The following is a 288358-nucleotide window of genomic DNA, read 5'->3' as shown; positions in this document are numbered from 1 at the left end:
GATAGAGAATAACAACGTCCTGAAATTGGAGTTGGAAAAAATAAAGAATTCACAGGAGATGCAGGGAAACAAAATTAGTGAATTAGAAAAGGTAAAAAATATCACAGGAAAATAGGATTTCTGAATTGGAGAAGATAAAAAAGTCCCAAGAAAATAGAATTTCTGAATTGGAAAAAGAAAATAATTATAAAAAAAAAATTAGGGAAATGGAAAAAATTCAATAGAGCAAAATAATTCATTTAAAAACGAAATTGGGCATTTACAAAAAGAACTAAAAACTGTGAAAGAAGAAAATAACTCCTTAAAAGTCAGGATGGAACAAATAGAAATGAATGATTCACAGAGAACCCAAGAATCAGTCAAACAAAACAAAAAAAATGAGAAGTTGGAAAACAATGTCAAATACTTACTGGGAAAATCTATAGACCTGGATAATAGATCTAGGAGAGATAATCTGCAGATCATTGGACTTCCCGAAAACTATGACCAAAAAAAGAGCCTAGATTCTATTTTACAGGAAATTATCAAAGAGAACTGTCCAGAGATAACAGAAACAGAGGGGAAAGTAGATGTTGAAAGAATTCATCGAACTCCTTCTGAAATAGACCCTAAAAAAAGAACGCCACGGAATATTGTGGCTAAGCTGCAGAATTACCACACAAAGGAGAAAATCCTGCAAGCAGCTAGAAAAAAACAATTTAAATACCAAGGTGCCACAATAAGGGTCATACAAGATCTGGCTGCCTCCACATTAAAAGATAGAAGGGCCTGGAACCTGATATTCCCAAAGGCAAAAGATCAAGGATTGCAACCAAGAATAAACTACCCAGCTAAGTTTAGCATCTTTTTCCATGGAAGAAGATGGTCATTCAATGAAATAGAGGAATTCCATATGTTTCTAAGAAAAAAAAAAAACAGACTTAAAAAAAAATTTGATCTACATCCACAAGACTGAAGAGAAACAGAAAAAGGTACACAGAACCCTTGAGAACTGTAACTCTGTTGTGGGTATATAGAAAGTACGCATGGATAATTTGATTTTACTGATATAAAAGAAAAAAAAAGGAGGGGGTGCAGTAAAGGGAAGGGGGTAGTATCAGAAAAAGGGGAGGGTGTGATTAAAAGAGGGAAACTACATCCCAGGAAGAAGCATAGAAAATACACCATATTGGAGGGAATTTAGAGAGGGGGAGAATCATTGTGTAAACCTTACTCTCATCAGAAGAGGCTCAAAGAGTAAATAATTGACATATTTGTTTTTCCGAGAATTCTCTCTCACCTCATTAAAAGGGGGGAGAGGAAAAGGGAAAAGGAAAAGGAGAATAAGGGAAGGGATGTGGAGGGAGGGGGGAGGGATACTAAAAAAAAAGGGAGGGCTGTGCATCACAAGGGGGCTCTATAAATTAAATATTGGGGAAGGGGTTCAGGGGGGTCAAGGGAAAAAGCATAATCTGGGGATAATATGATGGCAGGAAATACAGAATTAGTAATTTTAACTGTAAATGTGAATGGGATGAACGCTCCCATCAAACGGAGACAGATAGCAGATTGGATCAAAAATCAGAACCCTACAATATGTTGTTTACAGGAAACACACTTAAAGCAGCGAGATACATATAGAGTAAAGGTAAAAGGTTGGAACAGAGCCTATTATGCTTCAGGAAAAGCCAAAAAAGCAGGGGTAGCTATCCTTATCTCAGATCAAGCAAAAGCAGAAGTAGATCTAGTTAAAAAAGATAAGGAAGGAAACTATATCCTGCTGAAAGGTAGCATAAATAATGAAGCCATATAAATACTAAACATATATGCACCAAGTGGTATAGCATCCAACTTTCTAAAGGAAAAGTTAAGAGAGTTGCAAGAAGAAATAGACAGTAAAACTATAATAGTGGGAGATCTCAACCTTGCACTCTCAGCTTTAGACAAATCAAACCACAAAACAAACAAGAAAGAAATTAAAAAAGTAAATAGAACATTAGAAAAACTAGGTATGATAGACCTTTGCAGAAAATTGAATGGCAATAGAAAGGAATATACTTTCTTCTCAGCAGTTCATGGATCCTATACAAAAATTGACCATATATTAGGACATAAAGATCTCAAAATTAAATGTAGGAAGGCAGAAATAATAAAGGCCTTCTTCTCAGACCACAATGCAATAAAAGCTACATTCAGTAAAAAGTTAGGGGTAAATAGACCAAAAAGTAATTGGAAACTGAATAATCTCATCTTAAAGAATGACTGGGTGAAAGAGCAAATTATAGAAACAATTAATAATTTCACCCAAGATAATGACAATGATGAGTCATCATACCAAAATCTGTGGGATGCAGCTAAAGCAGTAATAAGGGGAAATTTTATATCTTTAGAGGCTTATTTGAAGAAAATAGAGAAAGAGAAGATTAACGAATTGGGCTTGCAACTTAAAAAGCTAGAAAAAGACCAAATTAAAAACCCCCAACCAAAAATTAAACTTGAAATACAAAAATTAAAAGGAGAAATCAATAATATTGAAAGTAAAAAAAAAACTATTGAAATAATAAATAAAACCAAGTGTTTGTTTTATGAAAAAGCCAATAAAATAGATAAACCTTTGGTAAATCTGATCAGAAAAAAGAAAGAGGAAAATCAAATTGTTACTCTTACAAATGAAAAGGGGGATCTTTCCACCAATGAAGAGGAAATTAGAGAAATAATAAGGAGTTACTTTGCCCAACTTTATGCCAATAAATTTGATAACTTAAGTGAAATGGATGACTTCCTCCAAAAATATAGGCTTCCTAGATTAACAGAGGAGGAAATAAATTGCTTAAATAGCCCCATTTCAGAAAAAGAAATAGAACAAGCTATTAATCAACTCCCCAGGAAAAAAACCCCTGTACCAGATGGATTTACATGTGAATTCTACCAAACATTTAAAGAACAATTAGCCCCAATGCTATATAAACTATTTGAAAAAATAGGGAATGAAGGAGTCCTACCAAACTCCTTTTATGACACAGACATGGTACAGATAAATAAACCAGGTCGATCGAAAACTGAGAAAGAAAATTATAGACCAATTTCCTTAATGAATATTGATGCTAAAATCTTAAATAAGATATTAGCAAAAAGACTTCAGAAAATCATCCTCAGGATAATACACATGATCAAGTAGGATTCATACAGGAATGCAGGGCTGGTTTAATATTAGGAAAACTATTAGTATAATTGACCATATTAATAATCAAATTAATAAAAACCATATGATCATCTCAATAGATGCAGAAAAAGCATTTGACAAAATCCAACATCCATTCCTACTAAAAACTCTTGAGAGTATAGGAATAAATGGACTATTCCTTAGAATAATCAGGAGCATATATTTACGACCATCAGTAAGCATAATATGCAATAGAAATAAACTGCAACCTTTCCCAGTAAGATCAGGAGTGAAACAAGGTTGCCCACTATCACCATTACTATTCAATATAGTACTAGAAACGCTAGCCTCGTCAATAAGAGCCGAGAAAGAGATTCAAGGAATTAGAGTAGGAAATGAGGAAATCAAACTATCACTCTTTGCAGATGACATGATGGTATACTTAGAGAACCCCAAAGACTCTGCTAAAAAGCTATTAGAAATAATTCAGAATTTTAGCAAAGTGGCAGGATACAAAATAAATCCACATAAATCCTCAGCATTCTTATATATCACCAACAAAACGCAACAGCAAAAGATACAAAGAGAAATTCCATTCCAAACAAATGTTGAGAGTATAAAGTATTTGGGAATCCATCTACCAAAGAATAGTCAGGAATTATATGAGAAAAATTACAAAACACTTGCCAAAAAAATAATGTCAGATTTAAATAATTGGAAAAACATTCAGTGCTCTTGGATAGGCCGAGCGAATATAATAAAGATGACAATACTCCCCAAACTAATCTATATATTTAGTGCTATATCAATCAGACTCCCAAGAAACTATTTTAATTTCCTAGAAAAAATAACAACAAAATTCATATGGAAGAATAAAAGGTCGAGAATTGCAAGGGAACTAATGAAAAAAAAAGTCAGAGGAAGGTGGTCTAAGTGTACCTGATCTAAAGCTATATTATATAGCAGCAGTCACCAAAACCATTTGGTACTGGCTAAGAAATAGACCGGTAGATCAGTGGAACAGATTAGATACAAAGGACAAAAAAAGGGTACATCTATAGCAAACTAATCTTTGAGAAACCCAAAGATACCAACATTAGGGACAAAAATTCATTATTCAGAAGAAACTGTTGGGAAAACTGGAAATTAGTATGGCAGAAATTAGATATGGACCCACACTTAACAGCATATACAAAGATAAGATCAAAATGGGTCCATGATTTAGGCATAAAGAATGAGATCATAAATAGATTAGAGGAACAGAGAATAGTCTACCTCTCAGACCTGTGGAGGAGGAAGGAATTTATGATCAGAGGAGAATTAGAGATCATTATTGATCACAAAATAGAAGATTTTGATTACATCAAACTAAAAAGTTTCTGTACAAATAATACTAATGCAAACAAGATTAGAAGGGAAGAAACAAATTGGGAAAATATTTTTAAAAGTAAAGGTTCTGACAAAGGTCTCATTTCCAAAATATATAGAGAACTGACCCTGATTTATACGAAACCAAACCATTCTCCAATTGAGAAATGGTCAAGGGATATGAACAGACAATTCTCAGATGATGAAGTTGAAACTATTTCCACTCATATGAAAAAGTGTTCCAAATCACTACTGATCAGAGAAATGCAAATTAAGACAACTCTGAGATACCACTACACACCTGTCAGATTGGCTAAAATGACAGGAACAGATATAATGATGAATGTTGGAGGGGATGTGGGAAAACTGGGACACTGATACATTGTTGGTGGAGTTGTGAAAGAATCCAGCCATTCTGGAGAGCAATTTGGAACTATGCCCAAAAAGTTGTCAAACTATGCATACCGTTTGACCCAGCATTGCTGTTATTGGGATTATATCCCAAAGAAATACTAAAGAGTGGAAAGGGACCTGTATGTGCCAAAATGCTTGTGGCAGCTCTTTTTGTTGTAGCTAGAAACTGGAAGTTGAATGGATGTCCATCAATTGGAGAATGCTTGGGTAAATTGTGGTATATGAAGGTTATGGAATATTATTGCTCTGTAAGAAATGACCAGCAGGAGGAATACAGTGAGGCTTGGAGAGACTTACATCAACTGATGCTGAGTGAAATGAGCAGAACCAGAAGATCACTATACACTTCAACAACAATACTGTATGAGGATGTATTTTGATGGAAGTGGAAATCTTCAACATAAAGAAGATCCAACTCACTTCCAGTTGATCAATGATGGACAGGAATAACTATACCCAGAGAAGGAACATTGGGAAGCGAATGTAAACTGTTAGCACTACTGTCAATCTACCCAGGTTACTTATACCTTCGGAAGCTAATAATTAATGTGCAACAAGAAAATGGTATTTACACACATATATTGTATCTAGGTTATATTGTAACACATGCAAAATGTATGGGATTACCTGCCATGGGGGGGAGGGAGTGGAGGGAGGGAGGAGATAATTTGGAAAAATGAATAAAAAAAATAAATAAAAAAAAAAAGGAATCATCTTTCTTTAGACAAATATAAACAATATGTTAATTCTTTTATGATTTTTTTATATTTACTTTGTATGTTTCTCTTGACTTTTGAACTTGAAAATCAAGTTTTCTATTCATCCCTAGTGTTTTCATAAGAAAGACTTGGAAGTACTGTTTCATTAAATGCACTTTTTTCTTCCCTTTTACTCCAAAAGATTGTACTCAGTTTTGCTGAGTAGGTTTTTCTTGTTTGTAATCTAAGTTTCTTTGCCTTCTAGATTATCATATCCCAAATCCTTAGTTCCTTAAACATAGAAGCTTTTAGATCTGTGTGATTCTAATTGTGATTCCATGATATTTGAATTATTTCTCTTGCAACTTGGGACACTGGGAGCTCCGGAATTCAGTGATTATTTTTTTCAGGTCCGTTGTTTTTCCTTTAAGATAGTGCAGATTTTTCCCATTTTTTGATTCTTTTGATTTTTTTTAATCTTTTAGTCTTATGAAATTATTAATTTCCATTTGCCCAATTCTAATTTTAATTATTTTCTTCAGTAAACTATTGTATCTTTTTCCCATTTGGCCAATTTTGCTTTTTAAGGAGTTCTTTTCTTTTTATTACGGTTTTTATTTTCAAAACATATGCATGGATACTTTTTCAACACTGATACTTGCTATATTTTGTGTTCCCAATTTTTCCTTCTCTTCCCCTATCCCCTTTCCTAGATATCAAGTAATTAAATATATGCTAAACATATTAAATCATATATATATATATATATATATATATATATACATATTAATATAATTATCATGCTGCATGAGAAAAATCAACTCAAAATGAGAAAGAAAACAAAATGCAAGCAAACAACAAAAAGAGTGAGAATGCTATATTGTGATCCACACTCACTTCCCACAGTCCTCTCTCTGGGTGCAGATAGCTCTCTCCATCACAAGATCATAACAACTGGCCTTAATCATCTCATTGTTGAAAAGAGCCACATCCATCAGAATAATCTTTTTATTGTCCTATATAATGACCTTCTGGTTCTGCTCATTTCACTTAGCATTAGTACATGTGAGTTTCTCCAGACCCCTCTGAAATCATTCTTCTGATTGTTTTTTATAAAACCATAGTATTTCATAACATTCATAAACCATAACTTATTCAGCCATTCTCCAAATGATGGGCATCCACTCAGTATAAAAAGGGCTGTCACAAACATTTTTGCAAGGGGTTCTTTTCTTTAGTAAATTTTTGACCAGTGGTAAAATTCAGTTTCTTTATATCTTTTTTTCCAGTATTTTTGTGCATCTTTTATTGAGCTGTTACTTCCCTTTTCATCATTTTCTTGCATAGTTCTCATTTATTTTTCCCTCTACTATTCTTATCTCTTTCTTTAACTTTTACAGAATTTCTTTCTGTTCTTGTGTTCAGTTAACCTTTTTCTTTGAGACTTTCTTTGTAAATGTTTTCCCATTATTGTCTTTTTTTCTAAGTTATATCTTGGTCTTCTCTGACACTATAGTAGATTTTTGTGGATACCCTCAGTCTTTTGACATTCACATTGACTGTGTGGTACTTTCCACCATCATCACTGGCAGGTTGCATTTTTAATCCTTGCCAAGATGTCAAGTCTGACTGTCAGCAGTCATAGAAGAGATTATTTCAGATGGCACAGCATGAACAATAGCACCACTAATAGTGCTGGAGTTTTCCTCTCAGTAATTCTCTGTGTCTTCATCTGTTTATACCTCTTGATTAACTTTCTACAACTTGACATGTTATCCAAATGAGAAAGATTGTACCAACAACTGGTCCAATCTAGACCAGAAGTCTCCTTCTGGGAAATTGCCTATAAAATGACCTTGAAGAAAAGTCAAGACATGAGAATTGAGACAAAATTTTGTTCTGCTTCTCAAACTTTCATTTTGCTTCTTTCTGATTTCAACTTATATCCTGTGGACTCAGTTTCTCTTTTGACTGTGTTTATAACATATTCATCTCCTACAGTGATTAAACACTGTGCTCTCTCTCTCTCTCTCTCTCTCTCTCTCTCTCTCTCTCTCTCTCTCTCTCTCTCTCTCTCTCTCTATATATATATATATATATATATATATGTATAGATATATATATATATAGATATATATGTAAATATATATCTATATATATATATATATATATCTATACATATATATATACACACACACACACACACAAAGTAATTTATTGATGTGTGGGTAAGTTTTAAGGATTGAAGATATAATGAAAGCATAGCTCTTATTTGAGCTGAGTTTTGCAGAAAACTAGGCATATGAAAAGATCAGAAAAAGGAGCACATTCCAAGCAACCAATGCAAAGGCAAAGAAATGGAATATAGAATATCATGCACATCAAATGCATCAGACTGACTGTAACTTGCAACAGAGGAAGAGTAGCAGTATTAAAATAAGCCTATAATTGTAGGCTGCAGCCAATAATTGAAAGTCTTCAAAACACAGAAATATTTTACATTGTCTCAGATTCAGGAGATTGCAACTGAAGCTTCTTGAGCCATGGTGTGAAACAGTAAAAGTTTTTGGTTAAGAATAATTTGATAGATAGTTGAAGGATAAAAAACAACAACAACAACAACAACAACAACAACAAAACAAACAAACATAGTTTTGCTCTATTATTAGGACAATGATGTATCATGGCTGGATTAAAATTATTCTAGGAAATCTAGACAGAGACTAATTTTTACACTTACCTTGGAGCATCTGGATTTCTTCATCATTTCCAGAAGTGAATCAGTGCATCTGTAGTTTCATAAACTAAGATGAACTCTTTTTATTTATTGTTCATACCCAAGATTGGAAAAAAGATTGAGTGTTCTAGCTTTTATGAAGTCCAGTTCCAAACTGAAGATATAAAAGGAGGAGAAAATATGATTTATGACTTCATAGTCTTCACAATTTAGTCATAAAGATAAGACTTGTAAGACCAATATCAAAGAACCCTCAAGAAATTTTCACACACACACACACACACACACACACACACACACACACTCGGGTCTATTTATTATACTTTTAATGGAACTAGGCATCATTTCAGCTGTTCTGGATTTGAAATTGTATAAGAAAAATGACAAATCCTTTGACCTGTGATCAAATAATTGAACACACATGTTGAGGACAATGAAAGAAAAATCTAGAAAAGAAAACATTCATTTTTACTAATGTTCCAGGGAAGGGAGAAGAACAGGACATGCATGAAGAGATGTAGATGTGGAAGTGACAGTGGTGTAAAAGTAAAAATTTTCAATAAAATTTATTTCAAACTAAAATGTGATCTAATGTCATTGTGGAAATATTCATGATCAGGGATGAACTTTAATGGGACCTCAAAGGGAAAATAGGGTTTTTAAAAAGGGAGAAGATTGATTATGGCCATACCAAGGGCAATTGCATGGAAGCAGGAAGGAATGTCATGTATGCAAAATGGCAAAGGTATTGACAATTCATATCAAAAATTTCATTAAGTATCCCTAATATACATCATTGCAGTCACTCCTTCTTCCAATGCAGAACACAATTGCTGTACAACTTAGGAGATGATCTTTATTTACTTTAGTTAAACCATAATAAACTCATAACCCACATAGTGAAATGATCTAAGCTGGATGACAGATATCCAGTGCATGTGGAAGACTGCATTAGACATTTTCACAGCTCAATAGGACCAGAAAAAAAAGGTTTTCATCATATTGTCAAGATAAGAGAAGATAAAGATGAGAAGGTCAAGTAGAGTAAATTAACACAAGCTATTATATGTCAGGTTGAAAATCTTGAACTTAACCCAGTAGGCATCTAGGAAACATGTTAAATTCATGGATATGTAAATAATATTCTTGAATGGAAAATTGCATTTTTTAAAAGGCAATTCCTCTTCTGGCCCCAGAGGATTACTAGGATGGAGAGAGATTGACATTAGCAAATATAGGTGAGTCCAATGCAAATGTTTGCAGTTCTAATGATTTCTGAAGTATTGTTAATACTGTTTATATCCTGGTTCCAAAGATTGTTTCACACATTCCATCTCATTAATCCTCACATTATTCCCATGTGGTATATAGTTGACATGTATTATCCATTTTTCACAGATGGTTTAAAAAACAACAACAACAAACAAATCTGAAAACAAAGAAGTAAATGAATTGCCCCCAGTTCCCTTCTGGATAAATGTAAGTTTCTTGCAGATCTGTGCTCTAGCTAACAGATCAAACCAACTGATCACACAAAGTTCACACAAAGACCTGTAACTATGCTGGGCATTACTATGCTGAAAGATAAATATTTAAATCAAATTCCCTTGATTTAGTAAAGTATTTGCTAAATAAACAAACAAACAAAAAAACAAAAACAAAAACAAACAAACAAAAAAAAAACAACTTAAGGACAGCCTTACAAAAACTGTTGGGAAAATTCACCTGACCTTTAAAAAAAGAAAACTTTGAATTAGGAGTGAAATTATTCTTCAGTGAAAAATACAAATACATAAAATTTTATATTCAAGTATTATTTGATTAACTATCAGAATGAAAACATATTTAAATTTGGCAAACCAAAGGATTATATCTTGAATTCATATAAATTTGGAATTTTTAAATATTTCTACATTTAAAGGAAAAGTTCAAATAAATTTTGGGAAGAAGTGGAAGCAAGAGTTCCAAAGAATTTATATGTATTTATATTATGCATCATATATGCACATAGGTATATAAACATATATATTTCATATTCATTTACAATCTAGGTTATGAAATTTAGGACTTATTTAATTAAATGATTATTTTTCAAAATGTTTTGTAATGTTCTACACAAAGAATTTCAACTTTGAAGCAGACAGAAATATGGATATGAACCTAAAGAGTGAAATCTTCTGCAGGAGGGAAGGACAGCAACCATTACAAAGAGAACAAAAAAGTAAAAGATCTCTAATGTAATTTGTTAAGAAACTGTAAACCAGAATTTCCCAAAGTTTACTACGCTAGGGTGCTGAGAGTCATGTGATTTCACTTATCAATTAAAACAAAGACAATTTTCCTATAGTGAGTCTTCTTTTGAAAAACAATCTTCTAGAGCTTAATATGCTATCTCTCTTCTCAGAAGAGTCTTTGAACAGACTTTAGTGATAAAAGAGACCTTCATTCAGTAAAATTTTGCTGACAGTTGAGAGCTGAATGCTACATTTTGTACCCTTAAGATAATGCAATTGTGTGGCTCTGGTAACCGTTATGCCTTTTGGTTATAATGAATCAGTGATTGACAATTCTAATTAGAAGTCTTGATTTGTACAATCTGAGAGTATTTCCTAACAACTTCATAGTCTATTACATCTCCTCTGCTGTGCCATAAGGCAAAAAAAAAATAGGATATTTTATAGATAATTTAATATATGTTGCTGTCAATTATTGTTTGCTTATACTGAAAGGTTTTATTGGTTTTGAAGCATATCATTTTTGGATGTACTGCTATAATGGCTTTATAGATATCTCCCAAGGCCTCAATATTTTTGCTCTAAACAGTCAAAGATATTTCAAATTGGCATAGACAGATTATTGGTTTTTTATTGTATTCAGAATGCAGTATATTTCAGGTGCCTAGATTTATATTTTTTCAATGGGAAGTTTCTTTCCCTCCCCATCCTTTATCTTTCAACAAAGGTGAGTGATAATGGGATACAGTAATCAGAAGAAAATGACAACATTAAAAATGTGGTTCCTTCTTGCAAAGTCATGATGGAAAATCATATTTTTGGGCACTGAAAACACTAGAAAAATTGGTGTTCATTTCTCTTTATAATATGACATGTGTTAAGAAATGTTTAAATATATTTTTCACATAGAAATATCTTCAAAAATCTTTTAAACTTCAAAATGGATAATTATAATATATATTTGTTTCTTTGCATTTCAATTAGTATCTGCAAGATTGAACTTTTGATACTTACTTTACATATAGACAGAAAAAGTGAAATTATAAAATGTAAAATACTTCTTTATATAAAGTAATGCAATAATAAACTGAATGCTTTCCTTCATTTCTCTGAGGTTTCTTTTATAAAGCAGAGTTTTTCATCAAAATATATCTTATCTTTTTTGTACGTGGATATAAATCCACTTGTGCTTTTAGAATTAAAAAAAAACACTATATAAAATAAAAATATACCTTTATTTATTTATTTCTACTGAAATTCCCAGTAGAGCAGTTTGAGCTTAACTGCATCTGCTAGAAATTAGTATGTTAACATTTAAAAAACTAAATTTAAAGATGGACTATCAGTATGATTTCTATAATAGTGTAAAAAGAGAAAAAAAAAACTTTGGCACATGTAGATAAGGATGCTATTGGGATAGTCACTTGAAGTATTAGCTTTACATAGAGATAATGCAAAGCATAGCGGGACAATTATGATAGGCTGATTCATCTTTTAAAATCATATATTTTATTTTGGCATTTTATGAAGCATTTCTCATTTCTAGGGTTTCAGAATTCTATGATGTTCTCAATGATATCATCATTCCAGTCCTGAGTGATATCTCCTTAATCCAAGAGAAGTATTTTGCTGAATAATATATTTTTCCTTCACCAAAAGTATATGATGACTTCTAAAACAAACAAATCAACGCACATATAAATTCAGCACACATTTCTTGAAAACTATAACATGATATGCATATATCATATGCACACATATATGCATGTATATTTTTATATATACACATACAAATATATATAATATACATGTCTATATATCTCTATCAATAGATCTGTCCATCTATTGATCTATATTTACATGCTGGGGGTAGAGAGAAAAACACACAAGAGAAAGAAATGAAAATGAACACTTCTTAGAACTAGAACAGGTTAAAAATAGGCTGAATTTACTTGGGGAAATCATTAACTATTTTAATATTATAAAACTTATCTCTGAATTAAAAGCATGTGTTTTAGATCAATATTCCTAATTGACATTGTATAGTGGTAAATCATGGAACATGGCAAGTGGGTAACACAATGAAGAAAGGAGAAGGAGAAATGAACAAACATTTATTAAATACCTAATACATGCTATAGTATTAATATCATTTCACTTGATTCTTAAAATAGACTGCTAGGTAAATGCTATTATTATGCTCATTCTACAGCAAATGAAACTGGGGTCTGATTTGAATCAGGAACAAATAAAAAGATGTTGGGCTGGTCAAATAGGAACAATTACAATTAACTAATATACAACCCTATGCTTTATTGATCTCCCTAAGATAACAACAGGATATCTCACTGCATGCTAGATGGATTTCTTGTGGTTAATTAATGAGCAGCTGTGGAAAGGATGGGAAGATATGGATGGATTTCTATCTGTATTTTTGGAGAGAGAAGATACTCACACAAATAATATCATAAATCCATTGTAGTATTGGAATCCAAAAAGTATGAAGAGGTAAACATATTTATGAGAAATATGTCCACAATAAAAATTTAAAATAATTGTTATTAGGATCAGCTTTTTTTTTTTCTTTACTCCGGAGACAAAATAAAATATAAAGAACACCACATTATAAAATAACAACAGTACAATTCTGGAAATAATTATCACAGAAGCTGACATCTTTGGGTTTTGTTATTATGATCTTCTCAGAACTATGACTATAGTTGTCTTGAGGTTGCTTTAGCATGATCTTCTCAGAATGGTGACCATAGAGACTAAGGCCATCCTCCTTACTTTTATAAAATTGCAGTATTAGTTATGTGACCACAGGTATAAAAAATATTGAATGGATACTTTTCTCAATGCATTTTCTTCTCTCAGAATGTTTTAAAGACAGTCTTTCAGATGCTCACCTACATTTTCATTCCTTTATTCTATGTAGTCTTAGACTTAAAAGTAATGAAATGTCGAAAGCAATGTTTTGCACAAAGTCCTGTGCCAATTTACTATCAGGGATGTATCAAATATCAAAGTAATTTGAGTCCCAGCCCATTTGTATGCTACCAATTTTGACTTTGCAACATTATCTTTTTTAAATAGCTTTTTATTTATAAGATATATGCATGGGTAATTTTTCAGCAATGGTCCTTGCAAAACCTTCTATTCCAACTTTTACCCTCTTTCCCCCCATCCCTTCCCCTAGATGGCAGGTAGGCCAATACATGTTAAGTATATTAAAGTATAAGTTATATACAATATATGTATATATGTCTGTACAATTATCTTGTTTCACAAGAAAAATTGGACTTTGAAACAAGGTAAAAATAACCTGAGAAGGAAATCCAAAATGCAAGTGGACAAAAACAGAGGGAATGGAAATACTATGTTGTGGTTCATATTTATTTCCCACAGTTCTTTTGCTGGATGTAGCTGGTTCTCTTCATTATTGAATAAGTGGAACTGATTTGGTTCATCTAATTGTTGAAGAGAATCACATCCATAAGAATTGATCATCAAATAGTATTGTTGTCAAAATATATAATGATCTCCTCATCCTGCTCATTTCACTTAACATCATTTCATGTAAGTCTCTCCAGGCCTTTCTAAAATCACCCTGCTGGTCATTTCTTACAGAACAATAATATTCCATAATTTATACACCACAATTTATTCAGCCATTCTCCAATTAATGGGCATCCACTCAGTTTCCAGTTTCTGGCCACTATAAAGAGGGCTGCCACAAACATTTTTGCACATACAGGTCCCTTTCCCTTCTTTAAGATCTCTTTGGGATATATGGGTATGCATAGTTTGATAACTTTTTGAGCATAGTTCCAAATTGCTCTCTAGAATGTTTGGATGTATTCACACCTCCACCAATAATGCATCAGTGCCCCAGTTTTCCCACATCCCCTCCAACATTCATCATTCTCTTTTCCTGTCATCCTAGCCAATCTGAGAGTTATGTAGTGGTATCTCAGAATTGTGTTAATTCTCATTTCTCTGATCAATAATTATTTGGAGCATCTTTTCATAGCTAGAAATAGTTTCAATTTCTTCATCTGAAAATTGTCTGTTCATATTCTTTGACCTGTCAATTATTGAATGGCTTGATTTCTTATAAATTAGAGTCAATTTCATATATATTTTAGAAATGAGCCCTTTATCAGAACTTTTGACTGTAAATTTTTTTTTCCTAGTTTATTGCTTCCCTTCTAATCTTGTCTGAATTACTTTTGTTTCTATAAAAGCTTTTTAATTTGATATAATCAAAATTTTTATTTGGGATCAATAGTTCTCTAAATTTAGGATCTCTAGGATTTTTTTTTTGCTCACAAATTCTGTCCTCCTCCAGAAATCTGAGAGGTAAACTGTCCTATGTTCTTCCAATTTATTTACAATATCATTCTTTATGTCTAGAACATGAATCCATTTTGATCTTATCTTGGTATGTAGTATTAGATGTGGGTCAATGCCTAGTTACTGCCATACTAGTTTCCAATTTTCCCATCAGTTTTTGTCAAATAGTGAATTCTTACCCCTAAAGCTGGGGTTTTGGGTTTGTCAAACACTACATTGCTATACTATTTGATTATTTTGTCCTGTGAACCTAACCTATTCAATTGATGAACTAATCTACTTCTAAGCCAATACCAAATGGTTTTGGTGACCACTGCTTTATAATATAGTTTAAAATCTGGTACAGCTAGGCCACCTTCATTTTTTTTCATTAGTTCTCTTGAAAGTCTTGACCTTTTGTTCTTCCATATGAATTTTGTTGTTATTTTTTCTAGGTCATTAACATAGATTGGGAGTCAGATTGGTATAGCACTGAATAAATAGATTCATTTAAGTAGTATTGTCATCTTTATTATATTCACTCGCCCTATCCAAAAGGACTTGATATTTTTCCATTTGGTTAAATCTGACTTTATTTTTGTGGAAAGTGTTTTGCAGTTTTGCTCATATAGTTCCTGACTTTCCCTTGGCAGATAGATTCCCAAATATTTTATACTATTGGCAGTTACTTTAAGTGGAATTTCTCTATGTAACTCTAATTATTGGATTTTGTTAGTGATATATAAGAATGCTGATGATTCTTGTGGGCTTATTTTGTTTCCTGTAACTTTGCTAAAGGTGTGGATTATTTCTAATAGCTTTTTAGTAGAATCTCTGGAGTTCCCTAAGTATATCATCATATCATCTTCAAAGAGTGATAATTTGGTTTCCTCATTACCTACTCCAATTCCTTTAATCTCTTTCTCAACTCTTATTGCCAAAGCTAGCATTTCTAATATAATATTGAATAGTTATGGTGATAGTGGGCAACCTTGTTTCACTCTTGATCTTATTGGAAGTGGTTCCAGTTTATCCCCATTACATATGATGGTTACTGGTGGTTTAAAATAGATACTATTGACTATTTTAAGGAAAAATCCATTTATTTCTATACTCTCAAGTGTTTTAAATAGGAATGGATATTCAATTTTATCAAATGCTTTTCCTGCATCTATTGAGATGATCATATGTTTTTTTCTTAATTTGGTTATTGATATAGTCAATTATGCTAATAGTTTTCCTAATATTAAACCAGCCCACATTCCTGGTATAAATCCTACTTGGTCATGGTATATTATCCTGGGGATGATTTTCTGTATTCTTTTTGCTAATATTTTATTTAAGATTTTTGCATCAATATTCATTAGGGAGATTGATGTATAATTTTCTTTCTCTGTTTTCAACCTACCTGGTTTTGTGTTCCAAATTTTCCCCTCCATTATCCCCATCCCCACTCCTAGACAGCAAGTAATCCGATATGTGTTAAACATGTGCAATTCTTCTATATACATTTCCACAAATATCATGTTACACAAGAAAAATTGGATCAAAACAAAAAAAATGAGAAAGAAAACAAAATGCAAATAAACAACATCAAAAAGAATGAAACTACTATGTCGTGATCCACTCAGTTCCCACAATCCTCTCTCTGGTTGCAGATGGCTCACTTCATCACAAGACCATTGGAACTGACCTGAAAAATCTCATTTTGAAGAAAGTCCCTTTTATCACAATTGATAACTGTATAATCTTTTGTTGTTGCTATATACAATGTTCTCTTGGTTCTGCTCACTTCACTTAGCATCAGTTCATCTAAATCTCCTCAGGCCTCTCTGAAATCATCCTCTTGATCATTTCTTACAGAATAATAATATTACATAACTTTCATGTACCATAACTTATTCAGCCATTCTCCAATTCAGTTTCATTTTACAAAAAGTGCTGTCACAAATATTTTTGCACATTTGAGACCCTTTCCTTCTTTTATGATCTTTTTGGTATTCAGACCTAATAGAAATATTGTTGGATTAAAAGTTATGTACAGTTTGATAGCCCTTTGGCCATAGTTCCAAATTGTTCTCCAGAATGGTCGAATCAGTTCACAACTTCACCACAGTGTATTAGTGTCCCAGTTTTCCCACATCTCCTCCAGCATTTATCATTATCTTTTCCTGTCATCTTAACCAATCTGAAACTTATGTAGGGATACCTCAGAGTTGTCTTAATTTGCATTTTTCTGATCAATAGTGATTTAGGGCACCTTTTCATATGACTAGAAATGCTTTTAATTTCATCTGAAAATTGTCTGTTCATATCCTTCGACCATTTATCAATTGGAGAATGGCTTGAAGTGTTATAAATTTGAGCCAGTTCTTTAAATATTTTAGAAATGAGGCATTTATTAGAACTCTTGAATGTAAAAACTTCAATTTTATTGCTTCCCTTTTCATCTCGTCTGCATTGGTTTTGTTTGTACAAAAACTTTTTTAACTTAATAAAGTCAAAATTATCCTTTTTGTTTTCAGTAATATACTCCAGTTTTTCTTTGGCCATGAATTCCTGTTTTCTTCAAAGATCTGAGAGGTAAACTATGTTTTGTTCTTCTAATTTGCTTATAATAACATTCTTATGTCTAAATAATGAACTTCAATGCTTTCTTGGTACAGGATGTTAGGTTTGTGCCAATGCCTACTTTCTGCCAGACTAGTTTCCAATTTTCCCAGCAGTTTTGTCAAATAGTGAATTCTTATCCCCAAAGCTGAGATTTTGGGGTTTGTCAAACACTAGGTTATTATAGTCATTAACTATTTTGTCCTGTGAACCTAACCTCTTCCACTGATCAACTACTATTTTTTAGCCAGTCCCAAATGTTTTTGATGACTGCTGTTTTATAATATAGTTTTAGGTCTGGCACAGCTAGGCCACCTTCATTTGCATTTTTTTCCATTAATTCCTTTGAAATTCTTGACCTTTTGTTCTCCCAGATGAACTTTGCAATTATTTTTTCTAGATCTGTAAAATAGTTTCTTGGGAGATTCATTGGTATTGCACTGAATAAGTAGATGAATTTAGGTAATATTGTTATTATCACTTCCATCTTTCACTGAATCATTGTGGACAATTAAAGAAACAGACAGACAGAAAGACATATACACAGACATGCAGAGTGAGAGACACACACACATAGAGAAAGAAAGAGAAAGAGAGAGAGAAATTAAGAGGGAGAGAGAAATTAAGAGGCATAGAGAGAGATTAAGAGATGGGGGAGAGAGAGAGAGAGAGAGAGAGAGAGAGAGAGAGAGAGAGAGAGAGAGAGAGAGAGAGAGAGAGAACAAGAAATATGGAGAACTTGAATAGCCTTCCAAATCTCTGAAAGACTTCTAGTTTTAACAACAACACTGATTATACCAAAGGTCCCATTCTATTAATTCAGTCATCATGGTCTCTAGTATTTCACAATTTTCTCTGGTATTTCACAATTTATATTTTAACAAACCAATAGGTGTTAGAAATTGAGCATGTGATTAAATCAAAAGTAAACTGATAAAAATGCAGTCGAATTTGTCATGGGTATGGGGCTAAAAGGTCTCTCCATATAGAAAACAAAACAAGACAAAACAAAATACAAAGCATAATAATACTCATATGGCACAAACAGAAAGCATATTTTCCCATAATAAAAGAAATTATAGGTGACATTCCCCATGGCACTCAGCACAAATAATCAAAAGTCTTATTGTGAATTCTATTCTCTCCTTAAGTGAATAAAAAAGTACATATTCAAGAAGATTTTTTCCATATGTGCCTGTGATAGAGGGTGATAGAGGGTTCTCTTATTAACTTGAAATCCTTTTTAATTAGCTGACATGTTATACTTCTCTCTATTTGTGTACAGTGTGATTTCATCACATTAGCAGAAAATTTAAGGATTGGTCATACCATCAGTGAAATTCTTCCCTAAAGTTTGCACAGCAGATTGGGAATTAGCATGTTAAATGTGTGTACAAATCTCTCAAATCACATTGAGTCTATGTGGTGAACTACTTTATAGCTCAACATAAATCACAAGTATTTTGAAGCCAAGAACACGTTCTGTTCTTCTCAAGTTTTCACCAAATCTTATAGTTCTTAGCAATGTTGGCTTCCCAATATAACATTTTTGCTCAGAGAAGTACAAAGGGTACATTTAACCTAGTCACATTAGTAGGAACATGGATGCTCAGAGCCTAATTTAGAATTTCTATGACAATATCCTTGAGAGAACTTATTGAGCTCAAAAACCACTTCTTTTCTTTTTCCTTTTTCACATTTTTTACAGCACCTGCCTAAAATACGGAGTCTCTACTTTTATAGGGAAGATCATGGGAACATGATCTTCCTCCATCTTCTGCAGGAGACTGATTATGTTCTATGGCAAATCCAATCAAAGATCTGGGCAATTCAGGTCAAGAATATTGACTATCCTCATTGACTGCTAAAGCATTAGTAAAAATCATTTAATATAAAGGTATTGAGAAGCAAAGTTTAAAACTTATTTACACAATGCTGAGGAAGCTAACCCGTAGAATGTTGAAGAAACAGTGAACTGCCTGTGTAAAAAGAATAATAACTACCATTTATGGAAAATTTTAAGTTTTTCAATATAGCTTATATGTATTATCTCATTTAAGAGTGCAATTTTAATCCACTTTTTCAAATGAAAAAAAAGTGAGCCAGAAAAGTTAGAAGATTTGTCTAGATCACATAGCTAGTAAATATTGAGATAAGATTGTAATGAAGGTGTTCCTAACTTTAAAACCAATGTTCACTCCATTAATAATAATGACAATAATAATTATGTAGTATTTTATATAGTTCACTAAGGTTTTCAAGGCTCTTTATAAACATTTTAATTCTCTTTACAATACTGGGAAGTGCAAGCTATTATTTCTTATTTATTGATGAGCAAATTGATACTGAAAGAATGCTAGCGAATAGGCCAGGGTCACACAGCTAACTTCTGAGGATGGATTTGAACTAAGTTCTTCCTGACTCTAACATCAGTATTCTATACATTATACCGCCTGGATGTCCTACATCAAAGAAATCACCCTGAAGGAAGAGGTTGCTATGGGAGCTTCCTAAATGTTTTTGAAATTAGTTTCAGAAAAATGATGGAGAGGGTTACATTGCAATAAATTATGTGTCTGTCTATTTAGGCTGGGAAATGCATAAAGAGAGCAGAGGTGGACATATTAAATAGAACTCTTACAGGGTACCAGAATCCTGCTTTATTTTCCTTTCTGACAACTTTAAAATTCTATGTCTCTGAATTTCACAACTAAGAGTAGAAAAATATGGGAGAATTATTTAGAATTAAAATGAGATAACTATTAATGTGGGTGGCAAAGAATGACATATGTGCCAGAGCCATTTTTCTTCTTTAATTTCATTCAGAACTATATTTTATTTTTATTTTTTGTAAGAACTGTTTTGTTTCAGTTCTATTGAGTATAAAATATCTTTATCCCACCCCCCCTCCCCGCTGAATGTTCAAATCTTTGGAAATTTTCAAGGCATTTGTGGTTCACACTATAGAAAGAAGAAAGTATTCAAATGATATTCTAAATTGCTCTTCAAAATCATAAAAAGGGGAAAAAAGAAAAAAGAACATAATTGGCTTTTATTGTCTTGGAACATGTATTAGAGTTTATGACAGAAAGCTGAACAAAGGTGAACTGGACATATTTATTTCTAGGATATTGCAATTTGGAGAATATTAAAATAGGCTGGTACTTATGCCAATTAATTTTGAATTGTCCTTAACTATCCAAATTACCTTTGCCATTTACAAATGTAAAACATTTTCTCCAGACTTACTGCAGCACTGGACATAACAAACAGCAGCAATACATTGTTCACCAGTATTAAAGCGACAAGAACCCATGAGAGAAATATTCTGCCTTTTACCTTAATCTGTGGTGGTCTGTCCAGTCATTTTTGGAATTAAAAGTCAGTTCTAGGTTGTGTCCAAGTACGAACTTTTTCAATTTTATGGTTATCTATAAACCAAGATTTAGTGTGTGACTATTTCCCAAAAGCTATAATTTTGGGCTTACTGTAATTAAATTTAAGCTCTTATCTAGTAGAAAGGATGGTAAAATATCTTTTCAAATATGTGTTAGGTCAGGTTTTCAGAAGGTGCAGGCAAGAGTGGTTAAGGTATCCATGATAACAGCCTCCATCCCTCATCAACTCACTAGCAATGCTTGGAGAAGTATAGTTACATTAACATATAATTCATTGAGGAAGCCATTAACTATTAATGTGTTCAGGTAACTAGGAAAAGAGAATTTTAAATTAAATTCACAAGTACTTGCACTATACTGTCTCTGGTAAAAGTAGTTACATTTCTTTATGGCTGGATCTTCTTAGTATTTAGTTCTTTGTTGGGTACAGAAAATGTATTAAGTAAATAGTTCTTGATTTGATTTGTAACCATTATATAGAATTGAGTTAATTTTCATTAGATCTATTTTAAACAGAGAGATACTTATTTAAAAGCAAACTAGTCCTAACCTCTTTATATTTGAGATGTTTTGTTGTGTTGATATGGAGATAGCTTGCTTTTTCATTGCTGGTAAAAAATGTTTAGAGTAAACATATATATATATATATATATGTATGTATACTTATATTGTTTCAATATATTTAAAATGAAACACCAGTACCTAGGGAATTAATTTTATTTCAATGAGCCATCATGACTTATCTGTCTAGCTACAATGGATATGTTTTCACACATAGCCTACAACAGAAACCTGTCATATTAGCTTAATCTGTCCTAGGAAATGTAACTTTTACTTTCTAAAAGTATTTAATAATTTCTTCACACACAATCTCAGACTGTGTTTTTGATCTTCAATTACCTTTTTAAAGGCCTCTTACCTCTTGCTCCATTTTCATTTGAGACAATGTCTTCATCTGATACTTGAATGAAAAGATATGTCTCTCTCATCAACTCTATCTTATTTTTCTTTATTTCCCTACAATGACTTTTCTGATTTATTTCTTTTTTTTCTTTAAATATAAATTTCTTTTGTTTCTTTTTTGATAATTTGTTAATTTTATAATTATATATATATATATATATATATTGACAGTATATATGCATAGGTAATTCTTTTTTTTTTTACAACATTATCCTTTGTATTCACTTTTCCAAATTTTCCCCTCCCTCCCCTAGATGACAGGCAATCCCATATATATTAAATGTGTTACAGCATATCATAGATAAAATATATGTGTGTAAAACCAAATTTCTTGTTGTTCGATAAGAATTGGATTCTGAAGTTATAAGTAACCTGGGTAGAAAGACAATAGTGCAAACATTTTACACTCCTTTCCGATTGTTCCTTCTCTGGATGTAGCTGTTTCTGTCCATCATTGATCTACTGCAACTGAATTGGATCTTCTCTATGTTCAAGATATCCACTTCAATAAGAATATATCTTCATAAAATATCATTTTTGAAGTGTATAGTGATCTCCTGGTTCTGCTTTTTTCACTCAGCATCAGATCATGTAAGTCTCTCCAAGCCTCTCTGTATTCATCCTGCTGGTCATTTCTTACAGAGCAATAATATTCCATAACCTTCATATATCGTAATTTACCCAACCATACTCCAATTGATGGGCATCCATTCATTTTCTAGTTTCTAGCCATTGCAAAAAAAGCTGCCACGAAAATTTTGGCACATATAGGTCCCTTTCTTTAGTATTTCTTTGGGATATAAGCCCAATAGTAGCACTGCTGAATCAAAGGGCATGCACAATTTGATAACTTTTTGGGCATAGTTCCAAATTGCTCTCCAGAATGGTTGGATTCTTTCACAACTCCACCAACAATGCAACAGTGTCCCAGTTTTCCCACATCCCCTCCAACATTCATCATTATCTTTTCCTGTCATCTTAGCCAATCTGACAGGTGTGTAGTGGTATCTCAGAGTTGTCTAAATTTGCATTTCTCTGATCAGTAGTGATTTGGAACACTCTTTCATATAGTGGATATAGTTTCAATTTCATCATCTGAAAATTGTTTGTTCATATCCTTTGACCATTTATCAATTGGGGAATGGTTTGATTTCTTATAAATTAGAGTCAGTTCTTTGTATATTTTGGAAATGAGGCCTTTATCAGAACCTTTAACTGTAAAAATATTTTCCCAATTTGTTACTTCCCTTCTAATCTTATTTACATTAGTTTTGCTCGTACAAAGATTTTTAATTTGATGTAATCAAAATCTTCTGTTTTGTGATCAATAATGATCTCTAGTTCTCCTTTGGTCATAAATTCCTCCCTCCTCCACAAGTCTGAGAGGTAGATTATCCTCTGTTCCTCTAATCTATTTATGATCTCATTCTTTATGCCTAAATCATGGACCCATTTTGATCTTATCTTGGCATATGGTGTTGTGTGGGTCCATATATAATTCTATCATACTAATTTCCAGTTTTCCCAACAGTTTTTTGCAAATAATAAATTCCTATCACAAAAGTTGGCATCTTTGGGTTTGTCAAACACTAGATTGCTATAGTTGTACCATATTTTGTCCTGTGTACCTAATTTGTTCCACTGATCAACTAATCTATTTCTTAGCCAATATCAAATGGTTTTGGTGACTGCTGCTTCATAATATAGCTTTAGATTGGATACAGCTAGACCACCTTCATCTGACATTTTTTTCATCTTGAAATTCTCAACCTTTTGTTCTTCCATATGAATTTTGTTGTTATTTTTTTCTAGGTCATTAAAATGGTTTCTTGGGAGTCTGATTGGTATAGCACTATAGATTAGTTTGGGGAGTATTATCATCTTTATTAAATTCACTAGGCCTATCAAGAGTACTTAATGTTTTTCCAATTATTTAAATCTGACTTTATTTTTGTGGCAATTGTTTTGTAATTTTGCTCTTATAATTCCTGACTTTTCTTTGGTAGATGGATTCCCAAATGTTTTATACTCTCAACATTTGTTTGGAATGGAATTTCTCTTTGTATCTCTTGCTGTTGCATTTTGTTGGTGATGTATAAAAATGCTAAGGATTTATGTGGATTTATTTTGTATCCAGCAACTTTGCTAAAGTTGTGAATTATTTCTAATAGCTTTTTAGCAGAGTCTTTGGGGTTCTCTAAGTATACCATCATATCATCTGCAAATTGTGATACTTTGATTTCCTCATTTTCTACTCTTATTCCTTTAATCTTTTTCTCCATTCTTCTAGCCAGGGCTAGCATTTCTAATACAATATTGAGTAGTGATGGTGATAGTGGGCAACCTTGTTTCACTCCTGATCTTACTGGGAAAAGTCCCAGTTTATCTCCATTACATATTATGCTTACTGAGGGTCTTAAATATATGCTCCTGACTATTTTAAGGAATAGTCCATTTATTCCTATACTTTCAAGTGCTTTTAGTAGGAATGGATGTTGTGTTTTATCAAATGCTTTTTCTGCATCTATTGTGATGATCATATAGTTTTTATTAATTTGATTATTAATATGGTCAATTATATTAATAGTTTTCCTAATATTAAACCAGCCCTGCATTCCTGGTATAAATCCTACTTGATCATAGTGTTTTATCCTGGGGATGATTTTCTGAAGTCTTTTTGCTAACATCTTATGTAAGATTTTAGCATCAATATTCATTAAGGTCTATAGTTTTCTTTCTCAATTTTCAACCTACCTGGTTAAGGTATCAGTACCATGTCTGTGTTATAAAAGGAGTTTGGTAGGACTTCATCCCCTATTTTTTCAAATAGTTTATATAACATTAGGGCTAATTGTTCTTTAAATGTTTGGTAGAATTCACATGTAAATCCATCTGGACCTGGGGATTTTTTCCTGGGGAGTTGATTAATAGCATCTTCTATTTCTTTTTCTGAAATGGGACTATTTAAGCAGTTTACCTCCTCCTCTGTTAGTCTAGAAAGACTATATTTTTTGGAGGTAGTCATTCATTTCACTTAAGTTATCAAATTTATTGGCATAAAGTTGGGCAAAGTAATTCCTTATTATTGCTCTAATTTCCTCTTCATTGGTGGAAAGATTTCCCTTTTCTTTCTTAAGACTAACAATTTGATTTTCCTCTTTCCTTTTTCTGATTAGATTTACCAAAGGTTTATCTATTTTATTGACTTTTTCATAAAACCAACTTTTTTTTTAAATTTATTAATTCAAGTTTTTTTTTTTTTACTTTCAATGTTATTGATTTCTCTTTTTAATTTTAGAATTTCAACTTAGTTTTTGGTTAGGGGTTTTTCATTTGGTCTTTTTCTAGCTTTTTGAGTTGCAGGCCCAATTCATTGGTCTTCTCTTTCTCTATTTTATTCAAGTAAGCCTCTAAAGATATAAAATTTCCCCTTATTACCGCTTTAGCTGCATCCCACAAATTTTGGTATGACATCTCATCATTGTCATTATCTTGGGTGAAATTATTAATTGTTTCTATAATTTGCTGTTTCACCCAGTCATTCTTCAAGATGAGATTATTTAGTTTCTAATTACTTTTTGGTCTATTTACCCCTAACTTCCCCTCTTCCCCCAGAAATGACTCAGAGGTGGTTAGCACAGCTGAGTTGTGAGGAGTGCCCAGTGAAGGACCCCTGCTGTGTGGCCTAGTGACTGCCCTCAGATTTGAGGCTAAACTGTGAAAGTGCCACAAACCCCATCCAAAGCCTCCTGTGGGGGCCGTGGATATTAGCAGCTGATGAGAAAATCCCCTGCACTCAAACCAGAAGTGTCTGCCCAGAAAGCACAGTCCCAGCTGTGAAGGTTTCTGCTGCTGTGGGAGTTTTGCTGCTTAGAGAGTTGCGCACTGCCTCAGGCTGAGCCCCCTACTATGTGGATTAGAGGCTGCCCCAGGTTGTGTCCCACTGTTCAGGTTCTTAACTGCCCCAAGGAAAAGCCCGGGATAGCAGAAGGAGGCTGCACAGCTGTGCTGAGATTGGTGTTAGGTCACTTCTGGTTTTGGGGTGATTATATTTTCTGGCTTTTTATTTTAAAGTGACTTTGATTTCTCTTCTGATCTGCTGTTTTACAAGTAGAGTAGAGCTATCAGCCTATGCCAGATTCCTCTTTCTCAGTAGATTCTCTGATCCCAGAGTTCTCCCCAGCCAGTTTGACACAATGTGCTAGCCCCTAGTCCAATTCTGTCTGTGCTGGTCTTTTTTTTTCCCTCCCCTAGGAACCGACCTTTTCTGTCGAAATTTCAGATTCTCTTCAGCTGGTATGTTGTGCTTCTAATCCTTGTGGTTTTTATCAGTCTAGCCTTATTGTTGAGACTGATTTAACTAGTTGGTATTGAAAGTAGAAGGGAGCTTAGAAATTCCAGTGTATCTTTTCTGCCATCTTGGCTCCACCCCCCCCCCAATCTCTTTCTTTATGCAATTATCTCTATTTGTTCTTGCAATGCTATTTTATCGAGAAAGGATCCATATTTGTGTCCTTTACATTGTTCCCTCTTGATCTTGTTTTTCCCTCTCTCTTTCTCTCCTGCTGCTTATTAACGTTTTGTAATGTCTACTATATAAGGCAAATAAATAATGAAAACACTTTCACTATATTTAACTGTCTTTCTAAAATTTTATGAAAGCATTATAATTATATTTACATTTCAAAAAACTTAATATATCTCTATCTATGTATCAATGTAATCAGATTTGAAATACCTGGGAGATATAACATCATAAGCTAAGGTATTCTAAGAAACTGCATATTAGTGTTTTAATTATTTACCCATAACCACAAAGTTGACAAATCTTAGCAATGAGATCTGAACCCAAGTATTCCTGATTTCATGTTTAGTATATGTTCCCCTTTATATCCAAACTCATCAATAATGTAAAATACTTGATTTGCCTTTGTTTTCTCTTGTGAAAATCTTTATTTTCTTGTAGTCAGATTTCAAACAAATCAAAAATCAGAAATTTCATTCCAAAATGATCTTTTCTTGACTAAATTGACCAGTTCTTGCCCAACCCAATTCCATGTTGATCATCTTTAACCTTCTCTCAGTTTTGGTTTATTTGACTGTATTCTTTCCCATTGCTTATCCTCTGAAAGGTATGTTCAAAGTACTGATCTCTTAATGAGGGCCTCCCTGAAAAGGTGTACTTGAATCGAGGACAGCAGGGTGCTTATAGTTAAGCACCTTGTCAGTGTGAGATAATAGGTCTCTAAACATATACTTAATGTGATGGTGATTTAATGGGCAATTGGCACATGCTCAGTTGTTGTTGCGATATAATATTAATGAGGTATTTAAGAGAGAATCTCTCAGACACAGACACAGAAGAATAATCTCAGTCACAAACACAGAGAAAACACTTGAGACTCTAGATTCCAGACTCTGGACTCCATCTTTGATCAGCCTTGTGGTGGCCTTCCTGCCTTCTTTACTTCTCCATCTAAAAACCAAGGTCCATCCTGGGACCCTCCAGAAAGCTAGCCCATACATTACATTTTGGCATCCAAACATGGGGCCCCAGGGCATTGAAAAGTAACACACAAATCAGTTTGATTGACACAATTGGTCAAGTTAACTGAAAATGTCACTATAACCTGGAAATAGAGTGAGTATAGAAATAGACAAGCAGGAAACTTTGGTAGGGCTAAATTAGTCACTTTTGTTTTTCAGCCGAAATGGGGCAAATACTAGGAAAAGAGCCCAAGGGAAGTGTGTAGCATTCATTGTTAGATTAATAAAGAACAAGGTTTGTTAATAACTTGGAAGCAGATCACTGGACTCTTAAATATATTAGAGTACACGTCTCCTTGGCTCTCTAAGGAAGAAAAGTTAGAGCCAGATATGTGGGAAATAGTGGGAGAGCAACTAATTGACTATTACGAAGCTATGGGTCCTGATTCAATTCCTGAAGAAACATTCCTTATGTACAATATAAAACAATTGGCTTTAAAGGATCCCATAAGTTCAAAAAGAAGGAAAAGTTTTAAGGTTGACAGCCAGGCAAGGAAGTGTGAGGATAAAGAGCAGGAAGGAGATGGTATTGGCAAAGCAGCTGAAAAACATGGAAAATTGGACAAGAAAGGAGTTAAGTACAGCACTGATGAACTTAAGGGGCGTGGTGCTTCTCACTTTCACAGCTCAGTTACACCTCAGCAGGCACCCTTAGGGCATTCCCCACCTCCTGACCATCAGGGGTGGAGGGAAGAGGAGGAATGGGAAGGGCAGTGACTCCATAAGCCCCTCCCATCAAGAGCTTTGCACTAATTAAAGCTAAAGAGGAAGTTCAGGATATATCTGATCTGAGAATAGAAACTTACCCTGTGATTGAATAGTTTGACTCTTCAAGTCAAGAAAAAAGAAAATACACTCCTTTGAATCTGGAAATATCAAAAATCTGAAAAAGGCTGGTACTCTTTTTGGGTCTATATTATTTTATGTTAAGATGCTATTAGAGAATTTGGCTTTTTTAGTTTTAACCCCTAATGATTGGAAATCTATAGCAAGAACATGCTTAGAACCTGGACACAATTTGTTGTGGCTTTCTGAGTATGGTGAACTCTTCAGAATACAAGACCCACAAAGTTGGCAACCTGGAGTTAATATACAAATCACCTTTGATCAGGTACTTATGCAGACAAATTAATTTACACAAATTAATTACCCTATGGCAGCATATAAGCAAATTGCTTCTCCTTCAATCAAAACATGGGGCACCCTCTCAGGAAAGTAAGATAGAGGAGAAGCCTTCATGAAAATAGTACTAGATCCAAATGAACCCTTTGCTGATTTTGTGGGATGTTTGCAGACAGCTGTCATTCAAACTATTGGTGAAAATACAGCAACAGGAATAATGCTAAAACAACTTGCTAAAGAAAATGCTAATGAGGTTTGTAGAAGAATTATACTATGACTACACAAGGATGCTCCTTGAGTAGATCATAAGATGCTGTGCCACAGTGGGCACAAATACCTTTTATAGCCAGGCTATGATATAGACTTCCCAAGATCCAAACATGGGAAGACAAAGTCCCTTTGGGCAAGGGACTTCCAGAGAGACTCATCAATGCTTTCACTGTGGTAAAGTAGGGCATCTGAAAGCTCAATGTTGGTATAGAGACAGAGAAAACAGAGATGATATGGAGAGATCCAGAAAATGGTGAATGGAAGGGACCAGATAAGTTAACTGTTTGTGGAAGAGGGTTTGCTTGTACTTCTACAGATGGAGAAGGAATCAGATGGTTGACAACAAGCCATATTTGCCTTGTCCATTGGAGAGAAACAGAGTAGACCCTTGAAACAAAGGAGAAGACCCAAGAAACATTGGGTGGTTCTATCTCTGATATGTCACTGAAAAATCCTGGCAGTTAACCCTAATGTATAGCAATTGACTCATGAACATAAAAAAAAGTGTTGATTAGACTGACACAGGACTTTAAAACCAGCAGGAACCATTGGATTCCCTGTGTCTTCTCTGTTTCTATGCCTGAGATTTTTCTTTTGTGTCTTTGTCCTTGAGAAACTCCTCTGTCTCTTTGTCTGAGAAATTCTCTCTGAAATGCTTGAGTACCATTACATCACTAAACACTTGAGCATATGCCAACTGCCCATTACATCACCATTACATTAAGCATATGTTTAAAGAACCATTATCCCACACTGAGTAGATGCTTAACTAAAAGTTAAGCTGTCCTTGATTCAAGTACACCTTTTCAGAGTCATATATTTTTTACCTTTTCTTTTTGTTATATATTATCATTTCAAACAAAATATAAGAATGGGTTAAAATCTGAGGAAAAAACCCCTAATATTGAAATGTAGGTTGAATTGTTTATGAAAGGCTGGCTTAGGTCAGGAATATTGTCGACTTATTTTTCAGAGACTGATATTCCATGGCACATAATCATAGGGCACAATTACAGAATGTAAACATTAAAAAACAAAACAAAACAAAACAAAAAACTTATTTTGGAATTTAAATATCTTGTTGTCTTATTTTTATCAGTATCTCCTGACTTTTCATGTTATTCCATAAAGAGTAAGGATCTCTAGAGACTTGAAAAATGCAAAAACTGTGCTTAATGGTTTATTTATTTCATTTTAATTTGCGCTTATTCATTCTTGAAAGAGTCTGAATGAGCTCAGATGGAATGACAGGATAAATGTCCTAATATTGACATAATTTTTTATAAAACACTAGTATCAGTAATCATACTCCAATTATTAATCTGACTGAATAATAAATGATTGCACTTAAAATATCTCTATCATTGAACATTATAATCAGATAAAAATGCTACATATTAAGATTTTCCAGTGTCTGTATTGTCCCTATGAATTTTTATTCATATATCTCAGCTGATCATTTTTTGTTAATTAATGAAACTTGCCTCATGGTTGTATCTCTTTGTTTTACCTTAATTAACACAATTATTATTCCAGGTGTTGTTTCTACTTAACTCTTAATTTTACTTTCCATTCACCCATGTCCAAATTCTGATTCCAGCAACATTTTCTGCTCCTACTTGCTACCCACTTTCACACTCCCTTAGCCAATCCACTATTTCCTAGACAATCATTATATTCTTCTTTAATTGAATTGAAATTGATTGAACTGCATTGCTCACCTTTATGGAAAACATAGCAAAGTAAGAAAAGCTCGGAGTGGCGATTGGCCACTGGGGTGGAGAAACAAAGATGGATCAAGAATCTATCAGTGAGAAGAATAGGTAAGGATGAGTATTATTGGACATTTGAATGAAAAGGAAAAAAAAACTATTTTCAGATAAAATTAAACTTAGTAAAGAATGCCATCCATCAATACTTGGGAATTCACGTATAGGTTCTTGAATTCTCTTTAATTATATCTAGAAAAGTCTCTTCTTGTATGCTCACTTAAATTTGTTTTTGTTTTTCTTGAATATTGAGTATTCAAGGTAAAAAGAGTTCTTATTAATTTGTCCATTTTTTTCTGCAAAAATATTTTGAATAAATTAGATATTAAATAGTATTTCATGAGATAATATAAAAATCTAGTCATTCTTTATTCAAATTATTTTATAATCCATGTTATTCATTCATTTATTTATTTACTTTCTGAATTATTTTGAATTATTTTTATATTTAAAGGAACTTTTGAATATCCACTATGCAAAAACAACTATGCCAAGTATTCTGGATAATATGAACAAATATAATATGTGGCCTTTGATTTCAAAGAGTAAAATCTAGTAGAATGGATAAAATACTTTTAAAATATATATATAAAGAGAGGCATACAAATCTAGAAGTAATCTTCTACAACTATGGTTATTAGAAGAACAAAAAAGCATTTGAAGTAAAAACAATCAACTTAGAAATATTTTTAAGACAATCATCCATTTCTAACTATTATTATCTGAAAAACACAAATGTATGCATGTGTTTATTTACAATTATTATGTAGTCAATAAAATATTTAACCATGTATTGTGCTTATTTGTTTATTTTAGAAGTTATCTCAATGGACTTGTGGTCATATCCACATAGATACTTCCTCCAAAGTCAGAGAATGCAATCAATGCCTGTTTTTCTATTCCTTGTTGATTCTCATTCATATGCTCCCAATTATGTTTCATAAATGTCCATTTAGTTTACTGCAGGTGTTCATTGAATTCCCTTGATTGGATGGAAAACAATGGGACTCATCCTTAGCTCTTATTACATTACCTAATTGTCAGCCTTTTAAATGTATTTTTATTTAATTATGCATCTCAATGATTATATGCTTGATATTTCTTCTCTTGGGAAATGGGGTAGTGGGTTGTAACTAAGTTGTGTCTATTCTGATCTTCTCAATTATCCTTCAACTTTAATTTTTCAGACATTCTGATGTTCCATAATAGTCATAGAACATAGTTTGTTGGCTACATACAAGGAGTAGGAGCAATGAATTCATAAATTATAAAAAGAGAACAAAATGACAGACAAAAAGTGACAAAAAAAGACATTAAAATTTTCATGGGTTATTGAGTATTCCTATCAGAAGAAGACACCTATGTCTGTGTCCAACTAATTTTCATCTGGTTTTTGATCTCTCTGATTTCTGAATCTTCTCCTTACTCAAACCTGAGCTTCACCATTCAAAAAAAATTGTGGTTTAAATTCTTAGACATCATTCATCGATTTTTTAATTCATGGGTTTGTAGATGGATATTAGTAGAATTTCAACTGGATTAGTCCCTTTAAATTCATGTCTGAAGAATTTTCAGATGTGGTATCTAATACTGAACCCAGGAAATGAAAAAGTATCTGAAAAATATTGGGGAAGGATATATAGATATAATTATGAAGTAAGAATATACTTTATCAAAGGATCTGAAATCTCCCCAAGATTCCTTTTTCCCCACAAACACATAATTTTCACTCCAGAAGATTGGTCTCTCAAAGATTTTCTACACTACCAGATTTTAACTTGATCTGCTTCTTTTTTATATATAATAATTCACTATCACATGAAAGGCTGTCATCTGAATTTTGTTTGTTTCTTTGTTTGAAGGGACATGTCTGCTTCTTCAGGAAAACTATTTCTAGTTTAGTGCTCCTGGCACAAAGCATAGGAGAGCAACATAAACTTATTCCTGACTTCCAGTGGAATGGTATGAGACTAATATAGTAGTGATTATCATGATAATTAATATTCCCCTCCTGCTCCCCACAATTTGTCTCCAGTGAAGCAATTTGAGAAAGGATATTAGCTTATAAGCTGGACTGTTTTTACTAAATGACATAAGAAAAATCTGAGTTATTTTTACCTGGCTAAAATTTGACTCTGTCATTTCATTTGTCTTATTTGCTTTTTGCTTTTGTCTATACAACAAATTAATTTATGGCAAGTATATTGCATTTACTGCTTCAAAGCAACTTATAAAAACTGTAGTGCATTTTTCTTATTGCAACATATAGTAGATATTAAATTAAACATTAGTTCTTGACTATTTCCAGCTCTGGGTTTTATCCTTCATTGGTAAATTCCCTGAATGTGTCACTACATTGAAGGCATATTACATGTATATTATTCAAGTACTATATTATGCTTACTATCTCAAAGAGGGGCTAGGGAAGGAGGGATAGAATTTGGAACTGAAAACATAAAAAAGTTGAAAATTTGTCTTAATATGTAATTGTGGGGAGGAATAAAATATATTTTAATAAGAATACTATTCATAACATCAATAAATTCAAAGAATTGTAGAACTGAAGGGGAGTTCTACATTTTATATCATTTAATACCCAATGTACACATAATTTTGTTGTTCAATCACTGCCCAGTCATGGCTTCATAATCCAATTTGGGTTGATTTTTCTTGTTTTTTTGACAAAGATACTGGAGCAGTTTGCCATTTCCTTTCCCACCTCATTTTATAGATGTAAAAATTGAGGATAATTGGGTTAAATGATGTGCCCAGGGTCACACAGCTAATGTTCAAAATCAGATTTGAACTAAGGAAGTGAATCATCTGATTCGAGGTCTGACTTTCTATCTACCACACCACCTAAGTGCCTTTATCCTCTATATAGATGAACAAAATGAGACTCTAAGAGGGGAAAGCAATCTCTCAAAATCATAAAATTATTTAATGGAAGGAATAAGATTACACACAGAAATTCTTTCATCTAATCACTTTTTTTTACTGTATAAAGGCCATATCCTGTAAGACATTAGTTAATTAATTACCTTTTATTAATCATAAATAATTGCAGGAGTTCCTCATATGTAACTTTTATTCTTTATTTATTCTACTTGGGAAATAATTGTAGACAGTCTCAAGCAGTGTCACAAACAGAAATCCAACCAATGTTTAATGCCAATATAGCTCTATGTAACCTTCAGAATTTTATTTGCTTCCCATAGAATAAACTCATTAGAATGAAAGCACAATGGTGATAGTGTCAAAAGAGAGAAAGGGACATATTTGGGAGATGTAAGCCAAACATTATATAAATACTACTACTACTACTACTACTAATTATTATTATTATTATTATTATTATTTTAATGTTCCAGTTATTACTCCACTAGAGGAAAATGGAATAAAGAATCTTTCTGACAAATCATGCAAAATAGAATATAAAAATTAATAAGAGAAATTGCATTTATTTGAGTTGTGAAGAGAGAGCCTCCAGTACAAGTTCTTCATTTTAAAAACAGGGAAATTGGGACTCATAGAGATGTTGTCCAATGTCAAACAATAGTAAATAACAGGGCTTTGTTTCATTATACTGCCCCCAAAAATCATAGGATTGGAGATATAGAATGGACCTCAGATGCCACTGAAAGACTGCCTCATTTCACAAATGGAGGAAGATGAAGCAAGTTAGCTATATCTGAGCTCTAGTAGGAATAGAGGGGAAAGTGGTAATACAAGGACTTTTTCAACAATTATTTAATGAGGCTAGTCCTAGATATTAATTGAAGGAAAAGGGGACAAGACAAAGTTTCACCAAAATCAGTCAATGGATTAGTGAGAATGAATAAGATTAGATTCCATTTGGAATAAAGATGTTATGTTTATCAAATCAAATATTCAAGTATCCTAAAATTATAAAGCCTTCTATATCCAGCAGACATTATTACAATGTGTAGAATTGATAATAATAATGATAATAATATAATAATAGTAGTAAGAAGAGGGATCTTTCCCTTCCACATCTCCTTTCTCTCTATCTATATCTCTTTCCTTTCCTTTCTCACCTCTTAATTTAATAAGTCAACTTTTCATTTAATAAATTTCTACTGTGTATAGAAAAATGTATAATAGGTACTAGAGGAAATACAAATTAGATAAAAGACAGTTTTTGATCCTGCCCTCATGGAAATTACAGTCAAATTGTAGGAGGATATGTTATATACATGTAATTATTTTGCAAAATAATGCATTAAATATTATATATGGTATATGATTGTAGTAGACTATAATTGCTACAAGAAATGACAAGTAGGATGATTTCAGGAAAAAACTGGAGAGACTTAAATGATCTCATGCATAGTAAAGTGAACAGAACAGAATGTTGCACACAGTAATAGTAATATGGTTCAATTAAAAACTATGAGTGATTTAGCTATTCTCAGCAATACAATGATTCAAGACAATCCCAAAGGATTAATGATGAAGCGTGCTTTCCACCTCCAGAGAAAGAATTGATATTGTTTTGAATACAGACTGAAGCTTGCTATTTTTCACTTTCTTTTATTCTTTTTTCTTTTGAGTCTTCTTGTACAAAATGCCTAATATTGAAATAGTTTGCATAATTGCACATGTATAACATATCTGATTATTTAATATCTGTATGGATGAGTGAAGGGAGGGAGAGATAGGATTTGGAACAAAATACTTAAAAATTGTTAAAAATGGGGGGGCAAGAAAAAAATATATATATATTAAAATACGTTATAAAGTTTTTCAATACTGCAATAGTACTTTGCCAAGAATATCTTAAACTATTTCCTTGGAACTTTATTGATTGGTGAGAGCATCCCATATCTAACCAGACCTAGGCACTGACTGGTTTCTTCCCTGTTAACACATGTGTGTTCCATCTTCCTTCCACCTCTTTTTTGGGGAATAATAATTTAATAGTCTATCATTCAATTGCACTATTTCTGCCAACTATCCTTATGAATTCCTACTTCCTAGCCCACTATTCACCCAAAGTATTGCTATTTCACCTATCAAAGTGTAAAGTTCTTGAGAGCATGGACAATCTGTCTTTTGAATTTGAATTAAATTTCTTGTGCTTAGCTTAATATCTGGTGTCTAGTGAGTGCTTAACTAAATACTTTCCCTCTCATTGATTCATTTTAAAGTACATTATGGAGAGATTGTGGATGGTTGAGGACACTTTAATCTCACTACTCAAAACAAAACAAAAACAAAATATTTTGTCTGATATAAAATGAATTTATTTCTTCTCATGTCAGTGGAATATTCACTCATCTTAAGGCCTCTTGTGATAGTTCTCCCTTTCTATTAGTTTTGATTCAACAATGGGAATTATATCCAAACATGAAGAACACTGAAGATAAATTGACTGAAGTGACAGGGGTGACAGTAGATTTACTTACTTTGTAGATATACCTAGTATTTGTTTCTAGAGCTTCAGAAATCCCTAAAATAAGTTTCTTGGGGCCTGTTTTATCTGAGATGTGTGCTATCAGCACAATGGAGAAAAAAGTGGCTGTGTCAGGACACAACCTTACCTGACTTCTCTCTATTAGTTGGGAGAGACCTCTTTCTCTAACATGATCTTAGACCAATTATCAGAGTGCATCATCTTCAAGAGGGCAACATATCTTAAACCAATGCCCATCGATAAAAGCTTTTCCCATAAACTCTCACTATTAATTAAATCAAATGTAGCTTTTAAATTGATGAGGCTGCAAAGATAAGTTGTTCCTTAAACTCAGTATACTTATCAGTAATATAATATAAAACAAAGCAATGAGCATGAGCTTTTCTTATGAAAAGCCCTGGGTCATCTGCATTAAATTTCCACCGAGCATTCCTGTAGGTATCTAAACAGTTACCGAAGGAAAAATATTCAGATGACTTCTGGCTGAAATCCAAAACATTAAATAGTATCAGATGCATGTCATATCTATTTTATCTTCCATTGGATGGAGTGATTTTTTAAAAAAATGTACTTACAGAAAATGGATAATCACCATGCTTGTAGCAATTGACCTCAGATTCAAGTTTATTATTTTAGATAAAAGAATGCTATCTTTTTTAAAAAAAGTTCATATTTCAAATATATTTTAATTATAGATATGAGGTGAAGTCTGTTTTTTTGAAGATTTTCTCTTTCAAATTTGGCCTTAAAGAATGTATAAGAATGTGAAATGAGGTGCTTTGTGAGGTCTAAGGGGGAAACAAATGTTACTAATAATGAAATTCAGGACTTCAAGAAAACACAAGCAAAAAAAAAAAAAGGTTTCTGAGTCAGACAATCTAAATTTAAATATCGGTAATGGAATCATTTCCCTGTGTGATCTTGAACAAGTCACTTAACTCATGGGTAAAATTGGGCAGTTGAACTATGTCTGCTAAATCCCTTCTAGCTTAAATTGAATATAATCATAGTCATAGATGCAGAGTTGCAAAGGACTCATAAGGTATCTAATCCAAAACAGTGGTTTTACACATGAGGAACTAATGATTAGCTATTTATTTCCATCTCCACTTTTATCTTATGTTCTTCCTCCTTAATTTTTCCTTTTCAGAATCTTATCTTCAAGGCTCAAATGTCACTTTATCCATGAAATCTTCCCTGGGAATTCCAGTTCATATTGATGTTGTCTTTCCTTGAATTCATGAAGCAAAAACTGCTTGTACCAATCATTTGACACATATATACCCTCTTGTATTATTATGTAGTTTCATGCAGGTGTTTCTTGTCTCTACAAAAAAGTTGTAATTCTTTGGAAGCAGAGCTATTTGACTTCCTTACAGGGTCAAACCAACATGGTGCTGAGCACACAGTGGATACTTATTGAATTGAATAATTGAATTGAATATTCACTGAATGTTCATGGAAATACTTTAGTAATTAACTATATATTAAACCATTAGATTTTAACTGCAAGGCAATTAGCATTAAAAATAATTGATTCCATTATGGCTATACTAATTTCACAAAGTGAAAAATGTTTATAATTTTCTATACTGGCCTAAATTTCCCTTTTTTCCAAGGTTAGAGGTCCTCTTGTGAGGCAACCTAAATAAACATGTTTTTACAGAATTTATTAATAAATAATTAAAAAGCTAACTTTTCCACCTAATTTTTTAAAAATGGCTTATCTTCCAAAAATTATTATTACTTGGAGTAGAAGACAATATATTGAGGAGCAGACAATATACTATTTTAGGGTTATGGTTTCTTTTCTCAGTATTTCAAATACCCACTTATAATTAAAGAAGAACAGCTAAAACCTGATCTATTGTAAGGAATCAGATGGAGAAGCTTTTGGGTTTTTCCAAAGCTACTGCTAACTTCAGAAGAAGAGGTTTTAATTCATTTAAAAATATATTTTTAGCTGAGAACTAGAGGCAAAAGGAACCAAACAAAACTGTTTTTGTGCTTTCCTAGGTCTATTCAATAAAAGATCTCCTTGTGCTTTTAAAGTATAAGCTGGTACATGAAGAAATTAAACTATAGAGAAGTTGCTTCAGGGCACCAATATGGGACTAATGGAAGCTCAAGGATGTACAAATAATAATTACATTCTGACTCTTAGGTTCTGTTTTATATAAAATATAAAAATATAAAATTCACTGAGCAATTCTTTATACTTACGTTCTTATGACTTCATGCAGATTTTATAGAGCCCTATGATATAAATAGATCATTCAATTCAGTAAATTAATTAAACACGTATCAAGCATAATTGCATCTAGAGGCAGCAAGGTGGGACAGTGCATAAAGTGCTGAGCATGCAATCAGGAAGTTCCATATTAATGAATTCAAATCTGACCTCAGACGCTAACTGTGTGATGCTGGGCAAGTCACTTAACCCTATTTGCTTTGAAGAAGGAAAGAATAAACCACTCCAGTGTCTTTGCCAAGAAAACCTCAAAAGAGGTCATAAAGTATTGTTCACAACTGAAAAATGACTAAACTGCAAAGTATAATGCAATGAAAAACTGTCTTACTATAATTGGACATCATTAAGAAGAATTTTCGGTATTTTTATATTTCATGTATTTTAGGCAAAATTATATACTAGCCTGAGGTAGGATTATAGTAGCAATAAAAAGACTATGGACATGAAATCTGTTACAGAAAACATTAGTATTTTGTCATTATTTTTACAAATATTTGCTTCCCTTCAATTAGTACCAATATAACAATCTTTGAGAATAATGAATATCAATATAGGCTATTTACAGAATTTTATTGTTATGATAAATTGGTGCATCTGATCTTTTTCATTGGTAGTTGATTTATTTCCTTTTATAATCTTGACATGAATACCTGATCCTTTCATAAGTGTTTTCTTTATTGCTTCTGCATTGCCCTGAAGCTCATTCCCCTTTCTCATTTGTCTCTTCATTTCTCACCCTTTCTCTGTCTAATACATACTGATATTTTTCTCTTCAGTGTCACCTCCCCACCTCCATTTTCTACAGATCATTTTCTACTTCTTACCTTCTTCTTGTTCTATACAAAGCAAACTATATACAGCATAAGTAAGGAATAATTAAAGAGGAAAGCACCAGAATAAATGAATTAATTAGGACTTAAAATAATCCAAAGAAATCAGTTTTATATATATATATGCATATATATATTCTCTTTTTTCATTCTTTCTGGCTCTGTGTCTCTGCCTCTGTCTGTCTTTTCTATCTCTGTCTTTCTGTCTCTGTCTTTATTTCTCTGTCTCTGTGTCTGTCTATGTCTCTTTCTCTCTTTTATCTAATCATATCACAAGTCACTTTGATGCTCTGTATAGGCCAGAAAGTTTTAAAATGTTCACATGTTGTGTACAAGTTATGATTTTCTTTATTATGGAAATCAGCCATGATACATGTTAAGGATGGCTTATGACTACATGTAAAACACTGTGTAATTACACAGCAAATTGTGATCTTTTAAATAAAAATGAATCAGTATTTTAACTTGAAAGCTTAAGGTTTGAAGCTACTTTTTTTTTAGTCAAACCCAGCTTCCTTGGTCCATTGTGGTTTCTGGGGGACTAATTACTCTTAAAAGGTCTCACAGAACTTTATCTTCAAGGTCAATGACAGTGGGTTGTAAAGACCTCAAATACCCTTCTATCAGAAAATGAAACAAAACAAAACTGCAGCCTATTATTGTGCATCTGCATTTTTGTATTTCTGTCTCTGTCAATCTCTTTCCCCACTGCTTTATTAAGATTTTCTCCCTTCTGTTCTAAACTGTCAATTTCTTGTCATTTCAGTTTTTCTTTTCTCTCCAAATAATTTCTTTTATTCTTTTATTAAATCCCTAACTCACTCAGGGGGTTTGTAATTATCCTCTTTTCATTTCAGAAAGCTTAGTTATTGCAGTCTTATTCATTTGTTCTAGAGAATTCTCAATTTCTATAATCACATAGTATTTATTTATTTATTAAGACCTTTTGTTCATTGATTTGCTCATTTCCCTATTCTGAAGTTTTTCTTGTTAGGTTTTGTTTTATGCCTTTTCTTTTTGGTTCTTGTTCTTCTCCTTTATTTAGTACATTTCCAGCAGTTTTGAGGTTTTGAAAGGGCAATGGGCTTACAAAAGAATGACTGACTCAGTCATCTTGCTAAAAGTTCCTTACAAAAAAAAATCACAGCTTATAGAATTCCAGGTATGAAGGAAGAATGCCATTCTTCTCTAAAGAAATGCAATTTATAGGGAAGAATCATTAATTTTGCCTCTAATTCACTGGAGCTTTTCCAGTTGGATTGGTCTTTTTATTTATTCATTTTTTCATCTTAAAGAATGGATTATGATTTCTATAATCCATAAATCAAGCAGAGTCATTTGTATTTTTTCCATACCTAGTTTGCCAAGACTTTCACAGCAGAAAAGATATTTTCAATTAGACAGAAATCCTTCAAATAATTTTCTCATGGTCACATTTAGATCCTTAGTACACACTGTGGATCTGTTAGCGTTTGCACTATTTCCTTCTTCTGCAATAAATTTTAATCAGATACTTTGTACCCAGTTGTACTCTTGTCTGAAATCATCCAAAGCTGTTGTTGCCAGGGAAACCATTTCCTTGTTATCAGTGTGTTCCGCATGTCTATCTCATTTTCTCTCCTTCTCCTCTCTTTCACTTTTTTTTTTACCCTCTTGACTCTAAGTGGAAACTTTATGTCACACATTTGGGTGGATATAGCACACTCTCCCCTCCTTAGACATAAGTGTTCATTAAAAAGATGCAGAGCAAAAGTTGTAACTGTGAGTTATAAATCCTAAAGTTTTTTTTTTTTTTTTTTTTTTTTCATTTGTCAAAAAAACCCTACAATCTTCATTACGTTACCTTATTCCATGTTTGGGAAGGTAGGGTATGTACAGAAAGTTTTCTTTTTTTGATTTCCCTACTGTGTACCTGTACTACAAGAGGTGCCCTTTGTCTGAATGATTTTGTTTTGCTCTTTTGCATATGAATATACAAAGGAGAAAGGGACAAGAAAGAGCAGCAAATATGAAAGGGAGCGCGAATTTAAAGAAACCAACCTTTCTAGGGTCTTTAACCATCCAAATCCTTCCCTTTCTAAAGAAAATAACATGAAATAAAATGGCCAGTCCCAAAGTATTCCTTTTGCCAGCTCCTTTGCAAGATTTTAGTTGTGTGCCATCCTTCAAAAGAAAAATCCCAAAAGTCATTTGACTGTGGAAATGATTTCCTCCTAACGAGTTTTCAGGCTTAACATATTCAACTATACCACAAGCAGAGTTTGGCATTTATGGATCCACAGCCCAAGCGAGAGTCCACCTATTGAATATCCAGGAAGACTTAATAACTGTTAGTGGTAAAATTTTTTAAAAAACTAGGTATGTCCTTTAGAAAAAGTCTCTTGATATATATCTGCATTCCTGAGATAGCTAGATAGATGATAGATAGATAGATAGATAGATAGATAGATAGATAGATAGATAGAAAGAGAGATAGATAGATAGATAGATAGATAGATAGATAGATAGATGGATAGATAGATGGATGGATAGTTGGATGGATGGATATAGATATAGACATAGATATATAGATTAGGTATATGTATTCATATACACATGTATATAAATATGAATATACAGGCACACACTGTGTATGCATACATTGTGTATATTTATGCACGCCCAGTGTACACACCATATATATCTCTGTATACACATATATACATATAACCATATGCACATGTGCATGTGCACACTCATACACACACACACACACACACAGCCCTTTCTTCTGGAAACCTTGGGAAATTTAGCACTAGATCAAATTTCAGAATTTCCTATAGGTGACATAAGCCCTGAATTTAAATTTTCAGAACTCCAAACTTGTTGATCACCTAGTGAATATTTAAGAGCTCTGACTTTAATGGTACAAACTTTACTTTACCCTGAGATACAAATAAGCAAGAATTACTCATATGCTTCTTTCCCACCCTCAGTGTTGATTGGGATAGGAAAGTCCTCCTGAAGGTCAGGCTTTTCCACCTGATTGTCTCTGGGTGCTCCTTAGAGTGTTCCCTGAGCCCAGATGTATTGGCGATCTATTGTCCCTCTTTCAGTAGTTCCTGATGTCAAGTCCATCAAGCTGAATTCAGTACAATGCATAAAATTTTATCCTTCTTCCCCATAGCTTCCTTAGACTATGCTCTAGGGCAAGGTAGAGATTGGCTGAATAAGTTTTGGCTGATAATCCTCAAGGGTGTTCTCTCATGCTTTTTCCTGTAAAAAAATACCACTCCTTCTTCTGGCAGTGTCCAAATTCAGAGATCATTATGTTCTTCCTTAGGACATAAAAACTAATAGAAAACTAAGTTCTAAGAAATAAAACTTTAACAATGATCTGAGAGTGAGAGAATTTTCCTCAGCTAGCTAAGAAATATAGCTGACGATTAACTATTTTAAATCAAAAGACCCTTTAGTTTTATACATATTAAAATGGTAAATATAGAGCTTCTGCACTCTCTTTAGAGTATTAAGACAAATTCAAGTCTGTGATCAGACATTTAGCTTTGTGACACTTAGCCGTGGGGCAAATAATTTCTTGGTGTCAATTGATTCATGGAATGATGTTAATACTTAGGCTACTATTGTTATTATTAGCTAATATTTATATAGCATTTTCTAGTCTATATCTTTGATTTGAGAAAAATAAACAACATATTAATGAAAACAAGTGGTTTTCTGTGTTTTTTTTTCTTTCATAAAGTTTCATATTTCTTTTTCTTATTGTAAGATTTTATGTCCTTTTGTTTTTGTGGGCAATTGAGGTTAAGTGATTTGCCCAAAGTCATACAGCTAAATACGTCTTAGACCAGTTTGAACTTAGGGACTTCTGACTTCAGTGCTGGTGTTCTCTATCCAAGGCACCATCTAGCTGCCCCATAACATTTTATATCTAGATAAATAAGTATATACATATGTTTAACTGGACCTCTGATTTCATTCCAATCCTTGCTTTCCAGTGAGGAGTTCTACAGATAGAAGTCTTTTTTTTTCCTTTATTAGGGTGGATCAGCACTTTATCTGTAACTTAAAGCTTTAGAGGAAACCAAGAGGTTGACTGACTTATCGAAGATTACATAATGAGTATAGGTCAAAGACAAAATTTCAGCCCAGGTCTTATTGACTCTAAAGACAACTCTTTGGGCAATTTGTACCAATTTGTACTAATATGGTATAATATTGCTTCTCAGGAATAAAAATAAGTATAAATTATATTATGTATGTAAAATATATCTTATATATTTAATATTTCTCAAATGTACTTTTAAACACTAGCTTTTTATTTAGAATCTTGGATTTACTTTTCTTTTCCTATTTACCTTTACTTTTCTCTTGACATTTTCACAGAAAAAAATTAAAATTGAAGGGGAAACAAAGAGAATAAAGGTTTAGGAGTCCACAATACATCTTTCCACTGAGTTTGGACTTTGCCAAATTGGAGCTCACTACTATTAACCCTAAATGCAAGAATCATGCTGGCTTGGTTATAGTTGTCTATTGACTTTCTCTGGATGAATAAGTCTCTGTCAATAGTCCCACTAAAATCCATTTTAGTAAGATTTAAAAAGGGATTTTGCTGGAAATGTCTCTTTCTCCTTCCAGTCAGAATCTTGCAGTAAGAAAAAAGATGATAAGTCTGAGTAAATATATTATAGGGCTTAATGAGATACATTAAAAAAAAGCATATTCACAGGAGGTAAAGGGGGAATGAATACCTTCTCGTGGTTTCATAGAATTTTAAAGCTAGAAAGGAACTTAGTAATTATCTGATGAGACATAAGCTTATATAGTCATTTTTCATTCTATGTGCACCAGTGATATAAAACAGTTTTCAGTTTGCATATAGTAGCTATGTCAAATCAGATACTCAAAATTAGTTTTGAAATTGTTATTCATGTATCTATCATATATTGAATAATAACAAAAAAAATCTCTTTAGGTGAGCTGATGGCAAAATCAACCTACTTGTAGTTACAGATGGAGGAAAAAGAGGAATGAGGTTGTGTAAATTATCTGCAAAATTCAGTTTGAGTGTTCAGAACTTAAATTAATTACCTGAAAATGACTGCTGGAATTGAATCAAATGCTATCTCATCAACATGCAACTTCAGTGCTGGGTAGAAAGGTGAGGAGGAAAGACATTCTTCCTTCACAGAAATAGGGCATCAACAAAAATTTGGAAAGAAGTAGATTAGGGAGTAAGAAAAAGAGATATCTTGTAGATAGCACCAGTATTTTACATATTTTTTCATGAATAAATTATCACTATTTGCTTTTAAGTTTGATGGAAAGTTCTTAGCATTTAATTCAGTATAATTGTTGAATGTAATAATATAAATTGTAGATATCTTTTTTTACATCTTATGTGAGGTATTAGGAAGGAGGAAAGAGAAATAAAAGATTCTATCCTTAAGCGTGTGTGTTTGCAATCTTTTAGGGGAAATAATGGTCTCTCAAATGAACTAAATGGCAAAAAATGAAATATATAATCAAAGTCAAAGTTATATATATAGTAGACCTCTGAGATGAGGTTCAGAGAAGTTTTTTTGCTAGTCATTAGCTATGTGTTGAGCCCTCACTATATCTCTGCAACAGATGATATTAAATGATAAAGAAAAAAAAAACATTTAATTAAAATAGATTAACAAAGTAAAGGACAAAGTAATTAAACATAATAAATGTTCAATTCAACCCATTAAGTAGAAGGAAAACTTATGGAGGGCAGAGATTTACCTTCCCCTTAACCTATTTCAATCTATTGAAATAACTCCTTATTGTAATATCATAAATTAAGGGAATATGAAATTTATAATCTGTCAGATCTATGAATAAGGGATGTATTGAGTACCAAACAAGACAGGGAAAAAGAGAATTATAAGAAGTATAATGCATAATTCTCATTAAGTTAAATTTAAAGTTTTTGCCCAAATAAATCCAATGCAGCCAAAAGTAGAAGAAAAGCAGAAAAATGGGTAAAAAAAAATTAGCAATAAGCTTCTATAATAGAGGCCTCATTTTAAAAATATATGTATGTATATATATACATTTATATATATATATATATATATATGTATATATATATATATATATATGAGTCAAATCTATAAAAAATAGAATCATTTCCCATTTAATAAATGGTCAAAAATATGAACCAACCTTTTTAGAAGAAGAAATTGAAGTTATATTGTCACATAAAAAATCTCTCTTGTTTAGAGGAAAGCAAATTAAAACAATTCTGAGGTAGCACCTCATACCTATAGAATTGGCCAATAATGATAAAGAAAGAAAATGACAAATGTTAATGGGATGTGGAAAAATTGGAACACTAACACACTGTTGGTGGAATTATAATTCCACTGTTTTGGAGAGCAATTTGGAACTATGCCAAAAAGGTTATAAAATGGTGCATACCCTTTCACTCAGTTATATCACTACTAGATCTGTATCTCAAAGAGCTTTTAAAACAACAGAAAATGAACGAACTATTTATAACAGTTTATTTTGTGGTGACAAAAAATTAGAAATTGAAGGGATTTCAATCAATTGGGCTGAACAGTTGTGATATGATTGTGACAAAGTACTATTGTGCTATAAGAAATGATGAGCAAGATGGTTTTAGAAGAACCTGGAAAGGCTTATATAAACTGATGCAAAGGGAAGTTAGCAGAACCAGGAGGACATTGTACACAGCAACATCAATATTACACAACAACAATATTACCATCAACTGTGAATGACTTAACTATTTTCAGAAATATAATGGTGTAAGACATCATCAAAGGACTCATGATGAAAAATGCTATTCACTTCCAGAGGAAGAACTGATAAAGTCTGAATACGATTGAATACTTTTTGTAAAACTTTTTTTTTTTCCTGTGGGGATGAAGGGAGAAAAAATTTGGAACTTAAATTTTTTAAAAAAGAGTATTAAATTGGTATCTCTTGCTCAAAAAATTTTAATGTCTCCTAATTTCCAATAGAATCAAGGAAAAGAAACTCATCAGTTTGGCATTGGTAACTGCTTTATAACCTTTCTCTTTCCATTCTTCCTCCCCTTCATTACACCTCTTCTCAAACTCATGAATCCATACCCATTGTCTGTCTCTCTGCCTTTATACTTACTATATATATCCCTGATGCTTAAAATACCATATCAAAATCCTTGTTTTCCTTCAAGACTCCGCTCAAGTGCCCCTTTTTCTGATTTCTCATCTCCTATCAGCTTCTAATGTACAACCGTCTCAATTTCCAATTCATTGTGTATATATTGTATTTCCCATACTTACATACATATATATGTGCACACACACACACACACACACACACACACACACACACACACACATATATATTATCTACTCTTTTAGAACTTAACTCATTAAGGAAAGAAGCTGTGTCTCTTTTATCTGTGTATCTTCACAGCTTAGCAAGGTGCCTGACACTTAGCAGGAACTAAAGAAATGTTTATTGATTGATTTATTGATCCCTCATATAATAGGAGAAGAGCATAGTCAGAACAAATTCATAATATCATTTCTAAAGCCAAAATTTTGGCCTTCTCTTTTTCCACACCAAATTCCGACACAAGAACCCTGTGGTTTTTTGTTTTGTTTTTTAAATTTCCTCTTGGGCAGAGGTTCCTTAGGCAATCAAAATCTAAACTAGGTGGCAGCAAATTGTGGATAGAGACTTCTATGAAATGGGCTATGAAGAACTGAATTATTTCCCTTTCATCATCCACTCACCTAAGCATTAAACTCACTTGGCTCCAAGAATATAGGAAATGCAGTTTATATACATATCTATTCCAGATAGTATTGACTTTAAAATGTTATAGGAGTTCAGGGAAGGGTGGGGGCTTGGGAGATCAATAAGGACTAAAAGGTTGAATACCTATACCACGAAGTATTTAGAAATTTTTATTATACTTAGACCCCATATTTAAGCAGTTTTTCTCAGAGGACATAAAATTGACTTTTTTCTTGCTAATTTAACCTAGTTGGGCACCTTTTTTTCTGGGAAACATAAAGTCATGCCTTCCTTCTTCAATGCCATTCCCAGATATAGTATTATTGAATTCAATCCTGGACAGAAATTTTCCTAATCTCATGTATCAACTTAATACTTTAAAGGTCTAGGTTAAAAGCAGTCATTCTCTAATATGAATTTTATATCTTCTATTGCAAATAAAATTAACTATTAGTCTTCAGAAAGATTTTTTTGTGATGTTTCTCTAGTGACTCGTGGCAGGAATGAGTTGTTTTAAAGATAAGGAATTTGATCAAATAGTGATGAATAAATGAATTATTGAAATTCTCCTTACATACATACTCACATACTTTATCCTTCATCTTATTTGTGATAACAATCTCACTAACATTTTTGGGGCCCACCAAGTATCCTAAGACACTTTGGCAAAAGGTTTCAGCTTCTAGCAAAATCACAGAATGAGAATATTCATTTCCTTTACCTAATTTTTATTCAGACTGAAGTCCTTTTTTGAGACCTCTTAGTATTTAATTCCTGGGTAATTCAGACCAAAAATATTTACTTGCTCTCATTTGGCAATCTTTGGTCTGATACTTCTAAAACAATGAATTCAGGACAAAGTATAAACATGCCAACATATTTTTGAACAAGATGGAGGTTGGTGTGGTAGAGGGAGGATTGACTAGAAATCCTGGATTGGACATGCAATCTTGAATAAGCCATTTCATGTTTTTGTCACTCAGTTTCCTTATCTACAAAATTACATTTATAGAGATGTTCTCTATGAAGTCTTTTTGAGTTCTAAAATTCTATAATTCTAAGGTTTGGGGGGTTTTATGCATAATGAGTCATAAAATTCTGAGAAATCAGGTCTCATTAGTAAGTATTTCACTTCATATAGCTATATAAATCAAGTATCAAGTATGGTTCTAAATCCTATGAACTTTACAATTTTTGCTGATGGTGAAACAAACAAATCATTATGAAAGGGCAGCTTCTCTAGACAACTCTTTATTCAAAAAAAAAAGTATACAACTCATCCATTTCAAATAGCCTTTCTTGAGGAGAGAGATAATTCTTAAAAGAAGTGAACCATTTTTGTTTGCCTTTCATTCTCAAAGAGGATCAATGATATCAGGAAAGTGACGTCTTGACTTGCAAGTAAATTTGATTTAAATGAGGCAGCCTTCCTTGTTCAAAGTCATCAACATCACTTTCTCCTCCAGAGTCCTGAGGGTACAGTGGCAAGGTATAGATCAAAATAACTAAAGGAAGGAAGTAAAATAGAAGGAACAGAGAATGGCTAGAGAAGAGAAAGGCTTGGAGGGAGGAAAGAAGAAAGAGGGGGAAGCAGAAAGAATAATAGAAAGTTGGATTTATATAGAATAGTTTTCTAGACAAAAGAAAAGATGTTGGGATTATCAGTGTTGAGATGCTACAAATAATCCAGAGTAAAGATATACACTGAGGTGATAATCAATAATTAAACTAGGTTTAACTACCCTAAGAGTATGAGGGTTTGAGTAAATATCAAAGGAGAAGATTCTCTAAAGCAATTATTTTTATTCCATCTAGGGAGATAGTATGTTATAGTGAAAGATAAGCAATAAATGACTCCTAGTTCTATTAACCAACTATGGGACCATAGGTCAATCACCTAACTTCTCTAGCTTCTTCATACATCAGATAAGTGGGTTTTATTAGATGATCTTTAAATTCCCTTCCAGTTTTACAGCTCTCTGATTTGTGATGTGGTAGAGGTTGGTTGGTAAAGAAAGAATTCAGTTTGAAATTAGATGACTAGAATTTAAATCCTCCTTATTTCTTTTATAAGCTTGAAGTAATTAGTTTATAATTATTGTTTTCTTTTTTGTAAAATGAGGAGATTGAGATAAGGGACAGGGGTCATTTCATAGTCCCTTAATATAACAGCAAAATAACACTAAACCAAAAGAAGGTTGAAATATCTTTGTCACTTACCACCTTACTCATTTAACTTCTTACTACACATGTTCAGTCTTCTTTGATTATCTGTTTCACCAGTAAATGAAAGAAAAATCCTTGGTCTTAACCTGTCATATTAAAAAAAAATGCAACACTTTTTACTCTGGCACATATACTTGGCACAATTGCACATTGAAATGGCCTTCTACCAGTGGGCTGCTTAAAACTATTGCTTTTCAATGGGAAATTAAACAGGGAGCTGCTTAATGCTCCTTGTTAGATTTTTAATAAAAATGAAAGTGAGAAGCCAGCTGCACCAGGAGCAAATGACTACTAGACCCCATAGCTATGCTCAAAGCAAAGAGGAGAACGAAAAAAATTGGCATCTCTTCAAACCCTGGCTGCAGCAACAGCTTTGTGGGACCCCTCCCACTGTGGCCCTATTAAACTGCCTCCCCAAATGTTGTTTAGAGGTTACACTGAACTGGGAGAGCCTTCTCTTGGGATCATTAGGCAGCTCTCAATTCCGTTTTCTAATAAAATATTGAAAGTTACCATTTAGGGGCACAGCAGCAACTACTGAATTAGCCGAGCTTGTGCTGGGTAAAGAGGAAAGGGAAGGAGGGAAAGGAGAAGTGGGAAAGCAGAAAGGAAGCCCATAAAGGAATAGAGAGAGGGAGAGAAAAGCACTGAAAGGATTCTGATACACATTAGGGACACAGTTAACAAGAAGAAGCTGGCGACCATCAAGCATAGTCAGAAAGTTTAATTTTTATACTTTATTGAGTTTGTAGAAGCAGCATGATGCTGTAGATAAAGAGCTTGTCTCAGAAGGGAACTGGGTTTAAATTCCAACTCTATGATACACAAATATAGAGAGATTCAGAGCAAAGGCACCTTACCTTGATGCATCCTGGGTAACTGAAAAGATGGAAATTGCAGGATAGTTGTACCTGTGGTAATAGAGGAAAGCTCCTCTATCACCACATTGAAATTACAGTTAGAGGTCCCCCAAAGGGTCAAAGATGTACAAAGTACATTTTGTACTTTGACAGAGGGGAATCTGGAAAATAAATCTCAAACTCTTGACTTGTCAAAAGTAAAGGGGAGGAGAAGGTTAAAAGAGGTTGAGGCAGGCTTCCAAGTGGGAAACCTTAACTTTAATAAGCAGCACTAGTGGACCAAGTTCCCTAAGCATAGAGAAGGGAGAAAGATCGAGGTCACTGGCAGAAGGAAACTCCGATCACAAGTAAAAGCTTGTGCATACTCTGAAACTAGAAGTACACAGGGATATAGCCATGAAGAAATTAAAGGAATGCAAGGAAAGAGGCAAGAAAGCTCAAGTGACTCAGGTCTAATGTTCTTGGTTAAGTGCATGAAGCCATATGCAAAGAGAAGGATTTGTGAGGGGATTTGGAAGTGAGGAGACCTTGTTTCTTTTCTTGCTTTTTGTCACCAAGTAGTGGCCTGGCTTTGGAGAAGTGCCATCTATAAAATGAGGGAATTGGATTAGACGATCCTTTTAGTCTCTTTCACATTTAGCATTCTATTCTTGCTTCATTGAACATATACAACATTTTTTTAATTAGGAAAAAAAAAAGATTCTGTATGGAAATGAAGAAAACAGCAGCATAAATGAACAAATCATTAAAATTCCAAAGAATACTGGTCCCAAATAATTCTCTAGGACCATCATCTTGAAGTTGTACTTTTGGTGTTAGTGCTCTTTAGTTTAGCTCACAACCTTCCCCTCCATCCTCATTTCCATCTCCAGAAGGAGAGCTTTACCTTCAGGCTTCTCATCCTTAGGTCAGGAGCAGTATCAGTTTAAATGACCGATCATCCTCAGAAAGGCTCTCCACCACATAGCCTGGATGGCAGAAGCAGAAGTCAGTTGGATCCCCCCAGCTCCTCAGGGCTCACCCCCATGGCCATGGTGCCCAAGGCTTCCTCCCTCTCTCCTCCCCATCCTGCATATCAGCTGAGTTCAGCAGCTCTGGGGAAGGAGGGGTTGGTGGTCACTATTTCAAGGGGAGCTGGCCTTGGAAGAATGGACCATGGTGACAGAGTGGAAGAGCTAGGAGCCAGAAGGCAGTGTGTGAACAGTCACAGCACTAGGACTGACTGAGGATGGCCATAGAATAAGTGGCCCATTGGCACTATGGCAACAGGAGGGATTGTGGTAAACTACTTTACATTCTCAAGTGGTATGATATACACACACATACACACACACATACATATATACATAAACAAATATGGAGATAAGTGGATATATAGAATATAGATCTAGTTATCTACCCACCAATTTCTTTATATGTGTGTGTATATATATATATATATATATATATATGTGTGTGTGTGTGTGCACATATACATACATATCTCTATATATGTATGTATATATGCATATGATTGTATATACATACATATTATGTATGTGTATACATATATATATCCATATGTATGTGTGTATATATATATATATTCAAATTTTAAAGTTATATTTGAAAGATTTTTAAAAGGAAGGGCAATTTCTAGGAGGAGAGTTTGTGGAAATAAGAATCCTTCCACATTCACATCTGTTTGGTATAGTAGATATAGCACTGGACGGAGAGTCAAGATGACTGGAGTTCAAATCCAGCCTTGAATATTTGTTAGCTGTGTAAATCACATTTTTGCCTCTCTTTTCCCAACTGTAAAAAGGGATAGTATCACAGATTCTTGTGATATTCAAATGAGATATTTGTAAAGTGCTTAGCATGTCGCTGGCACATAGTAGGTGCTACATAAATGCTTAATTTTTTCCTATATTATTGTTTTTATCTGTTTCAAAGCAAATTCTTCTTCTTCTAATAGAAAAAAAAACTCTCCTGATTTTTAATATTGGTGTGTAAATGCCATGAGCCCAATATATTGCTCTAAACATCAACACATTTAGAAAAATGCCTGATCTATAGTGTTTTAAGTCCATGAAAGAAGTGGTTTCATGAAAAATTTGGTTATGGTGTTGTCCCTCATTTGTCAGTATTATAAAGGGTTTCTAGAATAAGAAGACAGGGTTAGAGAAGAACATATTACTTCAATATTGCCGCTCCTTATTAAGTAAAAATTCTGACAGTTCTATCCTTTTTCTACCCATATTTTCATGTCATTTTTCTGTTATGCTATGAGAAGTCTTATTGCATTTCAAAATCTCTTTGTCTTGAATTTGTGAAAATTCAGCATATTTGAAAAATGTCTATGGGGACATTCTAATGTTCCAACAATGCTTATTTCTTCAAAGAATAGTATCAGAGTGCTAAAGCCTAGAATGAGCTGAGACTGCTGGTGAATGCTAATGACAGCAAGAGGCATTTAAAAAAGATATATTGGAAACAACATGAAAATCAGAAAAGAGATGGGACCAGTGTGTAGGATACATTGTATGATGACACTGGATGATCACAGGGAGACTGAAATGCTCAATTCTTATTTGGTTTCAGTTTTCTCCAATGGATAGTTCCTTTGTCCCCTAAACATTACAAACATATTCAATAACAAAGTTGCTCTTATTTTTCCCAAATCCTTCCTCTTACAAAATTCCTAATAGCTCTCCAAGGTACCATGATCCTCCCAGGCATTCAGTTTCAAAACCATAATGTCATGTTCATTTATTTTCTCTCAGTTTCTATACATAATCATTTTCTTTAAAAATCTCAGAATTTCCTTTTTTTTGAGAAATAAGCATTAAATCTATTCTCTTAAATGTATTAATACTAAATATATGCTCTTGAATACATTTATTCTTTGCTCACAGAAATCAGGGTTAGTTCAAGCATGTGTCACCTCTTGGACTAATTTTCTAGTTGATCTTCTAACTCAAGTGTCTCATTTTTTCATTCTTTCCATTCATCTGCCAAAGTGATTTTTCCCTAAAGGGTAGTCATTAACATGTTATTATGCCTTATTCAACAAACTTTAGTATTTCTGTAACAACTTTAGAATCAAAATATAACTTTTTTTGACTATTAAAGTTCTTCTCAACCTAGTGCCTTTCTACCTTTCCAATATCTTCATGTATAATTCATTTCCACATGCTGCTTTTTATTTTTTATTTTTAATTTATTTATTTAATATTTTCCATAGTTATATAAAAATATTTTTTACATTTTTAAAAAAATTTTGAGTTCTAGACTCTCTCTTATTCCTACTCCCAGTCCCCATTAAAAAACCACATGTGAAGTTATGCAAAAACATTTCCATAAAAGCCATATTATAAAAGAAAACATAGATTTCCCACACCAATTTTTAAAAAAAAGACATCAAGAAAAATAAAGTCAAAAAAGAGATAGAGAGTATGATTCAAACTGCATTCAAACTTCTCTGGGTATAGATAGAATTTTTTTATCATAAGTCCTCAAAAGTAGTTATGGACCATTGTACTGCTGAAAAAAGCAAAGTCATCCCAGAACATTGCCATTACTTTGTGTAGAGAGTATATTTCACTTGCTTGAATTCATGGATGATTTTCTAGGCTTGTTTTTTTTTTCTCCAAGAGCTTTATGCTCATCACTTCCCATTGCAGAATACTATGCCTTGCAAATCATACAGCACGATTTATTCAGCCATTCTTCAAAAGATGGACATCCCCTAAATTTCTGATTCTTTGTCCTGTGTAGAGAGCTGTTACAAACATTTTGGTATATATAAACCTTTTCCTTCCCCCCTCTCACTTTTTAAAAATCTCTTTTGATATTCATTCCTAATAGTGGTTAGGTCAGAGGATATGCATGAATTTGGCCATAGATCATGTCTTTTGATCATGTAGCAATTGAAGCATGATATTAAAAAAAAATTGACTCAGTTCCCTCTGTCTTGAAGAAATAAGACTTTATTAGAGAAACTTGCTTCAAAATGATATTCTACAATTAATATTGCTAATTGTATTTCCTCCCATTTTATTCTCTTCTTTCTCTTCTTTCACCCTGCACATCCTCAAAAATGTTTTACTATTGACCATTTCCTCCCCCAGCATGTCTTCTTTTTAAAATCACTCTCCACATTTTCTGTAAACCATTCTCCTCCTATTATCCTGCAGGGTAAGATAAATTTCTGTACCCATTTTGAATGTGTATATTATTTTCCCTTTGAGCTAGTTCTGATGAGAGTAAGGTTCACTCATTCATCCTCTCCTCCCCATCTTTTCCTCCATTGTAAAAGCCTTTTTTCTTTTTTTTTTATAGCAGTTAATTAAAAACATTCCAATTCTCCCTTTCCCTTTCTCTCCTCTCTTAATTTCAACATTTTTAGTTATTATCTTTTCATATTCAATTCACATCTGTGCCCTCTGATTTTATATATATATTCATTCAAGCAGCCATAATAATGAGAAAGTTCTAAGTTACAAGTGTCTCCTATCATGTAGGAATGTAAACAGATAAACCTAATTAAGTCCCTTATAAGATAGCTTTCTTGATTACCTTCTTATATTTCTCCAGAGTCTTGTATTTGAAAATCAAATTTTCCATTCAGCTATGTTCTTTCCATCATAAATGTTTGAAAATCCTCTATTTCATTGAATCTACATATGTTTTTCTGAAGGATTATTTTCAGTTTTTCTGGGTTGTAATCCTAGCTCCATTGCTCTCCAAAAGGACTGCTCTCCAGTCCTTTAATGCAGAAGTTGCTAAATCTTGCATTATGGTGACTGTGATTCCACTGTGAATTGTTTCTGCAATATTTTTTTTCCTTAAATTGAAAGTTCCAGAATTTGGCTATAATATTCCTGGGATTTTTCATTTTGGGATCTCTTTCAGGAGATGATCAATGGATTCTTTCAATTTCTATTTTACCCTGTGGTTCTAGAATAACAGGACAGTTTTCCTTGATAATTTCTTGAAATAATTTATTTTTTTAATCATAACTTTAAGGTAAATCAATAATTTTTAAGTTATTAATCTTGGATATATTTTAGATCAGTTGTTTTTTCCAATGAGATATTTCACAATTGTTTCCATTTTTCTATTTTTTTGCTTTATTTTACCTTAATTTCTCATACTTATTAGCTTAAATTTGCTCAATTTTATTTTTAAGCTATTATTTTTCTCAGTAAGTTTTTTGTTCTTCTTTTTCCAATTGGCCAATTGGACTTTTTAAGACTTTCTTCTCCTCATTAGCTTTCAGTGTGCTAAAGCACCATTACCCAGTTCTACTGAAGAGTAAAGGACTTCACTCTTCTTTTATGATCAAGGATTCAGGGTGGTATCGAGATCCTCCAAAGAGCTAGTCTGGACTTTACAATATACCACAACTCATTCAATTAAATCCCAATTAATAGGCATTCTTTCAATTTCCAGTTTTGTTTTGTTTTTTGTTACCACAAAAAGAGCTGCTATAATTTGTTTAGAACATAGATGTTCTTTTCCTTTTTCCCTAATTATCTTCATAAATAGATAAAATATTGCTATTGTTGGGTCAAAGGGTATGGATAGTTTAATATCTTTCTGGGCATAATTTCAGATTGCTTTCCAAAATGAGTGGATCAGTTTACAATTCCAATGACAATGAATTAATGTTCTAATTTTTCACATCCCCTCCAACATTTGTCACTTACCATTCTAGAATTTTAGTCAATCTAGTAGATGTAAAATGACTTAATTTGCATTTTTTGTTTTAATTTGCATTTCTCTTCTCTTTTTTATTTTATTAATTTTATAATTATACATTTTTGACAGTATATATGAATGAGTAATTTTTATAACATTATCCCTTATATTCATTTTTCCAGATTTTCCCCTCCCTCCTTCTATTCCCTCCCCTAGATAACACACAATCTCATACATTTTACATGCGTTACAGTATAACCTAGATATAATATATGTGTGTAAATCCAATTTTCTTGTTGCACATTAAGTATTGGATTCCAAAGGTATAAGTAACCTGGGTAGATAGACAGTAGTGCTAATATTTTACATTCAATTCCCAGTGTTCCTTCTCTGGGTGTACTTGTTTCTGTCCATCATTGATCAACTGGAAGTGAGTTGGATCTTCTTTATATTGAAGATATCCACTTCCATCAGAATACATCTTCATACAGTATTGTTGTTGAAGTATATAATGATCTCCTGGTCCTGCTCATTTCACTCAGCATCAGTTCATGTAAGTCTCTCCAAGCCTTTCTGAATTCATCCTGCTGGTCATTTCTTACAGAGCAATAATATTCCATAGCCTTTATATACCATAATTTACCCAACCATTCTCCAATTGATGAACATCCATTCATCTTCCAGTTTCTAGCCACTACGAAAATAGCTTCCACAAACATTTTGGCACATACAGGTGCCTTTCCGCTCTTTAGTATTTCTTTGGGATATAAGCCCAGTAGTAGCACTGCTGGATCAAAGAGTATGCACAGTTTGATAACTTTTGGGGCATAGTTCCAGATTGTTCTCCAAAATGGCCAGATTCTTTCACAACTCCACCAACAATGCATTAGTGTCCCAGTTTTTCCACATCCTCTCCAACATTCATCATTATTTGTTCCTGTCATCTTAGCCAATCTGACAGGTGTATAGTGATATCTCAGAGTTGTCTTAATTTGCATTTCTCTAATCAGTAGTGATTTGGAACACTCTTTCATATGAGTTGATATAGTTTCAATTTCATTATCTGAGAATTGTCTGTTCATATCCTTTGACCATTTATCAATTGGTTTGATTTCTTATAATTTAGGGTCAGTTCTCTATATATTTTGGAAATGAGACCTTTATCAGAACCTTTAACTATAAAAATATTTTCCCAATTTGTTACTTCCCTTCTAATCTTGTTTGCATTAGTATTGTTTGTACAGAAACTTTTTAGTTTGATTTATCAAAATCTTTTATTTTGTGATCAATAATGATCTCTAGTTCTTCTCTAGTCATAAATTCCTTTCTCCTCCACAGGTCTGAGAGGTAGACTATTCTCTGTTCCTCTAATTTATTTATGATCTCATTCTTTATGCCTAAATCATGGACTCATTTTGATCTTATCTTGTTATATGGTGTTAAGTGTGGATCCATATCTAATTTCTGCCATACTAATTTCCAGTTTTCCCAACAGTTTTTTTCCAAATAATGAATTTTTATCCCTAATGTTGGTCTCTTTGGGTTTATCAAACACTAGATTCCTATAGTTGTACCCTTTTTTGTCCTTTGTACCTAATCTGTTCCACTGATCTACCGATCTATTTCTTAGCCACTACCAAATGGTTTGGTGACTGCTGCTATATAATATAGCTTTAGATCAGGTATACCTAGACCACCTTCATCTGACTTTTTTTTCATTAATTCCCTTGAAATTCTCGACCTTTTATTTTTCCATATGAATTTTGTTGTTATTTTTTCTAGGTCATTAAAATAGTTTCTTGGGAGTCTGATTGGTATAGCACTAAATAAATAGATTAGTTTGGGGAGTATTGTCATCTTTATTATATTTGCTTGGCCTATCCATGAGCACTGGATGTCTTTCCAATTATTTAAATCTGACTTTATTTTTGTGGCAAGTGTTTCGTAATTTTGCTCATATAATTCCTGATTTTTCTTTGGTAGATGGATTCCCAAATATTTTATACTCTCAACATTTGTTTGGAATGGAATTTCCCTTTGTATCTCTTGCTGTTGCATTTTGTTGGTGATGTATAAAAATGCTGAGGATTTATGTGGATTTATTTTGTTTCCAGCAACTTTGCTAAAATTGTGAATTATTTCTAGTAGCTTTTTATTAGAATCTCTTGGGTTTTCTAAGTATAGCATCATATCATCTGCAAAGAGTGACAGTTTGATTTCCTCATTACCTACTCTTATTCCTTGAATCACTTTCTTGGCTCTTATTGCCGAGGTTAACATTTCTAATACAATATTGAATAGTAATGGTGATAGTGGGCAACCTTGTTTCACTCCTGATTTCATTTCTTTTCTCAATAATGATTTAGACTTTAGAGCATTTTTCATATGTGTATAAGTTGTTATAATTTCTGTAATAGAAAATTGCCTGTTCATATCCTTTGACAATTTATCAATTGACACATTATCAATAAGTAACATTCATATCTTCTCTTTCCAATCAATAAGACTGATTTAACTTTTTCTATTTTTATATTTCTTAGCAGAGTTTTTGATACATAATAGGTACTTAATAAATGTCTATTAATATGTTCCATTAAAATCCTTGCAAATTAGATGGAATCCCTTAGGTATATTAGAGAGAGAATATGAATTTGTTTTGAAAAGGATGGGTTAACATAGTTGGACTAGGATCTATTATGCTGGGGATAGATAATACATTAAGATCATAAGTGCATTGTAACTTTTGAGAAGAATGACAGGAAAGATTAGAATAAATATAGGTAATAGGAAATTGGAAAACAAGATAAAAGAATTGGTATAAGAAACTCAAGTTATTCTCAATGAATTTGTCATAAGACTCATGCAAAGTACCTTTTAATGTTTTGAAGGAATTGACAGAGGTGTTACTGAACCCTTGCAGGAATAGAAGCAATTACATAGGACTAGAGGGAAACAAGTATATTTCAATATTTGAAAAAGAAAAAAAAAATGGATCATTCAAAGTGTAAGTTGGTAAACTTGACTTTGATAACATGAAAAATCCTAAGATATTTCTTTTTTCTTATTTTATTAAGGCTTTTATTTTCAAAACTTATGCATGGATAACTTTTAATATTCATCCTTACATAGCCTTGATTTCCAAATTTTTCCCTTCCTTCCCCCAACCTTCTCCCCCAGATGGCAAGTAATTCAATATGTATAAAACATGCAACTTTTATACATATTTCCACAATATCATTCTGCATAAGAAATATCAGATCAAAAAAGAAAAAAAATAGAAAGAAAACAAAATGCAAGCAAATAACAACAAAAAGTGAAAATATGTTGTGATCCATACTCAGTTCCCACAGGCCTCTCTTTGGTTAGATGGCTCTCTTCATCGTAAGATCATTGGAACTGGCCTGGATCATTTCATTGTTGAAGAGAGCCATGTCCATCAGAATTGATCATTGTATAATCCTGTTGTTGCTGTGTACAATGATCTCCTGGTTCTGATCACTTCACTTAGTATCAGTTCATGTAGCTCTCTCCAGGCCTTTCTGAAATCATCCTGCTATTCATTTCTTACAAAACAATCTATAACATTTACATAGGATAACTTAATCAGCCATTCTCCAATTGATGGGCATCAACTCAGTTTCCAGTTTCTAGCCACTACAAAGAGGGCTGCCACAAACATTTTTGCACATGTGGGTCCCTTTTCCTCCTTTAAGATCTTTTGGGGATATAAGCCCAGTATAAACTCTGCTGGATCAGAGGGTATGTACAGTTTGATAACTTTTTGAGCGTAGTTCCAAATTGCTCTCCAGAATCTGTTCACAGTTCCACCAACAATGCATTAGTGTCCCAGTTTCCCCACATTCCCTCAACATTCATCATTATCATTTCCCGTCATCTTAGCCAATCTGAGAAATGTGTAATGGTATCTTAGAGTTGTCTTAATTTTCATTTCTCTGATCAATAGTGATTTGGAACACCCTTTCATATGAGTAGAAATAGTTTCAATTTCTTCATCTGAAAATTGTCTTTTCATAACCTTTGACCATTTATCAATTGGAGAATGGCTTGAATTCTTATAAATTTGAGTGAATTTTCTATGTATTTTAGAAATGAGGCCTTTATTAGAATCTTTGAATGTAAAACTATTTTCCCAGTTCATTGGGAAAGCAGTTTTTCTAAAAACAAAACAAAAGAAAAAAAAATAGACAAATAACAACAGAACAAGACCCGGTTTGGTTTCTTAATAGACTGACCTAATTTATTTTTTGGTACAATAACTGTACTGGAAATAGGTAAGAAAAGTTATCAGTGATAACCTTGGTTTCTAATCAAGGCCATATAAATTCCCCAGAAGCTTCCTTTAAGTACCCTGGAAAAACAGACATAGTATTGATGACTTTTGTCTGGCATTTCTTGAACTAAACTGAAGTCACTGCCACCCTTCTACAAATAAATGAGTACTAGTACATATATATTTTTTTAAAAAATCAATTTCATAAATACTGTATGGGGTAGGCATCACTGGACAACAAATAAATTGTTCTTGTGAAAATCATCTAAGAGATTTTGTCTACTGAAAACTTAAAATGAATGAACAACAATAAAAAAACAATTACTGCTATCTTAGGGCATGTTCTGAAAGTTATAAAGTCTAAAATGAGGGAAATGATAGTCCCCTTGTAAACTAGTACTCCCAGTGTATGTGAGAACTGTAGTCTCCTATCTCCAGCTACTTATTGGTCATTCCTAACTGGATATTCTGCAGTCATCTCAAATGCAATATATCCAAACATAATTCATCATCTTTCTCCAGAAACCCACCACATTTCCATACTTTCATATTTCCATTTAGGGCTCCACCATTTTTCTGAGTTTTCCCAGGTTAGAAACCTCAAAGTTTTTCTTGAGTTTCCACTTGCACTGTCCACAAAAAAAAAAGAAAAAAATCAGTGACTAAATATTGTAGAGCCTATTTTCACAACTTTTGCATCTTTCTTCTTGATACCAACATGACTACCTCCCTAGTGTAAAACCTCATCACCACTTTATTTGACTGTTTTAAGAGCTCATCTTCACTGGCTGGGGTTAATTCCCACTCCCATAAATCTACCACATAGTAAGGGCTATGTGAATTTTCTAAACTGCAAGCTTGACTATTGACTTTCCTTTACAATAAATTCCAATGACTCCCTATTACCCTCAGGATCAAATATAAACTTTTTGATTTGGTATATAAAGTCTTTTACAATCCAGTGTCAACCTACTTTTCTATCATTGTTATAAACTGATTAACTCAAATTGACTTCATTATTATTTGCCAATAGAGGCACTCTATTTTTCATCTTTGTAACTTCCAACTTACTGAACCTCATACTTGGAAGATATTTTTTCCTCATCTCCTTTCCTCTAAGTCTGCTTAAGGACTCTACTTAAATTCTACTTTATGAGACTTTTCCTGATCAAACTAGTGATATCTCTGCCATCACCTAGTACCATTTTACATATACATGTATATTCATATTGTCACCATTAACATATTGACTTCCTGAGGTCAGGGAGTGTTTCAGCTTAGTATTTGTATTTCCTTTGTATTCCCCATTGTATCCAGTTTTAGCCTTGGGACTGCAAACAGTAGAGCTTAATAGTGGTTTAGCTTTTTAAATTTATTTTATTCTTAAGTTAAGAAATAAAACAAACATTTTCATAATCTAGTAGACTAGAAAAAAAGATGATTGTACATTAAACTGCAAGCCTATTATGTACTACTTGCTATTCCTTTTAAATATTTAAAATAAACATATACTTTTCTCTTTTCCTTTTTTCCTTCCTACAGTGCATTAGATGCAAATATATTCATGTTCATGTGTGTATATATAAATATATATATTTCTAAACATATAAATGTAATATATTTATAAATATATACATCTATGTAAAATCATTCTATATACACTTTATTTATCAGTACTTTCTATGGACACAGTGTCTTCCTTCATATGCAGTTTTACCTGAACTAATTTATATATTTAATGTCATCCAAATTAAAAGTGGGCTTTAGTGATTGCTTCATTGATACTAGGTGTGAGTACTTAACCTGTGGATCCCCTCTGGAGGCTTGTGTTTTTTAATAATTAAAATTTTTCAAAATATTCGGTTTCCTTTTTAATATTGTGTGGTGAATTTTATATCCTTTTAGAATATTTTCCTGCCAAAGTTTCCATAAGCTTTAACAGACTGCCAAAGTAGTCTATGACAGAGCAATAGTTAAGAATTTCTACTTTAGAGCACCTTTGTCTGATTAACCATTTTGCTTAGGGCAAATAACCACTGTCTTTTCAAAATTATCAAACATTATGAATCATTCTATTGCAGTTGCATTGTACTCATCCCAAATGCAAAGAACATAAAGTCTAATGGTACGTTACAAGGTCATATCTTGGTGAACACACAATAATAGTAGCAGCTAGGTTCCCAAATAACCAAGCCCAAAAGGTTATTGGAATTTATCTCCTACCTCCTTTATGTTTTTGCCTTTACTATTTGTATACCCCTAAATAGTGGGATGCTTCCTGGGATGGTAGAGCATAATTATGCAGTTTTCCACACTTTATTATAATCTGAATGTATATTATGAAGCCTACATTTTTTCCCAATCTGACAATAGAAAGAAAGGTCATCTCTTCTAGGGAGGATTCATTCATTACATAAAGCAAATACATACAGAGTGTGTAATTCTTGCTTATATTTCTAATTCTTTTCAACAGGGAAAATTCCATTATTGAAAAGCAGCTCATTCAATTGTCTCTCATTATGTTCATTGCTTCATTTGAGAGTATTAAAAGGTAATATTTTCCCCACCTCTCCAAAGGTTGGTACCCTTGTTCTCTTTCTATTTGTAAAGTGGCAATAATCTCTAGCTAACTTTGACAGTCTGTTCTTTATATTAATTTCTATCAGTGTGAATATATGTGTGTATCTATAAACATATATATATATGTATATGTGTGTGTATATATATATGTTCATTTTCTAGAATGTACCCCTTTGATTTTTCAATGTGTTTTCTAATCTTTCTTGACTATAGTCCCATGGTATATATAGTTCGATTAAAGAATTTTCAATTCTGCAACATCAGACATGAAACATACAGAGTGGTTCTATAGAGTCCTTTATTACCACATTATCCAAAGCTGGAATTGAAGGAAAAATCCACATCACATTACAGCTATTTGTGAATGCAGGCAATTTAGTAACAAAGGTATTCTTTTTCATATCACACATATACAGGGGACACAGAAAAGAGATATTAATCCTCACTGATTAATTATATGATTAAATAATTATGATCAACTTTCTAGCCTTCTTTTATTTTATTTAATTTTTCTTTCCTTTTTGTGGTATAAGGAAGATCTAATGAAGTTTACCTTCTGTTTTTTGTAAATGAAATTTAACATTTCACATCATTAAGTAAAAGACATTTCAGTCTTTAATTTAAATTTATATATACTGCAAAGGAAAAAAAAATCTCATTTTCATTTATATCTAGATGAATTTTGGTCGTGCTGGTAAAAAGGTGGCAATGACCATAAAACTATTTCTATTGTTATAAAACATTCCTAAAGCTTGGGGCATTACATTCAGAGGTTCAAATGATATAAATAAAGAAAGATCTCTGTTTTGTGGGCTATAATAATAAAAGAAAAACCTTATTTGAGTAAACATGAAAAAAATAAAAGAAGAAAGAAGAGGGATATTGGAAGTAGGAAATCAATGAAAGCTATCAAAGTAGAAAAAACGTTTTAAAAGCTGAATTTTGATTTTATTCTTCTAGAATGCATGGTAATTAGAACCAGGTGTCAGGTAGGAAGCAGGGCAAAGCAATATGATATTTATGATGGCATGCTCATGAATTTAAGAGACTTCAAGAGTCTGAATGATAAAATGGTGGCTCATAACTTTTTAAATATATTTTTGAGAATTTCTCTTGTCTGTTTTTTTTTCATAACATTATCTACTATGGTGTGGAAATCTTATTCTATTCTAATTTCTTTTTGCCTTGTATTTGTGTACATTCAATATATTTGAAATGTCTACAATAATTGTCCAATACTGCAATGTGGCTATTTTTTTCAGAAGACAAAATTCTCAATCTATTCTCTGCCCCCTCCTTGGGACTTTCCTTCTTTTAAACCAAATCAAATGTTTACAATCTAGATGTGTTCAATGTTCCTAGGCCCAGGATCCTACCAACAAATCAGAACACTCAAGATCTCAAAGGGTTTTGAGGCTATGTTCCAGGTGCCTAACATAAAATTAGAGATTAAACTGTACATTGAGAGAATATCCTCCATAAAATTGTTGAATGTTGGTAGAAATATACAAAGTGCTCTTACCCTGTTCTCAGGTATTGCCAGCCTTTCAACAGAAAACCATCATCCCAAGACATTATAATTACTCAATAATGAAAAAAATCCACAGCTATAAAATGAATTTATGAATGTGCCATTACCAAATCATCTATTGAAAACTGATCTCCTTAAATAAAAAAGATGATTTCTTCTCCTTTTTTCATTTTTTATTTATTTAGGATTTAATCATTGTGGTAGATCTGGTTCTATATAGAAAGCTCCTAGACTTTTTCCTTCTTTCTTTAATTAATTCCATTATTTTACTTCATGCAGTTATTTTTTCAACCTTATCCATTACTACAGTTTTTGCCTGGTAGCTATACTCCTAGCAACTAAGGAGTTCCCCCGCCCCCAATGATTAATTATTTATTGAGCATCAACTGCATTAAGAGAAGAACCTGATCCATCCAGTCTTAAGAAATTGCAGCTTTTTGAGTGAATATAATCTGAATTAGGGAAGCAAAAAACAAAAAAAGACCAATTTTCCTTTTCTATACTGGTTCTGTGGCATAGAGATGAAGAGTTGTTACTTCTAATCAAATGTTAGAAGCTTGGCAAGATTTTGAAATGGTTAGAAAAGTGATGTGACAGCTCTAGTAAACTGGGCTGCTGGGCTACATGACTTTCATCAATCCAGTCTCAGAACCTAATACTTCACCTGACTGAATCAAAATGTGAGACCTGCAAGAGAAGGTAGATAAATATGTTAGAAGAGCAGAAAGCATAGTTAGAAGGTTTTCTCCATTTAGTCTAACAAAGAAATATGTATAAAACTTCATAGCCATGGATAAGATTGGACAAGTCGGGCTTTTCTTGATGTGATGACTTTTAAAAGGTCAAAGTTCCTCCTCTTCCAGTGGTATACCACCTGCCTACCCATGGCCTTCCCTATCTCTGATGCAATTTTCATCAATCTCTTATTTTAGCTGTGGTGTTCCACCATTCAGAAAAGTATAGAGATGATAACTGATTTTCCCTATCAATTCTGCCTCCTTCTTCTTATAATTACCTCTCTCCAACTTCCCCTATACAGAGATTGAAGTGACCGCTCTAATGCTGGCTCGTTTTGAGGAATTTCTGCCTCATTCCTCCCTGATCTCTTTTTTCCTCCTACTTGTCCTGGGTATGACTTTTAATACATGTCCCAAGGAATAAAAAATTCTAGATAAAGTTTAATTAAGCATTTATTATATATATGCAGGTAACTGAAGAAACAAAAATGAAATATGTCATATTTTCTATCTGTCATGACCTTAACAATCTTTAATATGGATTTGGATTCAGACAAGTGATTTTGGATTCCACCTCTGCTACCTACTATCTATGTGATGTTGGGCAAATTATACTCATCCTTTTTTGGTCTTATCTACAAAATGAGTGGGTTTGATTAGATCATCTCTGAGGATCTTTTCAGTTCTAAATTAGAAATCAGAAAGTTCTAAATTGGAAATAAGAAATTAGAAAATTAGATTTTACTGGGCAGGGGAAACATGGAATATTATATTCATACATAAAGAAGGCTTTAGTAGTAAAAAAAAAAAAAGAAATTAAAAAAATAAGGAGGGAAGAATACTTTCAGCAGGAGATGAGGTAGGAAATTATAATGATTCCTAAAGGAGACATAGAATAGATAATGGATAATAGCATTCCAAAATTCCAATACAATTCTATACTTTGAACATACATGTTCTTTGTCTCTAAAGATCCCCAATAATAGGTTAATACAATTTATGGGCATATTTTAATTTTGCCAGTCGATTGAAAGTAGGAGGTGGGATGGTTGTTATTATCTGCTTCCCAGATGGAGAAAGTAAAGAATAGATAGAGATATACCCTGCCTGCAGTGACACAATAAGTCAGAGAAGCCAGCTGGGGGTAGAATGCAGGTATTCTTATTTTCGGTTCAGTGGTTTCTTCACCAGACCATGCCTTCTAATGCTGTCTAGCTTTTTGAGGCGTGAAATCCTGATTCTTTGTCTAGATTGTAGGAACATGGTACCTCAGTGTCCTTCCTCTGACACTTGCTACTGCCAAACATTTCAGAAAAAGACATAAATGCCATGGAATGAATATGCCTAGTTTTGACGTTCCATATTGCATATTAAAGTGCCAGAGAAAAAAGAGGGGGCTTTCCTTTGAAATTCAGATATTAATAAGTGTATGTTCTGAAGCATAAAACTAGATCACCGTTGTCATTTCATTTCTAGCCTGGGTGACTGTTCCAGCTTACAGTCTTATTAACTTAAATGTCTAAAGTTACTAGGTTCATTGATATTTCTGAAAAGCTGCCCTTTTTGTGCATTTCCACTGCTGCCAACATTAAAAAAAATGTAAATGACATTGCCATTCACAGGAAACCGTGACTCTTCTTCGGCTTCTAAGCCCTGGAAGCACTTCAAATCATATATAAATGGGGATAAAAATAGGGGGCTGCAGTTAAAGCCAAATAAAGAGCAGATTTACACATTTCAGTAATAAAAAAGATACAAAAGGTAGGGCATAAAAGCTATGATATGTGAGTTGTTATATATTTATAGGCAATGTTATTTAGAGAAAACATTCTATTTATTTCTCCACCATTAGAAATAAAAGAACCACCTGTCTCTTATTTCAGGAACTTACTTCCCCACTTCCTTCTTGTCTAATGTGATTTTACACTATACAAATATAACTTATAGACTGACTCATTAGGTGCCAATTTTAAAATGTCTTTTTTTGAAAACTGATTTACTTTGGTTCTGATGATGTTTTCCATTTATTACCTGTTTTTAGGTTGATCGCTTCAGTTTATTTTTTTATTTTTAATAATAGCTTTTAATTTTCAAAATATATTCAAAGATAGTTTTCAACATTGTCCCTTGCAAAGTCCTGTGCTCCAAGTTTTTCTTCCTCTCCCTAAGCAGCAAGTAATACAATATAAATTATTTTTTTTAATTTTTAATAATAGATTTTGATTTTAAAAATATATACAAAGATAATTTTCAACATTCTCCTTTGCAAAGTCCTGTGTTCCAAGTTTTTCTTCCTTCCTCTCACATCTCTCCCCTAAGAAACAAGCAATCCATTATAAATTAAACATGTATAATTCTTCCATACATATTTCCATATTTATCATACTAGACAGGAAAAATCAGATCAAAAAGGAAAAAAGAGATAGAAAGAAAAAAAAAAGCAAGCAAATAATGAAAAAAACTAACAAAACAAAATGTTATGTTGTGATGCACATTCAGCTTCTAAATCTTTCTGGATGGAGATAGCTCTCTTCATCACAAATCCATTGGAATTGTCCTAAATTATCTCAGTGGTGAAGAGACACATCTATCTGTTTGATCATTACATAATTTTGTTGCTATCATGCACAATGTTCTCTTGGTTCTACTCACTTCATTTAACATCTAAGTCTCTCCAAGCCTTTCCAAAATCATCTTGCTGATTGTTTCTTATAGAACAATGATATTCCATTACAAAGATATAGCATAACCTATTCACCCATTCCCCAAATCATGGATATCTTCTCAATTTCCTGTTTTTGCCACTACAAAGAGGGCTACCACAAATATTTTTTTTACACATGTGGGTCCCTTTCCTTCCTTTAAAATCTCTTTGGGACATAAGCCCAGTAGAAACACTGCTGGATCAAAGGGAATGAACAGTTTAATGATCCTTTGGGCATAGGCCCATATTGTTTTCTAGAATTGTAAGATCAATTCACAATTTCACCAACAAAATGTATTAATGTTTTTGGGTTTATCAAATACTAGATTACTATTTTGTCTTATGAGCCTAACCTAATTCCCCTGATTAACAAATTTCTTAGCCAGTACCAAATGGTTTTGATGACTACTGCTTTATAAGTTTAGTTGATCTTTACTTAAATATTGTATCTCAATATGTGGAGGGTAGGTGGGAGAGGGGAACATGTTTATAGATCTCAAAAAATCATTACTTAGAAAATAATTATTTAGAAGGAAATCAGAAACAAAATAAAACAGGAGAACCACCTTGGTGGCGTTAATAAAATTTTTGTTTGCTATTCTTTCCATCTTAATTCATTTTGAAAATTCTTTTTTCTTTTCTGTGATGATTATTTCTTTATAAAAGTGCAGAGCCAGTATAAACTTCAACTGACCTTCTCACTTATCGTAACCATCTGTCTTTCCACTTAATTTATTTTCATTCCCTGAAGTCATGGTACAAATCAAGAAACTTATGTAGAATTATTATGTGACAATGGGTGCAGATGAAGGGACTCAAGGGACATGTTTTTGAGCATTAAAAAATATTATAATCAATTAAATTTCTTAATGGATGATATGATTAATTTGTTTTCAAACATATTTTGACTGCACACTAAGTTTATATTACTCTTCCAGAGAAAAAGCCACTAACTGGAGGTTCACCCAGGACTGTGGACCTGGTATTTGTCTTTCATTTTTAAAGATGGTTCTCTTGGATGTTGATTTGATGATTAAAATGTTGAATGGGAGAGATAGAGTTAGATACATGACCATGCTATATTGTGGGCAACTAAATAATACCTTTTGGTTTATATATTTGGTTTATGTATATGTGTATTTTATTTTATAATTCCTGTACTGTTTATCTGTGTACCTTCTTCTTACATGATCATAGTTTCCTTAGCTGGTGTTCCTAGAGATCAAAGGGAAATATAATATAGTTTTATACACACACACACACACACACACACACACACACACACACACACACACACATACACACACACACAGGATTTAGATGTTTTAAAGTCATGAAAAATGTTACAATCTGAAGTTTGTAGCTAAGCAAGAACCATAAGTCTTACCTCTTACTCCCCTTCCAAAAATACCAAATTTTCTACTTATTTGACTATCTATAACAAAAAAAAAGTCTGTAAAAATAAATATTTTTATTTTGATCTTTGTATCTTCGGTGCCTATCTCAGTGTTTTGTGCATATTAGGTGCCTAATAAATGTTTGTTGAAATGACTTGTTGAATTTTACCACAAATGAAATAGTTCCTACAAGTTGAATTCAGATACTAGTTTATCTTGTTGATGAAAACCTAGATTTTGTCACATGAAAATAACCTACAACAATGTGGTCATTTCTCAAAGAAATCTTCAACAAACAGCTTTTTCCATGTGTATATGAGAGATATTTTTTAGAAAGCAGTAGCTATGGAATGTTGGTCTGAATTTTCACTAATGATATTAAACAGCATATTGCAAGTTAATATCAAACATAGGGATCCTGTATCTGACTTACAAGGCCCTATTAGGAGCTCAAGCCATAACAAAATGTGGTCTTTAAACATTTGGAAGTGATTTGGAAAACTACATGAGTCCATTAATTAGTTGATTTAACAAGCATTTATTAAGCACTTACTATGGGCAATACTCTATGCAAAGACTAAAGATACAAAGGAAAAACAAAAACACACCCTACTGGCAAGGAACATAGATTCTAATAGAGAACACAGTATGGAAATAACTTAATATATATAGCAGATATGCAGAGTAGATGAAAGCAGTAGCTGTGAAGAGCAGGGCTTAAGGGACAGGGAAAGGCCTCCAAGAAAAGGTAGGACTTGAGCTTAGTTGTAACAGTCAGAGAAACCAAGAGAAAGGAGTAAGGAATCAGGATATTCCAGAAATGGAGTACTGAAGAATTATAAATTGGCCATATTTGCTGGACTGTAGAATTTATAGAGTTGAGAACACCATGAGAAGAATATGAAGTTCATAAAGGCCTGAATTATGAAGAGCTTTAAGGGCCAAGCAAAACAATTCATATTTGATACTGGGTTAACAGGGAACATGGTATGGTCAGATCTATAAGGAAAGAACAACTTGACTGTTACATTGAGGATGGGTTGGAATGAGAAGAATCTTGAGACAAAGAGATCAGTTATATGCCTACTGCAAAGGACTAAATGAGAGGTGATGAGGATTTGAAGTATGATTGTGGCTATGTGAGTGGAAATAAAAGCAACATATATCAGAGATGCTGTAAAGCTTAACAGTCCCAAAGATTCAAACTATCCAACTCACTAAGACTGATTTTATGAATGCCATCGTACTAATTTTGTCCTATGTGCCAATAAAGTAAGAGGAATAAAGTCTTAGCATGCACCAGAGGGGAAGAGAGGATATAGAATATCATTCAGAGCCCATTGAACATTCTACTTATAAACTCCTATGGCACCAGAATTAGAGGAAAATCTTATTTTTTATTTTCAATTCTACATTCTCTCCTTCCTTCTATTCTTCCCATACCCATTGAGAAAGCCTAAAATACAATATATATTACACATATAAATTAATGCAAAACATGTAAAACATTTCCATATTAGAAATTTTATGAAAAAAAAAAGGAAAATATGTCTTACTTCATTTTTTGTTTGCAGCTGGATAGGATTTGTATCATAAACTCTTGGGAGTTATATCATTTTATTGATCAGAGTACTTAAGTCTTTCACAGTTGATCATTTTTACAATGTTACTGTTACTATATACATTATTCTTCTGGTTCTGCTCTTTGCACTTTGTATCAATTCTCATAAAATCTTCCCAGGTTTTTCATGTCTTTTTTTCCCTTTTTTTTCCTTTTTTTGCTGAGGGAATTGGAGTTAAGTGACTTGTCCAGTACACAGCAAGGATGTTTTAAGTGTCTGAGGCCAGATTTTAACTCAGATCTTCCTGACTTCAGGACTGGTGCTCTATCCACTTTACTAACCAGATGTTCCTGGTTTTTTATTTCTTACAACACAATTTTAGCTCATCACATGCATATATCATAACTACTCTCTAACTGATGGGCATATCTTCACCTTCTAGTCCCTTTCCCCCATAAAAAGAGCTGCAATGAATATTTTATATTAATGAGTCGTATTCTTTTTTTCTCTGATATATTATATAGCTATAGTAGCAGTATTGTTGGGTCAAAAGCATATGCATAGTTTTATAACCCTTTGACATAGTTCCAAGTTATTCTCTAGAAGAGTTGGACTACTTTATAATTCAACCAACAGTGCATTAGTGTACCTATTTTTCCCTCATTCTTACGGCATATTATTTTTCTGTTCTGTCATCTTATCCATTGTGATGGATATGAGGTGATACCTCAAATGTTTTACTTTTCATTTCTCTAAAAATTCTTAGTGATTTAGAGCATTTTATATAATTTGATACCTTGGGTTTCTTCTAATTTCCTATATATATATATATATATATATATATATATATATATATATATATATATATATATATATATATATATATATATGAAATAATATCTTTATCAGACAAATTAAAGTGCATTTAAAAATATCAAATGCAGTGAATACAGGTAAGGTACTAATTGAAGATAGAAAGCCCAATGCTGCTGCTGTCATCTGCTATGTTGGAATATGGGTCTTTCTGAACTATGTTGTCATTGTAGTAAATAAGGATATTTATGAAGTATCTGCATGAACCTCTGGCTGTGGTCTTTGTACATGCCAAATGCAAATACAGCACATACTGGAACTGGAAAAAATAAGTAATAATTAAATTGTATTTTAGATAAAATGTTAATCTATCTATCCGAATTGTGTTGACTATTTATTTCCTAAAGGGGTAATAGTATATGGTCACCTGTCATTAGATATAATCATAGCTTTAGAATTGGAGGGGACTTGGGTGGTCATCTAGTATAATCTCCTCATTTATAGAGATGAGGAAACTAAAGCTAATTGACAAATGAAGTGAAACTCATTAAGTTAAGTAACAGTTGATTAAGGTTCTTTTGTTGCTTTGTCATACTGTTGACTCATATTGAATTTGAATTCCAGGGAGAGCCACCTTTGTATAGGAATTGCTTTCTCACTACAAATCAGGAATCATAGAGGTTTATAGTTGGACTTTTGTACCCAGGTACAAATGTAATTTCATTGATTGTAATCCTGTCTGAAAATAGTGGCAATGCTTCATCATATTCATAGTACTGATTCCAGGACTACAGCCCTACTACTAGCCAAATATATAATTTTGATATTTCATACAGGATTGTAAGTTCTAAGAAGATGGACACTAGGTAATTGTTGAATTTTAATTTTTCTCTGGTCCCTAGCAAAGTCCTAGATTGATGCTTCATTGTAACATTGGATGACTCCATCAGTGAAGTACAACCTCTGGTGGGTTCTACCAAGCTGGAAAAGCCTTGGGTTTAGGTATGATGATAGACTGTGAGCCTCTTTGTTTGCAAATTGAGCTACTTAATCTTGACAAGATGCATCAGCAAGTTGTCTACAAGGATACAGATTGTTCAATTATAGCAGCTCTTGAAGATGTATATAGTAAGAGAGGAAAATAGTGGAAATTAAAGATTCTTGAACCATCTATCCCCAGTAGGTAGCACAGTTCTATGTTCTATGCACAAGTCACATACATTTTTTTGCTGAAATTAAAATTATATTCAGTGGAAAGGGAAATAAAAAAGCTTCATAATTGGTATCAAAGAGAAAGGTTCATGACTTATCTTTTGCATTTGTTCCCATCTCTGATAAAAACTTGTGAAAGTATTCTAGCAATTAAACTGTGACAATAACAAAAATCAATTGATAAAGTACGAATGTAATATAAACAAGTAATTATTAAAGTAAATTTATGTGCTATTTAAAGATAGAACAAGAGTGACAGCCCAGTACTTCAGCTTCAAAAGCATCATTTTTTGGTCTTGTGATGGGTAATTTATTCTCTATTTGTACATAAATTAAATATCCTTAGAAGCAACTCATAATTTCAAACATGCTAGAATTAATATAAATAATACATAATAAACAACATTCAGAATGAACATATTCTAAAATAAGATACCCCAGATCTATCATCTTCCTATTGAAATTCTGCCTTTATGCATTGCATGATGTTGCCATTGTTTCTTGAAACTCTAATATTTTCACCCAAGACCTACATTGAGATCATCTGGAATACTCAACAACAGTAATTAGTCCCTTCAAAATGAATATCCATTTTGAAAACCAAATTTAGAATAATTATTTTCTTTAGAAAAACTAATTAAAGCAATTTTTGCTATAATTTGGCATTGGAGACAAAGATTGATCTAAAATGCCCAAATTAATTTCAAGCATGAACACCAAAGATGAGCTGAAGACTTAAACATTCTTTTTTTCCTCTTAAAAAGTTAAATTTCTGGAGGTCAAGGATTTTTCCATATTCCCATTTTCCTGTTGATGAGAACCTATAGGAATTACAGAAATTCCACATGTGAAAACAATGAACCAACTTTTCACATTCATTCTATATATCTGTCAGCAGGTGGATCTGGCTTCATTCAACAATACCCAAGAAATTGTTCATCTGGAGTCTGGACCATCCTTAGGAACTGGACAAAGGGGGCTTTGTTTTGTTTTCTAAGGATAAAATCAAAATAAAGTTTTGCAAAACAAAAACAAGAATATTATTGAAAGGGAAATAATTTAAGAAACCCAATCTGAAGAATATTTATAGAAATGAGAGTGGCACTCATATCTGATATGCCTGGAGGAAAGAGAGTAGATATATTAAATAGCTTTTTTTCATATAATGCTTAGAGTTTATTGAGAACTTTCTTCATGCTAACCTTTTAAAGGTAGGTAATTAAAGTGTTGAACACTTAAACTTCTTAGGTGAGGAAACTAATTGAGAGATTATAGAATTAGTAAGTGGTACCTGACAGATTTAGGATTAAAAATCAGATTACCCAATTGAAAATACAAGGTTTTATCTATCAAAACATGGTCTGATTTTTTTAGGGTTCCTCTTTTGGTAATATCCCCACATGTTAGAAGCATTTCTTTTCTCTTCCTTCTATTACTCCCTGCTCCTACCTTTACATATAGAACTACTATCTCTTAAGTCATCACTTAAAGAACCACTAGTTAACACTGTATAATTGTTATGGATGGGGTAGAGTATATGGTAATGATCACTTATATCTGAACAAGGTAGTATCTGCATTGTGGATGAGAGCAATAGGGCATAGTGGATAGAGAATAGGACTAGATACTTATATGCTTTGTGATACTGGCTAAACCGCTTTCAGCCTTGGTTTCTTCATCTGTAAAATGAATGTAATGATAGAATCTACCCAATAGAATTATATCAATGTGAAAATATATTTCAAAACTTAAAGCTATATAATCATTAGCTTCAAGTCACAACTCTATTCTTATTACCATTTTAATTTTTCCAGCTCTTGGGGAGATAGATGTGAGTTCAAATCTTTCCAGCCTTAGATGTAGAGAACTCTATAATTACTGAGCTTGCTCTGCTGAAGGCCTCCAAGTATCCCACTGTGCAGGTGCTGAGTCCTTGCTCCCCATTTCCCACTTTTCTTTAAAATCTCCAGGCAACAAAAAGTAAGGCGATCCATGATATACAGGGTTATTTTGCTTTCCCTTGGGTCATGATTTTTAATAGTAAATTCGCAATGAGTCTCTGGTGTTACTGTAAAGCAGATTTGTTCCTAGGCTCTTTCTGCATCAGAGCTTCTTAAACTTTTCCCACTTGTGACACCTTTTTACCCAACAAATTTTTATGGTGACCCCATCTCAAATCTGAGCAGAGGTCTTTCTAGTAGCATTCAGGCACGTGCAGTGCAAAATGTTTGTTGTGTATTAAGAATCAATAGTGATGCAAGATGGGCAAGTGCTGTCAACAACACCCCAGATTCATTATATATTTCATTTTCAATTAATTTTTGGTCATTGCATTCAGAAACCTTTTACTGTTGCCAAATTTTTGGCAATTTTGTAACACAAATATTTAGTTACATAACCCCATATGAGGTGATGACCCACAACTTAAGAAGCTTTGTTCTAGATTAGCTGTTCCTCCAGCCTCACATCTTGAGCAAAAATGACTTCCAATTATGACAAAGGAAATTCTTTTTACTGATCTCTCTCCATGATTTTAATGAACATAGAAAAAAAGTTTGAACCTGTTGGCCTTCACAGTTTTTTCAAGTATTACCATACACTGAAAAATGAAAGTAAATGTTTAGAAAAAGAAGGAGCTTCCAAAACTTCCTTGCCATTCAAAGGAGAATGGGAGTATGAAAGAGGAAAGCTAATGATCAGGTATTTAATGATAGATGACACCAGGATGGAGTTTTTGATTGGAGCCATTTTAGCTTAGTTTTGTGGGCCTTCCTTCCTGTCTGCCCATCACCACTCTTTGGTCCTGATCCTCAGAAGTCTAAAAGTGATTTGCTCCCCTTTCCAGTACAATATTGCCTTCACTTCATTTATTGATGACACCTTCATCTCATCCTGTTCTGTATAGGCTGTCCCAGATGAAATCCAAGATCCCTAATGCCCAGGGAAATCTGGAACATCTCTCTGAATACATAAACCTTCTTCCTGGAGACTGAGTTCCTAAGATTATGCTATGTGCTAATAAAGCAGGCCTTATTTGTGTCCCATGCCCTTGTGTTTCCAAATCGAATCAGTGGGGAAAGGAGAGGGATTGAGCAGGAAAGTCACATTTCTAACAACCTAAGGATTGCTACGTTAGGTGCTTGGGTATTGATGGGCTGATTGTGTCCTTGGAAATGTAGTTATAAAACATGAATAGTTTATAATTATGCCTTCAAACGATCAGCATTTAATCCTGGTCCTAGAGAAGTCATTCTGCTTTGTGATGACCTTTGCTCTTGTGCTGCTAACAATGGGATGCAAGGAAAGATAGAGAACAGACAATCTCAAGGGTTTAAGAGAAATAAAATAAGATCAGTCAGATGTGGTTTACCAGAATAAAGGATTTGGTTAGAAATGGGTGTCAATTACTCTCTTCTGAGCAGAGAAGCACCTGCTTGCTGTCTCTTCATCTCCTTTCCCCAAGGGTTTTATCCAGTGACAGTGAGATAAACATAGAAAAAGAGGGAGAGAAAGACAGAGGGAGAAACATAAACAGATATAGAAAGAGACAGAAACACACAGAGACAAAGAGAGACAGAGACAAAGAGATATATAGAGAAAGTTACAAAGAGAGATGAAGAGACACACACAGCAAGACAGAGACAAAGAGAGATTCAGAGAGAAACAGAAACACACACACAGACAGATACACAGATTGAGATAGAGATACATACAGAGAGAGAGAGAGAGAGAGAGAGAGAGAGAGAGAGAGAGAGAGAGAGAGAATGAGGGATGAGGGACAGAGGAAGGAAGAGGAGGGATGGGGGATGGGGGAAGCAAGGATATACATATACATACATATATATATATATATATATATATATATATATATATAGAGAGAGAGAGAGAGAGAGAGAGAGAGAGAGAGACAGAGAGAGAGAGACAGAGAGAGAGAGACAGAGAGAGAGAGACAGAGAGAGAGAGAGACAGAGAGAGAGACAGAGACAGAGAGAGACAGAGACAGAGAGAGAGAGAGAGACAGAGACAGAGAGAGAGACAGAGACAGAGAGAGATATGAAGAGACACACATCAAGACAGAGAGAGATAGAGACACACACAGAGAGACATAGACATACATAGCAAGACAGAGACAGAGAGAAATACAGAGACAGAGAGAAAAGAAACACACAGGAAGAGACAGAGACACACAGAGAGACATAGACAAAGAGACAGACAGAGATATACAGAGAGACAAAGAGAAGCACACATCAAGACAGTGACACAGAGAGGCAGAAACACACACAGAGACATAGACACACACAGCAAGACAGAGACAGAGAGAAATACAGAGACACAGAGAGAGAAACAGAAATACACAGGGAGAGAGACACACACAGAGATAGAGATACAGAGACAAAGAGACAGAGAGAAAGATAGAAACAGAGAGAGATGAAGAGACACAGCAAGAAAGAGACAGAGAGAGATACAGAGACAAAGAGAGAGACAGAGACAGACACACAGAGAGATAAAGAGAGACAAAGAGACATAGAGAGAGAGACGAAGAGACACACACAGCAAGAAAGAAACACAGAGAGAAATACAGAAAAAGACAGAGAAAGAGAGAGAGAAAGAAACACACACAGAATCAGAGACAGAGTGAGCCTGTGGTTTTGTATATTGATACTTGCACTTTCCTATATCACTTTCATGTGTTAGCAGAAAGTCCCTCCATCCTTCTTTTTTTGAGTATACTCTTCCCTCTCAGGAGATACTTAAAGCCACTACTGTTTGTGGCTTCCATGCTGGGAAGAACTACACTTGTCAGAATCTTTAGTGATTCAGGAAGCCTTTCAAGGCAGCTGGTTTACACCTTGTCAGAAAGAATGTTTCACATAGTTTAGAAAATGGAAATTAACCATGCCCCAAAGGTGTGTTAATTCTGGCACAGAATGGTGCAGAACTATTGAGAGCAGTGGAACGTAGAAAATCCATGAAAAGGCTACTTTGGTTCTGCCCTGCTTTATCTCTTTTGCTCTAAAGGTAACTTCATTTCTTTCTTTTTCCATGATCTCTTCATATTCCTATAGTAAGCCTGCTGTTTTTATAATCACAAAAATATTATTACATATTGATTTATCATGCTAATATCACTATGCATTTACCAAATGCTTTATCATCATTTGAAATTATTTCTACAAATCTACATAAAAATGTTAATGAGAAGAAATTAAAGAAAAACAAAGATATGTAGCAGTAGCAGCAGCAGGGCTGGGGGTTAGAATTTGGGGCCATAGCCCCAAACTTCTCTTATCTGCATTGAGCTATGAAATTGAGGACCCAACCATGTGTGGTCATTTAAAATAGAATGGAACATATTGCTGAAGGAGGGGGTGTGGGTGTGTGTTAGGCCCTATTTTCTGGCCAAATTTCAAGTTGGATAATTCTATTCCACCTCCTTAAATTCTCTTGTTGTTTCAATATAAGCAAGATGGTAGAGTGGGAATAGTACTAGATTTGACACTAGAAAATATGGATCAAAATTCTGATTCTACTTCTTATTAAACAACATGACTTTGGCCACATGATTCTCACTCCTGTATCTCAGTTTCCTTATCTGTAAAATGACAGAATGGCATAGATCATCCACAAGGTCTCTTTTAGATCAAAGATGTTATTCACTCTATTCCTTCTCCTTAATTAGCTCCAGGGGCTTTTCAAGATTTGTCACAAAGTGTTATGTTGACTATGCTATCAATCTATATGCCTTTATCAATCATTTCACCAAAAATAAAAATAATTCCTATAAAAGTCTAGAAAGAAGCATTTGTAGAATGAGGCAGAGATAAGAGTTTTATGTCATGTTTATTCCTAATTGGATTTGAAATAGAATAATAATGAAAATACATAGAACCATAGATTAAAAAAAACTTTTTTGAGCTATAAAGGGTTCTTAGAGATATTATAGTCCATTTTAGTTGAGAAACCGGAATCAGGGGCTTTAAGTGATTTGTCTAAACTCACACAAGAAGTAAAGGGAATAGTAGGGATTCAGGCCCAAGTCCTTTAATTCAAATTATCCCTTTAGATGTAAGAAACTGTCAGACATCATAAAATTCACTTATAAATATAAAAGTTAATATTAAATAGTTTCTCTTTCTATACTTTCTGATTTTGTCCTGTTCCTTGTTTTAGCTCTGGTCCATTAGAAGAATCATAAACAGAATTTTCAATAATTGCAATTTGGTGTGGCCATGTAGTCTTATACCAATTTTAAATATTTTAAATAAAATTCAGATGAATAAATCAATATTTAAGTGCCTACTGTTTGAAAGGTACTGTAAGTCGATATGACTCACAACTGAAATTTGGCCTTTATGTAACAGGACTCTGTGTGATTCAACATTACCCTTCAGTGGTGCAGTACATTAAACATTAACAACTGGACCTAATGTTATAATCCATTACCATCAAATGCAAAATTATTCTATCTGTGGTATCTGTTTTTGTGAAGAAGGAAAAATATTTAACATCAAATTTCCAATTCAATTCTCTTTTCTGTTTCTTCTTCTTATTTCCCCTGTCATCTTTTTAGTTGCTGAAGCATTCAGAAATACTGGAACAGGAAAACTATCTTGACTGCTTTTAAGTATCAACATCTTAAGTGGTTTCCAAGTTGTTTTGATGGATGTTATTTATCAAGTAATTTCTTTCTCTGTTTAAAATACACAAAACCAAATGTTCTAACAGAGACAGCAAAATAAATCAAATAATAAATATACAATCCCTTTTTTTCAAAGTGTCAGAAAGAACCCTACTACAGTACTTTAAAAAATGACAAGCGCTTAGCTAGCATTATCCTTCTCTTTTTCAGAGCTGAAACTATTTCTGAGAAGAAAATAACAGTGAAAAAAAGTCTACTATGGACATTCCCATTTCCAAAACGTAACTATTATTAAGTAGTCATTGTGAGATAAATGTAGAAAATAACTTTAAATGGACAAATTTAAGAATATAAACTTTAACACAATTGATAGACTTCCAAAGATAGAAATTCTGAAATACCAAGAAAAACAAACTCAAGAGGATAAGCATTTCACTTTTTTTTTCAAAAGAGCTTTCAGCAAATTTGAGTAAAAAATAAAATTAAAAAAAGACTGCATATGTGTGTGTGTATTACACTGAATTTATTTGACCAAGAAATATGGTATTGATTACAAGAACTGATTGCTTTTATCAAAAGCAATAAGAAATTAATAAATGAATTTGGGTACCATAATAAAGAGTGGTTCAGTTGAAATCAACAAAATTATTGAGTTCGGACTGAAAGCAAGATATGGTGCTAGGTTTTAGGAATTCAAAGATGAAAATGAGATCATTTCTGCCAAAATGCAAAACAAATTTTTATACTAGCTTCACATTCATGATGAAATTAATATACTCTTGCTTTACTCATGTTATACCTTTGCAATAGCTCAAAGGTAGTTTCCAAATGTCTTAGGGGTCGGAGCAAAAATCCTGCACTTGTTGAAAGGGGATTGGGCACACAGTCTCTTGCAACTGTACTTCAGGAATGTTATGAAGCTCAAATGATATAATGAACAAAAAGCACTTTATAAATTTTAAAGCACTATGTAAATGTCAGTAATATTTATCATCATCAGTGAAGCATCAATAACAACAGCAGCAGCAGAGCAGCAGCCTCTAGTCACTATCTCTCCAGTCTAGTGATGACTTCATTCTGTGATTTCTTTCCCTGACCCTCCTGTTGAACTTAAACATTATTTATAGGATAGTAGAGAGTGTGCTTGGAGATGATGAGCAACAACAAAAATATATATGCACACTATTAAATCTGTTTATACTTTCTTAAGTCTAGAATTATTGATCTCTATGGATTAAAAACTTGTATTGAAAACTATCAATGGTATTAGACAAAGCTGGCTTCAGAATACCTTTAAATATGATAGAGAGTCACTGCGGGGCTGGGGTGTGACTTTGTACTGGAGTGTCTTTGGATACCTCTGATAATATTCCTTCTACTGAGGCAATAAAAAAATAAGTTTCCACAGATAGAAGGTAATTTAAGGAAGCAGAAATAATTACCAACTGGGAGTGAGCATAGACTTAAGTGGGGCTTTAGGGAGAAGGTTTCAGCCAGATTTAACCTTTGAGCATAATAAAGATTCTGAGAAAAAGAGATGAAGAGAAAGGTGATTCCAGGAATTGTGGTTAGCTTGCAAAAATGCACAAGGACAGAATAGCAAAATTAGGAAAGACTGTCCAATTTGACTGGACTGTAGTAAAAAAAAGGAGTTAATGAGACAGAAACCTAAAAATACTTTGGAACTAGGTTAAGGAGAATTTTTAAATACTATTCCAAGAAACACATATTTTATTTTAGAAGCAATATTGAGATACTGAAAGTCTTGAGGTAAGAGGGCAGGAAGTATTTTGTCAAACTTTTTCCTTTAGAAAGATTATTTTGAGACCTCTGTGAAACAGCTATTGGATAGGGGAAAGATGGATTACAGACAAATCAAAAATCTATTACAATAAATCAGAGAAGAGAATACTTGAAATAGGATTGTCTCCATGTGAAGAAGAAAAATGTATAAATGAGAAAAAATTGGCATGAAGGAAGAATTGTAAAGACTGGTTAATTGATTGAATAATAGGGATAAGAGAATGAAGGACAATTTCTAGATCATAAAATTGGGTAAGTCAGAGAATAGTAGACTTTTTGACAGGAAAGATTTCCAGGGGGGACAAAGATCTATTTTGGATATGTTGAGTTTGAGAATCTGATGGGTGGGGACATGAAAAGAAAGACCTGCAGATAGTTGGTTATGTAGACCTGGAATTGAGGAGAGAAAAAGATTGAATAAATAGTTCATATTCAAGGAGATGATAATTGAACACTTAGGAGATAATGAGATCACAAAGAGCAAGAATAAGAGAGGGAAGAAAAGAGACTCCTCTGCTTAAGAAACAAGAAAAACAAATCATCAAAGGAGGTTGACAGTATTAAGACAGATAAGGTGAGCAGAAAGTGGAAGCCAAAGGAGAAAATAGTGTGTATGAAAATCCAGTGCTGGGGCGGAGCCAAGATGGCTGAGAAGATACACGCAATTCTGTAAGCTCCTTTCTTCCCTCACTACCAACTAGATAAAATCAGCCTCAGAAATAGGGCTGGACTGATAGAATCCACAAGTCCTGGAAGCACGACTTATCAGCTGAAGAGAATCTGGAGTTTCAACAGGAAAGATCAGTTCCCAGGGGAGGAAGAAGAAAGGCCAGCACAGACAGTTGGGTGCTGACACACTGCGCTGATCGCTCTGGGGAGGTCTCTGGGATCAGAGAAGCCACTGAGATAGAAGAATCTGGCACAGGCTGTTAGCTCTTCTCTGCTTATAAAACAGCAGTTCAGAAGAGAAATCAAGCCACTTAAAAAATTTTAAGCCAGATAATAGAACCACCCCAATCTGAAAGTGACTCAGCAGATCTCGGCTCTGTGGGTGTGGCCGACTTAGGCTGTCCTAGCTTTCACCTGGGAGTAGTTAAGAGACTGAGAAGTGGGAGGATACGGCCCAAGGAAACACACACTGCCTTGCTTGGATGGAGGCTGTGGAACTCAGCCCCGGGAAGTCCCAGAGAAGCAGAACCTTTGAACTAGAGACCGTGGTTTCAGGGCAGACACTTCCAGTTTGAGCACAGGGGCTTTTCACATCACCTGCTAATGACATCCACACCCCACCAGAACGCATAGGCTGGGCTTTGTGTCGCCTTTACTGTTCAATCTCAAACTTCAGGGAAGCCTCTAGGGAACATAGTGCTGCCCTCAAAGCATAGCAGTGCTAATCAACTGTGAGGCACTTCCAGGGAGGGGGTGGGGAACTCTCTCCCAGAGCTTTCTCTTAGCTCAGGCGCAGGGGCTGCTGCATCCATCCAGTCTGGGAGGAAGCTGGTAAAGAAATAAATAAATAATTTCCTACCCCAGGGACAGACCCCAAAAGATGTTTTAAGTATGAGCAAAAAGAAAAAAAAAAAAAAAAACATTGACTCATTCTACACAGAAAATGAGCGAGTATCCAACCCTGAGGAAGTTAACAGTAGAGAGTCAGCAGATAACAGCCTAAAGGGGAAGGATATCTGCCCCCCCATCATATAACTCTCTCCTAGAAGAGACTATTAAAAAATTAAGAGAGTTTGAAGAAAAATGGGGAAAGGAAAGAGAAGCTTTGAAATTGGAGTTGGAAAAAATAAAGAATTCACAGGAGATTCAGGGAAACAAAATTTGTGAATTAGAAAAGGTCAAAAAATCACAGGAAGATAGGATTTCTGAATTGGAGAAGACAAATAAGTCTCAAGAAAATAGGATTTCTGAATTGGAAAAAGAAAATAATTCTCTAAAAAAAAATTAGGGAAATGGAAAAAATTCAATAGAGCAAAATAATTCATTTAAAAATGAAATTGGACATTTACAAAAAGAACTAAAAACTGTGAATGAAGAAAATAACTCCTTAAAATTCAGGATGGAACAAACAGAAATGAATGATTCACTGAGAACCAAAGAATCAGTCAAACAAAACAAAAAAAAAAAAAAAATGAAAACCTGGAGAATAATGTCAAATACTTACTGGGAAAATCTATAGACTTGGAAAATAGATCTAGGAGAGATAATCTGCAGATCATTGGACTTCTCGAAGACTATGACCAAAAAAAGAGCCTAGATTCTATTTTACAGGAAATTATCAAAGAGAACTGTCCAGAGATAATAGAAACAGAAGGGAAAAAAGGCGTGGAAAGAATTCATCAAACGCCTTCTGAAATAGACCCTAAAAAAAGAACACCACAGAATATTGTGGCTAAGCTGCAGAATTATCACACAAAGGAGAAAATCTTGCAAGCATCTAGAAAAAAAAAATTTAAATACCAAGGTGCCACAATAAGAGTCACACAACATCTGGCTTCCTCCACATTAAAAGATAGAAGGGCCTGGAACCTGATATTCCGAAAGGCAAAAGATCAAGGATTGCAACCAAGAATGAACTACCCAGCTAAGTTTAGCATCTTTTTCCATGGAAGAAGATGGTCATTCAATGAAATAGAGGAATTCTATATGTTTCTAAGAAAAAAGCAGACTTAAACAAAAAATTTGATCTATATTCACAAGACTGAAGAGAAACAGAAAAAGGTACACAGAACCCTTGAGAACTGTATCTCTGTTGTGAGTGTATAGAAAGTACTCATGGATAATTTGATCTTATTGATATAAAAGAAAAAAAGGGGGTGTACTAAAGGGAAGGGGGTAGTATCAGAAAAAGGGGAGGCAGTGATAAAAAGAGGGAAACTACATCCCAGGAAGAGGCATAGAAAATACACCATATCTGAGGGAATTTAGAGAGGGGGAGAAACATTGTGTGAATATTATTCTCATCAGAAGAGGCTCAAAGAGTAAATAATTGACATATCTGTTTTTCAGAGAATTCTGTCTCACCTCAGTAAAAGGGGGGAGAGGAAAAGGGAAAAGGAAAAGGAGAATAAGGGAAGGGACATGGAGGGAGGGGGGAGGGATACTAAAAAAAAAAAGGGAGGGCTGCGCCTCACAAGTGGGGTCTATAAATTAAATATCGAGGAAAGGGTTTGGGGGGGTAAAGGGAAAGAGCATAATCTGGGGATAATATGATGGCAGGAAATGCAGAATTAGTAATTTTAACTGTAAATGTGAATGGGATGAATGCTCCCATCAAAAGGAGACGGATAGCAGACTGGATCAAAAATCAGAACCCTACAATATGTTGTTTACATGAAACACACTTAAAGCAGGGAGATACATACAGAGTAAAGGTAAAAGGTTGGAGCAGAAACTATTATGCTTCAGGTAAAGCCAAAAAGCAGGGGTAGCTATCCTTATCTCAGATCAAGCAAAAGCAGAAGTTGATCTAGTTAAAAGAGATAAGGAAGGAAACTATATCCTGCTGAAAGGTAGCATAAATAATGAAGCCATGTCGATACTAAACATATATGCACCAAGTGGTATAGCATCTAACTTTTTAAAGGAAAAGTTAAGAGAGTTGCAAGAAGAAATAGACAGTAAAACTATAATAGTGGGAGATCTCAACCTTGCACTCTCAGATTTAGACAAATCAAACCACAAAACAAATAAGAAAGAAATTAAAAAAGGAACTAGAACACTAGAAAAACTAGGTATGATAGACCTGTGGAGAAAACTGAATGGTGATAGAAAGGAATATATTTTCTTCTCAGCAGTTCATGGATCCTATACAAAAACTGACCATATATTAGGACATTAAGATCTCAAAATTAAATGTAGGAAGGCAGAAATAATAAATGCCTTCTTCTCAGATCACAATGCAATAAAAGCTATATTCAGTAAGAAGTTAGGGGTAAATAGACCAAAAAGTAATTGGAAACTGAATAATCTCATATTAAAGAATGACTGGGTGAAAGAGCAAATTATAGAAACAATAAATAATTTCACCCAAGATAATGACAATGATGAGACATCATACCAAAATCTGTGGGATTCAGCTAAAGTGGTAATAAGGGGAAATTTTATATCTTTAGAGGCTTATTTGAAGAAAATAGAGAAAGAGAAGATTAACGAATTGGGCCTGGCTAGAAAAAGACCAAATTAAAAACCCCCAACCAAAAATTAAACTGGAAATACAAAAATTAAAAGGAGAAATCAATAATATTGAAAGTAAAAAAAACTATTGAAATAATAAATAAAACCAAGAGTTGATTTTATGAAAAAGCCAATAAAATAGATAAACCTTTGGTAAATCTGATCAGAAAAAAGAAAGAGGAAAATCAAATTGTTAGTCTTACAAATGAAAAGGGGGATCTTTATTCCAATGAAGAGGAAATTAGAGAAATAATGAGTTACTTTGCCCAACTTTATGCCAATAAATTTGATAATGTAAGTGAAATGGATGACTTCCTCCAAAAATATAGGCTTCCTAGATTAACAGAGGAGGAGATAAATTGCTTAAATAGTCCCATTTCAGAAAAAGAAATAGAACAAGCTATTAATCAACTCCCCAGGAAAAAATCCCCAGGACCAGATGGATTTACATGTGAATTCTACCAAACATTTAAAGAACAATTAGCCCCAATGCTATATAAACTATTTGAAAAAATAGGGGATGAAGGAGTCCTACCAAACTCCTTTTATGACACAGACATGGTACTGATACCTAAACCAGGTCGATTGAAAACTGAGAAAGAAAATTATAGACCAATTTCCTTAATGAATATTGATGCTAAAATCTTAAATAAGATATTAGCAAAAAGACTTCAGAAAATCATCCCCAGGATAATACTATGATCAAGTACGATTTATACCAGGAATGCAGGGCTGGTTTAATATTAGGAAAACTATTAGTATAATTGACCATATTAATAATCAAATTAATAAAAACCATATGATCATCTCAATAGATGCAGAAAAAGCATTTGACAAAATCCAACATCCATTCCTACTAAAGACTCTTGAGAGTATAGGAATAAATGGACTGTTCCTTAGAATAATCAGGAGCATATATTTAAGACAGTCAGTAAGCATAATATGCAATAGAAATAAACTGCAACCTTTCCCAGTAAGATCAGGAGTGAAACAAGTTTGCCCACTATCACCATTACTATTCAATATAGTACTAGAAACGCTAGCCTTGGCAATAAGAGCCGAGAAAGTGCTTCAAGGAAGTAGAGAAGGAAATGAGGAAATCAAACTATCACTCTTTGCAGATGACATGATGGTATGCTTAGAGAACCCCAGAGACTCTGCTAAAAAGCTATTAGAAATAATTCAGAATTTTAGCAAAGTGGCAGGATAAAAAATAAATCCACATAAATCCTCAGCATTTTTATATATCACAAACAAAATGCAACAGCAAGAGATACAAAGAGAAATTCCATTCCAAACAAATGTTGAGAGTATAAAGTATTTGGGAATTCATCTACCAAAGAATAGTCAGGAATTATATGAGAAAAATTACAAAACACTTGCCACAAAAATAAAGTCAGATTTAAATAATTGGAAAGACATTCAGTGCTCTTGGATAGGCCGAGCAAATATAATAAAGATGACAATACTCCCCAAACTAATCTATCTATTTAGTGCTATACCAATCAGACTCCCAAGAACCTATTTTAATGACCTAGAAAAAATAACAACAAAATTCATATGGAAGAATAAAAGGTCGAGAATTGCAAGGGATATAATGAAAAAAAAAAAAGAAAAAACTCAGAGGAAGGTGGTCTAAGTGTACCTGATCTAAAGCTATATTATATAGCAGCAGTCACCAAAACCATTTGGTATGGGCTAAGAAATAGACCGGTAGATCCATGGAACAGATTAGATACAAAGGACAAAAAAGGGTACATCTATAGCAATCTAATCTTTGACAAACCCAAAGATACCAACATTAGGGACAAAAATTCATTATTTGGAAAAAAACTGTTGGGAAAACTGGAAATTAGTATGGCAGACATTAGATATGGATCCACACTTAACAGCATATACCAAGATAAGATCAAAATGGGTCCATGACTTAGGCATAAAGAATGAGATAATAAATAGATTAGAGGAGCACAGGATAGTCTACCTCTCAGACCTGTGGAGGAGGAAGGAATTTATGACCAGAGGAGAACTAGAGATCATTATTGATCACAAAATAAAAGATTTTGATTACATCAAACTAAAAACAATACTAATGCAAACAAGATTAGAAGGAAAGTAACAATTTGGGAAAATATTTTTAAAGTTAAAGGTTCTGACAAAGGTCTCATTTCCAAAATATATAGAGAACTGACCCTAATTTATAAGAAATCAAACCATTCTTCAATTGATAAATGGTCAAAGGATATGAACAGACAATTCTCAGATGATGAAATTGAAACTATATCCACTCATATGGAAGAGTGTTCAAATCACTACTGATTAAAGAAATGCAAATTAAGACAACTCTGAGATACCACTATACACCTGTCAGATTGGCTAAGATGACAGGAACAAATAATGATGAATGTTGGAGAGGATGTGGGAAAACTGGGACACTGATACATTGTTGGTGGAGTTGTGAAAGAATCCAGCCATTCTGGAGAGCAATTTGGAACTATGCCCAAAAATTTATCAAACTGTGCATACTCTTTGATCCAGCAGTGCTACTACTGGGCTTATATCCCAAAGAAATACTAAAGAAGGGAAAGGAACCTGTATGTGCCAAAATGTTTGTGGCAGCTCTTTTTGTTGTAGCTAGAAACTGGAAGTTGAATGGATGTCCATCAATTGGAGAATGGTTGGGTAAATTATGGTATATGAAGGTTATGGAATACTGTTGTTCTGTAAGAAATGACCAGCAGGAGGAATACAGAGAGGCTTGGAGAGACTTACATCAACTGATGCTGAGTGAAATGAATAGAACCAGAAGATCGCTGTACACTTCAATGCTGTATGAAGATATATTATGATGGAAGTGGATATCTTCAACATAAAGAAGATCCAACTCACTTCCATCTGATCAATGATGGACAGAAACAACTACACCCAGAGAAGGAACACTGGGAATTGAATGTAAAATATTAGCACTACTGTCTATCTACCCAGGTTACTTATACCTTTGGAATCCAGTACTTAATGTGCAACAAGAAAATTGGATTTATACACATATATTATATCTAGGTTATACTGTAACGCATGTAAAATGTATGGGATTGCCTGTCATCGGGGAGAGGGAATAGAGGGAGGGGGGATAATTTGGAAAAATGAATACAATAGATAATATTATAAAAAAGTTACTCATGCATATATACTGTGAAAAAAATTCCAAATTAAAAAAAATAATAAATATAAAAAAAAAAAAGAAAAAGAAAACCCAGTGCTCATTAAGGTCAAAAGCTTAAAAGATTTTGAGGAGAATGAGAACATTGGAAAAAAAAAAGATTGAACAGTAAAAAGACCACTGGCAACTTTGAAGAAGAGAGTGTTTTTTGCTGATTTATAGGGATAAAACCTTGAAAAAAAAACTTGAGAACAGAGTGGAAGGAAATAGAGGGAACCAGTACAGATAATTCTTTCTGTAGAAATTCTTAAACTAAAATTTGTAATTTTTAAAAAAATTTGGTAAATATCTCAATATCTCATTTCTTTTGTAGTTTTCATTGGAAAACATTATTTGAAGAAGGAATCTACAGATATCATCAGAACAAAAAGGTAAAATAATCCCTGTGCTTATGAATGTATGTATAACTATACATCTACCCAATTGACAATCCTGAAAATAAATGGTGCTGGGGCATGAGGACATTATCTGATCATCTGTCATACTAAATGAGATGAAACAAAATGGAAAGGCTTATGAAGTACAATAGACTATGATGGGATGAACCCATTGGATTTTTATAGTGACATCCTCCCTTCGTAGAATTGCCAAAGATGCACATATTGTTAATAGTAGTAACAAATACTCAAACGAGAATTCTTAAATGAAAACTAAGAAGGCTAAAGTGTAAAGGGTTCCACATTATCAAAAGTTAACTATGGGAACCAACATTCTTTGGTTTATTGGGGGGCAGCTGCATGTAAAACTATAAGTCTGTGCACTCTCATCAATCAGTACAATTGAGCTTCAGGGTGAAAATTTTTAAAGTTTAATTAGACATGTCCTTGGAGTGTGTTTCCTAAAATTCCAGAGGTTAATGCAACAGTGTGGATTCTGATGATGATTAGGGTGGATGGCCAAATTATATGTGAAGCATATCTGGGGTCCTTGCTTGTAGCGAGCTGTCGTCTCTAGAAGCTGCCGGATCACTCTCTGGGAAGAGATCTGCTGTGTCTTCTACTCAAATCTCTCTGACAGATTCTTCTTCCTGTAATGAACCCTTGTCTCCAGGCAGTTGCTGTTAACTCTTGTCCAGAGAAGTGACTTCCCTTCCTGCAGTGAGCCCCGTCAAGCCTGATGCAATGCAGAGTCTTCCTCTATCTCTGGGAGTCCTCTCTTTTATTCTCCCAGAGAATGGGCGTGGGATAATGCAAGGGCTTCTGGGAAGAACCACCTCAGCCAATGAGCCTGCTCCTTCCATCAAGTCAACCTGAGTTCTCACCTTGTCACTATCCAGACAACCCGAGTTCTCACCTAGTAATCCTAACATCTCCCCCTTTCTTTTGATTTAGAACATAGGACAGTCATGATCTTGAAACATAAATCCATCAATATGGGAAGTATTACACATAATTACATAAATTACATAAGCACATAGTAACATAGTAACATAATACATGTTAGAAGTATATGACTAATAACATAATCAAATAATCATAAATTGAAAATTTATAAATGTCCATAAGTCCATTGTCCATTAGTCTCATCTTGTGTGAGGAAGTCCAATGATTCCTGCTGGTTTTTAAAGTTCTTTAACAGTCTTCTTATTATCCATGCTCTTTCAGTGTCAGATGTTTCTTAGATCTTCTCCTTTATTTTGAGGTCTTTCTCTTTTTCTGTCTCTCTCTGATGGACAAGGCGAATATGACTCGTTGGCACCCATCTGATTCCTTTTCCTGCTGAAGAAATACAAGCAAACCCTCTGCCCCAGGCAGTTAACCTATCTGGTCCCTTCCATTCACCACTTTCTGGATCTCTCCACATCACCTGGCGATTATCTAAGGACAGTGGAGATGCTCGCACTGGACACTGCTCTTCTGGTGGGTTATAAAACCTGTCTGCCGGAGCCAGTGCATCTTTGTCAAAAATTAGAAAATTAATGGTATAGAGAACTAAATTTAGAAGTTCCCTAGGGCTACCTGTGGCTCCCCCTTTCTTTTGTTTTTGGAGGAGTGTCTTAATATCTCTGTTTCTTCTCTCTACTATTGCCTGCCCTTGAGGATTAAAGGGTATGCCCGTGGTATGTAAAATCTTATACTGTGCACAAAAGTGTGTAAAATGTTTGGACGTATATGCAGGTCCATTGTCTGTTTTTATTGCTTGTGGCACACCCATAATTGCAAAAGCTTGTATAAGGAATTCAGTGACCACTCGGGCTGTCTCTTTTGCTGCTGGCATTGCAAATGTGAATCCTGAAAAGGTGTCTACCACGACATGAATAAAAGATAGACGACCAAAAGATTTATAATGGGTCACATCCATTTGCCAGATTTCATTGGGTCTCAAACCATGAGGATTCTTCCCTGGAGGGAGTGTAGGAGCATGGAAAGGAAGACAAGCTGTACAGCTTTTTACTATGCTCCTAGCTTCCTCTCTTGTGATTCCAAATTGTAAACGTAAAGCTCGAGCAGCCTGATGATATTTAGAATGAGATTCTTGTGCTTCCTGAAATAAAGGACTACTGGCTAACATGGTTAGAAGGCTATCTGCCTTTGAATTTCCATCAAAAATGGGACCTGGAAGTCCACTATATGAGTGGACATGCAAGATATAAATCTTGCCTGGATGTTTTCTCACTTGCTCTTGAAGTTCCTTAAAGAGCTGATAAATATTAGAGGCTGCAAATTTTATTTGGGCTGTGGCAATTCTTTGTACTACACCTACTGAATAGGCTGAATCAGTAATTATATTTACGTCTCCTGGGTAATAATTAAGAGCTAGCATGATAGCAAATAATTCATTCTGTTGAGTGGATTGAAAAGGAGTCCTGATTACTCTCTTTATGGTTAAATCATGAGAGTATACAGCACAAATATTTTCTTTGGAGGCGTCTGTAAAGATTGTTGGTCCTTTAAGAGGAACCTTAGAAACCTTTTCTTCAAAGATCCATCGCCAATTATGTAGTAGCCGGGTTATCTTTAATGGAGATCCATGTGCAAAATTTGGAGCGGTGGCCAATAAAATTTGCCATTCTGGAATAGTCTCACAGCATACATTAATCTGTGCGTTAGTATAGAATGTGTATATTTTTTCAGGACTTATTCCAGATAATTGTGTTACTCTCTTAATAGCCTTTAATAAAATCCTAGCCACAAGCACTGGGTAAGGTGTAAGGCTTTGTTCTGGTTGTGCTGGGAGGTTCACCCACTCAATCACTCTGTCTCCTTGATGAAGGACTGCTGTGGGTGCCTCTTTTGTAGCAAAAACTGATATTTCCAAGGGTTTTTGAGTGACTCTTTCAACCACATTGGATAAAGCCAGTTCAACTTCTCTCAAAGCCTCTTGTGCTTCTTTTGTAAGCTGGCGTGGTGAATTTAAAGCACTGTCTCCCCTTAAAATGTCATATAGAGGTTGTAGTTGATTGGTAGTTAAGCCTAACACTGGACGCATCCATTGGATATCTCCTATTAATTTTTGAAAGTCATTTAAGGTGTTCAACTTCTCTGTTCTTAAAGAAAGCTTTTGTACTGTGAAGGAATTTTTGTACTGCTAGAAGGAATGGAGAAATCCTAAAGGGTTTATGGAAAAGAAAAAGAAAAGTGAGATAGTAATAATTGGTGATACAAGAAGTAGTTAGTTACCTGAGTAAATATTTTTCAATACCTTTCTAACCTTGGTCAAATCACGAAATATTTCTGGTTCTTAATTTCTTTTAAGGACCTTTTCTGCTTTAAATTTAATAATTTTTTGACCTTTCATATGAGGAAGAATTTCAGAAAGAATCTATGTAAATAATAAAGAATAACATCCCACATCTTTTCTCAAGAACTATAGAAGTAAAGAATCAATTACCTGGGAAAGAAAATGGGCACTGGAAGTTATATACATCTTTAGGATGAAGAGGGATTTATATATATATATATGTGTGTGTGTGTGTGTGTGTGTGTGTGTGTGTGTGTATGTGTGTGTATATATATATGTATATATATATGTGTATGTGTGTGTACATATATGTGTGTGTGTATATATATATATATACATATATATATATATATTTCTCAAGAAAATGGCAACTTTTATTTGAAAACAAAGATTTCTTCTACAATATTATTAATAAATTACATGGTTGAAAATAGAAAGTTGGTCTCAATACTATAGTAGTCTGATACAGTTAGAACATAGAATAGTTGAAGTAGTGAGAAATAATATTGAATTAGAGAGATCATAATCACGTTGTGGAAGATATTAAATATCAGGTTATAGTTTTTCCCCCTTTTACTTAAACTTATAACACTAGAGAAAAACTAGAAAGTTTTTGAACAGGGAAATAATATGACCAGAATCGAGCATCTAAATAATGTATATCTACAGAGTAACAGAAGCTGCATTTTGTTTGCTTATAAGTATTTTAAGTGATGATTAGGGAAAAGATGTGAATGGGGTCCACAAAACAATGCTATACTTTGAGTTCATGCTCTGGCACTGTTCCAAGTCCAATTATTTCAGTGAATAAACTTCCTTAGGCAAGGTCAACAACCTATTAGTATACAAAATTTCTCAAGAGAGCACCTTCTACTATACTGAAGCTCAAGGGTAGCCAGGACCCCAGAAAGAAACAAGATTTCTGTCCATGACAGTGCTAACAGCTTAAATAATGACACATAGGACCTTTTCTCTCTAAAAAGAAAAACAGAGGGAGCATGAGCTCCCATAGCCAGATTTATACTTGATATTTTATAAGGTAGTTATTTTTACAACTCAACTCTATACCAAACATAATCTGTAAAACTGAACTGAGGAAGTGACTTCATAGATGAATAGAATGACACATTGAAAGAAACTAATTATGCAAGGGAAGTTCTGGGGCTTTTAAGAGTTTTACATTTGAATTTTAAAATGTAGCTTTTGGTTGCTGGGAAGGTTCAAATGACTTGGATGTTTGTTGTATACTAAATAAAATAAAATATAGAATTGCCAGAAATAATTTACTTTACTTTTCCCCCTCTGCAAACATGTGTAACTTCACTGAAGCTTATGACAAGATTATGAAGGGAGAATAAATTGAGCTTGAAGGCAAAAAAACAAACACACACAGCACAATACACACACACACACACACACACACACACACACACACACACACACATATATATATACACATATGTATTCAAATGTTTACAGAAAATAGCTATTTGATGGTTTGGTTTGTAATTTTTTTTCTTTTGAAAAGTGTTTGTCTACATCCTTTGCCAATATATCCATTGGAGAATGAATCTAAATCTTCTAGATGTATATCAATTCTGAAAATATTTTAAATGTAAGATTTTTAAGAGGTATTAGATGAAATTATTTCTCAATACCAATATCAATACATTGTATTAATTGACTTTTTATAGAGGAAAGAAGAAAATGCACACATTCATTCTTTCTATAGAGATGGACTACAATGGGGGCATGTTTGTGTATATCCTGTGATTTGAGGACAGTGTGTCATTTAGCTTTCCTTAGCTGTCATCCTTTATATATGTAAATATCATCCTTTATATATGTAAATATGGGTGACATACAGAGAAAATATATTAATAAGATTATATTTTAAAGTGCATAATATTAGCTAGATTTAAAAAAATATTCTCAGATTGATAGATGAATACATTCCTTCTAAATATTTATTAGATAGATAGAAAATGATATTCATGGTAATAGTTTATGTTCACATATTTTTAAACAATTTATAATGGATACATATTCTTATGCTATACTTGTGCCATAGCACACCTTTTTGAAGAAACATCCAAACAAATTCTCTACAAAACAGTTAAGGAAAATCTAATAAATTTGTAGTTACCTATAACAGGTGATGCATTTTTATAGTTTAATCACTAAAAATAAAACCAACCCAATAGACAAAACAAAACAAAACAAAACAAACAAAAACAACAAAGGAAATGTCCTTTAAATTTTGTTATCCCTGAGGACTAACTTGCCTTAAATAATAGTATAATTGTGCATTTATTTTTCAATTTCCTTTCCCCCCATACATACATTTTTTTCATCATTTTATAATTTTCAAATCTTTAAAAAAGCATTTCACACAAGTCTTCCTATGATTTTCTGAATCTACCATCTTTATTATGCCTTACAAACATCATGTTATTTTATTTCATTCAAGTAACACTTTGTTCATCTACTCCCAATTATTGGAAATTGTAAATTTCATTTCTGAAGCAGGATAATTTTAGAGAGGCCTGGAGAGACTTGCATGAACTGATGCTAAGTGAATGAGAAGAAACAGTTGATCATTGTATATGGCAACAGCAATGTTATGTAATGATCAATTCTGATTTCTTCAGATCTCTTCAACAATGAGATGATTGATGCCAGTTCCAATTTTCAGTGATCAAGAGAGCCATCTACACCCAAAGAGAGGACTATGGGAACTGAGTGTAGTTAACAACATAGCATTTTCACTCTTTTTGTTGTTGTTTGTTTGCATTTTATTTTCTTTCTCATTTTTTTTCTGGTTTGATTTTTCTTACACAGCAAGATACTTGTATAAATATTTATGGATGCATTGGATTTAACATATATTTCTACCATGTTTAACATATATTGGACTACTTGCCATTTAAGGGAGGGTGTGGGAGAAGGGGGGAAAACTGGAACACAAGGTTTTGCAAGGGCTAATGTTGCAAAATTATCCTTGCATATGTTTTGAAAAATAAAAGTTTTAATAAAAAATAATAAATAAATTTCTGGATCTTTAATATAACAAATAAAGTTTAACAAGGTACTATGAAGTATAGCTCTAATAGGGATGTGATCAATTTAATAGATTTTATTCTTACATAATTTTTAAGTGCTTCTTCAAATTATGAAGTTGACAGCATCAGCTGCAATGAATTAAGGAACTGCTTGTCTCAAACCCCTCCAACAATGATTTTTTTCTTCTTCGCCAAATTTATTAGGTAAAAGTTTTTACATAGTTAATATTTTCCATTTTAAAAAGTGTTTTATATCCTTTACTCAAATATTCATTGGAAAATTGGTTCAAATCATGTAGATTTTTATCAGTTCTGCAAAGATTTTTGACTGCCAAATTAAGTGCAGTAATTTCCCCAAAAACCTATATCTAATTTTCTAATTATGTCTAATTAGAAATACACACACACACACACACACACACACACACACATATATATATGATTCAAATGAATTATATTAATCGAGATGTCTTATTTTTTCTGATTTCTATAATCTATTCCTGATTATGATTTCTTCCAATTTTCATAATTGCATTATTTTAATATTTTGGACAATATTTTCACAATCAGTTTAATGGTATTCTCTTTTTTTTTTTTTGTTAAGATGAATTTTCTGAGATTTAATTTTCCTCCAAAGATTTCCTCTAATGGCATTTGTCAAATTTTGATAATTTACCTTTTTAATATACTTTTAATATATTTTTCTCTGATTTGTTCCTTAGGATCCCATTATTTAGCTTCCATTTATGTATATGTTTGTTCATCTTAGCCTTATTGGCTATAATTTTATGTCCATGTTATCGATATGATGCACTTAAAATATGCCCTTTACTGCATTTATTTGTATATTCTCTATGTCTTAATATGTGATCAATTTTTGTAAAACATGCAATACTGAAAAATATATTCACATTTCTATTCGATTTTAATACTCTCTTAGATTTAATTTTTCTGACCTTGTTTTTAAAGTTCATAACTTTTTATTATTTATTTTTGCTAGATTTGTTTCTATATATAAGAAGCACATTGAGCCACTACAAAATTGTATTGCTACTTATGTCTTTTTGAAACACTTCTTGCTTTACTCTTCAACATTTAGATACTAGTCTTTTCAGCAATACAACCTGAATATAGTATTTATGTATATATGAATATATTTGTTGTGAAGATAGATGTGTTATTTGATCAATGTAGAGAATTCCTGGTTATGAAACTGCATTGCTTTATACCAGTATTTATTCTAAAATATAGAGTTCTGGAGAATTTCCTGGAGGCATGTAATTGAGTGAATGAATGACTGAATAAGTGAATAAGTGATTGTGTGTGTGTGTGTGTGTGTGTGTGTGTGTGTGTGTGTGTGTGTCTGTGTGTGTGTGTGCTATATACTATATATTATTGATAGATTCATCTCCAATCTTCTTGATGAAATTAAAACATAAAATGAGATGCAGTGTATAGTACTTTTAAATTTTGAGAAACCTCTGATCAGTCCACTTAGATTTTGCATAGGGAGTTTTCTTTTGGAATTTAATTGATCCATTTGCATAGGAAAATTAAGGAAACTTATCTCAAACAATAGAATTGCTTAGGAGGACAGTTTAGTAAAAAAAATTATGGCAGAGGAATCTGGTTTAGGAAAAGTTGAGAGGAATTGATAAGAAACATCTGCAGTTGAGGTTCATTCTTTACCCTTTTCCTTATGCTTCTTAGTTCAATGAGGGAAGTGAGAGGATGATTTCTTTCTCCTTGCAGAAGCCTTTTTAACTCATGTTTACTCATCTGAATTACTAATCTGAATTTGCTGTTCCTAAACCTATACCAATGATGTTGCAGTCAGGTTCTGTAAGGTGACACCATCATTTTGAACACAGTTCACAGCTCTATCGGTGGTAGGGGATACTAAGATGAATTAAAATGTGGGACCAGAAATGTTCTTTTTTTTTTAAGATAGAGTAAGGAAAAGAGGTTTACTTTAAAATGATCCTTGTAAAGATATTAGGAAATGTTTGAGTTTAGTCTCTTCACAGAACATACAGGAGTGGGAGTAATCATCTCTGAGAAAACTAGAGATAATTAAACTAGTGGGAAGGGGAGAAATTGGGCTGGGAGTGATTTGGAAAATCAGGCATCTGTCCTAAGAAATAGGCTACACATAGCAGAGAAGGTGGCAAAAAGATGGGAAAAATCATCCTTGGATTGATGCCAGACTCTTCTCATCAGCATTCAGCATCAGTGCAAAAACAGAAGCAGGAAGAACACAGTGCAATTTCAAGAGGGAGCAGGGGAAAAATACACTGAAGATAGAGAAAACATTTTGAAAGTCTTTTCAACACTAGTTAGGGTAGGAAAATGGCTCTGTGGCACAGCTGCACAATTGTGCACATTTGCCCTCACAAAAGAGTTTGAATCAAGATCTCCACAAAGGAAAGAAACTGATATTTGAAAATGTTTGGTCCTTTCATAGATAAGTTTAGGCAGATATATACTCTCAGCTTTCTTATTCCGTCCTGGAAAATGTTTTCAGGTTTTAAATTTAAAGGGCTTATTAGCAGTCTTCTTAATAGAAAAATCTTTTCCATTGTTTTGTCTTTGTATCATAGTGCTTAGTATAATATCAGGATACATGCATAATTGATTTAAAATGCATTTTTAAAAATCACACTCATTTGATGGTATAGGAGAAATAATATCATATAAAGTGAGTATGGTGGGTTCAAATAAATTGGAAGATATTTTCCATAGGCCATATATTCAATGACTGCCCTAGGCAATGACAGATTTCATGTCTTCTGATACCCAGACTAAAATGGCCATTCAATAGTTTCATGTTATGGAAGAAATTAGGTTCCATAGGACAGTAGTAGAACTGATACTTTATTTTTAAATTTTATTTTAACTTTCAATTCCAAATTCTCTACCTCCTTCTATCCCATCCCTAATCCAAGAAGATGAGAAATATGATATCTGTTATACATATGAAGTCATGCAAAATAAGCATTAGTAAAAGCAAAGCCAAGAACAGAGGCAGCTAACTTCCCCCCAAATTTTTTTTCAAACAACTTTGAAATAATTCATCCAATCAAATTGTTGATCTGCAAAGACAAAGATCAAGGTGAGACCTCCATCCACCCAGCTCCAGATAATTTAGGGGATTAAAAGAAGAGGTCTATGGAATCCCAGGCCTGAGTACACATGATGTTAACACTAGCAGAAGGCCTTGAAGTAGAGACAGCAGCAGCAGTAGCTTTAAGACCTCTTAGCTTACTGATGGAAAGAGTCAGAGAACTACTAAGAAAAATACTGGAGGGTCCTCAGAGCTGACAAATGGTATGGTTTGTATGGCAGCTTCACTAGCCATATGAAGGTCTGGGTTCCACACTTAAGAAAGAGTGCTTGTGTTCACTTATAAGGGATTAGAGGCCCTGGTCGTGGTTCCAAGACAGAGAGGAGTGCTAGTGCTTATGGCTTTTGGGAGCAGGGGCCCATTCTAGGTTATTACACACATAGATTGTATCTAGGATATACTATAACATATTTAACATGTATGGGACTGCCTGCCATCTAGGGGAGGAGGTGGAGGGAAAGAGGGAAAAATTCGGAACAGAAGGGAGTGCAAGTGATAATGTTGTAAAAAATTACCCAAGTATATGTATCCAAAAAAAGTTATAATTATAAAATTAATTTAAAAAAAAGAAAATAGAAAAAAAAAAGAACAAAGGATAGCTTACCTCTAAGATGTGTGGAGAAAGAAGGAATTTGTGGCAAAGAGGAAATGATTTCATTATTGAATACAAAATGGATAATTTTGATTATATTAAGTTTAAAAGTTTTGTGCAAACAAAATCAATGCAGACAAGATTAGAAAAGAAGTAATAAACTGGGGGGAATTTTTATATTCAAGAATTCTGATAAAGGCCTCATTTCTAAAATATAGATAGAAGGATTGACTCAAATTTATAAGAATTCAAGCCATTCTCTAATTCATAAATGGTTAAAGGATATGGACAGACAATTTTTCAGGTGAAGAAATTAAAGCCATGAAAAAGTGTTCTAAATCATTATTGATCAGAGAAATGGAAATTAAGATGAGGTACCACTACACACCTCTCAGATTGCCTAAGATGACAGGAAAAGATAAGGACAAATGTTGGAATGGATGTGGGAAAACTGGGACACTAATGCATTGTGGATAAATCCAACCATTCTGGAGATCATTTTGGAACTATGCCGAAAGAACCATCAAACTGTTTTTACCCTTTGATCCAGCATTGGATTAAGCATTAGGCTTATATCCCAAAGATATCATAAAGAAGGGAAAGGGACTCACATGTGCACTAAGGTTTGTGGTAGCCTTTTTTGGAGTGGCAAGAAACTGGAAACTCAGTAGATGCCCATCAGTTGGAGAATGGCTAAATAAGTTATGGGATATGAATGTTATTGTTCAGTAAGAAAAAACCAGAAGGATGATTTCAGAGATGCTTGAAGAGACTTACATGAACAGATGCTAAGTGAAGTGAGCAGAATCAAACGATCAATCTACATGGTAACAATGATTATAGGATGTAGTTCTTTTCAACAATGAGATTATTGAGGCCATTTCCAGTGATCTTGTGATGAAGAGAGCAATCCATACTCAGAGAGTTAAGTGCAGGAACTGAGAGTAGATCACAACTTACCAATTTCACTCTGTTTGTTGCTGTTTGCTTGTTTATTTTTCTTCCTCATTTTTTTCCTTTTTCATCTGATTTTTGTTGTGCAACAAGCTAATTGTGTATATATATATATATATATATATATATATATATATATATATATATATATATATATATATATATATATACATATGTTGGATTAAACATATATTTTGCCATGTTTAACATATATTGGATTATTGCCCTCTAGATGAAGGAGTAGGAGGAAAGGGGGAAAATTTGGAACACAAGGTTTTGCAAGCAACAATCTTGAAAAATTATCCATGCATATGTTTTTTAAAAAAAGCTTTAATAAAAAGAGAAAAAAAAAAAAGGAAAACAAATTAGAATTGGACAAGTGGAAACTAATGACTCCATGAAACATCAAGAAAAAAATAAAAGGAGAAAAGTAGAAGAAAATGCAATGGGAATAGATATAGAATAGATAATTTAAGAATTATTAGACTATCTAAAAATCCATGATGAAAAAGAGACAATCATATTTTAAGAGATTTCATATAGAACTTTTTGAAATTATAAGAAAAACTGATATTCCAAAAATAGAGATTAAACTAGAAGTAGAAAAAAAAAATCTGTTGATAACTTTCTGAGAGACATTCCAAAATTAAAATATCCAGGTATACTTTAGAGAAATTTATTTAGTCAAAATATATTTAGTCAAATTTTAGAGCTCCCAAGTCAAAGAGAAGATATCACTACTAGTCAGAAAGAAACTATGCAAATATCATAAATTTATAGTTAGAATCATACAAAAATTTGACATTCAAACATACAACTTAGGAGAAGCATAAAAAGATAAACATGGAAATGGAATCATAAAGTAGTTAGTAATGTTAAAGTGTTTATATTCCTAAATGGAAAGGTAATAAATATAACTCAAAAACCTTATTATTATTAGGGCACTGAAAAAAGCTTCTATATAGATAGCATGAGAGTCCATTATGTTGAGATGATCTAAAAAAAAGGTGAGAAAGAGGAGATATCAGGAAATCAGGGAAGGGAGAGGAGGAATGAAAAAAAAAAGTATCCTTGCAAGGAATTTAAGGACGTATTTTTGTAGCAAAGGGGAAAATGTAGCCATTGGTGGCAATATTTAACCTTTCTTTTATCAGAATTACTGTACATACAAGAGTGCATGTGTGCGTGCACATACACACACAGAATTGTGCATAGAAATCTATTTTAATTAACAGAGAAATAGGAGGAAAGGGGGGTTAAGAAAAAGGTGGTGATAAAAGGAAGAGGTGATTAATGGAGACAGTGGTCAACAGTTCAACAGTTAAAAAATATTTTGAGAAGTTTTAGAGGAGAGGGGGAGAGAGAGAGAGAAAGAGAGAGAGACAGAGAGAACAGAGACAGAGACAGGCAGACAGACAGACAGACAGAGACAGAGAGAGAAACAGAGAGAAATTAGAGCAAGATTGGGGAGAGAGAGGGAGAGAGAAGGATAAATAGGAGAAAATATACTGTAGGATAATACAGTTAGCAATCATAACTGTGAATGTAACTGGAATTAACTCACTCATAAAATAAAAGCAGATGGAAGAATATATTAGGAATCAGAATCCAATAATTTATTGTTTGTAAGAAGCATATTTGAAACAGAAAAACAAAGAGTTCAATAATGAGCTTGAACAATCTATTATGTTTTAGCTGAGATAAAGGAGGCAGGGGTAGTGAACAATATCTCAGACAAAGCAAAAATAAAAATAGATTTAATTAAAAGAAATAATCAAGGAAACCACATTTTCCTAGAAGATACCATAGACAACGAAGGAATGTTAATCCTAAACATATATGGACTAAAGGACATAACATCCAAAACTTAAAGAAAAGTTTAAGTGAGTTACAGGACAAAAAAAGAAAGAAGTGAGCTAAGTAGACAATAAAAGTATACTAGTAGAGGACCTCAATATTCACTTCCCAGAATTAAATAAACTTAACCATAAAATAAATAAGAAAGAAGTTAGATATAAATAGAATCTTAGAAAAGTTTGACATAAGATATCTGGGAAAAAATTGAGTGAGATTATGACTTTTCTCAAATATTCTTTCAGCAAATCTGACCATGTTTTAGGGCATAAAAATGTTACTACAAAATGCAGAAAAAACATAGCTATTAAATTTATCCTTTTCTACATAATTAAATAAATTTATATTTGATGGAGAATATTGGAAGCATAGATTAAAATTTTATTACAAACTAAGGCTTTAATTCTAAAGAACAAATTATGAATCAATAATTTTGTTAAAAAACAATGACAATAATGAGAAAAAATACAAAAATCAGAGAAAAGTGTTCAATGCAGTAATTAAGGGTAATTTTATATCACTAAAGTGTTACATAAACAAAAAATAGAAAGAACAGGTCAAATAATTGAAAATATAATTAAAAACTAGACAAAACAACAAAGACACCATATAAATTCTAAAGATTAAAGGAGTAATTACTAAAACTGAAAACTAAATTAAGACATTGAATTAATAAAATGAGAAGCCAACTTTATGAAGAAAACAATAAAATAAATAAAGCATTTATTCATTTTATTTAAAAGGAAAGAGAAAAAATCCCCAAATTGCCAGTATCAAAAATGAAAGTACAAATGTACAACTAATAATGGTGAAATTAAAACAATTGTCAGGCACTGAGTTGCTCAACTTTATGCCAATAAAAATGACAATCTAAATGAAATAAAGAAATATTTACCAAAATGACAAATTGCTTATCAAGAGGTAATAGCATATCTAAATAATTCTGCCTTAGGAAAAGAAAATGAATGTGCCATAAAAGAGCTCCCTAAGGAAAAACAGCCTAGGATCAGATGGATTTACAAGTTAAATCTACTAAAATGTTAAGAACAATAAATTCCTATAAAATATAAGCTGTTTGAAAAAAATCGTAAGGCAGGAACAATTCCAATTTCAATCTTTGACACACAAATATTTTTAGACATATATATTATGTATCATTAATATTATTTATATATATATGTGTGTATATATATATATATATATACACACACACACACACACACAAAGAGAGAGAGGAGATAGTGACAGTAGCACTGTCAGGAAAAAGAGACAGAAAGAATCAACAGTGATTCTGATGGTTTAAATTTTGTTGTATTATAAAATTATCATTTTCTTAATAGAAGTAGGTAAATCAGAAAGAAAAATATATTTAGGGAAAATGATGAGAATACTCAAATTTATGCCACATGAGGATAAAGGAACTGGAATTGTTTAGTGTGGAGAAGAAAAGACTTATGATCAATATAATAGCTATCTTCCAACTTGTTGAAAAGCTGTCATGAAAAAATGGATTGGATTCACTTAGTATATCTAAAGTCAATGGGTTCAAGCTAGAGAAGGAAAGATTTATTTTTGATGTATGGGGAAATATCTTAAACAATTGGGCTTTCTAAAAGTAGTACAGTCTACCATAAGAAGATTCTGGGTTTCCCTTTCCCTGGATATCTTCAAGTGGAGACTGATCAATCATTTGTAGTGGGAATTTCTGTCCAAAAATATTATATCTGAAGTCCCTTAAAACTCTAAGAGCCTATGATTTTATAAAAAGAGAGAGATTGCCAGAAAGATCTATGTTTTTGTAAAGGAAACTCATCAGCCCACTTAGATTTTAAAATGTCCTACACACAAAATGGAACCAAGCATCAGTAATTGATCATGAACACAAGAATGGTATAGATCCAGAATAATTGTGTCAAAAGCTCTAAAGCTCAGATAATCTGATGTTAGTGATGAATGCTAAGGACAACTAAAAGGATTTTTTTTTGATCTATGATGCAAAAAAAGTGATAGTAAGGAAGTGATAGGACCATTCTTCAGGTTGGATGAGTAGACTGATGGCAGGATAATAGCAGATTGAAAGAAGAATTACTCAGCTGTTATTTTGCTTCTATTTTCTCTAGAAAGGAGAATAATACACTGACAAGGGTATAAAAAAGTGAAATCTTGACAAGAGTGCAATTAGCTACACTAAGTTAATTCAAGTCATTGAGCCCAGAAAAAGTACATACCTGGATATCGAATTTTGTTGTGGCTAATATTTTGTTTTTCTCTGGATTGCACAAATATGATTCAGCTTCGTTCTTTTCCAATTAGTTCTTTCAGACTATTATTCGATTAGTGAGTTGCTCTTATAACTTCCATTTCAAGTTAAAGTCTAAACTTGCCACCTTCATTCTCTAAACTTCATGGCCTGCCCAAAATCTACACTGTCCCCTGCCTCCCTCTTTGCCCTACCACTATTCATCTCCCTTTTATTTGTTGACTTTCTTCAGGCCTTTTAAGGAAAGAGAATTTCTTTTTATTTGGAATTGTATTCTCAGTGCCTAGCACTTAGTATCTATTAAACACTTGTTGACTTGACTTGATTTTGATATGTCATTGGAGGAATGCCACATTGAAGAAATAAACTTCTTTTTGGCTACTCCCTAGGACAAATCTCAGAGGTTAAAGTTGCCAAGAATATTGAGGTTTGATGTAAGGAAAAGCTGTGTAATAATTATAATAGTCCTAAAATTGAATAGAATATCCCAGGAAGTAGGTTCTATGTATTCTGGGAAAGCCTGGATTAATACATTTAATGGATGTGATAGAGGGGATTCTTGTTCAGATATGTCAAGCTTTTATGTAAAACAATTAGTCCCCTTATGATACTGAGACAGTAGTGATTCTGTAAAAGCACTTTACCTAGTTAGGTCTCAGATTTGCCATTTGTAAAAATGAGAATATCAAACAAATTGATCTTCTCCAAGGCAATAACCTTTATATTAGAAGTATCAGAAAAAGAAAAGGTTAATAGGGAGTTGATGCCCAACTCAACCAAGGAGATAAGAAGGAAGCACCTTGTTTCCCTTAATGAATTCAAATCATTTGACCCAGATGAACTACATCCTTGAATGCTAAAAGAATGAGAAGAGATTATTTCTAAGTCATTTTCAATAATATATGAATCTTGAAAAAAGAGAGGCACAACAAGATTGGAAATGGACAGATGTTCACTTCTGAGAGAGACACACAGAGAGAATTTTTATTCCTGAGAAAATTCTGGAATATATTATTAGAGATTGTTGGTAAATATCTAGCAAATACAGTAGTGAATGCAAAGAGCCAACATGTTTTTAAGAACAAGTGACAATAAATTAATCTCATTTTATTATTTAACTAGATTATTGAGGCAATAGATGAAAGGAATGCAATGGTTATAGTTTACCTGGGTCTTTAAAAAACTTTTATTAAAATATTCAATTTTATTTTTTGTGGAAAAGAGAGCTGTGGAACAAATAATAACACCATGAGATTGTTTCAGAGATGGTTAGATAGCACCATTAAAATAGTTGTTAATGATTCAATATTATTTTTTTTAGATCTCCAGGTGGTTAGATGGCTCCATTAAAATAGTTGTTAATGATTCAATATTAATTTTTTTAGATCTCCAGGTAGTTAGATGGCTCCATTAAAATAGTTGTTAATGATTCAATATTAATTTTTTTAGACTCCAATGACAAGTCTTAGGGATCTGGGTTCTTATCTGTTTACTAGTTTAACTGTAATTTGGATAAGCATAGATTATATGCTCACAATTTTTTCTTTAGTTGGCACAAAGCCAGGAGGGACTGATGACACACCAGATGACAGAGTCAAGAGCCAAAAAAATCTTGACAGGTTAGAACACTGGGTTAAATCTAATTATATAAAATTCAACAGATATAAGTAAAAATCCTTATATTTGAGAAGAGTTTCCTGCTTATAAGTTCAGTGAAGCATAGTTTGGCAGCAGGTTATCTGACAAAAAGATACATGTTTTTGCTTTTTGCAAGACAATTGGGATTAAATGATTTGCCCAGAGTCACACAGATAGAAAGTATATTAAGTATATGAAGCCAGATTTGAATTCAGCTTCTCCTCATTTCAAGGCCTATGTGCTATTTACTAAACTACCTAGCTGACACCCAATACAGGGATATTGGTTGACTACAAACTCAATGAGTCATGAATTGCTAATGAATTCTTAGTTTGCCCTCATCAAGCCACATGGAGACATTTTGTTTATTTATGGGTATTACATAGTAAAAAAGATATTAATGGTTTGAATAGTGTCCAGAGGAAGACAACCAAATGAAGTGTTTTGAGTTCATTTTGAAAAAGAATCAGTGAAGGAATGAAAAATTTCTCTTGAAGAAAATCAGACTCACTTTTCTTCAGATAGTTGAAGGATTGTCATGTATAGAAACATTAAACTTGTCTTGTTTGGCCACAGGAGACAGAACTAGGGCTAATTAGTAGAAGATTCAAAGAAGCAAATTTATGTTTGACATTAAGAAGAACTTCCTAATGATTTGAATTATCCAAAAGTAGAACAGACTGTCTCAAGATGAGATGGCTCCCCTTTTTACAGTTCTTTAAGCAGAGTCTTGATAATTACCTCTTAAGTCTGTTATAGTAGAGACAATAGTACCCGTATAATTCTACTCTTCAGTGTAGCTTGGACTAGACAGCCTCTGAATGTTATTCCAATCCCAGAATTCTGCGATTCAGTAATGTCTTAGGCCTTATTTAACATTTTATAGTTCTATGATTCATCATGTTTTCTAAATATGAATTTACCTTCTTTGATTTGGTCTTCAAGCATGCCAAAGAGCAAATTGACAATGGTGCATTAAGTAACAGTGAGTAGGATGTTCTCATGGAAAAACAAAACAAAACAAAACAAAACAAAACAAAACAAAACAAACAAACAAACAACAACAACAACAACAACAACAAAAAACACATGGAAAGATTTATGTGAACTAATGCAAAGTAAAAAACCAAAGGAACATTGTACACAATAACAGTGACATTGTGTGATGATATATTATGAATAACAACTATTTTCAGCAATACAGTGATCCAAGAAAAAATCTGTAGAAATTATGATAGCAGGTGCCATTCATTTCCAGAGAAAAGAACTAGTTGAACCTGAATATAGGATAAAGATACTTTTTCTTTACTTTTTTCTTTTTTCCCCCCAATATTTTCTTTCACAGAATAATCTAAATGGAAATGTATTTTTCATGACTATATATGTATAACCTACATCAAATTACTTGCCTTCTCAATTGGGAGAGGAAGAGAAAGAAAGGAGAGAATTTGGAACTCAAAATTTGAAAAAAATTGAATGTTAAAATCGTTTTGCATGTAATTAGAAAAATTTTAAATAAGGATTTAAAAAGAATGATGGTTCAGTGTTATGACATCCATCCATCTATACATTTTTTCTATCTATTCACCTCATTTCCTAAGATAAGCAGAATGTCACAGGGAAAACAATCCTGGACTTTGAGTCAGGAAAATTTCAATTTGAATGTTACTTTTTGCACTTAGTAGTTATTTGTCCACAGATAAATCAATTAGGTTTTCTAAACCTCCAGTTCCTCATTTGCAAAACTACAATAATCATTCCAATAATATGATTTCACTGGATTCTTGTTAGGCCCAAATACTATAAAGTATATAGAGTGCTTTGCAATCTTTAAAGGACAACATAAACAGCATGTATTATTATTTTGTAGAATAATGAATAAGAACCACAAGGACATTCCTGTCAGCAATAAATAATAGGATATTTATTACAGAAAACTCTGACATAGATTGAAGGACTTTTGTTCACAGTATGAATGTTGAAAAATATTGTTATGTATAATTGGAAAAATATTGTCAAAATTTCAATCTATTTTTCATAAACCATTTCTCATGACAGTCTTTAAATTGTTATGAAATATTAACAGATCCATATTCATATAAAGTACAAATGTGTAATAAATTTATTTGGTCATTGTGGAATGAGTGATTATATTTATATTAATCAAAATGTGCTAAATTGTTATATATTTCAGAATGTAACTATTTACTTTACTGCCTGTCATTTCAAAGTTTTAGACAATGATTTTCTAGTGAAAAATCGATCATTTTCCTCCTAGGTTTTTGATTTGAAAATATGGCCGGCTAGTTCTACAACAAAAATATCAACTTTATTCCTCAGAGGGTTATATCTTTGTTGTTGTTATTGTTACTATGTTGACATATGTGTCGAATCACAGGCATTTTTAGGTTTCATAAAGTACAGTACCCACAATCTGTGCTTATGTCAGCAACTTCTCAGCTGGAAATGTGGGATAATTGATCCATACTACCTAGTGGCTACTACTAAGATATGAGGACCATGACAGCTATGGATGCACATGTAATCAATTTCACCTCATGGGGATGAGGGCTATTTGCAGGCTATAAATCAAGGAATGAGAGTGGAAACTTTCTATTAATGAAAACAAGCTTCCTATCATTCAGCATCAGCAATACAGTACAGGTCCAAGGGATTTACAGACTAGAGAAAAAATAAAGTGTGTTTCTTCACAATGTGCAAAAAACAGCTGTAGTATCTTAGAATAGCTGAAGTTTTCTATCTTCCCCAGAATATTTTTGCCTCCCCCTACCCGAGGGAACCAGTTAGCATGATTAGACACTCAGGAGTCATGCATGTATTTGGATTCCTGGGAAGACTGACATTTGGAGAATATCATTGGCCTGATTTTTATACATCTGCCAAATAGATTTTCCTAAAGTGACTCTATCACTGTCCTACTCAATAAAATGTAATGATGAACTATTGCTTCTAGGATCAAATATAAAATCTACTTTTGATTTCAAAATTATCTTTTGGCTTTATTACATATGACTGCTTTTCACAGAATTTATAATAAAGACAAAGTAGACCTCATATAGAGCAATCCATTGAATATATCTATGCTTTTGTGCTAACATCATTCATTCCTGGAATCCCATTCTACTTTATTCTAATCTCTTCATTTGAAGCTTCACTAAGGTTTCCTGTTTTTCCAAACTGCTACTGTGTTCTTTTTTGTGTCTCTTTGGCATAATCTTATATATGTATAAATCTCCCAAGAAGACATTAGGAATTTCTTAAGAAAAAGACCATTTCATTTTCTATCTCTCTGTCCTAGCAGAGTTACCAACATAATGATAATTAATAACTGTTCTTTGGTTGAATATTTATTAGATATATTAGGTAGAAGTGGTATCCAATCTTCATAAAGATCCTTGAATTTCCATGTGTTGTCATCTTGGTGATATTCATTGTTGCTGTTTGAAAGGCAATGAAAAGAAACCAAGAAAAGAAAAATTCATATCTCCAAAAAATTCACACTTTGTTCAGTAGACAATAGTGGAGGGAGCAGAAGGATAAGGACTCTATTCCTATGTGTATGTCCCAAGTAAATTGCTGCTTTGAGTTTCAGAATTTAATGTTCCAGAAGAATATAATCAATTTGATGGTGGAGGTTGCTTTTGTATCTCTAATGTCTAGTATAATAACTTGTACATAGAAAGGGGAATTGAATGAATGAATAAATAATTGAATGGATGAAAGGTTTGTGAGCATTTAGAAAGTTAAGTGCTATTCACTAAGTTTCATCAGGATTCATTAAAAATTGATCATCCTAACTAAAGTAATTTTATTTTTTGACAGTAATTAGACCAGTTTATCAGTAATGTACTGAAAACAGTATTTCAACAAAGTAGTTAATAAATTTTCTGTTTATCATTATGCACAAAATAAAGAGATGTGGGTCATTTGATGAGATTTTTAACTAAATTTGTAACTGGTTAAATGATTGTACCCAAAGAACATTTATTATTGTGTTATTCTTCTTATGAAAAAAAGGTCTCTAGTGGAATGTTTCAAGCTCTCTCCTTAGCCATGTACTATTTTAATTTTTTTTTTTTAATCAAGAAATCAGATGAAGGCATTTTAGTCAAATTGGCAGATGACAAATCTAGGAGGGACAGCTAACATAATGGATAGGAGACCTTAAAAGGTCTTAGGCTAAAACAGGGAATTAAGTTACTTATACTTTTACACACACATATACACACAAACACACACACACACACACACACACACACACACACACACACACACACACACGTGTGCTCGCGCACTACAAAAATAAAGTTGCCATGGAAAAGCTCTGGATATTTTAGTGTCTTGCTAGTTCAAATTAAATCAAAAGCAACAAGGTAGACAACCAAACAAACAAATAAAAGACAAAAACAAAAAACAAAAAACTCTACTGATGTCTTGTTGTTCTTCATTAAGAAGAATATTGGAGTGGCCTAATCCTGGATAGTGGAGAAAAATCTAAGAGTTTTCTGAGCTCTCTCAAGTTTCCCTCAGAAACAATGCTAAAATAAACTTCTAAATGGATTCTGGAGTAAAGGACCCCATAAAAAGAGTGAAACAATTGTCCAGCTTAAGATAGTTTTTAATGATTTCAGAAAAGGTCTATGTCATTTGGATAAAAAGGGAATACAGCCCAGCACAGTGCAGCCACCACAATTGTTGTGCTGACAATCTGGTTGGAATTAACCACAACAGACATCAGCAATTGTGGCCCTGGATTTTGAAAGTAAAGTAAGAGAAATAGTAGAAAAATTGGGAAAAATGAGAATTATGCAAGAGAATTATGCAAAAAGAATGAACAGTTTGGAAAAGGAAGTACATCTTATAAATTAGAACTGGCCAAATGCAAGAAAAAAAAATCAATGAAGAAAACTCATTTAAAGGTAGAATTGGGTAAATGGGAAAGGAGGTACAAAAACTATTTGAAGAAAAGAATTCATGTTGAAATTTCACAAGTAATGGCTAATGACTCTTTGAGAGTCATTTTGAGACACCAAGAATCAATAAAACAAAATCAAAAAGCTTAAAAAAAAAAGAAAAGAAAATGTAAAACAGTTCATTAGAAAAGCAACTGACTTGAAAAATAAATCCAGGAGACAAAATTTAAGAATTATTGGACTCTGTGGAAAAGAAAGGAATTTGTGGCCAAAGAAGAACTATAGTTCATTTTGACCACAAAATAGATAATTTTGATTATATTAAATAAAAATAAAACATTGTACAAACAAAACTAATGTAATCAAGATTATAAGAGAAGCAATAAACTGGGAAAAATTTACATTCAAAAATAATATATTTCTGATAAATGCCTCAATTTCTAAAGTATATATATATATATATATATATATATATATATATATATATATATATATATATATATATATATATATATATATATATATATATATATGGAGAGAGAGAGAGAGAGAGAGAGAGAGAGAGAGAGAGAGAGAGAGAGAGAGAGAATTGACTCAAATTTATAAGAATTCAAGCCATTCTTCAGTTGTTAAATGGTCAAAGGATATGAACAGACAATTTCTAATCATATGAAAAAGTGCTCTAAATCATTATTGTTCAGAGAAATGCAAATTAAGACAACTCTGAGGTACCACTACACACCTCTCAGACTGGCTAAGATGACAGGAAAAAATAATGAAGAATATTGGAGGGAATGTGGGAAAACTAGAACACTAATACATTATCGCTGGAGTTGTGGATTGCTCCAACCATTCTGGAGATTAATTTGGATATATTGGGCCTATAAAAAACCCAATAAGATCAGGGATTTATTCAACATTGTATGAAAATGGCTTTAGTAATAAGAAAAGAAAAAAATAAATTAAAGAATTAGAACAAGCAGAGATAAAATAAAACTATCATTTTACAGATGATATGATAATATATACTTAGAGAATCCTAGAAAGTCATCCAAATACTTACTGGAATCACTACACAGCTTTTTCAAAGGTTCAGGATATAAAATAGCTCAATAAAAATCATTAGCATTTCTATATAATAATGACAAAGCTCATCATAAAGACATAGAAAGAGAAATTCTATTTAAAATTAGTGTAGGCAAAATAAAATATTTGGGGATCTACCTGCCAAGACCAAGCCAAGAACTATGTGAACACAATTACAAAACACTTCTCATACAAATAAAATAATTTGGAAACATTTGGAAGCAATTGGAAAAATACCAATTGTTCATGGCTAGGCTGAGCTAATATAATAAAAATGACAATTCTGCCTAAATTGCCCTACTTGTTCAGTGCCATACCAATCTAACTCACAAAACAACATTTTATAGTAATAGAAAAAATAATAAAATTCATCTGGAAGAACCCAAGGTCAAAATGTCAAGAGAATTAATGGAAAAAAAATACAAAGAATGGTAGCTTAATAGTACCAAACCTAAAACTATATTATAAAGCAGCAGTCAGCAAAACCATTTAGTACTGGCTAAGAAATAAAGGATTAATGGTATCTTAGATAAGCAGGTGAGACAATAATCAAGGCCTATAGCAATCTAGTATTTGATAAATCCCCACACTCCAGCTTCTGGAAAAAGAACTCACTATTTGACAAAAATTTTAGGGAAAACTAGAAAAGGATGTATCATAAACTTAGCAAATACCTACATCTCACCATCTATAAAATAAGGTAAAAATAGATAACATGATTTGGTCATAAAGGATGATACCATAAAGAAATTAGGAAAGCAAGGGATAACTTACCTATCAGAAATTTAGAGAAGTGAAGAATTTATGACCAAAGAAGAACTAGAGAACATTATTAAAAAAAAAAAAAAAAAAACTATTTATTGAGGGCATTGCTTTGATAACATTAAATGTAAATGATTTCACAAAAACAAAACCAATAGAAAAATGTTTAAAAGAGAAGTACAGAGCTGGGAAAGTGTCATTATAGACAGTATTTCCGATAAAGGTCTCATTGCTAAAATATATAAAGAACTTTGTCAAATTCATAAGAATACACCTCATTTCCCAATTGGTAAATGGTCAAAAGATATGACAATTTTCAGATGATGAAATTAAAGCATTTATAGTTATATGAAAAAATGCTCTAAATCACTATTGATTAGAGAAATGCAAATTAAAACAACTCTGAGCTATCATCTCACACCTCTCAGATTGGCTAAGGTGACAGGAAAAGAAAATGACAAATATTTCAGGGGATGTGGGAAAATTGGGACACTAATGCACTGTTAGTGGAGTTGTGAAATAATTCAACCATTCCATAGATCAATGTGGAACTAAGCCCAAAAGATGATAAAACTGTGCATATCCTTTGACTCAGCAATGCCACTACTGGGTCTGTGACCCAAGGAAATCATAAAAGAAGGAAGAGGACCCATATGTGCAAAAATGTTTGTAGCAGCTCTTTTTGTGTTAGCAAAGTATTGGAAAAGGAGTGGACACCCATTGATTGGGGAATGTTTGAATAAACTGTGATAGATTAAAGTAATGGGTTATTTTTGTTCTATAAAAATTGTTTTAATAAAGCTGATTACAGAAAGGCCTGGAAAGATTTACATGAATTGATGTTGAACAAAACAAGCAGAACCAGGAATACATTGTACCCAATAACAGCAAGAATGTGTTCTGATCAACTATGAAAGGGTTGGTTCTTCTCAGATGTTCAGTGATCCAAAGCAATAGCAATAGTCTTTTGACAGAATATACCATCTGCCTCCAGAATCTGCCATCTGCTAGTCTCTAAGGATACTGAACATCAATCAACACATACTATATTTACTTCTTTTTTCTGGTTTTTTTTTTAATCTCTCCCATGGTTTTTCCCTTTAGTTCGGATTTTTCTCTCCCTAAATGATTAATACAGCAATATATATTAAAATAAATTTACTACAATAAAAAATAAAGTAGCCATAGGCAAAGGGCTACAAACAATCAAGGAGTCACAACCAGGATTACTGAGATCTTCTCCATCAAAGGATATGAAGACATGGAATATAATTTTCTGGAAATGCAAAAACAGTTTGGATTATATCCAAAAATCAATTACCCATCAAAATTGAGCATATTTTAGGGAAACGATGGATATTCAATGAAACAGAGGACTTTCAAACTTTGCTGATGAAAATATTAAAGCTGAAAAGAAAATTGAATCTTCAAATACAAGACTCAACGGAAGCATAAAAAAGTAAAAATAAATTATAAAAAAATGACAATATACTATTCAATAGGATTAAACTATTTGCATTTCTACATAGAAAGGTGATGTTTTATAGCAGAGTTGACTGATATAATATGTAAAAATATGATATAAAGAAAATTAAAGATGAAAAAAAGGATTTTATTCAGAGGAGAGGAAAGGGTGAAGAAAAGATAAATTTCATTACATGAAGAGGCACAATAGACTTATTACAGTAGAGAAAATATAAATGGGGAAAAATGGAATTGAGGTAAATATATAGTTAGCAATCATAACTGAATGGGATTAACACTCTTGTAGAAAAGAAGTGGATAGCAGAGTGGATTAAAATCTAGGATCCTAAAATATTTTGCTTACAAGAAACACATTTGAAATAGAAAGATTCACAAAATATAAAGATGAAAGGCAGGAGCAGAAGGTATTTTGCTTCAGGTAAAGTTAAAATAAGCAAATGAGAAAGTAGGAGCACCAAACTTAATCATAGACAAAGCAAAAGCAAAAATAAGCCTCATTAAAAGAAATGAGGAAGATTACTACATCTTTCTAAAGGATACGATGGAAAATGAAATAATATCTACTCTAAACATATGCATGCAAATTCCTATAGGAGACATTAAATGAGTTACAGGAAGAAACAGATAACAAAACTATATAGTGGAGGACTTCAATTTCCACCTTTCAGAACTAGATACATCTAACCACAAAATAAACAAGAAAGAAATTAAGGAGGTCCACAAAAATTCTTGGAGGAAATTGAATGGAAATAGGAAGGAATATACCTTGTTCCTTGAAAGATACATGGTACCTAAACAAAAAGTGATAATACATTTTACTTTATCAGTGTGTATAAACAACACAATCAAAAGCAGAAAGGCAGAAATATTAAACAAATATTTTTCAATAAAACTTACAATAAAGGGCAATGTAAAACATAGTAAAAGCTAATTGGAAACGTAATAATGTAATCCTAATGATTCCATGGATCAAATACCAAATCATAAAAATAATAATTTCATGTAAGAGAATGATATAATGAGATAACATATCAAAACTTATAGGATGTACAAAACTGTTCTTAGGGGAAATGTTATTTATCTAAATGCCTACATGAATAAAATAGAAAATGGGGAGCTTAATGAGATGGGATGCAAGGAAATTATAAAGGAGGGAAAAGGACTCATGTGCAAAAATGTTTGTAGCAACTCTTTTTGTGATAGCAAAGAATTGGAAAAGGAGTGAATGCCCATCAATTGGGGAATGAATGGTTGAACAAGCTGTAGTACATGAAGGTAATGGAATATTATTGTTCTATAAAAAAAATGATGAACAAGCTGATTTTAGAAAGGCATGGAAAATGAAAGACTTGGTTCTTCTCAGCAGTTAAGTGATTCAAAGCCATCCCAAAAACCTTTGGAATGAAAATGTCATTAGCATCCAGAAAAAAACAAAACAAAACAAAACAAAACTCTAAGGAGACTGAATGTAAAAACATATGCTATGTTCACTTTTTTTTTCTTTTTCTTTTTTTAATTTCTCCCATGGTTTTCATTTAGCTTTGATTTTTCTCTCCCAACATGATTCATAAAGCAATGTATATTTAAAAAAGTAAAATTACTACAATAAAAAAGGAAAATGAGAAATGAGTTAGATTTTTAAGTATACAAATCATTCCCAAATTGATAAATGGTCAAAGCAGATTAACAAACAGGTTTGAATTTGGGGGGGGGGGTAGAGTTGAATTTGAGAATATTTTTAAAAATATTTTAAAATAATAGCTTTTTATTTAAAAATATGTACAAAGATAGTTTTCAACATTGACCTTTGCAAAACCTTGTGTTCCACATTTTTCTCCTTCCTTTTACTCAATCCCTCCCCTAAACAGCAAATAATCCAATATATATAAAACATGTAGAATTCTTCTATATCTATTTCCACTTTCATCTTGCTGCCCAAGAAAAATCAACTCAAAAAGGAGAAAGAAAACAAAATGCAAGCAAAGGACAAAAAAAGTGAAAATTCTATGTTGTGATCCATATGTAGTCCCAACAGTTCTCTTTTCTGGATGCAGATGGCTCTCTCCATCACAAGTTTATTGTAATAGGCTTGAATTCTCACTGTTGAAAAATAATTAAGTCCCTCAGAATTGATCATTGTATAATGTTCTTGTTGTTGTATATAATGTTATCTTGATTCTACTGACTTAGCATATAAGTCTCTACAGATCTTACTAAAATCCTCCTGCTGATTACTTTTTATAGAAAAATAATATTCCATAACATTCATATACCATAACTTATTTGGTCATTTCCCAACTAATGGACATCCACTCAGTTTCCAGTTCTTTGACACTACAAAAGGGGCTGCTACATTTTTGCACATTTAGGTCCTTTCCCCTTTTTTATGATCTCTTTGGGATATAGGCCCAATAAAGACTCTGCTGGATCAAAGAGAATAGGCAGTTTTCAAATGAAGAAATTATAGCTATAAATAGCTGTATTAAAATGCTTTAAATCAGTTTTGATCAGAGAAATAAAAATTAAAACAACAGTGGAGTGCCATATCCCACTTATCAGATTAGCTAGTGTGGCAGAAAAGGAAAATGATAAATGTTGCAAGGGATGTGGGAAAACTGCCAACACTAATGCATTGTTGGTGAAATTGTGACCTTGTGAAGTTGAACATATTCTCAAAGGGCTATAAAACCAAGAATACTCTTTGCTCTAGCAGTGATGCCACTCTATCTCTATGCCAGAGTGATCATTGAAATGAGAAAGAGACCCAAGTGTACAAAAAAAAAATTGTGGAAATTTTTTGTGGTTGAAAAGAATTAGAAATTGAGAGGTCCCCATCAATTGGGGAATGATTGAATAAGTTGTGTTATATTAATATAATGGAATATTATCATTCTATAATAAATGATGAACAGGCAGATGGAAAAAACCTGGGAAGATTTATATGAACAGATGTTGAACGAAGTGAGCAGAATCAGGAGACCATTGTATGTAGTAACAGCAACATTGTGTGATGATCAACTATGATAGACAACTTTTCTCAGAAATAGTTATTTAAGACAATTCTAAAAGTGATAGAAAATGTCATGCATATCCTGAGAAAGAGGTATGAGACAGAATGCATAATGAAGCATACTATTTTCAACTTTTGAAAATTTGGTGCTTTTTTCTGTGTTTTTTTTTTTCACTTTTTTTTTCTGATTCTTCTTTTATAACATAATTAATTTGGAAATATGTTTAGCATGATTGTCCATGTATACCCTAGATCAGATTGCTTTCTGTCTTGGAAAGGGAAAAGGAAAGGGAGAAAAAATATTCCTTTTAAAATTACTATAGAAAAAATAAGATATTTGGATATCTTATTACCAAGGCTATTTTTATTGTGTTTTTATTTTAGTGGGGTTGGAGTAGAAGAGAGAAAAATAAATTTTTGTTAAATAAAAGATTTAAATGATTAAATTTTATGAAGAAAAGATTAATAACTTTATAGAATCATGAAGGCAACAGAGTAAATTAGATGAATTCTCATAAGAGTTCTAACATATATTTTTTTATGGTTTGCAATGCATTTTCCTTAAAATCATTCTGTAAGGTAAGAAAGGTAAGATTTATGATCTACATTTTATATGAATAAATGAGAGTCAGCCACTTCTCCCAGGTTACACAATGAATGAGTAGCAAAGGCAGGGGATAGAACCAAGATCTTCTGACTTTTTATTCAAGGTTTCCCCCATAGCATCTTTCTTTATGTGACCTTTATCAAAAGCATCAGCAAGTTCTGAAATGCTAAATCTTTATGTAAAATAAATAATTTAAAGTGAATAAAAATAAGACTATTTAACTACATCAAGATATATTTTAATGCTAATAACGAAGTTTTATTAATTCAATCTGATTGACTGCTATTGAATCTAGTTTACATAACGATTTTAATTTCTGCACCGTCTGTCATTTTTGATTAATATAAAGTGTCTTTGCTTCTCCAGTGACTCAGCCATGATTCTCAGTATTTCATCTCTAAGAAATTGACAGGCTTCCCAATGAAACTTAATTTTGTAAACTAAAGTATTTTTAAAGTGAAGAATGCTTTCAGACCTTTAGATAATAAACCCACAGATCACAATAAAAATCATAAATCATAAATAAAAATCTGTTGTCTTGTTTCAGTATACCTTGCAGGAATCCTGAGAGAAAAATATGGAAAACCACCAGCCTTATCACTTGTTCATGTAAGTTTGATTATATATGACTTATTTGATTTTATATTACAGTGTTTTTTTTCTTCCATGTACTTAAGCTCACTCTGAGGCAAACACTCTGTGAAGTTAAATACAAGTGAGTAATATGAACGACACTATCAGGACCCCAAAACTATTTTGATTGTAGTATAGTGTATAATACTTAGTAACTTCAGCCTGAAACATTTTAAAGGAGTGCTTGGTATTCATATGTTTCAATGACAGAAAATATTTCCTATGATGATATGTAAAATGAGCCATAGGCATTTGAAGAAGTAAAAACGGAGACAGTTTTATGTATACTGACTCATGGTATGATGGATCACTAAAAAAAGGGAACAAAAAACATTCTTATTTAAAAGGTAATGATAATCAGAAATTTAAGTGATATTAAAACAAAAATATAATTACAATAATTTTAAAGACTTTTTGCCCAAAAATATATAACCTCTTAAGTGCCTTATGGCATTTAAATTCTCAAGTACGATAAGTGACTAGAATGGATCTTTTTGATTGCCTTGTTCCTTCATTTTACTGCTGAGAAAAGTGATGCCAAGCAAAGTGAAGAATCTTTCCTAAGGACAGAAAGAACAAAGTTTCTGTTTGGATTTTTCTAATGTGCTCTTTCTTCTACACCAATGATTCTCAAAATCCAAGGGCCACTGGGTATCTATTTATGTGATTTGTATGATCAAAATTATTTTCATAATAATACTAAGATGTTTTGATTTTTAATATAGTAATATCAAATATAATTAGAATTATGTTGGAAACAGCTCAAATTGGCTCTTGAGAGCTTATTGTTAAATAAGTATAAGCATTTATATTTCAGAAATTGAGAATTAATATAAATTGGACCTTAATTTATTTCTTTCTTGATTTCTAGATTTCAAATACTGGAGAAAATATTAATAATACAGAATAAATTCAGAAGTGTATCAGTTGTATTTTTCCCCTGGAGAGTTATTTATTAAACATTTGTCAATATACTTCCAGATATAACATACATAAACAAAAGCTTTTTTGGGAGGGGGTTCTTAATACTGAAACATTTGAGAACCCTTGCACATCTCATGCTGCTTATCTTTTACTCAGTGGATTAAAATACTGAAGGCCTTCATTTAAAATTTGGATATTACATGGAAAGGACAAATCCAGTCCACTATTATCAGGCATGAATATCTTAGTTTATCAGATTTGTTATCCAGTCAATTAGTTAGCAAGTCAGTACATAATAAGCTTCTTGAAGTTTGGAATGATTACTTTCATGAGTACTTTGCTTTCTTTGTAATTGAGCAGCATTGAATAGGAAGAAAATAGAGAGAAGAAAAAGATAGCTTCCAATCTTCCTTTCCTGCCTTCACTGAAAGTTTTAAGAGAACCAATGTTATATTGCAGGCTGATGTATCAAGGGGAAAGATCAACTGAGATAAATACTGGGGAATTTTAGATAAACTGAGAAAGAACTTTAGCTTTCTAGAATGCTCAGAAGTTTGAACAGCAACAAAAATCACTTACTTAGAAAAAAAAGTGGTCATAGAGAGCCACAGTTCTGAACTTTGTCTAAGAAAAAGATTTGGACACTCAAGATTACAAAGAAAAATATAGCAGAGAGAAGAAAAAAGCCTGGCTTTTTAATGCAGGGTTCTATTCAAAACAGTAATTTTAGGCTGTGGGTATAAAGATATTCACCTAGAACTTGGTCTTGATTTGCTAAGATTACAGAGAGAGTAAATCCATCCCAAAATCTGGAGCATCCCACACAGCTGTGGCCCCAAGTTTTGTGGTGATTTCTAGGGCAGCAGCTGGTGAGGTCCTTAATAAAGAGGATATTTCCAGGGCTCAAGAGGCATGCTTGAAAGGCACAGCTCATTCTCCTTGTGTCATATGAAGGAAATGATTTAAAAAATAAGTAAGTAATCAGCATTTTAAATCACTTTGCCATTTTCAAGACAGTCTGAAAAGTTCAAGATCTTCTTTATCTCCCCCACTTTAATTGCTGCCATTCACATGTCACTGCTCATGTCAAATTGTCAGCCCACCTCATTTGCTGAAATGGGCAATGAAGTGCATGACAATATAAGGAGGTCAATTCTACAGCTACAGGTATTGTGGTTTGGAATTGAACCTTTGAATCTACTCTTTGAATTTTTTCCTACATATCCCTAGGTAGATTTACATTCATGAAGGAAACAGAACTTTCAGACCTAATCATCATTTTTTTCCTTCTCCTCCTACATTAGATTGTAAAGTCCTTGAGAACTGAGTATATCTAGGAAACTATTTCCAGTGATTAGCATAGTGATTTATACCTAGTGTTTGTTGGAAATAAAGTCAGCTGTCATTTGATTAAAACAAATAAAAATAATTAGCCTAAGTTAAACATTACTATAAATATAGAAAACATTGTTTTTTTCATTTAATTTGATGCCTCTTTTTTATTGTGTTTCATTTATTCAACAACCAAATATTTAATATGCAAAGATGTTCTGTGCTAGTCTGGAGGTTGAGAATGATACATAGATACTTAATCCATACTTCTTGGTCCTTTAAATTTTGTAATTTACAGCTGTTTATAATCTGTGTTTAGAACATCTTTTTAAATGAAAGGATTTTTAAATGAAATAATTTTTTAAAAGCATTTATTAAACACATGTGCAAAGCATTGTAATGAATAGTGAGGATACAAATAGAAAATGAGACAGATCTTTATTTCAAAACGTTCATAATGGGAAAAATGTAACTTATAGAAGGTGTCAACTGCAAGTACAATGGAAATGTCAAATGATTCTTATCATTTTTAAGCAAAATATATAATGCTGTTTCTTCTTTTTTATAATTTCTAATGATAAAATTATTTCAATTTCTTATTTGACAGTGCCAAGGACTTTGGTGAAATGAACTTTCTCCTCAGGGTCTTCAATACTTGTGACTATAGTACCTGCAAAGTTGTAGTTGACAAGTTACTTCTCCCTAGCCATTGCTTCTCAGGATGATGTTAGTGCTGGCAGCAGATATCCCCAAGAATCTTTAATGCAATGTTCTGGACCGTTTTCACTTGGGTGTAAGCAAAGATCATGGTAGTGGCTTGCCTACTACAGGCTGCCTCCAGGTCTCCTTCCAGGTACCCTGCTGCTTCAATTAGGCTGGCTTGCCTACCCTGTAGTTGGCAGTTGTTTGAAAATGGTTGGCCTTTTTTTAAAAGGTTGCTTCTCTGGATGATGAATATGAGTGCTGGGCTGTAAATAAGACTGGTTATCTGGGGAGTGCTTCCATTCTCAGGGTTCTTGTGTCCATCTGTTTTGTTGGTGAAAGTCATCTTCCAGTTTTCACACTCTTCAAGTCAATCTCAATTCCCCCCTCTCCCAGTTCCCCCATTCTCTGCTCTTTTCCTTTCTCTCTACCTTTGGAATTGTCTTTTATGTAAACTAAATTTATCATCTTATTATCTGCTTTCTTCTCATTTTCTTTTCATGTTTTTTTTTCTTTAAATCTGCCTTTTATTGCCATGACTTAAAATTTAACAATAAAAAAAACTATAGTGAGACAATTCTCTGAGCATTTTAAAATAACACTTATTATGGGGAGCATGCTGTTTATCAATAAAGATTGTTCTTTTAGCCAAAACTGAGTAAAAGGACAGCTTCTCTTTTACAGGTTTTAAGAAGTATATAAAGAATCCAACAGTATAGGCAATATTATAGACCTGAGGGTAAGATAAAGTGTTTACAGAGCTGAAAAATAACTGAGAACAACCTGATTAATCGAAATTTTGTAATGATGACTACTGATTGACCTTCTCCCTCTATTCTGATACTAAAAAAGTGCTCATTGCGTCCAAGTGCAAGGTGGTGGGCCAGACTTTTGGACAGCAAACCAAACATACTTAAATGTTAACTCTGTGGTATAAAGATATTATACCTAGCTCCCCTGTGTTAACACACATTCCTCAAGGTCAGCTAAATTCCTTGAGGCAAGAAAAGATCAGTGATTAGCAGAAAAAATGGATTTTTTAACTTAACTCATTACAGACCAGTCAAATTGTGAGCCAAATTTAGAGACATAAAAACTGTAACTTAAATAGCTATAGCCAAACTTTAAAGCTATAGGGAAAAAATGAGCTATAAAATAAACAAATGATAACAGTTTAATCTTAATTTTCTCTTTATAAATGCTACCCCCTTCTTGGTCACCCTCTATAGTGATGATTGCTTCTTTTCTCAGGCTCTTGAAAGACCAGGAGCAATTGGTATTCTTAGTGATTTCTAGTGCTGCTTTTCTATTTTAAGGTTTACTCCATTCACTATTTTATACTACTCACATTTTCATTGCTATCATTCCACTCTTACTATTCTCTCTAATATCTCAGAATCTTGGTAATAGTCTTCCTCTTCACAGTCACTTTTGCCATTATACTTGGGGACTTTGGCAAATCAGTTGGCCAACAAGGATTAATTAAGCAATGACTATATATCAGTCATTGTAATAGCAATACAAACAAAGGCAAAAAGAAACATTCTTTCCCTTAATAAGAATTTATTTTCTAGAGATTATTTTTATAAATAGCTAGGAATATGCAAGTTAGATCCAGAATACTGAGATACTCTGAGAGAGGAAGCCATTAGAAACTAGAAATACTGGGAAAGGGCTTTTGAAGATGATAACATTTAAGCTCTCTTGATAGAAACCTGAGAAACTAAGGAAGAATTGAGGGGGCAGAGCACTCCAGACAGGGGGGGTGGGCTGTAAAAAGGAATGAAAATGGGTGATGGAATATTACATTCAAGAAACAGTAAACAAGCAGTGTAGATGGATTATAGAGTAGAAAAAAAAACTGCAAGAAGATTAGAAAAATAGAAAGATGCCAATTTGGAAAGGCCTTTCAATGCCAAACAAAGGAATTTATATTTGATCTTAGATATAATAGGGAATCACTTGAGGTCAGGAGGATCAAGGAAGTGGGGAGGGATATAGCATATTCAGACTTATGCTTTGGAAAAACATCTTGGCAACTGTGTAGGAATGATGGGAACTTGAGACAGGGAGACAGCGAGAACCCATGGAAGGTTCTTGTAATCTTTCAGGTGGAAAGTGCTAGAGAAAGGCTTGAATTTGGATTTTGTTTGTGTTAAATGGGAAGAAAGGATCATAGATGAGAGATATTGTGAAGGTGAAAATGACAAGATTTGTCAACACTGACAGCAGCTCAAATATCTTGGAATATCTCAAATCCAACTCATAATGTTCTTTAACTCCTATGACCAATATTTTCAATACTCTTTAGACTCTTTTAAGTGCAGTCATATATTAGATTTGGCCATCATCATAAAGTGACCTCTAAGATCTTGAAACATGAAATTTCCTTCTATGATGTTAGTCTGTTATTCTTTCATCTTCCTACCTACTTCACTTAGCTATAAACAAGAATTATTGGTCCTAGGAAAAATTTAATTGGGTTGTGATTTTAGATGCTGGCACAGAGAAAGGTATTACTGTTAATAGTTTGGGAGCAATCTTATCCCTCAGAGACTCTGGCATACTCTTCCTGGCTGAGGAGGAAATACAAAGCTTGGAAAAAAGGAATTTTGGCAGTAGGTTTCTAGGTGTAAGAAGCCAGTCTTGAAGAGGAATCTTGGTTCCTCCGAGGGAATTGCTCCCCATGTTAGTCCCTAGGGTTTAACTATGATTGTCCCATGCTAATTATAGCTTTGACATTACTCTTCCCAAACTTCAGTTATCCTCAGGTTTGGCAGTTCAGAGTTTGTAATGTCCAAAATACCTACAAGAGGCAGGATGGCATAGTGTCTATAGGGGGGGACTAAAAGGAAAGAAGACTTACTTGGATTCAACTTTTGTTTTTGACACATACTAGTAGTATGATGCAGGATAAGTCATTTAACCTCTCAGTATTCTAGGCACCTCTCTAAAGTGTTTAAATTGTTAGAGAAATATGCCATCATGTATTAATAGCATTTGGAAGTTTCTCATAAAGTGAAATTACATATTTAGTTCATATAACTTTTCCCCAAAATTTGTTACTTATTTATCTTAACTTTAAAAAAAAATAAGAGTTTCAAATTCTTTCATTTCATTCCACCCACTGTGAAATATGGTATCAATTATACATGTGAAATCATGAAAAACACATTTCCACCAGTCATATTTTTTAAAAGCAAGAAAAATAAATAAAGTGGAAAAATTATACTTCAATTTGCACTTGAAGTTTACCAGTTATCTTTCTGGAAGTGGCTAACTTTTTTCATCATAAGTCCTTTGAAATTATTTTGGATCATTGTATTGATCAAAGTAACCAAAATTTTCATAGCTGATCATCATTCTACATCTTCTACTTTTTTTCACTGACCTTAGGTTTAGTTCCTATATGTCTTGACTATGTTTTTCTGAAACTACCGTACCTCCTTGTCATTTCCCATAATACTTACATCCCCTCCAGCATTAGTCATCTCTAATTATTGGTTTTTATTTTTAATTTTTGAAGCAAAATTTAGCTGATTGATTCTTTAAATTAGGTCTGTTTTCACTTTTTGCTTTGTCTCAGGGTTGTGATTGCTACCCCTACCTTTTTTAAGTTTAGCTGAAGTATCTCATATTCTACTCCAGCCCTTTATTTTAACTCTGTGTGTGTGGCTTTTGTAAACAATATATTGTTGAATTCTGGTTTCTGATGCATTCTATTATCCATATATGCATATCCATTTTTCACTCAAATTATTATATTTAGTTTTATTCCATCAGTTATTCTTGGTTATAATCCTAGCTCTCTTTATCTCTGGAATATCATATACTAAACCTTTTGTTGCTTTAACATTGAAGCTGTTAAGTTCTTTGCTAACCTGACTATGGCCTCACAGCATTATTTTTGGCTGCTTGAAGTATATTCTCTTTGACCTGGGAACTCTAAAATTGGCCCAAAATATTCCTGGGAATTTTTATTTTGGAATCTCTTTCAGGAGGTGATCAATAATTTATTTTAAGTTTCTAGATGATTTCTTGAAATAAGATCTCTCTGCTTTTTATTGATTATGTTTTAGAGTAGTACAATAATTTAAAAATGATTTCTCCTTCATTATTTCCCAGTTACTTTTCCAATGAGGCATTTCATGTTTTTTTTTATTGTTTCCTTCTTTTGAATTTGTTTTAGTGTTCCTTGATGCCTCATGAAGTCATTTGCTTCTACTTGCCCAATTCTAATTCATAAGGAATTATTTTCTTCAGTGAGATTTTCTACCTCATTTTCCATTTGGACAATTCTTTTTTTTTTTTTAAGTACTTCTTTTCTTCAATTTTATTTTATGCCTCTTTTATCAAGCTGTCAATTTTCTTTTTATAGTTTTCTTGTATCATTATTACATTATCCAATTTTTTTTTTTCCATTACAGGTCTATGTCTTCCTTTGATTTCTCTAGAGATGTTTGTTGCACTTGGATCCAATTAGTATTCTTCTTTGAGGCTATTTTAACATTATAGTCTTCCATCTTCTGAGAACAGCTTTCTGTGTTGAAATTCTTTAATTTTTTTAGCCCAATTCTTGACTTTGAACTTTATATTTAAGATGAGATCTGCTCAACTCTAAGTGGAGAGACACTGTCTAAAATTTCAGACTTTTTGTTGCTACTTTCAGGTGGATTGCAAGATTTTGCTATTTTCAAGGTGGTATGATCCTGGGAGAGAAGTGTTTACTACTTTCCTGGTTGGCAATTTGTTCCTTAACAAGGATATACTCTGGTACCCTATATTCACAAGACCATTACTTTCTTTTCTTTAGAACTGTGGTCCATGTTTTATTGTAACCAACCCCCAGCACTTCTCTTGATCTTGGAACTGTGACCCAGAACATGGACAATAGACTTGCTAGTTAATACTAGCTATGTTCAGTATCAATAAATGATCCCCTGTGATCTCTTTCTGTCCACCCCTTTTACCATTCCTAGACTGAGAAGTCTCAATGGTATTGCTGCTGTGTGGTAAGGAAATGGTGAGAGGTCACCATTTAATAAAAAAAAAAAAAAAAAAAAAAAAAAAAGCTGGAGAGAGCTCTAGAGAAAAGCAAAGTTTATCTTACGTTCTCTCAAGAAGGGTGTTCCACCCTTCCAGCAGACAATTGAAGAGAGGAAGCTCCTCCTGTGGGCAGGACAGCACCTTTAATCCCTAATGCAAAACACCCCCTCCCACCACTGACTCTCATTCTCATTGGCTGAGAGGCTTACATTCTAAACTCGAGATCTACCCAAGAAATTGAACTTGACCAATAAGTATATAGTTGCCCATATCTGACTGAAATAGGGAGGAGATTGTGTCATGGGAGGGTTGTAGGAAGGGGACCCAATTATGACCTTGAATCAATGTCCTTCAGGCCCCATGAGGTTCAACTATTATAACACTGTGAAGTTAAGGTGAAATTCCCAAGTGAAAATATATCAGCTTCCAAATAGGCAAAGAGACCCAAAGTAAAAAAAGTCATCCAGTTACAATGCACTAGATTCAGAATCAGTGGTCCCATTCAGTGGAGGTCCTCTCCTCTTATATAATTTGAGGTCTTCCCTGTCTTCAACTGTCCACTCTGATAAAGGTGGTACCACAGGTCCTTTTGTCCTGGTGTGGTGTGTCCAGTCTTGTTCCTGGGTGCGAATCCCAGTGTCTGACGTCAGTGCCACCTGGTAGGGTCCATCCCAGCACAGAGTCAGCTTCTTGTCCTTCCAGGAAGGGATCAGCACCCAATCACCAACTGAATTCTACGAAAAGGGAAACCGAGAGGAGGAGTCTGAGCTATTAGCCCTTTTTGTTGAAGTTCTTGCAAATGTTTTAAGCAATGATTTAATATATCTCTTAACAAATAAATCCTTTGTCTCCAAAATAGGCTCCCAGTCTCCCTCATGATAGGCCTGGAAAGGATGACAATACAATAATTCTTAAGGTGAAAGCTCACTATCTCTACGCGGCTTGGCTCAGATTCTAACCAGAGTAAGAGGAAGGCATTTAATCCCAGGTAGTTGGGTGTCTGAAGATAATTTAGTCAGCTGCCATTTTATTTCTTGGTTCATTCTTTCTACTTTCCCAGAAGAGGGAGGATGCCAAGGGCTATGGAGATCCCAAGTGATTTCTAAGGCCCTAATCAGATTCTGCAATACCTGAGCAAAAAATGTGTTCCCTGATCCAAGTCTATCCTCTCCACCATTCCATATCTGGGAATAATTTGTTCTAATAAAACCTTACTGTCAAGGCAGTTGCTCCGCCTGAGGGGAATGCCTCCACCCATGAGGTCAGATGGTCCACTATGACCAGCAAGTATTTGAGGAGACCCTGGTGACAGCTCAGTAAAGTCCACCTGGATGCTTTGGAATGGTCTGATTCCTGGAGGTCATCCCCCTTTTGGGATCTGGAGTTGAGCAGCCTTGTTAGTCCTTCAACAAACAAGACAGCTGTCCACCAGGTGTCAGGCCATAGTATATAGGTCGGGGGAAACATACCTTGTCAGTACAGCATCACACAGGTTTTGGTCATCCCAATGACTGCCCTGGTGCAGTTGCTGAAGGACCTGCCCCATACTTGCTTTGGTCAGTACCTCTCTGCCAAGAGGTAAGAGTCATCATCCTTCTGAGTTCTCAACTGCTCTGAGAGTTGAGGCCTTCTCTTTTCCTTCTGAGTAAAACTGGGAGAAGGTAGACTAGGGGGAAGTACAGGTATCAAAGCCATTATATGAGAAATATCCTGGTCTCCAGCTCCCTTGGCCTCCTCATCTGCTAATCTATTTCCCTTTACCTCAAAAGAACTTCCCATCTCATGTCCCTTTACTGTATTACTGCTACATTCCAGAATGTTTTCCAGTACCTCTTTTCTCCCAAATCCATGCATCACACCTCAGGTATATCTCAAATCAGTGTGTATATGTGTGTGTGTGTGTGTATATATATATATACATATATATTCCCATCCTGGTCCCGCAATAATTTCAACCCTTGGTAACAGTGAAAGTTCTAGCAAACCCATTTCTCTTTTTCCCATTTACCATCCTAGAAGTACCATACATAAATTCTAAACAAATATGTATCATAACCTTATGTTGATAACAATAAGGAATTTGTCCCAATGAGTTTATATCCAAGTAAATCTTTCATAAGTGAACATTATTCATACAAATCAGTTTGTTTTTAAAAACACCCAATGCAAATACAATCATATACAGAATGTCTAATTCCACATAAGAGAATTCAAGAAGTCTTGTTAAGAGATTCCCATAGCTTGGGATGGGAGAGACATTCTGCTATTCTGAAACATAAGATCTTATCAAGTATTCTGATAAAGAGGCAGGGTTTTTTTTTTTTTTTTGCAGAACTAAGAAGCAGGGAAACTGAGGCAGGACTGAGTCAGGATAATTAGGGAAACTGAGTCAGGACAATAATTCAAAGTTAAAACATAAGCCAGCCAATCATAGTCTAGCAAATTTTCGACTAGAGTCCTTGTAAATGAATTTACAGGCCGAAAACCTAGATGGGTAAAAGGATATTTATTGCCAGGTTTGGAAGCAAGGTTAAGGTCTGGTTAGAAATGCCTTGAGAGGCAAAAGAAGGCCTTTTGTCTCTGCAGCCTTCTCCAAACCCAGCTGTCTGCTAAGGAAGAATTTTAAAAATTGGGTGTATCTAGATAGTGGACAGGTAAAAAGCTTTTTCAACTTTTTGCAGCCTCTCCCTTATCTGTAGAGACAAGAGAGTGAGACAAAAGGAGACCTTTTGTCAATCGCAGCAATTCTTAAAGAATTGTGCCCAAGCATAGAGCTCTAACAATGATCCAGGCTTAAAGCAGCCTGGATGTCCACTGCAAAATAGGAAAAAAAAAAATCTTTTACCTTTCCAGAGTTCTGTTCAGTACCTATATTATGTCTAGTTTTCGAGGTCCTTCATCAGGGAACCAAAATGATGAGGTAAGCAAAGAGTAAAATAGTTTCCAATTCGGCCTAAACTGAAATAAAACATCAGTTTTTCCCAATTTCCTGACCAGTTGAAATCTCAGTTTCCTTCCTCCTCTGTTTACAGAAATTATCAGATTATATATAACAGATTAGTAAATTTCCTGAAATAGCAATAGTCAGACAGTTTTATACATTTTTATACATCAATAGTTCTGTTCTCCAGAGGCATAAAGGAAGCAGGATTAAGATTATGATCTTGGGTAATTATAGATCATCCTTTTCTAATAGTATTGACTCTAATAGTATTTCAACATTCTGGAATCTGTGAGCCATCTTCCAGCCCTCTGATTTAATATTGTTATAACTTGAATATCCTTTCATTTCATTTTCTCTGCATATTTAATAGGGGATTGTTTGAATGTCAAAAGTTCTTTCCATATAGCCCCTCCCCATGATCATGCTAAACATGAAAGACGCATCTGAAGACAATATAGATCTATAGTCAGGAGTCTAGGATTGAGGTTCCAGAGATTGCCAGCTTTGTCTCAAGGCTTCAGGTGAATCTAGTTCTCAAGAATCACAGTAAAGATTCATCCTAGAAAGTTCACAGATTATACAGTTTATCTTTCATCTCTAAGTAGATGCTTCTAGGTTTAACATTACACAGATTATTGCCTTCAAAATATTCAATACAAAGAAAAATTCTAAATCGCATGTTGTCCATCCCGTTCCCACAGAAAAGAAACTTTCAGATCTTTCAGATTTAACATTAATATTCTCTTCATTCTGAAAGAGATTAAATTTTTGCAAATAATCTTATCAGATTATCAGATCAGATTAAAATAATCTTTAAACAAGGAGACTATCACGCACGTAAACATTAAATAATTTGCTTTAGTCAGATGAGATCTTAGTAGAAATGAATTGCTTTCAGAAAACTTACAGTTCCAACAAACTCCTTAGAACAGCTATAGACTTGAAAAATAAAAATAAAACATTCAGTTATTAACACCATATAAATGTAGGCTGTTCCTTTAAACAGTAGAAATAATTAATATCTAGAACACCTGACCAGGTCCCTCTCCACATGGTCACCCTTCCCCCACACCACCATGCTTCCTAACCCAATATATCATAGTTCCATTTAAACTATTAATTGCTTTTGCAAATCAATCTTTCTTGTCCCATGTCTTTAAGTATATATATATGTATATATTTTTAAATTTTACACTTCAAGGTTTGCAAATAACTGAACCAAATTTCATAAAACTTAATACATGCCCAATAGAGCTGACAAATACTTAAGGCATAGCTCAGTTACAAATTACCCAATACTTCTAGAAAACAACATACCATCTAAGTAGGGAGATACAATCACAACTTCCCCTAAGTATGCGACCGGCATTTTGTTTTAATAACCTATATTTTAACTTAAAATCCCAAACACAGCTTTAAATTCCCAATAATATAAAACTACTTTGCCATCATATTTAAAACAATGAACTTCACCAAATAGCGGTTTCTTTCCCGTGGCCCACATGGCCCTGCTGCAGTCAGGACACGTGGGAGGAAAAGGAAGGAAGCTACCATCTTCACTCGATCAATCCCACATACTTCCCCAATGTACAGGGATATTGATCCCAAATGGAATCTACTAAGGGGTATTTCTGGTCAGCTGAGATGGCCCCTGCTTCAAAATAGACATATTTCTCCTCCCCTCCTGAAGGCCCCTAGAAGGGCTAATGGAATTAAATCCTCTCAGGTACGCTATTTAATCCTTTTGGCACACCCAGTCTGCAACAAAACAACAATACCTAATCATCTTTTTCTTGCTTTTTTTTTTTTTTTTTCCCCTAATATTTTGGCAGTTTGTTCCAATTACTTAATTTATCTCCCAAGGGACTATCTACCGGTATTTTCTGATATTTTTTTCTCATTTCTCTCTGCAAGGGCTGGCTGGGCCTGGGCCATACCCATTGAATTTGGAAGGAGTTTAATAAACTCCCAAATGCCCAAACACACTATCACCGGTTAACTCCAGTCACCCAGAAGACCTAGCCTATCTCACCCTGTCCAGAGCTACCTCAAGATCAAGGGGTTCCTGTCCAGAGCCCCCTCCAGCAAGGGGTTCACAGGACGCTTACCTCTGGGTTGCTGCGCAGCAAATTGCTTGACTGATCTGTCCTCCACCAACCGGTTGGGATTTTCACCACAGAGTTTCTTACTTTGATTTTCTCTGAGTTTCTCCACTTTGGGCCCATTTTACATTGGGAAGCAAGGAGAAGTTCCTGGATGCTGGCGGGCTGCCTAAATCTGGGTAGGGTGCCTCCCCACTAGCACCCAGGAGTTCACTTACTCACTAAGTGAAGGATCCCGGATGAGCCTCCAAACTGTGTGGTACAGAAATGGTGAGGGGTCACCATTTAATTAAAAAAAAAAAAAAAAAAAAAAAAAAAAAGCTGGAGAGAGCTCTAGAGAAAAGCAAAGTTTATTTTACATTCTCTCAAGAAGGGTGTCCCACCCTTTCAGCAGACAATTGAAGAGAGGAAGTGCCTCCTGTGGGCAGGACAGCACCTTAAATCCCTAATGCAAAACACCCCCTCCCACCACTGACTCTCATTTTCTTTGGCTGAGAGTCTTACATTCTAAACTCGAGATCTACACATGAAATAGAACTTGACCAATAAGTGCATAGTTGCCCATATTTTACTGAAATAGGGAGGAGATTGTGTCATGGGAGGGTAGCAGGAAGGGCACCCGATTATGCTCTTGAATCAATGCTCAAAGTCCTTCAGGCCTACTCAAACTCTGAAGTAGATAAAGCCTTACTCGATTTTCACAACTGTCTTGAAAGATCTCACCTCATCTCATTCACTGCTGTGGCTGTTTCTGCTGCTGCTAAGTGAGTGGTTTGTATGGACAACTATCACACACTTTTCCTGCCCACCTTCTCAATTTTTTTCTTAGGCTAGGAAAAAAGTATCATCCTTATACTGACCTTTCCAAACTAAAATTTGATTTGAAGAGTTACTTTAAGCTTCTTTGGAGGAGAATGCTGAGAATCCAACTGGGTTGTCTCTAATCTTCCATGTTCCTCAACATCTAGTTCCTTCATTCTCCATTCATCACTCTTTCTCTGTAATCACTTTCTTCCTTTTACTTTCTTGGCCTTATAGTTAACTAATTTAACTATACTCTTTCCTCTACCTTTGAATATCTTGTCCCCTTGATTTTCCTTCATTCACACTTTCTGTAGTAAACACAGCTATCAAATTTTACTTAGTTTTCCTCCTCTTCTCTGTTCCCATGCTAAGTGCTGCTGGCAGAAACTATATATCCATGCAATCTGGATTCTCTACTAATTCATGCTATGGAATTTTACTTGGGCCCTCACTGCTACAGAGCAGGGAAAGTAGATATCTTGGGGGGAGGGAGTTTTTCATACTTTAGCTAGGAAATATTGATGTGGATTCATAACATCAAAAAAGAAAGCTGAAATCAAAAAAATCGTGGTGCTTGTTGATTACTAATCAAATGATAATAAGGCAGCTATTTGATCTGGCATAACTTTCAAGCTTTGTGATTAGAGGGTATGTATTTAGAATTCTCTAAAATTGTTAATCCTTATAACCAGTGATGACATTTGATGATTCATGTGAGAATATATCATATACACAAAATGATACTGGAAAGTGTAACTAAGGATCATGACACCATGAGCAAGAAACTAAAAGAAACCTGTAGGGATAAAGGTGGTGCTTTCAGCACTACTGACAGTTAAGTAGAGAGGCTTCAAAGAAGAAAGGAGGATATGTGAAGTTAATAGCTGGCTAAGAAGGTGGTGTCTGAAAGCAAAATTTGTATTTTTTGTCTATGGAACAACAATGTATAGCAATTGCCACAGTGAAAAGGTCAAACTGCTGTTTGCCACAACTACTTATTGTTCTGAATGCTTAGTTTCTAAGAGTAGCTGAACAATGATTGTTGTAATTGTATTTATTCTAGGCTCTGTCTTTTCTTGCTATGCCATTGCTATCTTACTCAGCTGCCTTTGATTGGCACATCATTAACACATTCTTCCTAAGTCCTTATGTTAACAGAAAGTATACCAGACTTTCCTCTAGGAATTAAATTACCAAAAAATATATTTTCCTATCATTTTTTCCTCTTTACAACTTTCCATTGAAATTCAGATACCTCCTTACATTTCTCTGCCTGCTTCACTCCCTATATCTACAAGGACAAGGTTTATTTTATTGTTGGTTCTCCTCTTTTATTTTTCAGTGTATAAGTTCTAGTTCTCTCAGTTATTATATCGATGTTTCTATTAACCCCCAGTATCTGCTTTGATATGTCCTGTACAAATCAAATTATGAATAAAGCTATATCTGATTAAATCCCAGCAAGTTTTATTTCTTTATTACTAGTCTGTTCTTCCTAGTAAAGTTCAGATCCTAAAATCATGGGAGCATAGATCTAAACCTGGAAGGGCCCTTGTAGGTGATACAGTGCAATGCCAATGTTTATTTTCTTGGAGAAAAAAAATTGAAGCTCAGGAAGGCCCAAATCCAAAGAGATAGGAAAAGAGGTATAATTTTAATCTATGTTTTAACAGAGGTAGGATAACCACTCATACATAAAATTGTTGAGAGGAATTTCTTTTCAGGTGTGGATTGGGCTAAATGACTTCTAAGGTTTCTTTCAACTCAGAGTTCTTATAGAAAGTTTTTTTGTTTGTTTGTTTTTGTTTTTTCTGTTCCCCCTCCTCCTTCCACTCATTGTTCATTGTTACTACATTCAGAGAATTAGTGGACTTGTTTTCTGAAATTCTATTTTTTTGTATTCTGATAGTGTATGTAGGTTCCATATAAATGTAAGAAAAACCTAGACTTTTGAGCTAAGTAACAGTTAAATCAGAAATTCAGGCCATTGGAGATGGGGTAAAGAATGAAGAATAAAGTAACCTTTTTTTCTTTTTATGACTTAATGACCATTTATGCATTAGAGAATTTCTCAGAACCTAGCTAATGCCATGAAGAGTGGGTTTCACTATATAAGAATAAACCAATTTCAGGAATGAGATGTTAGACTTTTCCCTTTCTCCCTTCTTTTCTCCCTCAACCAATTACAAGGCTCAAAGATCTTTCAGCATAGTTCTGAAAATAGAGAAAAATGCAGCTGAAGTAGATTTCTTCCCCACTAATTGCCATCCAGAAATCCTTGGAGAATGGGTGATCATCCCTAACTCATTTCAGAGATAGACTTTTTCCTATACAAAAGAAAAAAGCTGAGACTACATCTATTGAAGAGCTGTATTACTAACACTCCAGTTCAGACAGAGAGTAAAAGATTTGTATACCTATTGTCACTGGTCCAATCAGAGATCTTCAGCTGTACAGCTGTATAGAATACCTTTCAAAAAGTTACATTTAGACATAATTATTATGCATTGGTTTTTCTCCTTTCCTCCAATTTGATTTTCCTTTGTAAACATATTGAAATATGTTTAAACATGTAGTAGGCTAATAATTTCTTGATTATGCTTATAGGTTGGTTTTAATGTTTTTATTCATATTTCATGTTTGAATTATAAAAGTTTCATTAATATTTCCATTTTTTTAAGGGAATAACAAGAGCTTTTAAAATGTAAAAACAAACAAAAACAACAACCTCCCCTCCTGAATCTCTAAAGGACAAAACATGTGTCAATTGCATTTTGAATAAAATTTTTGCAAACATACAAAAAAGCTGACATTAAATACTTTCTAAAAACAATGAAAAACCCTACATTTCCCAAGTAACTTGAGAATAATATTATCTAATTCTCAATATATAATAAAATAGAAAGAGTAGAAAAGAAGTCAAGATAAAAAGAAAAAGTAGGAGGTAGGGAGATATAGAGTAGCATAGGTGAAAATAGGAGTAGGTTATATGGGATAGCTACAATGTAGAGGTTAGATGCAATTCATCCTATCACCCTGGGGTTGGCTAATCATATATTCTTTGATTTTATTTCATGGTATTAAAGTTATAAGACTAATACTTTGAATAAAATTGAATGAATGGCTAGAAGATAGAACTAAGCTTGGGATCAATTATTGTTGTGACTTAGTACCCTGGATATCTTAGCTGGAGTCAAGATAAGCAAAAGTCTTTATTCTTGGTCTTCTGGGGTCTTCTTCACAGGATTAGATATAGAAATCTACACATCTCCTTCTTCTCTCTCCACCACCAAAGAATGATCCTGCTTGTCCTACTTGTCTCTCTTCCCCTTCTTTGTCCACACCCACAGATAGAGCCAGCACAGAGTTGAGTACTGGAGAATTCCAAGGACTTAGAGAAGGTTGTAAGTGTCCTTGGTCAAGTTGCCCCTGTACTATATCTAATAAAGCCTGAATTGTATTGCTACCTAAGGACTACTGTTCTTTCCACACTGGTGTATCAGTTTTCCATTGGATAAGAACAGGTGAAAGGGTTGGCAGGCCTTCAATAGCAGCCCTGCCTAAAAAAAACAAAGTACTCATTTTTAACCCTAATTGTTGTAAAATGTCTCTTCCCCACAGATTGATGCGGATTTTTTCAACTATAAAAGGAATAAAAACTCCTGTTTCGCCTTCAAATATCCATCTCAAAGGAGTAGCACTAACTTCAGCTGCTATTGAACATCCTACACCAGACATGTAGGTGTCTGCCTTAATCTTTGGCCAGTGACCGAGCCAGTTGGCACCTCTAAAGACTGTGCAATCTGCACCTGTGTTTACCAGTCCTTCTAATGCTATGCCATTTATATAGTTGGAGAGCATAGGTCAATCAGTTGTCACAGCTGCTGTCAAGTATATTCCTGGGTTTTGTTGCTTGGAGTCAGAATCTGGGTGACTATCCCCAGGTTGCTTATTAGGAGTCTGTATCAATAAACCTGATGCCACTACTTCTCCTGATTTATAAGTCATACATTGTCTACCTATGTTAGTGACTGGAATATTATCTACACGTTGCCCAGTTTCCCACATCAGTGTATGGATGGACACTGTTTTGTAAGTACTCTCAGGAGATGAAATGGTCAAGCCTACTGTGCCTGGAGGCAAGGGATCCATACACTGGAGAGGAACAGATTTCACCTCTTCAGGGGTATCTCAGTTGTCCCAGCTGCAAACAACTCTATCCTCCCTAATTGTAATCCCTTTCTCCCATAAGGTTGCTTCCTGGCTGATTAATTGTGTAATCCCTTTCTCCTGTCAGATGGCTTCCTGGCTGATTGGTCATATCTGGGTACTGAACTTCTAGGCACTCTCTGGGTATGGCATTGGTTGCCATCATGCCCCAAGTATTTTTTTTTGCCTGGGACCCTGGAGCTGGACCTCTCATCCCATTTCCCTGAATCAGTCTACACTCTGATGCCCAATGGAATCCTCTGTTGCATTTTGGACATGGGGTGTTAGGTCTTGCTCTCCCACCCTGTTTTCTCACTCTGTCTCTATGCCAACATTGAGTTTTTAGATGCCCTACTTTACCACATTGAAAGCATTGAGGAGTCTCTTTGGAAGTCCCTTGACAAAAGGGACCCTGTCTTCCCATGTTGGGATCTTGGGAAGTCTGCATCATAGCCTGGTTATAAAAGGCATTTGTGCCCACTGTGGCACAGCATCTTATGATCTCCTCTAAAGGAGCATCCTTGTGTAGTCCTAGTATAATCCTTCTACAAACCTCATTAGCATTTTCTTTAGCAAGTTGCCTTATCAAAATGTCTGTTACTGTATTTTCACCATTAGTCCGTGTGACAGCTGTCTGAAAACGTCCCACAAAATCAGCAAAGGATGCCCAACTTTATGCCAATAAATTTGATAACTTAAGTGAAATGGATGACTTCCTCCAAAAATATAGGCTCCCTAGATTAACAGAGGAGGAGATAAATTGCTTAAATAGTCCCATTTCAGAAAAAGAAATAGAACAAGCTATTAATCAACTCCCTAGGAAAAAATCCCCAGGGCCAGATGGATTCACATGTGAATTCTACCAAACATTTAAAGAACAATTAGCCCCAATGTTATATAAATTATTTGAAAAAATAGGGGATGAAGGAGTCCTACCGAACTCCTTTTATGACACACACATGGTACTGATACCTAAACCAGGTAGATCGAAAACTGAGAAAGAAAATTATAGACCAATCTCCTTAATGAATATTGATGCTAAAATCTTAAATAAGATATTAGCAAAAAGACTTCAGAAAATCATCTCCAGGATAATACACTATGATCAAATAGGATTTATTCCAGGAATGCAGGGCTGGTTTAATATTAGGAAAACTATTAATATAATTGACCATATTAATAATCAAATTAATAAGAACCATATGATAATTAATCTCAATAGATGCAGAAAAAGCATTTGACAAAATCCAACATCCATTCCTACTAAAAACTCTTGAGAGTATAGGAATAAATGGACTATTCCTTAGAATAATCAGGAGCATATATTTAAGACCGTCAGTAAGCATAATATGCAATAGAAATAAATTGCAACCTTTCCCAGTAAGATCAGGAGTGAAACAAGGTTGCCCACTATCACCATTACTATTCAATATAGTACGAGAAACGCTAGCCTCGGCAATAAGAGCCGAGAAAGAGATTCAAGGAATTAGAGTAGGAAATGAGGAAATTAAACTATCACTTTTTGCAGATGACATGATGGTATACTTAGAGAACCCCAAAGACTCTGCTAAAAAGCTACTAGAAATAATTCAAAATTTCAGCAAAGTGGCAGGATACAAAATAAATCCACATAAATCCTCGGCATTTTTATATATCACTAACAAAATGCAACAGCAAGAGATACAAAGAGAAATTCCATTCCAAACAAATGTTGAGAGTATAAAGTATTTGGGAATCCATCTACCAAAGAAAAGTCAGGAATTATATGAGAAAAATTACAAAACACTTGCCACAAAAATAAAATCAGATTTAAATAATTGGAAAGACATTCAGTGCTCTTGGATAGGCCGAGCGAATATAATAAAGATGACAATACTCCCCAAACTAATCTATTTATTTAGTGCTATACCAATCAGACTCCCAAGAAACTATTTTAATGACCTAGAAAAAATAACAACAAAATTCATATGGAAGAATAAAAGGTCGAGAATTGCAAGGGATATAATGAAAAAAAAAACTCAGAGGAAGGTGGTCTAAGTGTACCTGATCTAAAGCTATATTATATAGCAGCAGTCACCAAAACCATTTGGTATTGGCTAAGAAATAGACCAGTAGATCAGTGGAACAGATTAGATACAAAGGACAAAAAAGGATACACATATAGCAACCTAATCTTTGACAAACCCAAAGATACCAACATTAGGGATAAAAATTCATTATTCGGAAAAAACTGTTGGGAAAACTGGAAATTAGTATGGCAGAAATTAGATATGGATCCACACTTAACACCATATACCAAGATAAGATCAAAATGGGTCCATGATTTAGGCATAAAGAGGGAGATAATAAATAGATTAGAGGAACAGAGAATAGTCTACCTCTCAGACCTGTGGAGGAGGAAGGAATTTATGACCAGAGGAGAACTAGAGATCATTCATTATTGATCACAAAATAGAAGATTTTGATTACATCAAACTAAAAAGTTTCTGTACAAATAATACTAATGCAAACAAGATTAGAAGGGAAGTAACAAATTGGGAAAATATTTTTAAAAACAAAGGTTCTGACAAAGGTCTCATTTCCAAAATATATAGAGAACTGACCCTAATTTATAAGAAACCGAACCATTCTCCAATTGATAAAAGGTCAAAGGATATGAACAGACAATTCTCAGAGGAAGAAATTGAAACTATATCCACTCACATGAAAGAGTGTTCCAAATCACTACTGATCAGAGAAATGCAAATTAAGACCACTCTGAGATACCAGTACACACCTGTCAGATTGGCTAAGATGACAGGAACAAATAACGATGAATGTTGGAGGGGCTGTGGGAAAACTGGGACACTGATACATTGCTGGTGGAGTTGTGAAAGAATCCAACCATTCTGGAGAGCAATCTGGAATTATGCCCAAAAAGTTATCAAACTGTGCATACCCTTTGACCCAGCAGCGCTACTACTGGGATTATATCCCAAAGAAATACTAAAGAGTGGAAAGAGACATATATGTGCCAAAATGTTTGTGGCAGCTCTTTTTGTTGTAGCTAGAAACTGGAAGATGAATGGATGTCCATCAGTTGGAGAATGTTTGGGTAAATTGTGGTATATGAAGGTTATGGAATATTATTGCTCTGTAAGAAATGACCAGCAGGAGGAATACAGAGAGGCTGGGAGAGACTTACATCAACTGATGCTGAGTGAAATGAGAAGAAGCAGAAGATCACTGTACACTTCAACAACAATACTGTATGAGGATGTATTCTGATGGAAGTGGAAATCTTCAACATAAAGAAGAGCCAACTCACTTCCAGTTGATCAATGATGGACAGAAATAACTACACCCAGAGAAGTAACACTGGGAAGTGAATGTAAACTGTTAGCACTAATATCTGTCTGCCCAGGTTGCATGTACCTTCGGATTCTAATGTTTATTGTGCAACAAGAAAATGATATTCACACACATGTATTGTACCTAGACTATATTGTAACACATGTAAAATGTATGGGATTGCCTGTCATCGGGGGGAGGGAATAGAGGGAGGGGGGATAATTTGGAAAAATGAATACAAGGGATAATATTATAAAATATATATATATATATATATAATAAAAAAAATCAGCAAAGGATTCGTTTGATCCTTGTACAAAATTTTTTGAAAGCCTTGCCTTTGTCGCTTTTATTGGGAGAGAAGCCCATGCTTTGATAGCAGCAGCAACAATTTGCTCATATGTTGCTATGGAATAATTAATCTGTACTGAAACTTTTGCATACAAAACCTACCCCTGTTAGTTGGTCACAGGTGATTGAAGTATTAACTCCACTTTGACTATTTTGTTGGGCTTGTATCCTACAGAGCTCACTATATTCAGAAAACCAGAACAAGTTTTGTCCAGGTTCTAAGCTTACCCTTGCTATAGATTTCCAGTCACTAGGAGTTAAGACCTCATAAGACAAATTCTGTAATAACATCTTAACATAAGCTGATGTAGCCTTATAAAGAGTGCATGCCTTTTTCAGGTCTTTGAGGACGTCTATATCAAAAGGAGTGTATCTTCTACTCTCTTGACCTGAAGAGTTAAACTGTTGAATCACGGGATATATTTGGAGCCTCAGATCACCTATTTCCTTCCTTTCTTTAAGTACTGCCTTTTGCAATCTAGTCATAGGAGGAGGTGATTGCTGAGAGGGAGGGGCTGATGACATCACTTCCCCTCCCACTCCTCCTCCTCTCTCCATCCCAGAAGGTGGAATTGATGGAGGCATGTCTATAATCTGCTCCCTAGGCAGGGTTGAAGCTTCCTCAAGAGAGCCAAAATCACCACACTCTTGAAACTCATTTAAGTCCCCGTGTCCTCTGGCAATATGGTCTTGAGACTGTTCCTTGTCTTCCTTTTTTTCCTCACAATTCCTCATCTGGCGGTTCTAAAAATTTTACTTTTTCTATAACTTGCAAGATTGTTTAAGGCCAATTGAATTATGTTGTGTGTGTATATTATATATATATATATAGATATAGATATAGATATAGATATAGATATACATACATATATCTATATATATATATATATAATGGTTCTATGGAAATTGAATGTGGACCTCTATCGTTGTAGTATTTGCAGAGTTGTTGTTACACAAATTTCCCATTATCTACACTTATTTCTTCTTCCTCTAAGAACCAAGGGGACGTGCATCCTAATGTACCCAAGAGTCTAGTGATCTGTTCCCAGGTTATAATTAAAACTTGCCCCTCAATTAACTTAAGCATGCTTTCTATAGTGCTCCTTTGGGGGGGGGGATGGGGATGGGGAGAATCTTTTCCTAACATCTGCCCCATTTCAGCTATAAAAGGATACTCATTTAGCACTTAACAAAGTAAGTTCCCTGTTTGTCTATTAAAATACTCACCTAATTTCCTGGTCACTGGAGGACTTCTTCAGTGAAAGTAGGTACTTGGCCCAAACGTTGGACGCCAAATGTTGTGACTGTGTTAGTACCCTGGATATTTTAGAATCAGCCGGAATCAGGATCAGCAAAAGCCTTTATTCTTGGTCTTGTGGGGTCCCCATCAGGGGATTAGATCTAGGAATCTACACACCTCCTTTCTCTCTCTCCACCACTAAAGAATGATCCTGCTTGTCCTACTCCACCCTCTGATCTCTATTCCCCTTCTTTGTCCACACCCACAGATAGAGCCAGCACAGAGTTGAGTAGGGTCATCCTCCAAACATATGTTAATAGAGAATTGTCCAATGGGTAATTAGTCTTAAATACTAGGTTATCTTACGTTAAAAGCATCTGCTCAGTTCTAGCCCTTTACAAATTACTGCTTCTCATTCTTTTTTTTTTATTAAAGATTTTTATTTTCAAGATATATGTATGGCTAATTTTTCAACATTAACCCTTGTAAAACCTTTTGTTCCAATATTTGCTTCCCTTCCCCCATCCTCTCCTGTTTATGACAAGTAATCCAATATATGCTAAACATAATAAAATATGTTATATATGCATACATATATACACAATTATCTTGCTGCAAAAGAAAAATAAAATAAAAAAGATGAAAAAATGCAAGCAAACAAAAACAAAAAAGTGAAAATGCTATGTTGTGATCCACACTCGTCTCCCACAATCCTCTCTCTGAGTGCAGATGGCTCTCTTCATCATGAATCTTTTGGAACTGGCCTGAATCATCTCCCTGAAAATAACCACATCCATCAAAATTGATCATCATATAATATTGATGTTGCCATGCACAATCTCCTGGTTCTGCTCATTTCGCTTAGCATCAATTCAAGTAAGTCTCTCCAGGACTCTCTGAAATCATCCTGAGGACCATTTTTATAGAATAATAATATTCCACAACATTCATATACCAGAACTTACTTAGCCATTCTCCAACTGATGAGTAGCCACTCAGTTTCCAGTTCCTTACCACTACAAAAAGGGCTGCCACAAACATTTTTGCACATGTGAGTCCTTTTCCCTTCTTTATGATCTCTTTGGGATATAAGCCTAATAGAACACTGCTGGATCAAAGGGTATGCACAGTTTAATAGTCCTTTGGGCATAAATTACTCTCCATAATGATTGGATAAGTTAACAACTCAATCAACAATATATTAATGTGCTAATTTTCCCACATCCCCTCCAACATTCATTATTATCTTTTCCTGTCATTTTAGCTAATATGAGAGGTGTGTAGTGGTACCTCAGAATTGTCTTAATTTTCATTTCTCTGATCAATAGTGATTTAGAGCACCTTTTCATATGACTAGAAATGGTTTCAATTTCTTCATATGAAAATTGTCTGTTTTTATCCTTTGACCACTTATAAGCTGGAGAATGGCTTAAATCTTTATAAAGTTGAGCCATTTCTCTATATATTTTAGAAATGAGACCTTTATCAGAACCCTTTGAATGTAAAAATATGTTCCCAGTTTTGCTTCTTTTCTAATCTTATCTGCATTGATTTTGTTTGCTCAAAAACTTTTTAACTTAATATAATCAAAATTATCTCTTTTGTGTTCAGTAATAAACTCTAGTTCTTTGGCCACAAATTTCTTCCTTCTCCACAGGTCTGAGAGGTAAATTATTCTTTGTTTTTCTAATTTGATTATAATATCCCTCTTTATGTCTAAATCATTAACCCATTTTAACCTTCTTGTTATATGGTATTAGTTGTGGCTCAATGCCTAGTTTCTGCTATCCTAGGTTCCAATTTCCCCAGCAGTTTTTCTCTAATTGTGAGTTTTTAATCCTAAAAGCTGAGGTCTTTCGGTTTGTCAAACACTATATTATGATAGTCATTGGCCGTTGTGTCCTGTGAACCTAATTTATTCCACTGTTCGACTACTCTATTTTTTTATACAGTACCAAATGGTTTTGAAGACTACTGTTTTGTAATATAGTTTTAGAACTGGAACAGCTAGGCCACCTTAATTTTCATTTTTCATTAATTCTATTGAAATTCTTGATCTTTAGATCTTCCAGATGAACTTTAATTTTTCTAGATATGTAAAATAATTTATTGGGAATTTGGTTAATGTGGCCCTGAATAAGTAGATTAATTTATGTAGTATTGTCATTTTTTATTATATTTACTCAGCTTATCCCTGAGTACTAAGTACTTTTCTAATTGATTAGATCTGACTTTCTTTGTGTGGAAAATGTTTTGTAGTTGTGTTCATATATATTTTAACATGAAAGTGATTTTAAAATATTATACTCAAATTATTTCATAGATATTCATTTTTGAATTGGAAGGACTGTGGGATTATCTTTAATTTTACAGATGAAGAAACTGGGACTGAAAGAAGTTCAATTTCTTACATTAGGTACATGATAAGGGACAGATAGGATTTAAACCCAGGATTCCTGATTTCAAAGTCAGTGCTTTCCCCCCTATTTGCTAGTACCAATTTTTTTCCTTCTAGATTGTATATGACTTCTTTCACTTTCAGAGCCTAGATGTTATTATACAAGTACAAAATTCTTATTAAGATAGAATCAGAGTCAAACCATCCTAGTAATTTATTAAATGCTATGGATAAGCAACACTAAGAAATTTCTTAATATAATCAATAGGAAAAAAAAAGCTGTCTTTTCTTCTGTCCCCCCTTTTTTACTTTCAAGGGCACCATCCTCTCAGTCACTCAGATTGGTAGCCTCCAATGTCTTCCTTGACCTCTCTGTCTCCCTCTGTGTATGGATATATGTATGTATGTATGTATGTATGTATGTATATATACTGAGTAGATATAGATATATAAATACACACACATATATAATAATATGTGTGTCTTATTTTGAAGCTTCTCTCCTTTCAAATAGCTACCACCCTTGTGAAGACCCTCATCATGTCATATGCACTATTGCAATTAGCTTGTGGATGGTTTTCCTGCCCCATGGCTCATTTCTATTCACTGCAGTTCATTATGTACCTAACAGAAAAAGGGATTTTCCTAAAATACAAGTCTCTTCATGTCACCCCTTCCCCCACCCAGTACTTTCCTTTAACCTGCAGGTTCAAATCTCTTTCTCTTCACAATTGACCTTTCTTCCAGAGGCCTTTCTTATTTTGTTCTCTCCAAGATCACCTTCCGATTTCTGTATATATCTTGTATGTCCACAAGTTTTTTGTTTTTATGTTGCTTCTCTCATTGGAATGTGGTTTCTGTGAAGGCAGGGATGGCATTTTTTTTCTCTTTGTGCTTCAACAGTTGTGCCTGGAATACAGTAAGTGCTTATTATATGCTTATTGACTGTTTGCAGACTGTAGATTTCTGTACCTTGTTTCAGATGGGTTTATAGGTCTGTATCCTATGTAAGCTTGTGATGTACAGGATGCCTGAGCAGGCAGAGAACATATTTGAAACATGTAACTTGAGGCTCTTTGTATCCTCAAGCATTTTTTTTCAATTACATTAATTTCTATGTATACTTTACTTCCATACTATTACTATGATGATAATGAAAATGACAATGATAACCATAATGACAAAAGTAATGATCACTGCCATGACTACCTTGGTGGTACTATTCTGTTTTCCTGATGGTGCTGAGACAGATAATTATTTAATAACTGGATGTTGGAAAGATTTAGTTTTTTTTTTTTCCCCTTCTTCATTTGGAGATTAGGTCAAAGCTTAGTTCTTTGAAGGTCAAGGCAAATGATAAAAGGAAATCTTATTCATCTATCTAGAGAACCTAACAAAAAATTTAATCCAAGGAGATTTTGGCCCACTGTATTAGGTCTGAGCAGAGGTAGACTTCCCTTTTTAAAGATACACCTAGGTAAGGGTAGTCTGGATAAGAGATTCGATATGTCCAAGATTGAATGATCAGAGCCATATTCCTGTCCATCTCTCATTATAATATGCCTTCTTCCTGTTAATTGTTAAGCAATAAAATTTGATTGTAACCCTCAGGAACATCCACTTTTCCAAGTGATAATAAGTATTGCATGCATTCCATGAGGGTTTTTTTGGTATTTAAGTGTGCGACTGACCTCTTTTATTATTTGTTTTTATGCATAAACTAAGTCTCCCAACCTTTTATAGTTAATAGTTCTCTCTATGTTCTTTTATTGATCTAATGTTTTATCTTTTTCCACTTCAATTTTCTCATATTTGGTTATCCCTTGATACTCTGTATTTAATATTATTTTCTTTTTCCTCTATATGTCTATTCTAGTACTTTAGTTTCATACACTTTAAAGGTTTCAACCATTATTTCCATCTAAGTAACTCCCAGTTTATATCTCCAGCCTTAATATTTTTCATGAGGTTTTATTTTATTTCCAGCTACTTGCTACACATTATTTTATTTATATGTCCTGCTTATAGCTCTAATTTAGTGCATGTAAAAAATGGAAGTCATTATGTTCTTTTCATGAAATCACATAAGACTAGAATAGAAAGGGATTTCACATATAATCTAGTCCAAGCCCCCTTAATTTGTAGGAACTTGAAATGGAGGCTTTGAAAAAGAAGGAAATCAGCACTTATTAAACACCTACAAGGCATTATGTTAAACATTTTTCAAACAAATCCTCATGAGTGGAATTTTATTTTTAATAGGGTAGTTTTTAAAAAAAATCAGAGTTATGACTACCACATGTGTTATAGATTTGGAAGAAAAAAAATAATAAAGCAGGAAAATTACTGTGGAGATACAGTGATTGAATAGGAAGAAGAAAATAAGATCCAGAAGGTGGAAATGGAATAGAAAGGTTCAGATAGAGCCCAGAGGTAATGCAAAGGCAGAATTAATCAACTAAATATACATCTCATATGAAGGGTGAAATATAGCTGTCAGAGATTTTCTCTCAATTACTAACTAACCTTTTAGGTGCTATTGTTACCTTTTATTTTATAGTAACTGAAGCAGGCATAGGTTGTTATGTAGCTAGTAAGTGTCTGAGGATATATTTGAACTCAGGTCTTTCAAATGCCAGACCCAGAATTCTATCTCCTGAGCCACCTAACTGCTTTGTGATTTATCACATAGCCTGAAGGGGCAAAGCCAAAACTTGAACATGTCTTTTGATTCCAAGTCTAGCACTCTTTCCTATATCCTGCTTCTTTCAAACTTTCTTCTCAGGGGCAGAGCCAAGATGGCAGAGAGGACTCATGGTTCTTTCTGAGCTCTCCTACTACTCTTACATGAATTACAAAATTCAGCCTCTGAAATAGTGCTGGACTGGCAGAACCCACGAATATCTGGAGTACAGCAAATTACCAGCAGAAGATAATTTCAAATATCACCAGAAAAGGTCTGTTATGGTGGACATGGGAGGGAGTCAAGTGCAGGCAGGCAGGCAGAGGGCAAAAGCCAGCACATGCTAAGTAGACCAGGGGTGGGGCGGGGAAGACATGGGCTGACTCCATAGAACAGAGAATCTACATGGAGGAATCTCCATGAGTGTTGGCTACTCTGCTCTGGCTGCAAGCCAGTAGATCAGCAAAGAACTTATAAAACACACAAAACAAACACAAAAGGCAAATAGTGAACCCCAAAACTCCAGGGTCTCACAGAACCTAGCACCGGGAGTGAATCAGCACTGACCCAGTGCAGCTGAGGCTGCTTTGCTGCTGTCTGTAGAGGAAGCTTGGAACCTCCTTGCCCTAGCAGACTCCAACTTTTTTTAAAAAATGAGTAAAAAGGCAAAGTAAGCTCTAACTATAAACAGTTTCTATACTGAAAAGAACCGATTTCAAATCCTAAGAAGAGTAAAAATCACCACACAAGGCTCTCCTAGAAGAAATTTAAAAAGATCTTAAAAGAGAGCTATAAGGAAAAGGGGATAAGGAAAGGAAAACTCTGCAAGAAGGTTTGGAAAAGGCATATAACTCATTAAAAGAAAAATCTGATAATGTGGGAAAAGAAAACAACTCCCTGAAATGGAAAATGGAAAAGGTAAAGAACTCCCAGGAAAACAGAATTTGTGATTTGGAAAAAAGAAAATAACTCCTTAAATTTTTTTTTGTGAAACAGAAAAAAATTGCATAGAACAAAATAACTCATTTAAAAACCCAATTGGACAAATACAAAAAGAAATAAAAAAATTAATGAAGAAAATAACTCATTAAAATCAGAACTGAACAAATAGAAATGAATGACTCAATGAGACACAAGAATCAGTCAAGCAAAACCAAAAAAAAAATGAAAAAAAAAATTAAAAATTGTTAAATATCTACCTGGAAAACAACAGACATGGAAAATAGATCTAGGAGAGATAATCTAAGGATTATTGGACTCCCTGAAAATCATGATGATAAAAAGAGCCTAGACACAATTTTACAGGAAATCATCAAAGAGAACTGCTCAGATATCATAGAATCAGAAGGTAAAATAGTCATTGAAAGAATTCATCAAACACCTCCTGAAAGATACCCCAAAATTAAAAATCCAAGGAATATTGTGGCTAAATTTCAGAATTATCAGACCAAGGAAAAATATTACAAGCAGCCATAAAAAAAAAAAAAAAAAAATTCAAATACCGAGGAGCCACAATAAGGATTACTCAGGATCTAGCAGCTTCCACATTAAAGGATTGAAGGGCCTGGAAGCTGATATTGGAATGCAGTGAAAGTGAGCCTTTCCTTTCAAGGAAGAAAAAGGAAATTCAATGAAACTGGTGAATTTCATTTATTTCTGATGAAAAAACCAGAGCTAAACAAACAAACAAACAAAAAAAAATTTGACCTCCAGAAATAGGAGTCAAGAGAAGCATAAAAACATAAAATGAACTCTTGAGAACTGTATTTCTGTTATGGGCAAATATAGAGAATGCATGTATAATTTTATTTTAATGTTATTATATAAAAAGGGACTAGACTGGAAAAGGGATTATATCCAATAAAAAGGAAACATAGGATAAAAAGAGGGAAATTACATCTTATGAAGAGGCAAAGGAAACCTATTTTATCTGAGAGAAAGAAGGGAGGTGGATGAATATTGTGTGAATCTTACTCTTATTAGATTTGGCTCAAAGAGAAAATATTAGACATATTTGAATTACAGAGACATTTTTCTCACCTCATTGAAAAGTGAGGGGAAAAGTGAAAAGGGAAGTGAGTAGAAGGGGATAGAGAAATAGTAGGGGAAAGGTATAAGAAAGGGGAAGGGACTCTAAAAGAGAGGGATTGTAAAGGGGCTCTGCTTAAGGCAAGAGGTACACCTAAGTTAAATACTGGGGAGGAGGTAAGAAGGAAAGGAAAGAGAAAAGTATAATCTGGGGACAATAAGATGGCAGGAAATAGAGAATTAGTAGTTTTAACCATAATAGTAAATGGGGTGAACTCTCCCATGAAGTGGAGTAGATAGCAGAATGGATTAAAAGCCAGAATCCTACAATATTTGTTTACAGGAAACACATTTAAAGCAGGGTGATATATACAGAGTAATGGTAAAAGTCTGGAGCAGAATCTATTATGCTTCAGGTGAAAAAAAAAAGAGTAGGGGGAGACATCCTGATCTCAGATCAAGCAAAAGCAAAAATTGATCTACTTAAAAGAGATAAGGAAGGAAACTATATCTTGTTAAAGATATCATAGACAATGAAGCAATATCAATACTAAACATATATGCACCATGTGGTAAAGAATGAAATTCCTAAAGGAGAAGTTAAGAGAACTGCAAGAAGAAAAAAACAGCAAAACTATAATAGTGGGAGATCTAAACCTTGCATTCACAAACTAGATAAATCAAACCACAAAATAAATAAGAAAGAAGTTAAAGAGGTAAATAGAAGACTAGGAAAGTTAGATATGCTATATCTTTGGAGAAAACTGAATGGAGACAGAAATGAGTATACTTTCTTCTCAGCAGTTTATGCAACCTATACAAAAATTGACCATAAATTAGGACATAAAGACTTCAAAATCAAATACAGAAAGGCAGAAATAATAAATATATGCTTTTCAGATCATGATGCAATAAAAACTATATTCAATAAAATGCCAGGGGAAAATAGACCAAAAAGTAATTGAAAACTAAATAAGCTCATTCTAAAGAATAAATGAATGAAACATCCAAAAATAGACACAATTAATAATTTCATCCAAAAGAATGACAATAATGAGACAACATACCAAAATTTGTGGAATGCAACCAAAGTAGTAATAAGGGGAAATCTTATATCCTTAGAGGATTACTTGCATAAAATAGAGAAAGAGATCAATGAATTGGGCTTGCAATTAAAAAAGCTAGAAAAAAAGCACATTAAAAACTCCCAAACAAATACTAAACTTGAAATTCTAAAAAAATAAAAGGAGAGGTCAATAAAATGGAAAATTAAAAAAAAAAAAAAAACTATTGAACTAATAAATAAAACTAGAACAAAATAGATAAACCTTTGGTAAATTTGATTAGAAAAAGGAAAGAGGAAAATCAAATTGTTATTCTTAAAAATGAAAAGGGAGAACTCTTCAGTAATGAAAAGGAAATTAGAGAAATAATTAGGAGTTACTTTGCCCAACTTTATGCCAATAAATTCTATAACCGAAGTTAAATGAATGAATACATTCAAAAATATAGTTTGCCCAGATTAATAGAGGAGGAAGTAAATTGCTTAAACAGTCCCATTTTAGAAAAAGAAATAGAACAAGCTATTAATCAACTCCCTAAGAAAAAAGCCCCAAGTCCATATGGTTTTAACTGTGAATTCTACCAAACATTTAAAGAACAATTAACCTCAATACTATATAAATTATTTGAAAAAAGAGGGAATGAAGAAGTCCTACCAAATTCCTTTTATGAAACAGACGTGGTATTGGTACCTAAGCCAGGTAAAATGAAAACAGAGAAATGAAATTATAGACCAATCACCCTACTGAATATTGAGGCAAAAATTTTAAATAAAATATTAGCAAAGGGATTACAGAAAATCATCGCCAGGATAATACACCATGACCAAGTGGGATTTATACTAGGAATTTATACACTAGGATTTATATTAGGAAAGCTATTAGCATAACTGACTATATCAATAACCAAATTCACAAAAATCATATTTTAATCTCAATAGATGCAAAAAAAGGCATTTGATAAAATCCAACACCTATTCCTATTAAAAACACTAGAGATATAGGAATAAATGGACTTTTCCTTAAAAATAGTAGAATCTATTTAAAACCATCAGTAAGCATAATATGTAATGTGGATAAACTGGAACCATTCTCAATAAGATCAGGAGTAAAACAAGGTTGCCCACTATCACCATTATTATTCAATATTGTATTAGAAATGCTAGCTTTGGCAATAAGAGATTGCCAAAAAAAGAGATTAAAAGAATTAGAGTAGATATTGAGGAAATCAAATTGCCATTCTTTGCAGATGATATGAAGGTATTCTTAGAGAACCCTAGAGAATGTACTAAAAAGCTATTAGAAATAATCTACAACTTTAGCAAAGTTGCAGGATACAAAATAAATCCACATAAATTATCAGCATTTTTATGCATTACTAACAAAATTCAAGAGCAAGAGATACAAAGAGAAATTCTATTTAAAATAACTGTTGATAATATAAAATATTTGAAAATCTATCTGTCAAGGGAAAGTCAGGACGTATATGAGCAAAACTACAAAACACTTTCCATACAAATAAAGTCAGATATAAGCAATTGGAAAAATATTAAGTGCTCTTGGATAAGTCTAGTGGATACAGTAAAGATGACAATACTACCTTAAATAATCTATTTATTTAGTGCTATACCAATCAAACTCCCAAGAAACTATCTTACTGACCTAGAAAAAAAATAACACAAAATTCATCTGGAAGAACAAAAGATCAAGAATTTCAAGAGTACTTATGAGAAAAAAAAATCAAATGAAGGTGGCCTCATTCTACCAGATCTAAAATTATATTATAAAGCAGCAGTCATCAAAACCTAAGATCAGTGGAATAGGTTAAGTTCACAGGACAAAATAATTAATAACTATAGCAATCTAGTTCTTGACAAACCCAAAGAACCAGCTTTTGAGATAAGAATTCACTATTTGACCAAAAACTGATGGGAAAATTGAAAACTAATATGAGAGTAACTAGGCATTGACCCACACCTAACACCAAGATAAGACTAAAATGCATTCTTAGACATAAAGAATGATATTATAAATAAATTAGATGAATATAAGATAGCTTACCTCTTAGATCTTTGGAGGAGAAAATAATTTGTGACCAAAGAAGAACTAGAGATCATTATTGATCACAAAATAGAAAATTTTGATTATATTAAGTTAAAAAGTTTTGGTACAAACAAAACTAATACAGACAAGATTAGAAGGGAAGCAATAAACTGGGAAAACATTTTTACATTCAAAGGTTCTGACAGAGACCTCATTTCTAAAATATATAGAGAATTGACTCAAATTTATAAGAAATCAAGCCATTCTCCAATTGATAAATGGTCAAAGGATATGAACAGATAATTTTCAGATGAAGAAATTGAAACTATTTTTAGTCATATGAAAAAGTTGTCCGAATCATTATTGATCAAAGAAATGCAAATTAGAACAACTATGCGATATCATTACACACTTCTCAGATTGGCTAGGATGACAGGAAAAGGTAATGCTGAATGTTGGAGGGGATGTAGGAAAACTGGGACACTGATGCATTGTTAGTGGAGTTGTGAATGGATCCAGCCATTCTGGAGAGTAATTTGCAACTATGCTCAAAAAGTTATCAAACTGTGCATACCCTTTGATTCAGCAGTATTATTACTGGGCTTATATTCCAAAAAGATCTTAAAGAAGCGAAAGGGACCTCTATGTGCCAAAATGTTCATAGCAGCCCTTTACGTAGTAGCTAGAACCTGGAAACTGAATGGATGCTCACCAAATTGGAGAATGATTGGGTAAATTGTGGTATATGGATGTTGTGGATTATTATTTTTCTATAAGAAACAACCAGCAGGATGAAAACAGAGGCTTGGAGAGACTTACATGAACTGATGCTAAGTTAAATGAACAGAACCAGGAGATCATTATACATAGCAACAGGACTATTTGATGGTCAATTATGATGGACGTGGCTCTCCTCAAAAATAATATGATTCTCTTCTTTATGAAACAATTGGAATTGGCTTGAATCAGCTACACTCAGAAAGAACTATAGGAAATGATTGTGGACCACAACATAGCATGTACACTCTGTTATTTTTTGCTTGCATTTTTGTATTTTTTCCCAATTTTTTCTTTCTAGATCTGATTTTTCTTGTGTAGCAAGATAACTGTATAAATATGTATACATATATTTTATTTAACATATACTTTAACATATTTAACATGTATTGGAGTACCTGCTATCTAGGAGAGAGGGTATGGGGAAAGAGGGGAAAGATTGGAACAGAAGGTTTTGCAAGGGGCAATGTTGAATAATTACCCAAGCATATGTTTTGCAAATAAAAAGCTATAATAATAATAAAATTTTTTTCTCCTTTCTATCCCTCAGCACAATTATTCTTTTAATCATTTAAATTGGAAATGTTAAAGTAACCAGAGATCAGAGATTCAGAATTAGAGGGGAATTTGAAGTCATTGTCCAAACATCATTTTCAGAAAACAAACCATGTTAAAAAAGGCTAAGTAATTTGTCCAACATTACAAGGTTAATAAGTTACTAACACAGGATCACAGAGAAATCTCATTCTTCATATGAGATATATATTCATTTTTAAAATTCTGCCTTTGCAATACCTCTGGCTCTTGTCTACATCTTTCTATTCCACTTCCACATTCTGGACTTTATTTTTTCCTTCTTATCCAATCACAGAAATCTCCATAGTAATTTCCCTGCTTTTAGTTTTTTTCTTCCAAATCTATTACACATGCATTATTCATCACTCTGATTCGTCATACTACCATATTAAAAATAAAATAAAACAAAAATAAAACTTTAGTAACCACACCACTCCCAAACATCAACAATAAATATTAAGTGGAATAAAATCCAAAGCCCTTAGTCTGTTATTGGGTGTTGCTTTTTATACTCTAGACCTGCCTTTTCAGTTTTATTTTAGAACATTCCATTGATTGATTCTGTTAAAAACAAACTAGATTGTTTCTTGCTTTCTGAAAACACTGTTGTGCCTTTTCTCATGATCTTCAGTTTGCCTGGAATGCCCTTCATCCCATTACTTTATGTTGAGATCATAATTAGTTTTAAATATCTGGTTCAAATGCCATTTCTTCTACTAAACCTTCTTTGCTCCCCTAACAATAAGTTCTCTCTCTTTTTTTCTTCATGTTTATAGCTTCCCTCTTTTTTTTTTCCTTTCTCTAAAGTGGACTTAATTATGTTTTCCTTTGTATTTTTTGACATGAATTTTTATGCTTATTTCCCTTACTAGATGAGAGGCTTCTTAAGAACAGGCACTATTCTGTCATGAAGGTACATGTATTTTTCATAGTGTACCCTATCAATGATAATAGTACAATATAATACCTGCTCAATCACTATTTATTGGATGAATGACATTTCTTCACCAAAATTCAGAATGCTTTAATATCAAAATTTTAATTTTAATCTTTGACCATTTAAATTAAAAAATGCTAACATCTGAGAGTACTCTCAAGCTTCTTGGTTATAGAAACTGTTACCATCTGCAGTAGAGATGGTACCCAATGTAAAAGAACCAGATGCAGCAAAGAAATTAAAATATGGGCCATTGTCGAATGCTCCTGGTTTGAAGTGACTAAGTGTTATAGCAATTAATGTCTGTGAACAGCTGCTTTTAAAGATTAAGGAAAGTGATTGCTTTGCCCCATAAATGGACAAATTCACAGATGTTTCAGGTTGTGCTCAGTTGTTGGCATTTAAAAGATATGTTTTGGAAACACTGTGAATGAAAGCATGCTGTTTTGTAAAACTTTGCTGGCTGGTATGACAGGAGAAAACTTTCTAAAATTTTTCAAGAAGTGGCCCTGATTTGGCTGTACACTAGGAGCAGCATGCTGCTCTTTATATCGATGCTGCTAAATCAATGACTGAACAAAAACAGTGGATTTGTTACTCGATTGCTCAGCAAGGTGCCTGATGCTTTCTGGGTGCACTCTATTATCCACAGCCATGCTCTCTCTATCAAAGAGTTCTGCAAGTCATACCAGCTGCTTGGCAGAGCTATTCAAGTTGTTGACTACCTTAGGCATTGTTCTCTAAATCTATTTATAGCCTATGAAAATGGGATCTCTTCCATAGCATAGTCTCCATGCAGAAATCCAATGACAAAGTAGAAAGAATTAAAAGAGGTTAGTTGAAAAGTACTTATAAGAACTGCTTTTCTTTCATGACTAAAAAAATCTCACTTGGTGTACCATTTAATAATCTATTGGTATTTCCTAGCTTGCCTTGCCTGGAAGATATAATTTTTTCACCTTGTTAGACAATATGAGATTTTTGTTTCACACACACATAAACAAAAATCCTCCATGATCATCTTTAGTGACAAAATTTAAGCAGGATGACAGCAAGTAAAATATATTAAAACTTTTAGAGCAGTACACTGAAACTACAGAAGATGTTGGCCCATGAAAGTTATTGCTAGCAATGGCAGCAGGAACTCTGGGTATCTGAAGAGGACACTCACCAACATGGCAGTAGGTACAGAGCTTTAAATTCTACTATTATGCCTAGAGAGAGACTGCTCTGCCCACCTTGGAACAATGGTGTCACAGAAATCACAGGAATAATTAAAAGTCCATCATATATGATGTTAGGTATCAAAATGTTAGTGTCAGGAACCAAAGATATCAATATTAGTTTTCAAAATTTTGTTTTCTCATCACTAAATGAAAGTCATAATTATGAGAAAAAAAGAATATTAGGAAAGATTTTATATGAGTTTACTAGAGTCCACATAAAGTAGTTAGAACTATTTAATAATTGTATAAATGTTAACAAATAAGTACTATAAAATACTTGAATAGAACATAACTCTACAGTTCCTTATACTTAGCTCATCTTTTTGTTATTTTTTTTGTAAATAGTATTTTGTTTTTTTCCAATTACTTGTAAAAATAGTTTTTAACATTCGTTTTAAATAAGATTCTGAGTTTCAAATTTTCTTCCTTCCCTTTTCATCCCTATCCACAATGCAGTGAAGCATCTGATATATTATACAAGTGTAATCATGCAAAACACATTTCCCCATTAATTATGTTGTGAAAGAAGAAATAGAACAAAAAGAAAAAAAAACATAAAAAGCCAAAACAAAACAAAAAGTAAAAATAGCATGTTTCCATCTGTATTTAGACTCTACAATTTTTTTCTCTGGATACAGATAATATTTCCCATCATGAGTCTTTTGGAATTGTCACTGTATTGCTGAGAAGAGCTAAATCAGAGCTGATCATCATACAATAATACCTTTTTGTGTATAATGTTCTCCTGCTTCTGCTCTTCTCTCAGCATCAGTTAATGTAAGTCTTTCCAGGTTTTTCTGAAATCTGCTTGCTCATAATTTCTTATAACACAATATTATTTCTTTATATTCATATATCACAATTTGTTTAACCAATCTCCATTTAATGGGCATCCCCTCAATTTCCAATTCTTTACCACCACAAAGAGCTGTAATAAATGTTCTGTACATGTAGGTTTTTTTTTTAATATGTGATTTTAGGAACTCACGAAAACTTTAAAGGCTTCATTTATGAATTTGATATCACTGTCATTGACCATATTATATGCTAAATTCAAACTGGACATTTGACATGAATAAGAAAGATCATATTGCAAAAGAGAAATAGAAAAGAAGTATATATCTTTAACAGCTATGGGCAAGGAATGAATGAGTAACCAAACCAATCAATTCTCAAATGGTTAGAATAGATCCTTTAATTGTACAAATTGAATGGTTCTTTTAAAAACAAAATTAACACATTCATGACAAAAAAAAGGTAGTAATCAAGTGGGAGAATACATTTATGTTAAATATTTTATGGCAATTTTATATTCAAGATATATAAACAACTATCTGAAATAAGTCATTCTTAAATACATAGGTAAAGGGTGTGAACAATAATTTCAGATGAATTGAATATTATTAACTACAGAAGAAAAATGCTCTAAATGAATATTACTAAAAATTCAAATAATAAAAATGTTACTAATATTTTGTCTCACAAGACTGGCAAAAGTTGAGAAAATATGGGAATTGCAAATGTTGAAAGGATTTTTGGAAAGGCAGCCACATTAATACATTGTGATGATGCTTTAAAAGGGTACAGTCATTCTGGAAAGGAATTTGAAATTATGCAAAGATTAAAATGTCTATATCCTTTGACTCAGATATTTTACTACTAAGCACATGGCTCAATATTATTGATGAAAAAAATGGTCTCCATCTGAATCAAAATATTTATAACCAGTGTTTTTAAAAAGTGAATAGAGATCACCAGGCCATAAATACAATAATTATAATGAATAAACTGAAAGAATTACAAGCAAAAATCAATGAAAAGTAAATGTTGCAAAATTTGAAAGATTAATATTTACTCCACGAAGAGATATGAAAGAATGTGAACATTGCATATATTAGATGTTCAAAAATTATTAAAGCTTTTTATTAAAAAAAAAAAAAAGCCATGGAAAAATTTTCAACATTTACCCTTGGCAAAACATTGTGTTTCAACATTTCCCCTCCTCCCCCCCATCCCCTCCTCTGCATGGCAATCCCCAATATATATTAAACATGGTACAATACATGTGTTAAATTCAATATAGGTATACATATTTATAAAATTTATCTTGCTGCACAAGAAAAATAAGATCAAAAAGAAAAAAAAAAGAAAGAAAACAAAATGCAAGCAAACAACAAAAAGAGTGAGAATGTTATGTTGTGATCCATACTCAACTCCCACAATCCTCTCTCTAGGTGTAGATGTCTCTCTTTGTCACAAGATCATTGGAACTGGTATCAATCATCTCATTGTTGGAAAGAGTCATGCTCATCAGAATTGAATGTTATATAATATTGTTGTTACTTGGTATAATGATCTCTTGGTTCTCCTCATTTCACTTAGCATCAGTTCATGTAAGTCTCTCCAGGCCTCTCTGAAATCATCCTGTTGGTCATTTCTTATAGAACAATAATAACCCATAACATTCATATATCATAATTTATTTAGCCATTCTCCAATTGATGGGCATCCTTCAGTTTCCAGTTTCTAGCCACTACCAAAAAAGGCTGCCACAAACATTTTTGCACATATGGGTCCCTTTCCCTCCTTTAAGATCTCTTTGGGATATAAGCCCAGTAGAAACACTGCTGGGTCAAAGGGTATGCACAGTTTGATGACTTTTTGAGCATAGTTCCAAATTGCTCTCTAGAATGGCTAAATCTGTTCACAACTCCAGAAACAATGTATTAGTGTCCCAGTTTTTCCTATATCCCCTCCAACATTCATCATATAATATTAGATTCTCAGTGTGATAATTGATTTCGCTAACATTACTTATTCATTCCTTCTTAAAAAAATTAAGGAAATTATTTTACAAAGGGAGGAGGGAAATGGAATAGAATTTGGTGATAAAAGATAGAGATAAAATTTTGTTTAAAAATAATTTCTTACAAAACTAATCATTCTTAGAGTTATAGCATATAACTATAACAACTCTACAAATATAGAATATTGATAATATATACTGTTATAAAGATATAGAGACTATAAAGGTTATATAATTTAATGGAAAGTGAGAGATCCAGGTGAGACCTTGTCCCAAAAAAGCTATGTGTATGGAGATATATATATAGAGAGAAGAGGTATAGCCTGATATCACTTGAGCCGATTTATCATTGTCTTTGTTTTCTTATGTTGGGTGTATTCCAGAGAGTTCTTATATGGTAGGTTTCGCGTTCAGTTAAAATTGCTATCAATGAAAAAGTTAAGAAAGTGTGGGCTAGTGCTAGATTCAGATTCCTGCTTCTGACTTACACTAAAATTTTCTTATTTCAGTGTGTCTTGCTTTCCTTGTAGATAGCAGTTAGTTGGAATTTAGTGGGGACGACTGGCTCATCTTCTGTAAGAGTTTGTGGGTTTAAAGCACAATAAATAGCAGTCTGGGAAGTACTGTCATTATCAGAGCTATTGGCCTTATATTACTGCATTTGAACCTCAAAATACACAATGAAGGACTACCTTTAGAGGTCTGTCAGCTTCATATTTCTGTCCTCTTCATATTTTACACAGTAAAGCAAATTATTTGAGATCTAAAGGAGTTTTAAGCACACTTTAAGATCAGTTCAATGATATATAGCAAGCTTATGAAATGTTTGTGCCTAGTAAACCACTTTTGATAAGTAGAATTGGGGGTCAAAATCAGTGAACCCCATCACAAAACAGAAAATGTATTAGCAAATAAATAAAGATTTGCAGTTTTACACCCATTCTTTTTTTTTTTTTTTTTTTCTATTCTACCATGTTATGGAAATGCTTACAGAACGAGTTGCTCAGTAACATGATTGCTCTATCTGGACACTGGCAGGAAAAGAATACTCTTATGTTTTTTGGGACTATCAGTCCTAAGAGATAATGTGAGTGCCATTCTGAAGGAAAAGGTAATGGCCAATTGCCATCATTTCCCTCAGTCCAAAATCTAGAGAAAGACAAAACATATGAAATATTCATTATAGAAGAAAAATTATAGGGAACCCCTAGAAGAATCTCTTTTTCTTTCTGAAGGATTTCTAAAAATTTCATTTTAGAAGTTCTCTTTTACATCAACTCTGACAGCCACAAGAGAAGATTGTTGATTGAAAAGAAACTGAACATAGCATGAGCTGAAGAACAGGGAGTTCTCCTTAGTTTAAGATACAGATGAGAATAGCCAATGACAAAAATCCAATATGGTAGCCTGATGTATTAATTTGGGGCTCTACTTGACCAAGCTTCATTAATTATGTTATGACATTTTAAAAAATATATCTAGGAATGTTCCTAAAAGAAAAATTATAATTGCCTATAAGCTAAAAAGAGAAAAGAAAAAAATTATATGACCCATAAATACACAAAAAATTACTGCAGAGATGGAACCAAATGGTCAATTGGTAGAAAGAAACATAGCATCCTTTCTCCCACACCCTTCCCATGAACTTCCTCCATTCAGTTCTAAAAGGTGCACCAGACTAAGTCTTGATGGGGAAATCTGAGGGAAAATAAGCAGATCATTTTGCCAAACCAGGTGAGCCTAGTGAGGCAGACAAAACAAACAAAACTTCAGTCACTGGGGCCAGAGTCTAATCAGAAGGATCAATATAGTGCTTTAAAACTCAGGGAACAGCTCGATAGACCTCAGAATAAGAGGAGGTACCAAACCTAGATGTAGGAGCATCAAGATAGGAACAGATAAAAGCTGACAGCTTTGATAACCATTCTAGTGTGTATCACAGATCTAGGGCAGCATAAGAAAATGGCTATAGCCTACAGGGGGAATTAGGAGTAAAGACTGAATGCTGACCTGGGGACAAACAACAGGATGGTGGCTCCGATCCCAGAAGCACAGCAGCATATGAGTGCCAGCTTCTAGTCCAGCATGAAGCTTGTGAGCAATAAATAAGGCAAGAATCTCAGGCTAAAGAGACACTCCAACTCTGTCACTATGAAACAGCAGAGTTTCCCAACTGGCTAGCAGTGGTTAAATCTACCATTGTTAGAACCAAAACCAGTTCCAGAACTTGTAGAGATCAGATGGAGGAAACATTGATCAGACTTTTCCAATGAATCCAACTAATTTGGGAGCGTTGAAAGCTAGCAAATATCTACCCTGAGTTGTCTCAGAGTCTGGAATAAATCAACATTCAATACCAGGAATAAAACAATAAAAAGATGAAGGTCTTTCTTCCAGAAGTGCATCAGAACTTGCATCTAATGTCAAAATTAACACCAAATCCCAAAATAGGTTTGAAGAATGAGCAATCAGGAAAAGAAGGGATGATAGTTAGAGGGATGCATAAAAATACAAAAGCAGAAGATAACTCTAAAACATCTATAAGCAATTCTCTAAAGTAAAACACATGTTAAGCATAAGGTCAAGTAGAATTCTTGGAAAAGGAAATTTCCAGTCAAAAGATGGAAAAAAATAGAAAAAAAATGAAAGATATTTAATAGCAAAAATAACTGACATACAACAGTTTGAGGCGGGGGGGAAATCAAGAATCATTGGATTACCTAGATTTCATGACAAAAAATCCCTTCACTGCCAGTAGCACCAATAGTCCTGTGCCTCCAGTTATATTGCAGCCTACTCCTCTAAGCTAGTCTGGGGACATTACCCAGGTGCAGTGTATCTTACCTCCCCTACCCCAGCAGCTGCAAGTGGCCTCTGCCTCAGAAAAGCCTGGCTCCAAAGCTGCAGCTGTAAGAGAATTGGAGGGTGAGTGGTAAGCCCTGTAGCTAACATTTGCTTTGCTCTGCCTTTCTTGCCTTGGAAGCACCTAACATGGCAGTATGGGATGGGATAGGGGGTGAGCCTGCCCTTCTTTTTCCAATTGCAGAAGCTTATTAACTATGTAATTTTAGACAAGTTATTTTATCTCTGCCCCAGATTCCTGATCTGTGTGTATATAATATATTACATATATATTATATACACACACATACATATACGATGGTACTCACTCCCCAGCATTGTTATCAAATCACAATAATATATAGCGACTGTAAAGTGCTTAACATAGTGAGTAGCAGATGGTAAGCACTATGTGATTTCTTTACCTGAACATAATTGTTCCATATCTCTTAACTCTAAAGTGATTTTAAAATATCACAGGTAATACTATAAGAAATTTTATATAGAATAATTTGAAACTGCAAAAACCTCAACTGAGATTTATTGTTTATGTTTGTATGTATTTATTTTCTAATTTTTCTTATATTGTGAAATTTGAGAGACTATTGTAACAAATATTAGACAAAAATCTGAATGCTATTAGATTATTAATTAGGTTTTTAAAGGATGTGATGAAATCTGTATTTGAAAACTTAAATATTTAATGAGATATATTTTGCTAGAAAACAAAATAAATTTGCTATAATAGCGAATTTTCCTTTGAAAATTCTTGACTATGATGAAAGTATTTAGGATGATTTGAAGATACACCTTCAACATATTAGTGATGAGCCCACTACCATATATTTTCTGTATGTTTGAAGTCCCAGAATGTGATGGTTTAATTTTACAAGTTTATTTTATAAACTATTTTGTGGTTTTATTTTATTTTATAAAAGATTAATAAAATGTTAACTTCTAGGGAAAAAGATCTTCAAGTCTTAAGTTGTGATTAGTGAAATTTTGCTACTTAAGGTGAATTTTCTGGGACTGTAATTTACTATTATTTTGAGCTTAGATTATTGGGATATTTGGTTGAATTATTTAGTTGGTTGAATTCAGGGATAGCTGTTTGAATTGTCACAAAGACAATAATAGAAAATGGTATGTGCTGCAGTCTGTGAACTGCTGAAGGTGGATATCTATGCCTGGGAAAATTTTAGAGAAGACTTCAGACACAACTTAGATAAGATCCTCCTGACCCTAATTCCCCATTGTACTATCTCCTTTCTGAAAAGGAAAATTCCCACCTAGTTAAACTCAATTCTTGCTTTTCAGGCACCATGAGTATGTGATTGGCTGTCAGATACAATTTATGCCTGAAATCAAACAAAGTTAAGGAAGTTTTTCCTCCTGTTACAATATATTACATGACTATACATACCTGTGTTCTTTTTCCTTTTATAGCAAAAGTATAACATTAAAATCTATTAAGTAAGATATTGCTATTGGGACATTGTGTTAACTATAATAGGATACCTATGTAAACATCTTACAATTTTTAACTATTATTATTATTATTATTATTATTATTATTATTATTATTATTTTGCTGAGGCAGTTGGGGTAAAGTGACCTGCCCAGGGTCACACAACTAGGAAGTGTTAAGTGTCTGAGTTCATATTTGAAACTTAGTCCCCTTGACTTCAGGGTTGGTGCTCTGCATCACCTAATTGCTCCTAAACAATTATTTGTGGTAAAATTATAATATGATGATAATATCTTTCAAAGGGAAAAATGATTAGATAAGATCATAAGACAAGGATGTAATGTGAAAGCTTTCTTTTTAAAAGGAATAGTAAAATTTGAGCAAAGCCATAGAATTAGATTTTTTTCCCCCTAAGAACTACATACATATGTAAGTGATTGGTTTCCAAAATTTATCTATCATGGAAATTCAGGCTATTCAGGTATGTTTTAGCAATAATTTCTCAAAATTAGGTTTATTAATTAGATTTAAGGATTTTACAGGTAAATTGTATTAATAATGTCAAAGAAAATGAAATTATTTTCCAATTTTTAAAGTGTCTGTCTGATAATTTTAAAAGGCAGAAGGATAGATCATAAATGAGCTTCTTAAGAAAGAAATACTAGCACCAGACAGATTTATAAGGGAATTTTATCAAACATTTAAAGGTCAGCTAATTCCAATATTAAATAATTTGAATAATGGGCAAAGAAAGAATCCTATCATGCTTCTTTTGTGAAACAAATATAATACTGATGCCTAAAACCAGGAAGAGGAAAAAAGAGAAAAGAAAATTATACACCAATTTCAATAATGAATATTGATGAAAAAATCCTAAATAAAATACTAGCTAAAAGATTAGAGCAATATATTACAAAGATTATGCATTACAAGCAAGTGGAATTTGTACCAGGAATGCAGGGATGGTTAAAAATTATTAACATGATTGATTGTGTCAATAGATGCAGAAAAAGCTTTAGATAAAGGACCACACATTTCTATTAAAGCATTTTAAAATATGGGGCATAAATATTTATATTTAATATAAATCCATCAGCAAACATTATTTGTAATAAGGATAAGCTAGAAGCCTTTTTAATAAGATCAGGTGTGTAACAAGGAAAGGCATTGGCACTTCTATTGTTCAATATTATATTGGAAATCCTAGAAATACTAATAAGGGGTTGAAGAAAGAAAATGGAATCAAAATAGCGAATGAAGTAATAAGATTATCTTTTTGTAGACAAAATATACAAACAAAACCTATAAGAAGATATAGTAAGAGATGCCCCATATTAAATAAGTCAAGATAGTATTAAATATCTAGAAGTATATTTGCCAAAACAAATTCAGAACTTATATCAGATTTAAATAATTGAAGAAATGTAAATTACTCAGGGGTAGGTAGGGTCAATATAATAAAAATGAATGTCAAAAAGTCAAAAGTAGCTGAGAAACTAATAAAAAATGTAAGGTTTAGCTCTATCAGATCTTAAACTGTTTATAAGGCAGTAATTATCAAAGCTCTCTGTTCCTAACTAAGAAACAGAAAAGTATCTCATAATTTTTTAAGAGATTCTTATATTGAGTACAAAATATAAAGATAGAATCAGTATATGATATATAAACTCAAATTCTCTTAAGTTTCAATATTAGAAAACCAGGTTTAAGTGATCATACTAAATTTTTAGATTTGGAAGCAGAGAAACAGAGTCTCTTTAATGTTTTTTAAGCCTATTGTCTAAGAAGAGATATCTAGGAACCAGATAATTATATGAGATATGTGGGACTCAAAAAGTATTGATTAAATATTTGAGAATGAGTTATTAGAGTACAATAAGATTTGATGTTAATTAACATTGGTAATGTTGCATTGCTTTGTATGGCTTATGTTTAAATTTTCTTGGTTACCTTGATGACATGGAAATCTCCCTTCTCAAAACTAGTCCATTGTGAGTCTCCTAAGTATTTTGATCTATAGCCGAAAATATACTAATCGAACTATGAAAATGTTATTTCATTGCTTGAAACTGGGACGGAGAAACATCATCTCTGTGTGTCATTTAGAGTCTCTTAACTAAGGACCTGCTTATGTTGATCAGAAACTCAAATCCAGAGAATGATGCATTTTTCTTATTTGTAAACTTGTCCTACACTGGATCAGTTAACTGTAGACCTTTCCCATATTCTTCTCACTACTCCCACAGTGGCTAAACTTGTGTGTTCATCCTTTAACCATCCTGCTCCTAAGTGGACAACAGAACCCTTCAGCATCTTCAAGGTTTGTCTAGTCCTGACCCAGAATCAGCCTATATCTAGACGAGACAACTGTACTAAGATTCTGGATTTGGGCTGAATATACAGTCCATTTTTTTCCCTTTTATTTGGGTTTTTGCTCTCTCCTTTTGTTATATGTGTAACTACTAATGTCCTGATTCAAGTATGTGTTTGTATTTTCTCTTCCTAAATTCTGGTACCCTCTCTTTTCTTTTTACAAGAAAACAATAGCTAGAGATGACACCTGAGATTTCCCCAAAGGTCTCCTTGATGAATTAATCCTCTGAGCAACATCTCATCCTGATCCGACTGCCTTTTCATGGCATTGTGGGTTATATGTACCTCTCTTTTATTGACTATGATACTCAGGGTCTTTCAGACTCCCTCCATTTGGCCAAAAGATATTAGAAAATACCCTATTTCCTAGAGCCCAAGGTTCCAGCTATTCTTTGAATCTGGCATAAAAACATTCCTTTATACCTATTCTCTAAATGATCTCAACCACAGAAAGTCACGGGATTGTTTCTGGTCATGAAGCCCTGCTATGAATCAAACTTGTCACATTGTTGCTGTTACCTCTAAGTGTCAGGGCTACAGCTCACTATAGCCATTGGTATAAGTATTGAGATCTCCCCATACTAAAGCAGATCCCTAACATTAGGGGTAGGAATCCAGCACATGTGGGCTTGCAAGCCACTTTCCTCACTTTAAAATTAAACTTCAATTGAATTCTTGACTCACCCAAAGGTTAGAGACCGGTTCCAATCTGGTTGAAAACATACATGCACATACATACAATTACATGTGTATGTGTGAATGAACATGTGCGTGTGCATAATATATGTGGTTATATGAATACATGTATATTTATATTCATACATATCTACATATGTGCAAAAAAATGGGAATCTAAAGAGATACCTATAAATTAGAAAATGGATGAGCAAATTATATAAATGTGATAAGCTGCTATTATAAGAAATGAAGAGAATGACTTAAATAAACCTAAGAATTCAATTAAATCAATTTATTAAGCATCTACTATATGTTAAGTAGGCATTATGCTTACTAGTAAGGATAAAAATAAGCAAAACATAATCTCTTTCTTGAATGAGTTTACAATCTTATGTGGGAAGTAACATACAAAAGAAAGCTAAAATTGCTAAGTGTGCAAAAAGGGAACCATGTAAGGGTACCTTGTGATGGGGCATAAATCTGTATAGTAGAAATCAAGCATAGCTAATGATGGAGTTATCTGGAATATATTGCAAATTCTGACCCCTTTATAAAAGCTTTGAGAGAAACTTATTTTCCCATTTTCCAGGTCTCCATTTAGAGGGGAGAGACAACAGAGGGAGTTGACAAAGTGCTGATTACAAAAAACTGATAATGAGATTTTGGGTAACAGCTTCATCCTGGAGGAAGCACAATGTTCTAAGGACTGGAAACCAAGCAGGACTTTTCATGGAAAGTAGAGAGTTACCTGGGAATACTTAGGTTTATTTAAGTCATTCAACACTGACCTTTGCAAAAACTTATGTTCCAACCTTTCCCCTCCTTCCCTCCATCCCCTCCCCTAGATGGCAGGTAGTCCCATACATGGTAAATATGTTACAGTACATGTTAAATACAATATATGTATATATATATATGTATATATATATATATATATACATAAATATATATATATATATATCTTGCTGCACAAGAAAAATCAGATTTACACTACTGATTAGAGAAATGCAAATTAAGACAACTCTGAGATACCACTACACACCTGTCAGATTGGCTAAGATGACAGGAACAAATAATGATGAATGTTGGAGAGGATGTGGGAAAACTGGGACACTAATACATTGCTGGTGGAGTTGTGAAATAATCCAGCCATTCTGGAGAGCAATCTGGAATTATGCCCAAAAAGTTATCAAACTGTGCATACCCTTTGACCCAGCAGTGCTACTACTGGGCTTATATCCCAAAGAAATACTAAAGAGCGGAAAGAGACATATATGTGCCAAAATGTTTGTGGCAGCTCTTTTTGTTGTAGCTAGAAACTGGAAGATGAATGGATGTCCATCAGTTGGAGAATGGTTGGGTAAATTATGGTATATGAAGGTTATGGAATATTATTGCTCTGTAAGAAATGACCAGCAGGAGGAATACAGAGAGGCTGGGAGAGACTTACATCAACTGATGCTGAGTGAAATGAGAAGAAGCAGAAGATCACTGTACACTTCAACAACAATACTGTATGAGGATGTATTCTGATGGAAGTGGAAATCTTCAACATAAAGAAGAGCCAACTCACTTCCAGTTGATTAATGATGGACAGAGGTAGCTACACCCAGAGAAGAAACACTGGGAAATGAGTGTAAATTGTTAACACTAATATCTGTCTGCCCAGGTTACATGTACCTTCGGAATCTAATGCTTATTGTGCAACAAGAAAATGGTATTTACACACATGTATTGTATCTAGGTTATATTGTAACACAAGTAAAATGTATGGGATTGCCTGTCATCGGGGGGAAGGAGTAGAGGGAAGGGGGGGATAATTTGGAAAAATGAATACAAGGGATAATGTTATAAAAATATATATAATAAAAATTATTAAAAAAAGAAAAAAAGAAAAAAAAAGAAAAATCTGATTTAGAAAGAAGGTTAAAAAAAAAAAAAAAAACCTGGGAAGAAGAACAAAAATGAAAGCAAACAATAATAGCAAGAGTGTACATGCTATGTTATGCTCCACACTCATTTCCAAGTGTTCTTTTGCTGGGTGTAGCTGGTTCTGTTCATTACAGATCAATCGGAACTGATTTGGATCCTCTCATTGTTGAAGAGAGGATCAGAACTGATTCTCATATAATAGTGTTGTTGAAGTGTATAATGATCTCCTGGTTCTGCTCATTTCACTTAGCACCAGTTCATGTAAGTCTCTCCAAGCTTCTCGATATAAAGACAAACAACTTTGAAAGAGTTAGTGTTTCTTATCGACATATTGACTAATCATGTTTCCAGAGGACATATGATGAAACATGCTATCCACTTACTGATTCAGACGTAAAGGATAAAGGGTACAATGAGATTTTTTTTTTTTTTTGCCATACTGATGTAAAAATTTATTTTGCTTTACTATATAAATTTATAACAGAGGTTTTGTTTTTTTCTTGTTCCTTAGTGGGTGGAATGGGAGAGGGAAACGTTATATTTTGCTAAATAATGAAATAAATATAGTTAATATTTATAAGGGTTCCTTTTTGTTGTTTCACAATTAAGAGGTGTCAATCCATTGGAGAATGGCTCAAAAATTATGTTATGGTCTTATGCGGTGGAAAATTGTTGTTGTTGTTGTTTTTTGTTTTATTTTTTTAAGAGTGAAAGGGGAAGTTAAAGAAAAACTTGGGAAGGTTTATATGAATTAATGGAAAGTAAGGAATAACACTGAGAACAATTTTTATAATAACAACTTTGAAAAGATAATTTTGATAAACTTTAAAATTCCTTGATCAATGCAAACATCAACCACAATTCCAAAAGTTCAGTAATGAACATGCTATTCAATTTCTGAAAGAATTATGATGTACTCAAAATGTAGAAGAATACTTTTTGGATATAGTAAGTGCAAGAATTGTTTAAAATGCCTATAATATAGCAAAGGCAAAATTATCAATACAAATTGAAAAGAACAGGATCAAATATCAAAATATTATCTGTATCTTGAAAGACATAACATAACTTCTTTAACTTTATTTTTTCATCTTTTTCAGTTAAGAAAGATTAACTTTCTTGATTTTCACCTTAATTTGTTCAACCATTGTTAATTAGTGGAGAACCCATTAATTTTTAGGCCTTTGTCACCATGAAAAGAGTTAATATTTCATACCTATAAGAACTTTTTCTCTTTTTTTTGATCTCTAATTTAGGTCTAATAATGGCATTTCTAGGTGAAAGGATACATATAATTTAGTAATTTGGGAGGCATATTTTAAAATTTCTTTCCACAATGGCTGAACCAATTCAAAGTATCAACAGAACACTAATTTGTTTTAAGTTTATGTCAGTTTACTTCAATAAACATTAAGTATTGATATTTGTCAGGCATTGTATTAAATTTCCGGGGAAACAAATCAGACAAAGAAAGACTATCCCTACTTTCTAGAGCTAACAATCTGTTGGGAAGTCAACACAAAAGGAGCTTGTGCATGAAAGGGAACAAAGAGGGAATATCTTGTTCTATGGAATTAAAACCTAATAGAGCTGCAGATGCAAAGTGGAGTGAAAAGGTATGATTTCTGCTCTCTCAAGAAGAAATCCCCTACTTGTCATTTTCTATTTTGTACATGTTTACAAACAAAACAAAAGAAAAAAAATCATAAATGTGTATTATAGTTTTATGAATAAGAGTTATAAACTCTCAAACTGGTCAAATTATATGATTAGGCAATTAAAAAGAAGGCATTCAAGGACAGTCATATGCTGATGATGCCATATTACACTGAGTTGTGGAATAAAAATTCCAAACAAAACTAAAATTACATGTCAATCTTTTTCAGATGTCTTCCCCAGACAGACACTTCCACTGGCCATGGTGAAGGAATACCCTCTTGAAGGACATGCTGATTTTCTCAGTTCATGCCTCTATCCTTTAATCAACTCATTTTTGTGAATTGTATGCAGTTCATAGTTGGCTGACAGCTGTCAATCAGAATTTATAGTGTCAATATGAAATCAAATTCTAAATCAAGGTTAGAATCTCTATAAGTTTGTCTACTAGCCTCATCTAGTAGAAAGGATGTTTGGAAACTGGATTCTTGTCTGGTCAGTCCAGGTGTATGTGTGTGTGTGTGTGTGTGTGTGTGTGTGTGTGTGTGTGTGTGTGTGTGTGTGTGTGTGTGAAATATATACATAAGAAAGTCATGCAGAGTTTGGATCTTATACTATCCATGTGATAAATGATGACCTTTCATATGTACCTTATTGTGAGCATTTCTCCACCTTTTCTTCTTTCCTCTCCTCCTGTCAATTCTCCTCCACCTTCTACTTTTATTTACATATCACTTCCAGCTTTGCAAAGTTTTTATTTTATCTCATTTTTGTCCTCATTATAACCCAATGATATAAATATTGTTATTATCTGTATTTTATAGATGAGGACATTGAAGCCGAGTGATATTCAATGCCTAGAATCTCAGAGCTAATGAGATATTTGCAAAGTGATTATTATAGTGATTGACAGTATTATAGTGTTAGCTAGCTATAGTGGTACTGGAAAAAACTACAGTTTCATTCCTGGCCACATGTGCCTGATGACTGATGAGGACCTGTCTTGTAAATTAAGAAAAGGCTCATTACCAACATCTTGGCTACTTGGCTAATTTACGTACTAAATTCTTTAATAGTGATGATAGACCTCACTTGACTTTTATTAACCTCAATTCCTAATTCACTTCAAAACTCCTTAAGTTGCTTTAATATGACACTTTCCAAGGCTGAGTAAAAGATGTCTGGAGGTGATTAGAAAAACTGATGTAAGACTGAGGTGATGACAAGATGCTGGAAGGCACAGTGATTTGGGCAGGGTAGATTACATTAGGAAGTGAAGTCTGAAGGAGAAAAGACAGGAAACAAAGAAGAAAATCGAGTAAGAGTTCCTGGTGGCCATTTCCCATTTTGCCTCCTCTTGTGGAGTTTGAGGATTCCCTTTTTGTAATCCTCAATTCTTGCTTCACTGACAGTGCTGTGAGACCAACAGCATGATTCTATCCAGGATCTATAACTTTTAAAGATGACTCTCTGCTTCACTAGTTAGGCCTGTGCTCACCTGACAATTTTTTTCTTTTGCAAAAAATGTCAAGAGTGACTGACTATATCATCCCTCATTACCTCTGCTTTGAGTAGCCTAAATAACTTGGGTGTCAGAAAGGTAGAACATACCAGGGAGTTTTGAAAAAATTACACTTTACTACTGCTCATATTGTCAGTATTTTGGTTTTCATTATCCAGAGAATTTTAAGCAATTAAAAAAATCAATATTGAAAATAAGAGATCAAGGAGTTACTAGTGTATCCTTAGTATCACCTTGGTACCAAGGTGAGTATCAGGCTCATGTAGAGTAATGGAAAAGACTTCTTTTCTGGGATAGACCAAGCATGATTTTATTGCATAGACTTGGCTATCATAATTATGTTGTTAAACAATTAGCAGTCTTTCCCTTTTTCTCACTGTGTTTCTCCATATGTATATGTAATATACATATGGAGCCAGACAAAATCGTCTGCCACAGTTTTATATTTCTCACTAGCCATTCCTGAGAAGTAACTTGGACATGGAAACAGCATTTGTTATATGCATGAAACATATAAACAATGAATAAATATATGTACACATAAAATGCATTTGAATGGACTTCTCTATGCATGGTAAGTATTTCTATGATATCTAGTGATTTAAATTTATTTTCATATTAATCTATTAGATACAATATTTCTGATTGACACTAATTTATTGCCACACCTGGAACTTAATTTTTTTCTTTGTAAACCTACTTAACTAATTATTTTTTTTGCTATATTTGAAAAAAAAAAAAAAGAGGGTTGCAGTTGTAACATCAGCAGGGGGTTCCATTCTGACAGCATGCTTGCTAAGGAAAAGTATGTTTGAAATATGCTGGTTCAGCTGTTCTTTTCCAGTACCTTATTTCATTTATATTTTTAGCTTTCTTCTTCATAAGTCCTTGGACTTAAAATATAATTAAATTCTACACTTTATGAAAACTCATCACTAAAACAATGGATTGTGGTATGCATGATAGGAAAAGATACACACACACACACACACACACACACACACACACACATATATATATATATTTACACAAATTACATTTGGGAATTATTGCCTTAATACTAATTTTTTTTTACCTTGCTTAAGAACTTATTCCTTTGAATATCTAACATTTAAAGTGATTCAATTTTCAAAATTTCCATTCATATAATTTTTCAGAAGCACATTAAAACAAAGCCCAACTTGAACTTTGTAGTCTTTTGAATTTGTCTTCTAAAATCAATTCTCAGAAGTACTTTGAAATTAGTTTTTTAATTGGCTTTGGATAAGAATGGAGAAATCTTATTTTAAGAAAATACATTATAAAATGATTCCTTCTAAGCATAAAATCTAAATATTTTACACATGAAGAGCATAGCCTTCCTCAGTAGTAGTCAAAAGGACACAGCTAAAAAAAAGTGATCACTAGGTTTTCCCTTTTATTTCCTTCCACACATTAATTTCCATGTCCTTTTATTCTTGCCTGCACAATATAAATATAAATGTATATACATATATACAATTTCATTAAATATTTATCATTAAATATTTTTAACAATCATCTTTTTAAAAAAAATGAATTCCAAATCTTTCCCTTTTCTCATCCTTCCCCCCACCTTGAGAAAGCAAGCAATTTGATATTGCTTGTACACATGTCATATAAAAACATATTTCCAGTCATGTTGCAAAAGGAACCACAAGCAACATAATACAATAAAAATAAAGAAAGTTTAAAAAAAATATGGTTCAATCTGTTTTAGAGTTCATCCATTCTCTTTCTGAAGGTGGATAGTGTCAGTTTATCATAAGTCCTTTGGAATTGCCTTTGATCATTGTCTTCATCACATAGATTAGTCTTCACAATTGATTTTCCTTCCAATATAGTTTTTATGGTACACAATGTTCTCCTGCTTCCATTCACTTCAGTTTGCATGAATTCATATCTTTCCAGATTTTTCTGATACCATCCTGTTTATCATTTTTACAGCACAATAGCTTAATGATATTCTATTGTAATCATATATCACAACTCTTTCAGCCACTTCTTAAATAATGGACATCCACTCCATTTTCAATTATTTGTGACCATAAAAAGCTTCTACAAATACTTTTGTACAAATTGTTATTTTTTTTCCATTTTCTTTGATTTCTTTTGGGCATAGACCTATTTTAGTATTTTTGCCGAGTTAAAGGTACAAGCAAGGTATATTGTTTTGGGATACAGACCTAGTAATATTACTGCTGAGTCAAGAAGTATAGAGTTTTATAAATCTTTGGGCATAGTTCCAAACTGTGTTCCAGAATGGTAACACTAGATCACAACTCTAGCAAACAATTTTTCTAGAAAACAATTTTCCCACATTTCCACCAGCATTTTTCATTTTTCTTTTTTTCATCATCCCCAAACTGATATGAGGTGGTCTATCAGAGTTATTTTAATTTTCATTGCTCTAATTAATGATTTAGAGCATTTCTATGTGACTATTGAAAGCTTTGACTTCTAAAAACAGCTCATTCTTATCTTTTTCTCAACTTGAAAATAAAGCTTAGTTTTTTTAAATAAATTGGGCTTAGTTATTTCTATATTTTGAGAAATGAAGCCTTCAGGGGCAGAGCCAAGATTGTGGAGAGGGCACACATTTCTATCTAAGCTGTCCCTTGCCCTCAGACTACTTCTTTCATGATACAGTCTCAGAATTAGTGCTTGACTGAAAAACAAAACAAAACAAAACAAAACAAAACAACAGATATTGGGAATACAACACATTACAGAAGAAATCCTTGAAATTCACCAGAAAAGGTCTGTTTTTGCTCGTGGACGGGGAAAATTAGACCAGGCACAGACTGAGGGCAGGCAGCAAGAGCAGGGAAGGTAGCTCACATTCAGCAGACTGGAGGGAGGTGGGGTATGGTCTCAACCAGTGGAAAATCTGCGGGAAGAATGTGACCACAGTATGAGCAACTTTGCTCTGGCAGCAATGCAGTAAATCAGCAGAGGAGGTATAAACACAGGGGGTAAAGACTATAACCCTGAAAAGCTAGGGTCTCTTGGGACTTGGCCACACCCACCTGGAGTAATTCAGCACTCTCAGTATGCAACCACAGTGCAGACCCAGCATGGCCATTGCTGTCCCACTGCTACTTTCTGTTGTCTGTGGAGGAAACTTGATAACAGCATACTGCCCAAAAAGCAGACAGCATTTGCTTTTGTGATTGTTGTTGTTGTTTTTTTTCTTTGTTTCTTTTTTGTCAAAATGAGTAAAAAATTAAAGCAAGTTCTAATTATAGATAGCTTCTATACAGATAGAGAGTAGACTTCAAATCCTGAGGATATTAAAAACAAATTATCTTCAGATAAAAGGGGATATGATCTGGTCCCCACAACACAAGGCTCTCATAAAAGGAATTAAAAAAAAACCTCTAATAAGAGAGCTAGAAGAAAAAAGGAGAAAGGAAAGGAAAGCTTTGCAAGAGGGTCTGGATAAGTCATCCCACATATTTAAAGACAGAATAGATTAAGAAATCAGATCCCTGAAAAACAGAATTATTGAATTGGAAAAGGTAAGCAATTCCAAGGAAAACAGAATTAATGAATTGGAAAAAGAAAGTAGCTCTCTAAAAAATAAAATTGGTGAAATGGAAAAAAATTCCATAGAACAAAACAACTCACTTAAAAACTCAATTGGACAATTACAAAAAAAAAAAAAAAAAAAAAAAAAAAAAAGAAATAAAAAAGTAAATAAAGAAAATAATTCATAAAAAAATCAGACTTGAACAAATAGAAATGAATGACTTGAAGTGATACCAAGAATCAGTCAAGCAAAACTAAAAAAAAAAAAAAATGAAACAATGGAAAAAATGTTAAATACTTACTTGGGAAACAACAGACTTGGAAAGTAGATCTAAGAGAGATAATCTGAGAATTATTGGATTTCCTGAAAATTATGATAAAAAAGAGCCTAGAGACTATTTTTCCAGGAAATTATCAAAGAGAACTGCCCAGATGTTCTAGAAACAGAGGGTAAAATAGACATTGAAAGAACTTATCGATCACCTATTGAAAGAAATTCCAAAATCAAAACTCCAAGAAATATTGTGGCTAAATTCCAAAACTAGCAAATCAAGGGAAAAATACTACAAGCAGCTAGAAAAAAAAATTCAAATACAGAGGAGTCATAATAAGAATTACTCAGGATCTAGAAACATTCACATTAAAGGTCAAAGGCCTGGAATCTGATATTCTGAAAGGCTAAGGAACTTGGTATGTGGCCAAGAATAATTTACCCAGCCAAAATGAGCATTTTTCCCAGGGAAAAGGATGGTGAATGAAATCGGTGAATTTCATCTATTTCTGACAAAACAAAACAAAACAACAACAACAACAACAACAACAACAAAACCGGAACAAAACAAAAAAAGTTTGATCTCCAAACACAGGACTAAAGAGAAACATAAAAAGGTAAAAAAGAAATCTCAGGAACTATATTTCTGGTATGAGTATACATAAAGAATACAGGTATAACTGGGTTTTACTGTTCTAATATAAAAAAAGAAAGTAGAGGTGAAAAGGAAATTGTAACAGAAAAAGGGGTAAAGTGGAGGTAGTACATCTTACAAAGAAGCAAAGGAAACCTATTATATCTGAGGGAAAGAAGGGAGAGGGATGAACATAGTGTATATCTTACTCTCATCAGAATTGTCTTAAAAAGAAAAATATTAGACACTCAATGTACAGAGAAAATTCTCCTACCTCATTGAAAAGTGGGAGGGGAAAAGTGAAAAGGGAAGGTATAAGCTAAGTAAAAGGAAATATAAAAATTGTGAATAAAAAGGCTAAGAAAAGGGGAGGAATTCTAAAGTGGGAGGGATCTTAAAAAGGGAGAACTGTATGAGACAAGTGGTGCTCTCAAGTTTATTATTGGGAAGGGGGTAAGGAGAAAGGAAAGGAGAAAAGCATAAGCTGGGGTTAAGAAGATGACAGGAAATACAGAATTAGTAATTTTAACTATAAATGTGAATGGGGTAAACTCCCCCATAAAGCAGAGGCAGACAGCAGACTGGATTAAAAGCCAGAATCTTAAAATATGTTGTTTACAGGAAACATACTTGAAGCAGGATGATTTATACATAATAAAGGTAAAAAAAGTGGAGCAAAATCTACTATGCTTCAGGTGAAATAAAAAAAAAAAAAAAAAAAAAAAGCAGGGGTAGCCATCCTGATCTCAGATCAAGCAAAAGCAAAAATGAATCTAATTAAAAGAGATAAGGAAGGGCACTATATCTTGCTAAAGGGTAGCATAGATAATGGGGTAATATCAATATTAAATATATGTGCACCAAGTGGTATTGAATCTAAATTATTAAAGGAGAAGTTAAAAAGAGCTGCAAGAAGAAATAGACAGCAAAAATATAATAGTGGGATATCTCAACCTTGCACTCTCAGAATTACATAAATCAAACCACAAAATAAATAAGAAAGAGAATACTAGAAAAGTTAGGTATGATAGATCTTTGGAGAAAACTAAATGGAGACAGAAAGGAGTACACTTTCTTCTCAGCAGATCATGGAACATATATAAAAATTGACCATATATTAGGACATAAAGACCTCAAATTCAAATGCAGAAAGACAGAAATAGTAAATGCATCCTTTTCAGATCATGATGCAATGGAAATTACATTAAAAAAAAAACAGGGAAATATAGACCAAAAATAATTGGAAAATAAATAATCTCATCCTAAAGAATTATTGGGTGAAGCAGCAAATGATAGACACAATTAATAATTTCACCCAAGAAAATGACAATAATGAGAAATCATTCCAAAATATGTAGGATGAAGCCAAAGTGGTAATAAGGGAAAATTGTATATCTCTAGAGGCCTACTTGCCTAAAATAGAGAAAGAAAAGGTCAGTGAATTGGGATTGCAACTAAAAAGGCTAGAAAAGGGGCACATTAAAACCCCCAGTCAAACACTAAACTTGAAATTCTAAAAATAAAAGGAGAGATTACCAAAATTGAAAGTAAAAAAAAAAAAAAGATTGAATTAATAAATAAAACTGAGTTGATTCTATGAAAAAAAATCAACAAAAAAGATAAATCCTTAGTAAATTTGATTAGAAAAAGGAGAGAGGAAAATTAAATTGTTAGTCTTAAAAATGAAAAGGGAGAACTTGCCACTGATGAAGAAGAAATAAGAGCAATAATTAGGAGTTACTTTGCCCAACTTATATATCAATAAATTTGATAACTTGAATGAAATGGAAGAATATAGCTTTCCCAGATTAACAGAGGAAGAAGTTAAGTTGTTTAAACAGTCCCATTTTAGAAAAAGAAATAGAGCAAGCTATTAATCAAATCCCTAATAAAAAATTGCCAGGACCAGATAGATTTACATGTGAATTCTACCAAACATTTAAAGACCAATTAACTCCAATGCAATATAAACGATTTGAAAAAATAGGGAATGAAGGAATCTTACCAAATTCCTTTTATGACACAGATATGGTACTGATATCTAAACCAGGTAGGTTGAAAATAGAGAAAGAAGGGGGCGGAGCCAAGATGGCGGAGAAGAAACACACGACTCAGTGAACGTCCTCACTCCCTCACAACCAATTAGATAAATTAAGTCTCAAAATTAGCTCAGGACTGATAGATACCACAAGGACTGGAAGCACGACTTACCAGCTGAAGAGAATCTGGAGTTTCAACAGGAAAGGTCAGTTCTCAGGGGAGGAATAAGAAAGACCAGCACAGACGGTGGGGTAGGGGCACACTGCACCCATTGCGCTGGGAAGGGCTCTGGGATCAGAGAAACCACTGAGGTAAAGGAATCTGGCACAGGCTGTTAGCTCTTCTCTGCTAATTATTTAGCAGTTCAGAAGAGAAAGCCAAAATATTTTAAAACTCAGATTAGATTTTCCCCGGACCCTGGGGGTGACTCAGTAGACTCGGCACCAGGGGGTGTGGCCTCAGCTACCACCTGAGAATAGTTAAGAGATTGACAAGTGGTTGGATACGGCCCAAGGCAACACACACTGCCTAGCTTAGCTGGAGGGAGTGGAACTCAGCTCCAGGAAGTCCCAGAGAAGCGGAACCTTTGAACTAGGGACCGCGGTTTCTGGCAGACACTTCCAGTTTGAGCGCAGGGGCTTCTCACATCACCTGCTGCAGACATCCACTCCCCACCCGGACACATAGGCTGGGCTTCGTGCTGTCTTCACTATTCTACGCCCTCGAAGCACAGTAGTGCTAATCACCTCTGAGGCACTTCCAGGGAGGGGGTGGGGAACTCTCTCCCAGAGCTCTCTCTTAGCTCAGGCTCAGGAGCTGCTGCATCCATCCAGTCTGGGAGGAAGCTGGTAAAGAAGTAAATAATTTCCTACCCCAGAGACAGACCCCAAAAGATTTTTTTAAGTATGTGCAAAAAAGCTAGAAAAACCATAGATTCCTTCTATACAGAGAAAGAGCGGGTATCCAACCCCGAGGAAGTTGACAGCAGAGAATCAACAGACAACAACCTAAAGGGGAACGATTCCTGCCCCCCATCACATAACTCTCTCCTAGAAGAAGCTCTTAAAAAATTGAGGGAGATCGAAGAAAAATGGGGAAAAGAAAGGGAAGTTATGATAGAGAATAATAACGTCCTGAAATTGGAGTTGGAAAAAATAAAGAATTCACAGGACATGCAGGGAAACAAAATTAGTGAATTAGAAAAGGTTAAAAAAACACAGGAAAGTAGGATTTCTGAATTGGAAAAGATAAAAAAGTCTCAAGAAAATAGAATTTCTGAATTGGAAAAAGAAAATAATTCTCAAAAAAAAATTAGGGAAATGGAAAAAAATTCAATAGAGCAAAATAATTCATTTAAAAACGAAATTGGGCATTTACAAAAAGGACTAAAAACTGTGAAAGAAGAAAATAACTCCTTAAAAGTCAAGGTGGAACAAATAGAAATGAATGATTCACAGAGAACCCAAGAATCAGTCAAACAAAACAAAAAAAATGAGAAGCTGGAGAACAACGTCAAATACTTACTGGGAAAATCTATAGACCTGGAAAATAGATCTAGGAGAGATAATCTACGGATTATTGGACTTCCAGAAAACTATGACCAAAAAAAGAGCCTAGATTCTATTTTACAGGAAATTATCAAAGAGAACTGTCCAGAGATAATAGAAACAGAAGGGAAAGTAGATGTGGAAAGAATTCATCGAACTCCTTCTGAAATAGACCCTAAAAAAAAGAACACCACGGAATATTGTGGCTAAGCTGCAGAATTACCACACAAAGGAGAAAATCCTGCAAACAGCTAGAAAAAAACAATTTAAATACCAAGGTGCCACAATAAGGGTCACCCAAGATCTGGCTGCCTCCACATTAAAAGATAGAAGGGCCTGGAAACTGATATTCCAAAAGGCAAAAGATCAAGGACTGCAACCAAGAATGAACTACCCAGCTAAGTTTAGCATCTTTTTTCCATGGAAGAAGATGGTCATTCAATGAAACAGAGGAATTCTATATGTTTCTAAGAAAAAAACCAGACTTAAACAAAAAATTTGATCTACATCCACAAGACTGAAGAGAAACAGAAAAAGGTACACAGAACCCTTGAGAACTGTAACTCTGTTGTGGGTATATAAAAAATATTCAAGGATAATTTGATTTTACTGATATAAAAGAAAAAAAAGGGGGTGTGGTAAAGGGAAGGAGGTCGGTTCAGAAAAAGGGGAAGGAGTGATAAAAAGAGGGAAACTACATCCCAGGAAGAGACATAGAAAATACACCATATCTGAGGGAACTTAGTGAGGGGGAGAATCATTGTGTGAATCTTACTCTCATCAGAAGAGGCTCAAAGAGTAAATAATTAACATATTTGTTTTTCAGAGAATTTTCTCTCACCTCATTAAAAGGGGGGAGAGGAAAAGGGGAAAGGAAAAGGAGAATAAGTGAAGGGACTTGGAGGGAGGGGGGAGGGATCCTAAAAAAAAAAAAAAAAAAAAGAGGGAGGGTTGCGCGTCACAAGGGGGGTCTGTAAATTAAATATCGGGGAGGAGGATCAGGGGGGTCAAGGGAAAAAAGTATAATCTGGGGATAATACGATGGCAGGAAACACAGAATTAGTAATTTTAACTGTAAATGTAAATGGGATGAATGATCCCATCAAACGGAGACGGATAGCAGATTGGATCAAAAAGCAGAACCCTACAATATGTTGTCTACAGGAAACACACTTAAAGCAGGGAGATACATACAGAGTAAAGGTAAAAGGTTGGAACAGAGCCTATTATGCTTCAGGTAAAGCCAAAAAAGCAGGGGTAGCTATCCTTATCTCAGATCAAGCAAAAGCAGAAATAGATCTCGTTAAAAAAGATAAGGAAGGAAACTATATCCTGCTGAAAGGTAGCATAAATAATGAAGCCATATCAATAATAAACATATATGCACCAAGTGGTATAGCATCTAACTTTCTAAAGGAAAAGTTAAGAGAACTGCAAGAAGAAATAGACAGTAAAACTATAATAGTGGGAGATCTCAACCTTGCACTCTCAGATTTAGACAAATCAAACCACAAAACAAACAAGAAAGAGATTTAAAAAGTAAATAGAACATTAGAAAAACTAGGTATGATAGACCTTTGGAGAAAACTGAATGGCAATAGAAAGGAATATACTTTCTTCTCAGCAGTTCATGGATCCTATACAAAAATTGACCATATATTAGGACATAAAGATCTCAAAATTAAATGTAGGAAGGCAGAAATAATAAATGCCTTCTTCTCAGATCACAATGCAATAAAAGCTACATTCAGAAAAAGTTAGGGGTAAATAGACCAAAAAGTAATTGGAAACTGAATAATCTCATCTTAAAGAATGACTGGGTGAAAGAGCAAATTATAGAAACAATTACCAATTTCACCCAAGATAATGATAATGATGAGACATCATATCAAAATCTTTGGGATGCAGCTAAAGCAGTAATAAGGGGAAATTTTATGTCTTTAGAGGCTTATTTGAAGAAAATTGAGAAAGAGAAGATTAACGAATTGGGCTTACAACTTAAAAGGCTAGAAAAAGACCAAATTATAAACCCCCAACCAAAAATTAAACTCGAAATACAAAAATTAAAAGGAGAAATCAATAAAATTGAAAGTAAAAAAACTATTGAATTAATAAATAAAACCAAGAGTTGGTTTTATGAAAAAGCCAATAAAATAGATAAACCTTTGGTAAATTTGATCAAAAAAAAGAAAGAGGAAAATCAAATTGATAGTCTTACAAATGAAAAGGGGGATCTTTCCACCAATGAAGAGGAAATTAGAGAAATAATAAGGAGTTACTTTGCCCAACTTTATGCCAATAAATTTGATAACTTAAGTGAAATGGATGACTTCCTCCAAAAATCTAGGCCCCCTAGATTAACAGAGGAGGAGATAAATTGCTGAAATAGTCCCATTTCAGAAAAAGAAATAGAACAAGCTATTAATCAACTCCCCAGGAAAAAATCCCCAGGGCCAGATGGATTCACATGTGAATTCTACCAAACATTTAAAGAACAATTAGCCCCAATGTTATATAAATTATTTGAAAAAATAGGGGATGAAGGAGTCCTACCAAACTCCTTTTATGACACAGACATGGTACTGATACCTAAACCTGGTAGATCGAAAACTGAGAAAGAAAATTATAGACCAATCTCCTTAATGAATATTGATGCTAAAATCTTAAATAAGATATTAGCAAAAAGACTTCAGAAAATCATCCCCAGGATAATACACTATGATCAAGTAGGATTTATTCCAGGAATGCAGGGCTGGTTTAATATTAGGAAAACTATTAATATAATTGACCATATTAATAATCAAATTAATAAGAACCATATGATCATCTCAATAGATGCAGAAAAAGCATTTGACAAAATCCAACATCCATTCCTACTAAAAACTCTTGAGAGTATAGGAATAAATGGATTATTCCTTAGAATAATCAGGAGTATATATTTAAGACCGTCAGTAAGCATAATATGCAATAGAAATAAACTGCAACCTTTCCCAGTAAGATCAGGAGTGAAACAAGGTTGCCCACTATCACCATTACTATTCAATATAGTACTAGAAACGCTAGCCTCGGCAATAAGAGCCGAGAAAGAGATTCAAGGAATTAGAGTAGGAAATGAGGAAATTAAACTATCACTTTTTGCAGATGACATGATGGTATACTTAGAGAACCCCAAAGACTCTGCTAAAAAGCTACTAGAAATAATTCAAAATTTCAGCAAAGTGGCAGGATACAAAATAAATCCACATAAATCCTCGGCATTTTTATATATCACTAACAAAATGCAACAGCAAGAGATACAAAGAGAAATTCCATTCCAAACAAATGTTGAGAGTATAAAATATTTGGGAATCCATCTACCAAAGAAAAGTCAGGAATTATATGAGAAAAATTACAAAACACTTGCCATAAAAATAAAATCAGATTTAAATAATTGGAAAGACATTCAGTGCTCTTGGATAGGCCGAGCGAATATAATAAAGATGACAATACTCCCCAAACTAATCTATTTATTTAGTGCTATACCAATCAGACTCCCAAGAAACTATTTTAATGACCTAGAAAAAATAACAACAAAATTCATATGGAAGAATAAAAGGTCAAGAATTGCAAGGGAACTAATGAAAAAAAACTCAGAGGAAGGTGGTCTAAGTGTACCTGATCTAAAGCTATATTATATAGCAGCAGTCACCAAAACCATTTGGTATTGGCTAAGAAATAGACCGGTAGATCAGTGGAACAGATTAGATACAAAGGACAAAAAAGGGTACATCTATAGCAATCTAATCTTTGACAAACCCAAAGATTCCAACATTAGGGATAAAAATTCATTATTCGGAAAAAACTGTTGGGAAAACTGGAAATTAGTATGGCAGAAATTAGATATGGATCCACACTTAACACCATATACCAAGATAAGATCAAAATGGGTCCATGATTTAGGCATAAAGAGGGAGATAATAAATAGATTAGAGGAACAGAGGATAATCTACCTCTCAGACTTGTGGAGGAGGAAGGAATTTATGACCAGAGGAGAACTAGAGATCATTATTGATCACAAAATAGAAGATTTTGATTACATCAAACTAAAAAGTTTCTGTACAAATAATACTAATGCAAACAAGATTAGAAGGGAAGTAACAAATTGGGAAAATATTTTTAAAAACAAAGGTTCTGACAAAGGTCTCATTTCCAAAATATATAGAGAACTGACCCTAATTTATAAGAAACCGAACCATTCTCCAATTGATAAATGGTCAAAGGATATGAACAGACAATTCTCAGAGGAAGAAATTGAAACTATATCCACTCACATGAAAGAGTGTTCCAAATCACTACTGATCAGAGAAATGCAAATTAAGACCACTCTGAGATGCCACTACACACCTGTCAGATTGGCTAAGATGACAGGAACAAATAATGACAAATGTTGGAGGGGATGTGGGGAAATTGGGACACTAATACATTGCTGGTGGAGTTGTGAAAGAATCCAGCCATTCTGGAGAGCAATCTGGAATTATGCCCAAAAAGTTATCAAACTGTGTATACCCTTTGACCCAGCAGCGCTACTACTGGGATTATATCCCAAAGAAATACTAAAGAGCGGAAAGAGACATATATGTGCCAAAATGTTTGTGGCAGCTCTTTTTGTTGTAGCTAGAAACTGGAAGATGAATGGATGTCCATCAGTTGGAGAATGGTTGGGTAAATTGTGGTATATGAAGGTTATGGAATATTATTGCTCGGTAAGAAATGACCAGCAGGAGGAATATAGAGAGGCCTGGAGAGACTTAAATCAACTGATGCTGAGTGAAATGAGCAGAACCAGAAGATCACTGTACACTTCAACAATACTGTATGAGGATGTATTCTGATGGAAGTGGAAATCTTCAACATAAAGAAGATCCAACTCACTTCCAGTTGATCAATGATGGACAGGGGTAGCTGCACCCAGAGAAGAAACACTGGGAGGGGAATGAAAATTGTTAGCACTAATATCTGTCTGCCCAGGTTGCATGTACCTTCGGATTCTAATGTTTATTGTGCAACAAGAAAATGATATTCGCACACATGTATTGTACCTAGACTATATTGTAACACATGTAAAATGTATGGTATTGCCTGTCGTCGGGGGGAGGGAATAGAGGGAGGGGGGGTAATTTGGAAAAATGAATACAAGGGATAATATTATAAAATATATATATATATATAATAAAAAAAAAAAGAAAATAGAGAAAGAAAATTAGACCAATCTCCGTAATGAATATTGATGCAAAAATGTTAAATAAAATGTTAGCAAAGAGATTATAGAAATAACCAAATAGGATTGGTACCAGGAATGCAGGGTTGGTTCAATATTAGGAAAACGATTAGTATAATTAACAAAACCAAATTAACAAAAACCATATGATCACCTTAATAGATACAGAAAAAGCATTTGATAAAATCCAACATCCATTCCTATTAGCATAGGAATAAATGGACTTTTCCTTAAAATAATCAGTAGCATTTATTTTAAACCATTAGTAAGCATCATATGTAACGGGGATAAACTGCAACTATTCCCAATAAGATCAGGAGTGAAACAAGGTTGACCACTAATCACCATTACTATTCAATATTGTATTAGAAATGCTAGCTTCGGCAATAAGAGTTGAGAAAGAGATTAAAGGAATTAGAGTAGGTAATGAGAAATCAGATTATCACTCTTTGTTGATGATATGATGGTATACTTAGAGAGCCCCAGAGATTCTACTAAAAAACTATTAGAAATAATCCACACCTTTAGCAAAGTTGCAGGATACAAAATAAACCCACATAAGTCATCAGCATTCTTACATATCACTAACAAACTCCAACACTCAGAGTTACAAAGAGAAATTCAATTTAAAGTAACTACCAATAACATAAAATATTTGGGAAATACAAGGGAAAATCAGGAACTATATGAACAAAACTACAAAACACTTTTTACACAAATAAAGTCAGATTTAAATAATTGGAAAAATATTAAATGCTCTTGGATAGGGTGAGCAAATATAATAAGATCACAGTACTACCTAATTAATCCATTTATTTAGCACTATACCAATTAGATTCCCAAGAAACTATTTTAATGACCTAGAAAAAATAATAACAAAGTTCTTAAGGAAAACAAAAGGTCAAGAATTTCAAGGGAACTAATGAATAAAAAAATCAATTGAAGGTGGCCCTGCTGTATCAGCTTTAAAATTATGTTATAATGCAGCAGTTACCAAACCATTTGGTATTGGCTTACAAATAGACTAGTTGATTAGTGGAATAGGTTAGGTTCAAAGGACAAAATAGTCAATAACTTTAATAATTTAGTGTTTGACAAATTCAAAAATTATTTTTGAATAAGAATTCACTGTTTGACAAAAGCTACTAAGAAAATTAGAAATAAGTATGGCAGAAACCAGGCATTGACCCACAGTTAACACCATACACCAAGATAAGGTCAAAATGCATTCATGACTTAGGCATAAAGAATGAGATTATAAATAAATTAGAAGAACATAGAAGAACAAAACTAATGCAGACAAGATTAGAAGGGAAGCAATAAAACTGGGAAAACATTTTTATAGTTAAAGGTTCTGATAAAAGCCTCATTTGCAAAATATATAGAGAATTGACTCTATAAGAAAATCAAGCCTTTCTCCAATTGATAAATGGTCAAAGGAGACGAACAATTTTCAGATGATGAAACTGAAACTATTTCTACTCATATAAAAGGGTGTTCCAAATTACTAATGATAAGAAAAATTCAAATTAAGACAACTCTGAGATACCACTACACACCTGACCTGTCATATTGGTTAAGATGATAGGAAAAGATAGTGACAAATATTGGATGGATACGGAAAAACTGGGACACTGATGAATTGTTGGTGGAATTCAGAACAGAGCCAGCCATTCTGGAGAACAATTTGGAACTATGCTCAAAAAGTTATCAAACTGTGCATATCCTTTGATCCAGCACTGCTACTACTAGGCTTATCTCCCAAAGAGATACTAAAGAATGGAAAGGGACCTGTAGGTGCCAAAATATTTGTGGAAGGCCTTTTTGTAGTGGCTAGAAACTGGAAAAATGAATGGATGCCCATCAATAGGAGAATGATTGGGTAAATTTTGGTATATGAATGTTATAGAACATTGTTCTATAAGAAATGACCAGCAGGATGAATACAGAGAATCTTGGAGAGACTTACATCAACTGATGCTAAGTGAAATGAGCTAAGTGAAATAACCAGGAGATCATTATACATTTCAATAACTGTTGGGAATTTAAATCTCTAAGCTGATTGGCAAAGCCCAGCACTGAGATCCAATGTGCACAACATTCATGCAGAAACAAGATTTCCTTCTATGATTCTCATTAGTGGACTACTATTTCCTATATCATTTATATTTGGCTTGATTACAGCACTAAAATTTGGTATCAAGGGGATTTGGGGCAAGTTAACTAGAAATGATTCCACATGCATTTTCTGCCCTAATACAACTAATCTCTCACTGAGACAAATGATAAAGGAGAGAATACCATGGAAAACATTTTCACTATAGAAGAAAATCCAAAGATCTAGGAAATAATGGTGTTTACCAATTTAGATTCAGAAAAGATCAGTATGTCTAGGAACCAAAAGATGGTTAAAGTATAACTAAGAATTGCCCTAAATGCCTATGTACATGGTTCCAATTCAGGGAAATAGAGGAATCAAACAATCCATAGAATTCACAAAGAAGGCATAAGTAAGCTAAAAAAATTCGCTGACATTTAACCTTGTGTAACATTTACCTTTTAATTATTAGCTTCATATAATGTAATCAATAGTTAACACAACCATAAAAAAACTTACTCAAATATTAAATGCCATATGTAGTAACACACAAAGGTCAAGAAGTCAGACATATGACTATGTTGACCTAAAGAAAAGTATATGATCATGATATAGTATAAAAATAAAGCTTGAAGGAGCCTGAGAGAAGTAGGAGCATCACTTCCATCAGTTCCTCACTCAAACTACCCCACAACTCCTCTCTTCCTTTGATGCAGATCCTACTCCTCCTGCTCAGCTCCCTGGACCCCCTGCAAATAAAAATAGTGTATGAGGATATATGCTGATGGAAGTGGCTATCTTCAACAATGAGAAGATCCAATTCAGTTCCAATTGATCGATGATGAACAGAACCAGCTACACGCAGAGAAAGAATACTGGGAAATTAATGTGGACTACTTGCATTTTTGTTTTTCTTCTCAGATTATTTTTACATTTTGAATCTGATTTTTCTTGTTCAATAAGAGAACTGTAGAGATCTGTACACATATGTTGTATTTAAGATATACTTTAACATATTTAACATATATGAGACTGCCTGCCATCTAGAAAAGGGGGTGAATGGAAGGAAGGGAAAAGTTGGAATAGAAGCGAGGGCAAGGGATAATGTTGAAAAATTACCCATCCATATGTTCTGTCAATAAAAAACTATAATAATAAAAATTTTTAAAAAAGAGAAATGAAGCCTTAAAAGAACAACTTGTTGTAAATGTATTTCATGTTTTTCCTTCTAATTTTGGCTGTACTGATTTTGATTTACAAAAGCTTTTTAATTCCTCATAATAAAAAATATCTATTCAACTTCCCATAATTATTATTATATCTTGTTTGGCAATAAATTTTCCCTTTATGGATAGATCTGACATATACATTTTTTGATACTCTCTAATTAACTTATGATATCACCCTTTATTTCTAAGTCATTTATCCATTTTGATCTTGTCTTGGTAAACAGAGTGAGATGGTGGTCATGCCTAGTTTTTACCAAACTGCTTCCTAGGTTTCCCAGCAATTTTTGCCAAATGTTGATTTCTTATCCCCAAAGCTTGGATCTTTGAATTGATCTAACACGTGATTTTTCTGGCTGTTTACTACTATGTATTGTATCAATATATAATCTTTCTTTCTGATCCATCACTCTATTTCTTAGTTACTACCAGATTTTTAAAAAATACAACACTATAATATAGCTTGAAATCTGGAATTGCTAAGCCACCATTCTTCAAATTCATCTTGTCCTTCCTCAAAATTGTGTTTTGCTTCTGACCACTGCTTTCTTTTATGTATTTTCCTTTTTATTCCCCCCACCCCCATAGCCTTATCCTCTTATCTTCCTAAATATACATACATACACACACACATATATATATATATATATATATATATATATATATATATATATGTACATATATATATATATATATATATATATATATATATATATGTAAAATACATCCTCTAAAATAAAAAATATATATATATATTTTTACCTAGCTGTTGTATTTTCAAAATTTTCCTCCTTTTGTCTTATTTTTTTAAACCAAATATTGCTTTCCTCCTCCTCCCATTTTCCTTTATAATGTAAAAATCTTCCTTCTGGGTTTCTTTTATGTGAGATATATTTCCTTTTCCATACTCTCTTGCAAAGATCTTATTTCCTTTCTCCATTTTTCTTCTAACTCTTTTAAGATCCTTTTTGAGGGGGGCGGAGCCAAGATGGCGGAGAAAAAACACACAACTCTGTGAAAGTCCTTACTCCCTCACAACCAATTAGATAAATCATCCTCAGAAATAGCGCTGGACTGATAGATACCACAAGGACTAGAAGCACGACTTACCAGCTGAAGAGAATCTGGAGTTTCAACAGAAAAGGTCAGTTCCCAGGGGAGGATGAAGAGAGGCCAGCACAGATGGCTGGGTGCTAGCATACTGCGCCGATTGCACATGGAAGGGCTCTGGGATCAGAGAAGCCACTGAGATAAAGGAATCTGGCACCGGCTGTTAGCTCTTCTACTGCTTATAATATAGCAGTTCAGAAGGGAAATCTAAACACTTTAAAAATTCAGATAGATTAGATTTTTCCCAGATCCTGGGGGTGACTCAGTAGATCTCGGCAGCAGGGGGTGTGGCCTCAGCCCCCACCTAAGACTAGTTAAGAGATTGACAAGTGGGCGGATACGGCCCAAGGCAACACACACTGCCTAGCTTAGCTGGAGGGGGTGGAACTCAGGTGTGGAACTCACCTCCTGAAGTACCAGAGAAGCGGAACCTTTGAACTAGGGGCCACGGTTTCTGGCAGGCACTTCCAGTTTGAGCACAGGGGCTTTTCACATCACCTGCTGCAGACATCACGCCCCACCAGGAAGCATAGGCTGGGCTTTGTGCCTTCTTTACTTCAATCTCAAAAGTCAGGGAAGCCTCTAGAACACAACGCCCTTAAGGCACAGCAGTGCTAATCACCTCGGAGGCACATACAGGGAGGGGGTGGGGAACTCTCTCCCAGAGCTCTATCTTAGCTCAGGCCCAAGAGCCGCTGCATCCATCAAGTCTGGGAGGAAGCTGGTAAAGAAGTAAATAAATAATTTCCTACCCCAGGGACAGACCCCAAAAGATTTTTTAAATATGAACAAAAAAGTCAGGAAAAATATAGATTCCTTCTACACAGAGAAAGAGTGGGTATCCAACCCCGAGGAAGTTAACAGTAAAGATTCAGCAGATAACAACCTAAAGGGGAACGATTCCTGCCCCCCATCACATAACTATCTCCTAGAAGAGCCTATTAAAAAGTTAAGAGACTTTGAAGAAAAATGGGGAAAGGAAAGAGAAGCTATGATAGAGAATAACAACGTCCTGAAATTGGAGTTGGGAAAAATAAAGAATTCACAGGAGATGCAGGGAAACAAAATTAGTGAATTAGAAAAGGTAAAAAAGATCACAGGAAAGTAGGATTTCTGAATTGGAAAAGATAAAAAAGTCTCAAGAAAATAGAATTTCTGAATTGGAAAAAGAAAATAATTCTCAAAAAAAAAAATAGGGAAATGGAAAAAAATTCAATAGAGCAAAATAATTCATTTAAAAATGAAATTGGGCATTTACAAAAAGAACTAAAAATTGTGAAAGAAGAATAACTCCTTAAAAGTCAGGATGGAACAAATAGAAATGAATTATTCACAGAGAACCCAAGAATCAGTCAAACAAAACAAAAAAAAAAAAAAATGAGAAGCTGGAGAACAACGTCAAATACTTACTGGGAAAATCTATAGACCTGGAAAATAGATCTAGGAGAGATAATCTATGGATCATTGGACTTCCCGAAAACTATGACCAAAAAAAGAGCCTAGATTCTATTTTACAGGAAATTATCAAAGAGAACTGTCCAGAGATAATAGAAACAGAAGGGAAAGTAGATGTGGAAAGAATTCATCGAACTCCTTCTGAAATAGACCCTAAAAAAAGAACACCACGGAATATTGTGGCTAAGCTGCAGAATTACCACACAAAGGAGAAAATCCTGCAAGCAGCTAGAAAAAAACAATTTAAATACCAAGGTGCCACAATAAGGGTCACCCAAGATCTGGCTGCCTCCACATTAAAAGATAGAAGGGCCTGGAACCTGATATTCCGTAAAGCAAAAGATCAAGGACTGCAACCAAGAATGAACTACCCAGCTAAGTTTAGCATCTTTTTCCATGGAAGAAGATGGTCATTCAATGAAATAGAGGAATTCTATATGTTTCTAAGAAAAAAACCAGACTTAAACAAAAAATTTGATCTACATCCACAAGACTGAAGAGACACAGAAAAGGTACACAGAACCCTTGAGAACTGTAACTCTGATGTGGGTATATAAATAGTACTCAAGGATAATTTGATTTTACTGATATAAAAGAAAAAAAAAGGGGGTGTATTAAAGGGAAGGAGGTCGTTTCAGAAAAAGGGGAAGGAATGATAAAAAGAGGGAAACTACATCCCATGAAGAGGCATAGAAAATACACCATATCTGAGGGAATTTAGTGAGGGGGAGAATCACTGTGTGAATCTTACTCTCATCAGGAGAGGCTCAAAGAGTAAATAATTAACATATTTGTTTTTCAGAGAATTTTTTCACACCTCATTAAAAAGGGGGAGAGAAAAAGGGAAAAGGAAAAGGAGAATAAGTGAAGGGACTTGGAGGGATGGGGGAGGGATATTAAAAAAAAGGGAGGGTTGCGCGTCACAAGAGGGGTCTGTAAATTAAATATCGGGGAGGGGGATCAGGGGCTTCAAGGGAAAAAAGCATAATCTGGGGATAATATGATGGCAGGAAGTGCAGAATTAGTCATTTTAACTGTAAATGTGAATGGGATGAACGATCCCATCAAACGGAGACGGATAGCAGATTGGATCAAAAATCAGAACCCTACAATATGTTGTCTGCAGGAAACACACTTAAAGCAGGGAGATACATACAAAGTAAAGGTAAAAGGTTGGAGCAGAATCTATTATGCTTCAGGTAAAGCCAAAAAAGCAGGGGTAGCTATCCTTATCTCAGATCAAGCAAAAGCAGAAGTTGATCTAATTAAAAGAGATAAGGAAGGAAACTATATACTGCTGAAAGGTAGCATAAATAATGAACCCATATCAATACTAAACATATATGCACCAAGTGGTATAGCATCTAACTTTCTAAAGGAAAAGTTAAGAGAGTTGCAAGAAGAAATAGACAGTAAAATCATAATAGTGGGAGATCTCAACCTTGCACTCTCAGATTTAGACAAATCAAACCACAAAACATACAAGAAAGAAATTAAAAAAGTAAATAGAACATTAGACAAACTAGGTATGATAGACCTTTGGAGAAAACTGAATGGCAATAGAAAGGAATATACTTTCTTCTCAGCAGTTCATGGATCCTATACAAAAATAGACCATATATTAGGACATAAAGATCTCAAAATTAAATGTAGGAAGGCAGAAATAATAAATGCCTTCTTCTCAGACCACAATGCAATAAAAGCTACATTCTGTAAAAAGTTAGGGATAAATAGACCAAAAAGTAATTGGAAACTGAATAATCTCATCTTAAAGAATGACTGGGTGAAAGAGCAAATTATAGAAACAATTAATAATTTCACCCAGGATAATGACAATGATGAGACATCATACCAAAATCTATGGGATGCAGCTAAAGCAGTAATAAGGGGAAATTTTATATCTTTAGAGGCTTATTTGAAGAAAATAGAGAAAGAGAAGATTAACGAATTGGGCTTGCAACTTAAAAGGCTAGAAAAAGACCAAATTAAAACCCCCAACCAAATATTAAACTTGAAATACAAAAATTAAAAGGAGAAATCAATAATATTGAAAGTAAAAAAAAAAAAAAACTATTGAATTAATAAATAAAACCAAGAGTTGGTTTTATGAAAAAGCCAATAAAATAGATAAACCTTTGGTAAATCTGATCAGAAAAAAGAAAGAGGAAAATCAAATTGTTAGTTTTACAAATGAAAAGGGGGATCTTTCTACCAATGAAGAGGAAATTAGAGAAATAATAAGGAGTTACTTTGCCCAACTTTATGCCAATAAATTTGATAACTTAAGTGAAATGGATGACTTCCTCCAAAAATATAGGCTCCCTAGATTAACAGAGGAGGAAATAAATTGCTTAAATAGTCCCATTTCAGAAAAAGAAATAGAACAAGCTATTAATCAACTCCCCAGGAAAAAATCCCCAGGACCAGATGGATTCACATGTGAATTCTACCAAACATTTAAAGAACAATTAGCCCCAATGTTATATAAATTATTTGAAAAAATAGGGGACGAAGGAGTCCTACCAAACTCCTTTTATGACACAGACATGGTACTGATACCTAAACCAGGTCGATCGAAAACTGAGAAAGAAAATTATAGACCAATTTCCTTAATGAATATTGATGCTAAAATCTTAAATATGATATTAGCAAAAAGACTTCAGAAAATCATCTCCAGGATAATACACTATGATCACGTAGGATTTATACCAGGAATGCAGGGCTGGTTTAATATTAGGAAAACTATTAATATAATTGACCATATTAATAATCAAATTAATAAGAACCATATGATCATCTCAACAGATGCAGAAAAAGCATTTGACAAAATCCAACATCCATTCCTACTAAAAACTCTTGAGAGTATAGGAATAAATGGACTATTCCTTAGAATAATCAGGAGCATATATTTAAGACCGTCAGTAAGCATAATATGCAATAGAAATAAACTACAACCTTTCCCAGTAAGATCAGGAGTGAAACAAGTTTGCCCACTATCACCATTACTATTCAATATAGTACGATCAACGCTAGCCTCGGCAATAAGAGCAGAGAAAGAGATTCAAGGAATTAGAGTAGGAAATGAGGAAAGCAAACTATCACTTTTTGCAGATGACATGATGGTATACTTAGAGAACCCCAAAGACTCTGCTAAATAATTCAAAATTTCAGCAAAGTGGCAGGATACAAAATAAATCCACATAAATCCTCGGCATTTTTATATATCACTAACAAAATGCAACAGCAAGAGATACAAAGAGAAATTGCATTCCAAACAAATGTTGAGAGTATAAAGTATTTGGGAATCCATCTATCAAAGAAAAGTCAGGAATTATATGAGAAAAATTACAAAACACTTGCCACAAAAATAAAGTCAGATTTAAATAATTGGAAAGACATTCAGTGCTCTTGGATAGGCCGAGCGAATATAATAAAGATGACAATACTCCCCAAACTAATCTATTTATTTAGTGCTATACCAATCAGACTCCCAAGAAACTATTTCAATGACCTAGAAAAAATAACAACAAAATTCATATGGAAGAATAAAAGGTCGAGAATTGCAAGGGATATAATGAAAAAAAAAAAAAAAAAACTCAGAGGAAGGTGGTCTAAGTGTACCTGATCTAAAGCTATATTATATAGCAGCAGTCACCAAAACCATTTGGTATTGGCTAAGAAATAGACCGGTAGATCAGTGGAACAGATTAGATACAAAAGACAAAAATGGGTACATCTATAGCAATCTAATCTTTGACAAACCCAAAGATACCAACATTAGGGATAAAAATTCATTATTTGGAAAAAACTGTTGGGAAAACTGGAAATTAGTATGGCAGAAATTAGATCCACACTTAACACCATATACCAAGATAGGATCAAAATGGGTCCATGATTTAGGCATAAAGAGGGAGATAATAAATAGATTAGAGGAACGGAGGATAGTCTACCTCTCAGACCTATGGAGGAGGAAGGAATTTATGACCAGAAGAGAACTAGAGATCATTATTGATCACAAAATAGAAGATTTTGATTACATCAAACTAAAATGTTTCTGTACAAACAATACTAATGCAAACAAGATTAGAAGGGAAGTAACAAATTGGGAAAATATTTTTAAAAGCAAAGGCTCTGACAAAGGTCTCATTTCCAAAATATATAGAGAACTGACCCTAATTTATAAGAAATCAAACCATTCTCCAATTGATAAATGGTCAAAGGATATGAACAGACAATTCTCAGATGAAGAAATTGAAACTATATCCACTCACATGAAAGAGTGTTCCAAATCACTACTGATTAGAGAAATGCAAATTAAGACAACTCTGAGATACCACTACACACCTGTCAGATTGGCTAAGATGACAGGAACAAATAATGATGAATGTTGGAGAGGATGTGGGAAAACTGGGACACTAATACATTGCTGGTGGAGTTGTGAAAGAATCCAGCCATTCTGGAGAGCAATTTGGAACTATGCCCAAAAAGTTATCAAACTGTGCATACCCTTTGACCCAGCAGTGCTACTACTGGGCTTATATCCCAAAGAAATACTAAAGAGCGGAAAGAGACATATATGTGCCAAAATGTTTGTGGCAGCTCTTTTTGTTGTAGCTAGAAACTGGAAGATGAATGGATGTCCATCAGTTGGAGAATGGTTGGGTAAATTATGGTATATGAAGGTTATGGAATATTATTGCTCTGTAAGAAATGACCAGCAGGAGGAATACAGAGAGGCTGGGAGAGACTTACATCAACTGATGCTGAGTGAAATGAGAAGAAGCAGAAGATCACTGTACACTTCAACAACAATACTGTATGAGGATGTATTCTGATGGAAGTGGAAATCTTCAACATAAAGAAGAGCCAACTCACTTCCAGTTGATTAATGATGGACAGAGGTAGCTACACCCAGAGAAGAAACACTGGGAAATGAATGTAAATTGTTAACACTAATATCTGTCTGCCCAGGTTACATGTACCTTCGGAATCTAATGCTTATTGTGTAACAAGAAAATGGTATTTACACACATGTATTGTATCTAGGTTATATTGTAACACAAGTAAAATGTATGGGATTGCCTGTCATCGGGGGGAGGGAGTAGAGGGAAGGGGGGGATAATTTGGAAAAATGAATACAAGGGATAATGTTATAAAAATATAAAAAAAAAGGATCATTTTTGAGATCTTCCAAGAAAGCCTCGTAAAATGGGAACCAGCTCTTATCTCCTTTTGGGGTTTCATCTGGACCTCAGGATGTGAGGTCTGATCTCTCCATAAAGGTTGTCTATGGTCAGAATTCTTTTTGCTCATTTTAAAGGGTTGAGTTCTGCTCTTAAAGCAAAGGAGAGACAGCTGATTTAGTTTGCTCTGGGACTGGTGTTTCTGACTGACTTGAGGTGCTGACTAATTGGAGCCAGGTGCTGAGTTCTGAGGCTCAGTGGTTTACAATTTGCCTTTTGAATTTGCTTTTGGTTTTCTTGCAGCAAATCTAATAAGACACCAACCTGCAACCAGGGTAGAGCAGCCGAAGAGGCTCACAGAAGGTTCCCTGGTGCAGGATACAGCAAAGCTCTGGCTCCTTGCTCCAGCTCCTTGTCCAGGTCTCCCTATGCTGCAGGCTTGCTCCCTGACCATTTTAGCAAGTTTTTCCAAGGTATCTTCTTCTGGAAATATGTTGTACTCCAAATATTTGTGGGTTCTGTCACTCCAAAACCAGTTCAGAGGCTTAATCTGCTCTTATTTTGAGAGAAGGTCAGAGGAGGTCTCAGAAAGTCAGGTCTGCTCTCTGCCATCTTAGCTCTACCCCTGCTGAGATATATTTCCTCATTCTTCTTCTCCCTACCTCTTCTCCCAGAGAATCACTCTTTCTCATCTATCCAATTATTTATGTTTTAACATCATCTCACCAAATTTGACCCACTACCACACCCTCTTTCAGTTTAGAATACTTTTAAATGTTTTAATAATGATAAAGTTCTGAGTAGATACATATAACATCTTCCTATATGGAAAGGAAACCAGCTAATCTTATCAAATCTCTCATGATTTCTTTTTTTGTGTTTCCCTTTTTTAATGTTTCTTTTGAGTCTGATACTCAAAAGTCAAAATTTCTATTTCTATTTCTGGTGTTTTTATTACAAATGATTCTATTTCAGTATATAAAGATCTATTTCAAAAGGTGATCAGTAGATTCTTTCCATTTCTGTTCACTCCCTGGTTCTAGGATATCAGGTAAATTTTTCTTGAAAATATCTCTTTGATTTCTCACAGAATCATTAACTTCCACTTGTCCAATTCTGAGTTGTAAGGAATTAATTTTTGAAATGTAATTTTAAATATTTTTTAATTTTATAAAGTTTTGTTTAAACAATAATAATGTTTAATATGTTTAGAGAGTTTACTATGTGTCAGACACTGAGCTAAGCATTTTGTAATTATAATCTCATTTCACCCCCATAGCTTTATTATTATTCCTATTTTACAGATGATGAAAAAGACCTTGAGTTTCCCAAGGTCATACAGTTAATAATGTCCTAGACCAGATTTGAATTTAGATCTTCCTGAATCTAGACCTGTACTCTATCCATTGTGACACCTACCATAAGTTGTGTGGAGCCTAGCAGGGCTTCCTGTGTGCATGTGATAACTGTTGTTGAGTTGAATGATTGAATTGTATAGATAGAATAAGACTAGATTGAATTCTTTTTGGTCCACTATCAAAGATGCTTTATATCTACATACTTTATTGGAGAGAAAGCTCTATGTAAAGGTACTTTTTTATTTAAGTGAAAATACTATGTTGTGTTCTACACTCAACCTCCATAGTCCTCTCTCTTGATGCAAGTCCATTAGAATTGGCCTAAATCATCGCATTTTTGAAAAGAGCCATGTCCATCCGAATTGATTGTTGTGTAATTTTGTTTTTACTATGTACAATGTTCTCTTGGTTCTATTCGCTTCACTCAGCATCAGGTCACATAAGTGTCTCCGGGCCTCTCTGAAATCGTTCTGCTGATCATTTTTTATAGAACAATAATATTCCATAACATTCATATACCATATGTCATTAAGTCATTCTCTAACTGATGGGCATCCACTCAGGGTCCAGTTCCTTGCCACTCCAAAAAGGGCTGCTACAAATATTTTTGCACATGTGGGTACTTTGCCTTGTTTATGATTTCTTTGGGATATAAGCCTAGTAGCAACATTGTTGAATCAAAGGGTATGTATAATTTAATTGTCTTTTGGACATATTTCCATTCTCCAGAATATTTGATTCAGTTCATAATATCATCAATAATCTATTATTGTCCCGATTTTCCCACATCCCCTCCAACTTTCTCCATTATTTTTTTCTGTCATCTTAGCCAATATGAGACATGTGTAGTGGTACCTCCAAATTGTCTTAATTTCTATTTTTCTGATCAATAGTGATTTAGAGCATTTTTTCCATATGACTATAAATGATTTTAATTTCTTAATCAGAAAATTGTTCATATTCTTTGACCATTTATCAATAGGAGAATGGCTTGTATTCTTATAAAATAGAGTCAATTATTTATATATTTTAGAAATGAGGCCTTTATCAGAATATTTGTATATAAAAAAAAATTCCCCTAGTTTTCTGCTTCCTTTTTAATCTTATTTGCATTGATTTTGTTTTTACAAAAACTTTTTAACTTAATATAATAAAAATAATCTATTTTCATTTTTCATAATGTACTCCATTTCTTTGGCCATAAATTCTTTCCTTCTCCATAGAAATCAGCAGCAGAAGATCTTCTACTTTGCTTATAAAGGTCCCTCCTTTTGTCTAAATCATGAAACCATTTTGACCTTATCTTGGTAGAGAGTGTTAGTCAATGCCTAGTTTCTAGTTTTCCCAGCAATTTTTGTCAAGTAATGAGTTTGTATCCCAAAAGCTAGGGTCTCTGAGTTTATCAAACATTAGTTTACTATAATCATGGAATATTGTGTGTTGTGAACCTAACCTATTCCATTGACTAATTATTTATTAGTCAGTATCAGTACCACTGTTTTTATAATATAGTTTTAGGCCTTTTATAGTTAGGCTACCTTCATTTGCATTTTTTCATTAATTCCCTTGAAATTTTTTATCTTTTGTTTTTCCAGATGAACCTTGTCATTATTTTTTCTAGTTCTGTGAGGTAATTTCTTGGGAGTTTGATTGGTATGGCACTGAATAAGTAGACTAATTTAGGTAGAATTATCACTTTTATTATATTACCTTGGGCTAACCATGAACACTTGATATTCTTCCAATTGTGCAGAAATGACTTTATTTGTGTGGAAAGTATTTGTATTTTTGTTCATATTTTCTGCCTTGGCAGGTAGACTCCTAAACACTTTATATATATCAACAGTTATTTTAAATGGAATTTTTTCTCATATCTCTTCCTGCTACACTTTGTCAGTAATAAAAATTCTGATGATTTATGTGGATTTATTTTGTGTTCTATAACTTTGTAAAAGTTGTGAATTGTTTCTAGTAGTTTTTTAGTTGATGCTCTAGGAATCTCTAAATATGTCATCATATCATCTGCAAAGAGTAATAATTTTATTTCCTCATTACCTAGTCTAATTCCTTTAATTTCTTTTACTTCTCTTATTGGTAGAGCTAAAATTTCTAAGTAATTATTTAATAATAATGGTGATAGTGGACAACCTTGTTTAATTCCTGATATTATTGGGAATGCATCTAGTTTATCTCTATTACATAAGATATTTGCTAATGGTTTTAAATAGATGCTGCTGTTCATTTTAAGGAAAACTCCATTAATTTCTATGTTCTCTAGTGTTTTTAATATGAATAGGTGTTGGATTTTGTCAAATGCTTTTCCTGCCTCTATTGAGATGATCATGTGTTTTTTGTTAATTTGGTTATTGAGATAGTCAATTATGTTAATAGTTTTTCTAATATTGAACCAGCCCTTTTTATTACATCATCATCTAAAAATGCATTTACTATTTCTGCCTTTTTACATTTGATTTTGAGATTTTTATGCCCTAATACATGGTCAATTATTGTATTCATTGGATTTACTGCCAAGAAAAAAGTATATTCCTTTTGTCCCCATTCAATTTTCCCAAAAGATCTATTATACTGAATTTTTCTAAAGTTCTATTTACCTCCTTAACTATCTTGTAATTTGATATATGACATAGCAACGTTGAGATATTCCAGTAATAATGTTTTGCTGTCTGTTTCTTCTTACAGTTCTATTAACTTCTCTAGGAACTTAGATGTTATACCACTTGGTGCATATATGTTTAGTGTTGATATTACTTCATTATCTTTGGTACACTTTAGCAAACTATAGTTTCTTTTCTTATTTCTTTTAATTAGATCTATTTTTGTTTTTGCTTGATCTTAGATCAGGATCATTACCCCTGATTTTTTTTTTTTTTACTTCAAATGAAACCTAATAGATTTTACTCTAGCCTTTTAACTTTACTCTGTATGCTTTAAATGTATTCCTTGTAAACAACATATTGTAGGACTCTGGCTTTTAATTCAGTCTGCTATTCACTTCTGTTTTATGGGAGAATTCATCTCATTCACATTCACAGTTAAAATTACTCTGTATTTCCTGCCATCTTATTTCCCCCAAGTTATCCCCAAGGATAGTCTACTACTAAATTCTGTGGAGAAGGAAAGGATTTATGGCCAAAGAAGAACTAGAGTACATTGTGAATAGAGTCTGACAGAAGGAAATCACTCTCCAGCTCGAAATACACTGGAAAAACTTCAACAAAGGTCATTCTCACTACAGTGAAAAGGCTGTTTAGCCCTGGTCAGACAGACTCTGGGAAAGTCACTGAGAGGGTTTTAATCACAGCAAATCAGCAACTAAGATCCACAGTCCTGACTCAGTAGAGGAGTAAATCAGGGAGGTTGTTGCCAGTCCCAGTTTAGATGGCAAACTATGGGAAAACCAGGCTTTTCCTGGAAAGAGCAGCCAAGCTACCCACTGCAAACACAAAGGGGTCCTCTGCTCAAAATCAATGCTTAGAGATGCACAGGGCTTACACAGGAGAACTCCCATTACACTAAGAGTAGTGCTCAATAGCACAAGTAAAAACAAAGAGAAAATGCCAAAAGAAAAGGGAAAAAAATAAAGAAGAAACAGAAAAGAACCTAGACCCCAAGGAAATACTAAAGAAGGGAAGGGGACCTGTATGTGCCAAAATGTTTGTAGCAGGCCTTTTTGTAGTGGCTAGAAACTGGAAAATGAATGGATGCCCATCAATTGAAGAATGGTTGGGTAAATTATGGTATATGAATGTTATGGAATATTATTGTTCTGTAAGAAATGACCAACAGGATGAATGCAGAGAGGCTTGGAGAGACATCAACTGATGCTGAGTGAAACCAGCAGAACGAGGAGATCATTATGCACTTCAACAATAATACTATATGAAGATATATTCTGATGTAAGTGGATATCTTCAACATAGAGAAGAGCTAATCCAATTCCAATTGATCAATGATGGACAGAATCAGCTACAGCCAGAGAAGGAACATTGGGAATTGAGTGTAAACTGTTAGCATTTTTTTTGTTGTTGTTTTTCTCCCCAGGTTATTTTTACCTCCCGAATCCAATTCTTCCTTTCAAACAACAACAACAACAACAACAACAACAAAATTCGGTTCTGCACACATATATTGTATCTAAAATATAATATAACATATTTAATATGTATGGGAATACCTGCCATCTTGGGGAGAGAGTGGAGGGAAGGAGGGGAAAAATTCGGAACAGAAGGAGTACAAGAGATAATGTTGTAAAAAATTACTTATACATATGTACTGTCAAAAATGTTATAATTATAAAATTAATTTTAAAAATGGTTTTCAAAAAGAAAAAAAAAAGAAAGAAAAAAACCTAGACTTTAGAAAACTACCATGATGACAGGTAACATCAAAATATTCTCAGTTGAGGACAAAATATCTCAAGTCCAAAGAGACTTCTTGAAAATGTTCATAAAAGATGTTAAAAAGCAAATAATAGAGGTAGAAGAAAGAATGAGAAAGGAATTGAGAGGTATGCATTAGAGAGTCAACCTCTTGGAAAAAGAAAGGAAAATTGTCTAAAAAATTCCTTCAAAAGTAAAATTAATCAAATTAAAAAAAAAAGATACACAAAAGTTAACTGAAGAAAATCCAACATTAAAAACTAGAACAGGGCAAATGGTAGCTAAGGATTATTTGAGACAGCAAAAGCCAGTCACATAAAATGGGGGAAAAAAATGAAAAGAATGAAGAGAGTGTGAAATATTTTATTAAAAAAAAAACAGCTGACTTGGAAAATAAATCCAGAAGAGAACATTTTAGAATTCTTGGCCTCCCTGAATGCCATAACAAAAAAAAAAAAAAAAAAAAAAAAAGAAGAAGAAGAAGAAGAAGAAGGAAGAAGAAGAAGAAGGAAGAAGAAGAAGAAAAAGAAGAAGAAGAAGAAGGAAGAAGAAGAAGAAGGAAGAAGAAGAAGAAGGAAGAAGAAGCAGAAGGAAGAAGAAGCAGAAGGAAGAAGAAGCAGAAGGAAGAAGAAGAAGAAGGAAGAAGAAGAAGAAGGAAGAAGAAGAAGAAGGAGAAGAAGAAGAAAAAGAAGAAGAAGAAAAAGAAGAAGAAGAAAAAAAGAAGAAGAAAAAAAGAAGAAGAAGAAGAAAAAGAAGAAGAAGAAAAAGAAGAAGAAGAAAAAGAAGAAGAAGAAAAAGAAGAAGAAGAAAAAGAAGAAGAAGAAAAAGAAGAAGAAGAAAAAGAAGAAGAAGAAAAGAAGAAGAAGAAAAGAAGAAGAAGAAAAGAAGAAGAAGAAAAGAAGAAGGAAGAAGAAGAAGAAGAAGGAAGAAGAAGAAGAAGAAGGAAGAAGAAGAAGAAGAAGGAAGAAGAAGAAGAAGAAGGAAGAAGAAGAAGAAAGAAGAAGAAGAAGAAGAAGAAGAAGAAGGAAGAAGAAGAAGAAGAAGGAAGAAGAAGAAGAAGAAGGAAGAAGAAGAAGAAGAAGGAAGAAGAAGAAGAAGGAAGAAGAAGAAGAAGAAGGAAGAAGAAGAAGAAGGAAGAAGAAGAAGAAGAAGGAAGAAGAAGAAGAAGAAGGAAGAAGAAGAAGAAGAAGGAAGAAGAAGAAGAAGAAGGAAGAAGGAAGAAGAAGAAGAAGAAGGAAGAAGAAGAAGAAGAAGGAAGAAGAAGAAGAAGAAGGAAGAAGAAGAAGAAGAAGGAAGAAGAAGAAGGAAGAAGGAAGAAGAAGAAGGAAGAAGAAGAAGAAGAAGGAAGAAGAAGAAGAAGAAGGAAGAAGAAGAAGAAGAAGGAAGAAGAAGAAGAAGAAGGAAGAAGAAGAAGAAGAAGGAAGAAGAAGAAGAAGAAGGAAGAAGAAGAAGAAGAAGGAAGAAGAAGAAGAAGAAGGAGGAAGAAGAAGAAGAAGGAGGAAGAAGAAGAAGAAGGAGGAAGAAGAAGAAGAAGAAGAGGAAGAAGAAGGAAGAAGAGGAAGAAGAAGGAAGAAGAAGAAGAAGGAAGAAGAAGAAGCCTGGAAAGCATTCTTCAAGAGATAATTTTTAAAACTGCCCCTATATTTTAGAAACAGGGGGGAATACTCACTGAAAGAATCCATGGATTACTTTCAGAAAGAGATACCACTAGGAAAACTCCAAGGAACATTGTTCCAACACTCCAAAACTATAATCTCAAAGAAAAATACTGCAAGCTGCCAGACAAAAACAATTCAATTATCTGGGAATAATGGTAATGATTACCCTGGATGTGGCAGCTTCTACAATAAAAGATCAGAGGATCTGGGATACCATATTACAGAAAACAAAGAACCTAGGGTTTCAATGAAGAATTAATTATCCAGCAAGAATCAGCATCATCTTTCATAGGAGGTTATGGATCTTCAATGAAGTAAAATAATTTCGTTCATTTCTATTGAAAAAGCCAAAACTAAACAAACAAACAAAAATATTAATCTTCAAATACAGAACTCAAGAGCAGTATAAAAAGGTAAACAGGGATAAATAGATATTATTTAAAGATTAAACTATATACACTCCTACTCCGGAAAATTATATCCATAACTCTTGAGAACGGTATCTGCCACTGGGGCATATCAATAAGAAATGCTCGAGGTTTCCCAGTTTCCCTTGAAAACCACATGCAACTGAGCCTCTGAACAGTCTGAGAGAATGAAACCCCTTTCCAGCTCAATAAGAAACCATAGCAATAAGAAAACCAATAGAAATTATATGATAATCTCAAAATATTCAGAAAAGCTTTTGACAAAATATAGTACCCATTCCTATGAAAAATTTAGAGAACATAGGGATAAAGGAAGATTCCTTAAAATACTAAGCAGTATCTATCTAAAACCAACAACAAGCATTATTTTTAATGGAGAGAAGCTGGATGCATTCCCAATAAGAATGTAAACAAGGATGCCCATTGTCACCATTATTATTCAACATTGTACTAGAAATTTTGGCTTTAGTGACAAGAAAAGAAAAGGAAATTAAAGGGATTATTAGAATAGGCAATGAGGAAATAAAACTATCAATTTTTGCAGAAAGATGATAGAGAATCATAGAAAGTGATTGATGAATTCTTTCCAATTTTTTCATTCTTTTTAGTTTGTGTGACTGGCTCTTGTTGTCTCACAGAATCATTAGCTTCCATTTGCCCTGTTCTAGTCTTTAATGTGTGATTTTCCTCAGTTAACTTTTTATTTTTATATTTTTGCTGAGGCAATTGGGATTAAGTGACTTGCTCCGGGTCATCACACAGTTAGGAAGTGTGAAGTGTCTATTACTTGCTTTATAAAGTCTTTTTTGAACATTTCCAAGAAAATTCTTTGGGCTTGATATGAATTCAATGACTATTTGAGATTTCATTTGTGTACATTTTGTTCTTGAATGAGTCTGTTTTGTTTTCCCAGTCGTCATAATAGCTTTCTATGGTCAAAGTTCTTTTCTGTTTCTTGCTCTTTTTCTTCCTTTTCTTTTTGTGTTTGTTGTAATTTTAAGGTTGAACTCTGCTCCTTGGCTAAAGGGGGCGCTGTCCCAACTTCCTGTGCAGCTCTGATCTTAGCTGTGAGCACAGCACCCCCTTGTGGCAGGGATACCTTTGCCTGCTCTGTTCAGGTCACTGCCTGGTTTCCCAGTTTCCTTCTGAACTGGAAGCTGCCCCCCTGCTGTGCTCCTCTGCTGAGGGTCTTAGTTCCTGATGTGCTGTGATTAAGATCCTCTCACTGGCTTTCCCAGAGTCTCTCTGACCTGGGCTGACCTTTTCACCCCAGTGAAACTGACCTTTCTTCAAGTTTTCCAGTCCATCTTGAGCTGGAGAGAAGTTTCATTCTCTCAGACTGTTCAGAGGCTCCGTTTCATGTGGTTTTTGAGGGAAACTGGGAGAGCTCAAGCAACTTCCTGTCTATTCTGCCATCTTGGCTCCACCACCAGAAGTCTTCCAAAATAATTTGGAAATTTATTACATTCAAAATATTTGTGGGTTCTCTCATTCCAAAACCTATTCAGAGTCTGAGGGAAGCCAGGAAGAGCTCAGAAAGACTTGTCTACTCTCCTCCATCTTAGGTCCACCTGTATCAGGATTTATTTTCTTCAGTATATTTGTGCTTCTTTTACCTAGTTGTTTTTCATAATTTTCTGCCTTTTCTTTAATATCTTTACTTAATTTTACCTCTATCACTCTTATTTGATTTAAAACATTTTTTTTTTTTTTTTTTTTTTAGATTTTCCTGTTCTTGGAATTGTGTCCAATTTGCTTTTTTTTTTTTTTTTTTTTTTAAACTCTGAAGCTTTGCTTGTAGCTATTTTGACTTTATTTTCTTCTTTTACATTTGTGTCTTGATCTTTTCTGTTACCATACTAGCTTTCAATGGCCATGTTCTGTTGTTGTTGTTTGCTCATTCCCCCTCCATCGTTCTTAATTTGAAACTTTATCTTCATTTTGGGCCCTGACCCCAGCTCCAGTGATAGTAAAGAGCTCTGCCTCAAGCTTCAAACTTTTTGCACTGCTGTTTTCAAAGCTAATTCTGGGGGGTCGGAAGTTTCAGATACTTCCAAAGTGGTATGATTTGAGGAGAAGTATGGTCACTAATCTCATGGTCTGCACTCTGTTGCTTAAGAAGCAACCTTATCTGTGGGGATTTTAACATACTTTTCTTCATGATTCCCCATTCATTGAGACTAGAAGTCATACTTCCCTTCATGAAGGGAAGTCCCTCTTGACCAAAAGTAGTCCTCTTCATCTTTAAACTATCACCCGGAAGCAGGCATACAAAATGAGGTTGCCAAATAGCATCTGATTCTTCATCCAGTACAATCACAAACATATCATTTTTCTATGTAGTTGCTAGGTTCCTTTACCATTTCTGACTTTTTGTTGGCTCGGACAATCCAGAACACAAAATGGGGATTTATTTTAAAAAAGATTTGAGGAATATAGAGAGATTCCAGCTAAATGCTTTCTTTACTATGTTTTCTTGGATTGACCTCTTGAAGTCACATCTTATCCCTTACATATCCTTTTTAATCCCCCAACAAATCCAAATGACATGTTTTATGCTTCTCTGAGAATAGACTAATAAAACAAAATGTTTCCAAATATAAATTTTATTTAAAATTAAGGACTCACAACAGGCTTTTTGCAAGATAGATTATATTTTATTTTAGCTTCTTGATGAGGCTTAAAAGCCTCATTGATTGGATTCCCCTCAGTCTCTGTTGCATACAGTTTTTCCACTCTATTCCCAATGTATACATCCCAGATCAAGTTCTATTATGTTCTTTATTAGACCATTTTATTTTATTTTAAAATTTTATTTTGAATAATATTTTATTTTTCCAAATACATGCAAAGATAGTTTTCAACATGCACATTTGCAAAACTAAATGTTCCAAATTTTTCTCTCTTCCCCTCCCTCTTCCCTAGACATCAGTCTGATATATGTTAAGCATCCTCAATTCCTTTATACATATTTCCATATTCCTCATGTTGTACAAGAAAAATAGTATCAAAAGGGAAAAAACATAAGGAGGGAAAAAATGGGAAAATACTATGCTTTAATCCACATTCAGTCTTCCTAGTTCTCTCTATGAATGCTGACGACACTTTCCAACACAAGTATTTTGGAATTGCCTTGAATCACCTCTTTGTTGAAAAGACCCAGGTCCATATAAAAATTCATTATTTGGAAAAAAACTGTTGGGAAAACTGGAAATTAGTATGGCAGAAATTAGATATGGATCCACATTTAACACCATATACCAAGATAAGATCAAAATGGGTCCATGATTTAGGCATAAAGAATGAGATCATAAATAGATTAGAGGAACAGAGAATAGTCTACCTCTCAGACCTGTGGAGGAGGAAGGAATTTATGACCAGAGGAGAACTAGAGATCATTATTGATCACAAAATAGAAGATTTTGATTACATCAAACTAAAAAGTTTCTCTACAAACAATACTAATGCAAACAAGATTAGAAGGGAAATAACAAATTGGGAAAATATTTTTAAAAGTAAAGGTTCTGACAAAGGTCTCATTTCCAAAATAGAGAACTGACCCTAATTTATAAGAAATCAAACCACTCTCCAATTGATAAATGGTTAAAGGATATGAACAGGCAATTCTCAGATGATGAAATTGAAACTATTTCCACTCATATGAAAGAGTGTACCAAATCACTACTGATCAGAGAAATGCAAATTAAGACAACTCTGAGATACCACTACACACCTGTCAGATTGGCTAAGATGACAGGAACAAATAATGATGAATGTTGGAGGGGATGTGGGAAAACTGGGACACTGATACATTGTTGGTGGAGTTTTGAAAGAATCCAGCCATTCTGGAGAGCAATTTGGAACTATGCCCAAAAAGTTATCAAACTGTCCATACCCTTTGACCCAGCATTGCTGTTATTGGGATTATATCTCAAAGAAATACTAAAGAGCGGAAAGGGACCTGTATGTGCCAAAATGTTTGTGGCAGCTCTTTTTGTTGTAGCTAGAAACTGGAAGTTGAATGGATGTCCATTAATTGGAGAATGGTTGGGTAAATTATGGTATATGAAGGTTATGGAATATTATTGCTCTGTAAGAAATGACCAGCAGGAGGAATAAAGAGAGGCTTGGAGAGACTTACATCAACTGATGCTGAGTGAAAAGAACAGAACCAGAAGATCGCTGTACATTTCAATGCTGTATGAAGAGGTATTCTGATGGAAGTGGAAATCTTCAACATAAAGAAGATCCAACTCACTTCTAGTTGATCAATGATGGACAGAAATAACTACACTCAGAGAAGGAACACTGGGAAGTGAATGTAGATTGTTAGCACTGCTGTCTATCTACCCAGGTTACTTAAACCTTCGGAATCTAATACTTAATGTGCAACAAGAAAATGGTATTTACACACATATATTATATCTGGGTTATATTGTAACACATGCAAAATGTATGGGATTACCTGTCATCGGGGAGAGGGAGTGGAGGGAGGGAGGGAATAATTTGGAAAAATGAATACAAGGGATAATATTATAAAAAAATAATAAATATAAAAAAATTACCCATGCATATGTTTTATAAATAAAAAGCTATAATAAAAAATTAAAAAATAAAAAAAATAAAAAAAAGAAATAAAATAAAAGGCAAAAAAGACAAAAAAAAAAAAGAAAAGAAAAGAAAAGAAAAGACCCAGGTCCATAGTTGATCATCACATAATCTTTTTGTTAATTGTGTACCATGTTCTGGTTCTGTTTGGTTCTGCTCACTTCACTTAGCATCAGTTCATATAAGTCTTGGCTTTTCTGAAATCAGCCTTCTCATGATTTCTTATAAAACAATAATATTCCATTATATTGTTAGACTATTTTAAATAGATTTCTGGTTTCTCTTCTTTGTCCCTTTTTATACTAGAAGTGTTTACCAATTCCTTCTCCAGCTCTATAAAGTATAATTTGGAAATGATTCTGGATAGAAACTTCAGTAGAGATCCAGTATGGAAACTAACAGATATGGATCTGTTGAAAGTTTTTGGCATTGTGAAATCATTCAGTACCAGAAATTTATGATTTTACTAGAAAACTAAACAAAACAAAATATGGTTAATGAGCAATCATTACCATCAACTTTGTGTATGTACCCTAAGGACCATAGGATCTTTCCATCTGGCTTACATCTGATAATTTCTGTATATTCTCCCCCATTAGAATATGAATTCCTTGTCCATTTGTATCCCCAGTTTTATATATATTAAGAGTTTAAAAAAATTCCATCTTTTCATTCTAGAATAAAATAGAGAAATAAATAAGGAGGTAATGTGTTTATTTAAAAACTAGATATTGCTGATTTTTGGCATTTGCCAGTTATTGAATGAGAGCCATAATGATTATGCATTTCACTATCACTGAAAATCTTTACCAAGATATATACATCACACTTTCCCATTTCTTAAACACTTTGGATTGGCCATCACTTATCTTTTCTTCAGAATTATTATTATATCAATCAATTATTAGTAAACGATAAATATTGCAATGTCCCTAGAGATTACTGTTAGGCTTATGTGCTTCTACATTAAATCACCTTTAAAAACCTATGCTTTAAAGATTCTTCCATCTGTTTTTCATAATTTCTGTCTTTTCCCCTGTCACCCATAATTTTTCAATGTTATCAAGGTCCACTCTATATTTAATTGGTTTTTCTTTCTTTCTTTCCTTATTTTAATGTATAATCCTAAATCATGCCTGAAGGTGCTTCCAAGTTACTCTAAAAGGGTTGAGCCTTTCAATAGTTGTTTATCTCCTTCTAAGAGGCCTTTTAAAATTATTATCACTGATTACATTCTATGTTCCATATAAGTGAGACTGCCTGAAATCCAACTTCTAGGTAAGTGAGGCATTGCTATATTTGGTGACTATTCATGATAGTCCATGAATTCTACAGACATTTATTTAAATGCCTGATTTGGCAAATGTAACCTACTAGATACTGGGGATCCAAATATGAAATTAACACTGCCCTTTGCTATAAAGAAGTGAAGTGGATTTAAAAACAGTAAATCAGATATATTTTTGTGAATGTTGTTACAGCTCTACATATATGTATCTGTACATTTTTTCCTCTCAAGACATTTCACCATCACCTGTATTTTTAGATTCCCTTGAATTCAATTTTCTCTAATCAGTCAGCTATATGATGCTAAATATGTGATACTAAAAATGAATTCATAGTCAAGTAACCTTTGTCACTGATTTATGTTGTTTAAATGTTCTGCTGTGAAACCAAATATGATCACAGTTTAACTGAGAAAATTCAACCCCAAGGATAATTTATTTAAATGTTTAGAGCTAAAACCTAGAGAAAAGCCTCCCTACAATTTTGAAATATGATTGTTATTTTCACATAATTCTGTAGTGGAAGTTGCTTTCCACAGGATGGAAATGGTGATCAAGATAAAACCAATATAATCAGGCCTTTATAGGAGGGAGTCAATGTTGTTGGTGCTACATTATACTTTATACCTGGTGGTCTCTGGTTATAAGGGAATTACTACACCACCACCACAAGGTAAAAGGCATCTTTCCATAAACACATATGATGAGGAAAGAAATAGTTCCTCTTAAATAGTTATCTGTTCTATTGTGTCCCCTTAGCCTTATGAATTTCTTATGGTCAGAACCCTCTCCTCCTGCTTTACTTCCCTAAAACATGGATCTCTCAGAGCATTTCTTTAAGAAGCTGCTGTGGATTACTTACAATTGAGGCTTGAAATCTCATTTTAGGAAAATTAAAGAAATTTAAGCAATGATATTTACATCTTAAAGTGTCTTTTAATGCAAAGGCAAGATGATCTTTTGGCCCCAGAGAAGATAGCCTGAATAATAATCCTAGAATCAGATAAACCATGGAAAACCATTTCATTAACCATAGACTGTTCAACTGCCAGAGGGTAGAAAAACAACATAGTTTGTACATGGATAGGCTTGATAATGGAATCTTGGAGACTTTTAGGGTGATAACTAATACATTTTTTACGAGACAGACTAAAATGAGACTCCAGAGAAGAGCAACAGAAAAAACTGATCAGAGAGAGTTAAATTGGTGACAAGAAGATTGGAAAGTGGAGCTTGTGGAACAAATAAATCACAAGAAAAGCTGCTCATAAAGGCATAAAAGAGCAGACTAAATTTCAGAAATATAAGTTTTTTTAGAGGTTAGACTAATGAATTATCAATGTGAATATTTAAATTATTTAATATATGCCACATGTGGGAGAAACATAGTTGTTGACCAGAAAGAGAATGTGATTGTTTTTTCCCTGTCTGCATGTTCTATGCAATTGTAAATAACAAAACAAAAAACTTTCTAAGATCAAAGTCAGATAAAAAAGCAAAGCAGGACCTTGATTAAATAAGTTTGATACTTTTTTGATACTTAAAGACATAGGCTCTGGATTACCCATTATTATATGGAACACTAAAAATGATATTTATCTTGTTCACCTGGTAAATTTATTTATTATATTGTAATTTTGATATTCTTTAGATTGTGAGGTCTTTAAGGATTAGGGTTGTCTTATGGTTCTTTTTGTCTCCCAATCGCTTAGCATAGTGCCTAACAGCTAAATGCTCTTAATAAATAATAACATATCATAATACTTAATGCTTATTGATTAATAACAGCATATCTGGGCCTAGTACAGGTGTTTAATAAGTGCTGGTTCTTTTCTCTCCCTACTTCCCTTCCTGACTTTCTTTTCTGTCCATAATTTTCTACTATTTTCAAGTACAAATATTAGTTATGCAATTTTCAGATAAAAATATTAGTCTCAGATAAAGTGACTTGTTCTGGTTTACATGCATAATAACTACAGTCATTACTCTGACTTGAAGCCTCATCTTCTCTCTCTTATATTATACCACTTCACAGTTAAATCATCCCTTTAAGATTATATTCAATTTTGAATAAGGGAATTTAATAATTTTTTGTTAATTCCTCTCAAAATTTAAAAGTCCTTTAGTTAAAAAATTCTTCCTAATATTTGAGAAATCTATACTTTTGTATATAAGAAATCTATTTTCTTTTGTAGAATCTGATCATAGCTATTTACTGAAAATATAACCTTGAGTGGAAATATTATTAAAAACATTATTTAGTGTATTTAGTTATTTAAAATATCTTAAATTTCTTTTTTCTGAAGGTTAGAAAACAACACAAAAAATAATACTTCATATTTATACAGTGTTTTAAGTTGCAGAGAACCTTTCATATATCTCATCACTAATGAAACTCTAGACAGTTCATCTTTGAAAGTGATATTGCATTATGAGACTGCCTATTTATTCCTGGAAATAATATAACTTTCTATTAATAACTCATTACTTGCCAGTTAATTGAAATAAAAAGCATAATGACTCCTCAAAAAATAGAGAAAAGGCATTAGGTCTTCTTGATGAGGTAATAGGAAACTCAAAATTATGAGGTAAATACCTAATAATGAGGTATATACCTCAATAGGATTAAGTGAGGTCTAGTGGCAGGATTCAGGGTACAGAGAGTCACATGGAGCTCCTCTCAACCCCCTTAAGTTATATCAGGCCTAGTGGCAGCGAGAGTCCCTTGTAAATGAATTTACAGGGCGAAAACCTAGATGGGTAAAAAGATGTTTATTGCCCGGTTTGGAAGCAAGGTTAAGGTCTTGTTAGTAAAAGGCATTAGATAGAGGAAGATACACACTGAAAGAATCTCTGATGCAAGCATCTTAGCTGGCATCTTTCAAATCTCTGAACCCAAGATGATTCTAGCTTTGCTCTTTTTATCTGCTTGAAGAAGTAATGGGCAAAGCTCAGGTTAATTCCTTGAAGGCCAGATTTTTGGCGGGCTTTATCCAAGCCAGCTCAGATGGGGTGGGGGGTGGGGAGAGCTGGGTATAAGCCCAAACTAGTTTTGACCAGATCTTGTATCAAAGGGGTCTGAAAAACCAAACCAACTGGGGGCTGGTTACAGCCCAAACTGGTTCAGATACAGATCTTTTCCCCTAGGAATATCTTGTCTCAAAGGTAGATCAGACAAGGAATCTTAAAGGGGCTATGCCTTCAACATTCTCACTGAAATTAAAAGGTGCTTTCTCTTAACAAGTCACAAGTTCCATCCCAGAAATCTCATCAGGAGTGGGAAGAAGTTAAGAAAGTCCAAGTTTTCTAAATCACACTCTTTTCTTTTCACTGTCTCCTTTCCTTCCTAGTCAGTATAGAGACAGTCCATATCTGTTTACTCTTCTTCCTTTTTCTTTATCTTTCAGTGCTTTCCTTCATCTCTATAAGTCATGGGACTCAAATGGACCCAATATATGTATCAGTTGATAATCCATACTATTTTAAGAAATGCTTATATTTCTATTCTGAGTTTACTTCTTAAGATTATAGTCTTCATTTGTAAGCATTTTTGTTGGATTTGTTTGCTTCAACTAGGCAGGAAATTTCCTTAGAAATTCATAAGTCCTTGTTAATTCTCTCCATTCATGAGAACCATTATCCCTGTTTACTGCTATTTATCTAATGTATATCCTATACATGGTGGTATATGTACATACAATGTACATCCTATAATCCATGGTTTAATAATCTCCAAAATTACTGGTTTGGAGATCTCACTTACTCCCAAATGCTATGCAAGAATCATGTTGATGTTAACCATTGGAAGATAGGATAAACAGCCAATGATCCCAGGGGGCAGAGCCAAGATGGCAGAGAAGATACACGCGATCCTGTAAGCTCCTTTCTTCCCTCACTACTAATTAGATAAATTCAGCCTCAAAAATAGCGCTGAACTGATAGAAACCACAAGGACTGGAAGCACAACTTACCAGCTGAAGAGAATCTGGAGTTTCAACAGAAAAGGTTAGTCCCCAGGGGAGGAAAAAAAAAAAAGAGGCCAGCACAGACGGTTGGGTGGTGGCACACTGCGCCGATCACTCTGGGGAGGGCTCTGGGATCAGAGAAGTCACTGAGATAGAGGAATCTAGCACAGGCTGTTAGCTCTTCTCTACTTATAAAACAGCAGTTCAGAGGAGAAATTAAGCCACTTTAAAATATAAGCTAGAAACTAGAACCTCCCCGATCCTGAGGGTGACTCAGCAGATAGCTGCACTGTGGATGTGGCTGACTTAGGCTGTCCTAGCTTTCACCTGGGAGTAGTTAAGAGATTGAGAAGTGGGCGGTAACTCATAGTGCCTTGCTTGGATAGAGGCTGTGGAACTCAGCCCCGGGAAGTCCCAGAGAAGCAGAACCTTTGAACTATGGACCGCAGTTTCAGGGCAGACACTTCCAGTTTGAGCACAGGGGCTTTTCACATCACCTGCTGCTGACATCCATGCCCCACCAGAACACATAGGCTGGGCTTTGTGTCATCTTTACTGTTCAGTCTTAAACCTCAGGGAAGACGCTAGGACACACAGCACTGCCCTCAAAGCACTGCTGTGCTAATCACCTCTGAGGCACTTCCAGGGAAGGGGTGGGTAACTCTCTCCCAGAGCTCTCTCTTAGCTCAGGCGCAGGAGCCACTGAATCCATCAAGTCTGGGAGGAAGCTGGTAAAGAAATAAATAAATAATTATCTACCCCAGGGACAGACCCCAAAAGATTTTTTTAAGTATGAGCAAGAAGCCCAAAAAAACCCATAGATTCCTTCTACACAGAGAAAGAGCAAGTATCCAACCCTGAGGAAGTTAACAGCAGAGAGTCAGGAGATAACAACCTAAAGGGGAACGATTCCTGTCCCCAATTACATAACTCTCTCCTATAAGAGACTATTAAAAAGTTAAGAGAGTTTGAAGAAAAATGGGGAAAGGAAAGAGAAGCTATGATAGAGAATAACAACGTTCTGAAATTGGAGTTGGAAAAAATAAAGAATTCACAGGAGATTCAGGGAAACAAAATTTGTGAATTAGAAAAGCTTAAAAAATCACAGGAAAGTAGGATTTCTGAATTGGAAAAGATAAAAAAGTCTCAAGAAAATAGGATTTCTGAATTGGAAAAAAAAACAATTCTCAAAAAAAAAATTAGGGAAATGGAAAAAAAAAATTAACAGAGCAAAATAATTCATTTAAAAACGAAATTGGGCATTTACAAAAAGAACTAAAAACTGTGAATGAAGAAAATAACTCCTTAAAATTCATGATGGAACAAATAGAAATGAATGATTCATTGAGAACCCAAGAATCAGTCAAACAAAACCAAAAAAAATGAAAAGTTGGAGAATAATGTCAAATACTTACTGGGAAAATGTATAGACCTGGAAAATAGATCTAGGAGAGATAATCTGCAGATCATTGGACTTCCTGAAAACTATGACCAAAAAAAGAGCCTAGATTTTATTTTACAGGAAATTATCAAAGAGAACTGTCCAGAGATAATAGAAACAGAAGGGAAAGTAGGTGTGGAAAGAATTCATCGAACTCCTTCTGAAATAGATCCTAAAAAAAGAACACCACGGAATATTGTGGCTAAGCTGCAGAATTAACACACAAAGGAGAAAATCTTGCAAGCAGCTAGAAAAAAACAATTTAAATACCAAGGTGCCACAATAAGGGTCACACAAGATCTGGCTGCCTCCACATTAAAAGATAGAAGGGCCTTGAATCTGATATTCCAAAAGGCAAAAGATCAAGGATTGCAACCAAGAATAAACTACCCAGCTAAGTTTAGCATCTTTTTCCATGGAAGAAGATGGTCATTCAACGAAATAGAGGAATTCAATATGTTTCTAAGAAAAAAACCAAACTTAAACAAAAATTTTGATCTACATCCACAAGACTGAAAAGAAACAGAAAAAGGTACACAGAACCCTTGAAAACTGTTTCTCTGTTGTGAGTATATAGAAAGTACGCATTGATAATTTGATTTTACTGATATAAAAGAAAAAGAAGGGGAGGTGTAGTAAAGGGAAGAGGGTAGTATCAGAAAAAGGATAAGGAGTGATAAAAAGAGGGAAACTACATCCCAGGAAGAGGCATAGAAAATACACCATATCTGAGGGAATTTAGAGAGGGGGAGAAACATTGTGTGAATCTTACTCTCATCAGAAGAGGGTCAAAGAGTAAATAACTGACATATTTGTTTTTCAGATAATTCTCTCTCACCTCATTAAAAGGGGGGAGAGGAAAAGGGAAAAGGAAAAGGAGAATAAGGGAAGGGGCTTGGAGGGAGGGGGGAGGGATACTAAAAAAAGGGAGGGTTGCACGTCACAAGTGGGATGTATAAATTAAATATAAGGGAAGGGGTTCAGGGGGGTCAAGGGAAAAAGCATAATCTGGGGATAATATGATGGCAGGAAATACAGAATTAGTAATTTTAACTGTAAATGTGAATGGGATCAACGCTCCCATCAAATGGAGACGGATAGCAGACTGGATCAAAAATCAGAACCCTACAATATGTTGTCTGCAGGAAACACACTTAAAGCAGGGAGATACATACAAAGTAAAGGTAAAAGGTTGGAGCAGAATCTATTATGCTTCAGGTAAAGCCAAAAAAGCAGGGGTAGCTATCCTTATCTCAGATCAAGCAAAAGCAGAAGTTGATCTAATTAAAAGAGATAAGGAAGGAAACTATATCCTGCTGAAAGGTATCATAAATAATGAAACCATATCGATACTAAACATATATGCACCAAGTGGTATAGCATCTAACTTTCTAAAGGAAAAGTTAAGAGAGTTGCAAGAAGAAATAGATAGTATAAGTATAATAGTGGGAGATCTCAACCTTGCACTCACAGATTTAGACAAATCAAACCACAAAACAAACAAGAAAGAAATTAAAAAAGTAAATAGAACATTAGAAAAACTAGGTATGATAGACCTTTGGAGAAAACTGAATGGCAATAGAAAGGAACATACTTTCTTCTCAGCAGTTCATGGATCCTATACAAAAATTGACCATATATTAGGCCATAAAGATCTCAAAATTAAATGTAGGAAGGAAGAAATAATAAATGTCTTCTTCTCAGATCACAATGCAATAAAAGCTACATTCAGTAAAAAGTTAGGGGTAAATAGACCAAAAAGTAATTGGAAACTGAATAATCTCATTTTAAAGAATGACTGGGTGAAAGAGCAAATTATAGAAAAAAATAATAATTTCACCCAATATAATGACAATAATGAGACATCATATCAAAATCTGTGGGATTCAGATAAAGTGGTAATAAGGGGAAATTTTATATCTTTAGAAGCTTATTTGAAGAAAATAGAGAAAGAGAAGATTAACGAATTGGGCTTGCAACTTAAAAGGCTAGAAAAAGACCAAATTAAAAACCCCCACCCAAAAATTAAACTTGAAATACAAAAATTAAAAGGAGAAATCAATAATATTGAAAGTAAAAAAACTATTGAATTAATAAATAAAACCAAGAGTTGGTTTTATTAAAAAGTCAATAAAATAGATAATCCTTTGTTAAATCTGATCAGAAAAAAGAAAGAGGAAAATCAAATTATTAGTCTTACAAATAAAAAGGGGGATCTTTCCACCAATGCAGAGGAAATTAGAGAAATAATGAGTTACTTTGGCTAACTTTATGCCAATAAATTTGATAACATAAGTGAAATGGATGACTTCCTCCAAAAATATAGGCTTCCTAGATTAACAGAGGAGGAGATAAGTTGCTTAAATAGTCCCATTTCAGAAAAAGAAATAGAACAAACTATTAATCAACTCCCTAGGAAAAAATCCCCAGGACCAGATGGATTTACATGTGAATTCTACCAAACATTTAAAGAACAATTAGCCCCAATGCTATATAAACTATTTGAAAAAATAGGGGATGAAGGAGTCCTACCAAACTCCTTTTATGACACAGACATGGTACTGATACCTAAACCAGGTCGATTGAAAACTGAGAAAGAAAATTATAGACCAATTTCCTTAATGAATATTGATGCTAAAATCTTAAATAAGATATTAGCAAAAAGACTTCAGAAAATCATCCCCAGGATAATACACTATGATCAAGTAGGATTTATACCAGGAATGCAGGGCTGATTTAATATTAGGAAAACGATTAGTATAATTGACCATATTAATAATCAAATTTATAAAAACCATATGATCATCTCAATAGATGCAGAAAAAGCATTTGATAAAATTCAACATCCATTCCTACTAAAAACTCTTGAGAGTATAGGAATAAATGGACTATTCCTTAGAATAATGAGGGGCATATATTTAAGACCGTCAGTAAGCATAATATGCAATAGAAATAAACTGCAACCTTTCCCAGTAAGAGCAGGAGTGAAACAAGGTTGCCCACTATCACCATTACTATTCAATATAGTACTAGAAATGCTAGCCTTGGCAATAAGAGCCGAGAAAGAGATTCAAGAAATTAGAGTAGGAAATGAGGAAATCAAACTATCACTCTTTGCAGATGACATGATGGTATACTTAGAAAACCCCAAAGACTCTGCTAAAAAGCTATTAGAAATAATTCAGAATTTTAGCAAAGTGGCAGGATACAAAATAAATCCACATAAATCCTCAGCATTTTTATATACCACCAACAAAATTAAACAGCAAGAGATACAAAGAGAAATTCCATTCCAAACAAATGTTGAGAGTATAAAGTATTTGGAAATCCATCAACCAAAAAATAGTCAGGAATTATATGAGAAAAATTACAAAACACTTGCCACAAAAATAAAGTCAGATTTAAATAATTGGAAAGACATTCAGTGCTCTTGGATAGGCCGAGCGAATATAATAAAAATGACAATACTCCCCAAACTAATCTATTTATTTAGTGCTATACCAATCAGACTCCCAAGAAACTATTTTAATGACCTAGAAAAAATAACAACAAAAATCATATGGAAGAATAAAAGGTCGAGAATTGCAAGGGAACTAATGAAAAAAAATTCAGAGGAGGGTCGTCTAAGTGTACTTGATCTAAGCTATATTATATAGCAGCAGTCACCAAAATCATTTGGTATTGGCTAAGAAATAGACCAGTAGATCAGTGGAACAGATTAGATACAAAGGACAAAAAAGGGTACATCTATAGCAATCTAGTCTTTGACAAACCCAAAGATACTAACATTAGGGACAAAAATTCATTATTTGGAAAAAACTGTTGGGAAAACTGGAAATTAGTATGGCAGACATTAGATATGGATCCACACTTAACATCATATACCAAGATAAGATCAAAATGGGTCCATGATTTAGGCATAAAGAATGAGATCATAAATAGATTAGAGAAACAGAAAATAGTCTACCTCTCAGACCTGTGGAGGAGGAAGGAATTCATGACCAGAGGAGAACTAGAGATCATTATTGATCACAAAATAGAAGATTTTGATTACATCAAACTAAAAAGTTTCTCTACAAACAATACTAATGCAAACAAGATTAGAAGGGAAGTAACAAATTGGGAAAATATTTTTAAAAGTAAAGGTTCTGACAAAGGTCTCATTTCCAAAATATATAGAGAACTGACCCTGATTTATAAGAAATCAAACCATTCTCCAATTGATAAATGGTCAAAGGATCTGAATAGACAATTCTCAGATGATGAAATTGAAACTATTTCCACTCATATGAAAGAGTGTTCCAAATCACTACTGATCAGAGAAATGCATATTAAGACAACTCTGAGATACCACTACACACCTGTCAGATTGGCTAAGATGACAGGAACAAATAATGATGAATGTTGGATGGGATGTTTGAAAACTGGGACACTGATACATTGTTGGTGGAGTTTTGAAAGAATCCAGCCATTCTGGAGAGCAATTTGGAACTATGCCCAAAAAGTTATCAAACTGTTCATACCCTTTGACCCAGCATTGCTGCTATTGGGATTATATCCCAAAGAAATACTAAAGAGCCGAAAGGGACCTGTATGTGCCAAAATGTTTGTGGCAGCTCTTCTTGTTGTAGCTAGAAACTGGAAGTTGAATGGATGCCCATCAATTGGAGAATGGTTGGGTAAATTATGGTATATGAAGGTTATGGAATATTATTGCTCTGTAAGAAATGACTAGCAGGCGGAATACAGAGAGGCTTGGAGAGACTTACATCAACTGATGCTGAGTGAAATGAACAGAACCAGAAGATCGCTGTACACTTCAATGCTGTATGAAGAGGTATTTTGATGGAAGTGGATATCTTCAACATAAAGAAGATCCCACTCACTTCCAGTTGATCAATGATGGACAGAAATAACTACACCCAGAGAAGGAACACTGGGAAGTGAATGTAAATTGTTAGCCCTACTGTCTATCTACCCAGGTTACTTATACCTTCGGAATCTAATACTTAATGTGCAATAAGAAAATGGTATTTACATACATATATTGTATCTAGGTTATATTGTAACACATGTAAAAAGACTCTGCACTACATCAGGCTTGACGGGACTCTCTGCAGGAAGGGAAGTCACTTCTCTGGACAAGAGTTAACAGCAACTGCCAGGATTCAGGAAGAAGAAGAGGCTAACTGGAGTCTCCAGAAGCCTCCCAAGAAACCTGCTCATAGTGGAAAAGATTATACAGAAAAGAAACCTCTTCCCAGAAAAGGATTACAATTAAGAGACCATCAGCTCATTACATTTGGATGAAGGACCTGTCATCGGGGGGAGGGATGGAGGAAGGGGGGGGATAATTTGGAAAAATGAGTACAAGGGAAAATATAAAAAAATTTAATTTAATTTAAAAAAAGGAAGATAGGATAAACAAATTTACTTTTATTTAATGGTTACATATGAGACCTTTACAATTTTGAGTCATTTTGTTTTAGAGGAATAAATTGTGATATACTGATAAGTGATTAATTTTATAACATAAATATAGATATATATATATACATATGTTTCTATATTTATGTTATAGAACTAATCACTTACGTGAATATATTATATATTTCACATATATGTATTGTTGTTGTTGTTTGTCCTTTATTCTTGAAGAGGATTACGACATCAGGAAGATGATGCCATGACAAGTAAATGATTTGGATTTAAGAGGGAGGACTGTGCAAGGTCATCTGCCTCACTTTCCCCTCTAAAGCCATCTGGGTCCAGTCGCAAGACATAGATCAAAATGACTGGAAATGGTCTTGGATGCAGTGGGAGACTTTGGCTTTTTGAAGCTAGATCTTTAAAAATCTCAATTTGACTAAGGTTAAACCCATTCACTGATTAATTCTAGTCAGCAATTGAAACAAACAAACAAAAAAAATCTCTGCTTTCACCTATCCAAAAAAAAAAAAAATCTAAATAAATGAATGAATGAATCTGGGAGGGAAAGACCCTCAGGGTTTTTAGCCAAAGAAGAAATGACTGCTATTTACATATGAGTATATATATGTGTGTATATACATAGGTATGTATATTTTATATAAATGGCTTATGATATATTTTTATTTAGATTAAGAAATCTATCCTAAATATTGGTTGGATGAAATGGTGAATAATTTAAAGCTAGAGTCAAGAAAATATAAATCAGATGCCAGTTCTGCAATTTTCTTTTTGACTTTTATCAACTCTATGTACTCAGCTAGATATAGTAAAAGGAAAATTCAGATACTATTATTAGAGGGAAAAAAAAAGTCTGTGTAGGAGCTAGTCCTTGAATTGTTCCTTGAAAGAAAAAAAAAATAATTTTGAGACGCAGAAATGCAAAGGGAATGCATTCTTGACATGATAAATATCTTATGAGAATGCTCAGAAGCAAGAGGTCAAGTGACTGGAGCCACTGCAGTAGGAATGAACAGAAGGTAGGGGATAGAACGACCTGGGCTCAGACCTTCATTCTCAGAGGAAGGGAAGTTCCAGACCAGGGAACCAGAGCAGTGATGTCAGGAGTGGCCTCAGTTGATTATAGAAGATTCCCACAAAAATAGTAGTTCAGAGACAATATACCACAACCAGGTACAAATGCTTATATCTCTCATATTGCTTCACAAATGTCAATTATTAAAACGATCTGCACCACTGAAAACTGTACATCTTTCTGGAGAACACATACAGAGTCAAGGGGTCATCCAGACTGCTCAGCCATCTTTAGTAATCCATTCCCTCCCCCCAATACAGACAGTTCAGTTATCATTCTGGTCAGATAGCCAGGATTCTCAGGATTCATTTGACAGTCAGTCTAGACCCTTTACAGAAAGCTATGGGGATTCTGGAACAGAATACATCTTATAAAAATAATTTCATTGTTGAAAACAGCCACATTTATCAGAATTGATTGCCATATAATCTTGTTGCTGTGTACAATTATTTCCTGGTTCATTTCTCTTAGCATCAGTTCATGTAAGTCTCTCCAAGCCTCTCTGACATCATCCTCCTGATCATTTATTAGAGAAAAATAATATTCCATAGCATTCATATACCATAATTTGTTCACCCATTCTCCATTTGATGGGCATCCACTCACTTTCCAATTTCTTGCCACTACAAAAAGGGCTGCCACAAACATTTTTGCACATGTGGGTCCCTTTCCCTCCTTTATAATCTTTGTGATATAGGACACTAGGAGACATTTCTACTCTCTGCTATCTTGACTCTACCACTCAAAATAAAACTTCAATGGAATAATTAAAAACTTCAAAAGATCTCTACTCCCATAAAATTTTTCTAAGAATTAAAAAAAATTATGCACTTATCTAAAAATTAAGTTTTATTTTTATGGAATTTTAAAAACTAAAAGGTCAAAAATAAAACTTTTAAAATTGGGAGTTGCCACATAAAGACTAAAGATTTTATTTATAATATTCTGGTGATAGTACCTAATTAAAATAATAGAACTTCAAGCAAGCTCCTTGCATGACTGGAACTTCTATTGGAATAGAATTCTGACAATTTGAATTTCCCAGAGAGTAGTTATCAACAGAGTTTGCAACTGAGACAATTCATGGATGGGAGTTTTACAGGGGACTTTTATTTGCTACAGATTTTCATTTTTTACTAGATTCTGAAATATGCCCTTTTCTATTATTTATATAAATATTTTTATCAGCCACTATTCTGAATTGCAAATTTAAAAGAAAATCTAATGCTTTGTAAAATGTTTAAATTATGTGTACTTTGCTCAATTGTTAAGTCTTTAAAATGATCTTTTAGAAAATGTTTGTTTTGCAAGAGGTTTAAGGAAAAAAACAGAACATAATCATTTTTCAAGTCTTTCAAGATGTCCAGGCCATGTGAACTATAAATGAAACTTTCAAAGAAGTATTTCAATCATTTTATAGAAACATTTTAGTAACTGGACAGAGCAATATAAACATTTGGAAGGTTTTTTTTTAATAGTAGTAATTTTGCTTTTTTTTTTTTTAAGACATGATAACTTTCCTATATGGATTATAATAAATCATTCACTGATTATATATATTTCTTATTCTACTGTGCTCTAATATAAAGAAATGTTTACAAACCCCTAAAATTATTGTAGAGGATTTTAAAATCAGCTCAAGATACATAACAAAACATTTTTCCAAGAGGATTTTTTTCCTATTCAAAATCTAATGTAGGGCATATCAGTTTTAAAATAATGCAATTTTAAAACAACTTTTCATGTAGAAAGTGAAGTAATATATAATTAATCATCATAATTTCTAAAGTTTTGTTTTTATACTTATTTTATCTGTTTATACAGTTTTTAGTAGAAAATGAATAGATTTAAAAATGCTTAGAAGCTAAAGTTAAAAGTGAGTAAATGGCTATGATCTACTTTGGATGAACTAAGTCTGAAAATATCAGTGGAAGCTAGATAGTGAGTGGACTTACCTATAAAGTTATTGAGCAGGTGTCCAGTTGATAATCATTTAAAGTTTTTTGATCAGATGATTGGCTTTTTCCTTAGAAAGCTAACTTAGGTATCTATATGTAATATAGATTGTTGAGGACAAAGACAGAAATCATAGAGATAAAATAGGAGGCCATGGAAGCAGAAAGGTAAGAGGATAAAAGAGACTACAAATAGATAACTATGAGGATGAAGATGAAGGCCCAGATACTAGAGATATTGTGGAGTAAAATCAATAAGACTTTTTACAGATGTTTGGAAATTTAGAAAGGAGAACATGTTGAGAGACAAAAATAAGGATTTAATTTAAGATATTTTATAAATATACAAAATGAATATGTAGAAAAAGGATAGTGATACTAACCTTACTTACCACAGAAACTGACAGTGTAAAGATTCAATCAATGGCAGAATGGCTCAGATGCTGGGTGGCTAAAATCCAAAGACTCAACAATTGGGATTAAACAGAGAGTGTAAAAAGTACCTAATCACGAATATAAGAAAAAGTCTTTGAACAATAATTATCAAAGTACTATAATGCCAGAAATTAATAAACATGCATAGTAGATAGTAGGTATCAAAGAGGTCTTGCACTGGAGGGCAAAATAGAAGCTCTAACAATAAAACATTTGAAAAGATAATTTAGCATGACTAGGTTTGAATCCTGTTCCTGACTGGAATTAATTTTTTTTTTTTTTTTATCAATGGCAAGTCCCTTTAGCTGGCTAGCCCTCAATTTTCTAATTTGTAAAATAGAAATTAATATTATTGTAAAAGGGAACATGGCATCAATATAATGAGGTGGAAATCTAGATAGATTAGAAGTTTATTTCAATGAATACCTGGCAAAAATGATTCAAAATTTGGTTGAAATTTAGAGTAAGTTATGAGTCCTTAGATGATAGATCATAATCTCAGAAGAATTGGAACATGACAAGAGGTAAAACAATTGGATCTTAAGGGGACCTAGACAAAATATTAATGAAAGGAATACACAAGGATGGGAACTTAATCTCACAAGATAAGGTTGGATCTCAATGGTTTAGAATGAAAGTTCAAAGACATGGCAAACTTGCTGTTGAGTCCCCAGAGCTATAATCTAGAAGTTCTTCTCTTTATCTGGTCTAAGCAATGACACAGGTCCTAGAACTTGGTGCACAGTTAAATATTGTAAGTGATGGTTAAGTGATAATAATTATCTGAAAGAATGTTTGGGGTAGAAGGCAAAGCCAGTTATTAAACAAGACTGCTTAACAAATGACAATGTCAATGAAAGCAAATTGGGGTGTTCACAGAATCATAAAATATAAATTTTAGAAAGAGCCTTAGAAATCATGTACTTCAATTCCCTTGTTTTATAGATGAGAAAATTCAAAGCCATAGAAGTAAAATAATTTGTTCTCCTTTTCTGGGCTAAGGTCAATCTCCTGCTAATTTAGGTTCAATATTGGAACAAAATGAGACACCCATAGGTCATTCAACAGCTAACCAAAAAGTGATTTACTTATCCATAGCAACAGAAGGATATTCAACAAGAATAGGCTTTAAGGAAACCTCAACTTGATTAAGCTAAATGAATTTCCCTTGACTCCATTATCATTTTGACCCACAGGCCAAACATCAAAGCACCTTTACAATGCCTCTGGAACTCTTTGTGGTTGCTTTTACTCAAACAATGAAAAATTGATGACAACAGTACATTTAAGGAATGTCTTAATATCTTTCAATTTAGGATGGGGGAGAAATGTAAAGAAGGATTATGATATTGTTCTTAACACCCTTAGAGTAAAATAAGTATTGAGCAACAACATATTCAAACCTAGTGTTCTTTTTCCTTTCCCAGGCTGTAATGCTATAGTAATGGGGCTACTGGACTTATATAATTTCACCTTTTTACTATTCATCACAGGTAATGTGTCAAAATGCACTTCAAAAATGAGTCTGGATCCAGTAGTGAATTTAAATCTCATAAACAAGCTCCAAATCATAGTTTTCTGATCAAATCTTATATTTTCTTCAGATAATTCAAATGTTCTAAGATAGAGATTAGCAGACCTGTAAACGTCTCTTAGTATGTAAGTTCCCAGAAAGCTGTGTTTTGTTTTTGTTTTTCCAGTTCTAAACACAGTCTATGGCACATAGTAAGTGCTAATTAAATGGCTATTGGAAACTGGCTTTTCCAGGAACACAAAAAATTATGTCTATCTACTCTAAACTAGAATTTAAGGCACTAGCCCAGATTAAAACAGATTTACAACACACAGGAAATGGAAGCCAGGCCACAAGATCCTGTGAGCAGAATTCTGTGACACATAGAGCTAAATACAGATTGATCTTTAAGATCAATCCACAATCCTCTCATTTAGCAAATGAAGAAACTGAGCCCCAGAGAGGTTAAAGATTTTATCTGAGATCATACTAGTGGCAAATAACAGAACAGTTATTCAAACTCAAACCCTCTGATATAAAATAAAATGCAAAAAAATATAAATAAATTTATTTCTCAGAAGACAAGACTGTGTGGTCAAATGGACTAAAGAGGAAATTAGTGTTTTGCAATTAGCAAAAGAGGTATTTTATATTTATTGTCTACTTAATTAAGTCTTCCAAATGAGAAGGAAGGACTCTGTTGCTATAAGGCATGCCTATACTTAATTCAATAAACATTTTTAAGTGTCTACTTTTATTCTGGGCAGCACAACTAGGTGGTACAAGTGAATAATGTGTTGGGCTTGGAGTCAGGAAGGCTTGAATTCAAAGCTGGCCTCCAACATTTACTAACAGTATGACCTTGGGCAAATCCATTAAACCTGTTGGCCATTTCTCTTTTGCAAAAGGACCTGGAGAAGGAAATGGAAAATCACTCCAATATCTTTGCCAAGAAACCCTAAATGGGGTCATAAAGACACATGACTGAAATGACTCAACAATAGCAATAAATATACCAGACACTCTGCTAAGCATTGGAGATTAACAGAAGAAGAAGGAAGAGCAGGAAAAGGTGGAGGATGAGGAGGAGGAGGGGCAGCTAGGTGGCACAGTGGATAGAGTACCAGCCTTGAATTCAGGAGGACCCGAGTTCAAATCTGGTCTCAGACACTTAACATTTCCTAGCTGTGTGACCCTGGACAAGTCACTTAACCCCAGCCTCAGGAAAAAAAAAAGGGGGGGGTGGGGAGGAAGAGGAGGAGGAGGAGGAAGGGGAGGAGATCAGACTATGTGGACAGATCAGTTTTAGATGTGATAGCTTCATTTTGCTGACAGTTCTGTTGGTATTATTAAAGGGCACAATGAGCTCAACTCTCCCTAGTTTGAAAATGTTAATATAGCTTAGAGTTATGGCACCTGAGTTTGAATCTTTTTCCTGACTCTTATCATATTTACCTAGATGGTAGAAATCTGTTGTCCTGGACCTCAGTTATTCACTTAACCTAAATAGACTTTAATTTCTTCATTTGTAAAACAAAGGTACTAATCCTTTTTCCATGTCATGGATCTCTTAGGCAATTGGTGAAACTTATGTGTCCCTTCTCAGAATACTTTTTTTTTTTAATACTAGAAGAAAATACAAATTTTCAGTTAGAAATTAATAAAAATAAAAATTAACTTTTCCTCCATCCCAATGCATTTCTTAAGTGTCTTCTATAAATCAGACACTATGTATGGCACTTAAGAAATCAATATTACCTCATTTGATCCTGTAATAGTTCTGTGACTTGGTAGTCAAAGAAACAGAAGCACATAGAAGTTTAGTGACACATCTGGGGCCACATAGCTTATAAATTTCCAAGGCCTGAATTTGAACTCAGGTTCTCCCATTTCCATGCCCAGGAGTCTCCATGGGACCACCTAGATGGCCTGAGGGATGATCTAGTCCAAAAGTATTAAGCATATCTGTTGGTTACACACACTTAATAAGTTCTAAGTGTGAACTGAAGTAGATAAAATGAATTTTGTATTTGCTTTTAGTGTGTTGATGTATAAAATCTGTAAACATATCTAAATCAACATATAGTACACAGGGATCTTTATGTACAGTTTAATGTCACCCATTTATATTTGAGTTTGATGCCACTGATCTAGTCCAACAACATCCTCAGTTTTATAGATAAGGAAACTGAAACCCAGAGAACTTGAATAAATTGACTAAATGTCATACAACATAAAGATAGCTTTTGTTGTTGTTACAATGGTTTCTGATTCTCCATGTACCCAGTTAGGTTTTCTTAGTAAAGATATAAGACTGGTTTGACTTTTTTTTCCTCTAATTCATTTTACAGATGAAGAAATTGAGGCACAGGGTTATATGACTTGGCCTGGATTACATGAGGCTGTATTTGAACTCAGGTCTCCTGACTCCATGGCCAATGCTCTATCCACTGCATCATGGATAGATGCTGAAAGCAACATTATTCAAATTTAAATCCTGTGACTCTCACATTAAATTTTTTCTCTTATACTATCCTATTCCCCACTTTCTGCCTTTCCTTCAACTGAATGGAAACTCTTTAAAAGGTAAGGACTTAAATATAAAAGTAACATCGAAATCTTAAAAAATTCCCAGCAATTAATATGGTGACCTGCAATTTAGCTTTGTTAGGTTACTGAGTATCAGGCTCATTGATCAGCAATGACTTGAACCCTGTCACTATTCACAAGCAGACTACTTCTGAAGCCTCCCTAGCAAAATGTTTACATTCCATGCCTCCATTGTCCTTTAAAGGTAGGGAACAATATAATTATCTGCTTCATTCCTGAATCATAATCTCAACAGACTCACATTCAACATAAAGTCCAAATGACAGTAATTTTTCTCTTTCTTGACAATGCATTTTTCAAATGTCCTTTCTGCTTTGAAATCAAAGCTTCATCTTCCAATTCACCTTACTATAAGTACTCTATGTTGCAATTAATTTTTTGAGTACTAATACTAAATCATCACTGGTTTTTCTAAATCGCCATTTATAAGGTTTCAACAAAAGACAACATACTGTCTCTCTGGCTTTGTCTCTCTGCCTCTATCTCTCTGTTTCTGTGTGTATGTGTGTGTGTGTGTGTGTGTGTGTGTGTGTGTGTGTGTGTGTCTCATTTTCTCACACACACAGACACACCACACAAATGCACATATATACACAAACATAAACAACCCTAGATATGGTTACCTTGGCTAACAACTGCAAGGGATTCTCCATTAAGCTTCACTATACTTATTTATCACCCTAATAAAATGAAAGAACATTAGAAATACTCACAAGTAAGGAACATAAAATCTACAAAATATAATATAAGAATCCATAGAAGAAAATAAAGTTATGTCCTCTGTAGTCCTTCTATAAGGACTGACCTTCCTATCACAGATTTGGAGTAATTCCACTCTGCTATGATATCTCATATTTTTATCTTAGGGCAGTTTTTATTTTCTGTGAACTTGAATGGGGAAAAGAACATCTTTAGTTTCACTTAAATTATGTAAAACTATTTTTTCTAAAAACGTTATTTAAACTTCACCAAATTGCTAAAAGGGATCAATGGTACACATGCAAAAAAGTTGAGAATCCTGGTTTATAATTATTTATTCATTAGTAACTTGTCATTCTCACAGTCATACTGAATCAAATTGGCCAATCTAATTCCTTCAAGTCTTGTCATATTATTGCATGAATTGAAATCTAAGGTAATCATTCAGCTAATGTTTAATTTGATTAGTAAAAATATAATGAAAATCAAAAAACACTGAAGCACCAAAATCAGAACGACAGCCCAGACTCTTCCTGTATTCAATCTTGTATTCTCACATTACCCCATTACTACCACTTGCATGTATGTTTTGTCTTTACCTATTAGAAATAGTGCTCCTTAGTTCTGAAGGCAAAGCCAAGATGGTAAAGTCAGCAAGCTGTGCAACCTCTCCTAGTTTCCCTCAAAAATCACAAGAAACCAAGCCATTGAATAGAGTTGGATAGAATGAAAGTACTCTTCAAATCAAGATAGACCGAAAAAACTTCAAGAAAGCTCAATACCACTGAGGGTTAAAAGGGGGTCCAGCCCAGATCAGATAGACTCTGGGAAAGCCAGTGAGAGGGGCTTATTCACAGCAAATCAGCAACTAAGACCCTCAGTCTTGGCTCAGTAGAGGAGAAAATCAGTAGGACAGCTTCCAGTCCCAGCTCAGAAGGTAAACTATGAGAAACCAGGCTGTTTCCTGAACAGAATAGGCAAAGCTACCCCCCTACAAATGAAAGGTGCCCCTGTGCTCAAAGCCAAGGCCTAGAGCTGCACGGGAAACTTGAGACATTTCCATCTTAACCAAAGCAGCAGAGCTTCAATTAAAATGTAAAAAAAAAAAAAAAAAAAAAAAAAAAGAGGAAATATTAAAAGGAACAAAAATGAGCAAGAAACAAAAAAGAACTTTGACCATAGAAAGTTACTATGGTGACAGGACAGACCAAAACACAAAGTCAGACAAGGACAGAATGATTACAGGAATCTCAAAGAGGGAGATAATTGGTCTCAAGCTCAAAGAGGCTTCTTAGAAATGCTCATAAAATACTTCAAAAGGCAAATGAGAGAGGTAGAAGAAAAAAATGATAAAGGAAATAAAAGATATACATGACATAACTAACAGTTTGGAAAAGGAGGGGAAAAATTTGTCTGAAGAAAACAACTCTTTAAACAATAGAATAAACCAAAAGGAAAAAGAGATACAAATTCTAACTGAAGGAAATCATGTTAAAAATTAGAACAGGACAAATGGAAGTTAATGAATTTGTGAGACAGCAAGAATCAATCAAACTAACTAAAAAGAATGAAAAAAAATAGAAGAAACTGCAAAATACCTTACTGACAAAACAGCCAATCTGGAAAATAGATCCAGAAGAGACAATTAAATTATTGGCCTCCCTGAAGGACATTACCAAAAATAGAGCCTGGATAGCATTCTACAAGAGGGCATTGAGGAAAATTGCCCCTATATTCTAGAAACAGAGGGAGAAATACTCATTGAAAGAATCCATGGATCACCTCTGGAAAGAGATCTCACAATGAAAACTCCAAGGAACATTGTTGCAAAACTCTGAAATTATAATCTCAAGGAAAAAATACTGCAATCTGCTAGACAAAAACAATTCAAATATCAAAGAGCAACCATCAAGATGATCCAGGATCTGGCTGTTTCTACAATAAAGGATAGGATTCCTTTATACATACAATATAATATTTCCGAAGGCAAAGGACCTGGGTTTACAACTAAGAATTAATTAACTAGACAGATTCATCATTGTCTTTCAGGGGAGGTAATTGAGTTTCAGTGAAGTTGAGACTTTTTGTTGAGACCCTGGATATCTTAGAATCAGCCATAGTCAGGATAAGCAAAAGTCTTTATTCCTGGTCTTTTGAGGTCACTGTCAGAGAATTAGAGCTAACAATCTCCACACCTCCTTCCTCTCTCACCACTGCCAAGAGAATGATCCTCCTTCTCCTACTCCACTCACTGATCTCTGCACCCTTCTCTGATCACACATACAGATCCAGCCAGCAAAAAGTTGAGTAGGGTCATCCTCCAAACATGTCAATAGGGAATTGTCCAATTAGTAATTAGCCCTAAGTGGTAGGTTATCTTGCATAAGTGCATCTGCTCAATTCTAGCCCTTTACAACTTTTAATCTTTTCTATTGAAAAAAATCAGAGCTAAATAGAAAATTCAATATAGAAACAGAACTCAAGAGAATCATAGAAAAAAAATATATATATACACACACATACACACACATGCACATGTGTGTGTGTGTAAAAGTTAAACTGTTTACATCCCTAGATGGGATAAAGAAGCCTATAATTCTTAAGAACTGTATCTGACACTGGGGCAGACAAAGAGGGCCATGACATTGACTAAAGATGTGGTTGTGAATTTACTTTGATATGATGATCTCAAATAAAAAGACTTGTGTGAAAAATGGTCTGTACAGGAAAAAGGGGAAAGGGACAATGGGACAATTAGTTCATACCAAGAGCTCAAAAGACTTATTACAATAGAGAGAAAAAAGGAAGAGAAATAAGCTTTGTCTGAAGCTTGACCTCCTCAGTTTTTGCTCTGAGAGAATAACTTAATCATTCAATTGGGTATAGAAATTGATTTAAGAAAGAGGTAAAGAAAAGGAAGGGATAGGATAGAAGGGAAAGAAGAAACACTAGGAAAAAGTAAGAAAAGGGAGAAGGGATGATAGAAGATAAGATAATTTGTGGAGTAGGTTGAACACTACTAAGAAAGAAAGGACAGGTTATAGGATATAAGATAGTAGGTAGAGTGTGTATAAAAAACACTAGTAAGAGAAGAGGGAGGGGTGATAAGAGATAAGGTAGTGAATGGTGTGGGTAAAAAAAAAACAAAAAAAAACAAAAAAAAACAAAAACTAAGACTGAGGACAAGTTAGAAAGAGAGGACAAAAGTATATATAGTGAATAAAATAGGATGGAGGGAAATAAGGAGCTGGTAACCATAACTGTGAATGTGAACAGGATGAACTCTCCCATCAAACAGAAGCAAATAGCAGAGTGGATTAAAAAAAACAGAATCCTACAATATGTTGTCTCCAAAAAACATATTTCACATATTTACAGTAAAGGTAAAAGATGTGAATGCTTTAGCTGAAGTAAAAAAGCGGGAGTAGCAATTCTGATCTCAGATAAAGCAAAAGTAAAAATAAGTCTTGTTAAAAGAGTTAAGAAGGAAAAATACATCTTAATAAAGGATACAGTAAATAATGAAATAGTGATGATACTAAGTGTATACACAAAGTTGCAGAACAAGCAAATTTCTAGGGAGATTTTAAGCCAGTTACAGGAAGAAATAGAGAACAATACAATACCTGTGGAGAGACCTCAACTTTCCACTACCAAAATCAGACAAATCTAACCACAAAATAAACAAGAAATAAACTAGAAAGGTTAATAGGATCCAAGAAAAGTTAGATATAATAGACTTCTGGAGAAAATTGAGTAGGGACCAGAAAGGAATATTCTTTTATCTTGGGATTACATGGCACCTACACAAAAACTGGCCAAGTATTAGGGCATAAAAACCTAACAATCAAATGCAGAAAGGCAAAAATAATAAATGCTTCCTTTTCAGACCACAATACAATAAAAATTATATTCAATAAAGGGCCAGGGAAAGAAAGACTAAAAGCCAATTGGAAATTAAATAATCCAATACAAAAAATGAGTGGGTCAAACAACAAATCACAGAAGCACTCCATGACTACATCCAAGAAAATGACAATAATGAAACAACATACCAAAGCCTATGGGATGCAGCCAAAGCAGTCGTTAGGGGAAATTTTATATCTCTAAATAGACACATAAATAAAATAGAGAAAGAGGAGATCAATGAATTAGGCATGAAACTAAAACACTAGAAAAAGAACAAATTAAAAAGCCCCAATTAAATACCAAATTGGAAATTTTGAAACTCAAAGGAGAGATTAATAACATTGAAACTAAGAAAACTATTGAACTAATTAATAAAATTAAGAAAATAACAAAATAGATAAGCCTTTGGCTAATAATTTGATCAGAAAAAGGAAAGAAAAAAAAATCACCAGCATCAAAAGTGATAGTGTGAACTCACTACCAATGAAAAATAAATTAAAGCAATGATTAGGAGCTATTTTGCACAATTTTTGGCAGCAAATCTGACAATCTAACCAAAATGGATGAATATTTACAAAAATATAAATTTCATAGATTAACAGAAGGGTAAATAAATTATTTAAATTATCCCATTTTAGAAAAAGAAATTGAACAAGTCATTAATGAACTCCCTAAGGAAAAACCTCCAGGACCAGATGGATTCACAAGTGAATTCAACTAAACATTTAAAGAACAAGTAATTCTAATACTATGTAAATCATTTCCAAAAATAGGTAAAGAAGGAGTACTGCCAAATTCCTTTATGACACCTAGATTGCACTGTTGCCTAAACCAAGAAAGACCGAAACAGAAAAAAAAAGTATAGACTTATCTTCCTAATGAATATTGATGCAAAAATCTTAAATAAAACATTAGCAAAGTTTATAGCAATAATTCATCAGCAGGATAATACCTACCAAATAGGATTTATACCAGGAATGCAGGGCTGGTTCAATATTAAGAAAACTATTATCATAATCAACCATATCAATAACCACACCAACAGAAATCATATGATAATCTCAATATATGCAGAAAAAGCTTTTGACAAAATACAGCATCCATTCCTTAAAAAGTACTAGAGAGCATGGGGACAAAGGGAGCTTTCCTTAAAATAATAAGCAGTATCTATCTAAAACCTACAATAAGCATTATTTGTAATTGAGAGAAGCTGTATACATTCCCAATAAGATCAGGGGTGAACCAAAAATATCCATTATTACCACTATTATTCAACATTGTTCTGGAAATCCTGGCTTTAGCAATAAAAAAACAGAAATTAAAGGAATTAGAATAAGTAATGAGAAAACAAACTATCCTGCTTTGTAGATGATATGATGATATACAAAGAGAATTTTAGAAAATCATCCAAAAGCCTACTGGAAGCAATTCACAACTTTAGCTAAGTTGCAGGATATAAAATAAATCCACACAAATCAAATCATCAACATTTCTATATATTATTAATGAAGCCCATCAGCAAGAGATAGAGGGGTAGCTAAGTTATCCAGTGGATAGAAACCAGCCTTGAAGTCAGGAAAACCTGAGTTCAAATCTGACCTTTGACACTTAACACTTCCTAGGTATGTGACCTAGGGCAAGTCATATAATCCTAATTGCCTCAGGGGAAAAAGAGAGAGAGAGAGAGAGAGAGAGAGAGAGAGAGAGAGAGAGAGAGAGAGAGAGAGAGAGAGAGAGAGAGATTACATTTAAAATTATTGTAGACAAAACAAACTACCAAGACAAACCCAAGAATTATATGAACACAATTACAAAACACTTTTCATGCAAATAAAAGCAGATTTGAACAATTAGAAAAATATTAATTTTTCATAGCTAGGCCAAGCTAATATAATAAAAATGAAAATTCTGCCTAATTTGGTCTACTAGTTCAGTGCCATAGCAATCAAACTGCCAAAACATTTTTTATAGAACTAGAAAAAAATTATAGCCAAATTCATCTGGAAGAACAAAAGGTTAAGAATATCAAAGGAATTAGGGAAAAAATGACAAAGGATAATTTATCAGCAGTACCAATATAATTTATTGCAGCAATAATCATAACTACTTGGTGCTGGCTAAGAAATAGAGTGGTAGATCAGTGGAATAGATTAGATACATATGACACAATAATCAAGGCCTATAGCAATCTAGCCCCAAATTCTAACTTCTGGAACAAGAACTCACTATTTTACAAAAATTGCTCAGAAAACTGGAAAATAATGTCATAGGACAAACTTAGACCTATATTATGCATCCTATTAAATAAGGTCAAAATGGGTACATGATTTATTTGAAGGAGGAAATCTTTACAGTCAGTATTTCTGATAAAGGTCTTATTTTTAAAATATATAAAGAACTATGTCAAATTCATAAGAATACACATCATTTCCTAGTTGAAAAATGGTCAAAGTATACTAACAGACCATATTCAGATGATGACATTAAAACTGTGGACAGTCATATGAAAAAATGCTCTAAAGCACCATTGATTTGGTAAATACAATTTAAAACACCTTTGAGGTAATAAATGAAAAATGTTGTAGATGTGGGAAAACTGAGACAGTAAGGAATTTGTGGAGTTGTGAAATGATACAACCATTTTTCAAAGCAATCTGGAACTATGTCCCAAGGGCTATCAAACTGTGCAAACCCTTTGACCCAGCAGTGTCACCATTGGATCTGTATCCCAAGGAAATCTTAAAGGAGGGAAAAGGATTCACATGTACAAAATGTTTATAGCAGCTCTTTGTGTGGTAACAAATAATTGGAAAATGAGTAGATGCTCATCAATTGCAGAATTCTGAATAAGTTGTGATATATGATTGTAGAGGACCCTCAGATATTGGGGAACTCTGAGAAAGGTATACTTGAAGCAAAGATACTTACAGCAGGGTGTTAACTCAGTATCAATAATGAGAAGATGGTTCTCTAGTTCACATTTACTTAGTTGTGCTATAATGATATAACCATACTGCAGTATTTAAGGGCTGAAAGGACTGGAAATAGAGACATTCCATCTTCAACCATTCTCCTGATGGCTCTCTTGCCTCCTGCATGCCTCCACTAAAACCAAGAACTTGGTTTGATCCTCCGAGGCCCCATATTGGGGACCAAAAATGTAATGTCTGCAGTAGCTCTCTGGAGGTGCTTAACTATAAGGACCATGTTGTCATTGATTCAAATATACATTTTCAGAGTTCTGGCCCTCTACATATGATGATAATGGAGTATTATTGTTCTATAAAAATGATGAACAAGTTGATTTTAGAGAGGTCTGGAAAGATTTACATGGACTGATAACTGAGCAAAAAAAGCAGTACCAGGAATACAACATATACAGTAGCAGCAAGAATGTGCAATGATTAGCTATGAAAAACTTGATTCTTCTCAGTAGTTCAGTGATCTAGACTCTGGCCAGAAAGTGCCATCTGCATCTAGAAAAAGAACTAAGGAAACTAACTGCAAATCAATACATGCTATGTTTACTTCTTTTTTCTCTTTTTTCTCTCTCCCATGGTTTTTCCCTTTTATTCTTATTTCTCTCTCCCTACATAATTCCCAACATTAGAATTAATTAATTAATCAAAATAAATAAATTAATGATTCCATGAAACATCACAAAAAAATCAAAAGAATGAAAAAAGTAGAAAAAAGTGTGAAATATTGGAAAAATAACTGACCAGAAAGATAAATCCTTGAAAGATAATATAAAAGTCTAGACTGTCTGAAAGTCATTATCAAAAAACAAAACAAAAACAAAAACAAAAACAAATGCCTATACATCATCTCTCAAATTATCAAGAAAACTGACCTGATATTCTAGAATTGGAGAGTAAGATAGAAAATTAAGGAATCCACTTATCACCACTGGGAAGAGATCCCCAAATGAAAACCCCAAGCATATTATCATCAAAACAAAATGAAGAGGTGAGAAAGAGGAATGCACCAGGAGGATGGGGAAGAGATAAGTAGAATGAGGTAAATTATCTGACATAAAAATGGTACAAGAAGGGCTTTTATAATAGAGAAGATAAGTGGGGGAGTTTGGAGGTAGCAATTGAATCTTACTCTCATCAGCATTGTTTCAAAGAAGGAATATTCATTCAAACACATTCATTTGAATATAGAATTCTCCATTACTCAACAGGAGAATTGGAGGGGAAGGACATAAAAGAAGGGTGTACTGGTTTGATATAAAGAATGGTAGACCAGAGGAAGTGGTAGTCAGAAACAGAACACCTTTGAGAACAGACATGAGAGAGTAGGAAAGCTGGTAATCCTAAGTATGAAAATACATTATTTATAGGTGGCACGGTGGATAGAGCATCAGCCCTGAATTCAGGAGGACCTGAGTTCAAATCTGGTCTCAGACAGTTAACACTTCCTAGCTGTGTGACCCTGGGCAAGTCACTTAACCCCAGCCTCAGGAAAAAAAAAATACATTATTTATAAAATAAGTAAACATTTGAGACAGATATATATATAAAAAGAAGGGCCAACTCTCCATTTGTTATATATGTGTATATATATATATATATATATATATATATATATATATATATATATATATATATATATAAAAGGATATGAATAGAAAAATTTTAGTTGAAATCAGAGCTATTTATTTTCATATGAAAAACATTTGAAATGATTATTAATTAAATAATTCAAAATGTAAACATCTCTGAAGTACTACCCCATGTCTATCAGAGTGGATAATATACAGAAAAGGAAAATGAAAAATGTTGTCAGAAATATGGAATATTAGATCACCAATGCATTGTTGGTGGAGTTGTATGTACTGATTGAACCATTCTGGAGAACAATTTGGAACTCTGCTCAAAGGACTATAAAATCATGCATACCATTAAACCCAATATTCCTATCATTAGGTCTATACCACAAAGAGATTAAAAAAGGAACGTGACTTATATGTATACAAATATTATAGCAGTTCTTTTAGTGGTGACAAAAAGCAGAAATTGATAGCAAGCCCATTAATTGATAAATGAATATACAGGTTGTGATATATAAATGTGATAGGATACCATTATATTATAAGAAATGAGGAGCAAGATGATTTCAGAAAAACTGGGAAATATTTATTACATGAACTGATACAAAGTGAAAATTCCAGCACCAGAATATTGTATACAGTAATAGCAATAATGAACAATAATCAACTGTGAATGATTAACTGTTCTCAGTAATATAATGATATAAGATAATTTAAAAAGACATGATGAAAAATGCTAGTGAAAGACTTAATGATGTCTGAATGCAGATTAAAGATTTTTTTTTACTTTTATAACATAATTAATATGGAAATATCTTTCATATAACTGTAAATATATATGCAGAATATAAAGGTATGTATATTTGATATAACCTATATCAAGGAGAGGTTCAAGGAGAGGGAGAGAGAGAATGAGTGTTAGAATTGCTTTTCAGATAGAAATGAGGAAAATAAAATATTAAGTATATATTTTAAAATATTAAAATTAAATTATATCTGAGACTCAAGATATGATGAACAAAATTCACAAGCATATTTGGGATTGTAGGCCCTTATCTTTCTCTCAGTAGTTTGAATCCTCTATCATTCTGTTAATTTGAGTCATGAGGCTGTAAATCCATAATCTGAGTTCTGCTTATTGTCTCCCTGGGCTGATAGTTGGCTCTTAGTTCAACAAGACTCATCTCTTCATAAGTCATAGGGTAGGTTAAATGGCATATAATACTGCCACTTTGAGATTGTTGATAGAGATAAAATCTTCCCCAATTTCAGGAATATAGGGTTCAATCTGATTAATTTGGTCCAGATAGTTTCCCATCATAGCCAGAAGGCAATAGTAGGAAGATACTTCTTCTTTGTCTTTTTTGTGCTTTTGTGGAAAAAAGCTAGAAGATACTCACTTGTAACTAAGGAAATCTTACAGGGGAAACTTGCTCAGGATTAAGCCTTAGAATAGGAGAGGAAAACTCTTACTATCAAACTAGAAATATCAGCAATGAATTCAACAGTAGTGCTAAAGATAAAAGACTCCTCACCCCTAGACACAGTCATAGATAAGGAGATGTAAAACATAAATATACATATACATTCATACACATATGGTTTTATTTTTGTGAATATGAATATAGGTTTAGGTATACACATATTGTGTGGTGCATACAAATGTATTTATATATATATATATTTTTATATGTTATAAATTTAATTAAATATTAATATTTAACTTAATATTTAATTAAATATGCATATATAATATATGATTACATCTCTGTGAGTATATATCCATTTGTTTAGCTTAATATTATTATTATCTATGGGTTTTAGCTTCCTCATCTCTAAAATAGGGAATACGGACTAGCTATCAGTCCCTAATAACTCTAAATATTTGATACTATGAGCTGAAATTTCAGCTTGTTTAAAGAAATTTCAGAGCACACATTACTTTCATGTGCAAGGTCACTAAGATTTCTTCAGAACCCATGGCAATGTCCTTGTGGCATTTGATCCTCTAACTCAATAAATATCAAAGTCTCATTCTCTTTTGTATGTCAGTGGAATACATGAAGCCTTTTTTAAATATCATATTAGGTAAATTAGTGTGTATAGGCATGATTTGTATAATTATACCCATTAGTAATTAGTGTAAATAGGGATAATGTCACAATTAGCAAACATAATTAAATCATATAAGGAGACTTGGAGGATCCATATCTAACTCTTTGAAAAAAATATCAGCAGACCAATTTCACATTTGTATTTTGAAAAGATCTCCACTTCAAAATACAAATCTTATTATATTTTAAATAATTGAAAGACCATAGCAGGGAATTTCCAATATAATTTTCTTTCAGATAAGTTATTTTTAAAAACTTCCTCCATTATAGAAACTACAACCCAAAATACAAATTTAGATTTTTACAATTTATTTACATAATTGAAATCTTACATCCTCAAAAGACAAGTGCTTACAATGTTGTTAAATTTACTCTGTAAATTGTATTTATCTAATATTTTAGGATTTCTTTTGGAAATTAAATCCCAGTCTTGAATAGCATACTTTTTCTTCTAAGGTATAGTCCAAATATCAATAATGTATAGCTAATTAATGAATGAATAAATGCATTAAAAATGAACTTCTAAAACTCTTACTTCGTACACAAGTGAACTATGAACTAAGACATAAAGATACATACACAAAACATGAGATAGTGCCTGTCTTCAAGGATCTTATACCCTAATGGAGGAGGGAACAAGTATAAGAAAATGACAACCTGGAGAGGATGTTTTACTTTGGAAAATTACATAATAATTATAGTCTTAGGCATTAACAGTTTTAACAGGAACTGATGTCTTGTTGGATTTAACTTCTACTTACATTGGCTCATTTTCCCCATTTGTCTTTGTTTATGTGCCCCTCTTTTCCTTTTTTTTTTTTTTTTTTTTTTTTAGCATATTCTTTTAAAGCCTGAGTTTATGCCATATCTTTTTGGTGATTATATGTCAAATATTTGAGAATCTCTCAAATTTTTTGAACCGTATTGTTATTTTGAATCCTTCTCCATGAAACCTTATATTCCCAAGAATTAAAATTCAAAGAACTTAAAGTATATAATGTATATCTAAAGTCTATTTCTTTGGATGTTTTGAACTCTACGATTTTTATTATTTTCATATGATTAATTTCTTTTTGTTCCCAATTCTATACACTATAGCAATTGTCTTTATTTCCACTTCTGGGGAGTCAAAGTGTTAGCAAAACAAGCATATATTCTAAATATAATAAGATGAAATCTTCAAAATCTGTTCAAATTAATTCAAGCCTCTTGCTTTTGCCTTAGTTTATTTCTGCACTAAAATTGTATTCTGTATGAGGAAGGCTCAATCCATATCCTCTTATTGGCTGGATAGTTTGTAGCTCTTTTGTTTTTCTTTCCTAAGTGCATACATAACACAGTGTCTGGTATTGAGTAGCTGCTTAATACATTCCTTAATGCTTATCTCTGATTATTACTCTACTTTTCCCACTATGGTCGTTTGTGTGTAAAACTAATTTTACTCATCTCATATACTACATAATTTTAAAGATTTATGTTGGGATTTTTCTCCCAACCTCAAATTTTAGTTCTGAACACTCATATAAAAATTGATCAATCAAATTGACAGCCAAACATTCTTTTATTTTAATCTTGAAATGCACTCTATTCTTTGCCAAAAGCCCATCATCCTGTTATTATAAACCATATTACAGAGACCCATATCCTTCTTAACTATAGGTACCTGATTTAGTTAATGATAAGTATAATGAGAATCGGCATTTTCTAAAATGATTTATCTTCATAGATGATTTATATTTTAGCTATAAAATAACATTCTATATCTTTCTGCCCTATGTGTACTCAGTTGATCCTTATTCTCTCCTAAAATGTGATGCTTTCAGTTTGCCTTGATGTATTTCATTCTTAATACACACTACACCAATATGTCCAATTAATTTGGATTCCAATTTAATCCCTAAATTTCCCTAGAAACCATATATTTTTCACTAATATTCAGATAATTGCCCAATAGAACATCTCATAAGTCTCTAGAGGTTAAATTAAAACTACAGATAAAAACTCTTAATTTGATTTCCCCCATGCAAAAAATAATTCCCTCAATATTTTTTTATTTTATTTAGAATTTTTTCCACAGTATATATGCATGAGTAATTTTTTATAATATTATCCCTTGTATTCATTTTTCCAAATTATCCCCCTCCCTCCATACCCTCCTCCCAATGACAGGCAATCCCATACATTTTACATATGTTACAATATAACCCAGATATAATATATGTGTGTAAATACCATTTTCTCGTTGCACATTAAGTATTAGATTCCCTCAATAATTTTTAAAAATTCTATAATATGGGATTTATTTATTTTCCTCAAGGAAAGTCTTAAAAGCCTTCATCCAAAATTTTGATCATGCTATCCTTGTTCCTTGATGTCCTAAGATCCTCACTGTTACACATGGTAGCAGTTCTTTAATAAATTATGAGTTATTTATCAGTACCCTTTTTTGATCTAGTTACTTATAAAGTAATTCAGTACATTAGGGCATAACAAAATGTGTTAATATTGTAAAGCTTTGTGTTATTATGAAAAGGAGGCTTTTAAAATTTCAGAGTTTTAATCAGTTGACCTCTCCTCTCCCAATAATTGGATATTTCAATTTAGCTCACAAATTACTGGAAATGGTGTTTTCAGATAATTTGATGTAAAATTCACTTAATGAAAATGATGTTTTGGAAGAATAGATTTTCTTCTAATGCAGAGTTAACTCCTGTCATCAGGCTTTGTGGTTAATTCATTGTTACCATCATTCAGGACTTTGATTCTAATTTTTAATAGTTTAGAATTGAGATAATTAGAAAGTACATGGTGATGTCTGATTAGAATATGAACAGCACTAATCCTTAAGTGCAAATAATGAGTGGGAAATGTGTTGAATTTTTAAAAAAAATGTTTGGAATTATATTGGCACTTGAGAAATCCAATTATCTTTTCCAGTAGCAGTTTCACTTATACCAGAGGAGAAAAAAACCAAATAAAACAGGATTCTAGTTTTTGAGACCTCCAACTTTGTTCAAATATGTTAACTTCTCACTTATGTCCCTTTTATTTTAATATGCCTAAGCTGTGATTTTGAAACTCGAATTTCTGTCTATTTATAAAGGAAACATTTGGGGTTATGTTAAAAAATATGTATCTTATCTTGTTTTTGAAATGTATTAACAGACTTACTTTCAAATGTAGGACAATTAGTTGGCATCCGGAAGGCTATTTAATGAATGGCTTTAAAAATGCAACTAAACTTATGACTTTGACTTATTCTGCTGCCAAGTGAATATTGGGATAAGGTTATATTTGTAGTTGTTAACTATTCAGGAAATTATCAAGACAGTAGTTATTAACAATGATAGATTTAGGAATGAGGTTGAATAAGACTCTAAATGTATAGTTGTTTTCTTTCTTACTGAGTCCATTCTTAAGAGCAGAACTTGACAGGGTTGGACAGGCAAAAATTGGCACAATAAGACTACTGATAGCTTGAATGAAAATTAATGTCAGCCTTTACCTGGTGGTGGTGGTACAGTTTCCAAAGTAGCTAATTCTTTGGTTCTCTTTTCTCTTAGCATTATGTTATTTTCTTCAATATCTCCAAATTCCTTACTTCATGAATTCAATCAAACATATATCTAATTTGTCCTTTTTATGCATAGGTTATAGTGGAAGTAGGGAGAACATATTATAAACTTCAAAAGTTTTTGTGCACAAATAAGAAAAATTCCATAGAATTTGCAAATTCCATAGAAGATATAGCAACATTCTGAAGACATAACTTTCATGTGTCTTTGAGAGGAAAAAAGACATTATCTCCAAATATGTAGATGCGATATACTTTATTTTTGCAGTATGAAATGATTTCAGATGTGCAAACTAATGAGTCTACAAATGAAAAAAAATAGATTACCTGGAATCATTGTAATACTAGGTTTTATACTTTTCTTTAAACTTAACTCATTTCTATTGAATTCATGTGGTTATGGAATATTGGATAGAGGATCAAAAATTTTGTTGGCTTCATTGGAAATGACATTAGAAATCTAAACCAATAACCAATATTTCATTTTTTTATGTAACATGGCTAGAAACATTAACTATGGAAAAACAAAGGGACCATATTTTATTATGATCAGAAAATAAAGCAAACTTGTTAAGGGGCAGGTCAATTCTCCAAGAGCCTCCACAGTTGTGGATCATGACACTTGAGGGAGTTCCAGGGCAGTCTTTGCTGATGCAGGTGTTCCTTGTGGATTAGAAAATAAATTGTAGGCAAGAGGAAAGAAGAGAGAGGTCAGACAATGGCAACTGCTTCTCAGGCGGAAGGTCAGAGAATAACAACTGCCTCTCAGTCTTTTTGTATCATCATCATCCACTCACATGAAGAGATCCATTCTACAGGTTAGACCTCCAGCAGCCACTGGCAGGTGGCTACCATATCATATCAATCCAAATAATTGTTGATTACTTTTTTATTAAGCAGTGATATTTACTCTAAACCAAATCATGTGATTAAAATGATGACATTTTAAATGTATATTTATTTAGCTTGAATAATAAAATTAAAATGGATCATATACATAATGCTAGAACCAATTCAAACTGAATCATGGAAGCAGATTGCTAAAATTTATGTGAGCATTTATAATTTAGAAATCAGCAAATGATACAAATCACAGCTTATTTTATTGATTTGTTGAGTATCTAGACTTAAGGAAGTAATGAGAAAATGCTAAAAATGAAGATTAAAAGTGTATGGTGAATACATCCTTCCTTTCTCCTTTCTTCTCTTCCTCCTTTTATTCTTTCCCTTCCTTCCTCCCTCTCTCCCTTCATTCTTTCCTTCCTTGTTATTAAACATTCACCTGAAGACAACTGACTCTAAATATTCCAATTGAAGTATATGTGATGGGAGCAAATATTTTAAAGTATCTTCTATATTCCAGGCACTGTGCTTAGCAGTTTATTATTACTTCACTGGATCCACAAAACAAAGGGACCATCCCATTTTGTTGGAATTTATTATGTTTAGCAGGTGGAAGATGATGAAGTTATGAAACTACATCCAATTATTACATGATGATGACAAGTGATTTTCATAGAAAAAAAACATAGATTTATGTATGAAAAGGACCTCAATTTGTGTATGATAAATTTTTGCTTATTGTCATAAAGTCAATGCTTTGCATAAGACTTTTTAGTAGCTGTATAGGGTGGTATTCAAAGATAGTTCTTCCAGAATGCGTTTACTACTCTCTCTAGTATACCACAGTGCCTCTAAGTAACTATAATATTTTGAAGAAATTTCAAAAATTTCCATAATATCTTTGCTAATGCCAAATTTCAAAATGATTTATAACTCAACTTGCAAACTATTTATAAAGATCACTTCATCTACCACTGAAATCTAGCCATTTCTTAAATGAAAAAGAGCATCTGTTTTTACTGTAGCTCCATACAATTTTAAGGTACACAGCAAAGTATGATACCTCAGCCAATGAAAATGTCAAGAGGAGTTTGGGTAGGCAGAATGTCATTCACCTTGGATGGTTAAATTGCTTGTTGCTTCATTTAGTATTTGGCAAATTGATCTATATTTCTTTAGTAAAAACATTTCTAGAAATGATAGAAAATTATGCATTATATAAGGAGGAAATATTTTCCATAATAAAAACAACTGGTATATTTTATCTGGTCTTAACTCAGGGAAAGAGAAGAGAGAGCATAATCATTAAGCTTAAAGAGGAACAGAATAGACCTTTCTCCTTATATAATGACTTCTGCAGAAACATTTTTTTCTTCACTCCAGGCTTATGACCCATTTGAACCCTCTACCACTTATTCACACATATGCATATGAACATGTATATATGCACACTTATACATGTTTACATATATCTACATGTATTTGTGTGGGTATATCATCTTATATGGATATTATGTTTTTAGATGTATGTATACACACACACATATTTTACACATATACATACTGATTGTAGTTCCTTTAATGCTGGAAAAATACAGAATCGATCAAGAGCAATTTCCCCATTTTATAAAAGAGGAAACAGGCTTAGAGAGATTATTGACTTGCCCAGGATAACACAGAAATGTTATACATCTGATAAAGGATTTAAATGTAGGTCTCCCTGACTCCAAGGATAGCAATTTACCTAGTATGTTATCTATCTCACTCAAACAAAATTTCATCCCAAATAGTTTACATTCTACTGGGGAGATTTCTTTTCTCTTCTCTTCTCTTCTCTTCTCTTCTCTTCTCTTCTCTTCTCTTCTCTTCTCTTCTCTTCTCTTCTCTTCTCTTCTCTTCTCTTCTCTTCTCTTCTCTTCTCTTCTCTTCTCTTCTCTCTTCTTCCTTCCTTCCTTCCTTCCTTCCTTCCTTCCTTCCTTCCTTCCTTCCTTCCTTCCTTCCTTCCTTCCTTCCTTCCTTCCTTCCTTCCTTCCTTCCTTCCTTCCTTCCTTCCTTCCTTCCTTCCTTCCTTCCTTCCTTCCTTCCTTCCTTCCTTCCTTCCTTCCTTCCTTCCTTCCTTCCTTCCTTCCTTCCTTCCTTCCTTCCTTCCTTCCTTCCTTCCTTCCTTCCTTCCTTCCTTCCTTCCTTCCTGCCATCTATTTATCCACACATACACAGCACAAAGTAATTTCAAGAGGTGAAGTGTTCTATTACCACCATCACCTTTATTCACATATTTACAATGCTTTCTGATTTGTAAACTGTCTTGCTACTCAGAACTTTGGGGATTAGAGTGCAGTATAAAGCATACAGAAATAATAGTAACACAAAATAATGCATGATAAGTATCTTAAGTGGGAATAAAATGCTGATGAGTTCCAAGGAATTATAAAGTTCATGTCTAACTTGGAGCTATAGAAAAGTTACCTAAGTTATCATCACCTCAGTTTTCTGCTCTCTGAAATAGTGTCAATATAAACCCTCTTACCAAGATTGCAAAGTGGTTACAAAGATTAAGGAGTTTTCATCTGAGTGGTGTTTATTGAAAGAAGAATAGAGTGTTGTTCAGTGTGGAAAAAGCACTGAGTTGGAGGCCGTTTGAGAAAAACACAAATTAGAATCCATTTTACTACCTATATACTTTGGAAAAGTCACTGCAGTTCACTGAAACTCTCTGAGTTTCAGCTTCTACCTCAATGAAATGAGAAAAGCAGAAATGATCTCTAAGAACCTCTCCAACTTTAAATCCTCATTCAAGAAGGGAAGGGGAGGAGGAGGCACGTGAGCTGCAGTGAAGGACGTTGTGGTGGTTAAAAATTAGGTGGAGTAGGAAGTGGAAACAAGAACAATAATGTTTCCACTTCCTACTCTGCCTAATTTGTGGGTACCAACCTGAAACATAAATACAAGCTTCCTGAAAGCAAGTACACAGTGAGAATGTGAATGTGTTAACCACAGCTCCCTTTATCTACCAGATGAGAGTAATAGCTGGTGTCAGTACTCACCTGCAACCTGCACCTTGAAGAATCCGAAATAGAGGAAATAGTAGAAAAGTGAAACAGGAAGAAAAGAGCAAAGAGGAAAAAGAAAAGGAAATAGATGTGGATTTTTATAGTTTGCTTTGATAAGTGCTAGAGGAGGAAAACAAAACTAAAAGAAGAAGGAAATGAAAGCATGAATAAATATTCTGAGAAAAGAGGCTATATGTATTATATATATATGTATATATGTCTAATATGTACACACAGACATATATACGCATAAAGTAAGTATATAAGTCAAAGTTTTACTGATAATAAATCATAATTTTGCAATGCTTAATAGGGTAAGCCATGAAATTGTGTTCCTTTTAATCTGTAAAAGAAGGGGAACCCAGGGTCTCTCCCCTGGGAAAAGCAAACCTTCCCAGACAAGCCCTTCCCAAATTAAGTGGCTTCATTCAATTGAAGATCTTGGTCAAATCACTCTCCGTTGAAACTGAGATCTTTTGGGGGTGCCCCGGATCCCTTTCAGGGAATTCCCAGACTCTGGGAAGAAGCCTTGAAACCCCCAATTAAGTAGTATTATTGAATTGGAGATCTGTCTGGTGGTCCTTTTTGATTAGCCCAGACAGCTCCCAGTCCCAGGCCAACATTTGCTCATATAACCAGGCGTCTGTTAACATACCTTTGCCAAATTCCTAATTAGGAATTTTTCCTGCTAAAAGAGCCTCCTTCTTAGTGAACAATAAACTTCCCTTTTCTGCTATTTAGACTTTTTGGGTTTGAGAATTCTTTCACATTGGACCTGCTGTGACTAGATGGGATTCCACAACTCAATTCTCACACCTCTTCACTCGGACTAGCACCACATCATCTTCACATTGTTACATCACTCTATATGGGGTTGAGATCCACAATTTAAGAAACTTTGTCTTAGACAGTAATATAGCAGAATGGAAAGAGTTGGTTCAAAGTCAGGAAGATCTCACAGTAGTTGTGTGAGCATTAGAAAGTTATAAAATTTCTCAGATCTCTGGACAAATCTCTAAGGTTCTAAGTTTCAAAGGAATTAGTGGATAGAGGGAATATCTACAATGGAGTTTTCATACTTCATTGAAGTGACAGATTGGGTTCCTATGTCTAAAACATAATATGCATTCTTTTGTATTCTAATTTTTTGAGTATTTATCATTCCCTCCTTCAACAATTTTGTAAGAAGACTTTTGCAAAGCCCAAGACAGTTCTTAGACAGTTAAAATGTCATTAGAGACTTATTAGCTATATAATCTTAGGCAAAAAACTTAACTTTCATCTGTTTCAGTTTCTTTATCTATGAGATGGAAGAGATCCTGATGTATTTGTAAAGCCCTTTGAAAATCTTAAATCATTGTTGTCATTCTGTTGATTTGGAGTCTTCATTATATACAAGAGTGGTTTACCATTTCCTTCTCCTACTATTAGGCAAATGAAGTTAAGTAACTTACCCAAAGTTAAGGCCAGATCTGAATTTCAGTCTTTCTGACTCCAGGGCCAGTACCCTATCCACTGAGCTATCTAGCTACCTTTTAAATTATTATGTAAATGCTATTATTGTTACTTTTGTTAATAAAAATGTTAATAAATAAATAATTCTAATCTGGGTATCTGAACTTCATCATAGCAATAAGTCTATTTCTATATAATTGGTTTCCTTTGTAATCTTATATATTTTAAGTATTTAAAACTTAAAAGCTGAGAATGGGATCAAAAGTTTCACTAGACTGCCAAAGCAGTCCATCACACAGACTCAGACACACAGACAGACACAGACACACAGACATTTATATGCACTCATACACACACACACACAAAAGACTAGGAACTCCTACCTTGAAGAGTTATAATGTAACAGTGATTTCTGTTCCTTTAAATTATTTTGTATGATTTTGTATTTTCTTTTCATGGTCCGTGCTGTATACTTCCAATAGAATATAAGTTGTTGTGGTCAAAAGCTCTTTCGGTTTTGCCTTTGCATTCTCAATATGAGCCACATAACTCACACTTAATAAATGCTTGGAGAATGGGGTTATTATAACTATTAAATTAATCTGAGGATAAGGATCACATCTTATGTTAACTTAATATTACTTTCAGTTCCTCATTTAGTATTTTATAGACAGGATTCAATTTTATATAAAATATACATTTGGAAGTTTAAACATAAAATGTTTAATAGATACATTCAAAGTACAGAAATGAAATGGGGAATGGGAAAAATCAAATTTCTAAATATATATATATTCCTAATCTCTAACAACAATAAAGTGGGAAAAGTATCTCTTCTTTATCAAGCAAAGGGAAATTCATTGCTATGAAAGGAAGCCATGCCTCTTTGAAGGAAAGATGAAATAATTGTACCCTCCATATCCTCTTTGTCCTTTACCATCTAATGTAAAGAGAAACTCCCAAGTCTACAGGGTGATTCCTAGCTTGTCTTCACTTGGTCTCCAGCACTCTCTAGTATTATACATATTTTACTGAAACAATTAAAACCAAAGTCTAAATTAAAGAACAAATTGGCTTTTTACAAGAAGAAAGAGGATTGGTGTCCATAAGAGATAACAAGTAACAGATGAAAGTAATGCTAAAATATATATATATATATATATATATATATATATATAAATTAATGGAGGATACCTACAATTTTCAGTATCAAGATCAAGAAATTATCTGCAGAATGGGGAAAAGATATGAGTTAGTAGTGTCCAAATAGCAGTCAAGGGACAGAAAAATAAGTTAATTTATAGCAAATCCCTCAGCTTCAGAAATAGATACAATAATCAAATTGTTGAATGGATAGAAAGATTTCTGAATTTTATGGTTTCACTGTCTAATTGTACAAAATTTTTGATAAATTCTTTTGGATGCCAGACTAAACATTCTTTATGTTGTATAGGAAGGAGATTCAGTTTCCCCAATAGTAAATATGTGGAATTGTAAGTTGTTGATGAGAATACCATATTCATAATACGAATAATTAATATTCATAGACATTCTAAAAAAATCATAATTCTTAACACCCTCTGCCCCCTTTTTTACCATTCTGCCACCTTTACTGCATAAACAGATGGAGACCACACAAGACACTCTACACTTTTTTATATTTTGTGAACTTCTATGTATAAAAAATTCATGGAGATGAGCATCACTCTACTTAGCTAGACTGTTCTCAGATAACAGACGTAACATATTTCCTGGAATATTCTCAAAGTCTTTCCAGAATGGAAGAACTTGCCAGACTTTGTGCTCCCTGACCTAGATAGGAGATATCAGCCTTCCTTCCATACAAGAGTAAGATATTACACTATGTTATGTCTCTTTTTGAGTCTTTCCAGAAAGTTTGGTCAAAGACCCTAAATCACATGATTCAGAGAGAATTGTAAAATAAATTTGAAAGGGATATAGAGAGGGTAAACTAGACAAATACACAGATATACATACATACATATATATATGTATATACATATATATATATGTGTATATATTTACATGTATATATAACAAATCTATCAATATTTCTATCACAAAATTTTATTCTTCAATAATAGTGGAATCACCTTATTTATATTTTAGCATTTCTTTCCCTTATGTTTATATGAAAAAGAGGATATATTAGGGGAAATTGTGCTAAATTAAGTATGTATGGAGGAAATCTCAGCAAGGATGGCACAGTTGAAAGCATTGAGTTATCAATGCTAAAGAGTGTTTGAAAATGACAGTATTACTAAAAAGGTAATGGACAGATAATAAGTATTAACTAAAAATCTGCTTTTTCATCTTTAGCAAATCTGTTTGAAAATAAATTATATCTCTTTTAAGAAAACTTGGTAAGGGATCAAAATCTTACTGTGCACGTTATTTTTTGATTACAAGCAAAACAAAACAAAATCAACTTTATCAAGCATTTATTAAATGCCTGCTATGTGTCAGGTACTGTGCTAAGTATTGGAGATGCAAAGAAAGGTAACTATCTCTATCTTTATGTGTATGTATGTGTATATATATATATATATATATATATATATATATATATATATATATATATAATAAATGCTTGGAGAATGGGGTTATTATAACTATTAAATTAATCTGAGGATAAGGATCACATCTTATGTTAATATTACTTTCAGTTCCTCATTTAGTATTTTATAGATAGGACTCAATATATATATATATATATATATATATATATATATACATACATACACATACATATTTATATATATATATATATGTATATATACAGCATAATTTGGAGATAATCTCCAAAGAAAAGAGATAATCTCTAGGTGGTCCAAGAAAGGCTTATTGAATACTTTAGAATTTTAACTAATACTTGAATGAAACCAAAGATACCAGAAGGCAAAGATGAAGAATTAGAGAATTCCAGAAATGAGAGATGACCTTTAAAAATGCATTATGTTAGAATATGGACTAATGCTAAAGAGAGATATAGGATATTAAAAAGAAATTATTTTTAAAAACAGACCGGAACAATCTTTAGAAAGAAGTTGTAAAGATGATGCAAAGAAAATTAAGAAGGGTAGGAATATAAGGAAAATAAAAGAAGACATATCTGAGTAGGTCTATAACATGAAAATAAAAACTGGTGGACTTAAAAATGGAGACTTTGAAAAAAGAAATAGGAGGCTAAAGAAAATAGATCTAATTCCAAGAAGAAATATCAAGTTACAAATCTTCTCTACAGTTGTTGAAAAACTATAGCCAAACACAGAAAAGATTTCACCTGCCACAAGCAAGATATAGTAAAGGAAGTGATAAAGCCCATATCAATGCTTCATTTCTAATTAGCTCATAACAAATTATCTTTGGTTTCAATATTCTCAAAATTGATGAAGGTGGAAGCCAAGTTATAGTCAAGGTACAGATAGGGAAAAAATTGATTGAACAATATCAGTAATGGGAAAACCCCACAATCTTAGAAATAATGATTTTCTGAAAAAAACAGACAAATGGAAATGAATCAACGTGTAAAAAGCAATTGTCAAGAGAACAACTGAACAGAAGGATAAAAAATACAAGAAAAAATAGGGTAAAAAATGTGAACTGAAAACACTCAAAATTTGAGATCTGGGAGTTCAAATTACTATCCATGAGAAATCAACAGGTTGAGTTTCTGCAAGTTCTGTTGGGTTGATTTGGCTCTTATAAAGACTTTTAAAATATGTATATGACATAAGCACCAGACTTTTAAAAAATAGATAAAATTTCAAATTGATAGAATCACTCTGAAAGCACTGTACTCAGGCAGAGAACTATAGTGATATACTCTGGAAATATTGAAAAGAACAGGAAAAGACTATTTCTAATTCTTTCCTCATATACGCTTAAAGTAATTTCATTTCTTGCTCAGATCAGTAACATAATATAAGCACTTTCTTATCTGATTTTTTTCAGCTTATTTTCTCTCTTGGGATTACTTCTTAGAATTTGAATACAGGAATTGTGCATTTCTCTTGTTCTATTTATGTTCATTGTTTTTGTCATCCATTTTAAATGAAATGTTTTTAAGAGACAAGAGCTACAGTTAACTAAGTTTCTTGGCTTGAAACAAATAAGTGTTCTATAGCAATGCTGATAATGATGATGTTAATGCTACCCAATGATGAATTCAAGTAGGATATTACTTTAGAATAACTCCATTTTAATAGGAAATTATTTCAACTTTATATCTTGCTTTTTTCTTCTAAAAATGATGAGAGAAGAGAGTTAGGACTTTGTAAATCTCATAATTATTTTGTAACACATTCAAATCCTACTAATTTTTCTTAAATGTTTCTTTTATCATAGCATCATTGATCTAAACATAGAAGGGATATTCAATGCCATCTAGTCCATCCCTTTCATGTTCAAATGAGGAAACTAAGGACAACAAATTGAAATTACTTGTCCAAGGTCACATAAGTAACATCAGAGTCCAGGTGTTTATCCCAGTGCTCTTTCCATCATACCATGAATTTTCTCAATATCATTCTCTCATTGAAAACTCTCCATTGACTATGAGTCAAAGGCCAAGATGATGCATTCAAGACAATCATCCAATCTTCCTTAACAAATTTCTTTCTTAGAATTTCCAAAAATGACTACATTGTTTTTCATACACAATGCTATTTAGAACTGCTAGATATTTCCAACAGCTGGATATTTCTGCCTTTTGCCTGGCTTAATTCTACCCATATTTCAGGGGCTATCTAAATACTTATTTTCTCTCTAAATTTTTACTTACAAAATTCTAGTCTGTGGCACTGAATTTTTTAGTTTGAGGAAAAAAAGATCTGTTTTTAAGTAGCAGAAGTAAGTCAGTTAATCAGCTATTATAACAGCTATTCCAATAATGTTTACTGAATTACAGACAAAATGGTGTTAAGGGAGATAGAATAACATGGTAGACTGAACATTGGAATAAGAATGATAAGACACAAGTCTTTTTGTTATATCTTTTATTGATTACAATTCTGACAAATCATTTCATATCTCAAATACTTTATCTGGGCAATATGCTTCATTTAACACTAATAATTTGCAGTCCTATTCTTAAATGCCAAGTTCCTTTAAAATCATATACAGCAAATGTTTACTAAGTACCTGCTATAATTTTATAATTAAAACCTCTCTGCAATAAAAAAATTCCTCACTGATTCTTAGTCTTCCTTAACAAAGGAAGATAATTTTAATAAAATCCTCAATTATCTATATAACATCAGGGACACCTAGGTGGCGCAGTGGATAGAGCACCAGCCCTAAATTCAGGAGGACCCAAGTTCAAATCTGTTCTCAGACACTTAACACTTCCTAGCTGTGAGACTCTGGGCAAGTCACTTAACCCCAGCCTCGGGGGGAAAAAATACCTATATAACATCAGAGAAATAAATGTTTTTTAGACTTGTACCTTGCATCATTTGGAGAAGCAATGTTGTTGAGAAATGATACTGTTCCACAGTGGAGTATTGATCAGGAAAGCTATAACTATAGCTAGAGGAGAAAGCTGGATAAGCTGAATGCTGAGGGTACAGCTTTTCAGTATATGAGAACTACTATAGTCTTATGTATTCCAGGATATTAGTCATATCCCTTTATGTATGTATGTGTGTGCATATATATATATATGCACACACACACATATATATATATATATAGATAGATATGTGTGTATGTTTGTGTAAATATAGTTTTATATATACATATATATACACACACAGGCACACGTATATATGCATGTACATGTATTTACCCACATATGCATGTACATATGTAAATATATATGCATAGGCATCTATGTATACATAAAGAAATGTATGTATGGATACATATGCATAGCTACATATAATATATCTAATTAGAATTATATATAATATAAATCTCTTTATTTTTTCTTTTATTTCTGTTTATTATCAGTTTGGACAAATGAATTTATTTGCTTTAGGTCTTCATTGTGGCACAAAAATTTGCTTGGAAGGGAATAAAGCCTTAAATATATATGATGATATATTCTTTTCTCATTAAAAGATAGTAAACAGGAGCTTTTCTTGAACCTAAAAATTATTTCTCTTAGTCTAAAAATATATATGGAAAGGGGGGATAGATTCTAATCCTTTGTCCTTTCTCTAAGGAGAGCAGAATGGTTATCCTGTCCTCTCTGGGTTGAGGTAGCAAAAAAAAACAAGCATGTATCTACTACATGTCAGACACTATGGGAAGCATTTTATAAATATGACATTTGATTTTACTTGGTCTTCACAGTATCCCTATAAACTATGTGTTATTATGTTTTCCATTTTACAGTTAAAAGAAATGGAAAAAGAGATTACTTACTCAGGGTAGCACCATAATTAATTGTCTGCGGCAAGATTTGAACTCAGGTTTTCTAGATTCTAAATCCAGAACATTTTCCTCTGTACTGTCTAGATGTCTTTGAAGAATAGTGGCTAGAGGAAATTCCATAGATTTCATATTTCCCTGAGAGATACATCAAGAGAAACCCACACGGACACTTATAACTTTCACAGGCAAAACATAACATACTCCTTATAAAATATGCACATATATAAATTTATATGTATCTTTAAAATTTTGTAAAGTCATAGATATATCACTTGAAAAAATATATTGTAAATGTTGTTTTTTTATTTATGGAATATCACTAGGAATATGAGACAGTCATTTTTCTTATTTCCTATAATTCTGAATGCCCATTCAAGTTGTTAGTCTGAACATATAAAAATAACTAAAAGAAAATTCCTTTTTTTTTTTTTTTTTTGCAATTTACCAGTGTTTTATTTATTCATTTCTTTCCTGCAACATATACAATTTTCTTACAATGAAAATCAATAATGCCAACTCAAATAAGAATGGGGCCACTAAACCTGCAGGCTATATATTGACTTAGTTTTGAAATATAATATTATCTATTTTATTGTGTTTTTGTTTATTTTGTTAAACATTTCCAAATTATATTTTATCTGCCATTCTTTGGAGCACTATGGGACATATGAGTCCTATGGGCTGTATGTCTATTGTAAATAATTTTCTGTAATCACTAAGAAGGGAAATCAGTCCTTACTTATACTTTTTGGTTATGTCTCTGTAATGCCAAAGAACTAAACAAACTAAAAAACAAACAAAACCCCACAAAACTTAGTTGTTTATTACCAGTTAAGTAAAATTTATTGTAATTTTATTGATTTCACATTTAAAAAAATAAAACTTCACTGCCTTTAGTCAAGTTTACGGTTTGTAGATATACAAAGACGATGTAAGAATGTTTTCCGTAAAACTAGTATTTCTCTTTCCTTGTATTTAACCGTCTAGCAATCATCTTGCTAATAATTCATTTGTTGAGATGTGTTTTCCTTTTTATCATTCATTCTATTGGATATTTCTGAATGATCAAATCATCAAAATATAAGGAACAACAGAAATCATATAGAAATTGAGGTTCAGGTCAAAGATATGTAGAGGATTCCATAGACCAATATACAACTTCTTCCTTCCAACTTAAATTCTATCTCATATTCAAATAATGAGGATGAATTTAGCTTAGCTGTATCTTTTTTCCAAATTTTCTCGTGCTCCTGCCTCTGATTTTGTGAGCATGAAAAAAAAAAAAATCTTACAACAGATGGAAGAGAGAACAGAGTGCATCAAATTCCAATAGCAGTCCTTGGACGGCTGGACTGGCAGATTGTGAAAAACTGGGAAACAATGATCAAGATTGCCAAGTAATAAGCCACCAATCAATCACAATCAATTAATTGTCAAACCAATGTACTATGCAGATTTTTTATTGCCCCTCCTTCCTTTTGTAGTTTATAAGCATATCCTCATCATGTGAATATATGTAAAATGTTTTAAAACTGAAAAATTTCTGCCTATATAAAGTGTTATTATTAGAAACAGAACTAACTTGTAGTATACCTATTATTATTAATATTAAGCTGCACAGAAATTATTATGATCTTTCATTCCCCACATTTCTTTTTACTTCCTCACTTTCTATACTTTATCTTTCTTTTTGTCAATCTGTGCTTATTATGATCTAGGGCTAACATGGAAGCAAAACTGTAATAATAGTTTAAAGAAAACAGAACTCCTATTTACTCTACAGCTGATAAGGTGTTAATCGTTTCTAACTATTTAAAAAAAAGAAAAAAACTAGTTTAAGTTCAACTGTGACATTTATGTATTTCTGGAAGAAAGGATGAAATTGTGTGTTTTGGTTTTAAAAGAATTCTGCAAAGCTACAAGTAGAATAGGAAAATGCAAATAGGATAATAGCCTCACAGATTTAGATCTGAAAGGTTCCTAAGGGGCTTTATCATCCAACTCTTCCAATTTAGAGATTAGAAAACTAGGGCTAATTGATTTTAAGTGATATAAGCAACTAAGAAATAAGTGATATAATTGATGTGGCACTGTGTTTGGAGTCAGAAAGATCTGAGGTTCAAAACTGGTCTCAAACATTTACTTGTTTTGTGAACCAGGGCAAGTCATTCATCCTCTGCTTGTTTCAATTGCCTTATAAATAAAATAGGGGGTAATAATAGTACTTCCAAGGGTTGCTGTGAGAATCAAATGAGATAATTTAAAGTGCATAGCACAGTGCCTGGCACATAGTAAACATTATATGAGTGTTCTTTATTAGCTATTATTGCCCAAAGTCATTCACATAACAAAGGCAGATACCAAATTTAGATCATCCTATTCCAAATTCACTGTTCCTTTTGGAGAACAGCAAATGACGAATGAATCAACTGATTTTTATTAAATGCCTGCCAGTATCCCAAGCAGTATACTGAGAGATAAGGATAGGAAAACAAAGACTGAAACAATTTCTTCTCTCAAGGAGTATAATAAGAATTTTGTCATTACTTCTACTGAATGTCGTTCATAACTTTTGAACTAGATCTAAGTAATGTCAATATAGTAAGGAACAGAGTTTTTCAGTAAGAAATGGAACAGAAATCTGCTTGAGGGTTCAGTAAAACATCCTTCCATTTCTGCTTCATGTAGAGGAAACTCGTTGACTACTTAGTTTAATATAAGAGCTCATAGTAGAAAATACAAACAATATATGTGGAAGAATTATATTTAGGCAATCATTTAAAGAGCTATTTCTTTGCTTTTTCCTGTTCTATGGTATTTCTCCTTTGCAGAGCCCAGTAAATTTTATTTTTCTTCTTCTTGTCTGGTTCCCCACTTATTTACTGCAATCTCCTGAAATGCAGTAAACATAGAACAGGCTAGTAACCATCTAAATAAAAGATATTAGATTATTTAGTCATGTCTTAAAATAAGGCTTTATGCATATATGTTTCAATAAAATTATTTCAATTATTCCAGAGGATTAAATACTAAGTGCCAGAAACTGTTCTGTGCTTTACAAATATTATCATGGTTAAGAGAAGAGAAAAGATTCCAACTAAATGACCTTTTGGCCTCTTATTTAATTATTTTTAGTACAAGTCAGTAGTTGATATGTATTTTATTTAGAAACTATGTGCTAGCCTTCGTGTTAAGCTCTAGGAAGACAAAGAAGGATGAAACATTCCCTTCTCTCAAGAAATTTGAGTTCTGATGGGGGAAATCATATGCAAACCATTACATATAAACAATTTCTATACAAGATAAATTGGACATAACAGAAGAAAGGAATTAGAATTAATGGGGATGAGAAAAGCTACTTTTAAAAGGTGGAACTTAGTTGAAGGAAGCAAGGGAAGCCAGGTGCTGGAGTTGATAAGGGAGAGGATTTCAGACATAAAGGATAATCAGTGGAAATGTTCAGGGTTAGAAAATGGAAGACATAAAGAAGACTCTCTTCTTCTAGAAACAGCAAGGAGACTAGTGTCCCTAAATTACACAGTATATAGTGAGGAAGTATGTAAGATATAAAAAGATTGGAAATGTAGGAAGGAAGGCAGGAGTTGAAGGGATTTGAAAGCCAAACAAATACTTTTATATGTGATCTTTAAGGTGACAGGAAGCCACTGGAATTTATTAAGAAGAGAGGGTGTGTTTCTAAGGAAAATTACCTAATATTGACTAACCACCCAATGCTCCATTTATATTAGCATTTATAGAATGTTTTGTAATTACAAGAAAACATTTTTTTTTCCCAATAAAACTTTTCTGTCCAGTTAAATTCCTAATGGTCAAATAGTTATTGCAGAAACTTTTAACTGTAAGTAAAGTATCATTTATTTAGAACACTTGGGGAAATGAGTCAATGTCTAATTTTCTTGATAGGTGATGTTTTACATGCCAGATAAGAAAACTATTTTAATCAAGTTGGATGGTTTTTCTAAAATATATCAAATTGTGGAATAGTCCAACCATTCTGGAGAGCAATTTGAAACTATGCCCAAAGGCATACCCTTTGACCCAGCAATGCCATTACTGAGTCTGTATCCCAAGGAAATTGTAAGAAGGGAAAAGAATTCCACATGTGCAAACATATTTGTAGCAGATCTTTTTGTGGTAACAAAAAATTGGAAAAAATCAATTTATGCCTATCAATTGGAAAATGGTTGAAAACAATTGTAGTATATGAAGATAATAGAATATTATTGTTCTATTTTTAAAAAATGATAAGCTGATTTTAGAAAGACCTGAAAAGATTTACATGAACTGATGCTGAGTAAAATAAGCAAAACTAGGAATATATTGCATACAATAACAACAACAATATGTGATGATCAACTATGAAAGATTTGCTTCAGTGTTTCAGTGATCCAAAATAATCCCAATAGACTTTGGACAGAAAATGTCATGTGCATCTAGAAAAAGAACTAAGGAGACTAAATGTAAATCATCATTTGCTATGTTCAGTTCTTTTTTCTGTTTTTTTTTTTTTTTTTTTGTTTGTTTTATTTTGTTTTGTTTTGTTTTGTTTTTTATCTCTTCCATGGTTTTTCACTTTTGCCCTGATTTTTCCTTCCCAACATGATTCATAATGTGTATTAAAAATATACTAGGAAAAAACATATCAAACCTTTCTTGTCTTCTTAAACAGAGTGTACTGAACATAATTTATATTCTTCTTTATAACTCAAGGTCATTACTATAATAATGAGGTATAATATTACTAAGTATGATTGAACTATTCTGAGATATCCTCAACAGGTATCCAAATATGTAAGACAGTTTGGTTTTATCAAACTAAATGGTTCCTGATCATGGGCCCTATATCTAATTTATAGTAATTCTCTTTTGTCCTTTGATGTCAGAAATATCCTTTTTCTAAAGATGATATGCCGATCTTTTCTTATTTAATGGGAAAATCATGAACTATTAATTTATTAGAACTTAGTTAACATAAGAATCTCTCTGCATATGACATCTGCAATAAGCTGTGAACAATGGAAAATCTGTTTGAGTCTGTATACTGTCTTATTTGGATGAAAATGTTTCATTTCCATATTTCCTTCTTTGTTTTTTTCTGTTCTTTTTCCCTTAAATATTCCCTTATGATTCTAATGACTATTGTCTTCTAGATTACAATATAATACATAAAGATTGTGTGATTTCACCACATTATGGTGAAACTCCATTTATACCTCCATAATAAGTTTTCTTACTTATTTAATAAACCAATTATATAAAAACTTTTCATCCATTCTCAAACTTTTTATGATCTCTTTCCTCTTATCTAAGAACCTGCAAAAGATTTCTCTAAGAAATTGAGACTATTTACAAATGAGTTTCTTTTTCTACCTTCTTTCTCTTTTTATATCACTCAAACATCTTCCTCCATGTTTTCCTCCTCTCTGTGTCACAAGAAATTAGCCCCACTCCTTGCTAACTCAAACTCTTGTCCTTCTCTGTCCCATTCCTCTGTCTCTCCCTGCATGTGTGTGTTTGTATCTTATCTTCATTCTCTATTGGACCATTCTTTGCTGCCTGCAAATATGTCAATCTTCTCCTTAAAAAAAAAAAAAAAAAAAATTAACTTGATTTTTTACCATCCCCCTGACTTGTTAACCTGTATCTCTCCTCTCTTATCTAAACTCTTTAAGAAAGCTATCTATATGAAGTGTCTCCATTTCCTGTTCTTTCACTCATTTTTAAATCTGCATTATGACTAACCAACCTCATAATTCAACTGAAACTGATCTCTCAAAAGTCACCACTATTCTCTCAATTGTGACTTTTCTTCAGGCTCTGACACTGCTGAATCTTCTGTCCAGGTCACATTCAGTAACTGAAGATTCCCCATTCTCTCGTTCTCACTGGCTTTATCCTGGGATTTCTCTTTCCCCTCTATTTTATCTAATTTGCTTATGTCTTCTGCTTCCATGAGTTTAATTGTCATCTCTCTGCAAATGATTTTTAGATCTATAAGCACAGTTCTACTTTTTCTCCTGAACTCCATTCTGGCATCACCAACTACATTTTGGATATCTCATATTATGTCTTGTAGACACCTCAAACTCCATATATTCAAAATGGAACTCATTGTCCTTCACCCAGTTTTTCTGATCCCAACTTTTTCCACTTGTCCAGGATACTACTATCCTCCCAATTACCCAAGCTCCCAACTTTTGTATCATACTGAAATCTTCATTGTGTACTCACATCATGTTTTAAATATATTGCCAAATATTATCATTTTAATCTTTGACATTTCTAGTACCCTTTCCTCACTCACACAGCCATTCCCTTATATTCTTATTACCTCTCACCTAGAGTACTACAATATCCTCCTAACTGATTTTTCTATTTGTATATCTACTTATCCATCTATCTTCTGTCAACCATCCATTATATAGCTCTATTTTTATGGGATTTATTTTCCCTCATAAATGTGGTAGTATGGTATGGTGAATAGAAATCAAGGAGTCAGAAAGAGATTGTTACAAACACTGTCTCTAAAACACACCGACTATGGCCTTGGACAAGTCACTTTCAAAGATCTCTCAATGTCTCAGGCAGCTTTCTAAGACTATAAATTGCAGAAAAAGTGAAAATGAACCTCAATAGAAGAATTTTCATACCAGCATCTCTTTAAATCTCTGAAACCAATAGTTGCTCTGGTATTGTTCATAAGGCAACTGAGTTTTGGATGTCTTCTGGATAATCAGAAAGAAAATAATGGAGGAAAAAAAGTTGGCACCTTGAAACTGATTGAAATGAAGTTATCATTCCTGTGAAATGCAGGAAATATTATCAAATAATTTGTTATTGTTCAATCATTGCTGTTGTATCCAATTCTTTCTGATTCCATTTTTTGGCAAAGATACTATGGTGTTTGGCTGTTTCCTTGTCCAAGGTCACATAGCTAGTAAGTATCTGAGACCAGATTTAAACTCAGGAAAATGAGTCTTCCTGATTCTCCAGGCCCAGCACTCTACCTAGTGTACCACCTAGCTATCCATAGTAGAATCTAATATACATATACACAATACCATGAACAGGCATTAGAGAATGATACCCCTCCTATTTTTTTTGCAAAGGGATTAGTCAACTCAGAATTTCATGATTGTGGTTGTAAACTCAAAGATAGCACTTGGCAAATATAACAAAAAAGAGGACTCACTTGAGAATATTAATTTAACATTATCTCAGAAAGAGGTAGAAGAGAGATAAAGGAAGAAAAAGACAGAGATAATCTTTTTGAATACTGGTATCCTTTCCTTGGTAATTAGGATTATCATAGCCTCTGCTCATGATTAGTACAGTTTAGAGTTTCAGGCAGTCTTCAGTGAGTGCTTTGGTTGAAGGCAACTTCTAATATTCCTTGACTGTATTCAACTAAGTACATCATCTATTTATCAAAGTAATTACATTTATCAAAGGAATATCATTAGTATTTTAAACATGCTCTGCTTCCCCAGTAATCTTTTTTTAAATACTATTTGCAAATAACTCCTATATATAATGATTGAGATGAAAAATTTTACAATTTTTTTTAAATTTTATCAAAAACTTAAAACGTGGCTATTGGTTACCATTATCCCAGTCAATGATATTTGATGTGTAGTTATGTTTGAGTTCATTGTTACAATGTGACAAAGAAAGACTCTGGCCTCTTAAAGATCATCCTAATGTACCACACTTGCAAAGACTGCAAGTCTGGTGAAGTGTCAGGATATGTCTTTTTCCTCCAAAAAAAGTAGCCTAAATTAGGAAAGGTTCATTAGCAGAAGGAAATTTGGGTTTCGTTGTTGCTGATTTTTGGCCTTAGAATGGGTAAAATACTTCATAGCTATGAGATTGTCTAAGATGACAGGAAAAGGTAATAATGTTAGAGAGGGTGAGAGAAAATAGAAATACTAATGCATTGTTGGTGATGTTGGGAACTGATCCAGCCATTTTGGAGAGCAATTTGGAACTATGTCCAATGTGTTATCAAACTATGCATACTCTTTGATCCATCAAAACCTCTACTAAGTCTATATCCCAAAGTAATAACAAAAATGGAAAATGTCTTAGATTTACAAAATGTGTATATCAGCTCTCTTTATAGTGGCAAATAAATTGAAATCAAGGGGATTACACTTAATTGGGGAATGCTTGAACAAATTGTGGTATATGAATATAATGGAATACTATTGTCTTATAAGAAATGATGAGCAGTAAGTATACCCTCACAAAAATGTATAAAGACTTATATGAACTGATGTGAGTGAAGTGAGCAGAATCAAGAGAACATTATACACAGTAACAGCAACATTATGCACATGATTGACATAAATAGATGTTGATCTTGGCAATGCAATGATCTAAGACAATTCTAAATAATTCATGATATAAAATGCTACCCATATCCAGAGAAAGAATTATGGTGTCCAAACACAGATTGGATCACATTTTTGTTGATTTTTCTTTCTTGTGATTTTTCCCTTTTGCTCTGATTCTTCTTCCCCAACATGAATAATGTGAAAATATGTCTAATATGATTATACATGTATAACTTATATCAGATTGCTATCTGGGGAGTGGAGAGGAGAAGAAAGGGAAAAAAGGTAGATTAAAATCTTATTAAAGGGTCAGCTAGGTGGAGCAGTGGATAGAGCACCAGCCCTGAATTCAGGAGGACCCGAATTCAAATCTGGTCTCAGACACTTAACACTTCCTACCTGTGTGACCCTGGGCAAATCACTTAACCCCAGTCTCAAAAAAAAAAAAAAATCTTATTAAAGTAAATGTCAAAATCTAATAGCTTTTAAAAAAACAAATGCATATAGTCTTCTAGGATTTATAGGAGATGTAGTATCCATTTGCAGATGATGTAGTCTTTTAAATAGATCTAGTATCTACAAGTAAACCTGACCAAGTATACTTCTATTTCTCCATTATTCACATCATAGTGATTGAGTATTTTATCCTTATCTAAGTGTATTTTTTCCTCAGATAAACATTTTTCATTCTGAGAAATCCAGAGGTACTAGGTCATGGCTCAAGGTACAATCCTCAAACTTGAATTAGAGATTATTTTGCATTCTAGAAATCCAGAACTAAAAGGTTAACAAGCTATGCTTCTTCCATCACAGTGGTATTCTCTGATTTGTAGTGTGGCAAATGCTTTCATAGTGTTAGTGATTCCTTATTAATCTTCACTGAGTATCCTAGCAACAGTCTAAGGAAACTGCAGGTCCTTCTCTGAAGGTACTTTTTTGTTTGTTTTGTTTTGGATAGCATCCATATAAAAACTATTGTTTTGGGTGAATACCAATAAAATCACCAAAAGCTCACATTTAGTTAAGCTTAGTTGATTACTAGTAGATTTCTGAAGGAAGGATAAAAATGGCATATTATGAGTAATTGGACTGCTTCAAAAAGGAAGTATATTGCTTTTTGTTACAAAATCAAATCACTAATTTCTGTATGTCTATTTTTAAATTAAAGGTAAAATAGTTAATATTTGTATCCTAGATAATTTTTATAAAAAAAATCTCTTCATACCATATAAAAGATTTAGGAAAATTGAAATTGGGATTTTACTTATACAAATATCAATATAGTTAATAGCTATGATCCTTCAGACTAAAATGTTGAAGAAATAATGTAAGAATAAAGGTGATACTATATATGTGTTTTTGTATATCTACATGTATATTTATATACATACATACATATACATATATACATACATATACATATATACATACATATACATATATACATACATACACATGTACATATATACATGTATGTGTATGTGTATATATATATATATATATATATATATATATATATACATGTAGGTATACTCATCTACCTTTAGGAAGTTAAAATTTCAAACTCCTAAAACATAGTTTTATATGTAAATGTTCAGTTTTTAAGTGTGGCTAAGCATAGGATTGTTTAAATAGAAATGTCTACAGAAGACTATCTCATTTAGCAGAAGTAATATGTTTTCCCTGAAGAAAAGATACAGAGAAAAAGCCATTTGTGCCTTGAATTAAAATGAGTATTAAAAAAAAAAAAAGACTGCTCTTCAGCATCCTTATAAAGAAAAAAAATGTTTTCTTTTTAATTTTTATTTTTGTTGTCAGAGACATTCTTCTGCTTGAGACTAAGGTTTGAAAGTTTAAAAAGAACACAAATATTTAAGGCAAAGAGAAAAATCTTGGATAATTGCAGACTCTATTAAAACCTTAATTAAAGGGCAGTGGGAAAGAGTATATAGTACATCTAAGGTTTTAATCAAGACACTATTTCAACCAATTTATTAATTGCCTTAAGGATTAGATTGTAATGTGCACAAAGATGGATATTCATGATTTGAAAATTTCACTATCATAGCCTGATTTTTTTTTTTATTTCATAGAAGAATAATGTTGAAATACATACTGAAAAATGATCACTTTGTCTTTGGGGAATTATGATACATATTGTGATAAATTATACCATACTTACTTAACTATTCCTACTTTTGCCAAATAGAAATATTCAAGAGAAATGTATGATAAAAGGAAAGAATATTCCTAGGGGAAACTAATGTTCACAGGCATCTATTTGTGTGTCACTGATCTGAAAGCCTTCATTTTTGTTGATACATCTTTAGGCAAATCTATGATAGTGAATTTGATCTTTAATGGTCTCAAAAGAGATGACTTCCAGATTAAAAACTGATACTAAAGGGATGGAGAGAGCTCCTTATGAACGTGAGGAGCATTTCTTTATTTTGACATTTCAGCACTGGTTATTTAGCCTATCTTAACTTTGAACTATTCTATCATAGAGCTAGCTCTTATTTTTTTGATAAACTACAAAATAATAGGAGAATGGTTGCCTTATACAAACTCTGGCTTTTAAAATGCAAACATATTTTTTAGGAAGGCTATCTCTTCCTTTTCAATAAAAGTGATTTCTATCAGTCTTGGATAGTTAACATGTTTCCTTGCCTGAAGATAGAAATATGAACTGTGTAACCTTATGAAGTTACTTCCAGAAAAAAAACAAAAACCAAAAAAACAAACAAAAAAAAAAAACAAAATCTCAGTCTTAGTCTCCATGAATATTTCAAAATGATAAGTCATCTTTTATTAAAAAATATATTGTTATATGGAAGGTATCATAAATCAATATAATCCACCCTTCCCTAAAACCCCTCAAGAAAATCTCCCAATAAATTGCTTCTTTGGAAGAAAAAAGTGAATTAGTGTTTCTATTGCAAATTGTATTGTTTTGGGTAACCATATACATCATTATTACTTTAGAAAACAATCCTCTGAAAAGTTTTACATAGAAGTAAATATTAAATTGAATGTTGCTTGACAAGTTACATTCTTTAGGTTGTTCAGAGCTGTTGGACACATCTATAGAGTATCTTTATTTATATACAACACTGCTTTAGGTTAATTTCATGTTTTTATCTGTAATATTATTGAAGTACTCTATACAACAATGTTGGATTATTCTATACTAATTAATCTATTTTCTGAGCTAGACTGATTCTCACAAATCTTCCATACTGAACTATCACCCAATATTTTTGGGAGGTGGTTGTAGTTTTCTTAACAATACATACCAGTAGAGTATGAATAAAGTACTTCTATCATTTGCTCTTACTACATGACATGTTGACCTTTCCAGTCAGGCTCATATACTTGTGCTATATCTAACCCACATTCAGCATGAACTTTTCCAATATTTTATGGCTGACCTTAAATTTTAGTTCTTCAGGGGCTGTGGTATTTCACATCTCAAAGATTCTATTTTAGAAATTAGTCTCTTTGAAAACTTTTAATGGAATTCCTATCTCTCAAACTAAATGATTCAAAATAAAAACTATAGTTTGACTATGTTGTTGAGTCATTTCAGTCTTGTCTGAGCCCATTTGGAGTTTTCTTGGCAAAGATTCTAGAATAATTTGTCATTTTCTTCTTCAACTCATTTTACAGATAAAGAAATAGAGGTAAACCAAGTTATGTGACTTGCTCAGCATCACATAATTTGTAGGTTTTGAGGGCAAATTTGAACCTATGAAGATGAATTTTCCTGATTTTAGGCCCAATACTTTATCCATTGTACTACACCTAGTTGTCCTGATATGGCTAGCAACTATATTTTCCTGACCACCAATTTCGACAATCTTGATTTTTTAAAAACATTTCTTAAAACCAACAATTAAGTCAGATGCAAAGTTCAGGTAATTTCTAGGATTTCTCAAAAAAGCATATATTACATAATAATATGTTTTTGACAGGTTATGATTTCTTATGGTACTGACTGTAATACAACATGATAGAAAATTAATCTGGTAGATTTCAAAAGGTTAAATTATCTTGATATTATGGTTTTCAGTATGAAAGATATTCATGACCCAGTAGACAATTCCTTTCATTGATTATCATATTTGAATAATACTTTTATATTTTACCTCCACATTATTAATTATTATTCTGAATATCCATTCAAATAAAATTGCATTTGTTAGAGTGGATCAATATTATTAATCATGAAAGAAGACTGATATGTCCACAATTATTCTAGAAATCTTTGAGTGCTAATATGTTACAACTATAATTGACCATCACCAATAGTTTAGTTGAACAATAAAACAATACATGGTCACTCATGTATTGATTATGGTTTGCTAATTGCTTCTTTACTCAGGCCATCTCTATGGTCATAGTTTCATCTTTAATAAATAAAGTAGGAACACAATCTGGTAGAATTTGAAGGATGAAATGCATAATGGATGGAGTTCCTTGACCTGGAGTCAGGAAGCCTGAAGGTAAATTTTGGCCTTAGACATTAGTTATGTGATGCTGGAAAAATCACTTCACATCTATGTATCTCAATATGTTTTTCAAAATGTTTCTCATAAATAATATGGGGATCATAATAGCTTAAAATACTTAATGGGGTGCTGTGAGATTAAAATAATATAAAATTTATTGAGCTTATTTTCACATATTTGCTAAAGGCCTTAAGGATTATTTATTATTACTATTATTAAATAGATTTAAAGATGTCATCTTAAAACATTGATAAAAATGAAAATTTTCTAAAGCACCCATTATATTAATAGATAAGAACTCCATGATTTCATTCTTCTTTTACTTTAAAATCTCTGTTTCTTCACGTGTTTTCGTGCCTTCTGTTTTTCACAGAAGAAGAAATTACCCTTGTCTTCAAAGCTGGTGCTTGTGTTTCCTACCTCTCCTGAGACTTTACCTTTCATCACTCTCTTCATTGATTCCTTCTGCTCTGCTTGTTAAGACATTAAGGTCATTCCTACTCTAAAAATAAAACAAAACATATAATATAAACAAAATAATCTACTCCAAATCCTGCTGCTCTTTAAAGCTATTTCTTTATTAATCATCTTTATTAGTCTACACTCACTGCTTCTATTTATTCAAAACCTAATGTGTGACTCTAATGGATATGAATGTGACAATCCATTTTAAACCCACAAAACTCCTTAGGATTTGCAATCTTTCACAGTTTGGGAAGAGAGTAAACTAATTTCTGATTCTATTCTCTCTTCTTTTTTCGATAAGAAAATGAGAGTTGAACTGTCTTTAAGTGGTCAAACAAGGAGATGCTTATGCCTTTTTGTGTCTTATCATGTCCACTTTAGTTGCAGGAGTATGGAGAAAAACAGGCCCCTCCGGAGAACACAAAGATTTACTTCTATTTGTGTTTTCTTAAATGCATTCTGCTAAAGAATAAATGTTTTAGTTTTAACAGTTTCCCCCCACACACACACAAATTCCTATGATTTACCAAGTTCCTATTTTGTTCAGTATCTGTTTGTTTCTGGCATAAGAGTACAATGGGAGCCACAAAGGAGAAAAGGACATTTCCTAATGTAGGCTAGGAGTTTTTTAACTCTAGTCCCTTATTATAGAGATTTGTGCTTTCTGTCACCATCAGCTTGAATCCTGTTCTAATTGTCCTTTTAGTGTGTATTCACTATGATCACTACCACTTTAGACACACTTTTATAAAATTATATCTTAGACACTAGGCCAAAGCTCAAAATTTAATAAACACACATTTATACGTATTATATATACATATCACATATCCGATATACATGTGATACATGAATCATATATAAATATGCACACATCTCTTTGTATAACATCATTATATTCACTTATTTGTTTATTCATGAAATGAATATTTTAAGCCCCAAATATGACATATACACACTGAATATTTTTTTCAGAAGAAATCCTTTAGATTATATATAATATTGAAATTCATAAGTCCACAGATTTGTAGTTGGAAAATAAATAGGAACCGTTTACTTCAACTTCAGCATTTAACATACAGGAGAACTGGGGTGCTAAAAGGTTAAATGACATCTAGTTAAATATCTGAAGTAGCATTTGAAGCCATCTTCCTTACTCCAATTTCAGCATGATATCAATTATATGACACTCTTTTGTATAAATACACTTTGCTGTTATATCAACTGAGCTAGACTATCTTTTAAACATTATTTTCTTCACATACCATTTGCCATATGCTTTAAAAATATTTACTTCTATTATCCAAATACGTAGTAAAATTCCCCACCTCCATATTTTTTTCAATCTAATCTTTCTATTAATTGGTACATTTCTCCTCAGCTCTGCTTGTTTAACATATGTCCTTCCTCAGTTTAAATGCTATCTTTGATCCCCTTCAAATGCTGGTTCCTTGATCAAAGCCTTTTTTAATCCTTTCCCTACTAAATTATGAGCTTCTTTAGGGCAGGGACATTGTTTTATTCCTTTCCTTCCCCTCTTCTACTCCTCTCGTTTTCCAACACTGAGAATTGTACTCTATTGACAATGGATTCTTTTTAAAAATCAATTTTAATTTAATAAAATTGAAGTTCATGAAGATGGTAGAAGTGGAGAGAAGTAGTCTTTAGCATCAGTTGTGACTACCCTCATCTTGGGCCTCATACATCATTTATTTGCATACTTCTGCACTTAACTTGCAAGTAATACTATTAATTATATTTATTTGTGCATGCTACTTATCCCTTTACTAAACTATAAGTTATATGAAGGAAGCAAGCCACTATTAAATTTTAGATTCTTTGGTGATCTTACTTTTTTTTTTCTTTTTTCCTATTTGTCCTTTTAGATCACAGTGCTTCTTTAAGGAAGTTGTATTACCTAGAGTTCCAATTGATTTCTGTCAAAAGAATAAATGTTGGTGTGTATGTTTTATTTGAACGAAATTAGAAAATTTCAAGATACAAAATAAGGTTATTTTCTATTGATTCTGCCATATCTACTCTGCTAATATAATATGACATATACAATTGATATTTATTTAAATTTTATAAATGCTTATTAAAAGCCCACTTGTTATTAGGCATTGTATTAGACACCATGGGCAAAAGTTAATTATTTTAGGATTTCTTCCATCATGGAACTTATAGACCTGTAAAAGAATGTGACATATATAGCAAATCTTTGATGAAAAAATGAATGAAAATAGCATAGTAGAGGAAAAAACAAAAGCCTCTATGACACTCAGGGGAAAAAAAGTCAGCAAATAAATTAGGAATCAAGGAAAATTTCAGAGATTAGTTAGCTTTTGAGTTAAATTTTAATGGATTAATGGGATTTCACTTGATTTACTTTTGCAAAACCTGAACCTGCAAATTAGCCCTATTAATGGTAAACCATAAAATTTTTCATATTTGATAGTTTCATATTTGATAGATTTGATTTGGAATTAATTTTTTCACTTAAAAATGATTCCATTTAGATAAAAGCTATATTTAATAAACTCTTCTACATATCAAACCACATAAAAAGGGTGTAAAGTACTTAGTATATAATTTGGTGAGATGATACCCAGAAAATATCAACTATCCATTCTCAGATTTCCCAAATGTTAAATTCTTGTTGGTAATTTGATAAAGATCCAAAAGTAATATGTGTGGGACTGGGAAGGAATGTTGTGGATGGGTGTGGTAGTGACATTAAGAAATGATGTGACAATCTCTAGAAATTGACAATTTAAATCAATAGAAATTATATTACTTTTCCATAAATATAATTGACACTGGGATTCCATGTCAAGACTATCATGGGAAGATACAAGCTATATGAATACCTGTTTATCCTTTGTTCTCAAAGACAACCATGACATCGGAGACATGATGCCATGACATGCAAGTAAAATGAATTTGTGAGGATACACTATGCAACCTCACTTTTTTCCTCTCAAACCATTTAAGTGTACTGACAATACATGGATAAGAATGACTGGAAAAAGCCCTGAACACAGTGGGAGTGCTCAACCTTTTTAAGCTTGGGTTTTTAACAAGTCTCAGTTTGGTTGAGACAACACCCATTCAATGATTGAAACTAGGTAAAAATTGAGGCAAAGAATGGACTCTTTTACCTAGTTATAAAAACTGAACAAATCAGAAGTAGTAAAGTGTCTGAAGCCAAAAGACAGCTTCAAATTTATAGCTGAAAGGGACCAGCTTAGAGTACATTTTAAATTTCTTCATTTTATAAATGAGACAATCCTTGCTCTGCAATTTAAATCTATGTGATGTTGGAAAAGTTGTTTGACCCTTTTGGGTTTCAGATTCCTCATGTGTATAATGATATATTGGGAATAGATAACCACTAACAATTTCTTTTCACTCTAAATTTACATCATCTCAAAATTCATTTCTAAAAAGGGTTAATTTTGTGTTTATTATAAAAAAACAAAACAAAAGAAAAATGTTTATATATATATATATATATATATATATATATATATATATATCTGTACAGTTATTTTGTTGAACAAGAAGAATTGAACTTCAAAATAATGGACAATTAACATGTAAAGGAAATCAACAAATGCAAGCAAACAAAAATATAGGGATTGGAAATGCTATGTAGTGGTTCAGACTCAATTCCTAGAGTTCTTTCACTGGGTATAGCTTGTTCTATTCATTATTGAACAAACAGCTGGTTTGGTTCATCTTATTGTTGAAGAGAGCCACATCCATCAGAAGTGATCCTCATATAGTATTGTTGTTGAAGTATATAATGATCTCCTGGTCCTGCTCATTTCACTCAGCATCAGTTCATGTAAGTCTCTCCAGGCTTTTCTGAAATCCTCCTGTTGGTCATTTCTTACAGAACAATAATATTTCATAATATTCATATACCACAATTTATTTAGCCATTCTCCAATTGATGGGCATCCACTCAGTTTCGCTTCTGGCCACTACAAAGAGGGCTGCCACAAACATTCTTGCAAATACAAGACCCTTTCCCTTCTTTAAGATCTCTTTGGGATATTTTTCCAATTGGTTAGATCTGACTTTATTTGTGTGGAAAGTGTTTTGTATTTTTGTTCATATAGTTCCTGACTTTCACTTGGCATATAGATTCCCAAATATTTTATACTATCAACAGTTACTTTAAATGGAATTTCTCTTTGTAACTCTTAACTGTTTGATTTTGTTTGTGAGATATAAGAATGCTGATGACTTATGTCGGTTTATTTTGTATCCTGCAACTTCGCTAAAGGTGTGGATTATTTCTAAGAGCTTTTTAGTAGAATCTCTGGGGTTCTCTAAATATACCACCATATCATCTGCAAAGTGATAACTTGGTTTCCTCATTACCTACTCTAATTCCTTTAATCTCTTTTTCAACTCTTATTGCTAAAGCCAGCATTTCTAATACAATATTGAATAGTAATGGTGATAGTGATCTTATTGAAAAATAAAGTTTAAAAGTAAAGATCGATGAGCAATTTGGATTTATATAAATAGCTAAAATTAATTGAGGCAAAAATCTATTTTATTTTTTTATGTTGGTATATGCATTTGCCTAGTTTTGTAAGCTAATAGAAAATTAAATCAAATCAATACTGTTGCCTATTTTTTTTTATCCAAGTATCATTTGTTCCACAAAGCCTTCCCTGTTTGCTTCAGAGGACTTGTCTAAAGTTTGTTCCCACTATTCAATGAAGCTTTTTACATGTAGCAAACAATTAATGAATATCTGCTTAATTTTAATTTGAACAAATAATTTTTATGTATAGGAACAGTCAAATTTCCACCACAGGTGCTTTCTATTTTTACCAACCACCTTCATAAATTCACTAATGACACAAACCTAAAATTGTCTGATAACCTTTCTATACATTCTGAAAATCTCTTTCAAAGAAATCTTTCCTAATATCCTATAACTGCTATTTAAGACACTTGTATCTTATTTAAAAAATACAGTTAATGGATGACTGAATGATCTTCTCATCTTCCCATCTTCATACACAAAATTTAGTATGGCTACTAATGGCTTACAAAAATAATCTTGAAAAATGTGGTAAAATTTTCACTGTCAAACCATCTGTTCTGGAAGCTGCTTCTTTTCATAGAAAATATGATGTTTATCAACAATTATGCCTCTTTTCTCTGTAGTAGAACCTGAATGATACCTGTCAGAAAAAAAAAAAAAAAAAAAAGTTTAACTTTTAGAGTGAGACATTTGTTTGAACATTTTTGAAAAGCTTCTCCTTCCCTACAAATGATTTCCCCACTTTCTCTCCTATATCTTCTATGTCAATGAAATCATGTAAGCAGGATCAAATTGGTGACTTTGTGCTTGATGGCTCTATCTACTCAATTAAATATATTTCTCTATATATGGAAAATCTCCATTAGAAAAGGTACTTGAATGTCATCTTAGCCAAAATATGTGGAACCAAGAATTTTTCTCTACAAAATTCTCAGTAAGCATTCCCTCCTTTTCTCCTTTTTAGACCTCTATTATGAAATTCCAATACCTACCAAGCATCTCATATTATTTTTGATAGCTAGGAAGTTTGTTCTTTCTCTTTAAAGAAAGTTGACTATGAGGATTCTGGGAAGATGATGATAAAAGTCAGTAAATTTCAAGCTCTCCAGATTTCCCCTACAAAATATCCCCCTTGGGACAATCCAAGAAGACCCAAAGAAAGACCCCAGGCTAGATATTAACTCTTGTGAAGTGCAAATACTTCTGCACCTAGCTCTGCAGAAATACCAAGGAGAGGCCCCTGGGGATTATCTGGATTTTAGTGGAGCCTCCACAGGAACCACAGAAACTTTCACTTCTGGGAATTTCATGAGGAATTGGGGATCTGAGTCTGGAAAGACTAAGAGAACCTCCATTTATTAGCAACCCAGGCCTAGCTATGCCTGCTAAGTAAGAAGGAATCCCATCAGGTGAGAGTAGAAGCTCTAGGGCTGGCAGCTGCAGAAGATAGAGCTCTTGATTTAGATTTCTTGATTAGGTTTAGGGGAGAGCTAAAGTAAAACTAGAGACACCATCCCCTCACCCCACGATTAGAGGTACTTACACTAATACTTTAAATTAAAAAAAAAAATTGAACCAGCAAAAAAGAACCCAACTATAGAAATTTACTATGGGAACTGGGAAGATCAGGGTACATCTTCAGGGAAGGACACTAGAAAACAAACAAACAAACAAACAAACAACAACAACAACAACAAAACCTTCTACCCCAAAGACCAATGTGAAATGGATCCCCTTCCAGAGACAATTTAATGAACTCAAAAAAGAATTTCACAATCAAATGAGAGAACTTAAGGAAAAACTAAACAAATAAAATGAAAACCATCTAAGAAAAATAAGAAAAATATGAAAAAAGTTAACTAGTTAGAAAAGGAGATGCAGAGTCTTAAAGAACTTAAAAGAAGAAAGTACTCTGAAAATCAGAATTGAGCAAGATGAAGTCAGTGAAGCTAAAAGAGACCAAGAAATTACAAAATAAGTTATGAGAAATAAAAAAATAGAACAGAATGTGAAACATCTTATAAGAAAATCAACAGACCCGGAAAACAGATTAAGAAGAGAACATATAAGAATAATTGAACTAGCTGAAAGCTGTGATCTAAAAAATAATCTTGACACAATAATTCAAGAGATAATCCAAGAAAATTGTCCTGGAGTAATAGCACAGGAGGGAAAAAAAGAAACAGAAAAAAAATCCACTGATCACCACCTCAAAAAGATCCTTTATGGAAAACACATAAGTATATTATTGGCAAAATTTGAAACTCCCAAATCAAGAGAAATTTTTGCAACAAACAAGGAAAAATTCAAATATGCTAGAACTAAAATCAGAATTGTACAGGATTTAGCAGTCACAATAATAGATTACAGGCCTTGGAATCATATATACTGGCAATCAAAGAACTAGGCCTATGGCCAAAATATCATACCCAACAAAATTATCCATAATATTGAATGAAAAAAAATTAAAGTCATGCAATGAGCTTGTAAATTTTCAGGACTTTCAGTTAACCAAACCAGACTTAGAAAATTTAACATTTAAGAACCAATATCAAAAATTAATTTCAAGGAACATAACATAGACAAATTGTTTATTTTTTTTTTACATGAAAATGTTTACTAAATGCTTATAATATCATCAGTAATTGGATAGCTGGAAAGAAAAACTGCAACAGAGTTGAGAATGATCTGATTCTAAAAAGCAAATCTGTCTAGGAAAAGGTAAAAATAGTAATTATCTAATGCAAATGAAGTGCAGAAGAAGAATAAACACAGAAGCATTAGAGGAAGGAGGAGGGCTTATAGTTTTGAAAACCTACTTACTTTGGGAATGGGTTAAATAGGAAGCAGTATTATAACTACTACAGAGGTTGTTGTTTGTCCTTTGTTCTCAAAGGCACTATGACATCAGCCTCAGTCAAAGACATTAGCTTAAAAAGACCAAGATTCTGCTGCATCCAGTGTCATCTCTAGTCATCTTGATCTATATCTGGCCACTGGACCCAAGATGTTTCTGGAGGGGGAAAGTGAGGGAGGTGACCTTGCACAGCCTTCCCTCAATTAAATCCAATTCACTGGCTAGTCATGGTATCATATCCCTGATATCATGGTCTTCTTCAAGAAATAACATAAATACTAAGGAGGTTTCTACAAAGAAAGAAGGGAGAAGGAATGGGATAACAAGATTAGAGGGAGTACAGAAAGATGTGTAGATTAATGAAAAAGGAATAAAAAGGGGAAGGGCAGCATAAGATAACATTGGGTATAGAAGGGTGTTTAAATTAATGGTTGTGGGATAAGGTGTGTAGATAAATAGGAGATAAGGAGAGAAAGAAAGGTTGGGGAGAGAAGATAAGGAAGTGATCCCTGGGTGGGGGGAGGTTAAGTAATAACAGGGCAAGTTAACAAGTGCAATTAAAGTAGAAGAGTTAGCAGGGATAGAAAATAAGAGATATACCCATATCCTACAACAAAGATCAGAAGTAGAATTTACTAGGAAAAAAAAAAAAAAAGGAGCACCAGCCCTGAAGTCAGGAGGATCTGAATTCAAATGTGACCTCAGATACAATACTTCCTAGCTGTGTGACTGACCGTGGGCCCCAGCAAAACAAAAACAAAACCAAAGGAAAAAAAAAAAAAAAGTAAGACTGGGGCAATTATGTGGCTCAGCACCAGCCCTGAACTTAGGAGAACCTGAGATCAAATCTTGTCTCAGATACTTAACACACCCTAGCTGTGTGACCCTGGGCAAGTCACTTAACTCCAATTGCCTCAGAAAAAAAAAAAAAAAAAAAGTAGGACTAGTAATCATTGATCTTAGACAAAGTCAAACTTTAAAGATTCAGTCAAGAGAGAAATCTGCATTATATGTCAGCCATATTATTAATGTTTTGGATGCATGTTTATATGGGGCAAATGTATATGCATATATGAGTATCTGAGAATATGTGGGTATGTATGCATGTAAGTATGTGTGTATATAAATATATCCATATGTGTGTGTAAATGTGAATATAAATATATATGTAGGTATATAAATATATATGCATTTATATATTTTATATATAACTGTATATTATATATTATATATATGTATATATTATATAGATACACACATACACACATACATATATATCTGATTAATTGCTTGGAGAAAGTGAGGGGGATGAAAGAAAAGAAGAATAAAGTAAAACGTGCTTAGCAGAGAATAAAAGAATAATTTATAAGGAAGCAAAGAAAACATGAATGCTTGATATTGTTTCTTATTATATATGCTTTCTTGTAATGGAAATTTATTGTTGTATATTTTGAATCCTCCTTAGTTTTCTGCTGGGCACATGACAATGTTTTGTTGCACTTTTTTTTGTTTTGTTTTTAATTTTTTTTCCTTTTCTGTTTTTTTTTTTTTTTCCAATTCTGCTTTTTCTTATTTTGTATTGAGATAATTAAATAAATAAATGAAGGGGGGGAGGCAATCTGATACAGTAGCTAAAATACTGTGCTTTGAATCAAAAATATTTGCATTGTATTCAGAGGCAACAGCAGCACCATGAAGGCTGAGAGAGTACAAGGTAGTTTGATGCTGCCTGCCTACTCCCAAGAGTCCAGTGCCACTTCTTTATAGAATGTGCATCTTTGCTCCTTAACCATGTTGTGGCCAAGTCCCAGTTATAGTACTTTGTTTCCCATCTGAGAAAGATAAAGAAGTCTTCTGGAGAAACTGTATATTCTGGACAGGTCTTTGAAAAGTTCTCTCTTAGGATGAAAAATTTTGGCATCTGGATGCATTATGATTCCAGGAGTGGGACCCTCAGCATGTACGGGAGTGACCACTGTTGGTGCTGTCAATCAGTGCTACTGAGACATGAGTGCCCATCGCCATGTCAGGCCCCACCCCATCCAGATCATGAAAGTGGAAGAAATTCCTGCCCAGCCTGCAGTCAAACAGTTTCATGACTCCAAAATCAAGTTCTCATTGCCCTGTGGAGTCCTATGTCACCAGCACAAACCACACTTTTCTACCAAGAGGCCCAACACTTTCTTCTGAATGCAGAATCCAAAATACACAAGTTTTGTTTGGTCTGTTTAAATAAATTTTCCAATTGGAAAAAAAAAAATTAAATCAAGGACTAACTGTTTAACCCTATGAGAGTTGTATAACCTGTCTGCCTCAGTTTCCTTATCTGTAAAATAAAGATATTAATTGTACCTATCTTCCAGCATTGTTGTGAGAATATGGTAAGAATGATATATTTAATTAATTCTGTAACCTTTAAGCACTATATAAATCCTAGCCATTATGGTTATCTTATTAAGTGTAGATTTCTTCTTTATGAGGTTAATTGCACAGAGTCATTGAAATCCAGTCTAACCCTTTCTCATCTATTAGAGCTAAAAGACAGAGATAGTGATACAAAAGGTTTCTCTTTTCTTCTCAAGGCTAACTATCTACACGGTTCCTTCAACTAACTTAATTTTTAGACTATTTTATCATTTGTTTACCAGTGTCCTCGCTGATGTTTACTATGACCTTAGGATCTGGGTTTAGAATGATGTAGTTCAGTCCTCAGAACCTACTACTCCCCAAATAATATTTGTGATACTTTGCTCCTACCTAGAGTTTCCTCTGGGAATCTCTGAATACTATTGATATCTAAATCTCTATAGGTATAATTAAAATGTTCTCCATTTGCATTTAAATTCAGCACATATTTAATATAAACACAAAGACCCCAAACCAATAAGTACTCTTCCATATCTAGTGAGTTCCATTTTGTTAAACTAAAAATCCCTGTCTCTTTCAGTTAATCCTTATATAACATGAAATAATTGTTATTCTCATTATTTTCTTTCATATGCTATCCAGATTATTAATGCCTTCTAAAATGTGGTGACCATAATTGAAATCAAATCTCTTCAAATCTCTTTTTTTTCTTCTTTTTTTATTAATTTTTATAATTATAACATTTTCTTTGACAGGACATATGCATAGGTAATTTTTTTTTTTTTTTTTACAACATTATCCCTTGTACTCCCTTCTGTTCCGAGTTTTTCCCCTCCTTCCCTCCACCCCCTCCCCTAGATGGCAGGCATTCCCATACATATTAAATATTTTATAATATATCTTAGGTACAATATATATGTGCAGAACCGAATTTTGTTGTTGTTGCAAAGGAAGGATTGTATTCGTAAAGTAAAAATAATCTGGGAAGAGAAACAAAACCAAACCAAACCAAAAAAAAAACCAATGCTCTCAGTTTACACTCATTTCCCAGTGTCCCTTTTTCTGGGTGTAGCTGATTCTGTCCATGATCAGTCAATTGGAATTGGATTAGCTCTTCTCTATGTTGAAGATATCCACTTCCATCAGAATACATCCTTATACAGTATCATTGTTGAAGTGTATAATGATCCCCTAGTTATACTTGTTTCACTCAGCATCAGTTGATATAAGTCTCTCCAAGCTTCTCTGTATTCCTCTAGTTGGTCGTTTCTTACAGAACAATACTATTCCATAACCTTCATACACCATAATTTACATAACCATTCTCCAATTGATGGGCATCCATTTATTTTCCAATTTCTAGCCACTACAAAAAGGGCTGCCACAAACATTTTGGCACATACAGGTCCCTTTCCCTTCTTTAGTATTTCCTTGGGGTATAAGCCCAGTAGTAGCACTGCTGGGTCAAAGGGTATGCACATTTTGATAACTTTTGGGGCATTATTCCAGATTGCTCTCCAGAATGGTTGGATTCTTTCACAACTCCACCAACAATGCATCAGTGTCCCAGTTTTCCCACAGCCCCTCCAACATTCATCGTTATTAGTTCCTGTCATCTTAGCCAATCTGACAGGTGTGTAATGATATCTCAGAGTTGTCTTAATTTGCATTTCTCTGATCAATAGTGATTTGGAACACTCTTTCATATGAGTGGAAATAGTTTTAATTTCATCATCTGAGAATTGTCTGTTCATATCCTTTGACCATTTATCAATTGGAGAATGGTTCGGTTTCTTATAAATTAGGGTCAGTTCTCTATATATTTTGGAAATGAGACCTTTGTCAGAACCTTTGCTTTTTAAAATATTTTCCCAATATGTTACTTCCCTTCTAATCTTGTTTGCATTAGTATTATTTGTACAGAAACTTTTTAGTTTGATGTAATCAAAATCTTCTATTTTGTGATCAATAATGATCTCTAGTTCTCCTCTGGTCATAAATTCCTTCCTCCTCCACAAGTCTGAGAGGTAGATTATCCTCTTTTCCTCTAATCTATTTATTATCTCCCTCTTTATGCCTAAATCATGGATCCATTTTGATCTTATCTTGGTATATGGTGTTAAGTGTGGATCCATATCTAATTTCTGCCATACTAATTTCCAGTTTTCCCAACAGTTTTTTCCGAATAATGAATTTTTATCCCTAATGTTGGAATCTTTGGGCTTGTCAAAGATTAGGTTGCTATATATGTATCCTTTTTTGTCCTTTGTATCTAATCTGTTCCACTGATCTACTGGTCTATTTCTTAGCCGATACCAAATGGTTTTGGTGACTGCTGCTATATAATATAGCTTTAGATCAGGTACACTTAGACCACCTTCCTCTGAGTTTTTTTTTCATTAGTTTCCTTGCAATTCTCGACCTTTTATTCTTCCATATGAATTTTGCTGTTATTTTTTCCTAATATATGGTCTATTTTTGTATAGGATCCATGAACTGCTGAGAAGAAAGTATATTCCTTTCTATTGCCATTCAGTTTTCTCCAAAGGTCTATCATACCTAGTTTTTCTAATGTTTTATTTCCTTTTTTAATTTCTTTCTTGTTTGCTTTGTGGTTTGATTTGTCTAAATCTGAGAGTGCAAGGTTGAGATCTCCCACTATTATAGTTTTACTGTCTATTTCTTCTTGCAATTCTCTTAACTTTTCCTTTAGAAAGTTAGATGCTATACCACTTGGTGCATATATGTTTAGTATTGATATGGCTTCATTATTTATGCTACCTTTCAGCAGGATATAGTTTCCTTCCTTATCTTTTTTAACGAGATCTACTTCTGCTTTTGCTTGATCTGAGATAAGGATAGCTACCCCTGCTTTTTTGGCTTTACCTGAAGCATAATAGGCTCTGTTCCAACCTTTTACCTTTACTCTATATGTATCTCCCTGCTTTAAGTGTGTTTCCTGTAGACAACATATTGTAGGGTTCTGCTTTTTGATCCAATCTGCTATCTGTCTCCGTTTGATGGGATCATTCATCCCATTTACATTTACAGTTAAAATTACTAATTCTGTATTTCCTGCCATCGTATTATCCCCAGATTATGCTTTTTTCCCTTGACCCCCCTGATCCCCCTCCCCGATATTTAATTTACAGAACCCCCTTGTGACGCGCAATCCTCCCTCTTTTTTTTTTTTTTTTTAGGATCCCTCCTCCCTCCCTCCAAGTCCCTTCACTTATTCTCCTTTTCCTTTTCCCTTTTCCTCTCCCCCCTTTTAATGAGGTGAGAGAAAATTCTCTGAAAAACAAATATGTTAATTATTTACTCTTTGAGCCTCTCCTGATGAGAGTAAGATTCACACAATGATTCTCCCCCTCACTAAGTTCCCTCAGATATGGTGTATTTTCTATGCCTCTTCCTGGGATGTAGTTTCCCTCTTTTTATCATTCCTTCCCCTTTTTCTGAACCGACCTCCTTCCCTTTACTACACCCCCCTTTTTTTCTTTTATATCAGTAAAATCAAATTATCCTTGAGTACTTTTTATATACCCACCACAGAGTTACAGTTCTCAAGGGTTCTGTGTACCTTTTTTTGTTTCTCTTCAGTCTTGTGGATGTAGATCAAATTTTTTGTTTAAGTCTGGTTTTTTTCTTAGAAACATATAGAATTCCTCTGTTTCATTGAATGACCATCTTCTTCCATGGAAAAAGATGCTAAACTTAGCTGGGTAGTTCATTCTTGGTTGCAGTCCTTGATCTTTTGCCTTACGGAATATCAGGTTCCAGGCCCTTCTATCTTTTAATGTGGAGGCAGCCAGATCTTGGGTGACCCTTATTGTGGCACCTTGGTATTTAAATTGCTTTTTTCTAGCTGCTTGCAGGATTTTCTCCTTTGTGTGGTAATTCTGCAGCTTAGCCACTATATTCCGTGGTGTTCTTTTTTAAGGGTCTGTTTCAGAAGGAGTTCGATGAATTCTTTCCACATCTACTTTCCCTTCTGTTTCTATTATCTCTGGACAGTTCTCTTTGATAATTTCCTGTAAAATAGAATCTAGGCTCTTTTTTTGGTCATAGTTTTCTGGAAGTCCAATAATCCGCAGATTATCTCTCCTAGATCTATTTTCCAGGTCTATAGATTTTCCCAGTAAGTATTTGACGTTTTTCTCCAGCTTCTCATTTTTTTTTGTTTTATTTGACTGATTCTTGGGTTCTCTGTTAATCATTCATTTCTATTTGTTCCATCCTGACTTTTAAGGAGTTATTTTCTTCTTTCACAGTTTTTAGTTCTTTTTGTAAATGCCCAATTTCATTTTTAAATGAATTATTTTGCTCTGTTGAATTTTTTTCCATTTCCCTAATTTTTTTTTGAGAATTATTTTCTTTTTCCAATTCAGAAATTCTATTTTCTTGAGACTTTTTTATCTTTTCCAATTCAGAAATCCTACTTTCCTGTGTTTTTTTAACCTTTTCTAATTCATAAATTTTGTTTCCCTGCATCTCCTGTGAATTCTTTATTTTTTCCAACTCCAATTTCAGGACGTTGTTATTCTCTATCATAGCTTCCCTTTCCTTTCCCCATTTTTCTTCACTCTCCCTTAATTTTTTAAGAGTTTCTTCTAGGAGAGAGTTATGTGATGGGGGGCAGGAATCGTTCCCCTTTAGGTTGTTATCTGCTGTCTCTCTGCTGTTAACTTCCTCGGGGTTGGATACCCGCTCTTTCTCTGTATAGAAGGAATCTATAGTTTTTCTGGCTTTTTTGCTCATATTTAAAAAATCTTTTGGGGTCTGTCCCTGGGGTAGGAAATTATTTATTTACTTCTTTACCAGCTTCCTCCCAGACTGGATGGATGCAGCGGCTCCTGCGCCTGAGCTAAGATAGAGCTCTGGGAGAGAGTTCCCCACCCCCTCCCTGGAAGTGCCTCAGAGGTGATTAGTACTGCTGTGCTTTGAGGGCATTGAATAGTAAAGACAGCACAAAGCCCAGCCTATGTGTCCGGGTGGGGCGTGGATGTCTGCAGCAGGTGACGTGAAAAGCCCCTGTACTCAAACTGGAAGTGTCTGCCAGAAACCAAGGTCCCTAGTTCAAAGGTTCCGCTTCTCTCGGACTTCCTGGAGCTGAGTTCCACTCCCTCCAGCTAAGCTAGGCAGTGTGTGTTGCCTTGGGCCGTATCCACCCACTTGTCAATCTCTTAACTATTCTCAGGTGGTAGCTGAGGCCACACCCTCTGGTGCCGAGATCTGCTGAGTCACCTCCAGGGTCCGGGGAAAATCTAATCTGAGTTTTAAAATATTTTGGCTTTCTCTTCTGAACTGCTAAATAATTAGCAGAGAAGAGCTAACAGCCTGTGCCAGATTCCTTTACCTCAGTGGCTTCTCTGATCCCAGAGCCCTTCCCAGGGCAATGGGCGCAGTATGCAAGCACCCAGCCGTCTGTGCTGGCCTCTCTTCTTCCTCCCCTGGGAACTGACCTTTTCTGTTGAAACTCCAGATTCTCTTCAGCTGGTAAGTCGTGCTTCCAGTCCTTGTGGTATCTATCAGTCCTGGGCTTATTCTTAGACTTAATTTATCTAATTGGTTGTGAGGGAGTGAGGACGTTCACAGAGTCGTGTGTTTCTTCTCCGCCATCTTGGCTCCGCCCCCATGACATGATGTCTTTTTAGAGTGTTCTGTGTTATCCAGGTTCTAGTGGTTTCCAAGTTCCACAATCAACACAATATGGAATTGTGTCTTCAGGTCCTTTGTCTGCCACTAATAATGGATGATATTATAAATCTTATTGCACTCTATCCCACCCCTCACTGCAAAGCTAGAGGGTATGCCAAGATATAAAGTCACATTTCTCAATACAGCTTACACCTCTCCTCAGTCTTGAGTGTTGTCCCCAAGTCTAGGTCTTTCTTACTCTGTCCTTTTTAAAATATTCCTAAAACTCTTCACCCGATTATAGTATATTTTGTATTGTTTTTATCTGCATACATGTTATGTCTATTCCCAACTACTAGAAAGGAAAATAGGGATTGTTTTATTGTTTTTGTTTTGTTTTGTTTTTGTCTTGAGTATCAACACAGTGTCTCACACAATAAGCAGTAAATAAAAATGTATTGAATTAAATTGAGTTGAATGGAATAAAAGTAAAAAGATTAGATAGTGCTAAGTTTTTATAGATGCTGAATGCCTTCTTAAGGGGTTGAAACTTCACGCAATAAGAAAAAGAGAAACCTGGAAAATTTTTAAGCAGAGCAATGATATGATCACATTTAAACATATATCTGGCATGGTGGGAAGGATGTTGTGTGGTGAATGTAATGGGGACAAGAACCACAGTGGTGAGAATCTATTTTAATGGTCTGATCCCTTACCCCACACCCTACTTTTCTACCATTTTAGTTCTTCTTTTAAAAATAGCCTTTAAACTACTCTTCCCCACTTAGAGACTTTCATCCTTATACCTTATGGCTTTTTCTCCTCCATCACTGCCTACCAAAGACTATTTTTCCCTTAGTAGAGAGCTCATTTGAGCAACCCTGTTTTCTCTTTTTGGTCCTTTTCGAACAGTCCTAGCTTTCAGCTTTCTTATAATTATACCATTTCAGTACCTACCTATAAAAGCCTAAGACATTTTAAGCTAGTTATTTCATATATGTGGAAGAATGTTGATGATCATGATGTTTAACTAAAAGTCATAATTAATATTGTGAATCCATAGAGCTAAGAGCCCAAAGCATTCTACCAGGATCACATTTATGGAAAACCTAGCATTAGGTAGCATTAGGTCCTCTGAAACGGGCTATTTAATAGTTATTTAGCTTAATATCTATTACTTTGTAATTATAATTTCCTCATAATGTTAATTTCTGTTATAGCTCCTTGCTGTGTTGTGAAATTTAATCAAATAATAATTTGAATTCATATGTTAACACTTCTGGTTATCACCTCATAATTAAACCTTTGATTCAAAGAAATTTGAGAACTCAAAAAAGTATATTTATGTATGTTTTTTTGTGTGTGTTTGCATTAAACTGACTGTATACCATTGCTTTGTTGAGCTAAAGAATAAAAGAATTTATATTGAATAGGGTAATAGTTTAAGACATGTTATAAGCATAAAATTGTGAGCATGATTTGTGTTTTCATGAGATGCTACAAAAAGATTTGAAATTTAGAAATATTTAATTTGAAAATAACAAGTAATGCTTTTGACATTCTCCACACTCAAATTACAAATGAAAACTTCATTCAGCCTCATTTTATCACTAAGTTGAAAAGTTTGAATGTTTACATTATCCATTAAATTCATTTTTAGAATACCTTATTTGTCATGCGACATATTTCATTGTAAAACTGCTTGGGTTTTTTAGTGGTTACTCAATTTATCAATAGTTCACATAATTCAAAATTTAATCCCAAATATGAGAGAAATAAGCATGGAATCATAAAAAGCATTTTGAATCCCTGTAGATCCTACTGGAATCATTGAGACCTGTTCAACCAACCTTGACCTGCAGAAACACAAGAGTCCCACAATAACTTGTTTTTGATGATTTGAGTTACTTTTTCCATTTGTGAATCATTCATTACTTTTAATGAGGCATATTGGACAATTTCATATAGTGGAAAGAGCAGTAAGTTTAGAATTAGAAGACCTATATCAAAATTCTACATCTACCACTTAACTATGTGATCTTCCACTGACATTTTGTTTCCTCACCTGTAAAATGGGAAGTATAAGTTGCCCGATGAATTTCATAGGGTTACTGAAAGTATCAAATAAATAAATAAAAATAAAACATAACTTAAATCAAAGTCATTTTGAGTAAATATATGCATATGGTTTATTTTTATTTTTTCCTTATTTTCTTTATTTTGTTTTAAATTCATCATTTACATTTGATGAATATTGACTATTTCTTACAAGATTTCTCCTTTCACCCCTGTCTAAGAACTTTTTCTACATCATCATCCAAACTTCAAAAAATGGATTATACACCCACAATCACCAATGCCAGGAAATGATTTATGATTCAGTGATAAGTAAATGTTAGGTGTTACTATAGGGAATTGATTTGTACCTCCATCCATATGGAGTTACTTGTTTTATATTTCCCAGTTAGAGGATAAGACACATTAAAGTATACTAGCTAATGTGCTGACTACCAAAGAATTTTATAGAATAGAGCCTTATAATTTCTGATTCACTAATTAACAAGGTTTTGAGACAAAATAGTTACATATACACAAACCAACGTTTATTGTGGCTGAATTCATTAAATATTGGGACATTGCATCCAATTCAGGATAACTATTTATCAGAAATAATCTTCTCCTATGTATATAGTCCAGAAAAAGAGGAATAATTAAAATGAAGATACCATTTTATATTTTTCTGTTATCATTTATTTATTTATTTTTTAAATTTAATTTTTTTTGACAGTATATATGCATGAGTAATTTTTTTATATCATTATCCCTTGTATTCATTTTTCCAAATTATCCCCTCCCTCCCTTTACTCCCTCCCCTAGATGAAAGGCAATTCCATACATTTTACATGAGTTACAATATAACCTACATACAATATATGTGTGTAAATCCCATTTTCTTGACGCACGTTGAGTATTAGATTCCGAAGGTGTAAGTGACCTGGGTAGATAGACAGTAGTGCTAACAATTTACATTAATTTCCCAGTGTTCCTTCTCTCGGTGTAGTTGTTTCTGTCCATCATTGATCAACTGGAAGTGAGTTGGATCTTCTTTATGTTGAAGATATCCACTTCCATCAGAATACATCTTCATACAACATTGAAGTGTATAGCGATCTTCTGGTTCTATTCATTTCACTCAGCATCAGTTGATGTAAGTCTCACCTCTCTGTATTCCTCTTGCTGGTCATTTCTTACAGAGCAATACTATTCCATAACCTTCATATACCATAATTTACCCAACCATTCTCCAATTGATGGGCATCCATTCAACTTCAACTTTCTAGCTACAACAAAAAGAGGTGCCAGGAACATTTTGGCACATACAGGTCCCTTTCCACTCTTTAGTATTTCTTTGGGATATAAGCCCAGTAGTAGTACGTGCTCTCATTTGTAACGTGCTCTTCTGGCAGTTACAATTACTAGTCTGTCCTAGACCCACCAGAGTACCTTTGACCACTGTCCTTTGCAGTGTGAGCTCTACCCGGCTCGCCTCCTCTGAGGCCTTCTAAGGTCTCTGGCCACAATCTCTTGAATCTATAGCTTAGTAACCGGTAGCGCACTCAAGAACAACCACATGTAAAAACGGTATGCACAGTTTGATAACTTTTTGGGCATAGTTCCAAATTGCTCTCCAGAATGGCTGGATTCTTTCAAAACTCCACCAACAATGTATCAGTGTCCCAGTTTTCAAACATCCCCTCCAACATTCATCATTATTTGTTCCTGTCATCTTAGCCAATCTGACAGGTGTGTAGTGGTATCTCAGAGTTGTCTTAATTTGCATTTCTCTGATCAATAGTGACTTGGAACACTCTTTCATATGAGTGGAAATAGTTTCAATTTCTTCATCTGAGAATTGTCTGTTCATAATCCTTGACCATTTATCAATTGGAGAATGGTTTGGTTTCCTATAAATTAGGGTCAATTCTCTATATTTTGGAAATGAGACCTTTATCAGAACTTTTAACTGTAAAAATATTTTCCCAATTTGTTACTTCCCTTCTAATTTTGTTTGCATTAATATTGTTTGTACAGAAACTTTTTAGTTTGATGTAATCAAAATCTTCTATTTTGTGATCAATAATGATCTCTAGTTCTCCTCTGGTCATAAATTCCTTCCTCCTCCACAGGTCTGAGAGGTAGACAATTCTCTATTCCTCTAATCTATTTATGATCTCATTCTTTATGCCTAAATCATGGACCCATTTTAATCTTATCTTGGTATATGGTGTTAAGTGTGGATCCATATTCAATTTCTGCCATACTAATTTCCAATTTTCCAAATAGTTTTTTTCAAATAATGAATTTTTATCCCTAATGTTGGTGTCTTTGGGTTTGTCAAAGACTAGATTGCTATAGATATACCCTCTTTTGTCCTTTGTATCTAATCTGTTCCACTGATCGACTGGTCTATTTCTTAGCTGATACCAAATGGTTTTGGTGACTGCTGCTATATAATATAGCTTTAATTCAGGTACACCTAGACCACCTTCATCTGACTTTTTTTTTTCATTAGTTCCCTTGCAATTCTCAACCTTTTATTCTTCCATATGAATTTTGTTGTTATTTTTTCTAGGTCATTAAAATAATTTCTTGGGAGTCTGATTGGTATAGCATTAAATAAATAGATTAGTTTGGGGAGTATTGTCATCTTTATTGTATTCACTCGGCCTATCCAAGAGCACTGAATGTCTTTAAAATTATTTAAATCTGACTTTATTTTTGTGGCAAGTGTTTTGTAATTTTGCTCATATCACAAGAGAGGAAGCTAGGAACATGGTAAAAAGCTGTACAGCTTGTCTTCCTTTCTACGCTCCTACACTCCCTCCAGGGAAGAATCCTCGTGGTTTGAGACCCAATGAAATCTGGCAAATGGGTGTGACCCATTATAAATCTTTTGGTCGTCTATCTTTTATCCATGTTGTGGTAGACACCTTTTCAGGATTCACATTTGCAATGCCAGCAGCAAAAGAGACAGCCCGAGTGGTCACTGAATTCCTTATACAAGCATTTGCAATTATGGGTGTGCCACAAGCAATAAAAACAGAAAATGGACCTGCATATATGTCCAAACATTTTACACACTTTTGTGCCCAGTATAAGATTTTACATACCACGGGCATACCCTTTAATCCTCAAGGGCAGGCAATAGTAGAGAGAAGAAACAGAGATATTAAGATACTCCTCCAAAAACAAAAGAAAGGGGGAGCCACAGGTAGCCCTAGGGAACTTCTAAATTTAGTTCTCTATACCATTAATTTTCTAATTTTTGACAAAGATGCACTGGCTCAGGCAGACAGGTTTTATAACCCACCAGAAGGGCAGTGTCCAGTGCGAGCAGCTCCACTGTCCTTAGATAATCGCCAGGTGATGTGGAGAGATCCAGAAAGTGGTGAATGGAAGGGACCAGACAGATTAACTGCCTGGGGGAGAGGGTTTGCTTGTATTTCTTCAGCAGGAGAAGGAATCAGATGGGTGCCAACGAGTCGCATTCGCCTTGTCCATCAGAGAGAGACAGAAAAAGAGAAAGACCTCAAAATAAAGGAGAAAATCTAAGAAACATCTGGCACTGAAAGAGCATGGCTAATAAAAAGACTGTTAAAGAACTTTAAAACCAGCAGGAATCATTGGATTTCCTAACACAAGATGAGACTAACGGACAATGGACTTATGGACATTTATAAATTTTCAATTTATGATTATTTGATCATGTTATTTGTTATATACTTCTAGCATGTATTAAGTTACTATGTGCTTATGTAATTTATGTAATTATGTGTAATACCTCCCATATTGATGGATTTATGTTTCAAGGTCATGACTATCCTATGTTCTAATTAAAAAAAAAGGGGGAGATGTTAGGATTACTAGGTGAGAACTCAGGTTGTCTGGACAATTACAAGGTGTTAACTCAGGTTGACTTGACAGTTCTCTGGCTCAGACTTGTAAAGGGAATTTACACCTTAGGAATCCTAGAAGGACCAAGCTCATTGGTTGAAGTAGTTCTTCTCCGAAGCCCTTGCATTATCCCACGCCCATTCTCTGGGAGGATAAAAGAGGACACCACTCCAGAGATAGGAGAAGTCTCTGCATTACATCAGGCCTGACGGGACTCTCTGCAGGAAGGGAAGTCACTTCTCTGGACAAGAGTTAACAGCAACTGCCTGGAGACAACGGTTCCCTACAAGAAGAAGAATCTATCTGAGAGATTTGAGTAGACACAGCAGATCTCTTCCCAGAGAGCGATCTGGCAGCTTCTGGAGATGACAGCTCGCTACAATAATTCCTGACTATTCTTTGGTAGATGGATTTCCAAATATTTTATACTCTCAACATTTGTTTGGAATGGAATTTCT

The 288358-nt window shown here is 33.5% G+C and overlaps 1 pseudogene; it reads left to right on the top strand.

Annotated features, from left to right (window-relative positions):
- The first annotated feature begins 153724 nt into the window (after positions 1-153724).
- Positions 153725-276128, top strand: LOC141562167 (large ribosomal subunit protein eL20-like; annotated as a pseudogene).
- Positions 276129-288358: the final 12230 nt, after the last annotated feature.

This window comes from Sminthopsis crassicaudata, chromosome 3 (assembly GCF_048593235.1).
Source record: "Sminthopsis crassicaudata isolate SCR6 chromosome 3, ASM4859323v1, whole genome shotgun sequence".
In the NCBI taxonomy this organism is placed as follows: domain Eukaryota; kingdom Metazoa; phylum Chordata; class Mammalia; order Dasyuromorphia; family Dasyuridae; genus Sminthopsis; species Sminthopsis crassicaudata.
Note: the sequence above shows the minus strand (reverse complement) of the source record. Positions and strands in the feature narration are given on the sequence as shown.